The sequence below is a fragment of the Zea mays genome, chromosome 9 (assembly GCF_902167145.1).
Source record: "Zea mays cultivar B73 chromosome 9, Zm-B73-REFERENCE-NAM-5.0, whole genome shotgun sequence".
NCBI classification, from domain to species: Eukaryota; Viridiplantae; Streptophyta; class Magnoliopsida; order Poales; family Poaceae; genus Zea; species Zea mays.
Window position 1 is genome coordinate 119122057 of NC_050104.1, and position 288358 is coordinate 119410414.

The 288358-nt window shown below is 47.5% G+C and overlaps 3 protein-coding genes, 1 long non-coding RNA gene and 1 pseudogene across 11 annotated transcripts; 3 read left to right on the plus strand and 2 right to left on the minus strand.

The window, feature by feature from the left end:
• The first annotated feature begins 37405 nt into the window (after window positions 1–37405).
• Window positions 37406–124249, plus strand: LOC103638912 (uncharacterized). Of its 2 annotated transcripts, none has more exons than XM_008661701.3 (63): window positions 37406–37826; window positions 39897–40000; window positions 40117–40251; window positions 40337–40387; window positions 40510–40604; window positions 40689–40806; window positions 41225–41326; window positions 41548–41730; window positions 41805–41965; window positions 52696–52866; window positions 54161–54247; window positions 54322–54637; window positions 54718–54822; window positions 54899–54994; window positions 55079–55146; window positions 63144–63264; window positions 63346–63522; window positions 63610–63819; window positions 63906–64015; window positions 64405–64501; window positions 64592–64690; window positions 64770–64919; window positions 64990–65064; window positions 65142–65636; window positions 65806–66138; window positions 66229–66360; window positions 66490–66603; window positions 66685–66869; window positions 66951–67059; window positions 70440–70583; window positions 70695–70982; window positions 72770–73423; window positions 73521–73709; window positions 74377–74480; window positions 77120–77409; window positions 77759–77843; window positions 77943–78254; window positions 78357–78701; window positions 78786–79272; window positions 79428–79591; window positions 85821–85980; window positions 86137–86397; window positions 89642–89827; window positions 89975–90017; window positions 90097–90221; window positions 90348–91268; window positions 91354–91427; window positions 91525–91861; window positions 91937–92035; window positions 92106–92258; window positions 104732–104913; window positions 104994–105506; window positions 106409–106586; window positions 106672–106808; window positions 107629–107755; window positions 117642–117863; window positions 117937–118296; window positions 122044–122202; window positions 122278–122553; window positions 122644–122844; window positions 122927–122979; window positions 123187–123295; window positions 123472–124249. In XM_008661701.3, the coding sequence occupies exons 1-63, from the start codon at window positions 37730–37732 to the stop codon at window positions 123823–123825; spliced, it is 12588 nt and encodes a 4195-aa protein (XP_008659923.1). In that variant the 5' UTR covers window positions 37406–37729; the 3' UTR covers window positions 123826–124249. The 2 variants fall into 2 exon arrangements, with proteins under 2 accessions (XP_008659923.1, XP_008659924.1); XM_008661702.3 differs by having other exon boundaries at window positions 90354–91268.
• Window positions 124250–182781: 58532 nt separating this feature from the next.
• LOC103638913 (uncharacterized) lies at window positions 182782–189048 on the minus strand. The gene is made up of 3 exons (XR_002265116.3): window positions 184058–189048; window positions 183603–183643; window positions 182782–182898 (listed from the first exon to the last, which is right to left on the minus strand). It is a non-coding gene; the product is annotated as an uncharacterized lncRNA (long non-coding RNA).
• Window positions 189049–190470: 1422 nt separating this feature from the next.
• LOC100502394 (Beta-amylase 3 chloroplastic) lies at window positions 190471–200052 on the plus strand. Of its 6 annotated transcripts, none has more exons than XM_035962379.1 (11): window positions 190472–190808; window positions 191693–192309; window positions 192413–192917; window positions 192999–193112; window positions 193182–193492; window positions 193582–193654; window positions 193750–194505; window positions 195041–197837; window positions 198449–198659; window positions 198777–198887; window positions 198961–200044. In XM_035962379.1, exons 8-11 carry the CDS (start codon window positions 197299–197301, stop codon window positions 199759–199761), a joined length of 1662 nt encoding a protein of 553 aa, XP_035818272.1. In that variant the 5' UTR covers window positions 190472–190808; window positions 191693–192309; window positions 192413–192917; window positions 192999–193112; window positions 193182–193492; window positions 193582–193654; window positions 193750–194505; window positions 195041–197298; the 3' UTR covers window positions 199762–200044. The 6 variants fall into 6 exon arrangements, with proteins under 6 accessions (XP_035818274.1, XP_035818272.1, XP_035818275.1 ...); XM_035962382.1 differs by having other exon boundaries at window positions 193195–193492; XM_035962380.1 differs by having other exon boundaries at window positions 190485–190808; window positions 191032–192309.
• Window positions 200053–215819: 15767 nt separating this feature from the next.
• Window positions 215820–220736, minus strand: LOC100193173 (uncharacterized). Its single transcript, NM_001138328.1, is given in 5 exon segments — window positions 215820–216163; window positions 216255–216470; window positions 216681–216801; window positions 218261–218591; window positions 220296–220736. Coding segments are annotated over 5 exon segments (1056 nt in total). The 5' UTR covers window positions 220624–220736; the 3' UTR covers window positions 215820–216103.
• A 29377-nt stretch (window positions 220737–250113) lies between these two features.
• On the plus strand, window positions 250114–250490 carry LOC100275357 (uncharacterized; annotated as a pseudogene). Its single transcript, NR_157583.1, has one exon. The product of NR_157583.1 is annotated as an uncharacterized protein (transcript).
• The last annotated feature ends 37868 nt before the right edge of the window (window positions 250491–288358 follow it).

Sequence of the window (288358 nt, forward strand, 5' to 3'; positions counted from 1 at the left end):
ATCCTTTGGCTTTCCTCCATGTTGTAGGTCTTGATTTTTCGGCACATGATACTTCTTTGTTTCCTACAACATCAATATCTTCCCTCGAGATGATATGAGTTTAAGATATAGTAATTTGAAATAACTTGGGGTCAATCATGGATATATATCATTGAAGATTGATAGCTTGAGTTAATAGAATTTGAATTGACTCTCTCAAGCACCCCAAAGCTTCATATCATCTATTTCTCCTGCACAGCTTGTCAAGCATATTTTGGTACCCATCTCTTGATGGGTCCATTAAGGTTAGTCAACAAAGATCTAGGAGCCCAAAAGTCCTTTGTGTTAGCGCTTGGTAAACTCAATACCTTTCTAGCACAAGTTGCAATTTTGGGTTGCCTAGTTACATGATAATTAATTGACAAGCTAGAGGTGGGGTTGTTACCAATGGGACAATCCTTGCATTGATGTCCCTTCTTTCGGCATATGTAGCAAAGGCGATCTTCAAGTCTTGATGGGTCAATATTTTCTTTTTCTAACACTATGCCTTTTTGTTTCAATTGGGGACAATACCTAAACAAGTGTCCCTTCTTTGAGCATTTAAAACAAAGTTTATCATCCTTGTTAATAATCAAGTCATTTTTAATATAGGGACATGACCTAATCGAGTGCCCCTTTTCAAAGCATTCACTACACTTCTTACTTCTCTTAGTGTGAAGTGTGACTTGATTATTACCTTGGATGTTACCTTTTATGGAGGCATGATTGAGGCTTTTGGAAGAGGTATTGATTTTCTTCTTTTGTTCCCTCCTCTTGGCAATCCTCAAATCCTTTACATTTTCTTCAAGGGATTTAGTGCATGCAACGGTTGTTCCCGTCTCAAGCTTCTTCACCATGTGATCACGATTATCTTGAGAAGGTTGAGCAATGCACTTCCCTTTTAGTTGTGTCAAGCTCATTTTTAGCCTCTCATTTTCTTCTTTGAGCTTTTGATATGTATCATCGTTTGTTCCTGTAAATTCTAGCTCAAAGGAAGATTTGCTTGTCGACGGACAACAAGCATTAGCACATGGTAATATAGTTTCAATTTGATTACATGTGCATGAGTGAGGTTGTTGAGATTTTAAGTTTTCTATCACAATCTCATGCGCAATATTTAATATGATATGATCATCCATAAGATTTTCATGGGAGCATAGGAGCATATCATATTTTTCTTGAAAAGCTAGATTTTCATTTTTTAGCTTTTCTACTTGGTCCTTAAGCAAGGTATTCCTATTTACTAATTGAGCGATACAATGTAAAGCGTTATCTTGCTCAATTGAAATAGTTTCATACCTTTGGACCAAATCAACATGAGAGCACTTTAGCTCCTCATGTTCTTTAGTCAACTCGTCAAAGTGTAGCATTTTCATGGAGAGAACATCTTCTAGCCTTTGACGAGCTTCGCTTTGCTCTCTCACTCTTTCTAGCAGTTTGAGCATGACCGCCTTATCTTCTTGGCTTAGGCGAGCGTAGAGTTGCAAGAATCTTCTTTCTTCCTCCTCATCCTCGTTTGTGCTTCCACTGTCATTTTCATTAGCCACACAACATATGTGGGAATCGAAATGGGAAGACAAACCTTTTGGAGAGGTGGATTCATCGTTTGGTCTCCATCGGTCATTTTCTTCTTCTTCCTTGCAAGGGTTAGTATTACAAAGACCAAAGGAAATAGAAGCACAAAATGAACTATTATGTTTGGACTTATCAAATTTAATTTTAATTCTAGTCCAAATATCATGTGCATCACGAATAGATTCATTATAATTGGATATGAAGGCACGATAATCTTCATTGCTAAGAGAATTACTTAAGATGTCAAAAGCTAGGTAGTTTAAGCGAAAACATCTTTGATCCTCCTCGGAAATAATTTTTCCATTATAGCTAGACGGAAAGATACTCTTGTCTATAATTTGTTCTAATTGAGGATCTACGATTCTAAAAGCATTTATCACTCTAGTAGACCGTGAATCGTAATTAGAACAATCGGAAAGTAATATCTCAAGAGTTACCTCATTGTTTTCCTTCGGAGGTGTCTTCTAGTTCTTTTGGGATCTTTTACAAGCCATCACTTCGAGTTGTTAGACTCAAGATGAAGTGCCTAGCTCCGATACCAATTGAAAGTCGCCTAGAGGGGGGTGAATAGACGAAACCTGAAAATTAAAACTTTATCCCCCAACTAGATCCCTTGATTAGTGGTTAGAACAAGATATACAATTATCGGAGTATAAAAACTAAGTCCTTGCTTGTAAAGAGTATTGCTTTCAAATAATGCGGAATTGATAAAACAATACTATTAATAAGTCTATGAGAATAAATCACGAGGGCTTAGATAAGAAGAGCAATAACACAAGTTCTTTCTTGCAAGGTGTTGCTTCTCTAATTGAGAATTTAACTTGAGGCAACACAAAATAAAGTTGGCAAAGAATAGCGCAAGAGAACTTAGAAAGGGAGGGAACAAACAAATCACAAGCAATAAGCACACAAGACACGGGTGATTTGTTTTACCGAGGTTCGGCCCTCGAAGGCCTAGTCCCCGTTGAGGAGTCCACTAAGGACGGGTCTTTTTCAACCCTTTCCCTCTCTCCACCGATCACTCAAGACCGGAGAGCTCTTCTTCTCAAGGATCACTTAAGACCCCGCAAGGACCACCACACTCTTTGGTGTCTCTTGCTAGCTTTTACAAGCCTCCAAAACTTTGGAGGAAGTTCAATGGGAGTCAAAACTCCACGCGCAAATGAACACAAAGATGTAGCACACACTATCAATGAAACTCACAAGGCACTAATGCTAAACTCAAATGAGTAGCTCTCTCTTGCTTGCTTTCTCTTTTGTGGCACTTGTGTTGGTTGTAGTGGTCTAAATCTTGTGTATAGGATGGATCAATGAATAGATGTGGTTGGGAGGGCTTGAGTATGTCAACTAGATGACTTGGAATGTTGCTTTGGCTCCCACACCATGAAGTGGCCGGTTGGGGTGGTATTTATAGCCACCAACCAAAAACTAGCCGTTGGTGAAGTCTGCTGGTGAAGGGCGCACCGGACAGTGTCCGGTGCGCCACCAGACAATGTCCGGTGCGCCGCCACGTCATCCTGTCGTTAGGGCTTGGAGCTGGTCGACCGTTGGAGGCTCTGTCCTCTTGTGGCACCGGACAGTCTGGTGCACACCAGACAGTTCGGTGCCCCTTCTGTTGTTCTGACTTTTGTCGCGTTCACTGTTCTGCATTGTTCCTGTCAGAGTCGACCGTTGCGAGCAGGTAGCCGTTGCTCCGCTGGCGCACCGGACAGTCCGGTGCGCCACCGGACACTGTCCGGTGCTACACCGGACAGTCCGGTGAATTATAGCTGAGGTGTGCCTGGGAAACCCGAAGGTGAAGAGTTTGAGCTGGTTCACCCTGGTGCATCGGACAGTGTCCGGTGGCACACCGGACTGTCCGGTGCGCCAGACCAGGGCACACTTCGGTTTCCTTTTCGCTCCTTACTTTTGAACCCCAACTTTTTCTTTTGATTGGTTTGTGTTGAACCTTTAGCACCTGTAGAATGTATGATCTAGAACAAACTAGTTAGTCCAATTATTTGTGTTGGTCAATTCAACCACCAAAATCATTTAGGAAAAGGTTTGACCCTATTTCCCTTTCACATCCCCATGGATCGTTGTCCACAGACCATCATCATTATGATATAAAAATGGATACAACCAAATCCTGACCTCGCGCGAGTGCTAGAAAAATCACTCGACTTCTACCGAGATCCCTAATTAATAAAGCAGCTACTCGACCTAGCATACTAGTATTCATCTCAATAGGATTCCTGAGATCATGCAACTAGGGTTTCAAACAACTCCTACACTTAAGTGCACATTCAATCCTACAATCATTAAGTGTAGTAAAATAGCATAATAAATAGGTTATGCATAAAACCGAGGCTTGCCTTCCAAAGCTGGGGCAGGCTCTGGTGCTGGATCCGGGGCTACCTCCTGAGTAACTCCTTGCTCCGGCACGAGGATGTACTCTCCATACGCGAGGTTGCAATCTATCGAATGCAATGAATAAAATATATGCATGCTATGATATGTAGAATTTAATAACAATTATGTCTTAGTACAGAAAACTAAATTAGTTAATCATTTTAGGGTTTCTTTGCCATAAGAGGCTCTTAGGGTTTTAGGCTTATTAATTTAGGTTTGAGGTTCTTGCCTAAGTGTAATGGATTAAGACTTGGGATGCCCCTTAAATGTTTTAGTGGGTACTCAAGGGGTTTTGCTGGTTTAGTTAGGGTAACATTAGTCTCCACTATTAATTCCTCTTTTTCAATTTCTATTTAGGAATTCTAGTGTGGGTTTGAACTACAACAGTGATTCAACTCCTTCCAAAAATTCTGAAAAATTTACAGTGGGTTACTATTGGTCACTGTAGTTTGTCCTACAAATTTGAGGTCCAGAATAAATAGAGTATGCCCTGGGCAAAAATAACAAAAGTTGGGGCAAAGGGGGGTCACTTTGCACTACAACTCTTAACTAGGGTGGGTTCTGTCCTAAGGGTCATTTTTGCTAGTATCTAAAAGTAATAACATGCCTCTATGCCAAAAATCAGAGAAGGATATTTGGTGGTTATTTAGTTGTGATTTTCTAATGTTTAATGCCAAAAAGACACTTATAACTAACTTGTTATTTGAAAAATATCAAACAACAAAACTTGTATTTTTCCTAGATTCCTCTTAGGACAAGAATAGTTATTCCTAAGGTAGGGGTGTTTTCTTCTTAGGATTATTTTCTTATGATTTTTCAAAGTTTTCTCAGTTTTTCATGAAAAATTGTGATTACAATTTCCTCTCACTGGACTATGGTTCAATGGATTTTTGTTGTGAACTACATAACTTAGGCATGCCAGGAAAAATATGGTTGCCCTCTGGTTTTCATTTTTAATTCCTTTTCTTAATTTTCCTAAGTTTGAACATAAACAAGCTTTAGTGAATAAATCCTACTTAACCTTGTATACTGGGGGTTTATTAATTTTAAACAGGATAACCACTAGGTTAGGGTCTCCACTATTTTTCTCAACCCTGGTCTAACAATATTTCTATTTTTCCCTTTATTAATGAACTTTGGGCAGTTTTCTTATTTAATTCAAAACTCTGTAAAACATTACAGGAACTGTGGGGTTTATGATTTTTGCCTGATAGTTTATGTTTGACAAAGTCTAGCAAAATTGGTTTGACAAATTTTGGATGATTATTCTTCAAGTTATGCATTTATTTAGTTCTCTGCAGTATTTAAAGAAAAATAAATTCAAAAAGGAAAAGAATTACAGGTTTGCGCTGAAGCCCCTGGGATTTCTCTCTTTTTTCTCTCACAGAACAGTCCTCGGTCTACTATTTGCATGAGTCACTGACCTTGCACAAAACCCCCTGGACTTAGCCGAAATCTAACCCGCGCTCCCTGGCTGGCTTAAACAGTACCCGCGGCAAAGATTACGGCGGCGAGGCTTACCGGCGGCAGTAGAGCTCCGGCGCGGTGGTCAGTGGTGTCGAGGAGATCACGACGGTCACGTCGGTGTGCGGGTCGGCGTCAGAGGTGGTCGGAGCTGTCCTGGCCACGAGCGCAGGCGGCGGAGGTCATCGGCGGCTCCTGCTCCGGCCAAACTACGGCGATCTAGTTCAATCAAACGGCATGATGAGCTCCACAGGGTGACGTAGAAGCTACGCGTGCAGTGAATCGGAAAATGGCGCAGAGACTCACCCGGTCCACGTGCGCCGGCGGGGTTCCGAACTCAGGTGAGCACGATTGCGCTTTTTCGGTGGCGGGGGTCCTTGGTTCAAGCCTCGGCAAGCTTCACGGCCTCCACGGGAAGCTACCTAGGGGCTTGGATCGAGTGGAGGAGGGCGGGGAATGGTTTGGCCATGGCGGTTGTCCTCGGGCAGCTCTGGCGGGTCGCGGAGAGGTCGCCGGAGCTATGGGCGAGCTCCGGGGTGTTGGGCGCGGGACAGGGGATGCAACAGGGAAGAAGGCTGGGCACTGGGGCGGGCTTTATAGCCGTGGCACGGGCGTGGTCACGGGCGGCCGCGGACGCGCGGGGGTTCGCGCACGGGCGTGCTCTGAGCGCGCCCCCGAGTGTCAGCCCATGTCGAACACGTGTGTGTTTGCTTCTGCCATGGTTCAACGGCCGATTGGAGCACCTTAGCGTGAAGATCTTGGCAAAACCACTGTGTACGGTCTCTTCCCTGCACCATATCCTACCTTTTTGATGTGAGTTCCAAGCCAAGATTTGGTCGGGGTGGGGAGGTATAGTGGTGAGAAGTTGCCTCTGTCCTAGCTGTCCAAACCGGGACAAAAGCTATGCCAAGTCATGTCAAACGACTTGGGGTGGGGTTCAACTTTCTCCAGGGTATTCTAGAGGTATTTTGGCGCCACTTTGTCAATTTGGTCAAATGGTTTTGAAGTTTGAATGAGGGTGAACATGTTTGATCTTTGGAGAGGGGGTGGTTTTGGACTTAGAAGAATTCTGATTTTTCTTTTGTGCTCAACCCTTTGGTGAACCTTTTGGGGTTTTTCTGAATTCTTTTTGGGGTCACTTTCTTACTATCATTTGTAGGGTATTAGGTGTACTACATCTTTTATAATTGGCCTAAGTCATGATCATGGGGTTTTCATACCCTTTTGTTCACACTTACCTCTAGTGCTCCACTTGTCCAAAAGGGTGTGAATTAGGGTTTGGGCAATTCTGCCCCTTATATGTGCATAACAAGTCAAGGTATGACTTCTAAGATGGGGTGCACTTACTTAGGATCTTGAGCTCCCAATTTGGTGTACTTTTCCCAACTTAAGTCACATGTGATGATGGGCTTACTTGTGTAGTCTTGAGTGAAAACCCCAAGTAACACCTGGGATGTTACATCGGAAGGCGGTCTCCGCCTCGCCCGACCTGAGGGCTCGGACTCAACCTCGACCTCGGGAGGAATCGCGTCCTTACCCGACCCCGGCCTCGGCCTTAGGAGGAGTCTCCGCCTCGCCCGACCTTGGGCTCGGACCGACCACGCCGCAGGGGGTACATCATTGCCCTACCCCTAGCTAGCTCAGGCTACGGGGGAACAAGACCGGTGTCCCATCCAGGCTCGCCTCGGTGACAAGTAATGATGGCTCCCCGCGTGCGCCCATAACGATGGCGGCTCTCAGCCTCTTACGGAAGCAAGGAGACGTCAGCAAGGTCCCGACAGCCCCGACAGCTGTGCTTCTACAGGGCTCAAGCGCTCCTCCGACGGCCACGACATCGCATGCACAGGGCTCTAGCACCTCTCCGACAGCCACGTTGGCATGTACATAGGGCTCTGGCTCCTCTCTGCCGGACACGTTAGCATATTGCTACACCCCCCATTGTACACCTAGACCCTCTTCTTACATCTATAAAAGGAAGGTCCAGGGCCCTCGTACGAGGAGGGTGGTCGCACGGGACTCTCTCTCTCTCCCTCACGAACGCTTGTAACCCCCTACTGCAAGCGCATCCACTCTGGCACAGGACAACACGAAGCCGCGGTTTTCCCCTCTATGTGTTCCGTCTCGCGCCAACCCATCTGGGCTGGGGCACGCAGCGACAATTTACTTGTCGGTCCAGGGACCCCCCGGGGTCGAAACACCGACAGGCACTAAGTTGAGCTATGTGATCATTTTGTTGTTTAATTAAAGCTAGGTGATCATGAATAACATCAACATTAATATCTCTACATCTAGTACAAATAGTAACATGCTCAATGATAGATGTAGAGGGTTTGCATGCATTTAATTCATCAATCTTAGCATGTAAAATAGCATTTTCATTCTTAAGATTGGAAATAGAAACATTGCAAACATTTATATCTTTAGCCTTAGCAATTAATTTTTCATTTTCAATTTTAAGGCTAGAGAGTGATGCATTCAACTTGTCAATCTTAGCAATCAAATTAGCATTATCATTTTAAGATTAACAATTGAATCATCACAAACATTTGAACTTTCAACCTTAGCAATTAATTTAGCATTCTCATTCCTAAGGTTGGCAATAGTATCATGGCAAGAACTTAGCTCACTAGTTATTTTTTCACATTTTTCTACTTCTTGAGCATAAGCATTTTCAACTTTAATATGCTTCTTATTTACTTTAACAAGGAAGTCCTCTTGGCTATCCAAGAGTTCATCCTTCTCATGAATGGCACTAATCAATTCATTTAGTTTTTCCTTTTGTTGCATGTTTAAGTTGGCAAAAAGGGTGAGCAAGTTCTCCTCATCATCACTAGAATTTTCCTCATCACTAGAAGTTGCATACTTAGTGGAGGATCTAGATTTTACCTTCTTCTTCTTGCCGTCCTTTGCCATGAGGCACTTGTGGCCGACGTTGGGGAAGAGGAGACCCTTGTTGACGGCGATGTTGGCGGCGTCCTCGTCGGAGGAGGAGTCGGTGGAGCTCTCGTCGGAGTCCCACTCCCGGCAAACATGGACATTGCCGCCCTTCTTCTTGTAGTACCTCTTCTTCTCCTTCTTCCCTCTCTTATCGTCGCCCCTGTCACTGTCACTAGAAATAGGACATTTTGCTATAAAGTGACCGGGCTTACCACACTTGTAGCAAACCTTCTTGGAACGGGGTTTGTAGTTTTTCCCCTTCCTTTGCTTGAGGATTTGGCGGAAGCTCTTGATGATGAGCTCCATCTCCTCATTGTCGAGCTTGGAGGCGTCGATGGGGAGTTTACTTGATGTAGACTCTTCTTTCTTCTCCTCCGTCGCCTTGAATGCGACGGGTTGCATCTCGGGTGTGGAGGAGACGCCTTGCTCGATGATTTTCTTGGAGCCTTTGATCATCAATTCAAAGCTCACAAATTTTTCTATTACTTTCTCGGGAGACATTAGTTTATATCTAGGATCACCGCAAATTAATTGAACTTGAGTAGGATTAAGAAATACAAGTGATATTAGAATAAACTTGACCATTTCATGGTCATCCCATTTGGTGCTCCCGAGTTGCGCACTTGGTTCACCAATGTCTTGAGTCGGTTGTACATGGCTTGTGGCTCCTCTCCTTGGTGAAGCATGAAGCGACCGAGCTCCCCCTCGATCGTTTCCCTCTTGGTGATCCTTGTCACCTCGTCTCCTTCGTGCGCGGTTTTGAGCACGTCCCAAATATCTTTGGCGGACTCTAACTGTCGGGGACCATAATTAGGGATACCCTCAAGACTCCTAATTCTCAGCTGGTAACCCCCATCAGCACAAAGCTACAAAGGCCTGATGGGTGCGACTAAGTCAGGGATCGGTCCATTCGAGGAACTCGATCACGCCTCGCCCGAGCCCAGCCTCGTGCAAGGGCAGCCGACCCCGGAGGATCTACGTCTCGCCTGAGGCCCCCCTCCAGCGACGAACATACTTCCGGCTCGCCCGAGGCCCAGTCTTCGCCAAGAAGCAACCCTGGCCAAATCGCCACACCAACCGACCAAATCGCAGGGGCATTTAATGCAAAGGTGGCCTAACACCTTTATCCTGACGCACGTCCTCCAGTCGACAGAGCCGAAGTGACCGCAGTCACTTCGCCGCTCCACTGACCGGCCTGACAGAAGGACAGCGTCGCCTGCGCCGCTCCGACTGCTGTGCCACTCGATAGAGTGAGGCTGACAGGCAGCCAGGCCCGGCCTCAGGCACCATAGGAAACTCCGCTCCGCCCGACCCAGGGCTCGGACTCGGGCTCAGCCCCGGAAGACGGCGAACTCCGCTCCGCCCGACCCAGGGCTCGGACTCGGGCTCGGCCCCGGAAGACGGCGAACTCCGCTCCGCCCGACCCAGGGCTCGGACTCGGACTCAGCCCCGGAAGACGGCGAACTCCGCTCCGCCCGACCCAGGGCTCGGACTCGTGCTCAGCCCCGGAAGACGACAAACTCCGTTTCGCCCGACCCCAGGGCTCGGACTCAGCCCTGGCCTCAGCCGACGGTCTCCACCTCGCCCGACCCAGGGGCTCGGACTCGACCTCGGCCTCGGAAGACAGACTCGACCTCGACCTCGGAGGAGCCTCCACATCGCCCAACCTAGGGCACAGACCGACCACGTCAACAGGAGGCGCCATCATTACCCTACCCCAAGCTGACTCAGGCTATGGGAAACAAGACCGGTGTCCCATCTGGCTCGCTCCGCCAGACAAGCAATGATGGTGCCCCGCACGCTCTATGACGACGGCGGCTCTCAGCCCCCTTACGGAAGCAAGAGGACGTCAGCAAGGACTCGATAGCTCCGACAGCTGTCCTTCCGCCAGGCTCCAGCGCTCCTCCGACGGCCACGACACCACACGAACCGGGTGCCAAAACCTCTCCGGCTGCCACGATGGCATGTACTTAGGGCGCTAGCTCTCCTCCGCTAGACACGTTAGCACTCTGCTACACCCCCCATTGTACACCTAGATCCTCTCCTTACGCCTATAAAAGGAAGGACCAGGGCCCTCTTACAGAGGGTTGGCCGCGCGGGGAAAGGACGGGACAGGCGCTCGCGTGAGGCCGCTCACTCCCTCCCGCGTGGACGCTTGTAACCCCCTACTGCAAGCGCACCCGACCTGGTCGCGGGACAAACACGAAGGCCGCGGGATTTCCACCTCTCTCTCTCCGGCTGCCTCCCCCCCTTCGCGCTCCGTCTCGCGCCGACCCATCTGGGCTGGGGCACGCGGCGACAGTTTACTCGTCGGTCTAGGGACCCCCCGGTCTCGAAACGCCGACAGTTGGCGTGCCAGGTAGGGGCCTGCTGCGTGTTGACGAATAGCTTCCCGTCAAGCTCCAGATGGGCAGTCTCCAGCAACCTTTCCAGCCCGGGACGGTGCTCCATTTTGGGAGTCTTGAGTTCATGTCCCTCGACGGCAGCTACGACATGATACTCCTTCCCCCGCCGTGCGACAGCGACAATGGCGGCCGACAGCCCGCCCGCCGGCGGCGGAACCGACGACGTCTTCCCCGCGTGGTGGAAGAACAACATTCGAGCTCACCTCGTCCCCTCCCCCGCCGACGGAGGAGGAGGCGAGGCAACCAAGGCCAAGCAGGAAGCGGCGCCTCGTCGGCTGTCGAGCGAGTCGACAGTGCCGACGCGCCAATGGGGAGCACGTCGGGCATCGACCTCGCGTCTGAGACGAAGACGAGCGTCGTCTCCCCACAACACGCCGACCTCAAGCAAATGGACGACGCCAGCACGCTCGCGAAAGGCTTGCTGGGCGTCACCCTCGTACCTGAGACGACGGTGCAGTCAGTCCCTGACGTGACTTCGTCACCGCCCGTCGATCAAGAGGTACCAACCGATTCCCATCTTACACCTTTTGGATTCAGCCTCGACCCGCCGAGCAACTTTGCTTTGGTGGGCGCTCTCGTAGAGGCGAGTCCAAACCCTTTGGGGTATCGTATGCGGTCACCCTGGGACCGGCTGACGGACGTCTCGACCTACGGGCCCTCGGGGTCCGAGGAAGATGACGAGCCCGACTTCTGTTGGGATTTCTCTGGACTTGGTAACGCCAGTGCCATGCGGGACTTCATGACCGCATGCGACTACTGCCTTTCCGACTGCTCTGACGGTAGCCGCAGCCTCGGCGACGAGGACTGCGGCCCAAGTCGTGAATGTTTCCACATCGATCTAGGGGGTCCCTCCGAAGGCAACCATCTTGGTATGCCGGAGAACGGTGATCTCCCTAGGCCTGTGCCTCGCGTTGACATTGAGAGCACCTAGAGGGGGGGGTGAATAGGTGATCCTGAATAACTTCAAAACTTAAGCCACAAAAACTTGTTAAGTGTTAGCACAATTATGGCCAAGTGGCTAGAGAGGAGTCAAAACACAATAACCACAAGAAATCAATCACAGAGATGACACGGTGGTTATCCCGTGGTTCGGCCAAGTACAAAACTTGCCTACTTCCACGTTGTGGCGTCCCAACGGACGAGAGTTGCACTCAACTCCTCTCAAGTGATCCAATGATCAACTTGAATACCACGGTGTTCTTGCTTTTCTTTTCTCAATCCCGCTTGCGAGGAATCTCCACAATTTGGAGCCTCTCGCCCTTACAAAGGATGTTCACAGAGAAATACGGAGTAAGGTGGGAATGAGCAACGCACACAAGACTCGAAAATCAGAGCAACAACACGCACACAAGTCGCAACAAGAGCTCGCAATGCAACACAAAGAGTTCACAACTCCACAAGAGCTCTATATGCTATCACAGTGAAACGAATGCGTGAGATTGATGTCTTGGTGCTTAGAAGAGTTGTAGGAATGCTTGGTGTACTCCTCCATGCGCCTAGGGGTCCCTTTTATAGCCCCAAGGCAGCTAGGAGCCGTTGGGAACAAATCTGGAAGGCCATCTTTGCCTTCTGTCTCGTGGCGCACCGGACAGTCCGGTGCACACCGGACACTGTCCGGTGCCCGATTTGTTTCCTTAAAAAGCGCATCCGACCGTTGCTGTCTGAGTCAGATCTGCGCACCGTTGGCGCACCGGACATGTCCGGTGCACACCGGACAGTCCGGTGTATCTTTCCGACCGTTGGCTCGGCCACGTGTCGCGCGCCGATCGCGCGGCCGACCGTTGGCCCGGCCGACCGTTGGCTCACCGGACAGTCCGGTGCACACCGGACCGTCCGGTGAATTTTAGCCGAAGTTGCCGGAGAAAAAACCCGAGAGCGGCCTCTTCGGCCGAGGCGGCCTGGCGCACCGGACACTGTCCGGTGCACCACCGGACACTGTCCGGTGCACCACCGGACACTGTCCGGTGCACCACCGGACAGTCCGGTGCCCCAGACCGAAACAGCCCCTTGGCTGCACACAGCCAAGTCTTCCCTTCTCTTCTTCTTTCTGTTTCTAACACTTAGACAAATATATTAGTACACAAAACCAATGTACTAAGACTTAGAAACATACCTTTGCTCTAGATTTGCACTTTGTTCATCCATTGCATAAATTCACATTTAAGCACTTGAGTTGGCACTCAATCACCAAAATACTTAGAAATGGCCCAAGGGCACATTTCCCTTTCAATCTCCCCCTTTTTGGTGATTTATGCCAACACAACATAAAGCAACTAGAACAAGTACAAAATCACTTCAAATGAAAACTCAAATTGGTTTTGATTCAATTTTGGCATATATGGATCATCCTTTGCCACCACTTGGTTTGTTTTTGCAAATCAAACTCAAATCTCTATCTCTAAGTCAAACACACATGTTGAAGCATAAAGAGAGTCATTTCAAAAGAGATTGATCAAAGATTTCAAAAACTCCCCCTAAATCCCATAATCATTACTTCTCCCCACAAGAAGCCAACTTTTGACAATAGAGACAATAAGAGACAATAAAAGCTTTTGACAAAACAAAAACTCTATTTTACTATTTTCAAAATCTCTCAAGTGTTAGCTGATCCTCTCAAGTGGTAGCTGACTACTATTTTCAAAATCTCTCAAGTGGTAGCTGATCCTCTCAAGTGGTAGCTGATCCATTTATCACTTTGGCCTTTATTTTCTCCCCCTTTGGCATCAAGCACCAAAACGGGATCAATCTTGGCCCTATAACCCCATTGCCTCACCAAAATCTTCAATTAAGAGCAAATGGCAATAAGAGGTCATGAGATGGACTTGGAATAAGTTACCCTCTCATCGGAGTGCAGTGGAAGTCTTTCATGGTCCAAGTCCACCTTTTCCCTTTCAATCCTCCTTCAAGACTAAATCATCAAACTCAAGCACACGGTTAGTCTCAAAGGGTCAAGTTGTAACACATCTCCCCCTAAACATGTGCAGCACTTTGCAACGGACTTGTGAGGTCCAGGGAGTGTTTGTACAACTTGAGCACCACAATAAGCAACAATATGCAAAATGGAACATGATCAAATGCATAAACACATGTATGCTACAATTCAATCCAAGTTCCGCGAATCTAAGACATTTAGCTCACTACGCAACCTGCAAAAGGTCTTCTCATCTAGAGGCTTAGTGAAGATATCGGCTAGCTGGTTCTCGGTGCTAACATGAAACACTTCGATATCTCCCTTTTGCTGGTGGTCTCTCAAAAAGTGATGCCGGATGTCTATGTGCTTTGTGCGGCTGTGCTCAACAGGATTCTCCGCCATGCGGATAGCACTCTCATTATCACATAGGAGTGGGACTTTGCTCAGATTGTAGCCAAAGTCCCTGAGGGTTTGCCTCATCCAAAGTAGTTGTGCGCAACACTGTCCTGCGGCAACGTACTCGGCCTCAGCGGTGGATAGGGCAACGGATGTTTGTTTCTTAGAATTCCATGACACCAGGGACCTTCCTAGGAATTGGCACGTCCCTGATGTGCTCTTCCTATCGACCTTACATCCAGCATAGTCGGAGTCTGAGTATCCAACTAAGTCAAAGGTAGACCCCTTTGGATACCAGAGCCCGAAGCAAGGCGTAGCAACCAAATATCTAAGAATTCGCTTCACCGCCACTAAGTGACACTCCTTAGGATCGGATTGAAATCTAGCACACATGCATACGCTAAGCATAATGTCCGGTCTACTAGCACATAAATAAAGCAAAGAACCTATCATTGACCGGTATGCTTTTTGATCAACGGACTTACCTCCTTTGTTGAGGTCGGTGTGTCCGTCGGTTCCCATCGGCGTCTTTGCGGGCTTGGCGTCCTTCATCCCAAACCGCTTTAGTAGATCTTGCGTGTACTTCGTTTGGGAGATGAAGGTGCCATCCTTGAGTTGCTTCACTTGGAACCCAAGGAAGTAGTTCAACTCGCCCATCATCGACATCTCGAATTTCTGCGTCATCACCCTGCTAAACTCTTCACAAGACTTTTGGTTAGTAGAACCAAATATTATGTCATCGACATAAATTTGGCACACAAACAAATCACCATCACATGTCTTTGTAAAAAGAGTTGGATCGGCTTTCCCAACCTTGAAAGCATTAGCAAGTAGAAAGTCTCTAAGGCATTCATACCATGCTCTTGGGGCTTGCTTAAGTCCATAGAGCGCCTTAGAGAGCTTACACACATGGTCGGGGTACCGTTCATCCTCGAAGCCAGGGGGTTGCTCCACATACACCTCCTCCTTGATTGGCCCGTTGAGGAAAGCGCTCTTCACATCCATTTGGTACAACCTGAAAGAATGGTGAGCGGCATACGCTAGCAAGATACGAATGGACTCTAGCCTAGCCACAGGAGCAAAAGTCTCCTCGAAATCCAAACCTGCGACTTGGGCATAACCTTTTGCCACAAGTCGAGCCTTGTTCCTCGTCACCACCCCGTGCTCGTCCTGTTTGTTGCGGAATACCCACTTGGTTCCCACAACATTTTGCTTCGGACGAGGCACCAGTGTCCAAACTTCATTGCGCTTGAAGTTGTTAAGCTCCTCCTGCATGGCCAACACCCAGTCCGGATCTAGCAAGGCCTCCTCTACCCTGAAAGGCTCAATAGAAGAGACAAAGGAGTAATGCTCACAAAAATTAACTAATCGAGATCGAGTAGTTACTCCCTTGCTGATGTCACCCAGAATTTGGTCGACGGGATGATCCCTTTGAATCACCGCTCGAACTTGGGTTGGAGGTGCCGGTTGCGCTTCTTCCTCCATCACATGATCATCTTGTGCTCCCCCTTGATCACACGCCTCCACTTGAGGTACCTATTCGTCATCTTGGGTTGGGGGATGCACTAAGGTTGAGGAAGAAGGCTGATCTTGCTCCAAGTGTTCCTGTGGTCGCACATCACCAATCGCCATGGTGCGCATAGCGGCCGTTGGAACATCTTCTTCATCTACATCATCAAGATCAACAGCTTGCTCTCTTGGAGAGCCATTAGTCTCATCAAATACAACGTCGCTAGAGACTTCAACCAAACCTGATGATTTGTTGAAGACTCTATACGCCTTTGTATTTGAGTCATAACCTAACAAAAACCCTTCTACAGCTTTGGGAGCAAACTTAGAATTTCTACCCTTCTTCACTAGAATGTAGCACTTGCTCCCAAATACACGAAAGTACGATACATTGGGTTTGTTACCGGTTAGAAGTTCATACGACGTCTTCTTGAGGAGGCGATGAAGGTAGACCCTGTTGATGGCGTGGCAAGCCGTGTTCACAGCTTCCGTCCAAAAGCACTCGGGGGTCTTGAACTCTCCTAGCATCGTCCTCGCCATGTCGATGAGCGTCCTGTTCTTCCTCTCTACCACACCATTTTGTTGTGGTGTGTAGGGAGCGGAGAACTCGTGCTTGATCCCTTCTTCTTCAAGGAACTCCTCCACTTGAAGGTTCTTGAACTCGGACCCGTTATCGCTCCTTATCTTTTTCACTTTGAGCTCAAACTCATTTTGAGCTCTCCTGAGGAAGCGTTTGAGAGTCCCTTGGGTTTCGGACTTTTCCTGCAAAAAGAACACCCAAGTGAAGCGGGAAAAGTCATCAACAATAACTAAACCATACTTACTTCCTCCTATGCTCAGATAGGCGACGGGTCCGAAGAGGTCCATATGCAGCAGCTCCAGGGGTCTTGAAGTGGTCATCACATTCTTGCCGTGATGCGCTCCTCCCACCTGTTTCCCTGCTTGACAAGCTGCACAAGGTCTATCTTTTTCGAAATGAACATTGGTTAGACCTATCACATGTTCTCCCTTTAGAAGCTTGTGGAGGTTCTTCATCCCCACATGTGCTAAGCGGCGATGCCACAGCCAGCCCATGCAAGTCTTAGCCATTAAGCATGCATCTAGACCGGCCTCTTCTTTTGCAAAATCAACTAAATAAAGTTTGCCGTCTAATACACCCTTAAAAGCTAGTGAACCATCACTTCTTCTAAAGACAGACACATCTACATTTGTAAAAAGACAATTATATCCCATATTGCATAATTGACTTACAGATAATAAATTATATCCTAAAGACTCAACTAAAAACACATTAGAAATTGAGTGCTCATTAGATATTGCAATTTTACCTAACCCTTTTACCTTGCCTTGATTCCCATCACCGAATATGATTGAATCTTGGGAATCCTTATTCTTGACGTAGGAGGTGAACATCTTCTTCTCCCCCGTCATATGGTTTGTGCATCCGCTGTCGATAATCCAGCTTGAACCCCCGGATGCATAAACCTGCAAGGCAAATTTAGGCTTGGGTCTTAGGTACCCAACTCATGTTGGGTCCTGCAAGGTTAGTGCAAATATCCTTAGGGACCCAAATGCAAGTTTTGTCTCCCTTGCATTTTGCCCCTAGCTTCCTAGCAACAATTTTCTTATCCTTTCTACAAATTTCAAAGGAAGCATTCAAAGCACAATAAATTGTAGAAGATTCATTCACTACTTTCCTAACAACATTTCTCCTAGGCATTTGATGAACAACATTTCTTCTAAGCCCATTTCTACCATGCATAACATGAGAACTAGAAGCAGTCATAGCATAAGAGTCATAAGCATGTGAATCAAAAACATCATGACCTCTAAAAGCATTTCTAGAATATCTCCTATCATAGTACATGAAAGCATGATTCTTCTTAACACTATTAGCCATAGGAGCCTTCCCTTTCTCCTTGGTGGAGATGGGAGTCTTATGGCTTGTTAAGTTCTTGGCTTCTCTCTTGAAGCCAAGTCCATCCTTAATTGAGGGATGTCTTCCTATTGTGTAGGCATCCCTTGCAAATTTTAACTTATCAAATTCACTTTTGCTAATCTTAAGTTGAGCATTAAGACTAGCCAGTTCATCATTGAGCTTGGAAATTGAAACTAGGTGTTCACTACAAGCATTAATGTCAAAATCTTTACACCTAGTACAAATTTCAACATGTTCTACACAAGAATTGGATTTATTTGCTACTTCTAATTTAGCATTTAAATCATTGTTGACACCTTTCAAAGTAGAAATGGTTTCATGACAAGTAGATAGTTCAAAAGACAGCATTTCATTTCTCTTAACTTCTAAAGCATAGGATTTTTGTGCCTCAACAAATTTATCATGCTCTTCATACAATAAATCCTCTTGTTTCTCTAAGAGTTTATCCTTCTCATTCAATGCATCAATTAATTCATTAATTTTGCCAATTGTAATTCTATCTAGACCTTTAAATACACTAGAATAGTCTATTTCATCATCGTCACTAGAATCATTATCACTAGAAGAAGCATAAGTAGAGTTTTGAGTACTTACTTTCTTCTCCTTAGCCATGAGACACGTGTGACGCTCGTTGGGGAAGAGGGCAGATTTGTTGAAGGCGGTGGCGGCGAGTCCCTCATTGTCGGAGTCGGAAGAGGAGCAATCCGAGTCCCACTCCTTGCCTAGATGCGCCTCGCCTTTTGCCTTCTTGTAATGCTTCTTCTTTTCCCTCTTGTTTCCCTTTTCCTGGTCACTTTCATTATCAGGACAGTTAGCAATAAAATGACCAAGCTTACCGCATTTGAAGCATGATCGCTTCCCCTTGGTCTTAGTCTTGCTCGGCTGTCCATTGCGACCCTTTAGCACCGTCTTGAATCTCTTGATGATGAGGGCCATTTCTTCATCATTAAGACCGGCTGCCTCAATTTGCGCCACCTTGCTGGGTAGTGCCTCCTTGCTTCTCGATGCCTTGAGAGCAATGGGTTGAGGCTCGTGGATTGGACCGTTCAACGCGTCATCGACGTACCTTGCCTCCTTGATCATCATCCGCCCGCTTACGAATTTTCCAAGTACTTCCTCGGGCGTCATCATCGTGTACCTGGGATTCTCACGAATATTGTTCACGAGATGAGGATCAAGAATGGTAAAGGACCTGAGTAGTAGGCGGACGACGTCGTGGTCCGTCCAACGCGTGCTTCCGTAGCTCCTTATTTTGTTGATAAGGGTCTTGAGCCGGTTGTAAGTTTGAGTTGGCTCCTCTCCCCTTATCATGGCGAATCGTCCAAGCTCGCCCTCCAACAACTCCATCTTGGTGAGCATGGTGATGTCGTTCCCCTCGTGAGATATCTTGAGGGTGTCCCATATCTGCTTGGCATTATCCAAGCCGCTCACCTTATTGTACTCTTCCCTGCACAAAGATGCTAAGAGAACAGTAGTAGCTTGTGCATTTCTATGAATTTGTTCATTTATAAGCATAGGACTATCCGAGCTATCAAATTTCATTCCATTCTCCACAATCTCCCATATGCTTGGATGGAGAGAGAATAAGTGACTACGCATTTTGTGACTCCAAAATCCGTAGTCCTCCCCATCAAAGTGTGGGGGTTTGCCAAGAGGAATGGAAAGCAAATGCGAATTTGAACTATGTTGAATACGAGAATAATCAAATGAAAAGTTCGAATTGACCGTCTTTTTGTAGTCGTTGTCACCATCCTTTTGGGAAGAAGTAGATTCATCACTATCGTCGTAGTAGATGATCTCCTTTATGCGCCTTGTCTTCTTCTTCTTCCCATCTTTGCGCCTGTGGCCCGAGCCCGAGTCGTTGGACTTGTCATCCCTTGGCTCGTTGACGAAGGACTCCTTCTCCTTGTCGTTGATCACAATTCCCTTCCCCTTAGGATCCATCTCTTCGGGTGGTTAGTCCCTTTCTTGAAGAGAACGGCTCTGATACCAATTGAGAGCACCTAGAGGGGGGGTGAATAGGTGATCCTGAATAACTTCAAAACTTAAGCCACAAAAACTTGTTAAGTGTTAGCACAATTATGGCCAAGTGGCTAGAGAGGAGTCAAAACACAATAACCACAAGAAATCAATCACAGAGATGACACGGTGGTTATCCCGTGGTTCGGCCAAGTACAAAACTTGCCTACTTCCACGTTGTGGCGTCCCAACGGACGAGAGTTGCACTCAACTCCTCTCAAGTGATCCAATGATCAACTTGAATACCACGGTGTTCTTGCTTTTCTTTTCTCAATCCCGCTTGCGAGGAATCTCCACAATTTGGAGCCTCTCGCCCTTACAAAGGATGTTCACAGAGAAATACGGAGTAAGGTGGGAATGAGCAACGCACACAAGACTTGAAAATCAGAGCAACAACACGCACACAAGTCGCAACAAGAGCTCGCAATGCAACACAAAGAGTTCACAACTCCACAAGAGCTCTATATGCTATCACAGTGAAACGAATGCGTGAGATTGATGTCTTGGTGCTTAGAAGAGTTGTAGGAATGCTTGGTGTACTCCTCCATGCGCCTAGGGGTCCCTTTTATAGCCCCAAGGCAGCTAGGAGCCGTTGGAAACAAATCTGGAAGGCCATCTTTGCCTTCTGTCTCGTGGCGCACCGGACAGTCCGGTGCACACCGGACACTGTCCGGTGCCCGATTTGTTTCCTTAAAAAGCACATCCGACCGTTGCTGTCTGAGTCAGATCTGCGCACCGTTGGCGCACCGGACATGTCCGGTGCACACCGGACAGTCCGGTGTATCTTTCCGACCGTTGGCTCGGCCACGTGTCGCGCGCCGATCGCGCGGCCGACCGTTGGCCCGGCCGACCGTTGGCTCACCGGACAGTCCGGTGCACACCGGACCGTCCGGTGAATTTTAGCCGAAGTTGCCGGAGAAAAAACCCGAGAGCGGCCTCTTCGGCCGAGGCGGCCTGGCGCACCGGACACTGTCCGGTGCACCACCGGACACTGTCCGGTGCACCACCGGACAGTCCGGTGCCCCAGACCGAAACAGCCCCTTGGCTGCACACAGCCAAGTCTTCCCTTCTCTTCTTCTTTCTGTTTCTAACACTTAGACAAATATATTAGTACACAAAACCAATGTACTAAGACTTAGAAACATACCTTTGCTCTAGATTTGCACTTTGTTCATCCATTGCATAAATTCACATTTAAGCACTTGAGTTGGCACTCAATCACCAAAATACTTAGAAATGGCCCAAGGGCACATTTCCCTTTCAGACATCCTACGGGAGCTAGTTGTGGTCCCCGTTCAGGCGGGGGGTCATGACCCACAGCTCGAGCAAATCCGCGGGGTGCAGGCCAGGCTCGACGAGGGAGCAGGAACACTTGAGCCGATCCGCCGGGACGTCGGGCAGGACTGGGCGGGCCAGCCTCCGGCCGGAGAAGTGTGTCATCTACCCCAGGGTATCCAGCACCGCATCGCTGACGATGTCAGGACGAGGCCGCCACCCGCTTCCAGTGGAGTCGGCCAGAACCTGGCTGCAGCGGCAATGCTCCTCCGCGTGATGCCGGAGCCATCAACCACCAAGGGGTGGCAAATCCAGGGAGAGCTCAAGAATCTCCTGGAGGGCGTTGCGGTCCGACGGGCCGAAAGCTCCGCCTCCCGAAGGCAGGGGTGCCCCTCGGAACATCGCGCCGCGACTTCCCGATTCATGCGGGAAGCCTCGGTCCACACCGGGCGCACGCGCAACACAGTGCCTGCGGCCCCGGGTCGCCTCGGCAACGAGCACCATCACCGCAACCGTCGGGCCCACCTCGACGAGAGGGTGCGCCGAGGCTACCACCCCAGGCGTGGGGGACGCTACGACAGCGGGGAGGATCGGAGTCCCTCGCCCGAACCACCCGGTCCGCAGGCTTTCAGTCGTGCCATACAACGGGCGCCGTTCCCGACCCGGTTCTGAACCCCGACTACTATCACAAAGTACTCGAGGGAGACGAGACCGGAACTGTGGCTCGCGGACTACCGGCTGGCTTGCCAACTGGGTGGAACGGACGATGACAACCTCATCATCCGCAACCTCCCCCTGTTCCTCTCCGACACCGCTCGTGCCTGGTTGGAGCACCTGCCTCCGGGGCAGATCTCCAACTGGGACGACCTGGTCCAAGCCTTCGCCGGCAATTTCCAGGGCACGTACGTGCGCCCTGGGAACTCCTGGGACCTCCGAAGCTGCCGACAGCAGCCGGGAGAGTCTCTCCGGGACTACATCCGGCGATTCTCGAAGCAGCGCACCGAGCTGCCCAACATCACCGATTCGGATGTCATCGGCGTGTTCCTCGCCGGCACCACCTGCCGCGACCTGGTGAGCAAGCTGGGTCACAAGACCCCCACCAGGGCGAGCGAGCTGATGGACATCGCCACAAAGTTCGCCTCTGGCCAGGAGGCGGTTGAGGCTATCTTCCGGAAGGACAAGCAGCCCCAGGGCCGCCCACCGGAAGATGCCCCCGAGGCATCAACTCAGCGCGGCGCCAAGAAGAAGGGCAAGAAGAAGTCGCAAGCGAAACGCGACGCCGCCGACGCGGACCTTGTCTCCACCGCCGAGTACAAGAACCCTCGGAAACCTCTCGGAGGTGCCAACCTCTTCGACAAGATGCTTAAGGAGCCGTGCCCCTATCATCAGGGGCCCATCAAGCACACCCTTGAGGAGTGCGCCATGCTTCGGCACCACTTCCACAGGGCCGGGCCACCCGCGGAGGGTGGCAGGGCTCGCGACGACGACAAGAAGGAAGATCACCAGGCAGGAGAGTTCCCCGAGGTCCGCGACGGCTTCATGATCTACGGTGGGCAAGCGGCGAACACCTCGGCTCGGCACCGCAAGCAAGAGTGTCGGGAGGTCTGTTCGGTAAAGGTGGCGGCGCCAGTCTACCTAGACTGACCCGACAAGCCCATCACCTTCGACCAAGCCGACCACCCCGACCATGTGCCGAGCCCGGGGAAATACCCGCTCGTTGTCGACCCCATCATCGGCGACATCAGGCTCACCAAGGTCCTCATGGACGGAGGCAGCAGCCTCAACATCATCTACGTCGAGACCCTCGGGCTCCTGCGTGTTGATCTGTCCTCGGTCCGGGCAGGCAATGCGCCTTTCCACGGGATCATCTCCGGGGAAGTGCGTCCAGCCCCTCGGACAACTCGATCTTCCCGTCTGCTTTGGGACGCCCTCCAACTTCCGAAGGGAGACCCTCACGTTCGAGGTGGTCGGGTTCCGAGGAACCTACCACGCAGTACTGGGGAGGCCATGCTACGCGAAGTTCATGGTCGTCCCCAACTACACCTACCTCAAGCTTAAGATGCCGGGCCCCAACGGGGTCATCACCGTCGGCCCCACGTACCGACACGCGTTCGAATGCGATGTGGAGTGCGTGGAGTACGCCGAGGCCCTCGCCGAATCCGAGGCCCTCATCGCCGACCTGGAGAGCCTCTCTAAGGAGGTGCCAGGCGTGAAGCACCACGCCGGCAACTTTGAGCCAGCGGAGACGGTTAAGTCCGTCCCCCTCGACCCCAGCAGCGACGCCTCCAAGCGGATCCGGATCGGCTTCGAGGTCGATCCCAAATAGGAAGCAGTGCTCGTCGACTTTCTCCGCGCGAACGCCGACGTTTTCGCGTGGAGTCCCTCGGACATGCCCGGCATACCGAGGGATGTCGCCGAGCACTCGCTGGATATCCGAGCTGGAGCCCAACCCGTGAAGCAGCCTCTGCGCCGATTCGACGAAGAAAAGCGCAGAGCCATAGGCGAGGAGATCCACAAGCTAATGGCGGCAGGGTTCGTCAAAGAGGTATTCCATCCCGAATGGCTTGCCAACCCTGTGCTTGTGAGAAAGAAAGGAGGGAAATGGCGGATGTGTGTAGACTACACTGGTCTAAACTAAGCATGTCCGAAGGTTCCCTACCCTCTGCCTCGCATCGATTAGATCGTGGATTCCACTGCTGGGTGCAAAACCTTGTCTTTCCTCGATGCCTACTCAGGGTATCACCAAATCAGGATGAAAGAGTCCGACCAGCTCGCGACCTCTTTCATCACACCCTTCGGCATGTACTGCTATGTCACCATGTCGTTCGGCTTGAGGAATGCGGGTGCGACGTACCAGCGGTGCATGAACCATGTGTTCGGCGAACACATTGGCCGGACGGTCGAGGCCTACGTCGATGACATCGTAGTCAAGACGAGGAAAGCCTCCGACCTCCTTTCCGACCTTGAAGTGACATTTTGATGTCTCAAGGCAAAAGGCGTGAAGCTCAATCCCGAAAAGTGTGTCTTCAGGGTACCCCGAGGCATGCTCTTGGGGTTCATCGTCTCAGAGCGGGGCATCGAAGCCAACCCGGAGAAGATCGCGGCCATCACCAGCATGGGGCCCATCAAGGACTTGAAAGGCGTATAGAGAGTCACAGGATGTCTTGCGGCTCTGAGCCGCTTCATCTCGCGCCTCGGCGAAAGAGGTCTGCCTCTGTACCGCCTCTTAAGGAAGGCCGAGTGCTTCAATTGGACCCCTGAGGTCGAGGAAGCCCTCGGGAACCTGAAGGCGCTCCTCACAAACGCGCCCATCTTGGTGCCCCCGCTGTCGGAGAAGCCCTCTTGATCTACATCGCCGCGACCACTCAGGTGGTTAGCACCGCGATTGTGGTTGAGAGACGAGAAGAGGGGCATGCATTGCTCGTCCAGAGGCCAGTCTACTTCATCAGCGAGGTACTGTCCGAGACCAAGATCCGCTACCCACAAGTTCAGAAGCTGCTATACGCGGTGATCCTGACGCGGCGGAAGTTGCGACACTACTTCGAGTCTCATCCGGTAACTGTGGTGTCATCCTTCCCTCTGGGGGAGATCATCCAGTGCCGAGAGGCCTCGGGTAGAATCACAAAGTGGGCGGTGGAAATCATGGGCGAAACAATCTCGTTCGCCCCTCGGAAGGCCATCAAGTCCCAGGTCTTGGCAGACTTCGTGGCTGAATGGGTCGACACCCAGCTCCCAACAGTTCCGATCCAGCCGGAACTCTGGACCATGTTCTTCGACGGGTCGCTGATGAAGACAGGAGCCGACGCAGGCCTACTCTTCATCTCGCCCCTTGGGAAGCACCTACGCTACGTGCTACGCCTCCATTTCCCGGCGTCCAACAATGTGGTTGAGTACGAGGCTCTGGTCAACGGGTTGCGGATCGCCATCGAGCTAGGGGTCCGACGCCTCGACGCTCGCGGTGACTCGCAGCTCATCATCGACCAAGTCATGAAGAACTCCCACTGCCGCGACCCGAAGATGGAGGCCTACTGCGATGAGGTTCGGCGCTTGGAAGACAAGTTCTACAGGCTCGAGCTCAACCACATCGCCCGGCGCTACAACGAGACTGCGAACGAGCTGGCTAAAATAGCCTCGGGGCGAACAACGGTTCCCCCGGACGTCTTCTCCCGAGACCTGCATCAACCCTCCGTCAAGATCGACGACACGCCCGAGCCCGAGGCACCCTCGGCCCAGCCCAAGGCACCCTCGGCTCGGCCCGAGGCACCCTCGGTTCAGCCCGAGGTACCCTCGGCCCCCGAGGGTGAGGCACTGCGCGTCGAGGAGGAGCGAAGCGGGGTCACGCCTAATCGAAACTGGCAGACCCCGTACCTGCAATATCTCCACCGAGGAGAGCTACCCCTCGACCGAGCCGAAGCTCGGCGGTTGGCGCGACGCGCCAAGTCGTTCGTCTTGCTGGGGGATGGGAAGGAGCTCTACCACCGCAGCCCCTCAGGCATCCTCCAGCGATGCATCCCCATCGCCGAAGGTCAGGAGCTCCTACGAGAGATACACTCGGGGGCTTGCGGCCATCACGCAGCACCTCGAGCCCTTGTTGGAAACACCTTCCGACAAGGTTTCTACTGGCCGACGGCGGTGGCCGACGCCACTAGAATTGTCCGCACCTGCGAAGGGTGTCAGTTCTACACGAGGCAGACCCACCTGCCCGCTCAGGCTCTGCAGACGATACCCATCACCTGGCTTTTGCTGTGTGGGGTCTGGACCTCGTCGGCCCCTTGCAGAAGGCACCCGGGGGCTACACGCACCCCTGGGAAGGGTTGTTCGTCATCGCCAAAGTTCTGAAGCCCGGAACGAACAAGCTGGCCGACAGTCAAGGCGAGGTCTACACCAACACTTGGAACATCCAACAGCTACGTCGCTTCTACCCTTAAGATGTTTTCAAGTTGTTCGTATACCTCGTTCCCACGCAAAATTTGGTCATCAAGGAAGGGTCAGCCTTGCCTCGGCAAAGCCCGACCCTCCCTCGGGGGCTAAAAAGGGGGGAACCCCCTCCACGTCAAAATTTTCAATCAAAAAGGTTTCCGCGTTCCCCCGGCTATGTCGATAGCAGGACCCCAAGAAGCGAACGCGGGTGCATGTAAGTGGCAAGGCTGACTGAGCCGAGGGACTCCTACGCCTCTGGGTTACGGATACCTCACTCGTCACCTACCACGAAAAATGACTCCTACTTGGGCAAGCCACCCTGCTACTGACGAGCGGGGCCGGACACGCAAAATGAAAAAAAGGGGCATGACTTTATACTACGATAATAAAATGTTCAGGCCTCAGCGGCCGCAAAAGACACACGTGCATTCAATGGAAACTGCTCCAACAGAGTTAGGCGTCGCCCGGGGAAGGAGTCGCGCCTTCGGCTTCGTCCCCGCCCTCGGCAAAGTCCACCCCGGCTTCGGACGACGGCGCAGGCGGGAGGATCTCTGCCTCAAAGGTGGTCGCCAGCACTGCGCTCGGGCCCGCGGCGGCCGCGTCGAGCCTCTGGACTTCAGCCAGGGCGGCTTCATCTTCGTCAGGAAGGCAATACCCCTCGCTGACCCGCTCCAGATCCACGACGTAGTGGGAAGCAAGCACGACGAAGGCCCGCCTGACGCCGTGGTGTAGCGCCTCGCGGAGTCTGCCGCGCACGTGATCGCCCAAGGCCTGCAGGCGACTTTGAGGGGAGCTTCCTGAGGGGACGTCGCCGAAGCCAAAGACCCGGCAGAAGTCCGAAATGGCCTCGAACATGGCCGCGTGGTCGGCCTCCCTCTGCTCGGCCGCCCCGGCAAGCGCCCTGGTGGACTCATCAAGGGCGGACTCGAGCTCTGCAAACAGCTAGAGCTCAAGGCCTCAAACACAAGCGGAGGAAACAAGCTGAAACGAAAACCGAAAATGGCCAGGACATACCTCCGGCTCGGGCACGCTGTTCCGAGGCTGCGGCCTAGGCTACGGCTACGTCTGCTGCAAGGGCTCCAGCCCGGCCCCGAGATTGGTCTCGCTCATCGGCGACCTGGTCGAACTCCGACTGCCGTCGTTGCACCTCTGCGCGTGCCGCTGCCGCCTCTGCGCGTGCCGCTGCCGCCTCTGCTCTCAGATCGGCGCAGAGCAACCGAAGGTCCGCCACCTCGGCGCCCTGCTGGGAGAGGCGCGCAGTAGCCCCGGCGAGCGAGGTCCTCAGGGATCGCAGCGAGCCCCAGATATCGACCTCGTGGCGGATGAACGACGACTTGGCGGCGCTCAGATCCGTCAGATCCTGAGGGAAGGAAGCAGGGTGTCACAAAAGACGCCTTGGTCACAAAAAAGGTATGCCTGAAACCATTACCTGGAGGATCTTGGGGACATCCCTGCAAAAGACCTCTAGGGATGACCGGAGCGACCCCACTGTTGCTTCGGCACACTCGCGGAGCTCGTCCCAGGACTGCTCCTCCCGCTCATCGTCAAGAACGAAGAAGGGATCCGAAACCTCACGGGTCCGGAACCGGAGCAACTGGCGCCGCCTCTCAGAGCTCCGCCGCGTGGGGACAAGGCTGCCGCTCGGTGGGACGGATCGCGTTTCCACGCCCCCCCTCCTCCAAGGCACCGAGCGCCGACGCCTCGGCCATCTCAGCGTCGGCGGCGACAGGCCGCTCCCCGACCGGGACGACAGCGGCTTCAGCAGCGGCTGGCACCAGCACCGGCGACATGTCCAGTGGGCCCGAGGCCACGTCCGCGCTAGCCGCCTCCCAGCGCGACGGCCACCTCGACAGAAGAGCCGGCCTCGGGAACTCGCTCCACGGCGACTGGTGCCGCCTGAGCCCCCCCGCTGTGGAGCGCCTTGCGAGAAGGTCAGCTGAACGGCGAGGCCCGGCGCGGCACCGGCTGCGGAAGTCGACGTCGTCTTAAGGGCTTTCCGGGGAGCCAGATCGGTCAGCCCATGGCTTCGCTTGCTGAGGAGGAAAGGAAAGTCGCGGTCGGGACATACGAATGAGGAGCCAGGACGAAGATGTTCCAAGATACTTACCCGCTCCGGGCCATGATCAACCGTGCCTGAGGAGAGGTCTCTCGGATCTCGACCCCCGAAGGCACCGCCAAGGTCCGCCTCGCCGCCAGCTTCGGTACCATCCTCGCCTTGGGCACCTTGGACGCCCGGGAGACGGACTGCCCAGGCGCTGCCACGGCGACCTAAGGGTCGCTCTCCTGCGCTGCCGGCGTGGGTGACGGCTCTCGGGGAACAAACGCCTCGGCCTGACTCCCCGGGGTCACCTCAACTTCCCCGGCCGAGGGGTCAAGTACCCCCTCGGTCTGCCCCCGCTCTTCGGGTCGGGACCTCGGCGTCCCGACTCCGGGAACTGACGGCGCCAACCCACTCGGGGGCTGGCTTGACGACTCCTGGCCTAGCCTCAAACCCGAGCTGAGGCCGAGGCGGGCAACCATGTTGTCATCCTCGTCATCGTCTTCATCGTCGTCGTCGTCGTCAGGCGTTTCCGGCGACGGCTCCCTCGGGAGTCCATCCCTCTCCTGCCGACGACGGAGCTTTTCCAAGGCGTCTCGGGGCCGCGTCCGCTCGCGGGCCCGGGCCTTCTCCGCGTCCTTCTTTTTCTTCTTCTCCTTCGCGGCAACCCGCCGCGCTGCTCGGTCCACCGCGTCCTCCAGGACCCGTGGCTGGGAAGGCTTGTGCCACCCTACCTCCTAGAGACAGATGGAAATCTCGACCGTAAGGACCAAGGGCAATCCGACGCAAGGAGAAGGAAGGAGCGGACACTCACCAGGGTCACGCACCCGTGGTCGGGGCGCATCAAGGGCTGAGAGAAGGCGCTGGCGTCCGGTTTTCCCAACGCGACGGCCACCCGCCCGTGGAGAACGTCGATGGGAAGAGGATCCGACGACATCCGCGAGCCCTCCAAGTCAGCCTCCGGCGTCATCTCCCAAAGCGGCAACCGCTGCTCCGCCAAGGTAAGCACCCTCCGGCGGTGAATGGCGGCAATCACTCCCGCGGCGGTGAGCCCTCCTTTCCGCAACGCCTCCAGGGCCTTGAGAAGGGGCTCGAGGTTCTTCTGTCTGTCGTGTGGGGTCCCGTAGCGCCAAGCGTCTGCGGCGACGGTGACCACTCGCTGAGAAAATGGCGGGAGCATCTCGCCGTCATTCCGGAGGTAGAACCATCGGCGCTGCCACCCCTTATTCGAGGACGCAAGGATGGCGGGAATATACTGCGACGCCTGCGACTGCCTCAGCTGGAGGATGCAGCCGCCGGCCCGCACTGCCGTGCAGACCCTTCTCTCCCCCGTCGGCGAAGCAAAAAGCTCCGCGGAAAAGAGATGAGTCCACAAGTCCCAGTGGGGGGCGATCCCCAAGTATCCTTCGCACACCGCTACGAAGATGGCGGCTTGCGAGATGGAGTTGGGGCTGAGGTTGTGCAACTCCAGCCCATAGTTGTGCAGGATCGCCCGCATGAAACGACTTGCCGGCACACCGAATCCCCGCTCGTGGAAGGAGACGAAGCTCACGACGTACCCCAGCGGTGGGGACGGAGCGGCTCCGCTCACGGGGGGAATCCACTTCGGCAGCCTCTCATCAGAGAGAGGGCGAAGTAAACCCTCAGCAAAAAGATCCTCCAGGTCATCCGCCGTGACTGTGGAGAAAGGCCATGGGTCGCGCGGCGAGACGATGGTCACCCGGTCGGCCATCACCGAGCAAAGGGGGTGGCGGCGGAAAGGACAGGGTGGGCGGTTTCCTTTTCTCTGGCTAAATCTCTCAGGTTGCGAAAACCTAAGAAGGAGGCGAGAAGCGGAGCAAAGAACCGTCGCCCGACCCTCCCCCGAGTATATAAAGACCAAGGCGAGACCCATTCAACATTTCGCCCGAACCCGCCGCGGGATTGAAAAACTCAAAGCGAAACGGCCGTTCCTCGAACGGCTCACGCACGCGCAACAGCCGCCCCGCGAACCGCTCGCCCCGTCGCATTAACTCCGCGGCGGGACAGGCGGCGCCTCTGGCAGGGGAAGCAAACGACGCTTCGCCTTCGCCATAAGGACCGCGTCAAAAAAGGTACGCCACGTCATTCGATTTCGTATCCTTTTCCTTCTCCTCTTTCTCTCTCTTACAACAGGGACCGGGAAAGGGGGATACCCCGAAAAGGATCCTTCTCCGTGAAGGAAACAGGCTCCGAGCCTCCATACTGATCAGAGGTTCAAACGCTGGCCCCTCGGAGGGGTTTAACAGCCGCCTCAGAGCGCGTGGGCCCCGCACCCACTACTGGTCAGAGGTTCGAAGGTCGGCCCCTCGGAAGGGTTCAACGGCCGCCTCAGGCTACTCGGGCTCCGCGCCCACTACTGATCAGGGGTTCGTAGGCTGGCCCTCGAAGGGTTCACAGCCGCCTCAGTCACAGAGCGAGGGATGACCCTGGGTACGTTCGATACATAACCAAGGCTCGGGCTACGCTCCCGAGGTACCCTCGGACATTTCCGAGACCAGCGGGAACGATCTTATAACGGAATCCCATCAGAGGGAGGCATCGAGCCCTCGGACCCCGTCGAAAGGGGACCGGGTCCGGCAGATCACCCGCAGGTACTTTTGAGCGCGCCTCCGGGCCTCTAGCCGACCCCTAACAAATGGGGCACGGGCGTCCACTTGGATTACCCGCCAGCAGCTCACCGGAGATACCATGTTCGGCGCCCTCCAAGGGCAACATGGCGCTTTCCCCCCTCCTCCTTGCGGAAAGGCGACGCAGGGGCGTATGTAAAAAAGTCGAGTCTGTACTTGACCGTCCTCTCGCCCTGTGCAGAGGCTCGGGGGCTGCTCTCGCAAACCCGGCTCCGGCCAAACCGTTGACAGCGTCAACATACCAGCCCGAGAACTTAGGACCCGATCGTGCACCCGGGCTACGGCCAGCTCGCATGAGGGAACGACCAGACCAGCCGAAGCATTGCGCGAGGCATTAAGACCTCGGAGGAGTCAAACCACTCCTCCGAGGCCTCGGGGGCTACACCTGGCGGGTGCGCTCGCGCGCACCCACCGGAACAAAATGCAACCGAGAAAGGCTGGTCCCCTTGCAAAAAAGTGCGACAAAAGCCTCCAAGCGAGTGTTAACACTCCCTTCGAGGCTCGGGGGCTACTGTCGGGGACCATAATTAGGGGTACCCTCAAGACTCCTAATTCTCAGCTGGTAACCCCCATCAGCACAAAGCTACAAAGGCCTGATGGGTGCGACTAAGTCAGGGATCGGTCCATTCGAGGGACTCGATCACGCCTCACCCGAGCCCAGCCTCGTGCAAGGGCAGCCGACCCCGGAGGATCTACGTCTCGCCCGAGGCCCCCCTCCAGCGACGAACATACTTCCGGCTCGCCCGAGGCCCAGTCTTCGCCAAGAAGCAACCCTGGCCAAATCGCCACGCCAACCGACCAAATCGCAGGGGCATATAATGCAAAGGTGGCCTGACACCTTTATCCTGACGCACGTCCTCCAGTCGACAGAGCCGAAGTGACCGCAGTCACTTCGCCGCTCCACTGACCGGCCTGACAGAAGGACAGCGCCGCCTGCGCCGCTCCGACTGCTGTGCCACTCGACAGAGTGAGGCTGACAGGCAGCCAGGCCCGGCCTCAAGCACCATAGGAAACTCCGCTCCGCCCGACCCAGGGCTCGGACTCGGGCTCTGCCCCGGAAGACGGCGAACTCCGCTCCGCCCGACCCAGGGCTCGGACTCGGGCTCAGCCCCGGAAGACGGCGAACTCCGCTCCGCCCGACACAGGGCTCGGACTCGGGCTCAGCCCCGGAAGACGGCGAACTCCGCTCCGCCCGACCCAGGGCTCGGACTCGGGCTCAGCCCCGGAAGACGACGGACTCCGTTTCGCCCGACCCCCGGGCTCGGACTCAGCCCTGTCCTCAGCCGACGGTCTCCGCCTCGCCCGACCCAGGGGCTCGGACTCGACCTCGGCCTCGGAAGACAGACTCGACCTCGACCTCGGAGGAGCCTCCACATCGCCCAACCTAGGGCACGGATCGACCACATCAACAGGAGGCGCCATCATTACCCTACCCCAAGCTGACTCAGACTACGGGAAACAAGACCGGCGTCCCATCTAGCTCGCTCCGCCAGACAAGCAATGATGGCGCCCCGCACGCTCTATGACGACGGCGGCTCTCAGCCCCCTTACGGAAGCAAGAGGACGTCAGCAAGGACTCGACAGCTCCGACAGCTATCCTTCCGCCAGGCTCCAGCGCTCCTCCGACGGCCACGACACCACATGAACCGGGTGCCAAAACCTCTCCGGCTGCCACGATGGCATGTACTTAGGGCGCTAGCTCTCCTCCGCTAGACACGTTAGCACTCTGCTACACCCCCCATTGTACACCTGGATCCTCTCCTTACGCCTATAAAAGGAAGGACCAGGGCCCTCTTACAGAGGGTTGGCCGCGCGGGGAAAGACGGGACAGGCGCTCGCGTGAGGCCGCTCGCTCCCTCCCGCGTGGACGCTTGTAACCCCCTGCTGCAAGCGCACCCGACCTGGGCGCGGGACAAACACGAAGGCCGCGGGATTTCCACCTCTCTCTCTCCGGCTGCCTCCCCCCTCGCGCCGACCCATCTGGGCTGGGGCACGCGGCGACAGTTTACTCGTCGGTCCAGGGACCCCCCCATCTCGAAACGCCGACACTAACCCATGCACTTTGTTATACTCCTCTCGACTTAAAGAGGCAAGGAGTATAGTTTTTGCTTGGGAGTTAAGGTGCCATATTTGGTCGGCCTCATCCGAGTCATAGTCCTTATCCCCCACCTGTGGTACCTGCGCTCCATACTCAACAACTTCCCATATGCTTTTGTGGAGTGAGGTTAGACGACCTTTCATTCTAGCACTCCACATAGAATAATCTTCACCCTCAAAAATCGGTGGTTTGCCTAATGGGACGGAAGGTAAAGAAGTATGTTTAGGAATGCGAGGATAGCGTAGGGGAATCTTACTAAACTTCTTGCGTTCATGGCGCTTAGAAGTGACGGATGGCGCGTCGGAGCCGGATGTAGAAGGTGATGAAGAATCGGTCTCGTAGTAGACCACCTTCTTCATTTTCTTTTTCTTCTCGCCGCTCCGATGCGACTTGTTGTGTGAAGGGGATCCCTTCATCTTGTTGCCGGACTCTCCCGATGGAGCCTTCTGTGGCTTGTGGCGGGCTTCTCACCGGTCACCATCTCCTTCTTGGCATGATCTCCCGACATCACTTCGAGCTGTTAGGCTCTAATGAAGTACCAGGCTCTGATACCAATTGAAAGTCGCCTAGAAGGGGGGGTGAATAGGCAAATCTTAAATTTATGAAGTTTAAGCACAACTACAAGCCGGAGTTAGCGTTAGAAATAAAGGCGAGTCCGAAAGAGAGGGCAAAAACAAATCACGAGCGAATAAGAGCGGATGACACGATGATTTGTTTTATCGAGGTTCGGTTCTTGCAAACCCACTCCCCGTTGAGGTGGTCACAAAGACCGGGTCTCTTTCAACCCTTTCCCTCTCTCAAACGATCACTTAGACCGAGTGAGCTTCTCTTCTCAAATGGGACACTTAGTCCACTACAAGGACCACCACAACTTGGTGTCTCTTGCTTTGATTACAATGATCTTGAGAACAAGAAAGGAGGAAGAAGAAAAGCGATCCAAGCGCAAGAGCTCAAAAGAACACAAAAGTCTCTCTCTCTAGTCACTAATTTCTTTGGAGTGATTTCGGACTCGGGAGAGAATTTGATCTCTTTGTTTGTGTCTTAGAATGAAGTCTAGAGCTCTTGTATGAGGTTTGATGGCTGAAAACTTAGATGCCATGAAGTGTGGTGGTTGGGGGGTATTTATAGCCCCAACCACCCAAATGCCGTTGGTGAGGGCTTCTGTCGTATGGCGCACCGGACACTGTTCGGTGCGCCAGACACGTCACCAGGCAGTTGGGTTTCGACCGTTGGAGCTCTGACATGTGGGGCCACTGGACAGTCCGGTGGTGCACCGGACAGGTACTGTTCACTGTCCGGTGCGCCATCTGCGCCTGCTCTGACTCTACGCACACAGTCCGCGCACTGTAGCGTTGTCAGCCGACCGTTGCACTCGACCGTTGCGCTGGCGACCGTTGCTCCGCTTGGCACACCGGATAGTCCGGTGCTACACCGGACAGTCCGGTGAATTATAGCGGAGCGGCCTCCCCGAATTCCCGAAGGTGGCAAGTTTGGAGTTGAGCTCCCTGGTGAACCGGACACTGTCCGGTGCGCCAGACCAGGGCAGCCTTCGGTTGCTTTGCTCCTCTCTTTTTGAACCCTTTCTTTGAACTTTGTATTGGTTTATTGTGAACCTTTGGCACCTGTAGAACTTATAATCTAGAGCAAACTAGTTAGTCCAATTATTTGTGTTGGGCAATTCAGCCAACCAAATCATTTAGGAAAATGTGTAAGCCTATTTCCCTTTCACGTACACAGCGGTGCATGCGACCACGTAAGACTGCTTCTAGAGGTCGAACTGACAGTCGCCAAGCTTCTTCTCGTCATCAACATCAACGTTAGCACGATGGTTCGCCCAACTGAGCATGTCCTTAGTCCACAAAACTATGTAGTTGAGAACCTCACATGTAGATTCATATTAGTTAACAGTCTGCTTGAACAAACTAACACGGTTGTTTGATCTATGCAAAAGTTGGCATTGATTGTTTGATCTAAAGGTTGCGAGATGCTCTCCAATAAAAATTACATGGTTGCCTCATGGTCTATGTAAGGAAACCTTGAATTTGAATGCGTACAGTTTCAGTTGCGCTGCCTGCTTTTAGAGGATTCGTCTTTAGATGGGTTGAATATTGTTATATTACTTGTCTTTATGTAGTAACTAGCTGAGTGCCTGTGCGTTACAACGGAAATATATAATACCAGTATACTACGATAACTTATATACAAAATGTGTGTTATATTGTTATGAGAAAATGTTTCATAATCAATTTGTGATCCTAGCCATACATAAATTTTGTTATTTCAATCTAGTTTTTTCACCACTACATTGCAACCATCAGTATCATATAGACTTCGATATATGCCACGATTTGTATGGTCTCATCATTGGAGAGCACGTTCCACACATGCCGGAAGAAATTCCCTCGTACATCGTTAGTCATCAGACACGCACCACCATACGCTCTTGCTTAAACAAAAATGTAAGTGTGTGTGTTTGTGAAGAGAATTAAAGGCAGGCTGACATAAAAGCTACTCTGACAGTGGCGAGGATGACGAACTGGTCACCGTTGTCGATCCTCCTCTGCGTCACCTCCGGCGCCAAGATGACGCCACAATCCTCGATATAGTAGTCGTCGAACGCGCGCGACATGACGAATACCGATGACTCTTGGTTGGGCTGCCAAACGAAGTGCACCCCAGGCTCATCAGCGAGGTAGTACCCCTTGCCGTTGCACCACCGGATGCGCTACTCCACTACATACATCATGTTCGAGGACACTCACACAACATCAGCAACGTCCATCGTCCCAACGCACAAGAATTCATGTACGGTCAGTAGCGACTTACGTGGCAGGTTGGGCTTCAGGTGGACGATGAGCTGGACGACGTGATGGCGTCGTCGTCGGATGCGGTGTCGAGAACAACCCGAGAGTCGTCGACGTTGGCGACAACCATGAGGCCCCCCTGCTTAACGATGGACAGCGCGGTGCAGCTGCTCTGGACCGCGTCCAAGCGGCGGCTTCGTGGGAGCTTGTCGTACACAGCGGCGCATGCGACCACGTAGGACTGCTTCTAGAGGTCGAACTGACAGTCGCCAAGCTTCTTCTCGTCATCGATGAGCGACAACGCGAGTGCCTCCTGCTCATAGTGTTTGTTCGGGGTTTCAAGTAAGAAACATGGATTCATGCTTGGTGTTGGTTTATGGAAATGACTCACAAGTCTGATCCATGGAAAAAATATTACAAAGAAAAAATGTCACGCTTGCAAAAAAGGAAATTTAAATATAAAACATTATTCAAACAAAAAAAATTGCATGCAAAGCTCTTCTTTAAATAATATTACCTCCATCCAAAATATAATTCAAGAATCTCGGTGATACTTATCAGGGTAGCAAGTGAGCTTGGTGAGAGATGTAGTAGATGTGTTTCCTGTCATATATGCAGACATAAACACATATGTGGTGTAGCGGTAGCTACTATTGGCCTTTGTTTGAGAGGTCACAGGTTCAAATCCCCTTGAGGACATGTGTTTTTTAATTTTAGGTAGACGTGGGCTGTACGGGGGAATGAGAACAAAGAATGAGAATGCGAAAACATAGAATGATAGCAGAACATGAGAATGACAGCAAATGAGAAATGCAGAACAAGGAATGAGAATGGTGGCAGAACGGGAATGACAGAACAGGAATGGTGGCAGAACACGCAATGACAGACTACTCTTGCAGCCTTAATAAGTAATAGAGATAGAGATATAGAAATCATGCCACAACACATTTTCCCACAATATAAAAGATAAAAGGGTCATATTTGTGTGCTAAAATAATTTTGATAATCACAACTCACCATCCTCTTTCAATGGGCTTAGGATATCCTTTTTATATTTTTTTCACCCTACAATACAAAATTGTTATATGGAGGTAATGGTATATCACCGTATCATGTATTATCAACTTAGGATTTGCCTATTTCAATTAATAGTGGCATTGAGCCAATTTTGGTTGTTTGAAATGGCAGATTTCGATGTTTGTTATGATTGCTGAGTTGATTATTGATAGCATCACTAAATAGTGACCTATACGTGCACAAGTGTCCCCCGTTGCAACGCATGAGTATATTCCTAGTAATCTATTAAAAACCTAATGTGGGCTGGTGCTACCACGACTTCACCCTCCCCACGCTCAGCACACACAAAAAATAGTGCAGAGCGAGCACTCGAACCCACACCCATTTTTTTGCTCTAGAAATTTCGGGCTAACCAACAGACAACATATACCTTAGTGTTAAGGAATAAACAATAATTATATTTGTAGTATAGACACCGCTCCACCCCGCTCTTCCGCCTCGTGACAACTCACGTGCATATACCTAGTTATAAAGTATGAAGCTATTCACGGAAGCTACAAAGGCAGCTAGGTGCTTCTTCTTAAAATATGAGATGATACTAGGGATGTAGCTGCAATAGTGCCAAAAAGATTATGTCTATAATGTTTTTAGATTCTATATGACTTTTGTTAGTTTGATTATATGGTGATAAAAAAGCTTCAGAACAGTTTAACTCTTTACTAACACAAGACGTAACTACACTATTTAATTTGAAATTAACAACTCTAAGGGCTAGATTGAAAGAAGGGAAGATGAAATCAGGAAAGAAAACCTCCTATTAGCAACTAGAAAATGATAGAGAATGATAGAGATTTTAAGGGGATTTGAGTTTTCTTCAAACTAACCCTAATTGTGTTTTGCCATTCATTCAACGGATCCAGCTGTGGGCTCTCACGTGCGTGCTGGACGATGAAGTCACTTCCTAAACCGCCACGTCCCACAAAGGACGCCACACGGCACCCTAATCCTGACGGCTTACGTAAACCGCGGGCCCAGGCAAGAGGCAAGATCCGTAGATGTCCCCGACGAGCGAGGGCATTCCCGGCAAGTCGCTCCACCTGCTTGTTCTAGCGATCTCCTCCGCCTCCCTGGTCCCTGGTCCCTACTCCCATTTCTCCTCGACTCGTCCAAGACAAGGAAAGTAGGAAACCGCCTGCCCTGCGTGTGGGCTGTCTGCTGTGTTGCTAGCCCAGTACTTTCTCTTCTCGCTCACGCGGCACGCCGAGCAAGGGGACCGACAGGCGGAGCGCTTCTCAGCCCCTCCGCACCTTCGGGTCTCGCGTTGGTGGCGCCGGCGGGCGCTGCCGATCGCCGGCGGCGGCCGAGATGTTGGAGGACCAGGTCGCCTTCCTGCTGCAGAAGTACCTCGGCAACTACGTCCGGGGCCTCAGCAAGGAGGCGCTAAAGATCAGCGTCTGGAGAGGTCAGTCAGGACGCCTAGCCGCCACTTCCCTTCTTATCCGCCCGTCGCTCCTGCTTTGATTAATCCGACTCCTTGTGTAAGCACACTAGCAGTTTGGGGGTTCGTTTGACATTTTTTATCTTAAAAGTTTCTGCGTCTTGCGTGCCTATTAGTAGTGCTGATCAATTGATAACGTTGAGGAGTTCAGTCTGAGCTTGGGTTGTTTTGTATGCTATACGTGGTGGTTGCATTGGATGGGGGCTAACGACAACAATTTGAGCTAGTTATATCAGGGGCAGAAGTTGGATTGATGAATTTGATCAATCTGCGACTCCCTAGTGTTGCACTTTGGTTCCTCTGTGATTACAGAACTGTTTTAGCTATGACTGTTCCTAAGAGGTTTTAGTTTCAGTGTTCAGAGTCAGAGAGGTACGGAACTGACTTGGTGACACATTTTTGTGGGTATTCAGGTGTAAGACTGCATGCTTGTTTCTGAGCGTTTTTTACCAGCAATCTTCAATGTTGAGATGTCATCAGCCACGAAGCATGTCTTCAAGCAAACCAGCATTTTGTAAAATTGGTTTAGAAATTTGTCAGCACAAGGGGCTAGAGCGCTGTGGTTATCTGTGAAATTTTTTGACACCGCTAGCTTATAAAATCACAGAATTAGAAAAACACTCTGCTCGGAGTGAATTATTTGGATCCCTGAATATGAAGTTTGCTGTTAAAGAGAAGCATACCATTAGGTAAACAATATAAGGCTGGAGATGCAAGTAGTAACTCTAGATTGTTCACACAAAGTAACTGTAACTGGAGTGTGCTGTGTGCCACAGATTTTCTTGAATACTCTCACAAAATTTGTTCAGTAAATGATCAGCTAGTTGATGAAAGCCGAGCATGAGTAAATATGAAACTAGGGTTGTGGTGGGAAACTCTAGAATCCAAAGATTTTAAACTCAGTAGAACTAAAGCCGAATATATGGGATGTGACTTCGACACTATTGTACATAAGAAAGGAGGTGTTAGTTTGGAAGGTCAAGTAGTGCCCAGGAAGGATACCTTTTGGTATTTAGGATGGCTAGGCGAGGAAGGCGGGCAAGGCGCCTAGGCGTTGGACCACCGCCTGGACGCCTAGGCGACGCCTTAAGAATAGTGTTTAGGATCAATGCTATAGAGAGACAGAGATATTGATGAATATGTTAGCCATAAAATCAAGGTAGGGTGGATGAAGTGGCGTCAAGTATCTGACGTTCTATGTGCCAAGAAGGTACCATAGAAACTAAGGGGGTGTTTGATATGGCTCCAGAGCAAAACTCCAAGGGGGAGCTGGATAGAGCCAATCAAACACACCAACTCCAGAGTTGCAAACTTCATGGAATTAGGAGCTGCAGAATAAGTTTTTGGAGTACCTCCTTTTCAGTTTGAAATCCTAAAAAACTCTAGAGCTGCTTCATCTTGGAGTTTTAGAGCAGAGTTGCTTTGGGGTAGAGCGGAGCCATGCCAAGCACCCCTTAAAAGGCAACTTTTGTAGGACGACGATTAGATCTGCTTATGTTCTATGGTGCAGAATTTTGACCTAAAAAAGACATGTTCATTAGATAAGTGTTGTGGAAATGCATATGTTGTGGTGAATTTGTGGCTATAAAAAAGGGTCGGGTCTGGAATGATAATATACATGATAGGCTAGGGGTAGCACTAATTGAAGCTTGTGCAACACCGATTGAGATCCAATTGAGATGGTTTAGACATATGCAACGGATATCTCCAGAAGCACTAGGGCGTAGTGAGAACTGACTAAAGTTGAATGAGAAGAGACAATACAATGAGACTTAAAAGGCTGAAATATACCCAATGATTTAGCCTTGAATAAGGGTGTATGGAAAACAACTATCCACGTGCCTGAACCTACTTGTGGCTTCTGTTAGGTTTCAACTCTAGCATACCAGTTGAAAAAAATTAAGACAAAAGGAAGAGAAGAAAATTTAGTAGTCTTGGCCCGGGGCATGAGAGAATACTAGATCTGCCCCTGATTGACACTGTTTGTATCTTCTGTTACTTAATGATGTTCTATCTTCTGAAACATTGTTTCAGGTGATGTAGAGCTCACAAACATGCAACTGAAGCCAGAAGCTCTCAATTCATTGAAATTACCTGTTAGAGTCAAAGCTGGCTTTCTTGGTTCTGTGAAGCTCAAGGTTTGGAGTAGTAATTTCTTTGGTTTAGTACATATACGGAATTTGTTTTTGTGTATTTGTGATTTTTTGTAACGGGGAGGAATGAGTTCAAGGATGTTTGTGTCAATGATTGTTAGGTTCCATGGAGCAGGTTGGGACAAGAGCCAGTTTTGGTTTATCTTGATCGAATTTTTATACTAGCTGAACCAGCAACACAAGTTGAAGGTTGCAGCGAGGATGCTGTCCAGGAAGCAAAAAGAAGTCGAGTTAGGGTAATAAACTTCTGATGATAGCTAAGTGATTTTTGCAATTAATGTTGGATCCATGCACAAAGTGATTTTTTTTTTGTTTCCACAGGAAATGGAGATCAAATTGTTGGAGCGCCAACAGCAACTGAAATCTGAACTAGTATGTGCCAATACTGTAATATCAACCTTCCCTATATTTTTTACTTGCTGCCGTGCGGTTTGGATCCAATCATCTTAGATACCTTTTCATTTCTCATTATGATTTCCCCCCCTTTTTTGAAGAGTTCATCATGGCTAGGGTCTTTCATTGGCACTGTAATTGGAAATATCAAGTTATCCATTGGCAATATTCATATCAGATACGAAGACGTAGAGAGGTAATTCAGTTCTGCTCAGTGCATTTATCCTTTAGGATGCATATTGTTAAGGAGTATAAGAGCACCATGACTTGTTTCCTGTAGCAATCCTGGCCACCCTTTTGCAGCAGGTCTGGTACTTTCAAAGCTTTCAGCAGTTACAGTGGATGACCTTGGCAAGGAGACTTTTGCCACAGGTGGTGATTTGGACCGAGTGAAAAAGGTACATTATTCCTACATTTTATTTCCATGGTTAGTTTGATAACTCATGGCTGATGTCAACTTCTGGAGTCCAGTTATGTTTTTTGTGATCTTGTAGAAAGCAAAGCGAGCACACGAGGAAATGCCTATTCTTCTGGCATTTCCTTGATAAATCTATCTTCCATCTCCAAGAAATGGTGATTGCTCATTGTCTACTTAGTCGAATATTAGATTTGAAAGTAAAAAATAACAATAGCTCATTTTTTATTTTCTAATTTTGGCGATCAATTAATTTGATTTAAAGTTTTCAGGACCTAGTAATGAATTCTTTTCGCTTCACACATCAAGCATTTTTCACATTTGGTGTGCTTATTTGTTTTAGTTTGACCTTTTTTACTTTTGATCAATTTGCGTGACTTCTTTAACTTGGCATTTTGCAGTCTGTTGAACTTGAGAGTCTGGCGGTGTATTTTGACTCTGATAGCAGTTCTTGGATTGTGGATAAACCCTGGGAGGATTTACTTCCATCAGAGTGGAGTCAGGTGCCTCCCAATTTTGTTTGTGCGCAAATAAATACCCTGGGTTTGAGAGAATAAATTGGCATGGAGACAATTACCTTTGTCAATTTCTGTTTGAAAAAACATGTGGTAGAGTGTGAATAGACGCAGTGCTGTAATGAGGTTTTGTTGGGATCTTTTATTCTTCTGTTGCTTGCATCCAGCAACCTAACAAATATTTATTGGTTTGTAAACTACATTTTCAGGTTTTTGAGTTTCAGGAGCAGGATGGTTCCAGATCTGCTTCGAAAAAGCATGCCTACATTTTACAGCCTGTATCTGGCAAAGCAAAATATACAAAGATACAACTTACTGAGGCAAAGAAAACAGGACAAGCATTGCAAAATACTGCAGTGGATTTGGATGATGTTACTCTGTCGTTGTCGAAGGTTTGTACTCCTGTCTTTTCTCTTTCAGTTTTGTCAAAAGCACTGTGAAAAGTAATACCTTTTCCCTCAACCAGGATGGCTACAGGGACATGTTAAAGTTGGCTGATAATTTCTCTACATTCAATCAACGGCTGAGATATGCTCATCTCCGACCATCTTCACCATTAAAATCGGATCCACGAGCTTGGTGGAAGTATGCATACAAGGTGGTGACTCAGGAAATGAAGAAAGCAAGGTATATATACAACAACAAAACCTTTTAGTCCCAAGCAAGTTGAGGTAGGCTACAGTTAAAAACCGAACAAAACCCACAAGTCAAGGTTTGAGCACATGGATAACTGTTTTTCATGCACTCCTATTCAAGGCTAAGTATTTGGGTATATCTCATCCTTTCAAGTCTCCTTTTATTACCTCTTTCCATATCAACTTCGGTCTTCCTCTTCCCCCCTTCTCATTGCTATCGCGCCTTAGAATCCTACTATGCACTGGCACCTCTAGAGGTCTGCGTTGGACATATCCAAACCATTTCAACTATTAGAGTGTGTTTTCCTGTGTTGGGCCTAGGCCTTGTATACAACCCATTAGGGGTGCTAATATATGTATCCCTCATCTGCTGGTTAATGTATTCTTCATTTTCTCTTCCAATATGGTATCAGAAGGCTTCCTCTTCCCCAACCCTAGCCATCGTCGGTCCTCACCCCACATCTTCTCGGCCATTGTTAGCCATGGCTGACCATCCACTACCGCGCTCCTCGGCGCGAGCTTCCCTCCTCTTTCCTCCTATTCTCGGCCATTGTTAGCCATGGCCGACCATCCACTACCGCGCTCCTCGGCGCGAGCTTCCCTCCTCTTTCCTCCTATTCTCGGCCCGTTGTCACTTGGCCAGCCGTCGGGCCTTGGGTGGCTGCTTAAGTCCTCGTTTTCTTTGATGGCGGCTCGGCCAACCCTGGTTTGGGTTCATCGGGCGCTGGGTCGTGCATCGCTGCCTTTGCCCCCTCCCTTTTTGGTGCGGTCGCACCTGCCCCGTCGCTTCCTGGCACTGACACCATCGGGCCAGCTCCTTCTGGAGCTTCACAATCATGGTTCTCAAGGCGGTAAGGCGAGACAAGACGTTGGACCACCGCCTAGATGCCTAGGCGACGCCTAAGGCGAGTAAGGCGACACCTTATCAACCTGAGAATCAGCAAAACAACCCCATGTAGGAGGAAGAAAAAGAAAAAAGGAAAAGAGAAAAGGAGAAGGAAGGGGTAGGAGGCCTAGCCCACCAGTCAACCCATATAGTCCTTCCTCTGGCAACCCTAGGTTACCTCTCTCCCCCACCATTCAGCTGCTGCTGCCCTCGATTTTGCCACCGCCACCTCAGATTCGCCACCGTCGATGACGATTCGGACGTTGCCGCCAACGATTCGGATGTCGCCGCCCTCGATTCAGCCTCCGCCGCTCCCGATTCGGCGCTGCCGCCCCGAAACGGTGCCGCCCCTTCCCCTTCCCCTCTGCCCTATGCCCTCTTGCTGATTCTTACCTTGGCGACGAGGATGCCTTGGATCTTTCGGGCGCCTGGACGCCTAGTTGTTGCCTTTAAAACACTGTTCACAGTCCCGTCTCCAGGAGCACCCTCATCTACTGCAACAATGTTAGCGCGATTTACCTCTCCATCAACCCTTGTCCAGCACTAGCGGACAAAACATGTCGAGATCAACCTCCACTTCGTCGCGAACGTGTCGTCATTGGTGATGTTCGAGTCCTTCATGTTTCGAGGACATCTCAGTTCGTCGACATCTTCACCAAGGGCCCCTCTTATGTCGTTCTCGGAGTTTCGCTCCATTCCCATTTCTCAACATCTATCGTCGCTAGAATTTCAAATGCGGGGAGGGGTTTAGAGTGTTTTCGTGTGTTGGGCCTAGGCCTTGTATACATCCTATATGTATCCCTTGTTTGCTGATTAATGGATTATTCGATATCAACTGGTGTTAGGACAAGCTTTTCTTCGATTGGTGCTAGCCCTAGTCTATCACATATATCATCATTCTGGATTCGAGCCCTTCTTGTATGGCCACAAATCCAATGCAACATACACATTTTCGCAACACTTATCTGCTGAACATGTCATCTTTTTGTAGGCCAACATTCCACACCATACAACATAGCAGGTCTAATCACCGTCCAATAAAACTTGCCTTTTAGCTTTTATACTAACCTCTTGTCATATAGGACGCCAGATGCTTGACACCACTTCATCCACCCTGCTTTGATTCTATGGCTAACATCTTCATCAATATCCCGTCTCTTTGTAGCATTGATCCTAAACACGTAAAGATGTTATTCCTAGGCACTACTTGACCTTCCAAACTAATATCTCCTTCGTCATGTGTAGTGCCGAATCACATCTTATGTATTTTGTTTTAGTTCTACTGTGTCTAAAACCGAGTCTCCTGCCACAATTATAGTTTTCTATTTACTCCTGCTCGATTTTCATCAACTAGTACTACACCACTCCACAAAAAACATACACCAAGGGATATCCTCTTGCGTGTCTCTTGTTACCTTATCCATTTTTTTTTCTTGAATACGCAGGAGATCTGCGTATTTTTGTATTAAGAAGAGAAAAGGGGTGAAACCCCAAAACACGAACAACAGACTTACAGACACACACCACCAAATACACCACTCTTAAAACAACTCCTCTAGATGGAAAGAAGATAGAGCTTTAGCGCCAGCCAAACGCCAGCACAACATCTCTTCCCTCGCAGCCGAGAGCGCGATCACAACACTCGGGCTACAGCCATCAAACACACCTATTTCTATGCTTCCAAATGGACCACGCACCCAAAATGACCAGCGAGTTGAAACCCTTCGACAAAGGCTTGCCCACCATCTCAGCACTCTTCTCCCACCAAGAGTCAAAACAACTATCCCCTGTAGAAGGACAGAGCACCTGGAAGTCCCCCGACCGAAGGAGGAGAAACCAAAACTGCTTTGCAAAACTGCACTCGACCAGCAAATGATTAATTGTCTCATCGGCCTGGTCACAGAGCGGACAGCAGACGGGGTGGTCCAGCCCCCTCAAAGCCAACCTGTCAGCTGTCCAGCATCTATTATGCTCCACGAGCCACAGAAAAAATTTGCATTTACCCGGAGCCCAAGACTTTCAAATCCGCTCAGCCGGGCCAAAATCAACCGCTCCAAGGAGAACTTTGTAGGCAGAACTAGAAGAGTAGTCCCCAGAAGCATTGAATTTCCAAATATGCCTATCTGGAATACCAGGCTGAAGAACAAGACCCTCCAGCAGGTCACAAAGGCCTAGAACTTGCGCAAGTGCCCTAACTGAAAGCGCACCCCTTATGTCAGCCACCCAATTTAGATCTGTCAGAGCATCTTTAACCAGCCTTTTGGAAGCAATACGCCTAGGAACATGCTCAAGAACCTCAGGTGCCACCTCTCCGATGCATCTACCATTCAGTCACCGATCCTTCCAAAAAAGGATATCATTTCCATCACCCAACTCAGACACAACTGCAATATTGATCAAAGCCTGCACCGATCCACAAGCCTGAACAGGGAGGACCGCCCAAGGCTTAGAGTGGTCGGTTCTCTGGAGCCAGGGCCACCTAGCCCGAAGAGCCACGCTCAACAGCCGCAGATCAGTGATCCCAAGCCCACCCAAGTCCTTAGGCCTAGTAACCTTGCCCCACGCCACCAAACAGTGACCCCCATTGACTTGTTTTCTTCCTTTCCAAAGGAAGCCCCTTCTTATCTTGTCAATAGCTTTAACAGTCCAGCTAGGGAGGTCCAAAGCCATGGCAGCATAGATCATTTTCGCTGTGAGAACCGACTGAACATACACAACACGACCCGCCTTTGTCATAAGGTCGGCCTTCCAACCCGGAAGCACATTAGCCGCTTTGTCCACCAATGCCTGCAACTGAACCTTTGAAAGCTTTCCCAAAGACAGAGGTAAACCAAGATACTGACAAGGGAAATCCGACAAGGGACATGGGAGACAATCTCGGACCCGCACCAAATCATCCTCGGTACAACGAATGGGGAACACACTACTTTTCTGGACATTAGTCTTGAGCCCCGAAGCTTCCCCAAAAAGTCGAAGGATCTCTAGGATTATATTTATGTCTGAAGCCACAGGCCTAAGGAAAACCACAGCGTCATCCGCATAAAGAGAAAGCCTGTGATGCAAAGCTCCAGACGATAGACGCTGGAGCAACCCTTCATCGGAAGCCTTTTGAATGAGCAGATTTAGAGCATCCATGACCAAAATAAACAACATAGGAGAGAGTGGATCGCCTTGCCTTAGACCCCTTTGGTGCGCAATGATCTCCCCAGGAACACCATTCAGCAAGATTCTAGTGGAGGAGGTAGCCAACAACCCACTAACAACATCACACCAAATCTGTCCGAACCCCATCTTCCTCAAAACCTCAATGAGAAACGGCCATGAAACCGAGTCAAAGCCTTGGAAATATCCAGCTTGAAGAGGATACGAGCCTGCCTTTGTTGGTGGAGAAACCTAGCAGTGCGTTGGACCAACATGAAATTGTCAAGAATGAATCTTTTTTTGATAAAAGCTGTCTGATTGGGTGAAACCATTGCATTCAAATGCACAGCCAGCCTATTTGCCATCAACTTTGTTACCAGCTTGGCGAAGCTATGTATGAGGCTGATCGGACGAAAATTCTTCACAAGGGCTGCACCATCAATCTTCGGCAATAGGGTAATGAACGCAGAATTAAGCAGCCCAAGATTTCTAAAATTGCAATTCCAAACACATGAGATCGCCGCCATCACATCAAGCCTGATAACAGACCAACAAGATTTATAGAATCGACCCGTGAAACCATCCGGCCCCGGGGCTTTATCAGACGGGGTTGATTTAACCTTGTCCCAAACTTCATCCTCCGAGAAATGCACATTCAAGCCTTCAAGATCAAAAGATTGCAACCCTAGCTCATCAAGGTCAATAGAGACATCTCTCTAAATAGCAGTACCAAGCAAACCATCATAGAAGTCGAAAAGGGCTACTGCCTTGTCATCATGAGAAGTCCAGACCTCGCCCTCGGTGGAATTTAGAGAAGCAATAAAATTCCTCTTTTTCCTGCATCTCGCCTGGGCATGAAAGAGTGATGTATTGGCGTCTCCATCTTTCAACCAAGTAACACGAGACCGAAGCCGCACCACTGATCTAGACCAAGAGGAAAGCGCAAGAATGCGCTTCTTCAAAGCACACTAGAACCAGTCTTCAGCAGGTGACAGAACCCGAAGCTCCTGAGCCATCTCAAACATGTGAAGGAGTTCCCAAGCCATCTCAAGCTGAAGCTTCAAACAACCCACTTTTTTTGCACTCCAACTCTGCAAAGCCCTAGACGTAGCCTGCAACTTCCTGGAGAGAGTGACCAGAGGACAGGGACCTGGCGCCACCGAGCTCCAAGCCTGATCAACAGTGTCATGAAAACCTTCCAACTTAACCCAGAAAGCCTGGAAGAAAAAACGCCCTTTTGCTCTATTGACATCCTGCAAACCTAGCAGAAGAGGGCAATGGTCTGAATCTTGAGAAGCTGTACTCTGAAGCAAACAACCCGGAAAGAGAGCCTCCCAATCCGCAGAACAGAACATCCTATCCAGACGAACCAAGGTGGGGTTGCTCTGACCATTTGACCAAGTGTATTTGCGACCAGTCAAGGGAATTTCAAGAAGAGCCAAATCATCCTTCCATCTTCTGAATCTCCCCATCATATTTCGATCAAGGTTGGAATTGTTTTTATCCTCGTTGCTTAGGATCATGTTGAAATCACCGATCACTAGCCACAGACCCAGGCAGTGAGTTCTAACAGTCGTGAGCTCATGCAGGAATTCAATTTTTTCAGCAATACCTTGGGGAGCATACACACAAGACAGCCACCAGGATGTGCCATCAGCCAGCCGAAAATTCACCGAAACACAGTGACCATCAATCCTCGACCCAAGAGAAGTTACATGACTCCTCCAAGCAACCAGAATACCTCCACTTGCGCCATTCGAGGGAGAGAAAACGAAATTGCCAAAGTCTGAACCCAAACAACGACAAACCAGCCATCTGGTAACATCCGACATTTTAGTTTCTTGAATACAGATCACATCCGCTTTGACGCTGTCCACTAAACATCGAACCACATCTTGCCGGGCCGAACTATTAAGGCCCCGCACATTCCAGCAAAGTATTTTTGAAGGATCTATTGAGAAAACAAAAAACCACGACCAAAAAGGACCAAGGCTTAGACCACCGCCGAAGAAGGCTCCCCCAACAAATTCTCAGGGATGGACATGTTGAGAAGCAGCGCCAAGGCGTTGAGCTGCAGATCCGAGGGCCGCTTAACAAAAACCTTAGCATAATCATCGAGAACACTTGGAGACAGCACATCGTCATGATCAGCCTGCAGAAGACCCAGCTCCTTCACAATCCGCAACCTGCCCTTCTGAACACGCTGAGGGACTGGCAGCTTCTCCACTCCAGCCCCGGCAAGACGCCTGCTGCGGCGAGGGAAGGTGCAGCCAGCCCGGGGCCTGGAACGATGCTGCCGCTTCTGAGGAACACCAAGAATGGACTCAACAGACTTAGACATTCTTTCAATGAAACCCGCCTGCGCAGGCGAGAGCACTCGGGAAGCATCCGTTCCTCGCCTTCTACGGATGTAGGTAATTGGCGGACGGGTCCAAACCCTCATGCCTGGAGGCAACACATCCATGGGCGACCTCATCCCGCCCAATTTCGCCGGAGGCGCAGCTGGCAACAAATGAGGATCCCCAGACCCGTCATCGGGCAAGGGGACACTGGAGCCGAGCCTCAGCGACTCCCCCACGGCCGGCGAAGATACGAAGTCCCCACCTCCAGCAGCATGGGAGGGCGAGAGGGGACCATCCAAATCAGGGATCCGGCCGGTGTCCGCCGCAACAGAAGAAGAAGCACCGACAGACGGCGGAGGGACAACGACACCCCCAAAAGCAGTGAGCAGGTCGCCAGAGCCCAAGACGCCCCCCCGAAGGTGAAACAACGTCCGGCCCACCAACATCCAAAGGCCGAATCCCGACTGCAGCCACCACCTCAGGCAACAGAACGTCTCCTCGAAAGAAACCAACACCATCAATGTTGCCCAGCCCATGCTCCTCCTGTCCAACACGAGCGGTCGCAGGAAACGAGCCGCCACCACCATGCACACCGCCATGCAAAGGCCCCTGGCTGGAGTCCACGTGTCGTCCAAGCGTAGGAATGTGGCCAAGCCGCTCATGCACGGGCCTCCGGCCGGACTGAGGCCCCACTGAAGCTGAAGCGCCAAGCCTCTCCAGCACACCCCGAAGCAGCCTGCGCCGGCGAGAACCTGCCTCCCGGGCACCATCATCAGACGTTGGGGACGAAGGCAATGAAGGCGAAACAGTAGCATCCGCCTGGGGAACACTAGATACAGAGGCCGTCACCGGATAGGACAGCAAGCGTCTCACCGCCGGAGGGCCTCCCGAACTCATCACCCGCTCCGGGATGAGGAGCTCAAACGAGACCGAAATGAGCTGCGGCCGGCGGCACCATCCGAATACCTTGAACGAAGAAAAGTTGAGTCGATTGACTGAGTCGGGATGAAGTTCCACCTCAGAGCAGAAATCTCGCATCAGATTTTGCGCCGTAGCCAGCTCCCACGCGTGCACAGGAATTCCTCCGAACTCAACCATGACCAAAGAGGGGAACGAAACCACCTCGGCGTGAGCCAGCCTAGACCATCGAATAAACTTGAACGAACCAGAGGGAGAATTGAACACCGAACCATTGTTGTACACCTCATTTGCTGCGTGCTCAGAGTCCAGAACCAAGACAAAATCTTCTGGGGAAGAACGGTGCACTGAGAAGGAGCCTTCATTCAGACCAAACCCAGCCGCAACCTCTGCTGCGAAAACTTCCAAAGTCACCTGAGGCCGCGAACCGGTGACCACGACGAACAAGGCACAACGCTGCAATCTGAACTCCTCTCTGTCAAGCGCAACCGATCGCTCCAGAACGCAACCACGAGGGGCGGACGCATCATCTTCAACCTGGGACAGAAGGGGGGCTTGATCCTCGGCGGGCATCGAGGCTTGAAGATCCTGAACAGATGGCTCAGGAACCAACAGGGATGGGTTAGACCTTCTTCCCCTCGTGCGGTGGCGTCGCCTCTTCGCGCCTCCCTGCGCCTGAACCGGCGCCCTGGCACCCTCGACCATCCCGCCACGTGAGGGGACCTCCCTCCAAATCTTAACAGAACGAGGCTTGGCATCGACCAGCAACTGCCCGAGACGATCCCAAACCGACGTAGAATTCCTGCAGAGAGGCGCCCGGTCGAGGCGAGCAGGGCACGAGGCAGCGCGGTGTCCCAAGGACCTGCAGGCGAAGCAGCGCACCGGGCACCTACACTCAGCCGCCTTGTGAGAGATAGCCATGCAGTTGAAACACCTTCCCCGGAGATCCTGAGGGATCGATCGACGGGGAGGCAGAGGCCCGCGAAGATGTCGCCGAGGACGAACCTCGACCCATCCCTCAGCGTCAGGGGAGGGCCTCGGCGCTCTCCTGGGAGAGAGAGGGCGAGCAACCACCTTGATCACCGGGCAGTGAGGTTCCCACCGAGGCACCGGCCTAACAACACGCGGGGGCGGGAGCAGGGCTACCTCCTTGATCGATCGTCGCACGGGAGGACCAGCGACCTCACTAGAGACGTCCGCTGGAACCGTCTCCAGAGAGACCGGACTCGCCTCCGCCCACCGCTGCACCTTGGACCGGCCAGCCGGTACGAAGGGACGAGCCAGAGAAGACAAGGAAGAGGGGGAACCCGGCTCCACGGGGGAAGGGGAGGTGGTCGCCGGACCCGGAGTGGGCGCCGGCGAGAGGCTGGTGGGAAGGGAGGGGAGGGGGTGGGCGCCAGGGCAGAGGGGGAGGGAGGGGGAGGCGGAGAGCCGAGGAGCCATCCGTCGTCACCACCGACTATTTGGTTCGGTATTTCTAGTGGCCTTCGTTACCTTATCCATCATCAAGGCAAAAAGGTAAAGGGCTCAAAGGTGATCCCTGATATAGTCCTGTTCTAATTGGAAGGTCATGTGTTCCCATCACTTTTCGAACACTATCACAACATTGTTGTACATGTCCTTGATGAGTCCAATGTAGTTCGTTGGAATTTTATGTTCGTCCAAAGCTCACCACATAACATTCCTTGATATTTTGTTATAATCCTTCTCCAAGTCAATGAAAACTACGTGTAGATCTTTCTTTTGTTCCTTATACTGCTCCATCACTTGTCTTATTAAGAAAATTGTTAGAATACTGTTAGGGTTGTATTAGTGTTTACCTGTATTTTCCTTGTTTACCCCTACTATAATGGGCTTTGTCCCACCTAACTCCTCTATTTAATACACTCCCAACCCAGGATTAGGGTTACGATTTTCACTCATTCCAACAAAAATAGCTTCCATGGTTGACCTTCCAGGCATGAAACCAATTTGATTTAAAGAGATACTTGTTATTCCATTCAGTCTGTTGGAATATAAGTGATTTGCCCACGTCCTCCTATCAGCTTAAGCTTTTGGGTTCAACTGGTTGATGCATGCAACTTAATATGGTATAAAAGCCAGGGTCTCAAGTTCGAATCTTGGTTAACACAATTAAATAAAATATTGTTGCTCACTGCTATTCCATGTCTAAGATATATGGGAGCCTCGACATGAGGGAGAGTGTTGGAGTATAATGGGGTGTTTGGTTTGAAGAATCAATCTATTGTAGATGAGGTGGTGCATCATAAGTTTATTCCACAAATTTGGTGGAATGAACCCATTCCTCATCTTAGTACTAACTATTAGCCTATGAGGAATGAAATGGTGATGGATCAACTCATTCCATTCCACAAACCAAACAAGAAAGTGAGGAGTGAGAAGATGATGGACTAACTCATTCCTCAAACCAAACACCCTATAAGTGAATTGTCCACTTCATATCAGTTTAAGCTTTTGGGTTGAACTTATTGAAGTATGCAACTTAATACTGACTATGCTCAATAACTATATCCCATTGCTTCATAGTATCGTTCACCAACTTAATTTCTCGGTAATTAGTACAGCTTTGAATATCTCCCTTATTCTTGTAGATTGATACCAATATACTTCTTCACTCGTTAGGCATCTTGTTCGACTGAAAGATATGGTTGAACAACTTGGTTAGGCATACTGTAGCTATATCCCCAAGGCATCTCCATACTTCAATTGGGATACCATCAAAATGATATGTGCATTATTTACTGGCACGAAAAGGTGCTCAGTTTTTTTTGATTTCATTATCCTCTTGCATAGTTTGGGCTACCTATACTATACATAAAGACTGGATGAATGTTTGTTACGTTTTCTTTAGCCTATAATAAATCCAATGTACATCCCAATATTTGTTCTACTGATGCTGTGGGATATTTGCTTGTCTTCTTTAATTTTCCTCAAATACACAGGAGAGCTATGTATCTTTGTATTATAGAGAAAAAAGCCCGTAAACAATACCAACTCATGCCAGGACACGATTACCCGAAAAACAATATTACTGACCAAACAGCAAGGAAAAACTCAACTGAAAGCTTCTACCCTATATACAATGTTACACATGATCTCAAAACCTCAGAATTCGGGAAGTGAAGAATAAAAAACATGCACTGCCATTAATTTTCTTTATAGTGCTGTACCATTTGTTAGTAGTGTTTAATTAAGAAAAAGGAAATCAGTTGAGCAGTAAGATGGTACTCAAACATTTGTAGGCGACTGATTTGAGGCTTTATTCTTGTACTTTTCTCTTTAATGTGTGTTCAAGTAGTATCACTGATATTTTGACAGTTTTTCCTTGAATTTTAGTATCATCAAATATGTCCTGACTTAATGTGCCTTTATGTCAATACAATCTTTGTTGATTCTTTCATGGTGATGTATCAGCGGGAGGCTATCTTGGGAGCAATTATTGAGAAATGCAAGACTTCGGAAGACATATGTATCTTTATATGCATCCCTCTTAAAATCTGACATGAGTCGACTGGTTGTTGATGACCATGAGGAGATTAAGAGGCTGGACCGTGAACTTGATATGGAGGTTATTCTACAGTGGAGGTGATGTGCTTCTGTTTTTTGTCCTCAGTAAATCTCCATGGGGATTAGCCTGCAAATATTAAGTCAAAAGGCTCGTAGCAGCGTCCCATGATGATCCGTACTAGATATTCTTAAAACTTAAAAAGAATTTGATGTAGAGTTTGGGGAGGTTGCCAACGTTTTGCCTTCACAAGTTCGTACAGGGTGACTCTAGGTCCACAAAAGAAGTTCAACTTATTGCACTTTCCCCCCCACTTGCTCAGCTTCTGTTTTCCCATGAAAGACAGTGAATGTGCGCTAGTGAAATTGGTTCAGCCTTTGAAATTACTATAACTTCTCTGCACCCCTCCCCCACCTTCAGCCATTAACATTTACTCTGCACATCGATATTGGCTCAGCCTTTGACATCCCTGTCACTGCTCTGCACCCCTCCTTTCTTTCCTGACAAACAACAGTGCATACTTATTTCTTGTAAACTGCATGTTCACCATGTATCCAGTGAGTCTACACTCTTGTCCCTTCTCACGTCTACACTCTGTCTCCTCTCACAACTATTTCCACTTTATGAAATCTTATTTTGCATGCAGCTGTTAAAGAAGATATCTAATTCTTGAATAGGTCATCCTTGGTTTTTTTCCTTGAATATGCAGGAGATCTGCATATCATTGCATTATCTTTGCTTTTGAGCTTTTATTTTTGGAGTTCAACATGTATATCAGTATTAACATTGTATAGTTAATCCCTTGATCAGTGCATGTTTTTGATCCTTCACTTCCCAAATGCACATTGAACAAACTGTTATGTGTCTCATCTTCATCGGTGATTCATGTCAGAATAAGTGGCAAATGGACAAACATCCATGCGGCAAAAAAAAAAAAAAGAAAAAGAAAACTCGACCTGCGGGGGGGTAAGACAGCCCCCGAGTATTGTATTAAGAAGAAGACCTTCTCACATAGGTCGAAAAAACCCCTGAACCCCTGCCCCACCCTGCCACCCATACACAGTGGCATCGAAGCCTATGTGAGAACGACTGCGACCGGGGCTGAGCCTTAGACCCGTGCTTTGGCGTGGGACATACGAGGGGATTTTTTTAACCACAGCCTGAAATTCGCTCCCACGGGGAGTGGAACCCAGGACCTGAGGAGTGCTACTCAGACCACCTAACCAACTCGGCAGAACTGATCCAAAATTCATCCATGCAGCAGTTTGAATGAATTTTGCATGTAATTTGAGATTCGTGTGCATTCACCCTATCATTTATGCGAATGATGAGTGCAGTTTTATTTGATACATACAATCTTCCTATTTTGTGTAGGATGTTAGCTCACAAGTTTGTAGAACAGTCGGTGGAAACATACCAGTATGCTCAACAAAATAAGAAGTCCTGGTGGTCATTTGGATGGTTGATTCCTGGCCTATAAAACCCTATTGTTTCTATGTCGTTAAATATGCAGCAACTAATTTGTCTTTATGTAGGACTGGCTCTTCAAAGGATGAGGAAGATTCAAAGAGTTTTACTGATGAAGATTGGGAAAGACTAAATCGGATTATTGGGTACAAAGAAACCAACGAGTATGTCACTGATCAACAGGATATGAAACTGATGCAATTTGATTTTGAAATACGTATGAAACATAATGCATCAAAGCTTACCATTGATGATTCGGAGTGCCTTGCTGATCTCTCATGCCAAGATTTCTGCTGCAACTTGAAAATGTATCCGGAGGCAAAAATATTTGATCTGAAGCTGGGTTCCTACAGGCTTTTATCTCCATATGGCCTGCTTGCTGAGGTTTCTGTCTGTTCAATTTGTCTTTTACACTTGGTAACTATTGTAGTCACTCAAACGATTCTGTGTTCCGTATGTTTTAGAGTGCAAGTGTCATCGATTCTTTTGTTGGCCTCTTCTCCTACAAACCTTTTGATGAGCAACTGGACTGGAGTTTGACAGCTAAAGCTTCGCCTTGTTATATAACTGTAAGATATCCTCATTGTACCTTAGTTTGCATGCATTTGCTCTACTATTTCACGATTTGAATTTCTGTTCTTATAGTATTTAAAGGATTCAGTTGATCAAATTGTTGGCTTCTTCAAGAGTAGCCCTACCATTAGCCAGAACCTGGCACTAGAGACTGCTGCTGCTGTACAGGTAACTATGAGTAAAATTGATTTGAAGCAAGACTGTTTCATGTGATCAGATGATTGATTGATCATTCTGTGTTTCTGTGTGAAGATGACACTAGATGAAGTGAAACGGACTGCTCAACAGCAAATGACTCGGGTGCTAAAAGATCAGTCCAGGTTAGTGCATTTTTTCTCCATTTTCATATTCTGGAAAAATATTGTCATGTGGTTTTCCCACCGTTTTCATATACTGAAGAAATATTTTGATGTGGACAGATTGGTACTAAAAAAATCCAAGAAGCCCTAGCTTTCATGATACAACCTGTGCATTATTACCTTCCTTCCACTGATAAATTTTTTATATTCGTAAAAAACGAAAAAGGCAACCACAGTTTAGCTAACTTAAACTCGCCCATAGCCCAGAGCTGCAGAGTGCATCCAAATTCTAACGGGACAACACTTAAAGTCTAAAGTAGAAGAAGACATCATGATTCAGTTAGACAGGTTGATGTACCAGAGGAAGAATCTCCTTCCAAACAACAGTTCTTTGGGATGGTGTCCAAAAAAATTGGTAGCTTACTTCCTGCTCCAAAAGCTACGAAGAGGAGAAAACTTGCCATCCCTTCACAGGAACTCCGCCGTAGTCGACGGGCTGGTCTGGGCGCTGAGCACAATCCCGCAGATCCCCAGTGCCAAGATAATGGTGATGAAGGCTATTCATAATACTTCAGACACGAATCAGCTCAACCGCGAGGATCTGGAGACTTATGCCAAGCTTTTCTGCCATCCTCTTTCCTATTCACAGATTCAGGCCCTTGCAGCACTTTTCGGCTGGGCAGTCCCAGATGACTTGGGCGGAGCGGCCACCATGGTCTGCTAATTTGGTGGATGTGGGTTGTCCTCTAAGTGTTTGCTAATGGAACCTTCAACATTCTGTTCTGGAATGTCCGCGGCTTAAACTCCATCGCGAGACAAGATTCTGTAAGAAGTCTAGTAGAGTCGGTCCGTGCAGACATAATTTGTTTATAAGAAACCAAGTTGCAAAGCTGCAGTCGTCGCCTTGTTCTCTCGTTATTATGTCCTGACTTCGACAACAATTTCGTGGCTCTTCATTCTGTTGGTGCTAGTGGTGGTGTACTGCTGGCCTGGAGGTCTAAATTGGGAGCTATTGTCGACTCCCGGGTTGATGTCTTCAGTGTTTCTGTCAAATTCTGTCCAATTATTGGTGATGAGTGGTGGTTGACCTGTGTGTACGGGCCTCAGGGTAACGATAGGAAGCTCATGTTCCTGCAAGAACTGCGTCTTATTAGAGCTAATTGCGCTGACCTTGGATTGTTGGTGGAGACTTCAACTTGATTTATAGAGATGAAGACAAAAATAATCCTAATCTCAACCGAATCATGATGGGAAGATTCAGGAAATGTATTCATGATTTAGAAATGAAAGACATCGATCTGCATGGAAGGAAGTTCACCTTGGCAGGGGCACATGATGTGTTGGTACGACTAGACAGAGTTTTCTGTTCCTTGGAGTGGGAGCAGAAATTCCTAGATTTCCTACTCCAATGTTCTGCTTCAGAGGGCTCTGATCATTGTCCTCTCCTTGGATTGAAGGATAATCGTCGGGCAAGAGGAGATTTCACTTTGAGTCTTTTTGGACAAAATTTGAGGGCTTTCAAGATGCAGTTTCTAATGCTTGGAACTCTGTCCAGAATAATGCTTGCCCCCTTAAATCCCTCTCCCTCAAGTTCAAGGCTACAACCAGGGGGCTACAACGATGGAGTGACAGAAAAGCGGGCAACTTCAGGTTGCAGCTTGAGTTAGCTAGAGAAGTGATGTTGCAGCTAGAATCGACAAGGGATGGTAGACTTCTTACTGATATCGAATGCTGGCTGCTACAGCGATTGAAGAAACATTGACCGTTTCTTGCTTCCCTGCTCAGGACGGTGGCTAGGACCAGATCTCGGCTGTCTTGGCTCAAGGACGGCGATGCCAACACCAAGTTATTTCATGCTTGCTCAAGATTTCGCAAGAGGAAGAACTTTATTGCTTCAATAAGGGATGGAGACCAGCTGATCACCTCCCATGATGGGAAAGCTGAGGTTTTCTGGGATTTTTATATGAATCTAAATGGAAGTGAAGTGCAGAGAAACCAAACTATCAACCTTGATGCCTTAGGATTGCAGCAACATGACCTTCAGGCTCTTGAGCTTTTAATTACCGAGGAGGAGATCTTGAACACTATTAAGGAGCTCCCCTCGGACAAGGCTCTTGGCCCCGATGGGTTCACCGGGCAATTTTATAAATGTTGTTGGCCTATTATAAAAGATGACATTCTGGCAGCTGTTTCAACTGTTTGGGGGAGAGACTTCAGGATTTCAGATTTCTTAACACAACCTTCATTAATCATTACGCTGCTGCCAAAACATAACGATGCTATTGCTGCCAAGGATTTCAGACCCATTAGTTTGATCCACAGTTTCACCAAGTTGGTGACTAAGGTTCTTGCAAATAGGTTGAGGTGCCATATGGAGGGGCTGGTCTCTAAAGCTCAAAGCGCCTTCATCAAAGGTCGCTTCATACAAGACAATTTTATGCTTGTCCAGCAGACGACAAGATTTCTTCATGCTAAAAATCTGCCCAGAATTCTCTTGAAGCTGGACATTTCCAAGGCCTTCGACTCGGTCTCTTGGCCTTTCCTTCTCAAAGTTCTGGAAAAATTAGGCTTTGGTCCCGTGTGGAGGGATGTGATCAGTGGTTTTTTTATGACCTCTTCCACCTAGATCCTACTCAATGGGGTGCCTGGGAGGTTCATTTCTCATAGAAGGGGCTTGTGGCAAGGTGACCCCCTTTTTTTTCTCGAAAGCGCAGGGGAACTGCGCCTTAAATATATTAAGAAGAGGAAAAAAGGTTGATAGCAGACCAAAGGTTACAACATTGAACTCCTTACGGAGGCTAGTACCGCACATAAGTGAAAGAGTCCAAGGAAGCCGGACTCAAAAAACTACTAAAATAGAGACTGGAGGGTTCAGCCATTAGGCAAAGAAGCTGCCAAGAAAGAGAGACCTTTGGCCCCAGCTAATTCCCAAAGTCTTGTCTCGTCGTCAGCCCGCCGAAGGATAGAGGGGAGACTGGGAGTCTGTCCATCAAACACGCATTTGTTACGGTGATTCTAGATCATCCAGGCCCCCAAAGAGATCAGAGAACTCAGACCTTTCTTGACCATTCCCTGAACTGTTTCAGAAGCTATCTCCCACCATTCCAGGAAGGATGTCAGGCCCGGCTGGGGAGCCAAGTTATCCAACCCGAACTTTCTGAGCAGATTATACCAGAAAATCCTTGCAAACACACATGAGACCAGCAGGTGATTAATAGATTCAGGTTCTTGATCACACAATGGACAACTGCTAGGATGATTGAGCCCCCTTTTTGCTAATCTGTCAGCAGTCCAGCACCTGTTATGGGCCACCAGCCAGAGGAAGAAACAACATTTTGATGGAGCCCAAGTTTTCCATACCCTCTTATAGTGTCCAAATGCGCAGGATCCCAGGAAGAGACCCTTGTAAGCTGCTTTCGCCGAATACTTTCCATCTGGGGCTACACTAAAGATGTGTCTGTCTTCAATGAGAGGGTGCAGCTCAAAACCAGAGAGACAGTCCCAGAGCTTTAAGTAATCTGCCAGAACTCCAACAGTAAGACCACCTCTAATATCATAAATCCATCTGCTGTTTAACAAGGCCTCATGAACCGTTCTACTTTTTGCTATCTTCTTTGGGATTATAGAAAATAGGCTAGGGGCAATGATCGAGATGCTTTTACCCTGCAACCAGTTATCGGACCAGAAGAGGGTACTATGTCCATTTCCTACCTCCGAGACAAGGACTTTACTGAAGAACTCTCTGGCTTTACTTGGAACCTGAATAGGTAGCCCTGTCCAAGGTATTCTAGAGTCGATTTTTTGTAGCCACAGCCATCGCATCCGGAGGGCCCATCCAAGTTCCGGTAGACTAGAGATACCCAGACCTCCAAGCTGAAGTGGACGACACACCTTGCCCCAAGCCACCAAACAGTGCCCCCCTTTAGCTTCCTTTCTTCCTCTCCAAAGAAAGCCCTTTCTTATTTTATCTATAGCATCAACGGCCCAGTGGGGTATATCAATTTCCATTGCCAGATACACAGTCATATCTGTGAGTACATGTTGCACTAGGATTCTCCTGCCTGCTCTGGTCATCAAATCAACTTTCCAATTAGGAAGTTGGTCAGCAAATCTATCAACATACGACTGGAAATGTTGCTTGGACAGCTTGTGCAAGGATAGAGGAAGTCCCAAGTATTTGCAAGGAAGAGCTGCGATCTCACACGGTAGCAGACTTTGGACTTCCAAGAGAGTTTCCTCTGAGCACTGTATGGGGTAGACATTGGATTTTTGCACATTATTCTTTAGACCAGAGGCACTGCCAAAGAGCTGCAAGATATCCAGAGTGTTGGAGATTTCATCAACCGTAGGGTGTAAGAAGAGGGCTACATCATCTGCGTAAATGGAGACTCTGTGTAGCTGTCTTCTTGCTGCTAGCTGTTGTAATAAACCTGCCTCTTCTGCCTTTAGAAAGAGGTATCCAAGGACATCCATGACCAATATGAATAACATCGGTGAAAGGGGATCCCCTTGTCTAAGCCCTCTTCTATGCTGAATTTATTGTCCAGGAAATCCATTGAGCATGACTTGTGTGGTGGATGAAGCAAGGAGACCACAAACCATGTCCCTCCAGATCTGTCCAAACCCAAACTGCTGCATGACTTCAATTAAAAAGGGCCAGGAGACTGAGTCAAAGGCTTTGGTGATGTCAAGTTTGAGGAGCAGCCGAGATAATCTTTGTTGATGAAACAGTCTTGATGTCTGTTGTACTAACATGAAGTTGTCCTGGATGAATCACCCCTTAATAAATGCACTTTGATTCGGGGAAACCAATTCATTCAGTCTTGGTGCCAGTCGGTTCGCGAGGATTTTTGTAATCAGTTTTGCAATGCTGTGGACGAGGCTAATTGGCCTGAAGTCCTTAACTTGCTCAGCTACTTTTTATAATTGTTATGGATGTCCTCACTGTGCTTTTTGTCAAGGCTGAGGAGCATGGGTTGCTGCAGCCCATTCTAATTCCTTTCAGCACCGGATCTCGCTCTATGCAGACGACATGGCTCTCTTCCTAAAACCAGAGCCCAGGGACCTAAACACTGCTGTGAGGAGGATCTGTTCGGGGAAGCTTCAGGGTTGAGAACTAATATAGCGAAGAGCAGTATTGTACCCATCCGTTGCACACATGCTGATTTGAATTTGGTACAACAGCTCCTTCCCTGCAGATTTGAAACTTTTCCAATTAAATACTTGGGTCTCCCTCTCTCCCTAAAGAAGTTATCTAAAGCTCAGCTTCAACCTCTTATTTACAAGGTGGCTGATCTCTTATCGGCTTGGAAAGCTGACTTGATGACCCGTGCTGGCAGAGCTACCTAGGTGCAATTAGTGCTCACTGCTACTGTTATTTATCAAATGATGGCTCTGGATTTGCCTAAGTGGGCTATTAAAGCCATTGATAAAATCCGCCGCGGGTTCTTGTGGAGAGGGCGTAAAGAGGCTAATGGTGGCCATTGTATGGTGGCCTGGGGCAAGGTAACACGCCCCAAAGAGTTGGGGGGACTTGGTATCTCTGATCTTCAATGCTTAAATAGGGCCCTTCGTGTAAAATGGATTTGGCTCCAAAAAACTGATTCTTCCAAACCTTGGACTGATTTGCTATTCCAATCAAACCGGTTCTTGGATAGCTTGTGCTCTTTGGCAATGGCCTCCATAGTGGGTGATGGGCAGTCCACTCTTTTTTGGCATGACAGATGGCTCTTGGGTCAGAGGATTGCAGACTTGGCCCCTCATGTTTTTAGTTTGGTTCCTAAAAGGCTGGTGAAGCGAAGGACAGTGGCGGATGCTCTGTGTAGCTCTTCATGGATTGGGGATTTAAGGGGAGTGGTAACATGGGAGGTCATTGCTGACTTCATTTTGCTGGCAAATGTTGTGGCTAACATTGATCTCCAACCGGGAGTTCTAGATAAACATTATTGGAGGTTCTCTTCCAATGGTATCTATTCGGCCAAATCTGCTTATGAGATAATGTTCTGCGGTTCTACCTCCCTGGCGGGCTTTGAAATAGTGTGGAGCACCTGGGCGCCGCCTAAGTGTCAGTTTTTCCTCTGGTTGGTCCTACATAATAAATGTTGGACGGCTGACCGGCTCGCTAAGAGGGGTCTTCCCCATCCTAGTTCTTGCCCCTTATGTGACCAGGAAGGAGAGTCTATTCATCACTTGCTTGTTTCCTGTGTCCTCGCGAGGCAATTTTGGTATCTTCTCCAACGTGTCGGCCTGTCCGCCCTTTCCCCCGAAATGGAAGATATCAATTTTGAAGCTTGGTGGAGTAGATCGGCTGAGGTTATTCATAAGGACCTCAGAGATGGCTTTAACTCCTTGGTAATCCTGGGGGCTTGGACTATTTGGAGACACCGCAATGATTGTGTTTTCAATGGTGCTCAGCCTTCTATAGCTAGATTGCTTACCTCAGCCAGTGATGAGTTCAATATGTGGTGTTTTGCGGGGGCCAAAGGCTTGACCCGTCTTTCGGACCTAGCTTTTGTGTTCAACCCCGGCTAGGAGGCGGTTTTTTGTTGTTTGTGTGTGTGTGTGGGTGAGTGGTGTTGTTTCTTCTAATGAAATGATACACATCTCTCCTTCGTGTTCGAGAAAAAAATACAGTCTATGCAGAATATATAACTGCAATATGAGGAGTAAACATGTTTTTGTGGGGAAAACAGCAAGGGAGACCCTTGCTGTGGTATATATTTATAAATATATTATATATATGAACACAAAAAAAAACACAGTACAAACTTAAAAAATCATGGAGAGAAGAGAGGCTACCTAAAGGACTGAACAAGGGAGCAGAAAACATCCTTCTTAGAAGAGTTCATTCTATGAGCTTGAAGAAAAGCCTCAGCAAGGAACGATCTTTTCCAAGACGAGAGCGACGGCATTTTTGCTTCAAAGATGAGTTTGTTGCGTAGCTTCCAGGTCGCCCAAGCCCCAATGATCATTAGGTCCATGAAGAAAGGGTGTTGAGTCTGGCGACACGCTCTCTTTAGCATGCCATTGAAATCACAACGAAGCTGCCACTGAATTCCAATCTGAGCCAAACAGTTTTTAGTGAATGGACAAGCAAAAAATAGGTGATTTGTTGTCTCCTCCCTTTCCGTATCACAAAGAACACAAGCATAGTCATTGTTCTCAAGCTGACAGTTTTTTGTTCTTGGAATGTTGCGTGTCAGCGTGTGTGAAGCCTATCCATAAGGAATTAAGGAGTAACCAGACAAAAACTCTTATCTTATTTTTTTTTCTCGAACGCGCAGGAGAACTGCGCCCCATTATATATTAAGCAGATAAAGAAAGGTCTAAAGAAGACCCTCCTTACGGAGGCCAGAATCAGGCATACAAAAATAGATCCATTAGGGGATCAAAAACAGACTACTCGATCCTCCCTAAGGCTCTACCAAGGGCGCAGCCAAATGAACGAACTGCCCATCTTCTTCTTTCCTCATCAGCAGCTCTGTGGCTTAAAGATATACTTGGATTGCAGCCATCAAAACACATTTATTCCGATGATTCCATAAAGTCCAAGCTCCCAAAATGATGAGAGTCAAGGCCCTTTTTTGTAAGACCATAGACTGCTCCCCCTGCCACTTCCCACCAACCCAGGAAGGAGTTTGCAGCCGGCTGTGGTGCAAGAGAATGAAGACCAAATTTCCTGAATAAAAGATACCAGAATTCTCTAGAGAAGGAACATTTCACAAGAAGGTGGTCCAAACTAAGTGTTCTGGTGGTTGCATGTTAATATGCTACTAGCATTTTAATCTCAAAAGAAATTTGAAAAATGGGATTGTGGATTCCCCTGAAATAAGGATTATTGTCACTTTGTGTATTCCATGAAATTTATGCTGAATTGCTGATGCTGTTGTTTTATATTTCAGTTACTTAGATGTCTACACCATTGCTTCTATGCTAAATCTACACTAAAGAATCAGTGATATTTTCTTTTGTCAGCCCCTTCTTTAACGCCAACTAATGCTTAACATAACCCCTATTAGGTTTTCACTGAACATGGATATTGCTGCTCCAAAAATTACCGTTCCTACCAAGTTCCGACCAGATGATGTACATGAGACTAAGCTTTTGCTTGACCTTGGAAATTTAGTTCTTCGGACAGAGGTTGTGTCTTCTATTTGCATGTAAAGTTTTTATGCCTTAAGTGTTTGATTTGTATGCTACTAACGTCACTTGTTGCTTCAGGAAATATGGGATGCCTATACTTCAGAAGAGCAGGATATATATCTAAACTTTAATTTGGTGCTTAGTGATGTCTCTGCATTTCTGGTGGATGGTGATTACCATTGGAATGAAACATCTGATGAAAAGAACTTGTTGCCAGTAATTGACAAATGTGGGATTGCTTTGAAACTTCAGCAGGTAAACAATACTCAATCCACACCTTTTTTTTGGGCTGTCTATTAAATGTAATCATCATGACAGGGTTGCTGTTCCGTTTTTGGACAGATCCAGTTAGAAAGTCCTCTATATCCTTCCACAAGAATGGCGATACGGGTGCCTTCCCTAGGATTTCATTTCTCTCCTGCACGCTATCATCGTTTAATGGAAATTTTAAAATTTTTTCAAGATGGTGCTAGTGATAATAGCAATTCAGATCATGAACACTTGTGGGATCATGCTGACTTTGAAGGATGGTCATCTCTTCTCACATGGAAGGTTTACATTTTTTAAGTTTGTCATGAATGTTCAATCATTTTGGAATTATGTTCTTACTCTAAATTATTTTCGTGACCTGCTGTTAGGGTGTTGGAAACCGGGAAGCTGTTTGGCAACACAGATATTTGCGTCTAGTGGGTCCATTTCTCTATGTATTTGAAAATTTAATGTCTACAACGTACAAGCAATGGTTCAGGTTATGCACTTTCCTATAGTTCTGAATCCTAACTTACTGGAAAGTTTGAGAGCTTATAGCATCATGTTCTGCACCTAGAATAGATCGCTTGGCATGTGTTCAAAGATCTGGCTCCACTGTAGCTTTTGCTGGGGTAGGGACACTAGGTGTGGTCGTGTGGAGTGCTTGAGGTCCAAGGAAGGCCCAGCAGAGGATAGAGCTGAGGGTGTGGAACATTCTTTCTGGATGGCCAGCCTACCATTTGAAACTTAAACCTTACTCCTGGGTGCCGTTGGAGCTGCACCACAGCGGAGTAAATTCATGTGACTATATGAATGGTTTATGTTTATTTTTTTTTGCATTTTTTTGTGCCGGGACACTTGTTTAAACACCTTTGTGTTGATTTGCAGTTTACGCGGGAAACAAGTTCACCAGGTACCTACTGAGCTTACAAATGGCGTGCATAACATCCTGGCGCTGCATGATTCCGGCCAAGTTAATCCCAAGGAACGGTCTAGTGACACTTCATAACATTCTTTTTCTACTTCAGTTCCCCTGGCATAATTGATTATCTGAATAAACTTTATTCTTTTACAGATTCTGGAAGACACTGGTGCTTTAATTTTGTTGTTTGATAATGATGAGGGACGAAAGATATGGCAGAACCGTTTACAGGGTGCTATATACCGTGCATCGGTACTCCTTGTTTTTATTTTAGTCAATTTTTCATATCTATCTTCTGTTTGCATCCATAGAATTATTAGCCTCCTTTCAGGGTTCTGCAATTTCTAGCTTTCCTGGAGTTGCTCTCCCATCAGAGGCCCACTCATTCAAAGGCAACTTTCTTGATGTTGCTGACACAGAGAAATTATTTGTTGCGGGCATTCTTGATGAATTAAAGATATGTTTTTCATGTGGCTATGAGGTATTTCTTTCTTGACTATTTTTTTTGTAACCTTGATTCAGTGTTTTTGATGCAACTCATGCTTCTGTAGAGTAACCACAAACTAAAAAAAATTCTACTAGCTAAGGAGAGCAGCCTGTTTGAATTTCGGGCAGTTGGTGGCCAGGTATCGATCTTTTTTTTGTTTGATTCTTGCTTCGTGAATCTTATTAATATATGTTTTTTTCCTTTTGGAATAAACAGGTTGAACTCTCAATGAAAGGTGGCAATTTACTGATAGGAACTATTTTGGGGTCACTAGAAATTGAAGACCAGTATTACTATCCAGGGAGTCCTGTGCCAAGGTTCTTGGCAAGGTCTTTTATTAATAGCATGCAAACTCAAGAACTCCCGTCTCTTAGCCGAAAGAACAGTGCAGGACCTAGAAACACCCCATTGATGAAAAATGACAGTGAGGAAAACTTTTTCGAAGCATCAGATGATTTTGATGAATTTGAAACACCTATGCATCAAAAGAGGACTATATCAGACTATTTTAGCACCCAGAAATTTTTGCCTACTAGCGTTCCTTCCCTACAGCCGCCAACATTTAAGCGCATTCCTGATTTGATACCAGATACTGAACTTCAAACTGGCAAATTCACATTGGAAGGTAGTGGCACTTTCAATAGTTTTGTGAAAGCTCAGATAGTGATTTATGATCAACATTCTCCCCAGTACAACAGCTTGGATAACAGGGTAAATATCTCCAAAATCCCATTACACTACATAATATGGTTATGGTTTCTGTATAGGTACAACTATTCCTCCTAGTTCCTTGGACATGTTTAGGTTTTCTGTATATATGTAGTTATTCCTAATAGCTCTTGATCATGTGTGTTATTTCATATTTTCTTTGTTTTACCAGGTAGTTGTAACTGTTGCCACTTTATCCTTCTTTTGCCATCGGCCAACTGTTATTGCAATCATGGAATTTATGAATGCCATCAACCTTGCAAACGGGTCTGATACTGATAAAGATAAAAGCACTTATCCTGCTACTGTAGAAGATAGTGCAATTGAGGAATCTAAGTCTGATCTGGAATCAGAGCCATCAATAAAACCCTTACTGGCTAAAGGTAAAAGCAGAATAGTTTTTCATCTTACATCCAGCATGGCAGAGGCACAGATATTACTGATGAATGAAAATGGTGACCGGCTTGCTACTTTATCACAAAATAATCTCTCGACTGATATAAAGGTAATGTGATCATCTCCAGTTTGTGTGATCTATTTTGGGTTGATTTGTTTAATGCCCACACGTGTATGACTATCTTTGGCATTACTGAAGGTGTTCACATCATCATTCAGCATAAAGGCTGCACTCGGAAACCTTAAAATAAGTGATGATAGCCTTCTTAGCAGCCACCCTTACTTTTGGGTTTGTGATATGCGAAATCCTGGAGGTCGTTCATTTGTGGAGGTATTCCATGCTGTTTGATTTAACTTGCTTAATGTAGGTCATAACTTATTATGCTTTACATTGTTGGTTTTAGAAAAGAAACCTTTTGTGAATCACTGAAGAATAATCAATTTCAAAACCATTGTGCAGATCGACTTTAGTTCATACAATGTTGGTGATGAAGACTATTGTGGTTATGACTATAGCCTTGTAGGGCAGCTTTCAGAAGTTAGAATTGTTTACCTCAACCGTTTTGTTCAAGAGGTATGGTGTTTCTAGCTTATTTAGTTTCTTAATCCTACAAATGATTTAATCTTTCTCCCTCCCTTCTCTTGGCGTGTGCAGATTATCAGTTATTTTATGGGACTTGTGCCAAAAAGTTCTGATGCCGTTGTAAAGCTGAAAGACAATAAGACTAACTCAGAGAAGTGGGTTAGCAAAACCGATATGGAAGGATCACCTGCTCTCAAATTGGATGTTTCATTCAGCAGGCCTATAATTGTTATGCCCCGTGAAACTAATAGTAATGAGTAAGGATCCTTTTGTGTATCTGAATATGGTTTGTTCATTTACTTGGATCATGTGTTTAAGACGATCACTTCACTTTGCAGCTTTTTGGAGCTTGATGTTCTATACATAACAGTCCAAAATGAATTCCAATGGATAGGTGGTGATAAGAATGAGATGAGCACTGTTCACTTAGACATTTTAACAGTTACAGTAAGTTAACTTTAACATCATGTTGTCTTTTTATTTGGGAAACCTGCTAGACATTTATTTATTATAAGAATAAACAGGGTTGAACTCGGATAGTGGGAAATAGTCTCCATTGTCTTACCATTATATGATCTTGTTCAAATGGTCTACATCTTGGGGCAAAAGTTGTCTCCATGTACCTTATTGTTAGAGTGGTCACACTAACCAGTTCAATCTAAAAGCTTAAGCTGTTAGGAAAAGGTAGACAGTCTACTTCTGCACTTCAACACCCCACACTCACGTCTCACATGTAGCTAGAGAGGGGTGCAAACATGGAAATAAAGGGGCGGAGGCACAATAAAGCCTTTACCAGGATTTGAACTCGAGATCTCTAGTTTTGATACCATGTTGAGAGTCTAGAAACCCTAACCCTAAATTAGGGTTGGGCTGTTGTATATATATCAGATAAGGTGATACATGGCTTGGGCCAAGGCCCATTACAATAGAGTGATTACAATAGCAACATAGTAATTTAACACCCCTCCTGTCAAAATTCTAGCCACGATAGATGTTGAGACTTGAGCTAAACTCCGATAATAACAAGGAGGGAAGACCCTTGGTGAAGATATCGACAAATTGTGAGCTCGTCGGGAGGAGATGGACGCAGACATCCTGACAGCAACACGCTCATGAACGAAGTAAAGGTCGATCTTGACATGCTTCTTGCGTTGATGCTGGACGGGGTTGTCGGAGAGGTAGACAACGCTGATGTTGTCGTAGTAGACCAGGATACTTGTGAGGAGGCTGTGAAGCTCCTGGTGCATCTTTTTCACCCAATCAAGCATGGCTCTCTTCTGGTTTGCTATCTTTGCCCCATTGTCGCGGCCTTCGACCTTGTCTCCGCTTCGGTTGGCCTTGCTGCGCTGCATTCTCTAGCTGGTGGATCTGATGCTGTTGCTACCGCTCTCCTGACTGCCTACTTCGCCCCTCCACCAACTGTCCTCCCCCATCTGACGTTGTTGCCGCCCAGTTCACTCTCACGACGGCTCTCCAGATGGCCAAGGTCGTCGTGGCTGCTACCCGGGAGCGTGAGCGCCTCGTTGCTCTAACCCGGGAGCATGAGCGCCTCGTTACTCTAACCTGGGAGCATGAGCACAGTGCTATTGATACCCTCGCTAAACAGCTTGCCGAGGCTGAGCATCACATGTTCGGCTCCTGTGGTCACCCCTCCTTTCGAGTACGAGGCCATCGTCATCACCAATCTCCACGCCCAGGCGGCGGGGTGTTTAGAACATTCGCATTCTAGTACCTGTCTCACTCGACCCGACTTCCTCCACCTACGCCCGCTGGTGCGACCTCGTCGTCCTCACTTTCCAGCACTACACCCTGGACGACCACGTCCTCACCGACACCACCTCCCTCACTATCCCTTTCTAGCGACAGATGGATAGTATGGTCCTCTCTTGGATCCTCGGGATCGTCACCGTTGAGCAGCAGGACATTGTTCGTGAGCGTGGTGGCACTGCTTGCCAGGCTTGGGTTGCCATCAAGTAGTTCCTTGGCAGTCGCAAGGCTCACGTTGTACACCTCGATGCTGCCTTTCGGACCTTCGTCCAGGGGGACTCTGTCACTGAGTACTACCGTCAGAGGAAGGGCATCAATCCTGAAGTGGAAGCTCTGATGATGATCAAAAACATACTTAAGGACCCTCGTGGCATCCTCAAGAACTAGGACCGGGATTTTGTGGATCCTTGCAGTTGGACCACCGTTAGCTGCTCGCTAGAGAATTTCGTCATCGGACTGGAGGTCTCAGACCAGAACCTCTATGGCATGCTCTCCCCAAGCATAGGAGAAGTTAGGCAATCCACTTATGTATTTCAACACCCTACTCACGTGTAGAGATGGCAATGGGTAAATCCCCATCGGGTATTGCTATCCCATACCCGTACTCATGAAAAAAAACATGTGGGTCAAAGTCATCCATCGGGGCACCCATATCCACTAGTAGGTACATATTTCCCCCATACCCATACCCATGTGGGTTGAAGTCACTCGTCGGGCCACCCATACCCAGAAAGATTGAACATCTATCAAAATAGTAGGTTTTGAACTAAGTCCTAATACCATTCATCCATCAATCCAAATATATATCTAGTACTTGTGGTTGTGCAATAGAAAGATGTTATATAGCTAGGGTTTTATGTTGTTTTGGACTGGGCCAAGTTCAGGTCTTTGGGTTTGAGCCAGTTTTAAACAGGGTATTTTATACCCATGGGTATGGGTGAGGATGAAATGTTCCAATACCCATTGGGTGAATGTTTTTGCCAAATAAAGAAACCATGATTAGGATATTTAGTCCATATACATCCCTTAATGGAGAAATACCCATCAGGTATCAGGTCGTGGGTACCCATTGCCATCTATACTCACGTGTAGCCAGAGAGAGGTGCAAACGTGGAAATGAAGGGGCGGAGGCACAAATAAAGTCTCTACCAGGATTCGAACTCGAGACCTCTAGCTTCGGTACCATGTTAGAGTGGATGCCCTAACCAATTCAACCCAAAAGTTTAAGCTATCAGGAGATGGTATGCAATCCACCTATATACTTCAACACTTATTGCTTTATCTTGTGCCACTCCATTGAATGGCAAATTGTGCCAACATGTAATTTAGCTGCCATGTGGTAGTCTAGCAGTGGCATTGCTGTTGATTACTGACTAGTGACTACTAGCTGAAGCTGATGGCCGGGCTGCGTTTATGTAAACAAAGATTCCTTGCACATTAGAGATTGCCATTTAAGATCAGTGCAGTTTGCTTTGAACAAATCTATGCCATTATGATCTTAGTTACTGAACTCGACCTGCGCGCTGGGGGGGGGGGGTAAGACAACCCCGAGCATTGTATTAAGAAGACCTTCTCACATAGGTCGAGAAAACTCCTGAACCCCTGTCCCACCCATACACAGCGGCACCGTAGCCCATGTGAGAACAACCGCGACCGGGGCCGGGCCTTAGACCTGTGCTTTGGCGTGGGACAGACGAGGGGATTTTTTTAACCACAGTCTGAAATCCCACGGGGAGTCGAACCCAAGACCTGAGGAGTGCTACTCAAGCCACCTAACTAACTCAGCTAGAGGCCCTTTCACATCTTAGTTGCTGAACACAAGATAACAAATCTTCATGTTGCAAAACAGTGACAGGCTTTTGGCTGCAGCTTATAATAGCCATGACTTGTATGCTTGGGACCAGGAAATCTAAGCCAAGATTCTACCATGTTGAACTCGTACATTTAGTAGGAAAACAAATGTTTTCACACATTTTAGTTCTCATTACAGTGTATTTCCTTGTTACCGACTTAACGTTCTTAGAATCATTCTTATAACACGATTACACTTTTCTTTGTAGGTACGGGACATAAATTTAGTTATTGGTATGAATATGGTGCGTGGTGAAACCATAATTCAAGATGTAGAAGGTCTCTCCTTTGAACTTCGTAGATCATTGCGTGATTTGAGACATCAGTTGCCAGTGGTGGAGGCAGCAATTAAGGTAGAACATTTTTCTGTGAATGCATCTTTGATTGAAGGTCCCTGGTTAGATTATTTACTTTTCTTATAGCACCATTGAGATACTCATTTATTTTTTTACAATATCTCATAGGTGGATGTTTTGAAAGCAACACTATCCAATCGAGAATATGAAATTATTTCTGAATGTGCATTGTCTAACTTCTCTGAGACACCACATCCTGTGCCTACTCTGGATGATCCTCGATATGGCACTTCCACTACTCCATCCCATGTATCAGCTTCTTCTTCAGAAAGTATTCATGTCTTGTCCGAAGGTGCAGAAACATGGATAGCTAATAAATTTTCTGTCTCAATAAATCTGGTTGAGCTTTCTCTGCATTCAGGATCGACAAGAGATTCTCCTCTGGCGAGCGTTCAGGTAATTTTTTGCGGAGAAAAATGCTTTGGTATTGCATTGACTGCTCCATTAGATCCACTCACATGCTGTGTGGGCAACACACTCTCATCAACTCATTTTACTTTTATGATCGCTTCACGTGCCACCTGGGTTGGTCACGTGGAATCTAAGAAATGCATCCTCAACTAGCAGGGTGGGACTAAACTCCCGCAACTTCACATGCAAATACACATGTGCCACTCTGGGGCTAATTTGAATTGGGCCAGGACGTCACACATACCATATGTAACATTATCCTAAAACTGTGTTGAGCATAATGTTGTTCAGCTCACTGGTATCAGGAAGTGTAGTTTTACACGTAAACTACAGTTACCTTGTGATGGGTTTGGAAGAAAAAAAATTAAACAACTTATATAATCTTGTAACCTCCTTGCCCAGGGGCTGCTCGTGTATTGATTGTGGTAGTGGTCATCTCCAACTCTTTTTAAGGGCACAACTGTTTGTTTAGGATCCTAGTGGTTTGTTGTTTTGTGTGCCGAAGGTTTCTTGTATGGGTTGCTGCCCCATTTTCTTGATACACAGCTCTCCTGCATGTTCAAGAAAAAAATTATCCTGTACATAAAAAACATCAGTAGTTTTTAGTTCATTTATTCGAAGTCCACAAAAAAGAGGTGTTCCATTTTAGGACCAGATTCTCACCACTAGACTGAAGAAAACTTGAAAAATGGACCCCAATCAGTCATCTAATAAGGGAAATAGGTGGGTTCTTAGTCCAATCGATGAAAATTTGAACTTCATTTAGTTTAGTTGGAATGATTCAAGCGGATTTGCAGGCTTGAAGAAAGTATGGGTCAATTATCTGTATTTTTTTTGGAAAACGCAGGAGAACTGCGTCTCAATATATTAAGAAGAAGAAATAAGTCCAGGTCAAAGAGACCTGGACAGATTACAAGGCCTCCTTAGGGAGACCAGAAACACAGGAAACTAAAAAAATCCATCAAACTCAACCTGCAACTCCCTAGTCTCCAGGAATTAGGGCAGCAAGGTATGAAAGACCTTTAGCCCCGGCCATTTCCCAAGACTGCCTCTCCTCCCTAGCTAACTTAATGGACAGATCTAAACTAGGAGTACAACCATAAAAAACACAACTATTTCGAAGCTTCCACGTTGTCCATGCTCCTAAGGCCGCAAGCGAGTTAAGACCTTTACCAGGAAGACCAGTAGCCAACCCTGAGATTTGCTCCCACCAAGCCATAAAAGAAGAATGTCCTGGCTGGGGAGCCAGACTTTGAAACCCAAACGGTTTAAGAAGAGAAAACCAGAGGGTCAATTATCTGTAGCTGCTGCATCTCAGCTATGTAATAGTGAATGCAATTTAAATCACAACCTAGAGGGATTCAAGTACATTCTCCTTGCGCTCCAGCGTACCAATCCACCTGATCTTTGTTTTAGGGTCTCCATGGTCACGGGTCTAGCTGTTTATATTTTTGTAATCCTACATATAATCTAGTGTGTGTGGGTTGTGTGGAGTTGTATGAGGTTTGTCTTTTTTTACCTCACCTTTTCTTCTTGATATAATGATACGCAGCTCTCCTGCGTTTTCGAGAAAAAAAATTGGTACTACTTGACAGTTGAGAATCATGTAACATTTTTATGCTGTTTTCATGTTTGTTGAAGTATTCTTTCCTATTTGCTGAGTGTAGGTCAGATTCGAATAAGACTTTTTTCCCTTCTGGGACGTCTTTCACATGAGGATATAACTCTTTGTTGGAGACAGTTTACATTACCGTATAATCTTATGTATGCAGGCGAGTGGAGCATGGCTTTTCTATAAATCAAACACACGGGGAGAAAATTTTATGTATGCTACTCTCAAAGGATTTTCTGTTTTTGATGATCGTGAAGGAACCAAAGATGAGTTAAGGCTTGCCATTGGGAAATCAGCATCTGTTCGGGACACATCATCTGTTGATGGCTATGATAATCCTAATGAACTTGATTCAGGTGAACGAAGAATACAAAAGGATCTAGGCCTTGAGCCAATCCCCTCGATGCTTATTCTTGATGCCATCTTCCGAAAATCTTCGTCATCCGTCTCTGTCTGTGTTCAGCGGCCCAAGTTTCTTGTGGCACTTGACTTCTTACTAGCAGTAATCGAATTCTTTGTGCCATCTGCTCAGAGTCTTCTATCCAATGATGAAGACAAGGACCTTTTACATATGATCACTCCAGTAGTATTGAATGATCAAATTTATTTCCAGGAGCATTCAACATTTAGTCTTTCACCTCAGAAGCCCTTGATTGTTGATAATGAAAGATTTGATCACTTCGTATATGATGGGAAGGGTGGAAAGTTATATTTGCTGGATAGTGAGGGGAAAATTCTCTCAAGCCCTTGTACTGAGAGTTTCATTCATGTGCTTGGGTGTAAGAGATTGCAATTTCGGAATGTCACTATAGTGGTAATATTCGGCGTTTTAGTTTTCATTTTTTCTCGCTTTTTAATAACCACACCTATATGGCTTTTTGGTCTTTTGACAATGCAATACCTTGCTGCAGAATGGTGAATATTTGGATTCCTGTATCTCTCTCGGTGATGATAGCTGTTATTCAGCATCAAGGAATGACCATGTCTACTTAGTAAGAGAAGATGATGGGTCCTTGTCAACCCCCAGCAAGGAAATTAGAGGAGACAGTGTTAAAAATGGGAGTGCTGATATATCAACCGAATTTATTATGGAACTACAGGTATTGCTTTAAACTTCCAGTTGTTGTTGAGACATTTAATTCATAACTGTGTCAAACACAAAATTTTCATCTTCTACTGCATCATGATACCATATTCTGTGTAAGCTACCAATGTGATTGATTCAAATAAAATAAGCTCATGAAAGCTATTAACCTTGGTGATTCATGATAGTTCAGGAATCTCTCCAACTTTTCATTTTGAATGTAATTGTTGAAATATCAGCAGGTCCCCCCCCCCCTCATCATATGCTTAAGATTTTACATGGTTTGGTTGACTCACTTAGTGAATTCAAGTAGCCTGGTGCCCTGGTGCAATATTGATAGAAAAGATTGCAGCCCACTCTACAACACATCTTAGGTGTGTGGAAGCTGAGACATGGCAGGGGATGTTTAAGAGTCTGTTGCCCAAGTGCCCAACTTTTCTCATAAACTTAAACTTTTGGATCAATTGGCCGGTGTAGTCAAACTAACAGTAGCATTCCTATGTCTGCAATGTTTTCCAAAACTTCACCAGCTGGGTTCACTGGTAACTAGTGCAGGTTTTATCCAGCAGGTTACAACTTACAAAACTGTGAAGTCACTCCCATCATGTAACTTTTGAAATTGCTGCACATATGATTGTCATTTCATAATTCTATGGTTGAACTGTATTGTATGATTGTTTTAGGCTATTGGACCAGAGCTTACTTTCTATAGTACATCAAGGAATGCTGGTGAAAACTTAGCACTGTCAACAAAGGTTATTCATGCCCACACAGATGCATTTTGCAGGTTTGGTATTCTACTGTCCTTTGTCTCAATGTACTTTTATCGATTGGTGCATTACTGAAAGTGCATGATGCATAACTCTCCTTTTGTTCTCTTATTGTACGTCATGGGTTAATTTGATGTTGATTTTTGTGAAAAGAAAACTGCTACTATAAAGTTGCCATTAATTCTTTTCTATGATACACAAAGCTACCATGGGAGCAAATTTATGCCTTTTACATTTGTTAATTTACATTTATGACTGCAGGCACAGCTTGGATAATTAATATGTTAAACAAGTTAAAATTTGCAAAGCTACTGTGTGACTACGAAATTTACAGATGTGATACTACTGCTGTTACCTACCATCTACCATCATCCCGGTCCCTATACTCACAAAATGCACATCCAGACCCCTAAACTTATAAAATGGTATCATCCAAACTTTTAACGTGCACAATTCGGTCCTTATATTTGTATGGTTATGTCATCTGGGTCTCTAAACTTGTTTTTGGTGTCATCAAAGGTCCGAACAGGTCTCAAACTATTTGGACCTGTGATGACACCAAAAACAAGTTTGCGGACCCAGATGACATAACCATAGATGTATAGGGACCGGAATGTGCATGTTGAGAATTTGGGGACCGGGACTATACAACTTCACAAGTTTAGGGAGATGTGCACTTTGGGAGTTTAGGGACCGAAATGACATACCTCTACAAGTTTAGGAACCGACAGTGTATTTTACTCTTTTTCTTAATATAACGGTATGCAGCTCTCCTGCATGGCTGCATGTTCAGCAGATAGATCGGCTAACCCGCCCTCCCTCCGGAGGTTCTGAGTTGCTTCTTAGATCTATTTCTGCCTGCCTTCCATAGCTACCTAGGATGCCTTTATAGACCAGACACCCAACAAACCTCCTAACAAATCTTCTCTTAGTAACAGCTAATGAATCTTATCTGCTAACAAACCTGAACAAACCAACAAACTGTGAAATAATCCTAGGCTGCAGATGCAGCACGTCCAGGGCCAGAACCAGCCAACTCGTCGTAACACTAAGATGATGTGGTAAGCTGATTGGGCACTGGATACAAGAACAACAGATAAATCGGCTAGGTCGCCCTCCTTCTGCAGGTTCTGAGCTGCTTCTTAGTTCTATTTTGCCTTCCCTAGCTATCAATGGATGGCTTTAAAGATCCGGCACCCGACAAACCTCTTAACAAATCTTGTCCAAGTAACTAATGAATCTTATTTGCTAACAAACCTGAACAAGAGCCGCTTCCATGGCACCGTGAGGATGGCTCTCGTTTTGTCCTCCCACGTCTCCTCCCCTCTCGATGCCCCCTCCCCACACCAGCCCACGTCAGCGCCCACTCCAAGGCCGGTGGCCACCGCACTAGCCGCCGCCGCTGCAGCTTCCCCTAACCCTGGCGCGTCATGTTCCTTCCCCTCCTTGTCCCCTCAATCCGCGTCCCTCACTGCTGGGGGCGTTCCAAGTTCGAGTGGTGGGTGGCCTCAGGCCTCAGCCCTACTGCCTCCGTTGGTGCTGCCTGCCTCCCAGCCTTCCTTCAGGGATGTGGTGTTTGCGTCCCTTGTGCCGACGTCTGTGGAGAGGGCGAAGATGGTTCCACGGCCAACCCACCCACTCGTGGAAAAACCCTGGCGCTCCATGCAGTAGGTATGGCGCCCTAAGTCCCTTGAGGGGAGCTCCCGGGGATGCTCAGGGCTAGATGAAGGTTGAGTCGACTCCGCCTAAAGGCGTCGAGACCTTCGCGCCCTGTGCCAGATGACCTGAACGGGCGTTGCTTTAATTGTTTCTCGCGTGATCATTTCGCGGCCGCTTGCTGGCAGAGGTCGAGGTGTTTCCTTAGTGGTGTTAGGTTCTTGATGTATTTGGTGCCACCGTAATGACTCTGTTTTTAACGGTGTGCGGCCTAGTATCTCCAAGGTCCTCATTCTGGTTGACGATGAATTTAGGTTGTGGTGTCTGGCTAGAGCAAAGGGTCTGTCCTTGCTCTCAGCTTATGTTCGTGACCCAGGTTGAGGTTTTGTGTCGTATGGGGGTTTTGTGTGTGTGTTCTGGGGGGGGGGGGCTGTGGTTGCCCCTTTTGTAGTGTGCTGTTCTTCTTTTCTCTTTTTAATGAAATGGTACGCAGCTCTCCTGCTTGTTCGAGGAAAGAAACAAAACTGTGAATTAATTGTAGTATGCTGATGCAGCACATTCAGGGCCAGAACTGGTCAACTCGCCATAACACCATTCAACAAGGAATTCACACAATCACGGATCCAACAAACTTATTGAAGCACATCATTTGTTTTAGAGGAAGAAAAAGTTTTGCCAACATGTGCCTCACTCATTAAACAAGAGAATTGTTTGTGGCACACTGACAAAAAGTGGTTTTAGCTGTGGGACACTGGAAATAGTACTATTTATCAAGAACACACCGATAAACGTTGGTTATTATCAGTGGCACACCGCATCGATTAAAATTTCCATTTTTGGCAAGATTTTGTGTGCAAGATGTTTCCTGAAATAAATAGTGTTATTTTCAGCGTCCCACAACTGAAACCACTCTTTATCAATGTGTCGCAGATAATTTCCCATTAAACAATGGTCTTTCTGTTCTCGGGAGGTTGGAGATTGATCCTTTTTTTTGTGGCAGGCTTATAATGAAAGGCGACAGTATGGAGATGAATGGAAACATACTTGGTTTAAAGATGGAGAGTAATGGCATCAGAGTTATAGAACCATTTGACATGGTCGTGAAATATTCCAATGCGTCTGGAAAGACAAATTTGCATCTACTAGTTTCTGAAATATATATGAATTTTTCCTTCAGTATTCTCAGACTGTTTTTAGCAGTTGAGGAAGAAATTTCAGCATTTCTTAGGATGTCGTCAAAGAAAATTTCACTGGTGTGTTACCAGTTTGACAAAGTTGCAACTATGCAAGGTACGGAATGACTTGCACTTCCCCGGTCGGAAATATATGCCCATATAGGTTTTCCTAAGTCAAACCTTTACATATTTGACTACAAATATCTAAAATTTTATATCAATTAGCAACATAAGATTAGTATTACTAGATTCGTTGTTAAAAATACTTTCATAATACATAACTCTTTGTATAGAAGCCAAATTGCAACATGTTTTTATAGATATTGTTAGTCAAAATGTGACCTTATAGACCTTGTCGATGTCCTAATGGGCTTATAATTCTGATTGGAGGAAGTAGTTACTTTGGTGCATACTAAGAGTCCCATTTTGTAAGCTCCATGCATTGTTTTGTTGACTTGTTTTAGGTAATGCTAATGATCAAGTGTTATCTTTCTGGCGACCGCGTGCTCCATCTGGATATGCCATTTTTGGCGATTATCTCACACCAATGTTTGTGACTAGTACTTCATGCTCTGATTTCTTTCTTATTTTGATGTTGGTGGAAGGATTTTTATTAGCATTTAATCTCTTTTTTGTTTTTCATTTTAGGAACGAGCCTCCTACTAAAGGAGTTCTTGCTCTGAACACAAACATTGTTAGGGTCAAAAGGCCTTTATCGTACAAACTAGTGTGGCAATCTGGTTCTCCAAGAACAAACATTTTTCATCAGAAGGACTTGGAGGATAAGATCTCTAATATTGACCAGCTCTGCTCTGTTTGGTTACCTGTGGCACCTGCGGGTTATGTTGCAATGGGTTGTGTTGCTTCATCTGGAACTGCTGAACCACCTTTGTCTTCAGCTTTCTGTTTAACTGCTTCTTTGGTTTCATCATGTAATCTAAGGGATTGCATTGCACTGAGGTCAAATATATATTACCTGAACCTGTTTCTGTATTTGATGTATGGCTATAGATATTTGATATTTCACACTCATGCATTATGTCCTTTAACTGAATTTTTCAGGGATAACACTAACATGATATTCTGGCGAGTTGATAATGCTTTTGGTTCCTTTTTACCTGGAGATCCTGCAAGCATGAGTGTGGATGGGAATGCTTATGATCTTCGACATATGCTGTTCGACAGTGCAGACTCATCTTCCAAGACTGTCTCTAGAAGGCAAGATAGTAGAAATGATTTCTCTCAACTAGAGAGATCAGAATTGACCTCAGGTCGGCTATTTGATGCTGTGGCAAGCTTTAAACTAATTTGGTCAAATAGTGGGACCTCTTCACCAAAAAAGCTCTCAATATGGCGTCCAATGTTGTCTGAAGGAATGTTTTACTTTGGTGACATAGCTGTTAACGGGTATCATTTATGTGATACTGTTTGTCATTTAAAGGCCAAACTTCGTTTACGATTGACAACTTAATATTTAATTTCCAATTGTAGGTATGAACCACCAAATTCAACTGTTGTTCTTCGTGATACTGGTGAAGACACTTTTCTCAGAGCTCCTGAAGGTTTTGACCTTGTTGGTCGAATTAAGAAGCACCGGGGCACTGAGGGTGTATCATTTTGGTTTCCTAAAGCTCCTTCAGGTTTTGTGGCATTAGGATGTGTTGCATCTAAAAGTTCTCCAACCAAAGAGGACTTCAGTTTGTTAAGATGTATTAGAAATGACATGGTGGCTGGAGGTCAATTTTCTGAGGAAAGTTTATGGGATTCATCTAATGCTAGAACATCTGAACCTTTTAGCTTATGGACTGTTGATAATGATGCTGGTACGTTTCTTGTGAGAAGTGGATATAGAAAACCTCCAAAGAGGCTTGCACTGAAGCTTGCAGGTCCACCTACATCAAGCAGTTCAGATAGCATCATTGTTGATGCCAAAATTAAAACATTTTCTGCTGTTTCCTTTGATGATTATGGCGGAATGGTGAGTCATATGTACATGGATATTTACCTAGTAACTACTATTAACTTTTAATACCCCAAGCAATAATTGGCTTGTGTATTTATTTCAAGTGATGTAGCTCCTCTGATGCATGCTGATATATGTTCTCAGATTGATTTTTGTAGTATTCTATGCAGATGGTGCCATTATTTGGGGTGTCCTTTGACAGTGTTGGACTAAGTTATCATGGAGGTCCTCATCATCTTAATGCAACTGTGAGCTTGTCTTTTGTGGCCAGATCCTATAATGACAAGTATAGCTCGTGGGAGCCCTTTATTGAACCAACAGATGCATTTCTTAGGTAACTCTAGGAACTAAATCTCTTCTCCAAATAACCGTTGGGGTGGACCCTACCGAATGATTGTATCAATGCATCATAGAGATAAATATGCACAAAATATAGGGCGAAGCTATGTGTCGGCCAAGGTGGGCTATGGCTTAGTATTTGTACCACATCGCAATCCAATACTCCATCAGCAGAAGCAGGCAGCACTAGAACATGAAGTTTTTTAGTACTAGCAGAAAGGCATGAACCAACATTACAACATTTAACTTTGTGGAAGGCTTCCCTCACATTGGTGGCAAGTCATTGGTCCTCACTGTGGTCGTCCGCTTCTCCAAGTATGTCCACTTTCTACCCCTAGGGCATCCATACAACGTTGTCACTGTCGCCAAGGCATTCTTCGACAATGTTGTCAAGCTTCATGGCGGCCCGTGCTCCATCATCAGTGATCATGATCCTGTCTTCACCAGTACATTCTGAACATAAATGTTCAGACTCTCCAGCGTGTAACTACGCCTCAGTACAGCTTTCCACCCCAAATCAATGGTCAGTCAGAGGCGACCAATCGGATCCTGGGCATCTACTTGTGTTGCTTGGCCGATGATCAGCCTACAAGTTGGTTGCGCTGACTGCCATTGGCAGAATACTGCTACATCTCTTTCCAGACTACCCTTCGTTCCACACCATTCAAGGTGGTCTACGGTCGCAATCCACCAGCATTGCTCTCCTATGACCAAAGGCAATCCAAGGTGGCCACTGTTGACCAACAGCTCCAGGACCATGATGAATTTCTGTTTGAAATTTGTGACAGATTTCTGCATGCCTAGGAGATCATGAAAAGCAATTACGACACCCATCATCACGTAGTGGAGTTCTAGGCAGGCGAATGGGTCTAACTAATAATGCTCAGGTCAAGCTGGCTTCCAAGTACTATGACCCCTTTCAAGTGCTTGAGCGCATTGGGACTGTCGCCTACAATCTCGCTCTGCCTTCACGTGCCTCTATCCATAATGTCTTTCATGTGGTGTTCCTCAAAAAATTCCAATGACAACCGGCAATAGCGATGGCATCTTACCCCCCATCAAACACGTGCGAGTGTTACTTCAGCTGGGAAAGATTCTGCGCGACCGACTCAATCGTGGAGTTTGAGAGGTATTAGTGAGCTAGATGGATCAATCTGTTGCTGACGCTACATGGGAGCAACTCCCTGAGTCATGGACACTTTCCCTTCATTTTAGCTCTGTTGGCGCCTTTCTGGGCCAAATACTAACGGTCCCTAGGGCCTACATGGCGTGCAGGACCTTGAGGCCTCTCTGCTAGTGCGTGGACCGTCCGCGTGGAGGTGGCAGAGCGTCGACGACGCAGATAGCCTAGGAAGAACCTAGATCCTGCCTCCCGGGAGGGACCTAGTTGGGTAGGAGGGATTCTATTTGCTTCGAGGTCGGCAAGCCACCCAAAGCGCCCCAAGTTGACGTAGATCCGAAGATTAGAGTCGGAAACTGCAACTAGGGCTAAAACTAGATCTAATCTAAGGATAAAGAACACAACTGTTTTTTTGGATTGATTATTGGTGTTTCAATTGGACATGCCCCTTTGTATTTATAGGGAGGCTGGATTCTGGACCCTTTCCTAGGCGAAGTCCAACAAAATTCTGCAAGAAACCCGGATAATCCCGCAAGAAATCAAGACTCTAGCCCAAATTGATCTAATCACGGACCGTTCAGGCTAACATAGCGGACCTTCCGGAGCGGACTGTCCATGCTACTATGCTGGACCGTCTGCATGGTACCAGTGCTGCCAAATTAGGTGTTCAACAAGCTCGAGGACAAGTTGTTCCATAATGTGGGAAGTGCTATGGACTCTTATTGGGAGGACCTACGGATACCAACATAGGCTAGAAAAGGCCGAAGCTAGCCCAACATCCCCTACTGCACCAGGAGAACTAACACCTAGAAATCAGCTGCCTCTAGGGGCTAAGAGCCTAAGAGATAAGAATAGCAATGAAAATATGTTGGGATAAGGATAAGTATTAGCAGTTTAGAGATAAGGATAGAAATGAAAATATGTTGGGATGGGGCCCTCGCGTTGCCCCGCTCGGGCGGGAAACCCTAGCCACCGCCGCACCTCCACTCTGCCCACGGCTTTGCCGCGCCAGAGCAGGGCGGTGACGCTTCCCCGCGTGCCCCTGCGAGGATGACGGTAGCGTCCGCCACACCTGTCGTCGGAGATGGGCTCCTTCGTCGAGAAGCAGGGAGCGGTGGGAGGCGATGGGCCTCGACCCCAGCAGCAAGGTCGTCAGTGGCGGGCGGGGGGCGAGGCGCAACAGGGGTAGAGATCGGCGGGGAATGACGGCGGTGTCACTAGCGGGAGAGGAGAGGAGGGGAAGACGTGCCGATCATGGAGGAAGGGATGCAGACCTGGCGACGTCCACCGGATTCCCCGCTCTGTGGTCTTTTCCGCCACGCTGGGCGGAGGGCGTAGGCTTGCCTGCTGCCCGGTTAAGGCGAAGGCTACCGTGCGCTGATGGTCCCACCGCAGCTTGGCCTAGGTCGCGTCCGCAGTTGGTGATTCATGGCCCCTCCCGTCGACTGATGTCCACCTCTGGCGCCGTCCTCCCCGTGGACCGTTGACGGTCGGCTTTCGCTAGCCTGGTGGGTTCCGCCTTCACATGGGGCCACTTGCAGCCCCTGCGTCGAGTGGGGCAGGGCGTAGCGTTGACGAGCTTCTCCGCTCGGTGTGGTCTCTGTGCTGCCGCTGTGGCCGACGGCTCGAGCATCGGATTTGGTCCCTATGGGGAGATGGCGGCGAGCTGTGTCGGTTGGCGTGGCGGGGGCAGGAGCTGTGGACGATTGTCTGGGCGGTGGGCGCTGGGCGGTCTCTGTGCTGGGGGACATCTTGGGTGAAAGCCTCGACGATGGTGACGCTCGTGGACGTTGCTTACCCGGCTGAGGTCGTCGTGTCACATTCCCCAACACTATCTTCTATGGACAAAAGCTCGGTCCATCGCGGACAAGCGACCATGGCGTCCACGACGTCACTCTCCGAAGGCTTCGTTGCTGAAGTTCGTCTCAGCCACGACGTCGCCTTCAGTTGATGCTTTTGCTTCTCGGCACCTGGTATGCGAGTGGAGGTTGGGTCTTGCATCATGAAGTCGGAGCTGCTACGTCAGGGGGATGTGGCTCGACAATGGTAACATTAGGCGGAACCCCCTTCTTTGTAGACTGGTTTGTTTTGGCGGTTGGGCATGTAAGCAACGGGACTCTTACTCTCATCAAGAGGATGATACTATGGGTTGGGGTGCGAAATGGCCTCTAGCGTAATGGTTAAGGCTTCCGAGTAGCACCTCCAGGTCCTGGGTTCGATCCCCCTTGGGGGCGAATTTCTGGCTTGGTTAAAAAAATCCCCTCGCTGTGCCTCGCTCGCTCTCGGGTTACGTCCTGCGCGCCACCCTCCGGCTGGGCCATTGCAGAGTGGGTGGTGACGGCCCGCTAGTGATGGGGGCCAGGGTTCGGGGATTTTCTCGGTCGGGACCATGTTTCGGTCTCTTCTTAATATAATACCAGGAGGGCGGTCTTTCCCTCCCTGGCCGAGTTTGTTTTTACACTATGGGTTGGGGTGATTTTCTGTTTATTTTCTTAAACACTACACAATGTCATACCCGTCTAAGGGTTGGGATACATATTTATAGCCCAAGGGGCTGCAGCATATGCTTCCAAAAGATGCGAATATGCTGTCCTACAAACTACACTACCTGTCCTACAAACTGCACTAACCACTAGGTGCTGTCTAGGTGCTGTTGTACTACAGTCAAAAGAAAACTGCAGCAAGCTGCTGTCCTCCAAAAGCTAGAAAAGCGGAAAAGGAGATGCCTGCAACACGCTGTCCTTGCAGTCAAAAGACTGACATGCTGCTGTTGCTGTCCCACATTGTCCTTGCAGTCAAAAAGATTGAGATGCTGTTGTCCCTGCAGTCAAAAAACTGCCAAGGACTGCTGCTGTCCTTCCCACAGACCACGAGACTTATTCCAACAGGGCAAAAGTCGGGGGCGGGGCAGGGTGGAGGATTAAGATTGCATGGTGAAGAATCGGTGCTGCCTCGCGTGTGGTATGTTGAGGCTTGGAAATGACGGCGTACCGCGGTCTTCCTCCTTGTGTGCCGGTGTGTGGGTGTAGACATCGTCGAGTTCCTTCGGCCATGTGCGGCCCATCTTGGAGAGTCGGAGCTGCTCGTCCCTTGTGTTGAGCTCGACAATGATGACTCTGGATCCTCTGGCTTTCGCTGGCTGGAATACTTACTTTGGTTAACTCCACCTTCTCGGCTATGCCAATCTTTGCTATGTGTACTCTCAAGTTGTTGGCTACTATGATTAAGAACATCGATCAAATTCGAAGGAGATGTCTCTGGAGAGGGAGTGGTGAGGCTGCTCATGGCATTCCTCTCATCGCTTGGGATAAGGTCACTTGTCCGAAGAACGAAGGTGGTCTGAGAGTGCTTAATCCGAGAATGAATGTGGCCCTTCTGATGAAATTTGTTCACAAGTTTTACAACAGACTGGACATTCCCAGGGTCCATCTGGTGCGGGACTCCTATTATTCTTCGGGTCGGATCCCCCACTGCTCTCCTGAGAAAGGGTCCTTCTGGTGGAGAGATGTTACACAGTTACTCCCCTACTTCAGAGGATATGCCATGCCTCGTGTGGGTGATGGAAGCACTGTCCTCCTTTGGTAGGATGTTTGGAACAATCACGCCCCCATGACGGCTTTTCCCTGCCTCTATTCCTCCGCAAAAAACAAGGAACCCACAATGCTGGCCTTCATCAGCAACATGTCCTTGGAAGATAATTTTCACACTCCTCTGTCCATGCAGGCTCAACAGGAATACATTATCTTTTCAGCAACATGCCAGGGAAGAGACGAATAAATGAATTTACCCTTGGGGAAACAACAAGTTCAGCTCCTCGAAATTCTATAATCTTAGCTTTACATCCATCAACCCTCCCGTGCCTTTTTTATGGATCTGGCAGTCCAAAGTCTGCAAAAAGATCAAAATCTTTCTCTGGTTAGTTTTCAGAGACATAATTAATTCGAATAATCTGCTCAAGAGAAAAGGCCTTCTGGATGCGACTAACAATCTTCATTGTGTCCTATGTGATACCACCTGTGAAGAGACAACCTTCCATCTTTTGTTCGAGTGCCCATTCAGTTCAAATTGCTGGTACCACGCAGGCATCCAGTGGAACTTTGATCTTGACTTCTTCAGCATGTTTGAAGACACGAATAATATCTTTGGCAGATGTTTTCTCATGGAAATTGTTGCGGTGATGGCTTGGACCATTTGGAAATACCGAAATGACTGCATCTTCAGGGATGTCGTCCCCTCTCTCACTTCCTGGAGGTTTTGTTTCAATGACATGTTGAAGCTGCAGAAGCTTAGATTTAGCCCTGCTCTTAAGCATGATGTATCTCAATGCTAAACTCTAGATGACTGGTGTTGGAATATAATATAAGTGAATTGCACACCTCTTCCCATTAGCTTAAGCTTTTGGGTTGAATTGGTTGGTGCATGCAACTTAATATAGTATCAGAGCTAGAGGTCATGAGTTCGAATCCTGGCTAGCGCAATTAAATAAAATAATTGTTGCTCGCTCCTATTCCACGTCTGAGACCCATGAGAGGCTCGACGTGAGGGAGAGTGTTGGAATATAATATAAGTGAATTGCACACCTCTTCTCATCAGCTTAAGCTTTTGGGTTGAATTGGTTGGTGCATGCAACTTAATAACTGGTCTCCCCTCCCCCCCACCCCATTTTCTTCTTCGTTTTGTTGTGTTGTTTCAACTTTTCTTAATAAAAAAATTACTGTAGGGGCTTCCCCTACAGTATTTCTTTAAAAAAACGATGACTCTGGATGGGCTTTGTGTGTCGTCTGCTGTTGTCTGGGTCGTTTTTAGGGCCTTCTGTCAGTTTTCTCTGTTGTGCACTTTGTGTAGGTTTTGGGCCCGGTTTTCCATAAAACTGGGTCAGTTCCATACTTCCATTCTTCTTCTTAATTGATTGAAATGCAGAGCTCCTGCCATTACGCTCAAAAAAAGTTAGGATAGGGATAAGTATTAGTAATTCAGTGATAAGAATAATCTATTGGGATAGGGATATGTATTAGCAGTTTGTCTCTTGGCTGACGTCCCTGACGACTATAAAATCAAGGGCGCACCACTATGTATTTGGTACTCATTTTGTTATGGATATCAGGTACCAATTCGACATGAATACACCAGGTTCTCCTAGACAACTCCGTATTACCTCAACTCAAGACCTTAATTTGAACATATCTGTTTCCAATACAAACATGTTATCGCAAGCTTATGCTAGCTGGAATAATATTAGCTGTGGTGATGAATTGTATAAGAAGGTATATCATTTCTCTTTTAAGATTATTGTTTAATAATTTTGTTATCTGACATTCTGTTTAATCCTTATAAAAAATGGAAAGTTACCACTTATTTACTTTGAAGTGTTGAGTTGATGCTTATGCCATCATTTGCCTTCTCTTTTGTTCTATTATCAGGAAACCTTTTCTTCTACTGAGCGACCAGTTCTTGATGTTCATCAAAGAAGAAGTTATTATGTTGTCCCACAAAATAAACTTGGACAAGATATTTATGTAAGAACTACTGAAAATAGAGGTTCACTTGTTACTCTGTTGCCCTCTGGGGATGATAGGTCCATAAAAGTTCCGGCTTTAAGGGATCTATCAGATTCTCATTTAAATGGAAGATCTGTTAAACCATATCGGTTGATGATAACTGCCATTCTTGCGGATGCAGAGGTAGCCCTTTTATTGTGCACTAAACTACGTATTCTTTTACCTGCATGTGCTTTCTCATTATGGAAGTGGCGGTCAACTCTTTGATCACAGCTTGACCTTTTCCTTTGTGTTACGACTTATGACATTCTCAAATGATCTTGCATTTAAAGCCCACACCAGAAAATGCTAAGTGGTGGTGACAGCTAAGTGGCTGATTATTGACTGTGAACTGACCGAACAAACTCCAAAAATACCTCAATGTGGGGTCAGCAGCTTAGCTATTGGCGACCTATTGTTAGTGTCCTATACTATCTTTCCGGATCACAAATGGGAATTAGAATATTTACATTCTAGCACAGTTGGGAGGGATTATCTACATGTCATTTCATTAAGGAAGGAGAAACCGAGAAAGTACAAACAACATAGAGGGCGCCAACACCCAAAACTCCCAATTACAGCCCTGCCACACACACTAGGGAAACGACCAAAACAGAACATTCTTAGGTGCCTAGCCCCACCATCCTGGCATGCAGCATGCTAAGCACCGTATTTTGAGCTAGGCACCACATGTTGCACTCCTCTATTTCACGGCTAACCACATAAACACTAGGTCTCACACCCTCAAACACACAATCTATCTTGTGCTTCCAAAGCTCCCAGGCAACAAGAATGATCATAGAGTTGAGACCCTTATACTATCTCCAGCAGCTTACCCGTACCCATATTCAAACTACATTCAACAAACAATGCAATGTACAGTGCAAAACGATGCAAAACAGTGTTTTGGGTGACCATATGAGTGCAATGTACAATAGTTCACCCATACGGTCACCAAAACACCGTTTTGCACTGTAGATCGTACTGTTTGTAGAGTGTAGTTTGAATATGGGTATGAGTATGGGCAAGCTGGTGCAGATGGTCTTATGCTCCCTAGTCACTTGACTTGACTAACTGTCCTAGACCACCAACCTGAAAATCTCCTAATATAAGTTTGCGGGACAAGAGCTAACAAACCTAGGGCATTAAGAAATAATAAGGCCCAAACTTCTCGAGAGAAGACACATGAGATTAGAAGGTGCTGCATCGTCTCCTGCTCCTGGTCACAAAAGGGGCAAACAATGGGGTGTGGAAGCCCTTGCAAAGACAATCGATATGTCGTCCATCATCGATTCTTTATGGCCAACCACATGAAGATTTTGCACTGAATAGGGGCCCATGCATTTCAAATCCTCTTCTAGGGCCCGAACTTAATGGTCCCTAAGAAAAAAGCCTTATATGTAGACTTACACGTATACAGACTGGAATGAGTGAACCTCCAAATGAACTGGTCTGAAACATCTGGCTGCAAGGTCACATCATCAACCATCTCCCAAATTTTCAAGTATTCGACCAACACTTGGACTGTGAGAGCCCCTCAGATATCTTTTACCCACCTTCTATTGGCCAAAGCTTGAGATACAATGCACTATTTTCTTGCTTTCTTGGAAACCACCAAAACCAGGTTAGGATCCAATTCGGCAATTGAACTACCATTCAGCCACCAATCTGTCCAGAGCAAAGTGTCCGTCCTATTCCCAACCTTGATTTGTGTTGAAGTGTATAAGTCGATTGCCTACCTTCTCTTAACAGCTTAAGCTTTTGGGTTCTCTCAACAGCTTAAGCTTTTGGGTTGAACTGGCTAGTGTGTCCACTCTAACATGGTATCAAAGCCAGAGGTCTCGAGTTCGAGTCCTGGGCTTAATTTGTGCCTCCACCCATTTATTTCCATGTTTGTGTCTTTTTCTCTATCTGCATGTGAGTGGGGGTGTTGAAGTGTATAAATAGATTGCCTACCTTCTTTTTTCTCGAAAACGCAGGAGAGCTGCGTGTCATTGTATTAAGAAGAAATATAGAGAGGTCCTAGCGGACCAGTACATCCAAAAGAGGCCTCCTTACGGTGGCCACCAACAAGTGTACAAGAATTCATCCATGACTAACTACAAAAACAAAGAAATGACCAAACAAAGCGCAAAACAAACCAGCCAAAAGCTATAGATCATGCAGGCCAGGGATAGGGCTAGTTAACAAGGATAACTTCTTTGCTCCAGCCATTACCCACAAATCTTTTTCCTGGTCTGCAGATTCAAGAACAGCCTCCATGCTAGGCCTCTTTTTGTCAAAGAAACATCCAACCCCAAGGATGATCAATGAATTCAATCCTTCCTGTGCCACACCATGGACATGACTACATATCTTATGTCACCAAGGTCCAAACCCCAAGGATGATCAATGAATTAATTAGAATGAAAACCCTAACCTTAATCAGGGTTGGGAATGCATATATATAAGCCAAGAGTTTGGCCAAGCCCATTACATAGAGGGGTATACAGGTAAATACACAAGGACTGACCCAAAGCCCTAACAGTATTCTAACAGAATTCATCCATGATCAGTGGATCGCCTACCTTCTCTAAATAGCTTAAGCTTTTGAGTTCAATTGGTTAGTGCGTCCACTCTAACAATATGCACGACTGTTGCAAAAAGGGCTTGAGCAAGGCCCCCTCATGGGCGAGCAGAATCCATTTTTTTGTAGCCATAACCAATGAATGTGTAGAGCCCACCCCATAGTTTCAAGATTGAGAATTCCAAGACCACCATATTGGAGCGGTCTTTGAACGTTCTCCCAAGAGACAGGACAATTACCTCCATTTGCCTTTTCTTGACCCGAACACAGAAAACCTCTTCGACCTTTTATCAATTGCTTTGATCACCTATTTCGGTGTTTTGGGGATGGTTCTGGCACGAGGCATTAAGGATGTGTTTGGTTGTAATGACGGGATGAGACGGATAGGATGATCCCTAGATAATGCTGTTCGGTTCAGGGTTAGGGGTTGGAACAGGATTATCCCAGTGCCATCTCCATCTGTCTGTCAGAATTGGACGGACCAGAGGGGACGCCAGGGGATGTGGTTGTCCCATTTGTCCCACAACCAAACACATCCTAAGTACCTCCTAACAATTGTGCCAAGGAAGAGTTAAGTTTAGGTTGTGGTCGTTTTTTCTCTTGTAGAAGGCGTGCATGTCCTTTATTTTCTGAATGGTGTAGTTTTTGTAAAGGGTTCCTATCCATTTTCCTTCTCTTGATATGATGACACCCAACTCTCCCTGGTGTCTGAGAAAATGTTTTACACCGAATTCTGAACCTTGTATTGCAGTTAACTTGCCTGCTAAGTAAGTTGTTGCGAAGGACTTTTTTGTCTGTTCTAAACTTAGGTTCCCATCCCAGGTCAAGGATGATGAAGGATTAGAAACTGGTGAATATATGACTGCTGTGCGGCTCTTTTCAGAAAACCATTCCATATCTGTTCAACAACAGAGTGCCCGTACTTGTGCTGCTATTGGAGAACACTTGTCACAGAACACCAGAAAGGTGAACTGGAACGAAATGTTCTTTTTCAAAGTCGAACGTGTGGTATGTAAACGCAAAACATTCTGGAACACTTTTACTCTCTTTGGTTTAGATATCCATGGAAATTGTTCTCTACTGTTATTAATGGTGAATTTTCCAAGAGGCATGCTTTCATTTAAGTAACATTTCATTTTCACTGCAATGTTTCAGGACAGCTATACTCTAGAGCTTCTTGTGCTTGATGCTGGTAAAGGTTCGTGATTTTAGTTCACAACAAATGCCTTTTTTTTTGTTTTTTCCCAACTCTAGTTTATAGTTTATGTTGAGAACAGGTCAACCAGTTGGTATATACTCTGCTCCATTGGAGCAAGTTGTGCAAAAGCTCCCTCCTACCTCTAATCCGGACTCTGTCAAATTTGATTTGGCTTTAGGAGACCTTATGTCAACTAAGACAGTGGTGAGAACTCTGACATTTGGAGAATCATGTATTGAGTCACTTTTGCAAAATAGAGTCCACACAAAGTGTGCTTCTGCGAAATATACTTACAATATTTTATAAAGTTATATTGACAATTCTTTGCAGGAACAGGAAACTGTTAAACCTAGTGGAAAAATAAGATTTGCGGTACTTGTTTCTGGTAGAGCTAGTGTACAACAAGGGAACAGAGCCAGTCCTGAAAGCAAGACTGGATATATTCAGATTAGCCCTTCAAAAGAAGGGCCATGGACAAGCATGAAGTTGAACTATGCTGTACCTGCAGCATGTTGGAGGTTTGGTAATTGTGTGATTGCTAGTGAAGCAACAGTCAAGGAAGGCAACAGATACGTTAGCATACGTTCCCTTGTGTCAGTTACTAATACAACCAATTTCATTGTTGATTTACGTCTAAAAGGAAGAATTTCTCAAAGTGCACGGGCAGATGAACAGGGAGACAGTTTTGGTAAAGAGGATCAAATCCTGATTGGAACGCTGGAGCCCAATTCTACTATTCCAGTCCCACTATCAGGCCTCTCACATCCTCTTATGCCCTATATGTTGCAGTTAAGGCCGGCAAAACATCATGATCATGAAAATTACTCCTGGAGTGATGTCCAGGAGAGGCGCAGTCAAACCGAGTTTAGAAAGGAGGAGATCCTAGATTTATGTATATCAGATCTGTATGAATCGGAAAACTTGCTATTCTGCTCACAGGTAGATGGCACCTCGAATTCTTGTCATGGACTGTGGTTTTGCTTGAGCATAGAAGGCAAGGAAATAGGCAAAGATGTACAGATGGAACCAATATATGATTGGTGCATCATTATTAAGTCCCCGTTGTGTTTGACATACTATCTTCCCATTGCTGCACATTATACTGTCAGTTCTAGCCACCTCGATAATGAAGATTCAAGTTGCTCCCTTGGCACCTTAAGTCCGGGTGAGGCTGTAAAGGTTCACAATGTTGATCCAAGAAACCCTTTGTACTTATCCCTGGTTCCACATGGAGGATGGGAACTGATGCATGTATGGATAAAATTACTTCCTTTTATAGATGCCTTGCTTTTCTATTTTTTTTCTACATACTATTGAAATGATTTTCTGGTCCTAGGAGCCTGTTGTTATATCACATCCAACCCAAGCACCTTCCAAATTTATCAATCTAAGAAGCTCTTTATCAGGAAGGTAACAACACAAACATGAAAAAATTCTGGTGGATAAAATGCCATAACCTTTCACTAATCATCTTCTTTTATCCTGTTTGTCTTTCATTCTTCTGTAGGGTTGTACAGATTCTGCTTGAACAAAGCAGTGATAGTGACTATTTGATGGCAAGGCTTATCAGAATATATGTTCCCTATTGGATATCTTTTTCTAGATTGCCTACACTTACTCTGCGTCTCATTGATATTTCTGGAAGGAAAGAGAAGAGGCGCCTTCTTTCACGTTCACATCTGGAAAGGGGTGAGAAGCAACTCTATGATATAAAACACGATGAATTGGTTGAGGGATACACTATAGCGTCTGGATTAAATTTTAAGGGATTAGGACTTCTATCATCTGTTGGACATGGTGGACGGTTTGGATCTGTGAAAGAATTGTCGCCTCTTGGCGATATGGTTAGTTTGGATCTTCTTTTCTTCTTTTTCTTGTTTTCTACCACTACAATTAAATAGTACTGATTCCATATTCAGGATGGAGCAGTTGATCTTTCTGCCTATGATGATGATGGAAAATGCATGCATATTCTTCTTTGTTCAAAGCCATCCTCGTATCAAGCTGTTCCAACAAAGGTAGCTGCATGTTAATCTACAACTTCATATTAAAGTGTCAATCAGTTGACTTCATGTTATGCAACAACAGGTTATCCATGTACGCCCGTATATAACATTCACAAACAGGGCCGGACAAGATTTGTACTTAAAACTTAGTATTGAGGATGAGCCAAAGGTCTTACATGCATATGACTGGAGGGTTTCCTTTATGTACTCCAAGGGGACTACTGACAAACTGCAGGTACTACAATATTCTCAGCGAAGCACCATTTAGCGTAATTGTATGCATGAATTGTTTTTTTTTTCGAAAACGCAGGAGAGCTGCGTATCAATATATTAAGAAGAAAAGGTGAGGCAAGAAGAAACCTCGTACAACTCCACACGAACCCTACACTAGGCTATAGGGAGAAGGAGAAAATTAACCCCAACAACAACAAAAGACATCTAGACCCGTGACCATGGAGACTCAAATAAAGATTACCGACTGAAATTACTGGAGCATAAGGATGTTAGATAAATCCCTGGCTCCAGCCCTATACCAGAGATGAGACTCCTCCTTGACCCAATTGATGACCATGCTGTGACTAGGCTGCACACCATTAAAAACACAGCGGTTGTGATTCCAGATGGCCCAAGCACCAATAATGATCAAAGAATTCAAGCCCTTGTGCTGCCCTTTGTTTGTGCCAGCAGAAGCTGCAGCAACTCCTTCCCACCAATCTTCAAAGGAGGAGCACGCAGGGTTTGGAGCAAGGTGCTGCAACCCAACAGATTACAAAATCTGAAACCAGACAGCTCGTGAAAAAACGCAGGAAACTAGCAAGTGGTTTATCGTCTCTTCCTCTTGATCACATAGGGTACAAAATTGAGGGTGAGGTAGTCCTCTTTTTGCTCTCTTTTTGCTAGGCGGTCTGTTGTCCAGCAGCGATCGTGGGCCACGAGCCACATGAAGAACTTGCATTTACTAGGAGCCCATGATTTCCAAATCCTTTCCCAAGGTTTAAAAGTTGTTGCTCCAAGAAAGAAACCGGTATATGCCGATTTGGCCGAATATAAACCTGAGTTTGAAAGCCGCCAGCTATGCTTATCCTCCTGGTCTGGTTCTAAGACCCAGTCTGCAGTGAGGTCCCAAACCTTGAGGAGGTCAGACAAAACATTTACAGTGATAGCTCCTCTAATGTCATGGACCCAGCTCCTTGAAATGAGGGCATCGTGGACATTCCTCATTTTAGCCCTAGAAGAGACCATCTGGACCAAATGAGGGGCCAGCTAACATAGACTTTGGCCGTCGATCCAATTATCTGTCCAAAACAAGGTGTTTTTACCGTTGCCCACCACCGAAGAGATTGCTGTCGAGAAGAAGGCCTTAACTGAAGAATGAGCATTTATTTTAAAGGATGCCCAAGGTCTGCCAGTATCGGTTTTTTTCAGCCAGAGCCAGCATAATCTAAGAGCCTAACTCATCAAATGCAGGTTTAAGATACCCAATCCTCCAAATTCTTTTGGACTAGTAACCTTGTTCCAAGCTACCAAGCAGTGTCCTCCCAAAGCTTCTTTCCTCCCTCTCCACAGGAAATTCCTTCCGATCTTGTCAATTGCTTTGAAAACCCAAGAAGGAAGGTCCATGGCCATCATTAAGTAAATATTCATTGAAGAAAGGACAGTCTGGACAATAATCAATCTTCCAGCTCTAGTTAACAGATCAGCTTTCCAGCAGGGAAGGAGATGTGCAATTTTATCAATGAATGGTTGTAGGTGCTGTCTGCCAAGCTTCTTTAAGGATAGAGGCACCCCCAAATATTTGCAGCGGAAGTTGGCAACAACGCATGGCAGCAGATTATGAATGGTATCTAGGTTTTCAACAGTACAGTGGATGGGGAAAACGCTGCTCTTTGCCATATTCACTTTGAGTCCAGATGCCTCACCAAAAATCATGAGAATGTACATGGTAATTACTAAATCAAGTGCCACCGGGTGGAGGAAGATCACCACATCATCAGCATAAATAGAAATACGGTTATGAACTGAATTTTCTGTCAGAGGCACCATCAAACCATCATTAGCAGCCTCCTTAATTAAATAGCACAGCACAGCCATAACCAGGATGAACAACATTGGGGAGAGAAGGTCCCCCTACCGAAGACCTCGTCTATGAATAATTCTTCGACCTGGTTTACCATTAAGCATTACTTGAGAAGAAGCAGAAGTAAGAAGAATGCTAACAATATCGCACCAAATTTGCCCAAAACCCAAATGCTTCAAGACCTCCAGGAGGAAGGGCCACGAGACAGAGTCAAAAGCTTTGGTGATATCCAATTTAGGGCTTGTTTGGGTAATCTTGTATTGGAGTGGATTGAGGTGGTATAAGGTGTATTGAAGTGTAATATGAACTAATTTCCCTTTCAATCCCTAAAATACACTTCAATCCACTTCAATCCCTCTTTATCCAAACAAGGCCTTAAGGAGGATCCTTGCACATTTTTCCTGGTGAAACAACTTTGTTGTCTGTTGCACAAGCATGAAATTGTCCAGTATGGATCTGCCTTTAATAAAAGCACTTTGATTCTGAGATACCATAATATCCAGGTGTTGAGCCAGCCTATTTGCCAAAAGTTTAGTAATGAGCTTAGCAAAGGAGTGGACCAAGCTAATAGGCCGAAAATCTTTGACATGACATACTTCATCTTTTTTGGGTAGAAGAATGATGTATGCTGAATTGAGAAGATCCAGATTTCCCCAATTTCTGTTCCAAACAGCCATAGCAGCTACCATAATATCTCCTTTAATAATATGCCAGCACGACTTATAAAATTTCCCAGTAAAACCATCCCGGCCGGGAGCCTTGTTTGAAGGTAGAGAAAGGCCTGTTTTCCAGACTTCATCTTCCGTGAAAGGGCTCTCCAGCGAAGAGAGATCATGAATAGGAATCTGGAGATGATCCAATTCAATAGTATGTGCTCGATCAGACAAACATCCCAGCAGATTGTGGAAAAAATCTCTTACGGGGCGTTTGGATCCCTTCATTTTAGAGGAATTGGAATTCACTCAATAAAATAACTTATTTAGTTTGGAATTTGAGATTCCACCACTTGCCAAAGTTCAGATATAAGCCTATCTTAAATTCATGGGGTGGAAGATAGGAAATGATTTTATTCATTAGTAGAATTTGTTTCTATGTAACTTACATGACACTCTTCGTCTCGCTCCTCTATAGTAAAAATGTAGCACATAAATATCTCTGACATCTTGCTAATAATAGTATACAAATATATTTTGCATAAAACCGAATTAGCTTAATTGATATATGCCAAAATTACTATTAGAATGGAATTCAATTCCAATGATCCAAACGGGGCGTTAGAGTTTCCTCCTTGTCTTCATGCCTTGACTTTATCAAACCATCATCGGATAACAGATTACCAATAAAATTCTTGCCTTTGCGGTATTTAGCGTGGAGGTGGAAGAAGGCAGTGTTAGCATCCCCCTCAGCCAACCAGGTGATCCTAGAGCGGCTCCGAGCCATAGAACGTTGCAAGGTTGAAAGGGTCACAACGTGGCCATCAAGCTGCTTCAACAACCAATTTTCTAGCACTGACAAGGGCCTGTTATCTTGAGCAGACTGCAGCTTGTGCATAATTTCCCGCGCCATCCCAAGCCTAGAGGAGATATGACCCACCCTTTTTTGAGACCAGCTTTGGAGACGCCTGACGGTGGCTCTAAAGTGTTGTTTCTTCCCTCAGTGTTGGAATATAATGGTGTGTTTGGTTGCGGGACAGCCAGGACAGAGACGTCCTCTGGCGTACTCGCTTGTCACTCCAATTTTGAGGGATAACTGGGAACAACACTGAGATAGTCCTGTCCCAACCCTTGACCCTGAACCAAACAACCTTATTTGAGGGATCGTCCCATCCCGTCCCGTCCTGTCATTGCAACCAAACGCACCCTAAGTGAATTGTCCATCTCTTCCTATCAGCTTAAGTAATTGCCCATCTCTTCCTATCAGCTAAGCTTTTGGGTTGAACTGGACGGTGCATGCAACTCATCGTTCTGGTTGCCAAGGAGATGTGGAAGTGTAGGAATGCCTGTGTCTGAGAGTGCTAGAAATTGTGTCCAAAGAGTTTTGGTTGTAGTTCCTGAAGAATGTTGTGGTGTTGGACTGGAGCTAAGGTTTTCCAGTAGGTTTTTAGTAGGTTGTTGTATATAGTTGCCTAGTATTGGAAGAAGAATATTCTCTCACAATCCAATAATTGTTTAGGGTTACAATATATACACAAACATAAAGGGACTAATGGGCTGGCCCTACTAGGCCCATAACAACCATAGAGGAGACTGTATAACACCCCCGCAGTTGAAACTTTAGCTACGACAGACGTTGATACTGGACCAAAATTTTGAGAACAATGAGGATGGGAGGCCATTGGTGAAGATGTAAGCAAGTTGCGAGCTGGTTGGGACATGGGAAACATGAACGTCCCCGATGGCAACGTGTTCACGGATGAAGTAAAGATCAATCTCGACATGCTTCGTACACTGGTGTTGTACCGGGTTGACGGAAAGGTTGACATCACTGAGTTATCACAGTAGACGAGGGTACTCTAGGTGAGCGGCTGTGGAACTTCTGAAGAAGTTTATGGAGCCAGCTCGCCTCAGCCACACCATTGATGTTGACATGGTACTTCACCTCGGCACTAGAGAGGGAGACCACAGACTAACGCTTGGAGGACGAGGAGATGAGGTTGTCTCCAAGGAACAGAACATAGCCGGAGGTGGACCGGTGGGTGTTCGGACGCCTGACCTAGTCAACGTTAGTGTAGACAACCAACTCGTGTGTGGAGGTGCACCAAAGGAGAAGCTCGTAGTCGATAGTACCATGGAGGTATCAGAGGATCTACTTGACAACTGTCAGGTGTGGCTCCCGAGGATCATGCTTGTGAAGATAGATATGCTTGACTACATACGCCATATCAAGTTTGGTGAAGGTGAGTTACTGAATGGCTCCGGAAAGGCTTCGGTAGGCAGTGGCATCACTAAAAGGGGCACCTTCACCAGAGACGGTCTCTTTGCCTGTGTGTTCACTGGAGTCACACAGGGCTTGCAGTCCAGCATTGCCAGAGCGCTCCAAAATATCAGGGGTATACTGACACTGTTGAAGAAACAAGCCATCTAGGTGACACTCAACAATAGTACCAAGAAAAGTGGTGAAGAGGATACATATTCTTCATCATGAACTCTTGCTGAAAGAGCGGTAATCATTCGGTGCATGAGGCTCGAAGAGGAGACAGTGAGCACAATGTCATCGACATAGAGAAGGTACATAGTGACACTGCCATGTCGATGGATTAATAGAGAGGTGTCTTACATAGCCTCAACAAAGTCCAAAGAGCAAATAATTGGCAAACCCGCTATACCAAGCTTCAGACAATAGAGAGACTTGTTGAGCTTGCAGACAAGGTCAGGGTGAGCACAGTCAACAAAGCTAGTAGACTGGCTGCAATAGGCTATCTCAACAAGTTTCCCATGGAGAAATACATTCTTGACGTCGAGCTAGTGGACCGGCCCAAGAATGGGATAAGACCAGGGTGAGAATTGTACGAACGGTAGTAGGCTTCACCACCGAAATAAACATTTCTCATAATAAATCCTAGGATGTTAAGTGAAGCTCCAGGGAACCCAACGAGCCTTGTATTGGTCCAGAGAACAACCCACCTTACGCTTATGTGTCCGGACCCACTTGCCATTCATCACATTGTCGTCTGGATGACGGGGCACTAAGTCCCAGATGTGGTTAGCAAGCAGAGCCTCATACTTGTTCTCCATAGCGTGACGCCAGTGAGGATTGGTGAGGGTGCGATGAACAGAAGACGATACTAGGGAGATTGTCGGAAAGGACAAGACAGTCGACAGGGTGAAGAACACCAGCAACCTGACAAGTGATTATTGGGTGGACGTGGCAGGGTGGCGGTGAACAAGGGGAATGTGGTACACCGTTGGCGCAACTCGAGAGCGGGACAACGCTCCCTCTCGCTGATATACATGCATAGGTCTAGCGAAGTGGCGAGGAGCTGGCGAGGTCACCGACTGTGAGGGCGTGGATAGAGAAGCTGGGGTTGGAGGTGGGGCCAGCGCCACACCATGGTGTGACAAGCAATGGTGGTGACGTTTGAGCTATCGAAGGTTCGACGAAGGGCGTCGAGGCTGCTCATGATTCGAATGGGAGCGGCAGGGCAGACTGGGGGAGGGCTAGATTCATAGGGGTTTGGGGGTTCACCGGTGCATATGTGTGAACCTACAGGGAAAAAGAGGTGGTTTTCCAGAGGGAGCCACATGATTAGTCTCAAGAAGAAAGTCCAACTCGATGGTGGAACTGGAGGAGGATGAGGTGATGGGTGTAGGGCTGGAGGTGGTAAGGGTGACGCTCCCTGGCCTTCCCTCTACAACCCGTGGACTGGTTTCATCTTCATGTGGCTCGACCTAGTCCCTGGTGGTCCTCTACCGCGACCACCACCACCCCTGTCATCTCTCCTGACGCTGTCTGACTCAGGGTAATACCTTGGCCCACCTCCCTCGGGTCCTCCGGCATCCCCTTAGTTACCACTCCTACCCCTGCCACCACACTCGATTTCGTCTTGGAACCCGTGGTTTGGTGGGTGGGATCAACACTCTTGCTAGCTCGTTTAGCACGATGACCCTAAGACTATCTCTAGCAGACTCCCTATCTCACTCGTTATTTCAGACTCCACTCTGCAAACAGTGTAATCTACATGGAGATGGTCCCATCCAGGGGTTGTAGAACGACGGCTACGCCTGGACACCGCTACGCCCGGTGGGGCCACCTCAGGTGGAGCCAGCACCCCCACGCCCACCGTTGTGGGGATGACGATCATCGTCTGCGCCGACATGCTGGCGAGGAGCTCCGGGGGCTAGGGCAGGAGGTGGACGCGTAGGGCCCCCATCGACGGAGGGTGAGGGGCCTGGCCACCGGAGGACACTCCATAGACATCTATTGTGGAGGCGAGGGACTCAACCTCTAGGGTGAGGTCCTTTAGGAGAAGCTCGTTGTGGACGTCGTGGAAGGAGGGGAAGGGCACAATCCGCTTGGTGAGAGCCTTTAGTTGGTTGTAGTGGGGGCTAATACCACGTAGAAGGTTCAACACGACGATGCGATCAGGGACGTGCTTCCCGGGATCGTGAAGGGAGTCTGCCATTCCCTTTATCCGACAACAGCACTCGCTAACAGAGAGGCCCCCCTAAGATAACAGACGGAACGAGGTATCGAGGCGGAGATCCTGGGCTTGCCATATGCCGAGGAACTGGGCCTCGAGGGCGATCAAGGCTTGGTGAGTGGTGCCCCCCGTTCACGGACGATGTCCTGAAGCTCGACGGTGAGGGTGCCGATGAACCATGAGAGCACGACGTTGTCCATCTAGATCCAAGATGGAGCCAATGGAGCGACGACGTTGTCGAGGACGTGGTCAACGAGGGTGTAGCGCTGGAGCATGAGGAGCACCTGATCACGCCAACGTGCGAAATGGGGTGACGTCGGATCCAACACGACGGATTCCAGGGACCGATTGTTGTGAACACCGGCCGCCTAAGCATGAAGAGCCACGATTGTAGCAATGTCAAGCCCGGAAGTGGGGTGGGCCACTGGGGTCAACGGGGGGAGGGGGGATCGATGCGACCGAGAAGGGGGCTGAGCCTTGGGCATCTAGGAGGTCAAAGCGGCGCTCACAACGTGCTTGTGCTCGTAGGCACGAGCCACGACCCATTCACGATCCTGAGCGGCGGTGATGGCGGACTGGATGGTGGTGAGGGCCGCAACTAGAGTGGAGGATTCTCCAGTCGACTGTGGGGGTTCGACAGAGCTGGATGGAGCGTGCTGCAGGGAGCGGGTAGACGCGGACGACCACATGGCGGGGGAAAGGACACTAGCGAGCATGGTGTGTGCAGTCTCACCTGCGGGACAGGAGGGAGCAGCCATGGGGAGGGGTTCAATGGCTAGAGGAGCCGAGGCTGGGCAGGTCGGAGGCGCGTGTGCAAGTCGGCGACGGGGTCCTGGCCACAGCAGCGCAGATCCGGCGGGACGACAGGGCGGCGCATATCCAGGCGGCAAAGAGGTGTGTGCAGTCTGACGGTGTGGATCCAAGGCGGGATGGCAGTGGCGGCGAGGATCTAGGAGGCAGCAGTGGGAGGCGCGTCCAGGGGCGGTAGTGCGAGCAAGCGCGCACGACGTCCGGCTGACGGTGCGACCTGTGCGTGCAGAGCCATGGTGGGGGTCGGGGAGGTGGCTGGTGGGCCTGATTAGGAGGCTGGCGGCTGTGGGGTGGGGTGGGAGAGAGAAAAGAAAACCTAGCTCTATACCATGTTGGAATATGTGAAACCCTAACCCTAATCCTGGGTTGGGAGTATATTTTATAGAAGAGTTAGGTAGGCAAGCACATTACAATAGGGTTTAGGGTTTAGGGTGCAGATGGTAGCAGGCTTCATGACGGGACTAAACGTCTCATCATAGTCAACACCAGGACGTTGTGTAAACCATCGAAGAACCCAGTGGGCTTTGCACCAATCCAAAGAGTCATTGACTTTCCCTTATAGGTCCAGACTCACTTGCCAGTCACCACATTGCCGCCTAGGGGAAGGGGCACCAAATTCTAGGTTTGATTGGCAAGGAGGGCATGGTACTCTTCCTCCATAACACAACGTCAATGACGATCGACAAGGGCGCTATGGACGAAAGACGACATAGGAGAGATCGAAGGTGAGGCAGTCGTGGAGAGTATGAGGTGATCAACAGGGTGAAGGACCCCGTGGTCTGGCGACTCACCATCAAGTGTATGTGCCGAGGGTTGCAATGAAGAAGGGGGTGATACACCGTTAGCTTGGCGCGAAAGCAGGGCGGTGTACCCACTCGGGCATGTTGCTGATAGACATAAACAGGTTGAGCATAGCGGCGAGGAACCAACATGGGCGAAGGCACCAAACAGAGCCCTAGAGGCGGGGGCGGTGTTGAAGAAGGGGCCATCGGGGCCTAGGGGTCTAGCATGTGGCGACAGGGTGGCACATGGGCCGGTGAGGGGCGACGGGGCAACCTGGATGGGAGTATGAGGGTGTAGGAGCCAAGAGGGGCACCGGGGCTACTAATGCTACTGGCGTAAGAGAACCTACAGGTGGAGACGAATAGTGTTTGACTAGAAGGTGCCACATAGTCAGGATCATTGAGAAAATCCAACTTAGGCAGGGAGGCGGTGGGGGACTGGGAGGTAGTTGAGATGGGAAAATATGTCTCGTCGAAGATGGTAGAGATGGGAGATCACGAGACGATGAGTGGTGAGGTCAAGACAATGGTTCCCATTGTGATCAATGGAGGTACCAGGGGAACACACATCGAGCAGATCGAGGAGCAAGTTTTTTAGGACTTGTAGCATAAATGTTGGGATAGCATGCACACCCCCAAAACACGAAGATGGTCATAGGAGGGAGTGATATCAAATAGAGCAAAGTGTGGTGTGGGTGCACGAGTCGCTGTAATAGGAAGGCGAGTAAGGAGGTAGGTGGCGGTGGGAAGGCTCTCAGCCCAGTAGCGAGCAAGAACGGTTGCCTGAAAGAGCAGGGAACACATGCCATTATTAGTAGTGTGAATCATGCACTCAACCTTAGATTATGAGGGGAGTGTAGGGCAGGACATTTGAAGGAGATGTCCACAAATCACAGTGTATGAGATCAAAATTGTGCACATCCTAAGAGGAGCTAGAGAAAGGAAGTCGAACATGGGGGCCTAACTGACTGGCGTGTTAAAGATGCTCGAGGGTGCCCCTAGTACAAGAAATGACTGAACTACTACGTAGCTTGGACAGCACAACAGGGCTAGGATGGCCGAGACGACGATGCCAAGTACTAGATGTATTGGAAGTAGACATGGCGTGCGACTGTGGTGAGGACAAAGAGGATGATGGAGCGGAAGCAAGATGTGGTTGCAGGGTGTACAGGGGACGAGCTATTACAGCGGGCAAGAAGACTTCGGGTAGCGAGATCTTCCACGGGCAAGCCAAAGGGTCAAACATAATGGAACAAGAATTATTGGTAGTAAATTTACGAACAAAAAAAAGATTGTGATTGATACGTGGGACAACAAGAATAGTGTGAAGATGGAAGGGCCCGGGGAGAACCGAATTGCCGACAGAAGTGACCGGGAAGATGTTCCCATTGCCCACAATGATAGGAGTTGACGGGATAGGTGGAGACCATTGATCCCATCCATCGGACCCCGGGTTCAGGACAGAGTGGATTAGGATGGCAATGGTAGAAGCGGTGGATGAGGCGCTAGTGGCGTAGAGGGTAGATGCCTGAGGGGATACCTCGGACCGGGCAACGTCAGGTGAGCCAACTGTGGTGGAGGGAGATGGGAAGGGCCACACAGGGATGGGACAGGCCACATGGAGATGTAGTCGGTCCACGTTGTAGATGGAGGGCCAAGGAGCGGCCCTCGGGTCACCTCCACCACGGTCGTCCACTGCCGATGACCGCCATCGCCCAAACGCGCCCCTGGTTTTAGGCAGGCTGGGAGGACGTGGAGGGCTGGAGACGGGAGGGTAGGCAGGCATGCCGAAGAGCGCCCCCCCAGGTGGGAGTAGAAGAGGGTGGTCGCGATGCCTTGCCTCCTAGGGTGGAGCTGTAGACTATGGTAGCGGCATCGGAGTGAGGGGTCAGGTCCTTGAGGATGAGGTTGTTGCGGACCTTATGGAAGGACGAGACCATGACCAAGCGAGTGATCTAGTCCTGGAGGTGATTGTAGCGCTCGTTGAGGCTGCAAAGGAGGTTGAGGGCGAGCGTGCGATCAGAGATGGGCTCTACGATATCAGAGAGGGAGGCTGCCATGCGCTTCAGCTGACGGCATACTCAATGGCGGAGAGGTCCCCCTAGACAAAGGTTCGAAAGGCAGAGCATCGAGATGGAGCGCGAGCCTCACGGTTCCTAAGGAACTGCTTCTCGATGGCAACCCAAGCCTGGCGAGCGGTGCCCCACGCTCGCGTACAAGTCCTGCAGCTCAATAGTGACTCTCCCGAGGATCCACAAGAGGACCACCACTATCCATCTGTCGCCGGGAAGAGATAGTGAGGAGGCAGTGTCGATGAGGACGTGGTCGTCTAGGGTGTAGCGCTAGAGGGTGAGGTGGACGAGGTCGCACCAGCGGGCGTTGGTCAAGGAAGCCGAGTCGAGGAAGACAGGAACTAGTGAGCGGATGTTCTAGACAACCGTCTCTTGGGCATGGAGATTAGTGATGATGGCAGCCTCGTACTCGAAAGCAGCGTCGTGACAGACTCGATGCTGGAGAAGTCGAGCACGTGACGCTCATCCTTGGCGAGTTGCCTGCGAGGGTATCAACAAGAGTGCGCTCATGCTCCTAGGTTAGAGCAGTGAGGCACTCACACTCTCGAGCAGTAGCAACGGTGGCCTTGGCCGCCTAGAGGACCGCGACGAGAGTGGATTGTGCTGCAACAACGTAGGATGGAGGGAGGACTGTTAGCAATGGAGCGAAGTAGCCGACGGTAGCAGAGACGGGGTCGATGGCCACACCAACGTGGGAAGGGCGCTGGCTGCCAAGGCCGTGGCGGCCGTGCCCATGGCGGCGATGTGAGGAGGCGCGTCCAGGTTAGGAGGCGCCTGGATGGGCCAGGCAGCCGCGCCTGGCACTGCACAGGGGCCGCGTTGGTGGGCGGGACGGGCCAGACTAGGCGGTGTCGCCTGGGGCCACGCCGGTGAGAGTGCTGGCGATCACATGATGGGCGAGACCGATGGTGCGAAGTGTAGGTGCGACCTGAGGAGGCACGGAGTCTATGGCGCGGGGGGGGGGGGGGGGGGCGTTAGCGGGTGCACCGGCATCAGGGGCACGGGCGGCCTGAGAAACCGTGACTACGACTGGGGTAGGCGCGGACTCGGCCGGGGGAGCCACGGTAGTGGACATGACGGTCGCCCAACGATGGGATAGAGGGGCGGAGGGAGGAGAAGAGAGGGAGGGGGAGCGTCGTCCATGGCCAGGGGGAGGGAAGCGAAGAAAAAAATCCTGGCTAGATACTGTTGAAGTGTATTAAGTTGCATGCACCAAGCTTTTGGGTTGAACTCGTTGGTGCATGCAACTTAATATGATATCAAAGTCAGAGGTTTCGAGTTCGAATCATGGCTGAGTCTTAATTTGTGTCTCCACCCATTTATTTCCACGTTTGCGCCTTTGTCTCTGTTTGCACGTGAGTGGCTGTGTTGAAGTGTATAAGTGGATTACCTAACATCTCCCAACAGCTTAAGATTTTGGGTTAACTGTTTGGTGCATGCAACTTAATAGACCATGTTGGAAACCCTAAACCAGGGTGGGCTGTTGTGTGTATAGGGAAATACATGGGCTGGGCCAATGCCCATTACAACAGAAAATACACAATCCATGTGTTGGAGTGGTTTTCGATGGAATCTAAACTAAATTCCACACCAACCCATTCCAACACACATGGATTTAGATGGATAAATGTGCATTTAAATAAGGCCTTGGTGAGCAGCCTCTGCCTTTCCTCTGTTGTTTTTATTCTCTTCTTAATGATATGACACACAACTCTTATGTGTCTAGAAAAAATAAAGTACCAAATTTTCATTCAGTCTTGCTTTTTGCTGGTTCAGTGATTTGGACAAATATATTTGAACTGCAATTGCCTTGTGTTTTATTTGAAGGTCCGACTAGTGGATACAGAATGGTGCCAACCTCTGGAGATAGTAAAAGAAGACACTATTGTTATAGCAATGAGAAAGCAGGGTGGTACTCAGAAATTTGTAAAAGCTGAGATACGTGGTTATGAGGAAGGTTCAAGATTCTTGATTGTATTCCGTCTGGGCCCAGCATATGGACCAATCAGGTAGTATGAAATGGTAATAAGAGCATCCAGACATTTGTTTCCCAGTTTTACGACTATGACCATTGTATGATTGTTTGTAGGATTGAGAACCGGACGAGTCATACCACAATCAGTACTTGCCAGTCTGGTTTAGGGGAGGAGAGTTGGATCCAAGTGAAGCCACATGCAACCAGAAAATATTCTTGGGATGACCCATATGGACAGAAAGTTATTGATGTTAGCATTGATAAAGGCGATGATACTTGTGTCCTATGTGTTGACCTGGAAAATCCTATTGGAAGTTCCACCAGTTTTAGGGAACATGGCCTCATGTTTACTGTTGATACCAGTGACATTAAGATATTGAAGTTTGCTGATTACATAAGGAAAGAGGAAGTATATGGATTGCCTGGATCTGAACTGACTGATCACCAAGGATCGTCATTGAAGGAAAATGAGACAGAGCCAGGTGCTGGACCCTTGGAGCTCATTGTTGAACTTGGAGTTGTTGGAATATCTTTGATTGATCATAAGCCAAGAGAGCTTTTATACTTGCATCTGCAGAAGGTTTTCGTTTCATACTTGACTGGTTATGATTTTGGGACCACTAGCAGGTACAGTTTGCAATTAATGTACGATCTCATCAACACCATGTCCAGACATGTTCTGGTCTAAAAAATATTTCTTTCGTATGCAAAAGAAATGCCTTCCAGAATTGGAGATTTTGAGATAGACTTAGTTCTTCACCATATTTTTGTGTGTCGTATAAGTTTCTACTCACTTTTGAAGCCGCTCTTTTGCCCCAAGAAAGGTCAGCTGCTTGCTCTGGCAAAGGACTGCTCCTTTCCGTGTATTGCTAACATCTTTGGCTGAATAGTTAGCTGGTGGCATACCTACAAACATAGTGTTGAGTGCAGGAAATAACCGCGTAGCCGGACTGTCCGCGGTCCGGACGGTCCGCGGTGGTGGCGCGGACGGTCCGCGCGTGCGCAGAATCAGTTAGGGTTCCGAGTTTCTCGCGGGATTTGTTATCTAAAACCGCGGGATTAGCTCGGAAAACGACTTGTAGCGGATCCAGACCTCCCCTTTATATAGATGAAGGGCTACGGCCGATTGAATCCCCCACAATCGATCAAATCAAGTCTATTTCTCGTTTTACTTATACATTAGGAGTAGTTCTAGTTTAGACCTAGGTTAGTCTTTCCCTTCCCCAAATTCTTCGCTTCTCTTCGGCTCTACGTCGATTAGAGGTGTCTAGGGTGGCCTGGCGACCCTAGACGAAGCCTAGGATCTCTCCTCCCCGACGGGGTCCCTCCCGGGAACGAGATTTAGGTGCCGCCAGCGAACTCCGCCGCCCCTGCGCACGCGCGGACCGTCCGCGCCTGTGCAGAGAGCACCGCCGCAGGTTCCCAACGTAGTGATTGGCGCCCGGATCGGCGCCAACACATAGCATCACTTTTTTCTAATGATAGCACTATGTTCTCTGCTTTATTTTTTTATATATAACGCTTTGCAGGTTTAAATTAATCCTTGGCGAGTTGCAACTAGATAATCAGTTGCCACTGTCTACAATGCCTGTTGTTTTGTCTACCGAGAGCAGGCCTGATTCAAATCGTTCTGTTTTCAAAGCAAACGTTGCTGTTAGCAATGTAACTTCTAATGGCATTCAAGTTTACCCACATGTCTATATCCGGGTAATGTTTTTGCGTTGTATATTTCAACATGCAAGTCTATAGTATTAACCCATACTGAAAAGAATGAAATCCATGTTTTATATAGGTAACTGATCAAACATGGAGACTAAACATTCATGAACCTATTATTTGGGCACTGTTTGACTTCTACAGCAATCTTCGTTTTGTCACCACCATCAACAGCACAACTGTCACGGAAGTGGATCCTGAGATACGAATAGAGTAAGCTTCAAATTTTCCATTGAAATTACAAGAGCAACTGTTAGATAGACTTTCCTAATTTTGGGATTTGTCTTTTTGCATCTAAAATTGATGTGCCATGTTTCCAGTTTGATGCATTCTGTCATTCATCAGTTACTAGGGTCTAGGGCCAAGATTAGTAATACAGAGATTAGAGACGGGCAGCTTTTTCCATGCAACCATTTTGAATACGTTCACATCCCATTTGGTTTGATGGTTCATTCTTATCCAATTGGTTTGATGTATAGATCTTCTGCAATGATATACTTCTATCAGAAAATGGCATCATACTTTATGCTGGATTTGTAGGACAAAGAAATATGAGCTTGTGTTAGTAAATCCATTGGTCCCATTATTTCTTTTTGGCTTATTGCTGCCTATGAATAATGGTTTCACTGTGGCTTGTACATTCATTTTGCTTTTACAAAATTGTAGCCAGTACATTGCAAAAGGACAACGAAAACATGTTGCTGAAAATTTGTTTTTTCAATGTTGTGTATTCTTTTATTAAATCCATGTGATTATTTTGCATAATCATCAATATATACTGCTTAGAAGGGCAGGCTTGGTGCAATGGTGAGAGTTGTCTCACTAAATCACCAGGTTGCAGGTTCGAAGCAGCCTTTCCGCATTTGCGGGTGGAAGGCTTGCCTCGGTTTATTCCTTTCCCAGATCCTACATGAGTGGGAGCCTCCGGCACTAGGTCTGCCCTTTTTTATTGATATGCACTGTCTATGTGTCTATATGTAACTTAGCTGGAATACAACACAATGTATTTCGCAAATAATTGTATAATTTGCAGGCTCATTGATATTTCAGAGATAAGGCTAAAAATATCTCTGGAAACTGCGCCTAGTCAAAGACCTCGTGGTGTCCTAGGCATATGGAGCCCCATCCTATCTGCTGTGGGTAATGCACTCAAGATTCAGGTAACTTTATTCCAAACTCAGGTTATGTACGGAACATCATGTTTCATGACCGGTACCAAACTAACCTAGTTAGATCTGGTCAGACCGTCAGATTTATGCCATGTTCACCAGAATTCAAGAAATTTCATTTAACTCCGAGCCTGTAAAGTTATGTTAAAATATGTTACTTTATCCCAAACCCCACCCCTGCCCCTGGATAAGTTCAGAATTGTATGTACTTCTGCTGGATAGAATGGGTTCATTGATGTCATCTGTATTGTTTGTTTTATGATAGTGTGTTTGTGGTGAGGAGTGGTTTGAACATGTCCAACATCGGTTGAGATGGTTTGAACATATCCAATAAAGACATGTAGAGACACCAATGCGTAGTGGGTTCCTAAGGCATGATAGTTGTTAGAGTACTGTTAGGGATTCGGGGTTAGTCCCTGTGTAATTACTGTAATGGTCTTGGCCCAATTACTCAGCTTATATATATGTTCATCCAACCCGGTTAGGGTTAGGGTTTCCCACAATAGCAATGGGAAGAAAAGCAGGAAAAGGCTAAAGTTGACATGGGTTGACACAGTAAGGGCTACTTTGGAAACCTTGAATCCCCTTCGGGATTAGAGGGGATTGAGGTGGAAATAAACAAATTTCCTCTCCAATCTCCTTCAATCCCGAAGGGGATTTTAGTTTCCAAACTAGCCCTAAAAGGAAACTTAGGGCTAGTTTGGGAACCACATCTTCCCAAAGGATTTTCATTTTTCCAAGGGAAAATGAACTAATTTCCCATGGGAAAATAGAAAATCCCTTGTGAAAATGGGGTTCCTAAACTAGCCCTTAAAAGGATAATATACTCAAAGATTTAGCCTTGAATAGGAGTGCATGGAAAACAATTATCCACGTACCTGAACCTTGACTTGTGGCTTTTGTTGGGTTTTAACTCTGGTCTACCCTAACTTGCTTGAGACTAAAATGCTTTGTTGTTGTTGTTGTTATTGTTGTGTGTGGAGCCTGAGTTAGAGTTCTGGTTATTGTTGTTGTTGCTTGATCAAGTGAAACTGATGTTGAGCTCTTGTTTGTGCTTTGGTGAAGAAATCTGCCAATTGATATTCTGAGGGCACATATTGAAGACCAATAGTCTTCTGCTGACAATGGGATCGAGTAAAAGGTGCATCAACACCTATGTGTTTAGTAAGTTCATGCTTCACTGGATCATGAGCAATCTGTATAGCGCTCAAGTTATCACATAACAAAGGTGTAGAAGTGGATCACAAGAGACACCAAGATCAGCCAAGAGCCAGCGCAACCAAATAATTTCAGCAGTGCTAGTAGCAAGTGCCCGAAGTTCGGCTTCAGCACTAGAACGAGATATGACCGCTTGCTTCTTGGATTTCCATGCAATGGGAGATGATCCAAGGAGAATACATTAACATGTAGTAGAACAATAGTCAACAGGATCACTTGCCCAAGTGGCATCTGAATACGCATGAAGCTGAAGTGGGCTATCTGAAGCATAGAGTAAACATCTGGATCTTGACCCACGTAAATATCGAAGCACACGAAGCAAATGACCATAATGAATTGAAGTAGGTGTTGATACAAATTGGCTCAACATATGAACAGAATGAGCAATATCAGGTCTGGTGATGGTGAGATAAACAAGACTACCCACAATGTGACGATACCGAGTTGGATCTGCTACTAGTGTCCCATCCTTCGGACGAAGTTTTAAATGAATATCCATCGGTGTTGCAACATTGCGTGTATCAGTAAGTCCAGAGCGATCAAGATCTTGTATATATTTGGATTGAGACAGATAAAAGTCTTTTTGAGTCTGCTGAACTTCAATGGCCAAGAAATAGCTAAGCGGTCCCAAATCAGACATCTGAAATTCTTTACTAAGATGTTGCTTGACATGAGAAATATGTTCTGAGTTGTCACCTGTAATTAGTATATCATCCACATATAATAGTAGTAAAGTGCGGCCTTTTGGAGAGACATGAACAAACAATGCAGGATCATGTTCACTAGAAGAAAAACCAGCAGTTGTGATGATAGAGATGAATCGCTCAAAACAAGCACGAGGAGCTTGTTTCAGCCCATACAGTGCGCGACGAAGACGACAAACATGCCCTGAGGGAGTATCAACCCCTGGAGGAGGATGCATATAAACTTCTTGTAGATCGCCATTAAGAAAAAGCATTGTTGACATCCATCTGGAAGATAGTCCAAGAAGATGAGGCTGCAACTGCAATCAAGGTTCGAACAGTAGTCATATGCGCAACAGGTGCAAAAGTCTCATCATAATCAAGTCCTTGAGTCTGTTGAAAACCACGAGCCACAAGACGAGCTTTATACCTCTCAATGGAACCATCTGATTTTGTCTTAACTTTGAAGACCCATTTACATGTGATAGGGACAACATGCGAGGGTCAAGGAACAATATCCCATGTACCATTGCGTTCAAGAGCAGCCAATTCATCAATCATAGCTAGCTGCCACTCAAGAATCTCAGAAGCTTCCTGATATGTAGTGGGTTCAACAATTGCCACACCAGCCCGTGGAAAACCATAGCGATCTGGAGGTTCAATGGTACCACGATCACGAAGACGGTATCCCTGATTAAAAACATCATTAGACATTATTGTTAGTACAAGAATCAGGTACAGGATCAGTATCAGGACCAGTCGTAGGAATAGAGCGGGAACGACGAATGTAGGTTTGGATGATAGGTGGTTTGGAAGAGTAAGAGGTGGATAACGTGGAGATGGAAGGTGGTGTTATGGGAATGAGAACATCAGATGTGGATGTAGAAGATGATGGTTGAGATGCAGGAATGGAAGGAAGACACATGAAAGAAGTAGATTCTGTAGGATAATAGGTGGAGTGAGTAGACTGGTTGTGAAAGAAGGGGTGATTTTCATTGAAACTCACATCTCTAGAAATCTGAATACGACGAGTAGATGGATCATAACAACAATAGCCTTTGTGTTCAGGACTGTATCCAAGGAATACACACTCTATAGATTGAACAGTCAATTTAGTCTGCTCACGTGGTGGTAACAAGACATAGCATATGCATCCAAACACACGAAGATGATCATATCGTGGAGAAGTCCCAAAAAGAACTTCACCCGGTGATTTACCAGAAAGTTTAGATGAAGGTTGTCTATTAATGAGATACACGGCAGTGGAAACAGCTTCACTCCAAAAGTGTGAAGGCACAAAAGAAGATATTAAAAGAGTACGGGCACTCTCAATAATATGACGGTGTTTGCGTTCAGCAACACCATTTTGGGCATGAGCACCATGACAAGAAAGTTGAGCTAGAGTACCCTCTATGGTCAATATCTGGCGAAAATTATCAGATAGGAATTCACCACCAGAATCTAAACGAAAAATTTTAATAGTAGCAGAAAACTGGGTGTGAACCATGCGAGTGAAGGACTTGTAAATAGAAGGCAATTCCGAGCGGCGTTTCATGAAGTAAATCCAAGTATAACGAGAATGATCATCAATAAAAATGACATAATATTTATGACCACCTTTAGAAACAAACGGAGCTGGACCCCAAACATCAGAGTGAATTAGATCAAAAGGTTTAGCAGAATGGGAATTACTAGTAAAATATGGAAGTTGTATTTGTTTTCCAAGATGACAACCTTTATAACGAAAACTAGACTCAACATGAGTAGAGCCTAAACATCCTGACTTTATTAGAGTAGACAGACGGGATCCACATAAGTGACCCAGACGATGATGCCACTGGGTGAATGACGTCGCGGGGCCCGAAGCAGCGAGCATGTGAGGTGTAGTGGTAGGGGATGAAGGAAGACACAATGTGTCCAAGATGTAGAGGCGAGGCGAAGATTTACGGCGACGGCCAGTCCCAATCACATCCCCTGTTTTGCGATCCTGTACAAAACAAGATGAGTCATCAAATCCAACAAAACAATTGTGATCGGTAATTTGGCCAACTGATAGTAGATCCATGGATAACTGGGGTACCAAAAATATATTTAGGACAGTAAAAGTTGGATCAGAAAGAGAACCCTTGTGGGTGACATGACATAATGTACCATCAGCAGTCTAAACAGAAGTACCCTCGGTGACATGTGTAGTAGACGCCAGCCGTGACTGATCAGATGTCACATGAAAGGAAGCTCCAGAATCAAGAACCCAAGATGATGACAAAGCACCAGCAGATGAAGTAGCAGCAATCGCAGCTGAGCCTCTGGAAACTTAGCAAAGCAATTCTCAGACCGATGAGTGGTCTTTTTGCAGTGTTCACAAGGCTGAAAGGAGGTGTTCCTAGACCTCTGAGCAGCAGCCAACACACTGTGAGAACTCACACTAGTAATAGAGGACATGGACTTCAGACGAGTCTCTTCAGCAAGCAAAGCGGACAATGCCTGAGCCATGTTGAGAGTATCCGAACTGTGAAGCAGCCTTGCACGAAGGGAATCAAATCCAGGTCGAACTCCCATAACAAATCTGTAGGTAAAGAACTTGTGAGCTGGACAAGGCACAGTTGTACAAGCGGGCACCATGGAGGTCAATGCACTCATAAGACGATCAAAGGAGGAATAATATTCATCAATAAACATATCATGTTGCTCAATCACGAGTCTGCTGCATAAGGGTATGTAAAAGAGCACCGCTATCTTGAACAAATCGATCCTTCAGATGTGACCAGATAGCCTTAGCCATGGTAAATTTGGACAAACTCATACTCATAGTGGGTTTAGTGCTGTTGACCATTGCAGCCATTACCTTGCCATCATTGATCTACCAAGTCTTGATTGCAGCAGCATTGCTTCTATCAGCTGCTAAAACTGGAGAATCTTCAGTCAAATGAAATAGTAACCCGTGACCTCTTAATGCAGTCTGGACACAAAAAGCCCATTCTGGATAATTCTGCCCATCAAGAACAATGTTGACAACAATAGCGTTGGCCGACATAATGCAGAGTAATAAAACACTGAAGAATAACAGCTGAAAGGTACTGACGTGGGCAGACACCAGCAAAAAAATGATCTGAAGAGGAGATAACCAGTGTTGCGATCTGAAGAGCAGAAAACCGGTGATGCGTGCTGACTGTCCGCGGCGGCAGCTGGCGTCGCGTGGCGACAAGGACTGCACGCAGAGGGCGCACGACGGACGCAGAGAGGGGACGCGCAGAGGACGCACAGGGACTGCGCGCAGAGGGCGCAACCGACTGACAAAGACGGCGGGTGGGCGCACAGGAAACACGCATAGAGGTCCCTCGCAGACGACCCTGCGCGACCCGCACACGGAAGCCGGCGGACGGCTGCGCGGCCCGCACACGGAAGAAGGACGGCGGCAGCGCGACCCGCACACAGAAGAAGGACGGTGGTGCTGATGCAGATGCAGACGACGCGCCGGCGGTCCGCGACGACGGCTGAAGCACGATCCGCTCACGGAAGACAGCTCCGGGATGGCGGCTGAGGCGCGATCCGCGCCTGGAAGACAGCAGGGGAGATCCGGGACGCCGCGACGAAGGATGAGGGAGATCCGAGCCGCGATGGCGGCTAGGGTTAGGGTGGGTAACAGCCGCGACGACGGCTAATAAATTAGGGTTTCGTAACCTCCTCTGTTACCATGTTGCTAACCTTGGGATTGATAATAGATAATTAGTCCCTAAGGACTGTAGGTAATATATATAGCCAGTAGGCCTGGGCCTAATGGGCCTTAACAACTTTATGCCAAGTCAGCAAACAGTGCCCTCCATTGGCCTCTTTTCTGCCCCTCCACAGAAAGCCTTTTCAGAGTTTATCAATTTCCTTGATGGCCTACGGAGGCAAATCAATAGCCATTGCAGTATAGGTTATTTTTGTAGTCATAACAAACTGAACATATATTTCCTTGCCAGTCCGGTTCATCATAGCTTTCCAACCCAGGAGCATGGATGCCACTTTATTGATCAACACACGGATCTGGGATCGAGGCAACTTATATAAAGATAGGGGGAGGCCTAGATAAGTGCAAAGGAAGGTAGAGAACTTACAAGGCAGCATACTTTTAGCCAGAGCGAGTACAGCGGCCCTAAGCTGCCACATCGTGCGAGATGGGTCCTAGTAAGCAGATCCTTCAAAGATAAACCAAAAGGGGCAAACTCAATGGAACAAGAATTGTCGGTGGTGAACCGATGAACAGAAAGATGATTCTTAATGATATGAGGAGCAACAAGAACGTCTAGGTGAGGAGACTGGGAGGGTGGAACTAGGGCTGGTCAAAAAAACCGTAACCCAATACCTGAACCCGAAATACCCGAAACCCGAATTTATTTTGGGTAATTCGGTATCACAATCGGGTACCCGAATTACCCGAACTTTCATGTGTCATGTACTCATGTCATGCTTAATTATTAATTTGTGCATCTATAATTATGTGTAAGTGTGCATAACTGGAGATTGTAGATTGCTTGTGTTTTATATGTCCATGTATATCATTATTCAAACTGTATTTTATACTAATTTAATAGGGTGTATGTGTTTTTATGAAGCCGACACAACAATTCGGGTAGTTCGGGAATACCCGAACCCGAAATTCCGGGTACCCGAATTTTCGGGTATTGTAAAACCCGTTGTAATTTCGGTTATCGATTCTCAAAACCCGAAATTTTAAATACCCGAATTACCCGACCCGAAATTTTCGGGTAACCCGAACGCCCACCCCTAGGTGGAACTATTCCCCACAATGATAGAAGAAGGATGAGAGGGATGAAGAGGATGAGAGTGAGATAACATGCTGACAACAGTAATGTGGTAGGAAGCGCCGGAGTCAACCACCCAATCTAGAGAGGTGGGGCAAAGTCAGCACCATGGTACCAAACGAGGCCGCGAGGGAAGCCTGATCCCAGCGTCTAGCCAACGGGGACCAAGGTGTCGAGACAGGGGTCTCTAGGAGCGGGAGGAGAGGCGGAGCCGGCGATGAGTAGGGTAGAGGAGCCGCTGAAGGTGGAGGGACTTCGTAGGAGGGCGTCGTCAGGAGAGCCAGTTGTGGGGGACATGGCGAAGAAGCACCCCTGGTCGAGCCCAGCCACATGGAGATGGTCCCGATCCAGGGGTTGTAGAATGACGGCCATGTCGGCCTGCCGCTGCGGCCGGTGGGCCACCACGAGAAGAGTGGCCGCCCTGGCAGGGTCGGCGACCGCCGTCGGAGCTAGAAGTCTGATGAGGAGCTTTGGGAGAAGGAGGCGCACATGCCCCCCACCCCCCGTCGTTAGAGTGCGAGGGGGCTGGCCACGGAGGACGCGTCGTAGTGCCATGGTAGGCGTGTGGGACTCGTTGTCTATGGTGAGATCCTTCAGGAGTAGCTCATTACGAACGTCGTGGAAGGAGGGGAACGACACGGTCTGCTTGATGAGGGCCTTCATGTGGTCATAGCGTTGACTAAGACCACATAGAAATTTGAGGACGAGGGTGCGCTTGGGGATGTGCTCGCTTTGGTCATGGAGGGAGTCCGCCATGCCCTTCATCCGACCGTAATACTCACTGACGGAGAGGTCCCCCTGGGAGAACAGGTGGAAAGCGACATCGAGGAGCGCGGGCTTCCATGTTGCGAAGGAACTGGAACTCAAGGGCAACCGGTGTAAGCAACGAGACTCTTACTCTCACCGAGAGGATGACACTATGAGTTGGGGCAATTTTTTGTTTATTTTCTCAAACACTACACGATTCCATACCCATCTAAGGGTTTGGGTACATACTTATAGCCCAAGGGGCTGCCAAAGTGCTGAGCATATGCTCCTGAGATGCTGTCCTACACTAGATGCTGTCCTACACCTTTACAAAAGTAGATGCTAACTGTTGTCCACACTACACTACAACAAAGACCAAAGGACTGTTGTCCTCCACCTCTAAAGCAGGTGCTAACTGCTGTTGTCCATACTGCAAAAAAGACCAAGGACTGTTGTCCTCCTACACCTCTAAAGTTGATGCTAATTGTTGTTGTCCATACTGCAGCAAAGACGAAGGACGGCTGTCCAGTAGCAAAGACCAAGGACTGATGTCGTCCTACACATCTAAAGCAGATGCTTAGACCAAAGGGTTGTTGTCCTGTAGCAAAGACCAAATGACTTTTGTTGTCCTTTCCACAGACCACGAGACTTATTTCCAACAAGCGGTGCCCCCCGCTCTCGGACGATGTCCTGAAGCTCGACTGTGAGCGTACCAAGGATCCACGATAGGATCACGATGTCCATCTGGTGCCAGGACGGAGGCAGCTTGGAGGCGGCATCGACGCGGACGTGGTCGCCAAGGGCATAGCGCTGGAGTGAGTAGCACCTAGTCGCGCCAGCTCGCGTAGTGGGTGGATGTCGGGTCGAGAATGACAGAGACAAGTGATCGGATGTTCTAGACATCGGTCGCCTGAGCGTGGAGGGTGGTGATGACGGCGTCGAACCCGGAGGGAGAGGGCAGCACTGGGGCCACCGGAGAGGGCTTGACGACGGAGGAGCCGAGTAGACGTTCGGTATCATCCATCTAAGAGACTCGAGCATTCGTTGTGGTGCGCTCGTGCTCCGAGGCCTCGACGGAGGTCACGAGTGGTGGTGGATGAGTTGAGACCGGTAGAGGAGCAGGTCGGACCGACATAGGCGACGAGAGTGTCGGCACGCCAGTGGACGCGGCGAGGGCGAGCGTGACGGGGGAGGATAAAAACGGCACGGGATCATCGAGACCGAACGGGGCACGCGGGGTCGGGGTGAGTGAGATGACGGGTGGGAAAGTCGAGGTGTCCACCAGGTGTTGGCGCCGATCAGTAGGACGGAGGAGACGGAAGGGCGTACTGCGGCGGAGAGAAGGGCACCAGTGCCCGTGCAGGGGCTGGGTGGACAAGCGCGCCAGTGAGCGGCCGTGCTGGGTGCTAGGGAGGGCGTGGTCACGGCGTCGCCCGCGAGGCGGTTCTACATGCCCGGAAGGAGCTCGTTGGCAGGGTTGGGTGCAATGGTGTTCGCGGTCAGCGGTTGGGAGCGGGCGCCGACAGCCTAGCAGTGGTCGTCCGCCATGGAGGTGGGAGGGGAAGGGGTAGGGGAGATGCCGAAGGTGGTGGAGGGGGGGTGGTGGGCCAACGGCCTGAGGTGGGGGTGGAGCTTGTGTTGGCAGGGAAAGGGGGAGAAAGAGATGGCGGTTGTAGGAGGGTGAAGAGACCTAGCTTGGTACCATAATAGATTGATTGAAACCCTAACCCTAATGAGGGTTGGGAGTATAATAATATAGCTGAGTAACTGGGCCAAGGCCCATTACAAGAGAGAGATTAAACAGTTATGCTAACAAAAAAACTCGACCGGGGAGGGAATGACCATAATATTAAGAAGAGACCGAAACATTGGTCCTGGCCGAGAAAACCCTCGAATCCTAGCCCCTCGTCACTAACGGGTCAGCGTGAACCATCCACTCTACAATGGCCCAACTGGAGGGTGGCGCATAGGACATCGTAACCCGAGAGCGGATGAGGCACAACGAGGTGATTTTTTTAACCAAGCCCGGAAATTCGCTCCCGAGGGGAATCGAACTCGGGACTTGGAGGTGCTACTCGGAAAACTTAACCACTAGGCTAGAGGCACTTTCGCACAGTTACGCTAACAGGCTATGTTAGTTTTTATTGGACCTAAATAAGTCACACTGGTGCTAATAATAGAGGCAAAATTGACTTTTTTTGTAGCGTCAATGCTACATTGGTTGCAGTGCTTAATGATAGTTGCTAAATGGCAATAAGTTGATTCTTTCCTTGCCTGTCTTCCTAAATTTTGAATTCTCAAAAGTTACCATCATTTATTTCATATTGCAATAAGAACTCTTGGGTAGCCCTATTCCTGAATTTTTAATAGGAGATTTATACTACCATGAACTGTAGTTTCATGCCTTGATGTTTTCCTTAGGTGCATCTGAGGAAGGTCATGCACAGAAGCCGGTTTATGCGGAAGAGCTCCATCATCCCTGCTATCACGAACCGAATCAAGAGAGATCTGATTCACAATCCGCTACATCTAATCTTTTCTGTGGATTTTCTTGGAGTAACAAAATCAACTTTATCATCACTTAGTAAAGGATTTGCAGAGCTCTCTACTGATGGGCAATTTCTTCAGCTGAGATCAAAGCAGGTGCAATAGCTTGTGGTTTTTTTTGTCCTTGTTTATGTCACTTTTTTAAACATTTACGCTTCATGTGATTCAGGTTTGGTCAAGGAGAATCACTGGTGTTGGTGATGGGCTAGTTCAAGGGACTGAAGCATTTGCTCAGGGTTTGGCTTTCGGGGTTTCTGGTGTTTTAAGAAAGCCAGTTGAGAGTGCCAGACAGTATGGTGTTATAGGTATTGCACCTGGCATTGGCCGTGCTTTTGTGGGTTTCATTGTCCAACCTTTAAGTGGGGCTCTGGATTTTTTTTCACTGACGGTTGATGGAATCAGTGCTAGTTTTATGAGATGTGTTAACATTTTAAGTAACAAATCTGTTCCGCAGAGGATAAGAGATCCTCGTGCTATACATCGTGATGGTATAGTAAGAGACTATGACAAATTTGAAGCTGCTGGCCAGGTACATGTACATGCCTTGTTTTCATATTGTTTGTTTCTTTTCCTTTTTCCTTTTTGCTTCATGGTTCCTGGAAGTCAGGTCTCCAGTCTAACCTTGATTAAGAAATTCAAGAATCTAGTAAAATATTGTGAGAACAGTAAGGGCATATCGGTTTTTAAGAAATTGGTTTATAGAAACTGGGATGCATCCAAATATGCCAGTTTATGCTTCAGTTTCTAGAAACTGAATTCCCAGTTTCTAAGAAACAAATGAGGTGGCCTTCCCTAGCTAAAACCAGTTTTGCCCTAATTGGGCTGAGAATAGAAACCTAACCCTAATTGGGCAGGGGATATATTAATATATATCCAGGTACCTGGGCCAAGGCCCATTATAGTGATAGAATACACAATACGCTAACACCCCCACAGTCCCAAGCAGGTCGATGGGTCGAAGAAAATCGGTCGACGCCGCTAGGCATGGCAGGGGTTGCGGTTCATAGCGACCGGATGGTGCACCAGCGACTCGACACGGGAGCGGGCCTAGGCTCTGGGTGGCTTGTCAGTAGAGCGGACTGGTGGACTAGGCCGCACACGTCGTTTGTAGACGCAGGCAGGATCAGCGAAATGAGTCGTAGGCACCGAGAAGTAAGGGGCCACGTGTGGCACGACCGATGGTGACCGTGTCGCGTGTACGGGACACGGCACCTAGGCCGCGCATGGCACGATTGGAGATGATGGGGCCATGTGTGGCGCGGTCGATGGTGATGGTGCCCCGTAGGTCGCTGTCGGAGGCAGAGGCATCGCACATGGCGCAGTCGGAGGTGACAGGGTCGCACATGGCATGAGTGGTGTCGACGGGACCGTGGGTAAAGAAAGAGCAGGGACGGCGATAGAGTCGTTATCCTGGATGTCGAGGTCGGGAGGTGGGGAAGAGCCAGCGAGGGGAAAGACGTACTCGTCAAAGACCACGTGACAGGAGCTAATGACGTGGTTGGTGAGAAGATCAATGCACTGATATCCCTTGTGATCAGAGGAGTACCGATAAAAAGACTACGAGTGGATCTTGGTGCAAGTTCGACTGATGCGTCACAGGCAGCAGCCTCACCTGCACCACTCGTGGCTCTCACGCCCCTCCATGTGTACACATCGGCGCCACGCCTTGGCTGCCCGACTCCTGCACTATGCCTTCCCCAAGGGCGCCGTATCGATCCCACCAGTCGTCAATGGCCATGGGATGACCACGCGGGCCAAGTCTGACTTCCATTTCCTGTCCGTCTACCAGGCCACTACATTGTCTCTAGTTCCTCGGACTTTTCGTAGCGTTCTCACCGATCCAAATTGGCGAGCGGCTATGGATGCCGAACACTCAGCACCCATGGAGAACAACACTTGGGATCTCGTTCTGTGGCACCCTCGTGCCCACGTCGTCTCTGGTAAGTGGATCTTCAAACACAAACTCCATGTTGATGGGACTCTCGAGCGCTACAAGGCTCAGTGGGTTCTTCGCGGCTTCACTCAGCGTCTCGGCATCGACTTTGATGTGACATTCAGCTCGGTCGTGAAGCCTGCCACTGTTCGCATAGTGCTCTCCCTCGCCTTGTCCCATGGATGGGTAGTCCACCAGCTATACTTGAAGAATGTCTTTCTTTACAGAACCCTATCAGAGATGGTCTACGCTCCACAGCCCACCGGGTTCGAGGATCCCCTGCGCCTCGACTTCGTGTGTCGCCTCAACATGTCTTTGTACGGTCTCAAGCAGGGCCCCCGAGCTTGGTACAACTCCTACCTGGTGACTCTTGGATGATATTGTCCTCACATCATCCTCTACGACGATTCTTTGGCGCACCATTGCTGCTCTTCAGTTCTCGATGAACCTTGGCGATTTACATCACTTCTTGGGGATGCGTGTTCAGCGCCATGATGGCTGCTTATTTCTATCGCAGCATCAGTACATGTTGGAGATTGTCAATCGAGAGGGTATGGCCGACTGCAAGCCTTGCACCACCCCAGTCAACACCAGACTGAATGTCTCAGCTAACATTGGCAGTTTGGCACCCCTCTTGGCACACTGGATGCCTCAGAGTCTAGCAGGCACATTGCAATATCTGATCTTCACTTGACCTGACCTTGCATATGTGGTTCAGCAGATTTGTCTTCACATGCATAATCCTCGAGAAACCCATTTGGCTGCCCTGAAGCGCATTCTTCGTTACGTTCAGGGCACCTTGCATTTGGGGTTGATGATTCATCTCTATCGCTGCCAAGATGAGTTAGTGGTGTATTCTGATGCAGACTGGGCTAGATGCCCTGACACTCGCAAGTCTACCTCAGCTATACAATATTTCTTTGTGACAATCTCATCTCATGGTCGTCCATGCATCAGAACACGGTTTCCCGCTCAATTGCTGAAGTAGAGTATCGCATTGTTGCCAACGCAGTCGTCGAGGCATCCTGGCTGCGTCAACTCCTTACCGAGTTGCAATCACCTCTACGTCGCGCTACTGTGGTCTTCTGTGACAACATCAACGCGGTCTACATGTCTTCCAACCTAGTTCAGCATCAGTGTACCAAGCATATCGAGATCGATCTTCACTTCATGCGGGAACGAGTTGCTTGTGGTTATGTTCGCGTACTGCACGTGCCAACATCTTCGTGGTATGCCGACATATTCACCAATGGTCTTCCATCTTTCGCTAAGTTAAGGACCAGTCTGAATATTTATTCCACCAACGATCAGACTACTGGGGCGTGTTAGTCAGTTTTGGTAGGCTATAATAGGCCCTATGGCATTATCCCTTTCCCATGCATGCCAGCCAAGATTAGGATGATAATATCACCCGATTAGGAAGGGTGTATGAGTTGATTAGGCAAGGATCAATCTGTGATTGGGTGTTTCTATAAACCCTGTCATCCTAGCCTATACACAACTTTACAAAAAGGTTCAAATTTGCTGGGTTGGTAAAAAAACAGGTTGGTTTGAAAGAAAAAAGCAATTAGGACATACTCCCTCCGTCCAGAAACGATAGCATATTAATTTAGAGGACAAGCAAATTCACAAAGTTTGACCAACAATTAGTCAAATTATGTGAAAATTTAGGGCATAAAACTTGGATCAATAGATTTGTGTTGCAAGTGGCTCTAATATGATATTCATTCTTTAGCAATTGATTTCATACTATAAGAGAATTACGGAATGATTGCCCTTCCGGTATTATATTAAGAAGAAACTAAAACAATAGTCCCAGCCGAAAATATACCCGAACCCTGGCCTTCCATCACTAACGGGCCGGCATCAACTATACACTCTGTAACGGCCACTATTCTTAAGGCGACGCCTAGGTGTCCAGGCAGAGGTCCAACGCCCAGGCGCCTTGCTCGCCTAGGCATCTAAGCAGTGGTCCAACGACCAACGCCTTGTCTCGCCTTATCGCTTTAAAAATCATGGTAACGGACCAACCGGAGGATGGCGCACAGGACATCGTAACCTGAGAGCTGATGGGGCATAACGTGGGGATTTTTTTAACCAAGCCAAAAAATTTGCCCCCGAGGGGAATCGAACCCGGAACTTGGGAGCTGCTACTCGGAAGACTTTAAAGATTAGGCTAGAGGCCCTTTCGCGCATACTATAATAGAATTACAGGTCACTCTATTTTGTATGACTTCTTATGGTCAAATACGCCTATCATTTCTGGACGGAGTAATTGCAATGTTAGTATAGTTCTAGTCAGATTTTTGGCATGTACCCTTATTTAATTACTCTGTTCTTCAGATGGCCCTTTATCTGGCAGAAGCTAGCAGATATTTTGCATGCACGGATTTATTTCGAGAACCTTCTAAGTACGCATGGTCTGATTACTATGAAGACCATTTTATTTTACCAAGCCAGAGGATTGCTTTAGTAACTAATAAGCGGGTGATGCTGCTTCAGGTAAGGCTTACTCCTTCCTGATCGTATTACTGTTACTTCAAAAGTTTGATTAGAACTGATGTTCTTTGTTTGTAGTGCTTGGATCTAGATAAAATGGACAAGAAACCTTCTAAAATACTTTGGGATGTTCCTTGGGAAGAAGTACTTTCATTGGAGCTAGCAAAAGCTGGGTATCAGAGGCCTTCACATGTAATCATACATCTGAAGAATTTTAGGAGGTCAGAGAACTTTGTAAGGCTTATTAAGTGCAACATTGACAACGAACGGGAACCTCAGGCTCTTTCACTTTGCTGTTCAATTCGGAAAATGTGGAGATCTCACCAAGCAGCAATGAAAGTTATACCATTGAAGGTAATCTCTTGTTCTCCTGAATTGAGTTTTTTTTTTCAACCAACCCTCCTTCCTGAACTGAACTGGTGCTTCTGGACAAAACCATAATAGGTTCCATCAGGCCAGCGTCATGTGTATTTTGTGTCAGATGATGATAAAAAGGAATCCCACAGTTTATCTAGGCCTTTGCTAAGCTCGGGAGGAACCTCTACTGATGTTGAGCAACAGTTCATAAACAATACAGTTCACTTTCAGAAAATGTGGAGCAGTGAACCAGAAATTCAGAGCCGATGCAAACTAGTTGCCAAGCAGGTAAGTCAGCAGAATCTGAATGGATTAAAGAAGAAAATATTTCAGATGTGTGATGTAAAACTACCGTTGATGTTTACTTTAGATTGCGGATGACGGAAGGGTGTTCAGCATATGGAGGCCTCTCTGCCCTAATGGGTATGAATTTTGACATGATATAACCCATTAATGTACTCCCTTCGTTCCAAATTATAAATTGTTGTGGCTTTTCTGGATACATAGCTTTTATTACATATCTAGATCTGCGTAGCAAAAGCTATGTATTAAAAAAGCTAGAACAACATACATTTTGGAATAGAGGGACTAACTGCTTACATATCGAAGGTACTGAGAAAATTATTTCAGGTATGTCTCAATTGGTGATATTGCGCATGTTGGCATCCATCCACCGCATTTTGCTGCTGTATACAAGAATATCAATGGGAACTTTGCACTGCCTCTTGGCTATGACCTGGTCAGTTTTCAATGGGACTTCGTCACACATGCTTGACCAGTGTTGAGCTTACACAGAAATAATATAAGCCTTCTGTTACCTTTATCATGCATAAATGGCAGTTTTTTTAAAATTTTGGAACACCATATGGGGGAGAAAGTCCTTTTGACAGATTTGGCTCTCATGTTTGCCTGCAGGTTTGGAGAAATTGTGCTGAGGATTACAAGAGCCCTGTATCAATATGGCTTCCAAGGCCACCGGGGGGATACGTAGCTCTTGGGTGTGTTGCTGTCCCTTCATTCAAGGAGCCCACTCTTGACTGTGCTTTCTGTGTGGATGAGAGACTCGCGGAGGATGCCGCGTATGAGGAGCAAATCATATGGGCCTCATCGGATGCTTACCCATGGGGATGCTATATCTACCAAGTTCAGAGCGCCTCAATGCAGTTCATGGCACTTCGTGTCCCAAAAGAACAATCTGAGCTAAGGCCCAAGAAGATATTGGAGTCATTTCTGCAGCAAGCATCAGAGACTCAAACGTCCCGTGCATGAAGAAGCTGCACATGATGCTTGTGCGTGCAAGAGAACTCGGCTGGGACAAAGGGCAAGTCTCGTGCAAGAAAGCTCGAAGAATGCCACTTCTTTCGGATCACTCCATTTCTCCGTTGTCAAAGCATACACAGAGGACAGAGCCTTGCATGCCAACACTCGGGTTGACGGAAGTGTTGTATACTAGAATAGTAGGTTAAAGGTTGTAAATGTAAAGTTTTGTAACGTTTGATATAGTTTTTGTCCAGCTACATTTGTTAAGGCCCATGTGGACGTGGGCCATATTAGTTGTGGCTACATATTCTACTAAGAAGTTCTCAGGACTAATCATACTTTCTCTAATTTAAGGTTGTTAAGGCCCATGTGGACGTGGGCCATACTAGTTGTGGCTATATATTCTACTAAGGGCCCGTTTGGTAAAACTTCAGCTCCTGCTTCTTTAGCTTCAGATTCTGATCCTCGTGAGGAGCTGATCCTCCTGATTTTCCTAGAAAATCAGAATCATTTTTAAAACCGTTTGGCAAGTAAACTGATTCTTGTCTTCTGAGGGTTGGTGGCCTATGGCGATTGTCTGTTTTACCCTTTGCAGTTCAACTTTGTTACAAACCAATAAGTAGGATATATATACGGAAAAAAATATGAAACAATAACATATAAAATATTTTCATCATAGTAGTGCATAAAATGGTCTCAAATGTTTAATTCATAAATTGGCTCATTATGTTTTTGTCCAATGGCAATTGCGGGTAATTTCGATCAAACTTTAAGGGGAGGTCTATATTTGGTTGGTTGAGGAGCTGTTTTAAGGGAGGGTGGAGCAGGTTTTTTTAGATCCCACCTTTCTTCACAAAAACGACTCCCGATCTTTCGGCTCCACATGAGAATCAGTTTAAAAAAATACCCGTTTGGCACGGCTCCTCCAAATCTTCGCTTAGAATCAGGAGCTGGAGCTGTGCCAAACGGGCCCTAAGAAGTTCTCAGGACTAATCATACTTCCTCTAATTTAAGGTTAGTAGCATGATACCAGAATAGGTTAAAGTTAGGGCCTAATCCTTTTTTCAACCACTGTCGTGAGCTGCCGTTGTCGCAGGCTCTCCTTCCCAACCGCCGCGACCTCCTCATCTCTACCTCCATCCCAGCCTTCCTAGTTAGGGATGAAAACGAGACGGGTACCCGGAACGGGTACCGGATATGGGTACGAAAACGGGACGAAATTTCGAATATAGATACGGGTATTTTTGTTTTTCGGGATGGATACGAGTACTACCCGGATATCGAGTAGGATACGAAATCACTAATATCCGGTAAGTACCCGAAAATCCCAGGTAGGATACGGGTACCATTCGGGCGGGTACCCGGATTGGGCTAAACGCTTGCTACTTCTGCTTGATAGGCGGCCCATCTAGTAAAGGTCACTAGGTTAGGCATGGCCGGCCACACGCTCAGCAGCTCAGGCGCCCAACGGAAAGCACTCAAAGCAGGACCAGGCGCTCACCACTTTACCAGCTCGGCAGCTCGGCTAAAAGCAGACCTAGCCGCTAAGCACTCCGCGCCTCCGCCCATCCGCCGTCGCACCGCACTGCCCGTTTGCCCGCACACAGCACACTCGCCAAGTCGCGAGCCGCCAGCGCCCAGGGGTTAGCCCTCAGCCGCCGCGCTTCGCGGTCCAGTGAGCGGTGATCCGGTTCTGGTCAACCCTTTACTCTGGCCAGCGTGGCAGCGCCACCCGTCACGGCGTCACCCATCAAGACAGCGCCCACGCCGGCTAGGTCAAACAGCGATTGTGCGCCCACACCGCCCAGATCAAATAGCCACGACCACTCGGTGTCTACAGCTACATACAGGTAGTCAGGTACAGCCTCAACATCTGGATGTGTAGTTGTGTACAGCCTCGGCGTCAATTATTGCTATAGGTAGTCAGGTACAGCCTCACGACCACTTATTTAGTCATTTGTGATTTGCAGTGCTATGGTTGTGGATGTTATAGTTGATATTGAGAATGGGTCTAATGAGAATGAAGTGCAAGCCCCAATTATGGAGGATGGCAATGCTCGCATCGATGACCAAGTTGTCGGTGAACCTTCTGATGGTGCTAATGCTGTTGCTACCCCTCTTCTTGGAAAGAAGAAGAAATTGAAAGGGAAATGTACCCTTGGGAGATTTCCATAAGATTTTGGTGATTAAGTTCTCCACACAAATGCTTTGAGTAATATTTGTGCCAAAGACTTAAGAAGTGCAAATCAAGAGAAAAGGTATGTTTCTAAGACTTAGTACATTGTTTTGGAGACTAATGTATTGTGTCTAAGTGCTAGAAACAGGAAAAGACCAATTTGGAAAAGACTTGGCTGAGCAGCCAAGACTCTGCGCAGTCTGGGTGCACCGGACAGTGTCCGGTGCGCCAGGCTGGCTCTGGCGAACTGGCTGCTCTCGGGTTTCGGCGCTCTATGGACTTAAGCAAGCCCCAAGAGCATGATATGAATGCCTTAGAGACTTTCTAATTGCTAATTCTTTCAAGGTTGGGAAAGCTGATCCAACTTTATTCACTAAGACATGTGATGGTGACCTCTTTGTGTGCCAAATTTATGTCGATGACATAATATTTGGTTCTACTAACCAAAAGTCTTGTGAAGAGTTTAGCAGGGTGATGACGCAGAAATTCGAGATGTCGATGATGGGCGAGTTGAGCTACTTCCTTGGGTTCCAAGTGAAGCAACTCAAGGATGGCACCTTCATCTCCCAAACAAAGTACACGCAAGACTTGCTAAAGCGGTTTGGGATGAAGGACGCCAAGCCCGCAAAGACGCCAATGGGAACCGACGGACATGTCGACCTCAACAAAGGAGGTAAGTCCGTTGATCAAAAGGCATACCGGTCTATGATAGGGTCTTTACTTTATCTATGTGCTAGTAGACCGGATATTATGCTTAGTGTATGCATGTGTGCTAGATTTCAATCTGATCCAAGGGAGTGTCACTTAGTGGCTGTGAAGCGAATTCTTAGATATTTAGTTGCTACGCCTTGCTTCGGAATCTGGTATCCAAAGGGGTCTACCTTTGACTTGATTGGATATTCAGACTCTGACTATGCTGGATGTAAGGTCGATAGGAAGAGTACATCGGGGACGTGCCAATTCTTAGGAAGGTCCCTGGTGTCGTGGAGTTCTAAGAAACAAACTTCCGTTGCCCTATCCACTGCTGAGGCCGAGTATGTTGCCGCAGGACAGTGTTGCGCACAACTACTTTGGATGAGGCAAACCCTCAGGGACTTTGGCTACAATCTGAGCAAAGTCCCACTCCTATGTGATAATGAGAGTGCTATCTGCATGGCGGATAATCCTGTTGAACACAGCCGCACAAAGCACATAGACATCCGGCATCACTTTTTGAGAGACCACCAGCAAAAGGGAGATATCGAAGTGTTTTATGTTAGCACCGAGAACCAGCTAGCCGATATCTTTACTAAGCCTCTAGATGAGTCGACCTTTTGCAGGCTGCGTAGTGAGCTAAATGTCTTAGATTCGTGGAACTTGGATTGATTTATAGCATACATGCATGTGTTTATGCCCTTGATCATGTTCCTTTATGCATATTGTTGTTTATTTATGGTGTACAAGTTGTACAAACACTCTTCGGACCTCAAAAGTCCATGTGTGAATGATGCACATATTTAGGGGGAGATGTGCTACAACTTGACCCTTTGAGACTAACCATGTGCTTGAGTTTTCTTAATTTAGTCTCAAAGGAGGTTTGAAAGGGAAAAGGTGGACTTGGACCATGCAAGACTTCCACTGCACTCCGATGAGAGGGTAACTTATTCCAAGTTCATCTCCATGCTCTTATTGCCTTTTTATTCTTAATTGAAGATTTTGGTGAGGCAATGGGGTTCAAGGGCCAAGATTGATCCTGTTTTGGTGCTTGATGCCAAAGGGGGAGAAAATAAGGGCCAAAGCAATAAATGGATCAGCTACCACTTGAGAATTTTGAAAATAGTAGAATAGAGCTTTTGGTTTGTCAAAAATCTCTTATTGTCTCTTTTGTCAAAAGTTGGCCTCTTGTGGGGAGAATGGTTGATTATGGGAAAAAGGGGAAGTTTTTGAAATCTTTGATCATTTTATCTTGGAACAACTCTCTTTATGTCTCAACAAGTGTGTTTGACTTAGAGATAGGAATTTGAGTTTGATTTTCAAAAACAAACCAAGTGGTGGTAAAGAATGATCCATATATGCCAAATTTGAATCAAAACAAATTTGTGTTCTCATTTGAATTGATGATGCACTTCTTTTAGTTGCTTTTTGTTGTGTTGGCATTAATCACCAAAAAGGGGAGATTTAAAGGGAAATGTACCCTTGGGACATTTCCATAAGATTTTGGTGATTAAGTGCTCCACACAAATGCTTTGAGTAACATTTGTGCCAAAGACTTAAGAAGTGCAAATCAAGAGAAAAGGTATGTTTCTAAGACTTAGTACATTGTTTTGGAGACTAATGTATTGTGTCTAAGTGCTAGAAACAGGAAAATACCAATTTGGAAAAGACTTGGCTGAGCAGCCAAGACTCTGCGCAGTCTGGGTGCACCGGACTGTCCGGTGGTGCACCGGACAGTGTCCGGTGCGCCAGGCTGGCTCTAGCGAACTGGTTGCTCTCGGGTTTCGTCGGCGGCGTACGACTATAAATCACCGGACTGTCCGGTGGTGCACCGGACTGTCCGGTGAGCCAACGGTCGGCCGCGCAATCTGCGCGAGACACGTGGCCGAGCCAACGGTCAGAAGGGGGCACCGGACTGTCCAGTGTGCACCGGACAGTGTCCGGTGCGCCAACGGCTCCGAGTCTTCAACGGTCGGCTGCGCCAGAATAGGAAAGAGATCCACACTGGACAGTGTCCGGTGGTGCACCGGACTGTCCGGTGCGCCAGGTGACAGAAGGCAAGAATTGCCTTCCTGGAATGCTCTCAACGGCTCCTAGCTGCCTTGGGGCTATAAAAGGGACCCCTAGGCGCATGGAGGAGTACACCAAGCATTCTCTAAGCATTCCTAAGCACCAAGACTCCAATTCCGCGCATTCGATTCTTGATGATAGCAACTAGAGCTCCATTTGAGTAGAGAACTCCTCGGGTTGTGTTGTGAGCTCAAGTGTGACTTGTGTGCGTGTTTGTGCTCTGATTTTGTGTCTTGTGTGCGTTGCTCATCCCAGCCTTACTTCCGTGCTTCTTTGTGAACATCAAATTGTAAGGGCGAGAGGCTCCAAGTTGTGGAGATTCCTCGCAAGCGGGATATAGTAAACAAAGCAAAACACTGTGGTATTCAAGTGTGTCTTTGGACCGCTTGAGAGGGGTTGAGTGCAACCCTCGTTCGTTGGGACGCCACAACATGGAGTAGGCAAGTGTTGGACTTGGTCGAACCACGGGATAAACCACTGTGCCTATCTATGTTGATCTTCTTGTGGTTATTGTGTTTTGCAAGAACTCCTCTCTAGCCACTTGGCTTTACTGTGCTAACTCCTAATCAAGCTTTGTGGAGTAAGTTTCAAGTTTTTACAGGATCACCTATTCACCCCCTCCTAGGTGCTCTCAATTGGTATCAGAGCCGTTCTCTTCAAGAAAGGGACTAATCGCCCGAAGAGATGGATCCTAAGGGAAAGGGGATGGTGGTCAACGACAAGGAGACCATTTTCAACGAGCCGAGGGACGACAAAGCTACTGACTCTGGCTCGAGTCAAAAGAAGAAGGAAGGGAAGAAGAAGAGGCGCATCAAGAAGATCGTCTACTACGACGACAGCGACGAGTCCTCTTCTTCCCAAAAGAACAACGACGACAACGACCACGAGAAAAAGAAGACGGTTAACTCTAATTTTTCTTTTGATTATTCTCGTATTCCTCAAAGTACCAATGCTCATTTACTCTCTATTCCACTTGGTAAACCTCCTCACTTTGATGGAGAGGACTATGGATTTTGGAGTCACAAAATGTGTAGTCACTTGTTCTCTCTCCATCCAAGCATATGGGAGATAGTAGAGAGTGGAATGCAATTTGATAGTACTGATAGTCCCATATTTATCAATGAGCAAATTCACAAAAATACACAAGCTACTACTGTTCTTCTAGCATCATTGTGCAGGGATGAATACCATAAGGTGAGCGGCTTGGATAACGCCAAGCAGATCTAGGACACCCTCAAGATATCGCATGAGGGGAACGACATCACCATGCTCACCAAAATGGAGTTGGTGGAAGGCGAACTAGGAAGGTTCGCAATGATCAGGGGAGAGGAGCCAACCCAAACTTACAACAGGCTCAAGATCCTCGTCAACAAAATAAGGAGCTATGGAAACACGCGATGGACGGACCACAACGTCGTCCGCCTAATGCTAAGGTCTTTCACTGTCCTTGATCCACATCTTGTAAACAATATTCGTGAGAATCCTAGGTACACCAAGATGACGCCCGAGGAAATACTTGGGAAGTTTGTAAGCGGACGGATGATGATCAAGGAGGCAAGATACGTTGATGATGCATTGAATGGCCCAATCCACGAGCCTCAAACCGTTGCTCTTAAAGCAACGAGGAGCAAGGAAGTGCTACCTAGAAAGGTGGCACAAGTTGAGGCGGCAGGGCTCAATGAGGAAGAGATGGCCCTCATCATCAAGCGTTTCAAGACGGCGCTAAGGGGTCGCAAGGAGCATCCCAACAAGAACAAGACGAAGGGGAAGCGCTCATGCTTCAAATGTGGTAAGATTGGTCATTTTATCGCTAATTGTCCCGATAATGATAATGACCAGGAACAAGAGAAGAAGAGGGAAAAGAAGAAGGCCTACAAAAAGGCTAAGGGTGAGGCACACCTTGGCAAGGAGTGGGACTCGGATTGTTCGTCATCCGACTCCGACAACGAAGGACTCGCCACCTCGGCCTTCAACAAATCGTCCCTCTTCCCCAACGAGCATCACACCTGCCTCATGGCAAAAGAGAAGAAGGTAAACACTTGAAAGACTACTTATGCTTCTTCTAGTGATGATGAATCTAGCGATGATGAAATAGATTATGCTAGTTTGTTCAAAGGCTTAGAAAGAACTAAGATTGATAAGATTAATGAATTAATCGATGCCTTGAATGATAAGAATAGATTGTTAGAAAAGCAAGAGGATCTTTTGTATGAAGAACATGATAAATTTGTAGAGGCACAAAAATCTCTGGCTTTAGAAGTTAAAAGGAATGAGATGCTTTCTTGTGAACTATCTACTTGCCATGAGACCATCTCTAGTTTAAAAAGTGTTAATAATGATTTAAATGCTAAACTAGAAGTAGCAAATAGATCTAACTCTTGTGTAGAACATGTTGTAATTTGCAATAGGTGTAAAGATTTTAATGTTGATGCTTGTAGTGAACACCTAGTCTCTATTGCAAAGTTAAATGATGAAGTGGCTAGTCTTAATGCCCAACTTAAGACTAGCAAGAATGAATTTGACAAACTAAAATTTGCGAGGGATGCCTACACTATTGGTAGACACCCCTTAATTAAGGATGGGCTTGGCTTCAAGAGGGAAGCCAAGAACTTAACAAGTCATAAGGCTCCCATTCCCGCCAAGGAGAAAGGGAAGGCTCCTATGACTAATAGTAGTCAAAAGAATCATGCTTTCATTTATGGTGATAAGAGATATTCTAGAAATGTTCATAGGAGTTGTAATGATTCAAATGCCATGTTTGCTTCAAGTTCTTCCTATGTGCATGGTAGAGATATGCCTAGGAGAAATGTCATTCATCATATGCCTAGGAGAAATGTTACTAATGTTCCTAGGAAAATTAATGAACCTTCTACAATTTATCATGCTTGCAATGCTTCCTTTGCAATTTGTAGAAAGGATAAGAAGGTGATTGCTAGGAAATTAGGGGCAAAATGCAAGGGAGATAAAACTTGCATTTGGGTCCCTAAGACCATTGTTACTGACCTTGTAGAACCCAACAAGAGTTGGGTACCTAAGACCCAAGCCTAAATTGCCTTGCAGGTTTATGCATCCGGGGGGTCAAGCTGGATTATCGACAGCGGATGCACAAACCACATGACGGGGGAGAAGAAGATGTTCACCTCCTACGTCAAGAACAAGGATTCCCAAGACACAATCATATTCGGTGACGGGAATCAAGGCAAGGTCAAAGGACTAGGGAAGATTGCCATTTCATCCGAGCACTCTATTTCTAATGTGTTTTTAGTTGAGTCGCTTGGATATAACTTATTGTCTGTGAGTCAGCTTTGTAATATGGGATATAATTGCTTATTCACAAATGTAGATGTGTTCGTCTTTAGAAGGAGTGATGGTTCATTAGAGTTTAAGGGTGTATTATACGGCAAACTCTACTTAGTTGATTTTGCAAAAGAGGAAGCCGGTCTATATGCATGCTTAATTGCTAAGACTAGCATGGGCTGGCTGTGGCATCGCCGCTTAGCACATGTGGGGATGAAGAACCTTCACAAACTTCTAAAGGGAGAACACGTGATAGGTCTAACAAACGTAACCTTCGAAAAAGATAGACCTTGTGCAGCTTGTCAAGCAGGTAAACAGGTGGGAAGCTCTCATCATACCAAAAATGTGATGACCACATCAAGACCTTTGGAGTTGCTTCATATGGACCTCTTCGGACCCGTCGCCTATCTAAGCATAGGAGGAAGTAAGTATGGTTTTGTTATAGTTGATGATTTTTCCCGCTTCACTTGGGTATTCTTTTTGCAGGATAAATCTGAAACCCAAGGGACCCTCAAGCGCTTCCTAAGGAGAGCTCAAAATGAGTTTGAGCTCAAGGTGAAGAAGATAAGGAGCGACAACGGGTCCGAGTTCAAGAACCTTCAAGTGGAGGAGTACCTTGAGGAGGAAGGAATCAAGCACAAGTTCTCCGCTCCCTACACACCACAGCAAAATGGTGTGGTAGAGAGGAAGAACAGGACGCTCATAGACATGGCAAGGACGATGCTTGGAGAGTTCAAGACGCCCGAGCGGTTTTGGTCGGAAGCCATGAACACGGCTTGCCACGCCATAAACCGGGTCTACCTTCATCACCTCCTCAAGAAGACTTCCTATGAACTCCTAACCGGTAACAAACCTAATGTTTCATACTTTCGTGTATTTGGGAGTAAATGCTACATTCTAGTGAAGAAAGGTAGAAATTCTAAGTTTGCTCCCAAAGCTGTAGAATGGTTTTTGTTAGGTTATGACTCAAATACAAAGGCGTATAGGGTCTTCAACAAATCATCGGGTTTGGTTGAAGTCTCTAGCGACGTTGTATTTGATGAGACTAATGGCTATCCAAGAGAGCAAGTTGTTGATCTTGATGATGTAGATGAAGAAGACATTCCAACGGCCGCAATACACACCATGGCGATTGGAGATGTGCGGCCACAGGAACAAAAGGAGCAAGATCAACCTTCTTCCTCAACAATGGTACATCCCCCAACTCAAGACGATGAACAGGTTCATCAAGGGGAGGCATGTGATCAAGGGGGAGTACAAGATGATCATGTAATGGAGGAAGAAGCACAACAGGCCCCTCCAACCCAAGTTCGAGCGACGATTCAAAGGAATCATCCCATCGACTAGATATTAGGTGATATTAGCAAGGGAGTAACTACTCGCTCTAGATTAGTTAATTTTTGTGAGCATTACTCTTTTGTTTCTTTTATTGAGCCTTTCAGGGTAGAAGAGGCCTTGCTAGATCCGGACTGGGTGTTGGCCATGCAGGAAGAGCTAAACAACTTCAAGAGAAATGAGGTTTGGACACTGGTGCCTCGTCCCAAGCAAAACATTGTGGGAACCAAGTGGGTGTTCCACAATGAACAAGACGAGCACGGAGTGGTGACAAGGAACAAGGCTAGACTTGTGGCAAAAGGTTATGCCCAAGTCGCAGGTTTGGACTTTGAGGAGACTTTTGCTCCAGTGGCTAGGCTAGAGTCAATTCGCATATTGTTAGCCTATGCTACTCACCATTCTTTCAGGTTGTTCCAAATGGATGTGAAGAGCGCTTTCCTCAACGAACCAATCAAGGAGGAGGTGTACGTGGAGCAACCCCCTGGCTTTGAGGATGAACGGTACCCCGACCACGTGTGTAAGCTCTCTAAGGTGCTCTATGGACTTAAGCAAGCCCCAAGAGCATGGTATGAATGCCTTAGAGACTTTCTAATTGCTAATTCTTTCAAGGTTGGGAAAGCCGATCCAACTTTATTCACTAAGACATGTGATGGTGATCTCTTTGTGTGCCAAATTTATGTCGATGACATAATATTTGGTTCTACTAACCAAAAGTCTTGTGAAGAGTTTAGCAGGGTGATGATGCAGAAATTCAAGATGTCGATGATGGGCGAGTTGAGCTACTTCCTTGGGTTCCAAGTGAAGTAACTCAAGGATGGCACCTTCATCTCCCAAACAAAGTACACGCAAGACTTGCTAAAGCGGTTTGTAATGAAGGACGCCAAGCCCGCAAAGACGCCAATGGGAACCGACGGACATGTCGACCTCAACAAAGGAGGTAAGTCCGTTGAACAAAAGGCATACCAGTCTATGATAGGGTCTTTACTTTATCTATGTGCTAGTAGACCGGATATTATGCTTAGTGTATGCATGTGTGCTAGATTTCAATCTGATCCAAGGGAGTGTCACTTAGTGGCTGTGAAGCGAATTCTTAGATATTTAGTTGCTACGCCTTGCTTCGGAATCTGGTATCCAAAGGGGTCTACCTTTGACTTGATTGGATATTCAGACTCCGACTATGCTGGATGTAAGGTCGATAGGAAGAGTACATCGGGGACGTGCCAATTCTTAGGAAGGTCCCTGGTGTCGTGGAGTTCTAAGAAACAAACTTCTGTTGCCCTATCCACCGCTGAGGCCGAGTATGTTGCCGCAGGACAGTGTTGCGCACAACTATTTTGGATGAGGCAAACCCTTAGGGACTTTGGCTACAATCTGAGCAAAGTCCCACTCCTATGTGATAATGAGAGTGCTATCCGCATGGCGGATAATCCTGTTGAACACAGCCACACAAAGCACATAGACATCCAGCATCACTTTTTGAGAGACCACCAGCAAAAGGAAGATATCGAAGTGTTTTATGTTAGCACCGAGAACCAGCTAGCCAATATCTTTACCAAGCCTCTAAATGAGTCGACCTTTTGCAGGCTGCGTAGTGAGCTAAATGTCTTAGATTCGCGGAACTTGGATTGATTTATAGCATACATGTGTTTACGCCCTTGATCATGTTCCTTTATGCATATTGTTGTTTATTTATGGTGTACAAGTTGTACAAACACTCCCCGGACCTCAAAAGTCCATGTGTGAATGATGCACATATTTAGGGGGAGATGTGCTACAACTTGACCCTTTGAGACTAACCATGTGCTTGAGTTTTCTTAATTTAGTCTCAAAGGAGGTTTGAAAGGGAAAAGGTGGACTTGGACCATGCAAGACTTCCACTGCACTCCGATGAGAGGGTAACTTATTCCAAGTTCATCTCCATGCTCTTATTGCCTTTTTATTCTTAATTGAAGATTTTGGTGAGGCAATGGGGTTCAAGGGCCAAGATTGATCCTGTTTTGGTGCTTGATGCCAAAGGGGGAGAAAATAAGGGCCAAAGCAATAAATGGATCAGCTACCACTTGAGAATTTTGAAAATAGTAGAATAGAGCTTTTGGTTTGTCAAAAATCTCTTATTGTCTCTTTTGTCAAAAGTTGGCCTCTTGTGGGGAGAATGGTTGATTATGGGAAAAGGGGAAGTTTTTGAAATCTTTGATCAATTTCTCTTGGAACAACTCTCTTTATGTCTCAACAAGTGTGTTTGACTTAGAGATAGGAAATTGAGTTTGATTTTCAAAAACAAACCAAGTGGTGGTAAAGAATGATCCATATATGCCAAATTTGAATCAAAACAAATTTGTGTTCTCATTTGAATTGATGCTACACTTCTTTTAGTTGCTTTTTGTTGTGTTGGCAATAATCACCAAAAAGGGGGAGATTGAAAGGGAAATGTACCCTTGGGACATTTCCATAAGATTTTGGTGATTAAGTGCTCCACACAAATGCTTTGAGTAATATTTGTGCCAAAGACTTAAGAAGTGCAAATCAAGAGAAAAGGTATGTTTATAAGACTTAGTACATTGTTTTGGAGACTAATGTATTGTGTCCAAGTGCTAGAAACAGGAAAAGACCAATTTGGAAAAGACTTGGCTGAGCAGCCAAGACTCTGCACAGTCTGGGTGCACTGGACTGTCCGATGGTACACCGAACAGTGTCCGGTGCGCCTGGCTAGCTCTGGCGAATTGGCTGCTCTCGGGTTTCGTCGGCGGCGTACGACTATAAACCACCGGACTGTCCAGTGAGCCAACGGTCGGCCGCGCAATCTGCGCGAGACACGTGGCCGAGCCAACGGTGAGAAGGGGGCACCGGACTGTCCAGTGTGCACCGGACAGTGTCCGGTGCGCCAACGGCTCCGAGTCTTCAACGGTCGGCTGCGCTAGAATAGGAAAGAGATCCGCATCGGACAGTGTCCGGTGGCGCACCGGACTGTCCAGTGCGCCAGGCGACAGAAGGCAAGAATTGCCTTCTTGGAATGCTCTCAACGGCTCCTAGCTGCCTTGGGGCTATAAAAGGGACCCCTAGGCGCATGGAGGAGTACACCAAGCATTCTCTAAGCATTCCTAAGCACCAAGACTCCAATTCCGCGCATTCGATTCTTTATGATAGCAACTAGAGCTCCATTTGAGTAGAGAACTCCTCAGGTTGTGTTGTGAGCTCGAGTTATGACTTGTGTGCGTGTTTGTGCTCTGATTTTGTGTCTTGTGTGCGTTGCTCATCCCGGCCTTACTTCCGTGCTTCTTTGTGAACATCAAATTGTAAGGGCGAGAGGCTCCAAGTTGTGGAGATTCCTCGCAAGTGGGATATAGTAAACAAAGCAAAACACCGTGGTATTCAAGTGGGTCTTTGGACCGCTTGAGAGGGGTTGAGTGCAACCCTCGTCCGTTGGGACGCCACAATGTGGAGTAGGCAAGTGTTGGACTTGGCCGAACCACGGGATAAACCACTGTGCCTATCTGTGTTGATCTTCTTGTGGTTATTGTATTTTGCAAGAACTCCTCTCTAGCCACTTGGCTTTACTGTGCTAACTCCTAATCAAGCTTTGTGGAGTAAGTTTCAAGTTTTTACAGGATCACCTATTCACCCCCCTAGGTGCTCTCAGAAATTCATGGGTGTAGAGAATCGTGCGGTCAAACAGCGAACCACTACTCCTGTGAGCAAGCTTAAGGCATCCAAGGCAGTAGCAGCAAGCAAGGATAGAGCTATTGTTTTAGTGCCATCATTTGCACAAGGTTTGTATATTTTTCAACTTGCACAAGGTTTGTATATTTTTCAACTTGCATCAAGCAGTAATTGTATATTAACATTAGTTGCAACTTGTTACAGTTTGTGCGAAGCACAAGTGCAAGTCAAAGCGCAAATGCAAGTGCAAGCACTCCAAGTGGTAGCCAATGCGCAAATGTAAGTGCAACTGCTCAAGGAAGTATTAGAGACAACAAAGAAGAAAATGATGTCAAGATTGGAAAAAACCCACTTCATGGGTTTGGGGTCACTTCACAAGGTATGAGTTAGAGGTTCAACAATCTGATGGTTCGATTGTTAAGCAACCATGGGCTAAATGCAACAGATGTACACATAAAGCTAGGGCAGAAAGTGCTAATGGTACAAAGGCTTTTAGTAACCATTTAAAGTTGAAGCATCAAATCTTGAAAGGTCAGCAAATCATTAGTGAGAGTGGAAATTCCATAGGAACATATAAATATGATGAGAATGCCAGTGTGAGACTTCTATATTATGCCATCATCATGCATGAATATCCTTTCAGTATTGCTCAGCACAAGTACTTTGTGAAATTCATCAAATCATTAAGACCAACATTTCCTATGAAGAATCGTGTTACTGTTCGTAAAGAGGTCATGGGTCTCTATAAGGAGGAAAAGAATCAATTGTATGCACAATTTAGTAAACTTGCATGTCGTGTTAGTTTTACGATAGATACATGGACATCTATTCAGAACAAGTCATACTTGTGTGTTACTGCACATTGGATTGATGATAATTGGAACTTGCATGTTAGATGTGCAAATCATATATTGAACCTAGTTGCTAGAGATGGGTTATCATGCATTGGAAGTGTCATTGGAAACATTAGGCTGTTTGTAACAATTATCAAAAGATCACCTTTACAGTTGGAGGCATTTGAGAAGTGTGCTAAAGAATGTGATCTAGACCCTAAAAAGGCTCTTTCCTTAGATGTCGCCACTAGATGGAACTCCACATACATCATGATTAGAGATGTCATTTACTATAAGAATGCTTTTGATCGTCTTGCTCAAAAAAATAAGGACAAATATGGTCATATCAATCCTTCAAGCACTGAGTGGTCGAATGACGCAAATATTAGCAAGTGTTTGAAAAAATTCTATGATGTCACATTTCTTTTTTCTGGCACTTCATATCCTACTGCAAATCATTTCTTTCGCAAGTTTTCTGAGATTAAGGTGGTTATTGCAAGATGGTGTGATAGCAGTGATCTAACAATTTGCACAATGGCATTTTCTATGAGACAGAAGTTTGATAAATATTGCGAAATGAATAATGTAGCTTTGGCAGTGGGAGCATTTCTTGATCCTAGATACAAACATTGGATGGTTGAGCTATATATATCTAAGATGTATGACATTGATAAAGCTGAGTTAGAGACGTTGGTATTCATGAATGTTATCAATGAATTATTTACATATTATTCATCAGTCATCACTGCAAAATCAACCACAAAAACCTCAAAAGGTGCTAGTTCAAAAGAGAGCGAGTTTGTTCCACATAAAAATACTTTGGTGGATGAGGATGATTATGAGGTTGATCTTGATGAGTTGTATGCAACAACAAGCAATGACAAGAAGGTGTCAGAGTTAGATTTGTACATGAGTGAGGACCTAGTGAAGGTCAATGACAATGAAGCAACATTTGATGTCCTATCATGGTGGAAAGGGCAAATCACAAATTTTCCTATTCTTTCAACCCTTGCTCGTGATGTTTTGTCTATGCAAATTTCTACTGTTGCTTCAGAGTCTGCATTTAGCTCTGGTGGACGCATTGTTGATGCATTCCGTTCAAGGCTCAAACCAGAAATTATTGAGACATTGGTTTGTTGTAAAGATTGGAAGATTGCTTCAGAGAAAGGTATTGTTATAGTTATAGCGTAATGATTCACATCATCATCATGACTAATAACATGTTTTATATTAATTTCAGATTTGGAGATTGAAATTAAAACCTTAACTGAAGGTATGGATGGTGTTGACTTGGAGGATGATTTTGCAATTGGGACTTGAGATGTTCGACTTCAAGTTACCATGGAATGGATGATGTTGAACTTGTTACTTATTGTTGTAATGTTGTGGAACTATATTTTCTTATTTGCACTTCTTCACTTGTTGTGTTGTTTTGAACTGGACATGATCAAATGACTCTATCTATTGTGATTTGTGTTGTTTCATTTTGTGATGTGAAAGTGTTGAACACTTGAACATGTTAATTGATGTCAATTATCTACTATCTGTTATATACTTGTGGACTTGTGGATTATGTCTAAAAGAGGGGACATGCTGCCGAATTTTTTTAATATTGTGATGTTGGTTCCACATTTGATCTACCATATACATGATTGTGTATTGCTTAATTTATGTGTTTGTTGGATGGTTGGGCAATTAAAGCCATCGGTACGAACTATCCGACAACTATCTGGTACCTACCCGATTAGTATCTGTTATATGTTTCTTATCCGCCTGTATTATTACTCGGTCCCGTCCTGTATCTGCCCCGAATCTTAACTACCTGTATCCGGTCCCGTATCCGAGATAAATACATTAGGGTAGGATACGGGATGACCCTGTATCCGGTTGTATCCGTCCCGTTTTCATCCCTATTCCTAGTCGTCATGGCCCCCATTCCTATAGTCATTGGCGCTTCCGCTGTGGTCGCGGTACGACATCCTCCTTTCTTAGATCTGTCGTGGATCCTTCGGACGCAGAATCATCTTGCCATGGTATTCTCCTCTTAGAACATCTCCTACAATATCTTAAATTAGTGTCTAAATTGGTAATTTAAATTAAAATATAGGGCTCTATACAGGAAAAACTATTCTAACAATGTAAGCTATTCTAACAATGTCTCATTTTATAAAATCTGGTCAAAAAATTATAGAGCACCCTCTCAAGTGTCTCAAATATACTATACCGTAATGGGCTGATCTATAATCTAGATTTAAGGCTTTATTGTTAGAGAAAAATATTATTGTTAGAGCAAAATATTTTGTTGGTGCCCTAAATCTTATAAAATATACTCATTTTTAATTATAGGACACGTTGCTGGAGATGCTCTTAGATCCATCGTGTTGGGAGAGTAGTTGTTGTGGTTGCACCTCCTCGCCGCCTAGATCCCTTGCTTCGCCTAGGTTGATCGCTGATCTGGCGTACCTCTGTGTGCTCTGCTCCGTCCATGTTGTCACATGGTCGGTTCTGCGGCGGCGACCACATCCACTGCGCACAGTGGTGGATTCATTAGTGATTAGTTGTTGAGGTATTATAAGCTAGTAAGAGGCTTATTTTTTTTCTCTCTTTTTCTTCCTCCCTTTCGGCATCACCAACTTGCAGCTACTTTGGGACATGGATCAGGTTTGGAACAAGACAAGTCATATTCACTGGTTATTGGTTCCTGCTCGTCATTCAGTGATATCTTGTTGTCACTAGTAGAAAAGAGCTCAAAGCCTGCGGCACCCATAAATTATCACTGGCGGTTTCAGTTACCGCGCGCCAGTAAAAAAACCAGGTGGGCCCGGCTTGGGAACTGCCAGTGGAAACCTATTTCCACTGGCGGTTGGTGTAACAGAACCGCCAGTGAAAATATAATTTCCACTGGCGGTTGTGTTAAGATAACCGCCAGTGGAAATAGGTTTCCACTGGCGGTTTTTCAAGCCAACCGCTAGTGAACTATCTGTTATAAATACCACTCTTCCTCCCCCCGACAGGAGCTGTAGCTCGCAGCCAACTTCCATTGGAGGCGATTTTGGACCGACCCAAGGCACACCGGAATCGACCGAGACAACCACCGAGAGGTCAAGGAAAAGGAAGCAGAGCGATCAGAACAGAGGTGACAGGGGCTAAACAAGTTTCCTGACAAGACATATAAAATCACAGACGTGAGCCCGAATGGTCAGCCCCTAGCTCCAGAAGAGGCACTGCCTAAGTTCCGGAATGCACTTGGGTTCTTAGTTAGAGATAATCTTGACATCACAATCCGACAGTGGAGAGATGTATCAGATGATGTCAAGAATCAAATGTGGAATAAGCTAATAACGAGGTTCGTTTTGCCTCGGGGTTCAGAAGAACTCGTGAAAAAATACACGATGAAGCAGTTTGCAATCAATTTCCAAAACTGGAGGTCTGAGATGAATACAAAGTTTGCAAAGAAAGACCTAGACCCGACGAAAAAATATAAAATCTCAGCAGGTCAGTGGGCAGTATTTCTAGAGCAGAGGAGCAGCCCTGATTTCATATCGCTAAGTGAGGCAAATTCGGAACTATCTAAGAAGAACAAATACCACCACCACCTTGGCACAGGTGGTTACAAGCGTCAGGTTCCTAAATGGAGACAAGAAGACGCCGAGAAGAAGGCTGCAGGGTTGTCGACGCTGTCCGAGCAACTTGGTGAAAGGACAGCTAATTGGATCCGTGCTAGAAAACCAAGGGAAACTGAGTCCGGTGTATCTTTTGATGATCCCACTATCGAAGAAGCGGCGAAAAACATATATGCAATTGCAGCTAAGCAGAGCCAAGGAACATTTAAGCCGCAAAGGGAGAGAGACATTCTAATGGCTGGTCTCAGTAACCCTGAGCATCCTGGTCGTGTACGAGGAATCTCATCTAAGGAAGGATTCAGACCACAATGGGAAGGTCTGTACAAGAAACATGATCGATACAAGGAAGAGATGGCAAATTATTTTAAGGAGGAGGCCAAGAAAGAGTTCAAAGGCCTGATGTCTTAAATGCTATCGAATCCTCCTCTAGAATTGATGCAGCAATTGGCGATTGCGAGTGCTATGTCTGTTCAACAGATGACCACTCTGAAAGCATCTAGGCCCCTAGTTGGTTTTAGTGATTAATGACAACGTAATATTATATGTGACTAACGTATGTTTTGCAGAGACAAATGATAAGTTAGGTCGCATGACAGGTAGAAGTACTACAACGGTGAAAACAATCCCGGAGACAAGAACTCGAAGCGACGGCTAAAACGACGAAACAAAAGGCAAAGGTCTACAGAGTCCGAGTGTCAAGGAGATGTGGACACTCGCGATTTAGTTAGGTCTTTTATTCTCTTTTAGCCGTACTATAAAGAGGGGTTGTCGATGAGTAGTTTGACCAAGAGAGTTCTAGTGTAGTGTTGGTGCACAATCACACTCACATACAGTGCTAGGTGTCACTCTAGAACTCACTCACAAGTTAGAACGAAAACCGATTTGAAAATCAGCTGAAAAACAAGAAGTAGGGTTTCTGTCCCTGGGGGCACCGGACTGTCCGGTGCACCCTCTGCCAGGTGGGGCCAGGATGGTTCAAGGAAGAAGCTTCCTCCACAGAAAACCCGAGAGCGCCTGTTTCAGAGTTAAATTTTAGTGGCGCACCGGACATCGCACCGGACTGTCCGGTGTGCACCGGACAGTGACTGTTCACTGTCCAGTGTGCCATGAGTCCAACGGCTAGCTGTCAGAACTAGCCGTTGGAAACGACCGTTGGCGCACCGGTGGCGCACCGTTGGAGCACCGTTGGCGCACCGGACTGTCCGGTGCGCTAGTGCGCAGAAAGTTGCCTGTAACGGCTAGTTGGTGGGTGAGGGCTATTTATACCCCTTCCACCCACCATATTCAATGTCTTGCACTCCACATTTATTCCAGCACATTGCTAGAGCATTGCAAGCACCAAAAGCCTAGTGAGGAGATTAGAGAATCTTAATCCGCGTTTGTTCCTCATTAGCACTAGCGAGAGCCACCTAGAGCACACACCACTTGCATTAGGCTTCTCTTGGTCAAGCGAAAGTCTATGACTTGTTACTCTTGGTGATCGGCATCACCTAGACGGCTTGGTGGCGTTGGGAGCTCGGTGATCACCGTGAAGATCTTGTTGGTGACCCGACTCAAGTTTGTAAGCGGTCTCGAGGGATCCACTGCGCCGGAGTGGCAAAGGATCATCTCGTAGTGAGCACTTGGTTCTTGCGAGGACCAAGGGGGAGCAATACCCTTGCGCGGGTGCTCCAACGAGGACTAGTGGAGAGTGCCGACTCTTCGATACCTCGGGAAAAATTGGAGGAGTCTTCTAAACCTTACTTTACATTCCGCACTTAATTCAAGCACTTTACATTACGTATTTGTTTAGCAAGTATTTGAAGTATTGGCTTAGCATTGTTGCATTTCTAGTATTATATTCTTAGTGCTAGTTGTTGGGGTGAAGTTGGGCTCTTGCTTAGCTCTTGCTTAGGTTTTAATTAGTGTTGATTTTTAGAAAAGCCCAATTCATCCCCCCTCTTGGGCATCGTGATCCTTTCAATTGGTATCGGAGCCTTGTTGCTCGTAGATTAGCTTAACCGCTAGAGTTACGATGTCCGGTGGGGATGTACCTCCTCCCGTTTTTGATGGTGACGATTTTCCTTATTGGAAAATTCGTATGGAAGCATACTTAGAGGCTATAGACATTGGTGTCTATAAAGCCGCCACACAAGGATTCCCCGAACCTAGAGATCCCACAAATCTTGTAGGTGATGAGTTCAATTATGAGAAATGGAATGCTAAGGCCAAAAACACCCTTTTTAGAGGCCTTTGCAAAGATGTGTTCAATAGAGTAAGAAATCATAAAAATGCTCATGATTTGTGGATGGACATTTGTGCTCTACACGAAGGAACTAGAAGTGAGCGTGAGGAGAGATATCACATACCCATGCGAAAGTTAAATTCTTTTGAAATGCTTGCTAATGAAAATGCAAATGCTATGTACTCACGTCTAAATATTCTTGTAGAGGAAGTTAATGGATTGGGGCTTACTCAAATCTCACAACCGGATGTTGTGAGGAAGATTCTCAGTGTCCTCCCAATAGACAAATATGGACACATTGTCACTGTGCTACATCAAATGGATCTTTCAGTTACCACACCTACACAGATTTTGGGAAAGATCAATGTCCATGAAATGTACATGCACATCAACGACAAAGAAGAATCATCTTCCAAAAGAAAGGATTTGGCTCTCAAAGCAAATCATGAAAGAAAAGGAAAAGCAAAAATACAAGTTGAGGAAGAATCCTCAAGTGATGATGACCTTGATGCAAACATTGCCTTGATGGTAAGAAAGACCACCAAGATGTTGAAGAAGCTAAATAGAGAAGGCATCAAATTTGATTCAAGAAAGAAGAAATTCTTTTCTAACAAAAGAAAGCCCATTTCTGAGATGGACTGCTACAAATGTGGTGAGCTCGGTCATCTTGCTCATCAATGCAACAAGCCCAAGAAGAATAAGTTCAAGGGCAAGAAAGAAGATGACAGCGATGATGAAAAGAAGGAAAAGAAATTCTTCAAGAGGAAGGATGGGAAGCAAAAGAGGTTCCACAAGAAGAAGAATGGAAAGGCATATATTGTTGGTGACTGGCTCACCGACATTGAATCATCAAGTGGGTCTTCTTCAAGTGAAGAAGAGAATGATGAAAAAGTTGCCGTCATCGCCGGGGACTTCTCTTCACCACCACCATCGCCATCATTGACTTCTCACCTATGCCTCATGGCTAGGGGTGAACGAAAGGTACAAAATGATATTAATATTGCTGATGATAGTGATAGTGATAGTGATGAGGAATTTGCTTCACCTTCATATGATGAGCTAGCTGACTTGATTAAAGAATATACTCAAATCATTAGAAAGTCAAAAGCTAAATGTGATAGGTTGAAAAATGAAAATGAATCTTTAAATGCCAAATATGACATAGTTATAAAGGCTAGTGATGAGATAAAAGAAGAGAATAAAACTATGTCATCAACTATAAATGAGCTCACAAACTCCCTAAAAGATGCTAAGGAAAAATGTGACAAATTAAATGAAGCTAATAGGGAGTTGCAAAATAGACTAGTAAAGATCAAGGAAGACTATACTCAAATTAAATTTGATCATGACAATCTTCTTGTTGAAAATGAACTTTTATCTTGCAAAACACATGAGGCTATTAACCCTGTTGTTAAGATTGATGTAGCAACCTCATGTGATGATTTGAATCAAGAAGAGCAAACTAGTCTACATGCTGAATTGACTGAAAAAGTTGAAGTCCTGACTTTAGACAACCAAAAATTGAAGAATTACTTGACTGATGCAACTACTAGAGGAAAGGTTGCTATTGAGAACAATGATTTCAACAATGAGTTGGCAGTGGATAATCAAAGGCTTAAAAATGAGGTCAAGAAACTAAAAAGTGAAAATGAACATCTTGCAACAAGTGTGCAAAAGTTCAACAAGGGTCAATACCTCCAAAATGAGCTGCTTATGAACACTGTCATGAAAAACAACAAGAGTGGTATTGGATACAATGCTTTTGTGCAAAAGAAAGCTACCACTCAATACAAGCCAAAGCAGACTCACATGCCTATCAAATGCTTTGAGTGTGGAAATGAAGGTCACTTTGCCCACAACTGCAAAGCCAAACCACCAACTCCCTTGCCTAAGCACTCAAGACCATTTGCTTTCAATGCTCATTATGTTCTAAGAAAGGTTGCAAATGGAAAGGTCAAAGTAACATTCCTAGGTCCACCAAACAAGAGTAGACCTAGACAAATCTGGGTTGCAAAGTCCTTGATTGAGAGAGTCACTGGTCCTATGCAATATAGGGCCCTCAAAACTCAAGCTTGAATTGTCTGTGGATGTAGGTGAACTACAAGACCGGTGGGAGCCATTGGGTTATTGACAGTGGATGCACACAACATATGACAGGCAACCCACGGATGTTCACCTCACTTGATGAGAATGTTGATGGGCAAGATAAAATCACATTTGGAGACAATTCAAAAGGAAAAGTGCAAGGACTTGGCAAGGTGGCAATCTCAAATGATTTATCAATATCAAATGTTCTCTTAGTTGCACCTTTGAGCTTCAATTTATTATCAGTGGGTCAACTCTGTGATCTTGGACTTCAATGCTTATTCACTCCAACAGAGGTTATTGTAACAAAGATGGATGATGAATCAATGGTCTTCAAAGGATTTAGGTACAACAACCTCTACTTAGTGGATTTCACTTCAGAAGATGCAGACTTAAGAACTTGCCTCTTCACCAAAGCTTCACTTGGATGGCTCTGGCATAGGAGGCTTGCACATGTTGGGATGAGCACACTCAAGAAGGTATTAAAGAAAGATATGGTTAGAGGATTAAAGGATGTGGTGTTTGAAAAAGACAAGCCATGCAGTGCATGTCAAGCTGGAAAGCAAGTTGCTAATACACATCCTACTAAAGCTTTCATGTCAACATCAAGGCCACTAGAACTACTTCATATGGATTTATTTGGACATACAAATTATGTAAGTGCCGGTGGCAACCTCTACTGTCTAGTGATTGTTGATGACTTTTCAAGATACACTTGGGTGTTCTTTCTCCATAACAAATCTGAAGTTGCATCTATATTCAAGAAGTTTGCCAAGAAAGCACAAAATGAATTTGATTGCAAGATCAAGAAGATTAGAAGTGATAATGGCAAAGAATTTGACAACACCAACATTCATGAGTACTGTGACGAAATTGGGATCAAGCATGAAGTATCTGCCACATACACACCTCAACAAAATGGAGTTGTTGAAAGGAAAAATAGGACCTTGATCACTCTTGCAAGAACAATGATTGATGAGTATAACACATCGGAGAGGTTTTGGGCTGAAGCTGTCAACACTGCTTGTTATGCATCAAACAGGCTATTTCCTCACCGGCTACTTGCGAAGACTCCCTATGAACTGCTAAATGGGAAAAAGCCAGACGTCTCCTTCTTCCAGGTGTTTGGATGCAAATGCTACATCTACAAGAAACGCCATCACCTAGGGAAGTTTCAAAGACGTTGTGATATTGGTTTTCTTTTGGGTTATTCATTAAAGTCCAAAGCATATCGAGTATTCAACCATGCCACTGGCGTAGTAGAAGAAACATATGATGTGGAATTTGATGAGACTAATGGCTCCCAAGGAGCACTTGAAAATCTTGATGATGTAGGTGATGAGCCACTTAGGGAAGCAATGAAGAACATGCCTATTGGAGCTATCAAACCAAAAGAAGATGAAGAAGAGGTGCAAATCATTGACAGGCCTTCTTCATCAAATGTACCACAAGATGATGAAAAAGATGAGAGGCATGAAGATACATTTGTCTCTCATGAACAAGCAAGGGTACAAGCCGAAGATGTTGATGCTCCAAGATCTTCTTCCCAAGTGGTTGACAGGAGAAACTCATCACTACTTCAAGCTCTTCCTCAAAACCAAATCATCGGGAGTCCTTCACAAGGGGTTATTACTCGATCACATAGACATGCTTCTTTTATTGAACATCACTCCTTTGTTTCTTGTGTTGAGCCTACTTGTATAGATGAGGCGCTACAGGATCCGGACTGGGTGAATGCCATGCATGAAGAACTTAACAACTTCACCCGTAACGAAGTTTGGACCCTGGAGAAGCCCCCACAAGATGCAAGAATCATTGGAACAAAGTGGGTGTTCAGAAACAAACAAGATGATCAAGGTGTGATTGTAAGAAACAAGGCAAGACTTGTTGCAAAGGGATTCTCTCAAGTTGAAGGCCTAGATTTTGGAGAGACCTTTGCACCGGTTGCTCGACTGGAAGCCATCCATATCCTACTTGCATATGCATCATGCTATGATATAAAACTTTATCAAATGGATGTAAAAAGTGCATTTTTAAATGGCTTCATAAATGAACTTGTATATGTTGAGCAACCACCTGGATTTGAAGACCCTAGATATCCTAACCATGCTTACAGGTTGTCCAAGGCGCTATATGGGCTAAAGCAGGCTCCAAGGGCTTGGTATGAGCGCCTTCGCGACTTCCTCATCGAAAAGGGCTTCAAGATCGGGACCGTCGACACAACTCTCTTCACAAAGAAACATAACGGTGATATTTTCATTTGTCAAGTATATGTTGATGATATAATCTTTGGCTCGACAAATGACTATCATTGCAAGGAATTTGGTGAGTTGATGTCGAAGGAGTTCGAGATGTCAATGATTGGTGAGCTAACATACTTCCTCGGCTTTCAAGTCAAGCAAATGAAAGATGGTAACTTTCTCTCACAAGAGAAGTATACCAAAGACTTGTTGAAGAGGTTCAACATGGAGAAGTGCAAACCAATCAAGACCCCCATGCCTACAAATGGACATCTCGACTTAGATGAGGGAGGTAACCCTGTTAATCAAACTCTCTACCGTTCCATGATTGGTAGTTTATTGTACCTTACCGCATCTAGGCCCGATATTATGTTTAGTGTCTGCATGTGTGCTAGATTTCAATCTAATCCTAAGAAAGCTCATCTTCGCGCTGTTAAGAGAATTCTTAGGTATCTCAGGCACACCACAAGCGTTGGTCTGTGGTATCCCAAAGGAGCTACTTTTGATTTAATTGGCTATTCCGATTCGGATTATGCCGGTTGCAAAATTGATAGGAAAAGTACTTCTGGGGGATGCCATCTGCTTGGTAGATCACTAGTTTCATGGACATCCAAAAAGCAAAATAGTGTTGCCTTGTCAACTGCCGAAGCGGAGTACATTGCCGCAGGTGCTTGTTGCACACAAATTTTGTATATGAAACAAACTCTTCTAGACTATGGCGTAGTTCTAGAAAAGGTACCTTTGTTGTGTGATAATGAGAGTGCTGTTAAAATTGCTAATAATCCTGTACAACACTCTCGCACCAAGCACATTGATATCTGTCATCACTTCCTTAGAGATCATGTTGCTAAAGGTGATATCATTTTAGAAGGAGTGAGGTCGGAAGATCAATTAGCGGATATTTTCACTATGCCTCTTGATAAGACCCGCTTTTGCATGTTGAGGAATGAACTAAATATTCTTGATCTCAGAAATTTTATGTAAAATGTCAAATGGTGTTGTCAAGCTTGCATTGCATGTTTAAATTTCTTGTATTGCATCTAGGGCTTGTCTAACCTAGTTGAGATAACCGCCAATAAAGCGAGTGAAAAAGCTTAACTCGGGTCAAACTTGACAAGTCTTAGTTTTAAGCTTTTAGCACTTAAATTCTTACTTGTTATGCAATTGTTGGTTCTTGAAATATGCATGAGGTACTGCACTTAGGGGGAGTATTCAAAACTTAAATCACTCATGAAAACCCCTAGTGCAAGCCAAAATGCAAATTTGACCATTTGCCTATTTTCTCTAAAAATTATCTAGCCTATAGCAAAATATTTTAAAAAGTATATGAGGGTGCCAATACCTGTCCCAACAAGTGTTATTTTGTGTGATTATAAGTTGGGATTTGGTTTGGTTGGAAATTAAATAGAAAAATTCAAAATTTTCCAAACTCCCCTCTGTCTGGGCTCACCGGACAGTCCGGTGTGCACCGGACGCTGCACTGTGCAATGTCCGGTGCACCGACAACCGCGCGCTAAAAATCCTTTCTCCTGTGCGCTGTCCGGTGGTTCACGGGACAGCTACTGTGCGCTGTCCGGTGTGCACCGGACATGCACTGTAGACTGTCCGGTGCGCCTATATCGCGTTTTAAAAAAAGGCCTCCAGCCCGAGACCGAGCCAGAGGCTCATTTCCTCTCCCCTGCCAGCGCTCTCTCTCTGTCCCTGGCGATTTCTCCCCTCACCGGCGATCTCCCTTCACCGGCGGCGATCCTCCGGCGACCTCACCAGTGCTCCTCTCCTCTCGGTGAGCAGCCTCCTCCCCTCCTCTGCCTTCTCTCTCTCTCTGTTTCTCTAGGCAGTGCCACCCCCTTTTGTATCAAATTCAAATCTTGTGAATTCCTGTGAAATCCAGTGCAACCAAGTTGTGAAATGTGTTCCAATGTCCCCATTGAGTATCCCTGCAGGTTTCTAGCTCCCTTTGGGAGGGTTTCACAACCTAAATTGGCTCAATCTCCCAAAACCTAATTCACCGCACGCCAAGTGTTCGGTGAAATGCCCAAACCAGTCAAAAATGGTCCAATTGAACCCAAATTTTTCAGGCACCTTCACAACACTTCCAGTAACATACTTGCCAAATTTCACGCCAATCCGAGATTCCAGGCTTAAATATCACCAAATTCCCCGTTTCGAGCGATCGTTTCCGAGCCGAGTGCCCCAATCTCTTTTTCTTCGCCTAAATTCAAATCAAGCACACACTTCACTCATATTCACCTATATAAACCTATTCGTGAAGTATCGGCTCAATTCCATGTCGTTTCGTGCCTCAATTCGAATTCCAAACCTCCTATGGCACTATTTATCGTTCAAACGTCGTTTTCACACCGTTTGACCTATCGATCGTCTCGTCTCGTGTTTTCTGTGCCATCTTTCTTTGTGTATGTATTTATTCACATTTCATATACTTATGACTATGTGACTAATACGTGCTCACCTCTTCTGTCATTTCAGTGACCTTGATTGCCCGTGTGCCGTCTCCTGTCCTGCCTGGATCGTCACCTCTCGTGTGAGCTTTCCAGGTAGTCATCTCATCCTTTGCTAATCTATCAGACATTTTCGCTCTGTGCTTAGTCACTCTCTCTGTTTTGCAGACATCAGTTCAGGATGCCGCGCACGAAGAATGTGTCGGCGCCAGGGGGAGGCGATGATGAGGATCCTCGTCGCCCCTTCAGGCAGGTCAAGGGCAAGACAGTTTACTTGGAGCAGCAGGAAGGCCGCAAGAAGCGGCGTACGGACAGAGCAGCTCGTGCAGCGGCAGCAGCTGCAGCAGCCGCTGCGCAGGCCGAGCTTGGAGATCAGCCGCAGACTCCGTCAGATCAGATCGCATACCGTGTTCGTCATCTCGCCTCCCGGCCTCGCTCCTCCACTCACACCACTGCTTCCACTCCACCACCCACTCTGCCTGCTCCCATCACCCCTGTTGCGCCATCCACCACCACAACCATACCCGCTACCTCCACTACGCCAGCTTCCACTGCTCCTCCCGCTCCTGCTTCAGCTCCTCCTGTCCCTCCACCTCGTTTCCGGGAGCGCGATGAGACTGAGGTACAACCACTTGCTGCGGATCCTAGACTATTTGACCTTCAGCGTGCTACAGCGGCACGGGTACGTAGGTTCAGATACGTACCCGTGGAGTCTTGGTTACCAGCTCAGAGGGACCCTGCAGCAGTTGACCTGTTCAGCACTCGTATTCAGGAGTCGTTTTTCAGAGCTCAGATGTCTGCTCAGATAGCTCTGCGAGTGCACCGGCTTTTGGATCTTCCAGCCTTTCTGCTTGCAGCCGGTGCTGACTCTGAGGCGCACCTCACATATCTGCCTGGCCTTCTGACCCTTTTGACTACCAGAGGCAGGTATGTTGAGGAGTGGGTCCGGGTCTTCTACGCCTCTGTATGGATAGACCCGGATCATCACTGGATGAGGTTTCATTTTGAGCGAGAGGATGTCACCATTACTGTCAGTCAGATCCGCCAGCTCTTTGGATTTCCCGAGTCGACGACTCGTCTTCACAGCCTCTGCTACGGCACCTCTGACCCTCCTCGTCGCCCTCACGGCGGTGTGGCTCTAGGTACAGCTCACGTCGCGACTCTGTTCCGCCCGCCCTTCTCAGATGGGTCGCGATGTTCACCGGCAGATTTTACTACAGCAGCCAAGTATTTATATGAGCTTATTAGACGGACTCTTCTGCCGAGGATGGGATACAGGGAGGCTACCACACATATCCAGCTCTGGCTCCTTGGTGCCCTGGTCTCTCACTCTGAGTTTGACGTCATGGACTTCCTTATTTGTGAGATCGAGGACACCGTTTTGGATGAGATTCGTGCTCGTCGGCAGTTGCCCTATGCTCACTACTTGTGCCACATCTTTGCGCAGCTGATTCAGCCTCCTCGGTTTCAGGGCACACTTGAGGCCTCACGCCTCGTTTTTGGATCCTACCGTCCTGCACCTGAGACTCCTGTGCCAGCTTCTGCTCCTGTTTTTGACTCTCAGGCCGAGGATGCAGCTCTTCATCAGTTCGACACTCAGGCTACAGCAGTTGATGATGATGATGATGATGATTTTGGGGTTCCTCCTCCGCCTCCTATGCCTCCACGCTCACATGATCATGAGGCTGGGAGTTCTAGTGCTGCCCCTGCTACCCCTCAGGCTATGGACCCTGCTCTTGCTTCGATTCTCCAGTCTATCACTCAGCAGCAGGCTCACCTGGCAGCCGAGCAGGCCCGGTTATCCGAGAGGATGCTCTCGATGTTTCAGAACATGCAGGACAGGCAGGATGCGCTTCAGCAGCAGCTACTTCAGGATCGAGCTGAGAGCAGGGCATTCATGGCTCTCATGCTACAGCATTCTGGTGTCTCAGTTCCCCCAGTTCAGTCTGCTCCACCTCCTCCGCTTCAGGCTCCAGTTGTGCCAGCGATTCAGACCGGACCCCCTGTTCCTTCTGTTGGTCCCTCTCCGCTCCGGCCGGTCACTTTGGCTTTCACCTCTCCGGTTGTCAGCTCTGTCTGCCCGCAGCCGCCAGTGCCACCAGCATCTGCTGTTACCACTACTGCTGTGACAGTATCTGTGACCTCTTCTGTTCCGGCAACTCCTGCAGCGCGGCCTCAGTCCGAGTCAGTACCAGCTCCAGCTTCTACCGCAGATCCTGGATCCGAGACTGACTCTGACCCTCCGTCTGCGTTCGCTCTGCTGCCTCGACCGCGACCAGACGCGCCCCCGCCGCCTCCTCCCGCTTCAGATGTTTAGGTTCGGGTGCCCTTTTGGTGTTTGACGCCAAAGGGGGAGAGATATGAGTTGTGAGAGCTAGGGGGAGTTAGAGAGTTAGTAGAGAGTCATTTTGATGTAATATATGTGCTTGCTACTCTCTGTACTAGCTTGATGTTTTTGGCTCACAAACTCGATATATACTCTCGTTGCTTATGATTGACTGTGTGTATTATGTTTTCACCTTATATTTTATCACCAGTCTTCTAAGTTCTTGTTTCATTGATTTAACTTCACTTTTATATGAACAAGAATCTTATGATGTGTATGCGCTCACTCTTATTAGTATGATACACGTTCTTTCTGTCAAAGATTACTGAGTATAACTAACCATCCTTTCTATTGACAGAAACTTCAAAACAAACTACTCTCACAAAACTTGTAGGGTTGTCATCAATCACCAAAAAGGGGGAGATTGAAAGCATCTAGGCCCCTGGTTGGTTTTAGTGATTAATGACAACGCAATATTATATGTGACTAACGTATGTTTTGCAGAGACAAATGATAAGTTAGGTCGCATGACAGGTAGAAGTACTACAACGGTGAAAACAATCCCGGAGACAAGAACTCGAAGCGACGGCTAAAACGACGAAACAAAAGGCAAAGGTCTATGGAGTCCGAGTGTCAAGGAGATGTGGACACTCGCGATTTAGTTAGGTCTTTTATTCTCTTTTAGCCGTACTATAAAGAGGGGTTATCGATGAGTAGTTTGACCAAGATAGTTCTAGTGTAGTGTTGGTGCACAATCACACTCACATACAGTGCTAGGTGTCACTCTAGAACTCACTCACAAGCTAGAACGAAAAGCGATTTGAAAATCAGCTGAAAAACAAGAAGTAGGGTTTCTGTCCCTGGGGGCACCGGACTGTCCGGTGTGCACCAGACTGTCCGGTGCACCCTCTGCCAGGTGGGGCCAGGATGGTTCGAGGAAGAAGCTTCCTCCACAGAAAACCCAAGAGCGCCTGTTTCAGAGTTGAATTTTAGTGGCGCACCGGACATCGCACCGGACTGTCTGGTGTGCACCGGACAGTGACTGTTCACTGTCCGGTGTGCCATGAGTCCAATGGCTAGCTGTCAGAACTAGCCGTTGGAAACGACCGTTGGCGCACCGGTGGCGCACCGGACTGTCCGGTGCGCCAGTGCGCAGAAAGTTGCATGTAACGGCTAGTTGGTGGGTGAGGGCTATTTATACCCCTTCCACCCACCATATTCAATGTCTTGCACTCCACATTTATTCCAGCACATTGCTAGAGTATTGCAAGCACCAAAAGCCTAGTGAGGAGATTAGAGAATCTTAATCCGCGTTTGTTCCTCATTAGCGCTAGCGAGAGCCACCTAGAGCACACACCACTTGCATTAGGCTTCTCTTGGTCAAGCGAAAGTCTACGGCTTGTTACTCTTGGTGATCGGCATCACCTAGACGGCTTGGTGGCGTTGGGAGCTCGGTGATCACCGTGAAGATCTTGTTGGTGACCCGACTCAAGTTTGTAAGCGGTCTCGAGGGATCCACTGCGCCGGAGTGGCAAAGGATCATCTCGTAGTGAGCACTTGGTTCTTGCGAGGACCAAGGGGGAGCGATACCCTTGCGCGGGTGCTCCAACGAGGACTAGTCGAGAGTGCCGACTCTTCGATACCTCAGGAAAAATTGGAGGAGTCTTCTAAACCTTACTTTACATTCCGCACTTAATTCAAGCACTTTACATTGCGTATTTGTTTAGCAAGTATTTGAAGTATTGGCTTAGCATTGTTGCATTTCTAGTATTATATTCTTAGTGCTAGTTGTTGGGGTGAAGTTGGGCTCTTGCTTAGCTCTTGCTTAGGTTTTAATTAGTGTTGATTTTTAGAAAAGCCCAATTCACCCCCCCCCTCTTGGGCATCGTGATCCTTTCACACTCCACAGATGCAAATAATTCCAGCAGCTCAAACGCTGGCTTCCACCGAGGGTACGACCATCCCAAGCTCTGTCGTGTCAACGGGAAATAAGGTCCGCTATCCAGTTGATGACATCACAAGGCCTGTGGCATGCACACTAGTTATAAGATATGGTATTAACAATCAGCGTACAAAGAAAGTAGCCACAGCCTTGCGATCCCAGGACGCAAGTTCCATGGAAACGACATTCCAGAAGAATATTGCAGGGTAGAAGTGATGACAGTCGTCCAAGGATACGAGGACGACATGCTAGACATCCCTGGGCCCGAAGGTATCGAGACACTTGGACAAGCTATCAAGAATTTTATCCTTTGGCCTTGAAGGGATGTCGAATTGGTTGATCCACCACGACAGCCGTCGTCGCAGGCCCAACCGTCTCCGCCTTCTCAAATTGTTGTTCCTATTGTACATCCATCATCACCTCCTCAAACTTCACATGCTGCTCCTCATCCTCTTTCTGACCCTCCTTCTCCTCATCCTCATGGTGGCCCACCGTATCCGCCACATACATCGCCCTTCAGGGATCCACCTTCTCCACAGCCATCTCCACGACCATCAAAGAAATCTAAAGTTTCTATACCAAAATTAGTGTCCCCGTTCGAGAAGAAAAAGAAGAGTAAATCCACTGCTGGCACAACTCGTTTTTTGAAAGGGATTGGACGGAGCCTCACGTCAGACACTATTGATTTGGCCGATCTCAAGGAGTCCGCAAAAAAGGCTGAGGCAATGGCCGCAAAGATAAAGAAGCCAACTAAGGCAGATTATAAAAATGTGCCTAAAAAATATGTGTCGGGCAGACCACTACTCACTTTTGAGAAACTAAGGAAGGTCCCGGCTAATATTAAAAGGTTGCATGATTGGTACATGCGGGCATCTTCAGTTGGCATCGACACCATCAGTGTTAATATACCAGCCCATGCTTTTATTGGTTCAAATCAAAAAGTCGTTGTTGCATTCGAGGACATGTGGTTAATGATGAACCTTCAGAGACTCGACGTGCAACTTGTAACCATATTTGCATTGTAAGTGTCACTCATACTCCACATATATGTGTTATTATTAGTGAGTTGTATAAATTTTCAATATCTGACATGCACGTGTGCGTTGCAGAATGCAACATGATCAGCAGGAGATCCTTTATGGTACCAATCCCAATGCTAGTGCCAGTAAAAGGGTTGGGTATCTCAACCCAATAAAGATATGCGAGGATAACCACACTTTTAGAATCGGAAAAGGCAACGAAGCATTACAGGGATTAACGGACGAAGAAATTGAGGTGCGTATCCAGGATCTGAAGAAGGATTTTGAAGCAAGATACGCCACCTACATAGGACACGCAATGCTTCAATTTCAAGACAGGGAGTCCATAGTGGCCCCGTACAACTTTAAGTAAGTGTGATTTTGCATAAATAAAATTAATAATTTCAATACACATGTATCACAAGTTTGATTCGTACAAGGACCACTGGATATGCTTCTTCATTTATCCTAAGGTTGGAAAGGTGCTGGTGCTCGACTCCTTGCACACCGAGCCTTCGGCCTATTCAAAAGTCCTCGGCCTCTTAGAGTTGTAAGCCTTTTCTATGCATGCATACTTATATCGATGAGAATTGTAGAATAACATGGTGATTCTATTTGAGATCACAGGGCATTTAGGTTTTATAAGCTACGAGGTGGAAAGTACGACACGTCCAAAAAAGGCGTGCCACTAGACATCCATTATAACTGGCCGGTAAGTATGTGAATTTATGAATACATATCATACATGTACGTACATAGGACAATGTTGCAACTAAATAACCAATCTCCCGTTATGTAGTGCCACAAGCAACCACCCGGATCGGTCCTATGTGGGTTCTACGTGTGCGAGTGTAACGCCCCGAATTTCGAGTTGAATTTTTTCTTTCTATATCGCTCGCTAAATTCGGGTGTTACCTCTCTTTCCCATTTCTTTTTGCAAAAACCCTACCTATTTCCAAAATTTCAAGTCATATGATAATAATAAACCCTAGAGATTTTCTATTTTGTTTGTTGCATCATGTCGGATCACGAATTTTCGTTGTTTGATTGAGAGAGTTTGTGAATCATGCAATCTAGTGATGTATTATGGCTAGAATAGGGAAAAATAAATAGAAAAACCCCTTCTCCTCTTTCGGGCCGTTTCTCCTGCGCGCGGCCCAGCCTGGCCTCTTCCCCCCCCCCCTCTTCTCTCTCGTTTTGGGCCGGCTCGGCGCCTGCGATCCAGTCGCTCTCCTTTTCCCCCGGCCCGCGAAAACCTCCTCGCCTTGGGCCGTTTGGCTGGCGCGCGGCCCAGCCGCCCAACGGCTCGCCCGCCCCCTTCGCCTGCGCGCGCGCGGGGCAGTTGCCCAGCCGCCGCCGCCTCTACGCGTGGGGCCCGCCTGTAAGCCTCGCGGTCGTCCCATGTTCATCCCCTACCCCCACGACATCCCTTTCCTCTCTCCCCATTGTTCTCGTCGCTCGAAACCGCCGCCGTCGCGTCCGTTCGTTCGACCCCGCCCCACGGTAAGCCCCATCTCCTCCTCCTCCCTCGCCCCTCCCCTCTCCCTCGTGTGCGGCTGGCGTGGGCGCGACGCCCGGCGTCCCCGGCATCCCCGGCCCTGACCTCGGCGTCGTTTTGTCCCGGCGCGGCGCGACGCGCTCGTCCCGACGCGGCCGCGGCGCCTGCGTCCGCCCGCCCCTCGCCCGCCAGGGCTCCGCCGAGCTCCCCGTCGCCTGCGCGCGGCCTCGCGGCCTCGTCCGCAGCTCGCCGGCGCGCCCCCGGCGTCCCTGGCGCCCCCTGCGTCCCCAGCCCTGGCCTCGACGGCTCGCCCGCGGGTCCGGCGTGGCGCGCTTGCGCGTCCGCGGCGCGTCCGCCCGCCCCAACCCCGGTCCGCGGCCTCGATCTCCCCCTGCGTGCGAGGCGTGGCTCGGCCGGCGCGACGGCACGCGGCCCGCCCGCTTCCCCGGCTCGGTCCGGCGTCCGCTCCCCCTCGCCCTGCGCCCAGCCAGGCGAGCCCGCCGTGGCGCGGCCCCTGCGCGCCCGCCCGCTCCCTTCGGCGTGGCGGCGCGGCGCGCGACTCGCCTGCCAGCTCCCCTGGCTCGGCCAGTGCCCGTCGCGGCCTGCGCCCGGCCTCGGCGTGGCGGCGTGGCGTGCCCGTGGCCGCCCGGCGCAGCCTGCCCGCGCAGCTCGTCCGCGGCGTGCCCGCTGCTCGCGTTCGCGGCGCGTTTGCGACCCCCTGCGTGGCGCGTTCTCGGCCCCTGCTCGACGTAGAGTGCCTCTTGCGTCTTAGTTCGTCCGTAGCACGCTCACAGCAGCCTGCGCGGTTTGCTCGTGGCGACTCGCTCGCGCGCGTGGCTGGTCCATCCCCGGCTCGCCTGCATCGGCTTGTACGGGGCACAGCCAACCCGTTCACGCGATAATCATATGTGTAGTGGCTTGTAGCTTTGTGCACGTGATAATACACATGTTTTGGCTCTCGTTATGCGTAGTTTCGCACGGCGACTCCCTACACCACCTAAGTTTGCTAACATTGATCGGTTCATGTTAGGGAGCGACACATTAACTAAACGTAGAATTAATTATGCTTAAATATTAACCATAGTTGCACCTGCATTAAATATCGGCTATTATAACTACATGAAATAAAGTGTTTAAGTTCATTCTCTCGCCAAACATGAGCATAGTGAGTTGTCGAGTATGGTAAGAGTTATGTCATTCTCACTACTTCAAATGGTCGTTAGCGCTAAGCCATACGTCGTGTGTATGATTATGGGTTTCACCTTCTTGTATGGTGTATTGTTTACCTTTCTGTTTTGAAATGTGAATGTATGATTGTGTTCGCATAGAGAGCGACCTGGTCGAGGAACCCGAAGAGCTCGCAGGAGAAGCCCCTGAGCAGCAGTCGGTTGGTGGAGGCAAGTGTCCCTTGACCTATCTCTGTCCTATTCATTCTTTAATTCACCTCCCGCTTTACACGTTTATACTTAAGGATTGACTAGCTTTTGTTATCCATGTCCTTGTTTACCTATTCGGGTTGGATTATTATTGTTTAGCTTTATGCTATTGCTCAAACTCTAATCAATGAACATGATGAGATTATCTAGGATACGTTGTTTTCCCTTCTCTTATTATGATGTTGTACTTGTGGCCTTAAGGGGGCTCGAGCAGTTTCTCGAGTGCCTCTTCGTAAGGACCTGTTCTATGGATGACCGCCCGGGAAAACAGTGCGACCATGAGGGTGGAATGGGATGCCCTTAGCTGAATAATTAGAGGATCCGGGGTGTAGATCACTTAGCCGTCGTGCCGTCAATGGGGCTCGGTGTATGCGGCTCGCTCTGCCAAGTTTGGGTTCGCCCCTTGGGGAGGAGTGCGGTGCATTTAGGAAACCTAACGGGTGGCTACAGCCCTGGGGAATCTTTGTAAAGGCTACTAGTGAGACCCTGCTGGGTCACCTTGGTAGTGATCAATGGAGAGTCATGATCTCCGGGCAGAATGGGAATCACGGCTTATGGGTAAAGTGCACAACCTCTGCAGAGTGTTTGAAAACTGATATATCAGCCGTGCTCGCGGTTATGAGCGGCCAAGGGAGCTCCAGTGATTAGTGGTACTTGATCAGAGACATTATGGTACAGGTGGCTATGAGATCGGTGGTTCTGGTTATGAACATGGTGCTAGTAAGTGGTATTCTTTCCGTTTGGAAAGGGTGCATCGGGCTAATAACTTGGGTTAATGCTAAAACCTGGCTATCTATTAGTAAATAATAATCTGACCAACTAAAGGCAACTGCTTGACTTATCCCCCACATAAAGCTAGTCCACTACAGCCAAACAGGATACTTGCTGAGTATGTTGATGTGTACTCACCCTTGCTCTACACACCAAACCCCCCATCCCCAGGTTGTCAGCATTGCAACCACTGCTCAGGAGAAGATGAAGCTGTGGAAGGAGACTTCCAGGAGTTCCAAGATTATGATGAGTTCTAGGCGTGGGTTAGCGGCAACCCCCAGTCGGCTGCCTGTGATAGCCGCGTTTATCTACGTTTCTTTTCCGCACTTTGATTTATTGTAAGGACTATATGGACGTCTCAGACGTATGATGTAATCGACTATTACTTCCCTTTTTAATACTATTTGAGCACTGTGTGATGATGTCCATGTTATGTAACTGTTGTGTACGTGAATTGCTGATCCTGGCACGTACATGGTTCGCATTCGGTTTACCTTCTAAAACCGGGTGTGACATAAGTGGTATCAAAGTCGTGCTGACTGTAGGACCGCTAACCTAGAATAGAATGGTCGTTCTAAGGACTATAGACCTCTGTCCCTGCCTTGACTTTGATATCCCTTCAAAAGTTGGTCATACCGACCAAACCTATGTTCTACTATATATTATACCTTGTTGAAAAATTGTGTTTTATTCTAATTCTTCATTTATTTATGATTCATTATTTGCTGGTCATATTAATTCTGTTCTCACTCTTTTGCTGGCGATGTCTTTTGTAGATGGCTCGACTTAGACACACTGCATGAAAGTCCGTCATCCCCTTCTTACCCTCCCGCCTTGCTGAGCGCCCGCTTCGCCGTCCCGTGGCCGGATAGTCCAGCCACTTGGAGAGACTGCACCACCGCCTGCATGAGGAGCAGGAACGTCGACGACAGGAGCAGCAGGGCTCTTCCTTCTCGCTCCAGCAGGAGATAGAGTCCGTGAGGAGCTGCTCCCCTGTGCTTCCTCTGGAGGCGCCCCCTGCACCACCACTGGACGCCCCAGCCTCTGGAGTAGCTGCTGGAGGAGACCCAGACGACAGAGGTGGCGACGACAGCTCGAGCCCCGACACCGACTTCTCTGCTAACCAGGAGCTGGAAGGATGGGTTGCTCGACCCATCACTCGCGACGCTGCTCGCGGGTGTCACTTCCACGATGCGCTCGACACCCTGCTACGTCGGGCACTTAACCGGCGTACTTGGTCCATCGAGTATCGCTGTGTGGTCTACCAGCACAGTCGCGGGGTCTACCCGGACCGCTGGGAGGCGACCTGCTTGGTGCGCCGCCCGGAGAACAGTCTCCAGGGTGCGGAGGACTGCTCAGAGCACTATTCTATCTCTGAGCGGGACTCAGCTGAGGCAGCCATGCAAGATGCTGCACGGCGTGCGCTTTCGCACTACTGCTCGGTTCTCGGTGGGGTAGCTGACGGTCTCGACCTGAAGTATTACCCCCGCCGTCCATCTGGCAGCACAGGAGGCGTGATTGTCTCACCTGTCGGTGAGGACAATCCTAGGTTGAGCAGCACAGTCAACCTAGCCGCCGTGCTAAACACGGAGCTGGACCATGCATTAGACGAGCTGAGTAGGGCTCGTGCTGAGATCGCCCTGCTGCGGGCTGAGCGCGCGGAACGTCGTCACCTGGATGGTGGTTCCCCCGCTCCCGTTGGGACTCAGCACCCGTACCGATCACCTCGGCGTGGACACCAGCCTTATGGCAATCCCGACTGCAAGACCAAGATAGACTTGGAAACATAGATTGTCAGTGTGGAGTATTGTAATAAGTGCTTAATACAGAAGTTTTACTCTTAGTCTTAGTCTCAGTTTTAGCGTTAGTCTCGCTCTTAGTTAGTCTTAGTTAGACAGGGTAGTTTGCTATATCCTGTGCATTTATGTTTGTCATGATGAACTATGTTTGGTTTGGATCTTTGTAATGACTGTCACCAGAATGTGGGTATCCCCTGCATTTTGGTTTACCCGTTATATGTTAATGGAGTTAGTTATATAGTTGGGAAACCTTTTATTCCACTTTCCTTTCTATCTGAGAAGTTGTGTGGTCTGTGTTGGAGATCAGTGAAGATGCTTATCTGTTCAGTGCTGTTGAAGAATTCCATACTCTTTTCTTATGCTGCAAGATTTGCAGGATCAGTTCTGATGTGTGGTTGCATTCTGCAGATGTCAGAGAACAGGCGCAGAGGAGGGAGGCGTGCTCAGCAGGAGCGAGCCGCTCAGCAGGAGAAGGTGCCCCAGCAACAGCACCTGCCGCCCCCGCCCCCGATGTCCATCGAGCAGATGTTTCTGATGCAGACTCAGGCAGTTCAAGCCATCGGTCAGACTCTGGCCGCCATTCAGCAGCAGCAGCAGGCCCCACCTCAGCCTCAGATGCCTCAGATGCCCAGAGACAAGCGTGCTGAATTCATGAGAGGTCATCCACCAACGTTCGCTCATTCTTCTGACCCCATGGATGCTGAAGACTGGCTGCGCACTATGGAGCGGGAGTTGCATACCGCTCAGTGCGATGATAGGGAGAAAGTCCTGTATGGTCCCCGTCAGTTGAGAGGAGCAGCTCAGTCATGGTGGGAGTCTTACCTCACCACCCATGCCCACCCCGACGCCATCACCTGGGAAGAGTTCAGAGGTAGCTTTCGTCAGTACCATGTACCTGCAGGTCTGATGACAGTGAAGAAGGAGGAGTTCCTGGCTCTCAAACAAGGGTCATCGTCTGTCAGTGAATACCGGGACAGATTTCTGCAGCTGTCTCGCTATGCTCCTGAAGATGTCAACACCGACGCCAAGCGGCAGTACCGTTTCCTGAGAGGCTTGGTTGACCCTCTGCATTATCAGCTGATGAATCATACCTTCCTGACATTCCAGCACCTGATTGACAGAGCAATCATGACAGAGAGGAAGCGTAAGGAGATGGAGGATCGTAAGCGCAAGATCAGTGGACCCCAGCCTGGAAGCAGCAATCGTCCTCGTTTCTCAGGCAATCAACCTCAGCAGTTCAGGCAGAACCAGCGTCCACCTCAGCAGCATCAGCAGTTCCAAAGGCAGTATCCTCATCACCAGTACCAGAACCGTCAGAGCAATCAGTCAGGAGGTCAGTTTCAGAGGCAGAATCAGCAAGCACCTCGTCTTCCTGCCCCAGCAACCCAGCAGAACAATCAGGCAGCACCAGCTCAGGTTGGAAACAGAGCATGTTTCCACTGTGGAGAGCAAGGCCACTGGGTGATGCAATGTCCGAAGAAGGCAGCCCAGCAACAGTCAGGCCCCAATGCCCCAGCAAAGCAGAATGTGTCTCAGCCTGGCACAGGCAACCGCTCTCAGCCACGCTACAATCATGGAAGACTGAACCACTTGGAGGCTGAAGCAGTTCAGGAGACCCCCGGCATGATAGTAGGTATGTTCCCAGTCGACTCCCATATTGCAGAAGTGTTATTTGATACTGGAGCAACGCATTCTTTCATTATCGCATCATGGGTAGAAGCACATAATCTTCCAATTACTACCATGTCAACCCCCATTCAAATTGACTCAGCCGGTGGTAGGATTCGAGCCGATAGCATTTGTTTGAATGTATGTGTGGAAATAAGGGGGATAGCGTTTCCCGCCAACCTTATAGTAATGGGTACTCAAGGAATAGATGTCATCCTGGGGATGAATTGGCTAGATAAGTATCGGGCAATTATTAGTTGTGATCAAAGGACCATCAAGTTGGTGTCCCCACTAGGAGAGGAAGTGGTGACCGAGTTAGTCCCGCCTGAGCCAAAGAAAGGAAGTTGTTATCAGATAGCTGTCGATAGCAGTGAAGTAGACCCAATTGAGAGTATCAGGGTTGTGTCCGAGTTCCCAGATGTGTTTCCAAAGGACTTACCGGGTATGCCACCAGAGCGGAAAGTTGAGTTTGCTATAGAGCTTCTTCCTGGAACCGCCCCTATCTTCAAGAGAGCTTACAGAATATCTGGACCAGAGTTGGTTGAACTTAAGAAGCAGATTGATGAGCTGTCAGAGAAAGGTTACATCCGGCCAAGCACCTCGCCTTGGGCCGCCCCTGTCCTATTTGTGGAGAAGAACGATGGCACCAAAAGGATGTGTATCGATTATCGAGCTTTGAATGAGGTCACGATCAAGAACAAGTACCCTTTGCCCAGAATAGAAGATCTGTTCGACCAGTTGAGAGGCGCCAGTGTGTTCTCCAAGATTGATCTGAGGTCAGGTTATCATCAGCTCAGGATCCGACCTTCGGATATTCTGAAGACAGCATTCATTACCAAGTATGGGTTGTACGAGTTCACAGTGATGTCTTTTGGTTTGACCAATGCGCCAGCGTTCTTCATGAACTTGATGAATAGTGTATTCATGGACTATCTCGATAAGTTTGTGGTGGTATTCATCGACGACATTCTGATTTATTCCCAAAGTAAAGAAGAACATGCAAATCACTTGAGGATGATATTGCGGAGATTGCGAGAGCACCAGTTGTATGCAAAGTTGAGCAAGTGTGAATTCTGGATCCATGAAGTCCTGTTCTTAGGTCACATAATCAACGAAGAAGGATTGGCTGTGGATCCGAAGAAAGTGGCAGACATTATGAACTGGAAAGCGCCAACGGATACTCGAGGAATTAAGAGTTTCATTGGAATGGCCGGATATTATCGGCGATTCATTGAAGGGTTTTCGAAGATTGTGAAACCAATGACAGCGTTGCTAGGCAACAAGGTTGAGTTCAAGTGGACTCAGAAATGCCAAGAGGCCTTCGAAGCGCTGAAAGAGAAACTGACAACAGCGCCTGTCCTAGTCTTGCCTAATGTGCACAAGCCCTTCTCGGTGTATTGTGATGCTTGTTACACAGGTTTGGGATGTGTGCTGATGCAAGAGGGAAGAGTTGTGGCTTACTCGTCCCGACAGCTGAAGGTTCATGAGAAGAATTACCCAATCCATGATCTAGAGCTGGCAGCGGTGGTTCACGCACTGAAGACATGGAGGCACTATCTGTATGGACAGAAATGCGATGTTTACACAGATCACAAGAGTCTGAAGTATATATTCACTCAGTCAGAGTTGAATATGAGGCAGCGAAGATGGTTAGAGTTGATCAAAGACTATGAGTTGGATATTCATTACCATCCATGCAAAGCAAACGTAGTGGCAGATGCTTTGAGCAGGAAGAGTCAAGTCAATTTGATGGTCGCTCATCCGATGCCTTATGAGTTGGCCAAGGAGTTCGACAGGTTGAGCCTCGGATTTCTGAACAATTCGCGAGGAGTCACAGTCGAGTTGGAACCTACCTTGGAGCGCGAAATTAAAGAAGCGCAGAAGAATGATGAGAAGATCAGTGAGATCCGGCGACTGATTCTAGATGGCAGAGGCAAAGACTTTCGAGAAGATGCAGAGGGTGTGATATGGTTCAAAGACCGCTTGTGTGTTCCTAATGTCCAGTCTATTCGGGAGTTGATTCTCAAGGAAGCTCATGAGACAGCTTATTCGATTCACCCTGGTAGTGAGAAGATGTATCAGGATCTGAAGAAGAAATTCTGGTGGTACGGAATGAAGAGGGAAATCGCAGAGCATGTGGCTATGTGTGATAGTTGTCGAAGAATTAAGGCAGAGCACCAGAGACCAGCTGGGTTGTTGCAACCGTTGCAGATCCCTCAGTGGAAATGGGATGAAATCGGTATGGATTTCATAGTCGGATTGCCTCGCACACGAGCCGGCTACGATTCCATTTGGGTAGTAGTGGACCGTTTAACCAAGTCAGCCCACTTCATACCTGTCAAGACCAACTACAGCAGCGCAGTATTGGCAGAATTGTATATGTCTCGGATCGTTTGTCTTCATGGTGTGCCAAAGAAGATAGTGTCAGACAGAGGAACGCAGTTCACCTCTCATTTCTGGCAGCAGTTGCATGAAGCCTTGGGCACACATCTGAATTTCAGTTCAGCTTACCACCCGTAGACAGATGGTCAGACCGAAAGAACCAATCAAATTCTTGAAGACATGTTGAGAGCTTGTGCGTTGCAAGATCAGTCCGGATGGGACAAGCGATTGCCTTATGCAGAGTTCTCCTATAACAACAGCTACCAGGCCAGTTTGAAGATGTCACCATTTCAGGCGCTCTATGGGAGGAGTTGTAGAACTCCGTTGCAATGGGATCAGCCTGGAGAGAAGCAAGTGTTTGGGCCAGACATTCTGCTCGAAGCTGAAGAGAACATCAAGATGGTTCGAGAGAATCTGAAGATAGCGCAATCAAGGCAGCGAAGCTACGCAGGCACAAGAAGAAGAGAGCTGAGTTTTGAAGTCGGAGACTTTGTCTATCTGAAAGTGTCACCGATCAGAGGAGTCAGGAGGTTCGGAGTGAAAGGCAAGCTAGCACCCCGCTACATTGGTCCATATCAGATTCTTGCAAGACGTGGAGAAGTGGCTTACCAGCTCAACTTGCCAGAGAATCTGTCCGCAGTGCATGATGTCTTTCATGTGTCTCAGTTGAAGAAGTGCTTGCGTGTGCCAGAAGAGCAGTTGCCAGTGGAAGGTCTTGAAGTCCAAGAGGACTTGACCTATGTTGAGAAGCCAGTGCAAATCCTTGAGGTTGCAGACAGAGTCACCCGAAGGAAGACCATCAGGATGTGCAAAGTTAGGTGGAATCACCATTCAGAGGAAGAAGCAACCTGGGAGCGTGAAGATGATCTGATGGCCAAATACCCTGAGCTCTTTGCTAGCCAACCCTGAATCTCGAGGGCAAGATTCTTTTAAGGGGGATAGGTTTGTAACGCCCCGAATTTCGAGTTGAATTTTTTCTTTCTATATCGCTCGCTAAATTCGGGCGTTACCTCTCTTTCCCATTTCTTTTCGCAAAAACCCTACCTATTTACAAAATTTCAAGTCATATGATAATAATAAACCCTAGAGATTTTCTATTTTGTTTGTTGCATCATGTCGGATCACGAATTTTCGTTGTTTGATTGAGAGAGTTTGTGAATCATGCATTCTAGTGATGTATTATGGCTAGAATAGGGAAAAATAAATAGAAAAACCCCTTCTCCTCTTTCGGGTCGTTTCTCCTGCGCGCGGCCCAGCCTGGCCTCTTCCCCCCCCCCCTCTTCTCTCTCGTTTTGGGCCGGCTCGGCGCCTGCGGCCCAGCCGCTCTCCTTTTCCCCCGGCCCGCGAAAACCTCCTCGCCTTGGGCCGTTTGGCTGGCGCGCGGCCCAGCCGCCCAACGGCTCGCCCGCCCCCTTCGCCTGCGCACGCGCGGGGCAGTTGCCCAGCCGCCGCCGCCTCTGCGCGTGGGGCCCGCCTGTAAGCCTCGCGGTCGTCCCCTGTTCATCCCCTACCCCCACGACATCCCTTTCCTCTCTCCCCATTGTTCTCGTCGCTCGAAACCGCCGTCGTCATGTCCGTTCGTTCGACCCCGCCCCACGGTAAGCCCCATCTCCTCCTCCTCCCTCGCCCCTCCCCTCTCCCTCGTGTGCGGCTGGCGTGGGCGCGACGCCCGGCGTCCCCGGCCTCCCCGGCCCTGACCTCGGCGTTGTTTCGTCCCGGCGCGGCGCGACGCGCTCGTCCCGGCGCGGCTCGGCCTTGACGTGGCCGCGGCGCCTGCGTCCGCCCGCCCCTCACCCGCCAGGGCTCCGCCGAGCTCCCCCTCGCCTGCGTGCGGCCTCGCGGCCTCGTCCGCAGCTCGCCGGCGCGCCCCCGGCGTCCCCGGCGCCCCCTGCGTCCCCAGCCCTGGCCTCGGCGGCTCGCCCGCGGGTCCGGCGTGGCGCGCTCGCGCGTCCGTGGCGCGTCCGCCCGCCGCAACCCCGGTCCGCGGCCTCGATCTCCCCCTGCGTGTGCGGCGTGGCTCGGCCGGCGCTCGGCCATGGCGCGACGGCGCGCGGCCCGCCCGCTTCCCCGGCTCGGTCCGGCGTCCGCTCCCCCTCGCCCTGCGCCCAGCCAGGCGAGCCCGCCGTGGCGCGGCCCCTGCGCGCCCGCCCGCTCCCTTCGGCGTGGCGGCGCGGCGCGGCGTGCTCGGCGCGGCCCCTACGCGCGGCGCGCGACTCGCCTGCCCGCTCCCCTGGCTCGGCCAGCGCCCGTCGCGGCCTGCGCCCGGCCTCGGCGTGGCGTGCCCGTGGCCGCCCGGCGCAGCCTGCCCGCGCAGCTCGTTCGCGGCGTGCCCGCTGCTCGCGTTCGCGGCGCGTTCGCGACCCCCGGCGTGGCGCGTTCGCAGCCCCTGCTCGACGTAGAGTGCCTCTTGCGTCTTAGTTCGTCCGTAGCACGCTCACAGCAGCCTGCGCGGTTTGCTCGTGGCGACTCGCTCGCACGCGTGGCTGGTCCATCCCCGGCTCGCCTGCATCGGCTTGTACGGGGCACAGCCAACCCGTTCACGCGATAATCACATGTGTAGTGGCTTGTAGCTTTGTGCACGTGATAATACACATGTTTTGGCTCTCGTTATGCGTAGTTTCGCACGGCGATTCCCTACACCACCTAAGTTTGCTAACATTGATCGGTTCATGTTAGGGAGCGACACATTAACTAAACGTAGAATTAATTATGCTTAAATATTAACCATAGTTGCACCTGCATTAAATATCGGCTATTATAACTACATGAAATAAAGTGTTTAAGTTCATTCTCTCGCCAAACATGAGCATAGCGAGTTGTCGAGTATGGTAAGAGTTATGTCATTCTCACTACTTCAAATGGTCGTTAGCGCTAAGCCATACGTCGTGTGTATGATTATGGGTTTCACCTTCTTGTATGGTGTATTGTTTACCTTTCTGTTTTGAAATGTGAATGTATGATTGTGTTCGCATAGAGAGCGACCTGGTCGAGGAACCCGAAGAGCTCGCAGGAGAAGCCCCTGAGCAGCAGTCGATTGGTGGAGGCAAGTGTCCCTTGACCTATCTCTATCCTATTCATTCTTTAATTCACCTCCCGCTTTACACGTTTATACTTAAGGATTGACTAGCTTTTGTTATCCATGTCCTTGTTTACCTATTCGGGTTGGATTATTATTGTTTAGCTTTATGCTATTGCTCAAACTCTAATCAATGAACATGATGAGATTATCTATGATACGCTGTTTTCCCTTCTCTTATTATGATGTTGTACTTGTGGCCTTAAGGGGGCTCGAGCGGTTTCTCGAGTGCCTCTCCGTAAGGACCTGTTCTATGGATGACCGCCCGGGAAAACAGTGCGACCATGAGGGTGGAATGGGATGCCCTTAGCTGAATAATTAGAGGATCCGGGGTGTAGATCACTTAGCCGTCGTGTCGTCAATGGGGCTCGGTGTATGCGGCTCGCTCTGCCAAGTTTGGGTTCGCCCCTTGGGGAGGAGTGCGGTGCATTTAGGAAACCTAACGGGTGGCTACAGCCCCGGGGAATATTTGTAAAGGCTACGTAGTGAGTCCCTGCTGGGTCACCTTGGTAGTGATCAATGGAGAGTCATGATCTCCGGGCAGAATGGGAATCACGGCTTATGGGTAAAGTGCACAACCTCTGCAGAGTGTTTGAAAACTGATATATCAGCCGTGCTCGCGGTTATGAGCGGCCAAGGGAGCTCCAGTGATTAGTGGTACTTGATCAGAGACATTATGGTACAGGTGGCTATGAGATCGGTGGTTCTGGTTATGAACATGGTGCTAGTAAGTGGTATTCTTTCCGTTTGGAAAGGGTGCATCGGGCTAATAACTTGGGTTAATGCTAAAACTTGGCTTTCTATTAGTAAATAATAATCTGACCAACTAAAGGCAACTGCTTGACTTATCCCCCACATAAAGCTAGTCCACTACAGCCAAACAGGATACTTGCTGAGTATGTTGATGTGTACTCACCCTTGCTCTACACACCAAACCCCCCATCCCCAGGTTGTCAGCATTGCAACCACTGCTCAGGAGAAGATGAAGCTGTGGAAGGAGACTTCCAGGAGTTCCAAGATTATGATGAGTTCTAGGCGTGGGTTAGCGGCAACCCCCAGTCGGCTGCCTGTGATAGCCGTGTTTATCTACGTTTCTTTTCCGCACTTTGATTTATTGTAAGGACTATATGGACGTCTCAGACGTATGATGTAATCGACTATTACTTCCCTTTTTAATACTATTTGAGCACTATGTGATGATGTCCATGTTATGTAACTGCTGTGTACGTGAATTGCTGATCCTGGCACGTATATGGTTCGCATTCGGTTTACCTTCTAAAACCGGGTGTGACAGCGAGTTCATGAGAATAAACGGACGATACATCACGAACCCTGGCAAGGTATTATTAGTAATAGTCACGTATGTATTTATGTCATTAAAGATGCAAATGTGTTATTATTGAGTATAAATAGATGATGTTTATAAACTTCCTTTACAGCAATTTCAACATGGAAGCCCGGAGAACTTGACTGAAGGTGCATTGTATGACATAGTTGAGGACCTATGCACATTCATATTGAAAGAGGTCATTCCCGCAGAAGGGAAATATCACGATGCTTCCGGAACATTAGCTTTGCCAGAGTTTAGAATACTAACAAAAATTAGTAGACTATCTCTTAGCCGAGATAGTTATTAGAGCTTAAGTGAAAACTTTGATGTATATAATGTGTGATGCATACATGGTTGTAAACAAGACTTTGATGTATATAAATGTATGATAGAATTTAATTCCATGTTGCTTTTAATATCAATACTACATGTTTATCAATATATATGTTTGTGTGTGTAAATATATATAAATTTCAGTACTGATTGAAAATTTAAAAAAAGGCGGGAAAACTTCCACTGGCGGCTAAATAAAACAAACTGCCAGTGAAAATAGCATTTCCACTGGCGGTTTTCTTAATAAAACCGCCAGTGGAAATGCTATTTTCACTGGCGGTTTCTTAAAAAAACTGCCAGTGGAAATGCTATTTCCACTGGCGGTTCTAGAATAACCGCCAGTGGAAATGGCGATTTCCACTGGCCCCTAGCACTGGCGGCACTGAAAAACGCCAGTGCAAACGTCTCTAGAACCGTCACTATAGAGCCTCTGTGTACTAGTGTGTAGTGTTTTGTCATTCCGAGTATATCTTATTCACATCAATTAAACAACATTCACATCAATTAAACATCATGTCAGTCAATACTATTGTGGTTAACATCTTGATGGTTAAAACTATCAAAGTGAGCTTTCTGTGTTCGGACTACACCACGTTGTCATGGTTTTCTTTTTCACTTAATTGACGATACTCCTACTTTACGTGAGGATAGTACTAATGATGCTGATATCAAAAGTTGGCAGATCAATAATGGGAAGTGATAGTTACCATGGTTAATAGCACTAAAACGCCTATGATTATGAACATGTCGAAGTTCACAACTTCTAAATCTTACGAAGAGTTTAGCTTTTTCTCTTATTGCTGCTGCTGGCTCGAAGATTATTAACCTCGTTTTCTTACCATGCCATCTAATATTTGGTCACTAGATGTGTCTTGACAGTAACATCAAATGTCATGCAAAATTGCAGGCTGTTTATTTTTTAATAGGTTTGTCGGCAGGAGTACCCGCACGTCTGGGAGACGAAGCAAACAAACGATCTGCTACTGCAAGCACCTTCACTATCGCGGGCACCGCTACTCTACCATTGTAACAGCCTGACCACTCTTGGACGAGCGGTATTTATTCTTGACAACCGTCTAGGATCATAGATCATTTCCACAAATCAAAGTCTTTCCCGTGTAATTTGTCCTCACTCATGCCTACTAGGTAAAACTTCTCGGTTGGTCATCCATCCTAAAATTATTTTATGTCAAACATGCTTAACTCAGAGGTTCTTTTGAGATATGCTTCTGAAAAAGAAGGTCACCTTGTTGGTATGTGTATTCTATCAATTTTATTAAGCCTTATCGATCATGTCATGTGATCACTCTGAGCCCACATGCTCTATGCACTATATACCTGAACCCGTAGCCCACACATGCTCGTGAAATCGCGAGGGTCAACTCTAATACCATTTGTAGCACCCATCCAATCTTGATCCGTCTAGTAGACTATACTCACAAACCAACACGATTCTTTTTTTTCACAGACTTTGTCCTTACTCATGTATCCCAGGAAAAAAATTTCGATTGATCACTCATCCTAAAATTGCTCTGAGTTAAGCACGTTTAATCTAGAGGTTCTTTTTCTAAAAAAAATATTATACTTTAATGGTATATGTATTCTTTCAACCATATTAAACCTTAGACGATACAATTATGTCGGACCATGATATCAGAACCATCCAGAGCGACTTCTCGATGGACCATGATTTTGTAACAGGAACTTGCTGGAGATAAGCACGCGGCACGTGCGGCGCCTGATTGACGTGCCACATATCACGTACCTCGGACGTTTCGGATGAGAGATCAGGCGATGGATCGCAGGTCCGGCACGCAAGGACGCTGTGTGAACCGACGGGGACGGCGGGTGGTTGTGGTCCACGGCGAGGCGGACTCCGGAGGGAGGGTGGTGGGGACCTGAAAGCAGACCGCTGCTCGTGTCTGAATTCTCATCAGCGAAGGAAATATCAGGTACGGGAGAGATATTTCTGCAAGAGCGCAACTCAAACTCAGTTAGCTACCCACAGATGAGAATGCCCGTTTACTTATTTATTTTTCAGTGGAGGGGAGGGAGCTAGTTTGCTTTGTTCCAACAGGAAGATGCATGCATGCAGGCGCCGGCAACTTTTATCAAAGGGCCATGACCAAGCAGCAGGCCAGTGGTGTGGTGACATCGGCAGCAAGCAGCCAAGCACTTCGGACCATGGCCAAGCTTCTAAAAAGATGTGATGAAATAAATGGACGCGACAGAGGAGACAAGGAAAAACATAAGTATAGTAGTAGGTCGTGGAACCAGAGCCACATGCGCCCCCCGAAAAGGTCACCGGCGCCGGGACCCGCGAGCCAAACCTGGCAACAGGAAAGCGCAGAAGAAACCAAACCAACGAAAGCAGCGCGCGGGTCGGGCATGCGGTCCGGTCTCCGGTGAACATGCGGTGGAGATGGCACGGCGACGGGTGCGCGCGGATAAGGGAGAAATTTGCTGTTTTGCCACTCTCAAATTTGCCTGTCTGTTATTATGCCATCCCGTGTCTATGACTGGTGGGACCATCTGTGTCTATGATTTGTGGGTCCGATGATATAATGGCGAAGCCCACAAATGATAATGGCAAAATTGCCAATGGCTCGCGGATAAGGCCGCCATGCGAGCCACGCGTTTGCTCTTGGTGACCGCGTCACCACCAGCTCATCGCCTACGCAGCAGCACCAGGACCAGGTACGCCGTACGCACGTCTCGGGATCTGCCTCGCCAGTCGCCACTCACCAACCGTTGCAGTGCGGTGCCTGCCAGTGCTCTAGGCCTTGGAGCCATGCATGTCGGTGTCGCGTGACCATAGTCCGTGTAGGATTTGTCGGTTGCTGGTTTGATAATGCCATAATGGTCATGTTGAACGTTAACGACCATTTCTGCTGTAGTAACGTTTACCGGTGCCTGCCAAACATCGCGGATCCGACAACCCTCAGCCCCTCCTACCGATGGATCTTGGCGCCTACTACTACTAGTGTATGAAGCGCGCCTTGCGCGCGATATCATATCAATTTATTTGTGTGAGCTTAAATTGTATATAAATATTATGCACATGTTAATATAAAAATACACATATAAAATGAATGGAAAAAGATGGCGGGTAGAAGCATGTGCGCATAGTTTTTTCGTGTACTAATAGTTCAATGTATGTAGGGCTGTATAAGTGGGCAAAAACAAGATCATAAAAAAATATGATAAAGAATATTAGTTCTATACGTAACTGAAAGGGAATTAGGCTTACACCTAGTTCCTATATATTTTTGGTGGTTGAATTGCCCAACACAAATCTTTGGACTAACTAGTTTGCCCAAGTGCATAGATTATACAGGTGTTAAAGGTTCACTTTCAGTCAATAAAAAGACCAAGTATTGGATTCAACAAAGGAGCAATGAGGCAACCGAAGGCACCCCTGGTCTGGCGCACCGGACTGTCCGGTGAGCCACCGGACAGTAAACAGTACCTGTCCGGTGCACCAGGGGACTCAGACTCAAACTCTTCGCCCTCGGGATTTCTTGGAAGCCGTCGCGCTATAAATCACCGGACTGTCCGGTGTGCACCGGACATGTCCGGTGCTCCAAGGAAGCGCGGTCTTCGGAACTCGTCAGCCTCGGGTTCGCGCGGCAGCCGCTCCGCTAAAATTCACCGGACTGTCCGGTGTGCACCGGACTGTCCGGTGTGCCAGCGGAGCAACGGCTCTCTGCGGCGCCAACGGCTCCCTGCGGTGCATTTAATGCGCGCGCAGCGCGCAGGCACGCCCATACCGGTGCACCGGACATCAAACAGTACATGTCCGGTGTGCACCGGACACCCAGGCGGGCCCACAAGTCAGAAGCTCCAACGGCTAGAATCCAACGGCCGTGATGACGTGGCAGGGGGCACCGGACTGTCCGGTGTGCACCGGACTGTCCGGTGCGCCATCGAACAGACAGCTCCACCAACGGCCACATTTGGTGGTTGGGGCTATAAATACCCCAACCACCCCACCATTCATGGCATCCAAGTTTTCCCACTTCTCAACCACTTACAAGAGCTAGGCATTCAATTCTAGACACATTCAAAGAGATCAAATCCTCTCCAATTCCACACAAAACCCTAGTGACTAGTGAGAGTGATTTGTCGTGTTCATTTGAGCTCTTGCGCTTGGATTGCTTCTTTTCCTTCTCACTTGTTCTTGTGATCAAAACTCCATTGTAATCAAGGCAAGAGGCACCAATTGTGTGGTGGCCCTTGCGGGGAAGTTTTGTTCCCAGCTTTGATTTGAGAAGAGAAGCTCACTCGGTCCGAGGGACCGTTTGAGAGAGGGAAGGGTTGAAAGAGACCCGGCCTTTGTGGCCTCCTCAACGGGGAGTAGGTTTGAGAGAACCGAACCTCGGTAAAACAAATCCGTGTGTCACACTTCATTATTTGCTCGCGATTTGTTTTGCGCCCTCTCTTGCGGACTCGTTTATATTTCTAACGTTAACCCGGCTTGTAGTTGTGTTTATATTTGTAGATTTCAGTTTCGCCCTATTCACCCCCCCCCTCTAGGCGACTATCAATTGGTATCAGAACTCGGTGCTTCATTAGAGCCTAACCGCTCGAAGTGATGTCGGGAGATTACGCCAAGAAGGAGATGGAGACCGGCGAAAAGCCCACTACAAGCCACGGGAGCACTTCATCGGAAGAGTCCCGCACCAAAAGGAGGGAGAAGAAGAAGAGCCCCTCCATCAAAGGGAAGGAGAAGAAATCTTCTTCTCACCACAAAGAGAAGAAGGAAAAATCTTCTTCCCACAAGCCGCATCGGAAAGGCGACAAGCACAAGAGGATGAGGAAAGTGGTCTACTACGAGACCGACACTTCATCAACATCGACCTCCAACTCCGATGCACCCTCCGTCACTTCTAAGCGCCAAGAGCGCAAGAAGTATAGTAAGATCCCCCTACGCTACCCTCGCATTTCCAAACATACACCTTTACTTTCCGTCCCATTAGGCAAACCACCAACTTTTGATGGTGAAGATTACGCTAGGTGGAGCGATTTAATGCGATTTCATCTAACCTCGCTCCACAAAAGCATATGGGATGTTGTTGAGTTTGGCGCGCAGGTACCATCCGTAGGGGATGAGGACTATGATGAGGATGAGGTGGCCCAAATCGAGCACTTCAACTCTCAAGCAACAACAATACTCCTCGCCTCTCTAAGTAAAGAGGAGTATAACAAAGTACAAGGGTTGAAGAGCGCCAAGGAGATTTGGGATGTACTCAAAACCGCGCACGAGGGAGACGAGCTCACCAAGATCACCAAGCGGGAAACGATCGAGGGGGAGCTCGGTCGGTTCCGGCTTCACAAAGGAGAGGAGCCACAACACATGTACAACCGGCTCAAGACTTTGGTTAACCAAGTGCGCAACCTCGGGAGCAAGAAGTGGGACGATCACGAAGTGGTAAATGTTATTTTAAGATCTCTCATTTTTCTTAATCCCACTCAAGTTCAATTGATTCGTGGTAATCCTAGATATACTAAAATGACCCCCGAGGAAGTTATCGGGCATTTTGTAAGTTTTGAGTGCATGATAGAAGGCTCGAGGAAAATCAACGAGCTTGGCGACTCATCCGAAGCCCAACCCGTTGCATTCAAGGCAACGGAGGAGAAGAAGGAGGAGGCTACACCAAGTCGACAACCAATCGACGCCTCCAAGCTCGACAATGAGGAAATGGCGCTCGTCATCAAGAGCTTCCGCCAAATCCTCAAACAAAGGAGGGGGAAAGACTACAAGTCCCGCTCCAAGAAGGTTTGCTACAAGTGTGGTAAGCCCGGTCATTTTATTGCTAAATGTCCTATATCTAGTGACAGTGACCGAGGTGACGACAAAAAGGGGAGACGAAAGGAAAAGAAGAGGTATTACAAGAAGAAGGGCGGCGATGCCCATGTTTGTCGCGAGTGGGACTCCGACGAGAGCTCAAGCGACTCCTCCGACGACGAGGACGCCGCCAACATCGTCGTCACCAAGGGACTCCTCTTCCCCAACGTCGGCCACAAGTGCCTCATGGCAAAGGACGGCAAAAAGAAGGTTAAATCTAAATCCTCCACTAAATATGAATCCTCTAGTGATGACAATGCTAGTGATGAGGAAGATAATTTGCGTTCCCTTTTTGCCAACCTTAACATAGCTCAAAAAGAAAAATTAAATGAATTGGTTAGTGCTATTCATGAAAAGGATGACCTTTTGGATTCCCAAGAGGATTGTCTAATTAAAGAAAACAAAAAACATGTTAAGGTTAAAAAGGCTTATGCTCTAGAAGTAGAAAAATGTGAAAAATTATCTAGTGAGCTAAGCACTTGCCGTGAGATGATTGACAACCTTAGGAATGAAAATGCTATTTTAAATGCTAAGGTTGATTCACATGTTTGTAATGTTTCAATTCCCAATCTTAGAAATGATAATGTTGATTTGCTTGCTAAGATTGATGAATTGAATGTATCTCTTGCTAGCCTTAGAGTAGAGAATGAAAAGTTGATTACTAAGGCTAAAGAACTAGATGTTTGCAATGTTACAATTTCTGACCTTAGAACTAAAAATGATATGTTGCATGCTAAGGTTGTAGAATTAAAATCTTGCAAACCCTCTACATCTATTGTTGAGCATGTATCTATTTGTACTAGATGTAGAAATATTGATATTGATGCTATTCATGATCACATGATTTTAATTAAGCAACAAAATGATCATATAGCTAAACTAGATGCTAAAATTGCCGAGCACAACTTAGAAAATGAGAAATTTAAATTTGCTCGTAGCATGCTTTATAATGGGAGACGCCCTGGCATCAAGGATGGCATTGGCTTCCAAAGGGGAGACAATGTCAAACTTAATGCCCCTCCTAAGAACTTGTCTAACTTTGTTAAGGGCAAAGCTCCCATGCCTCAGGATAACGAGGGTTACATTTTATACCCTGCCGGCTATCCTGAGAGCAAAATTAGGAAGATTCATTCTAGGAAGTCGCACTCTGGCCCTAATCATGCTTTTATGTATAAGGGTGAGACATCTAGTTCTAGGCAACCAACCCATGCTAAGTTGCCTAAGAAGAAAATTCCTAATGCATCAAATGATCATGCCATTTCATTTAAAACTTTTGATGCATCTTATGTGCTTACTAGCAAATCCGGCAAGGTAGTTGCCAAGTTTGTTGGGGGCAAACACAAGGGCTCCAAGACTTGTGTTTGGGTACCCAAAGTTCTTGTTTCTAATGCCAAAGGACCCAAAACCGTTTGGGTACCTAAAGTCAAGAACTAAAATTGTTTTGTAGGTTTATGCATCCGGGGGCTCAAGTTGGATACTCGACAGCGGGTGCACAAACCACATGACCGGGGAGAAAAGGATGTTCTCCTCATATGAGAAAAACCAAGATCCCCAACGAGCTATCACATTCGGGGATGGAAATCAAGGTTTGGTCAAAGGACTTGGTAAAATTGCTATATCTCCTGACCATTCTATTTCCAATGTTTTTCTTGTTGATTCTTTAGATTACAACTTGCTTTCTGTTTCCCAATTATGTCAAATGGGCTACAACTGTCTTTTTACTGATGTAGGTGTCACTGTCTTTAGAAGAAGTGATGATTCAATAGCATTTAAGGGTGTGTTAGAGGGTCAGCTATACTTAGTAGATTTTGATAGAGCTGAACTTGACACATGCTTAATTGCTAAGACTAACATGGGTTGGCTCTGGCACCGCCGACTAGCCCATGTTGGGATGAAGAATCTTCATAAGCTTCTAAAGGGAGAGCACATTTTAGGATTAACAAATGTTCATTTTGAGAAAGACAGGATTTGTAGCGCATGCCAGGCAGGGAAGCAAGTTGGAGTCCATCATCCACACAAGAACATCATGACGACCGACAGGCCGCTTGAGCTACTCCACATGGATCTATTCGGCCCGATTGCTTACATAAGCATCGGCGGGAGTAAGTATTGTCTTGTTATTGTGGATGATTATTCTCGCTTCACTTGGGTATTCTTTTTTCAGGAAAAATCTCAAACCCAAGAGACCTTAAAGGGATTCTTGAGACGGGCTCAAAATGAGTTCGGCTTAAGGATCAAGAAGATAAGAAGCGACAACGGGACGGAGTTCAAGAACTCACAAATTGAAGGCTTCCTTGAGGAGGAGGGCATCAAGCATGAGTTCTCCTCTCCCTACACGCCACAACAAAATGGTGTAGTGGAGAGAAAAAATCGAACTCTATTGGACATGGCAAGAACCATGCTTGATGAGTACAAGACACCGGACCGGTTTTGGGCCGAAGCGGTCAACACCGCCTGCTACGCCATCAACCGGTTATATCTTCACCGAATCCTCAAGAAGACATCCTATGAACTCCTAACCGATAAAAAGCCCAACATTTCATACTTTAGAGTTTTTGGTAGCAAATGCTTCATTCTTGTTAAAAGAGGTAGAAAATCAAAATTTGCACCTAAAACTATAGAAGGCTTTTTACTAGGATATGACTCAAACACAAGGGCATATAGAGTCTTTAACAAGTCCACTGGACTAGTTGAAGTCTCATGTGACGTTGTGTTTGATGAAACTAACGGCTCTCAAGTAGAGCAAGTTGATCTTGATGAGATAGGTGAAGAACAGGCTCCATGCATAGCGCTAAGGAACATGTCCATTGGGGATGTGTGTCCTAAGGAATCCGAAGAGCCTCCACAGGCACAAGATCAACCGTCCTCCTCCATGCAAGCATCTCCACCAACTCAAAATGAGGATGAGGCTCAAGTTGATGAAGAGCAAAATCAAGAAGATGAGCCACCTCAAGATAATGGCAATGATCAAGGGGGAGATGAAAATAATCAAGAAAAGGAGGATGAGGAAGAACCAAGGCCGCCACACCCAAGAGTCCACCAAGCAATACAACGAGATCACCCCGTCGACACCATCCTCGGCGACATTCATAAGGGGGTAACTACTCGATCTCGGGTTGCTCATTTTTGTGAACATTACTCTTTTGTTTCCTCTATTGAGCCACACAGGGTAGAGGAAGCTCTCCAAGATTCGGATTGGGTGGTGGCGATGCAAGAGGAGCTCAACAACTTCACGCGGAATGAGGTATGGCACTTGGTTCCACGTCCTAACCAAAATGTTGTAGGAACCAAATGGGTCTTCCGCAACAAGCAAGACGAGCATGGTGTGGTGACAAGGAACAAAGCTAGACTCGTGGCCAAAGGGTATTCACAAGTCGAAGGTTTGGATTTCGGTGAAACCTATGCACCCGTAGCTAGGCTTGAGTCAATCCGCATATTGTTGGCCTATGCTACTTACCATGGCTTTAAGCTTTATCAAATGGACGTGAAAAGTGCCTTCCTCAATGGACCAATCAAGGAAGAGGTCTATGTTGAGCAACCTCCCGGCTTTGAAGACAGTGAGTATCCTAACCATGTCTATAGGCTCTCTAAGGCGCTTTATGGGCTCAAGCAAGCCCCAAGAGCATGGTATGAATGCCTTAGAGATTTCCTTATTGATAATGGCTTCAAAGTCGGCAAGGCCGATCCTACACTCTTTACTAAAACTCTTGAAAATGACTTGTTTGTATGCCAAATTTATGTTGATGATATTATATTTGGGTCTACTAACGAGTCTACATGTGAAGAGTTTAGTAGGATCATGACACAGAAATTCGAGATGTCTATGATGGGGGAGTTGAAGTATTTTCTAGGATTTCAAGTGAAGCAACTCCAAGAGGGCACCTTCATCAGCCAAACGAAGTACACTCAAGACATCCTAAGCAAGTTTGGAATGAAGGATGCCAAACCCATCAAAACACCCATGGGAACAAATGGGCATCTCGACCTCGACACGGGAGGTAAGTCCGTGGATCAAAAGGTATACCGGTCGATGATTGGTTCATTGCTTTATTTATGTGCATCTCGACCGGACATTATGCTTTCCGTATGCATGTGTGCAAGATTCCAATCCGACCCTAAGGAATCCCACCTTACGGCCGTAAAACGAATCTTGAGATATTTGGCTTATACACCTAAGTTTGGGCTTTGGTACCCTCGGGGATCCACATTTGATTTGATTGGTTATTCGGATGCCGATTGGGCGGGGTGTAAAATTAATAGGAAGAGCACATCGGGGACTTGCCAGTTCTTGGGAAGATCCTTGGTGTCTTGGGCTTCAAAGAAGCAAAATTCGGTCGCTCTTTCCACCGCCGAAGCCGAGTATATTGCCGCAGGACATTGTTGCGCGCAATTGCTTTGGATGAGGCAAACCCTGCGGGACTACGGTTACAAATTAACCAAAGTCCCTTTGCTATGTGATAATGAGAGTGCAATCAAAATGGCCGACAATCCCGTCGAGCATAGCCGCACTAAGCACATAGCCATTCGGTATCATTTTCTTAGGGATCACCAACAAAAGGGGGATATCGAGATTTCTTACATTAATACTAAAGATCAATTAGCCGATATCTTTACCAAGCCACTTGATGAACAATCTTTTACCAGACTTAGGCATGAGCTCAATATTCTTGATTCTAGAAATTTCTTTTGCTAGCTTGCACACATAGCTCATTTGAATACCTTTGATCATATCTCTTTTATATGCTATGACTAATGTGTTTTCAAGTCTATTTCAAACCAAGTCATAGGTATATTGAAAGGGAATTGGAGTCTTCGGCGAAGACAAAGGCTTCCACTCCGTAACTCATCCTTCGCCATCACTCCAACCATCTCTCTATTCTTTGGGGGAGAAATGAGCATCATGAAAAGGACTTCGTCTTTGGTATAATCTTAACTCATTTACTTATGACCAAAGGGGAAGAAATTTCTTCGAGGGCTCTAATGATTCCGTTTTTGGCGATTCATGCCAAAAAGGGGGAGAAATGAGCCCAAAGCAAAAGGACCGCACCACCACCAATTTCAAAAACTTAGTGTTTTCCAAGAGTATTTATCAATTGGTATCCTATTGTGTTCAAAAGGGGGAGAAAGTAGTATTTCAAAAATGGTATATCAAAACCCTCTTGAACACTAAGAGGTGGATCTCTTTTAGGGGGAGTTTTTGTTTAGTCAAAGGAAAAGCATTTGAAACAGGGGGAGAAAATTTCAAATCTTGAAAATGCTTTTGCAAACTCTTATTCATTTACCTTTGACTATTTGCAAAAGATCTTTGAAATGGATTTACAAAAGGTTTTGCAAAAACAAAACATGGGGTGCAAACGTGGTCCAAAATGCTAAATAAGAAAGAAACATTCCATGCATATCTTGTAAGTAGTTGTATTGGCTCAATTCCAAGCAACCTTTACACTCACATTATGCAAACTAGTTCAATTATGCACTTCTATATTTGCTTTGGTTTGTGTTGGCATCAATCACCAAAAAGGGGGAGATTGAAAGGGAATTAGGCTTACACCTAGTTCCTATATATTTTTGGTGGTTGAATTGCCCAACACAAATCTTTGGACTAACTAGTTTGCCCAAGTGCATAGATTATACAGGTGTTAAAGGTTCACTTTCAGTCAATAAAAAGACCAAGTATTGGATTCAACAAAGGAGCAATGAGGCAACCGAAGGCACCCCTGGTCTGGCGCACCGGACTGTCCGGTGAGCCACCGGACAGTAAACAGTACCTGTCCGGTGCACCAGGGGACTCAGACTCAAACTCTTCGCCCTCGGGATTTCTTGGAAGCCGTCGCGCTATAAATCACCGGACTGTCCGGTGTGCACCGGACATGTCCGGTGCTCCAAGGAAGCGCGGTCTTCGGAACTCGTCAGCCTCGGGTTCGCGCGGCAGCCGCTCCGCTAAAATTCACCGGACTGTCCGGTGTGCACCGGACTGTCCGGTGTGCCAGCGGAGCAACGGCTCTCTGCGGCGCCAACGGCTCCCTGCGGTGCATTTAATGCGCGCGCAGCGCGCGCAGACGTCAGGCACGCCCATACCGGTGCACCGGACATCAAACAGTACATGTCCGGTGTGCACCGGACACCCAGGCGGGCCCACAAGTCAGAAGCTCCAACGGCTAGAATCCAACGGCCGTGATGACGTGGCAGGGGGCACCGGACTGTCCGGTGTGCACCGGACTGTCCGGTGCGCCATCGAACAGACAGCTCCACCAACGGCCACATTTGGTGGTTGGGGCTATAAATACCCCAACCACCCCACCATTCATGGCATCCAAGTTTTCCCACTTCTCAACCACTTACAAGAGCTAGGCATTCAATTCTAGACACATTCAAAGAGATCAAATCCTCTCCAATTCCACACAAAACCCTAGTGACTAATGAGAGTGATTTGCCGTGTTCATTTGAGCTCTTGCGCTTGGATTGCTTCTTTTCCTTCTCACTTGTTCTTGTGATCAAAACTCCATTGTAATCAAGGCAAGAGGCACCAATTGTGTGGTGGCCCTTGCGGGGAAGTTTTGTTCCCAGCTTTGATTTGAGAAGAGAAGCTCACTCGGTCCGAGGGACCGTTTGAGAGAGGGAAGGGTTGAAAGAGACCCGGCCTTTGTGGCCTCCTCAACGGGGAGTAGGTTTGAGAGAACCGAACCTCGGTAAAACAAATCCGTGTGTCACACTTCATTATTTGCTCGCGATTTGTTTTGCGCCCTCTCTTGCGGACTCGTTTATATTTCTAACGTTAACCCGGCTTGTAGTTGTGTTTATATTTGTAAATTTCAGTTTCGCCCTATTCACCCCCCCCTCTAGGCGACTATCAGTAACGTATAGTAGTGTTGTGTTTATCAACATCATTGTCTTTAGCAATTCTGTTTATTTTAGTAGTCCAAGATATTGACATGTATATACCTGCAAAAAGAGCCACGTATGTCCTAGGGGCATACATGACGTCATACAAAATACATTAGCTATATATTACAAGAAGAGCATCATTTTGATACAAAGTCAATAGAACCAACACATGCCATATGCAACGGCATGCACTAATCCTTCTGTTCCTGGATGGACAAATGTTTCTGTAAAAGTTAGTGGAAAATATAACACAACAATGATTTTTGTAAGCTTTCGTTTTTTATGGAATTAGAAAAACAAACGTTAGGAAAATTAGGAGGAAGTACATTATTCATGTTTCAAGCAAGTGTTACAGAACTAAGGTTATGGACTGCTTCCAAAATTTGTTTGGGCCTGTGTTGTAGAATTTCTTTGATGAGAAATGTGCTAAGCAACAATATTTACCATAATAACACAAATGTTTTAGCATTCCAAAAAAAACAAAGACGAAAGAACTTTTTTGTGGGTAATTCTAATGTACTGGACATAATTTCAAGATTATTAAATGTTAAATCGTCTGGACCCTACGATGACATGGTTTAATAGTTAAGTTTCGTTGAATATAGTTATTTTTAAGGCAGTAAAGCATACTTCATGTGAAGTTTCAATATCCTTTTTTGAGTTCTTTCTATTATTGAATTGTATTATATGGTTTTGTAAGAAAAATCGCGTGCTAGTAAATCGGAATTGTTTGTCGACAAAGGTAATAGTGAGATGAAAAGAATGGTAAGATAAATATATTTACCTAACATTGCCTTCATCTGGAAATGCCAAAGATTTGACAACCTGCATAAAAATCAGTGGAGGTGAGTAAAAAGGGAATAGGGAGTTACATATGTCTAGTTCTCTCTTGCTTGGAACTTACTTAGAGATGAGCAGAACAATCATGCCAACAATTATGAAATTTGGAAGTACAACTCCATGGAAATGATGGATGTAAAAAGGAATAATAAATGAATGAGTACCCATACATTTTGGTCAAGTTCTTAGTCTATTAATAACATTTGAATAGCAAGTACACATATTTTCAAAAAGTGTAATTGAAGAGGTCCAAAGTAAAGAGATCTTGTAGGTCATTCTTCAAATCATTAACAATTAACCGTATGTAATTTGCATAACTAAATGGCCTCCCTACTGAGCACAAATCCAACTTTACTGAGAAAATTACAAAAGCCAGAGCCCCAAAGATTTTGGTGTCACCTTCAATCTGCCCATGTGACATCTTTATTTTGAGGAACACGGTCATAGACATGAGTCCAAGGATGGTCACCTGGGTGATCATGAAAAATATACATGAAAGAATTATCTTTCATTAGAAGCTAGCTGCTCTCTTACCACTACTACTACTTTGAGTAATTCCCAGCTAGAAATCCCATAAATTTTTGTATGTGAAAGCAGCAGGATGAGTTTTGAACTTTTCAAAAGGTACTTGTAGCTCACATTCCGCATGTGTTGGCATGCAAGCAATGGTCTGAAACGTTCTACAAAGTATGGCATTCAGAGTTTAACATGCTCTCTGGACACTAAGTGAGTGATTCACATCTAGAAATCCCATTTTTTTGTTGGTTACAAAATTTTTGGCTGCACCCGCACCATATATGCGAAGAAGAAAAGAGAAGTAGAGAGAAAGAAAAAGAATAGAATGGGTTCGACCCTTCTCAAACCAACTCAAAAAAGGAAAAGAAAAGAATATGGCATCGTGATAAGATGATTGCATTAATTAACCACTCTATTTTGGGATATATAAATGGTAAGCACTAAATTCCAATCTCTGTTATCGATAAAATCCCTTGGTTCCTACATGACACAATCCCTTGGCTTCAGGTCCTCGTTTCGAAAAAGCTGCATTATATTGTGAGGGAGTTTTTGTTACTATCTCATGCTTTAATTTGGAATTTGTACTCTCATCTAGAGAACTAAAAAGGATTTTTCGATCTTCGGCCTTGGTAAAGTTTAGAAGAAAAATTCTAGACCTGACCTCTGTTCTTTACGCACGCATGATGTATTGCCATTATATTTGCAAAAAGTGATAAGCATATATCTTACTCGTATCTGGCCGAACTGAGAGGAGACGTTGACAATCCTTCCATCAGAGGACGCTTGAAGCAGAGGCAGTAAAGTCTCGATTACTTGTTTTGTGCCATAATAGTTTGTCCGCAGGTCTGTCTTCACATCGTCGTAAGTCTCCCGCAGGATACGTCAAGGCTCGCTGACCACTAGAGCAGGTTGTGTGGACTACTCGTGGCGGTCGAGGCTAGCACGCGGCGACGGGGCGATAGCGCGCTCAGTTCCCGTGCCGACGGTAGCAGGCTCGTCAGACCGTGCCGATAGGGCTGGAAAATTAGCTCGAGGCTCGCGAGCCGGCTCGAGCTCGGTGCGGCTCGGCTCGGCTCGGAGCGGCTCACGAGCCTCGAACGAGCCGAGCCGAGCCTCTTCTTCGAGCTCGTTTTTGCAGCGAGCCGAGCCGAGCCAGCTCGCGAGCCGGCTCGCGAGCCTTGCAAAAATGATCAATTTATGGAATAATAATGAGTATTAGATAATTTTATAGATAATAGCTCATTTTTTAGTCTTTGATGATGAATATATAATGTTAATTCACCAAATAATGCAACGATAAGTACCAGAATATGGCTCGCGAGCCGAGCCGAGCCGGCTCGCGAGCCAAGGTCGAGCCGAGCCGAGCCTCTTTCGCCAGCTCGTGAAATGGACGAGCCGAGCCGAGCCGAGCTCGTTCAGTCACCGAGCCGCACCGAGCCGAGCCGAGCCGAGCTCGGCTCGGCTCGTTTCCAGCCCTACGTGTCGACGGTAGCAGGCTCGTCGGCTCAGTGGTGGCCCTGAGGGTGGGGCAGAGGGGCGGTCGCCCCGGGCCCCCGAATTCATAGGGCCCATTCTAGTCATGTGATCCAATAGCTTATCAACAAAATAATGAATATCTAAACATGTTAGAAGAAAATTTCAAAGCGATACTATAATATATATCCTTCTATTTACTAATTATTTGATATAAATATTTTTAGATGTATTTTGAGTGTTTAATTAGTAACATTTATACATTAAAAATAATTTGAAGGGCCTATATTTGAAACCTTGTCCTGGGCCCCTAAAATGTAAGGACTGCCACTGCGTCGGCTCCTACGCGGGGCTGAGAGGTTCCTACGCGAGGCTGAGGGACACGCCGCCGCGAGCCTCGACAGAAGGGGCGAGGAGGCGGAGTTCGTTTCCCATGGTCAAAGATGTCGCCGAGTTGGACGGCGAGGATGGACCCTGTGACCCGTGAGGTGGAGGAGGCGGATGGGAAGTCTTTGCTGCGGGGCATGAGGACGGCGAGGCGGAGGTGTGGAGCATGGAGAAAGTCAATCCGCAACGCGATGCTTCTAGCAGCAACGAACGACAGGTGCGTACTGAGGGCGGACCAGCGGACGTTGATCTGCGATCCAACGGACACAACAAATCAGAGCGATGTGGACACACTCTTAGGCCGTGATTTGAACCGGCTTTCATATAGAGAAATTTTGCTTCCGCAGGTTGCAGCAAAGAAAGGACAGTGTGTAGTATCAATGATACTATCAATTGTTGTGAATGTTTTTTTGCTAGAATAAGCTTCAGAAAGTGGAATAGATGATGTACCTGAGGCAGCACAATGTCATCCACACTGAGCACAGCAGCAGCAGCAGAGGAAAGTCAACTTCCTGCAAAAATAACAACGCACATTCAGTGGCCATTGTATTGATGATCGGAGATAGTTTAACTGAACTGAGAGAAGCACAACAACATCAGTGTAGAATTGGCTTGTTCAACCGTATTAAAGGCAGCACTTTGTATATAAAACAAAGTGCAGTAAAGAAGACCAGGAGAGGTTCGTAATCGATCATTCTAAATGAAAGATTGGCACTAACATTCTAGAAAGCACGTTACTATCTACTACAACCATCAACTTATCAGCCAGTCAACCACATCCCACAAGAAATTAGCAACCAAACCCATTTTGTGACCTAAAAGACCCATCCATCCTTATCTGGCTTTGTTTACTAATTATTATCAATTCTACAAGGACAATAATTCAGTGGGAGGATATTCACATCACGATCTCTGTTCTAATGCACAAAGATTTGGGCTCAAGCATCCCAGAGAACAATGTCAAGGACCTATGACCCAATCAAGCAAACATACTAATATGCCATCACCATTGGGTCAGGCAATCCCATAATACAACGGTAAGGGTCACACAATCTATTAAGAGCAGTCAAACAGTGCAAAGAAAATCGCCTCACATGTAACTCAACGACAATAGATATCCTCCTAGCTCCTGAATCATGCATCAAGAGCATTTCATTGTTTGGTGAAGCAGCAGCATCAAAGACCTAGAAAAAAAAATACATGAGGACTTAAGGTTTCTACGCTTAACTGACGAACCAAGTCGATCCGATGGGGCGCGGGATAAGCTTGTTATAGGATAAAAATCACCTTATTATCATGCAGTATGTGAGTATATATGAGATTACATCATGTCTAAAAAGACAAATAAGATTAGTTTCTGTAGTACATATATGAATAAATAGCTACAAATGATATGGCCATGGCGCAGGTTGGGAATAAATTTTGCAATACTAGCATTCAGCTGTAGATTATGGCGCAAGGGACATGGTTGCCTTTTTACCTTGCAACAATAGCATTGACAGTGTCAGGACCTATTAAGTCCGAGGGCAATCTAAAAGTTATGTGAAATTGAGCACCATGGCATTGTCTGGTAATGATTTTGATAAATAATATATGGCTCTTCTTAGAAGCATAGATAGATTGATAATGTTTTTTTGGACAAATAGTGTTTCTGCTTCTATGTAGAAGTGGAGGCATCCTTTCCCCTCCCCTAGAAGGGTCACAGTTTCTTTTGGAAGCGTCATAGCGCGTCGACCTATCAAAGGTGGAGGCGTCCCATCCCCACCCCTCTCCGAGCTCTCTCTTCTGCTTCGGTCTCGAAGCGTCGCTTTGCGTCGACCTGCTGAAAGGCCCTAGTTGTGTCTCTCCGATGATGATCAAACGTTTGTGAAGAAAAACAACAACGTGGACAGGTTAGAAAGCCACGTTTCGAACCAGCTTTCATATATAGAAGAAACTAGAATTCAAATAATGTTTGAGACACTATTCATTGTAGCATAATAATTCAAGATTCATGTAGTCCTTACTCACCATGTTAACTGCTAACTGAACTTATATGTTTTCAATCAAAAGCATGGCTAACAACTGTATCAGACATGATATAGCAATAAACAGTGTCATCCAAATTGTAGTTATTTAATTTGCTAGAGACCACTTCACACAAAAGCAAAATCTAGAGATAGAAATGTATATGCGCACACAGGATCACTCAGAATGAGGTTTGCAATAATATTAAAGAACAAAGATAACAGAAAGAGAATTTCCAACAAATACTCAGTAAACAATTGAAAGGAGACATACAAGAAAACAGAGGCAGACATGAGATGTGAGGATTATGACACCTTGATAGCTAGATAAGTGTCCCTGGACTCTGCTGCAATGTATGCACAAATAACCATTACATACATCCCTACAGCACAATCATCAGTCAGTGCAAACAAAAAAAGTAAGAAAACAACCTACCATTTATAGAACACAAACACAATACTCTTTGGACCAAATTATAGTTAGCTTTGTCTTACTTTAGATTTTTATATCTTTGATGAAATATATAGGAGAATGCACCAAACCAACAACATCAACAACATCAAATTAGTTTTATTAAACTCTCCATAAAATATGTCTTTGATAATGCATTTATTTGAACCTGTAGATGCTAATACATTTTCCTAATAACTTGGTCAGCTTTAGAAGATTGATTTAGGACAAAAATAAAGTGTCATGTAATTTATTGTAGAAAAAATGTGCCATGTATTTACAACAGAGGGAATAACATCTATGCATATAGTCACGCTTCAAGACAATTAAGAATAATAGAATCATAGAACATATTGTGTGTTGTTTTAAAACATCCCTTTTTGTCTCATGCCAAAGGACATGTTCAAAACCAGCCTAAATCTCACGTGGTTAACTATGTCGCTATGTATGGGAGTTTTATCCACCTGCATTTCTTCTATATGCACATAGGATGTCTTACACATGCGGGTGTTGAGTTTTTTATTAAATTGAATACTATTTCAACAACGTGAGAGCGATGCAAACATAAAGCAGGATCAAAAGAACCATTTAGAGCCAGCATACCTGATCGCCAGAATCGTCTCTCTGCTTATTTTGGCACGACGAAAAGGTCGATGACACAGGACCCATCATTTCCTCAAGGGCCGTCCACCAGCTTTGTTGTAGTTCGCTGACAGGACCACACCCTGCAAATCCTCAGGCTACGACAAACCAAAAATGGACAAAATGCATGTGGGGGAGGAAGAAGAGGGATGAGATTAATTTGGGACCTAGACCCAGGCGCGCTGGAAGTGGATGTTGGAGAGCATCTGCGTAGCAGAGCAACCCTCAAAGCATGGCTCCTCGCTGCAGCTGGCGAGATGGGAGCCGAAGATCTTCAGCGCAGACACCTTCTACTATGGCCCTCCCTCGTCCGCTACCATGTGCCCCATTCCATGGACGATGAGTGTCTCCAATTTCTAGCGTGCCACCACTGCCATTGTCTGTTGTGCTCCGACTGCGGCTATGCCGACGCCTGCTTTGGCCACCTCAAATCAGTGTCCGTGCGCCCCACTCCATCGTGTACCTCTCCCGCTCCTCAATTCAGCCAATCCCGCCTCGAGCCAGCCATGCACGGCGCGCCGCCACCGCCGTGCCCGGGAAGTTGGGGCAGGGTGGATTAAATGTTCAACTATTTGCTCGCCTCCACGAGCTGGGTGAGGCAGGGAGCTCGAGGGCGCAGGGTTGGCGCGGGCGGGGTGGGGAGCTAGGGGCGGAGGGTTGGTGAGAGCAGGGCAGGGAGGTGGGGGCGGAGGGTTGGTGCGAGCGGCAGAAGGAGGAAGGGGCCAGCCCCGTACGAGGGATGGGTCGCGGCCTCGCGGGCGAGGGCGAGAGAAGCATCGAGAAGGATCTGAGGCAAGACCGAAGGGGAGTGCTCGTCGAGGGGTGGAGGCCGGTGCCCCGTTGATTAGAAATCGAACGCGTAGGAACATTCTGTGCGACGTGGATACCGTGAGAGAGCTCGGTTTGAACCGGCTTTCATATATAAGAAATGACTGGTAAAACTATGGACACAGTTGGAGGGTGTTTGGATGTTAGAGCACGTCAACCCCCACACGCCACGTCGGCCGGCCTCCCGCTTTGAGGTCGACGGCGGAATAGCGGATAAATACTTTTTCTTATCCATTTTCATGATGGCCTTGCTCTCGCAGCCAAGTGTAAGAAAAACTGCGGACGTGGCGCCCTTGTCCGTCCACGCGGTTGAGCGCTGTGCGCATCTGGCTGACGACACGACGCGCCGTCCTGTAACTCGTGCTACACTGACCACACTCCTTAAGGCCTCGTTTGGCAACTCAGGTAAGGGCATGGATTGAGGCCCAATACATACATCACGTGTAACTAGGTCCACAACAGAATCACGTTCCCCGCGCGACCTAAATATGTCTTTGGCGAATCTGGTGTGGGCGTGGATGTTGGGCCGATACACGCTAATAACCAGGGGACAGAAAAATCTCCACCCGAGGCGTGGAAGACACATCGTCGCCCTCCTCGCGTGCGAGCGCCGCCACCGCATCTTCCCATCGAACTCCGCCGACCACCCGAGGTGGAAGACACACCGTCGCCCTCCTTGCATGCGAGCGCCGCCACCACATCTTCCCATCGAACTTCGCCGACCCCGCATCTTCCCATACGAGCGGTGTTTCTCCAAGATTCGCTGCTGGCCATATCGACATCGACATCGTCATCCTCGATCCAGACGAGTGTGTGTGCCGTCTCCATGGGTCTTCGACAGATTTAGGTAAGCATCTTCATTCTTCCAGATCCCACTATTCTCACGCGTCGTCGCGATTCTAATTAATCTAGATCGTGTGTTTACCTTTCTCCCGTCCTTTCTTCATTGTTCCGCCTCACCTCCGCTTAGATCTTGGCTAGCTTCTTAGGCTTCTCTTCCTCCTGGCCGTAAAAGAGAGGGACTGAGGGAAGAGATCTTAGCTAGCTTCTTATGCTTCTCTTCCTCTTAGATCCTTCCTGCTCGTCTTCGTCGTGGGATACTCGCTCGGCCTCCTGTCGTCGTCCACCCGGCCGTCACCGAGATCGTATTGTTGTAGATTTTAATTACACTATTTTAATTATGCTATTTTATATTGTGCACTAGTACTCCAGTAGCGCAACTTACTATGGTATTACATTGCTAAGAATTGACTATATTATGGTATGATTTGCTTCTAAATTTTAGTAGTGTTATATATTAAGGTTTCTGTATGGCGTTGCCTAGGGGATTGTCATACTGTGTATGTATGGTACAAGCAAAAAGCAGCATGTTTAATCATTGTTTCTGCTCTAACTAGCAGCTACTGTGTAATAATATATAGGTTTTTGCGGATGGGGAGATGAGCAAATTATTATTCACTAGAATAGACGAACATGTTCTTATATTCTTATTCTCCAAACATCCATTCTGTAAAATTCTTGTTTTTTATCGTTTGTTTTTCCAGCTGCAATTATTTTCTATTCTTGTGTTTTCCTTTTTTTTCTCTATTTTTTATTTGTCAGCTCTAATTACACGTACATGCATGCTATGATATCATATTAAGTTTTGCATATACAATGGCTCTTAACCTTTGATTTGTTATATTATGAAATTTATTAGTCCATTTCTTTTTTTGTATGCTATGATATCAGATTGCATTGTACCAAGGATAAGAAAAATGGATAAGCGAACTAGGAATAGAAGAGAAGAGGAGGACGAGGAGTTAATGCTCTTTCTTTTCCCTGCTCTTTATCTAATTACTAATGGAGGGAGAGAGAAAAGAGCAAGGCATGCTTCTATTCTACCTGGCAAGGAGAGACTTAAAGAGATTCTTGAAGGGCATGAGAAGAACTGTCTTGTCGCATTTTGTATGGAGCCTCGTATACTCAAAGATATAGCAACATTTCTTAGAGAAGAACACATCCTACGTGACACAAGGGGTGTTACCGTGGAAGAAAAACTAGGAATGTTCCTTTTCATATTGTCCCATAATGCTAGTTATGAGGATTTACAACATGAATTCAAACATAGCGGTGAAACTATCCATCGACACATCCAATCAGTTTTCCATGTAATCCCAACTCTCATGTATAGATTTGTGAAGCCCGCCACTGGAATTTCAGTTCATTGGAAGATTAGCACAGATGAACGGTTCTTTCCTTACTTCCAAAATTGCATTGGAGCTATTGATGGAACACATGTTCCAATTACCATTTCGGCAGAAAAGCAAGCCCCCTATAGGAATCGAAAAGGCACACTAAGTCAAAATGTAATGTTGGTTTGTGATTTTGACTTGAACTTCACTTTTATATCATCTGGTTGGGAGGGGTCAGCTACATATGCTAGGGTTCTAAGGTCTGAACTACTTGCAGGATTCCATGTTCCCGAGGGAAAATATTATCTTGTCGATGGAGGATATGCTAACACACCATCATTCCTTGCACCGTATCATGGTGTTCGATATCACTTGAAAGAATTTGGCCATGGTCACCAACGGCCAAGAAACTATAAGGAATTGTTTAATCACCGACATGCTTTATTGCGGAACCACATAGAGAGAGCAATAGGAGTTTTGAAGAAGCGTTTTCCCATTCTAAAAGTTGGAACACACCATCCAATTAGGAACCAAGTGAAAATACCAGCTGCGGCAGTGTTGTTCCATAATATTATACGGATGCACAACGGGGATGAAGGTTGGTTGAATAGCCAAACAAGTAACATATCGCCAGAAACTTTTGTTGATCTTCCTGGAGGAGACAATTACTATAGCAATGATGTTGTGTCACTTAATAGCCAAGTGGATAATGGGAACTCTGTTAGAGATATGATTGCATTGAATATGTGGAATGATTATAGTCAACATCGTTCATGATATATGTAAGTCTCAATTGTTTGGATGTTTAAACTCATATATTTCTATATGTGTAAGTCTCAATTGAAGGATGTTTATATTTGCAGCAAGAATGTTTGGAAGAGGATCTCCTAGGATGAACTTGATCCAAGCTGCAACTATGAAAAAAATATCCCCCAGATCTACTACTAACAAGCGCAAGAAGAGAACATCACCAAAAGGTATTTTGTTACCTATTCTTGCTTATTTTAGACAGACACCTACTCACATGCTTTATTTTCTTGTAATAGTTGGTCGTCTTAGAGCAAACTGGAATAGTGGACTAGAAAAGGGTTTAGTTGAAATTCTTCAAGACCACAACAATGACTGTTATAAGGGCCAAAATGGGTGGTCATCGGAAGCATGGAATAGAATTGTCAAGTTATTCCATGAGAAATTCTCTTATGTCACATTTACAAAATGCCAAATCCAAGATAAAGAGAAAGAGTTAAAGAGAGACTACAAGGCTCTTAAAGAGGCAAGACAACAAAGCGGGGTATCATGGGATGAGCGGTTGTGTAGAATAGAAGCAGAAGAACCCATTTGGAATAACCTCACCACTGTAAGTTAATTGTTTCTGTTATAATTTTTATTTTGATTATTTTTGTTATAATTTATTAACTTAAGTGAATCACTTTTTGCTTTGTATAGAGTAACGAGAGACTTAAGAAGTTTCGGACTAAATCTTTCCCACTGTTTGAGGCTTTAGGAGAGCTATATGATGGTATGTTATCTATGTTTTTCTTTATCTTAGTATTGAGCCTTATATTTTTATCCTAGTATTGAAGTCTTAAAAACTTACGATGCTTCTTGGTTTAGGAAATATTGCTAAGGGAACCATGAATTTTACTTCTATTGAGCCTTCTCGACCTCCTGTCACACAACCTTGTCAAGGTGCTGCTACACAGCCTTCTCAAGCTGCTTTCACACTTACACAACCTTCTCAAATCGCTTTCACACAACCTTCTCTAGCTGCTTTCGCACAGCCTTCTCGAACCGCTTTTAGACATCCTTCTCTAGCCGCTTTCCCACAGCCTTCTCAAGCCGCTTTTGCACAGCCTTCTCAAACCATTTTCACACAGCCTTCTAAAGCCGCTTTCACACACCCTTCTGAAGCCACTTTCACACAGCCTTCTCAAGCCGCTTTCACACAACCTTCTCAAGCTAATATCTCACAAGCCATTTGTGATGAAGATGACGAGCTCAGAGTATTGGATCCACCAGCCCCTACATCAGTGAGCAAAAGGGCAAAAAATGTTGGTACTGGTAATTCAAGAACAAGAATTAACAAGCGTACACAAGATAGGAATGTGGTTGAGATGATGGGAAGGTTTCTAGAAATGAAAGAAAAACAAGCTGAGGCGGATGAAAGGGCCACAACTAATGCAAATGAGGATGATTTCCCTATTCAAACATGCATTGCTATTGTGGATGGAATGGAAGAGCTTTCTGATGATGAGAAGGTTGATGCTTATGATGTGTTTAAGGATGCCCAAAACCGGGCCATTTTCATGACTGCCAAAGATGCTACGCGCATAAAATGGTTGAGGAAGAAGATTGCAAGAACATGATATGGTATTGATCCTCTTCTCATCCCTTTTAACTTGTTTTTAATTTAGTTATATGGATGTCTTAAGTAGCATTACTTATGAAAATCAGTAGAAACTGCAATCTTTGTCTGTTTGTTTAGAAATTTCAGAGTTATTTTGTTTCCCTGTAGTTCAGCTGTTCTAGAGCAGTAGCTTTACTATGTTTCTCTATGTTTTTAATAGTCGGTTTGCCACAACTCTTCTATTTCAGCCAATTTGCCACAACACTTTATAATTTATTCTCTGTATGGTCCATTTGTACTAAATTTTACATTTCATTCTCTATAGTCCGGTACACATCTGTAGTTACTTTTCTTACATTGGATGATTCTTTTGCTTGTTTCTGGATTAGATGTCACTTGAAAACAAGTGGCTTCATAAGCCTTGTTTACTTTTACTATGACAATCCAACATTTTTAGATAACATATGACAATTTATTATAATGAATTTTGATTTCTGTTTTGGGTCTGTTATAAAGACAATTAAGAGTTAAGTTTAATTTATGTTTTCTTTCCAACAGATATATGAAGCTAAAGTAATGAAGGATGATTTTGTAGTATCGTCCAGCATAAGGAAAGAAAGCTGCAATTTGTGCTATTGTTTGATTTAAGACAAACAGAGATGGATATTTAACTTTAGCCATGACACTACTTGTTTGCAACTTTTAAGTAATCTGTTAAATTAAAGATGAGATCTTGCAGATTTTTCTTATTACCTAATGGATTCTCTTATTAGCTGATTCAAATCTAATCATGCATATTGTAGTAAGGACTATGTATGTTGAATCAATGACTCTGGTTCAATTTTAAATATCACATGTGTTTTAAGTTTCTTAACTTTATGGCTTATCTTCTAATTTTTATTTTCTTTTATTTTTCTCTAGCGGATTTTTGAGTAATATGATCATTGTTGTTAAGTGTTTATTATTTTATTTTTAATCTTTATTCACATGTACGTATTTATGAAAATCTACAAACAAGATAAAAAATAGAGTTGAGTATAAGTACCAGCATTTATCTCAATCTGAGACTGGGAGCTGGCGGAGTGGAGTCGGACGTGGGTCTAAACAAAAGGCCAGGCTTGGACGGGTGACGGCTGGGATTGGGTGGTTGCTAGGTATTAACCCAAACCACGTGTGGGTTGAGTTACCAGTAGGGATGAAAACGATTTCAAAATTTTTCGGAATTCCGGAAACCGATTTCGAAATTTTTCGATCGGATTCACCGGTAACGGTATTTTTCGAAAATGGAATCGTTTTCGGAATTTTCTATCGAAATCGATATGGTGTTTTACCGACCATTTCCTTCGGTTACCGGTTTTGTCAGAAATTATCAGATTTATGTCTCGGAATTTTTTGGAATTTTCCATCATGTGATTTTTCGCATCGTCTATACGTCTCTAGATAAGGATTACTTATTTTTGTATTTTTTTGGATGCCTTAAGATTTTTTTGGATAGATGGTGTTGGATTAACGATTTGGTCTCTCGAACAAATCCACCATTTTCTATATACATGTTACGTATTAGTAATATATAATGATAGAGAGCCGACAGTCTGTCTTTTCCACACAATAGGTTTTAGGGTTTTTCTGTGAGGTTCTGAAAAACTCTATATGTGAGAAAAAAATATTTTATAAGTAAGCATGCCATGTCAGCTAGATCGAGTGGATATTGTGAATTGTGAACTTTAAGTCTGTGAACTTGTGATATTTATGAACTTGTTATATTGTGATCTTTGTAAACTTTTTATATTATAAACTTGTGATCCTTGTGAACTTGTTATATGATGAATTGTGAACTTGTGGTCTTTGTGATCTTTTGTCAACTTTGTTGTATTGTGAAGTTTGATATGTTTACGGATCGTATTTTAGATTTCGATCGTTACCGGTGTATTTTCTGCACCAAACTTTTATTTCCGATGTTTCCGAAATACCAATATCGTTTCCGTTTCCGGAGTTACCGTTTTCGATTTTGTTTCCGATAAAAAATATGAAAACGGTAATGGTTTTAGTGTTTACCGACCATTTCCGACCGTTTTCGTCCCTATTTACCGGTGGACGATAACCACATATATCCAAACGAAGCCTAATCCGCTTTGGCTGGGTTGTGGTTGTGAGTACTATACAACACTGGTTAGCTCTAGAGATAGTTTAGCTTAGCAGCCTGTCGGCGTCACACGTCAGCCATGGTACTGTACTAGCAACCGCCAACCGCACTGCCGGTCCGAACTCAAGACGGCTCGCGGGACTCAAGCTTTTTTCAGACTTGCTATCAATGCAAGTATGAATTTGCTGCCGTAGTATGCATGCGAATATGTGGTTGGATAGTGTTTGTGCAGGACAGGTGTCAAGCAGAGGCAATAGCTGCTTCCTGCAGACGAGACAAATTAAATAAAATAATTTAGATAAGATCGCCAGCGGCGCTCAAAAAGCCGTAGCATGCAACGGAACGGACGGACGGGTAGGTACGCTGACGCAATCGTCAGTCTCCAACTAGATCGCGTCCACTTGATTAGTCCTAATCCTAGTCGTTAATAAATTGATTACGGATAAGCGCCCGTGCGATCCATCGCCATCGTCCCCCGGCAATTCCTCTATAAATAGAGCTCCCAGCGCACGCCGAGACTCGATCTCCTCCCATTTGTTCAGCTATCTCCAACCAAGTTGAAACCATCTTGTTCAAATCGCCCCCTCCTCTCTCTCTCTCGTCAAGCACAAGCTTCTGTGCGTTCGTGTTGCGGCCCTGTCTGCTGATTGGCTGTGGATCCAGAGGCGAAACTATGGCTCTGACGCTGCGTTCCTCGACGTCGTTCCTGTCGCATGTGGACCCCGCCTCCAAGCTCCTCCACAAACCCACCGACGAGGCGCCGCCCTGCTGCGTCTCCGTGCCGCCTGCGCCCAGCCGCAGGCCGCGCGCGCTCCGGGCGGCCGCGGCCACGGCCACGGCGCCCTCGCCGGCGACGCACCGCGCGCCGGCGGAGGCGGCCGAGCTGCTGCACGGAGGCGGCGCGGGCCAGCAGCACGGGCTGCCGCGCGGCGGGGTGCCGGTGTACGTGATGCTGCCGCTGGACACGGTGGGGCCAGGCGGCCAGCTGTCGCGGCAGCGCGCGGTGGCGGCTAGTCTGATGGCGCTGCGGGGCGCCGGGGTGGAGGGCGTGATGGTGGACGTGTGGTGGGGCGTGGTGGAGCGGGAGGGCCCCGGCCGCTACGACTGGGAGGCCTACGCCGAGCTCGTGCGCATGGTGGAACGCGCCGGCCTCCGGCTCCAGGCCGTCATGTCCTTCCACCAGTGCGGTGGCAACGTCGGCGACACCTGCAAGTAAGCATCTCTATTCTATAAATCACCTAGATGCTTATGAGTTCAGATATGGTAGCGTGAAATCTACTGCGATGTAGAAGGTTTCGAGTAGCCAATTGCTGTTCTTAGCTTCAAAGGTGTCTAATCTAAAAACAGGTGGTTAACTGGTTACTGGGTTCGGTAGACGGTTAGGCCTCCTTATCCGGTGTTTCTGGCCTTTTTCATTTGTTGGTCCCTTGAACGCAAGGATTTGCTATGTTATTTCCCGGTAGGCAAGCAACCAGAATACTACCATTTCCTCCTATCTCGAATATTTGTGGCCGGCTAGTTCATTTTTAACTAAAACGCGATAAATAAAAAAACGGAGAAAATTATGGAGAACAGAGCAGAGACGTTCCTCTCACATGAGAGAGAGTTGTGCCTGATTAAGCGGTCACAATTTTGCAAACTGCTAACTAACAACACTAAATTGTGTCTGATCATGTTTCTAGTGCTAAACTGCTAACCAACAGCCGCAAGTTGTGCCTGATTAAGTTGGCATAATTTTTGCAACACAAGTAATTGAACAAAATTTAGAGTATACCTAGCAAACTTGGTTAATTGATCGATGTTGGTTGCTCTGATGTTTGCAGCATCCCGTTGCCGCCATGGGTGCTGGAGGAGATGAGCAGCAACCCGAACATCGTATACACGGACAGGTCCGGACGCCGGAATCCCGAGTACATCTCCCTCGGCTGCGACACACTTCCAGTGCTCAGGGGCCGGACCCCCATCCAGGTCTACACCGACTACATGCGCAGCTTCCGCCAGAGGTTCCGCGACTACCTCGGCAATGTCATCGCGGTAATTAACCAGCCACCGTTACTACGATCACTTAACGTTGCAATAGCAGTTGACCATAAAAATGCCATGCATGATGTTGTGATCTTAGGCTAAACCACTCGTGTCTCACTGTTGCAGGAGATCCAAGTGGGTATGGGTCCTTGTGGAGAGCTGAGGTATCCTTCGTACCCTGAGGCCAACGGAACATGGCGTTTCCCGGGCATCGGGGAGTTCCAGTGCTATGACAAGGTAGGCGCACTTGATTGGAAAGGTATTCGGAGTTGCCGGTGAAAGTTTGCTGAGTTGTTGTGCGTTGGTACAGTACATGCGGGCATCGCTGGAAGCCGCGGCGGTGGCGTCGGGCCACGAGGAGTGGGGGAGGGGCGGACCGCACGACGCCGGCGAGTACAAGCAGATGCCCGACGACACGGGCTTCTTCCGGCGCGAGGGCACGTGGAGCACCGAGTATGGGCATTTCTTCCTGGAGTGGTACTCGGGCATGCTCCTGGAGCACGGTGACCGCGTCATGGACGCGGCCGAGGCCGTGTTCGGCGGCACGGGCGCAACGCTCTCCGCCAAGGTCGCCGGCATCCACTGGCACTACCGGACCCGGTCCCACGCGGCGGAGCTCACGGCCGGGTACTACAACACGCGGGGCCGCGACGGGTACGCGCCGATCGCGCGCATGCTGGCCAAGCGCGGCGCTGTGCTCAACTTCACGTGCATGGAGATGAAGGACGAGCAGCAGCCGCAGCACGCCAGCTGCTCCCCCGAGCTGCTGGTGCAGCAGGTCAAGGCTGCGACCAGCGCCGCCGGCGTGCAGCTCGCCGGCGAGAACGCGCTGGAGCGGTACGACGATGCGGCGTTCTCGCAGGTGGTGTCGACGGCGCGCGGCGCAGGCCTGGCCGCGTTCACGTATCTGCGCATGAACAAGACGCTCTTCGACGGCGACAACTGGGGGCGGTTCGTGTCCTTCGTCAGGGCTATGGCCGACGGTGGCGCGAGGCCAGCGCTGCCGCGGTGTGACACGGGGCACTCGGACCTGTACGTCGGGTTTGTCGACGCCGCCAAGGAGAGGAAGGCGGCGGAGGCCAAGGGCGCCGCCACCACCGCAGCATTGTAGGTGGTCATCGGTAGATGCCCATGCATGTGCTTGCATAATGCATACAGACACATGCGCCGAGCTGTTGTATAACGTACACAGGAGAACTGTATAAATTCAGGGCCTTCAGGTTGCAAAGTTTTATAGGCTGTAATCGAGCAGGTAGATAAGGAGGCAGGCATGTCAGAACTTAGGCTATCTTCAGTTTATTTGTTCCATTTCAAACTGTATTATAAGGAGCAGCTTGGTGACTTTCACTGTCATAAATTTAGCTGAAGGAAAATAGAAATGCCAATTACTACAATTAAGGCCATGCTTGGAAGGAACTTAGGGAAGAATCACTCCCGCAGAATTAAACGGTAAAAATCTGAACCGCTCCATGGTGAAAGTAGAGTGAATATAGTCTCTATTTTGTACTAGAAGGTAGGAGCCAAAAAAAATTGCGCTCCCAACCTACCCCCTCCCCACTAAACCCTCAAGAATCACTTCACAGACTATTTGCCAAACTGTGGGAAACCCTAACCCTGTCTTAGGGATGAGTAATATATTAATAGACTTTAGTTAACTGGGTCTGGCCCATTACACAGGGGTGTGAGTAATTACGCGGGGAGAACCCCAAACCCTAAGGGCTTGTTTGGGTGCTCTAGTATTCACTCCAATACACATAGGTTGATGTGTAAATTAAACTAATTTACACCTCAGTCCACCTCAACCCATGTGCATTGGGGTGAATACTAGAGTATCCAAACATAGCCTAAACGGGATTCTAACACACCGCGCAATCGCAACTCTATCTGTATAGATGTTGAGACTGGATCGAAAGTCTAAATACACTCGAAGGTAACCCCTTGATGAAGATGTCGATGAACTGCAGTGTGGTGGGATACTGAGAACTCGAACGTCATCAAAACGGACACGCTCGCGGACGAAGTGTAGGTCGATCTCCACGTGCTTTGTGCGCTGATGTTGCACGGGATTGGTGGAGAGGTAGACTGCGCTGATGTTGTCGCAGTAGACAAGGGTGGCACGCTAGAGGAAGCTGTGGAGCTCGTGGAGGAGCTGGCGCAGCCAGGAGGCATCAACCACTCCGTTGGCCACGGTGTGGTACTCGACCTCTGTGCTGGAACGGGAGACGACGGGCTGTCGATTTGTGGCCCAGGAGACGAGGTTAGCGCCCAAGAGCACGGCATAACCGGATGTGGACCGACGTGTGTCGGGACAACCAACCTAGTCAGCATCGGTGTAGACGACGAGCTCGGATATCGGGGATGGTTAGAGTAGGAGTTTGTAGTCGAGGGAGCCATGGAGGTAGCGCAAGATCCGCTTAAGGACGGTCAGGTGGGGCTCCCGCGGGGTGTGCATATGCAGGCACACATGCTGGAGGGCGTAGGCGATGTCGGGTCTAGAGAAGGTGAAGTACTAGAGTGTCGACATGTGTGGAGCAGGGCTTGCAGTCGAACATGACAGCCCGCTCCAGGATGTCGATGGCGTACTAACGCTGGTGGAAGAAGAGACCTTGAGGTTTGCGATCGGCGATGATGCTGAGGAAGTGGTGGAGGGGCCCTAGGTCCTTCATCGTGAAGTCCCGCTGAAGGGTGTCGATCGTGCGTTGTAGGAAGTCGGTGGTGGATGTCGTTAGCACAATGTCGTCGACGTAGAGCAAGAGGTAGACTGTGTTGTCGCAGGACTGGTAGATGAACAGGTATGTGTCCAACTTGGCCTCGACGAAGCTGATGGAAGCCAAGTGGGAGGCGAAGCGACTGTACCATGCCTGCGGCGCTTGCTTTAGGCCGTATAGGGAGCGGTTCAGCCAGCAAACCAGATCCGAACGAGCGGTGTCGACGAAGCCGGTGGGCTGGCTGTAGTAGACAGTCTCCGTCAGAGTGTCGTGGAGGAATGCATTCTTGATGTCGAGTAGATGGATCGCCCATTCTCGGGAGAGGGCGAAGGAGAGGACGACAAGAATAGTGGAAAACTTGACGGAGGGGCTGAAGGTCTCATCGTAATTCACTCCGGGGTGCTGGATGAAGCCCCAAAGGACCCAATAGGCCTTGTAGCGGTGGAGGGAGCCGTCCAAGGTCAGCTTATGGCAAAAGAGCCACTTGCCGGTGACCACGTTGGTGCCCGGTGGACACGACACCAGGTCCTAGGTGTGGTTGGCCAGCAGGGCCACGTACTCCTCCTCCATAGCATGACGCCAATGTGGGTCGGTGAGAGCGGTGCGAACGGAGGAGGGGACCGAAGATGCGTCCGTGGGGAGTGGTAGTCGTATCAGATGCCAGGAGTAGCCAGTCGACGGGGTGGAAAACACCGACGACGTGCCGAGTCACCGTCGAGTGGAATCCTCGGGATCGCGGTGGATGACAACAGGGTGGTACACAAGCAGCTCGGAGCGAGCCACCGGGGCGTCGGGGGCCGCTTGCATGGCCGGCTCGTGGCGGTGATAGACGACGAGGAGGTCGGTGAATTGAGGCGCGCTCGTCGACGTGCCCGGGTTAGTGGGCGTCGAGGGAGTGGTGTGTCCGCGATAGTGATAGACGAGGACGAGGTCGGTGAAGCAAGCCATGCTCGTCCATGGGGCCATGCATGGCGTGGGAAGGGTCGACGGGACCACGCGTGGTACAGGCGGGGTCGACGGGGCCACGCATGGCGCGGGAATAGGCGCGAGCGGAGGCGTTGATACCGCATGGGGTGCAGGCAACAGCGCAAGTCGAGGCACCTAGGTGGGGGGAACCAGATCGGACTCAAGGAGGGAGTCGAGATCAGTGGGTGGGGAGGAGACAGCAAGGGGAAACACATCTTCGTCGAAGACGACGTGACAAAAGATGATGATGTGGTTGGAGACGAGGTCAAGACAACGATACCCCTTATGGTTAGGGGAGTAGCCAAGGAAGAGGCAACAAGTGGAGCGAGGTGACAGCTTATGGGGAGCGGTGGCGGAAGTGGTAGGATACAAGCACAGCCGAACACACGTAGGTTATCGTAGGAGGGGGTTGTGCCTTATAGGACGAAGTGGGGGAGTAGGGTGGCTTATCGCCTTCGAGGGAAGACGATTGAGGTGGTGTGTGGCGGTATGCAGGGCCTCTACCCAGTAGCTGGCAGGGAGAGAAGCCTGGAAGAGAAGGCAATAGATCATATTAGTGGTGGTGCGAATCATGCGTTCGGTCCGGACGTTCTGGGTAGAGGTGTAGAGGCACGAGAGACGCAATTGGACGCCATGAGTGAGAAAGAAAGAATGGGAGGCGTGGTTGTTGAACTCACGGCCATTGTCACACTGCAGGGCACGGACCGGGCGACAAAACTGGGTGGATACCTAGGCAAAGAAGTGTGTAAGAGTGGTAAACATGTCAGACTTCAACAGAAGAGGAAAAGTCTAAAGAAAATGGGAGAATCATCCAAAATTACCAAATAGTATTTATAACCAGATAGGTTGATTACAGGGGGTCCAGAGATCACAATTGTCGATACCCTAGAACAGGAGTACCCCTTACTACAGTATGAAGGAACGGTGCCCGTGCGGCAATCTCTAGCCGCGCGGTGAACAACACCCGACCCCACCACGTGGACGGCTCTAGGGGCGCCGTGTGGCCAGAAAGGATGATATATCCCAGGATGCAATCAGCTGAACCGGACCTCCGTGAGGAAGCACCGGACCCCTGTACGCACAGCCCGGACCCCCGAATACGGTCCGGGACTCCCAAGTAATCATGCCAGGGTCCCTTGGATGGGGGTACGGATCCCTCCGAGTAAGGTCCGGGCCATCCATAACGAGGTCCCAGGACAGGGGATACCCTGGCCTAAGCAAGGGTCCGGTACTGACACGTGTCCAGGCTTTATCCTGTGCGCATGCGCTCCCCGCTCAGGCGGAGACCCGATGCTGCCACGTGGCTTGTTGCCCGTGACGTAAGCCAGCGGGTGGAGCCTGACGTAAGGCCTCTAGGCCGCGCGGTCTCTGCATTTATTGCGGAGAGGACGCGCCGCCTATCCACCCTGCTGACAGGCGATGTGCCGCCTCAGCATTTATTGTGACCTGTCCACTCAGCTGGCAGGCAGCGTCCAGGCCATCCTGCAGACGGCGTGCCTGACCAGTCCATTGCCAAACAGTACGCCCGTGCTGCAAGGTGCACTGTGACCATCATCACTTATGCGTTGCCAGGGAAGCTTCCCCTGCACGCCAATACCACACAGATCGCGGATGTCAGGGTGCAAGAAGATTGCTCCAACAACTCCAAGTATTACATCCATTATATTCCTGGGCCCACATGTCGGGGCTCAGCACCCTTGTACGCACCCCCCCTTGAGCTATAAAAGGTGGAGGCATGCAACGTTACAAGGGGACAGACACACTTAGACCGAACTCAGACTTAGACTCTCAGCTCTCAAGCTTTCACATCAATCCAACACACAGTGGAGTAGGGTATTACGCTCCGACGGCCCGAACCACTCTAAATCCTCGCGTGTAGGGATGAAAACGAGACGGGTACCCAGAACGGGTATCAAAACGGGACGAATTTTCGAATACGGATACGAGTATTTTTGCGTCGGGACGGATACGGGTAATACCCGGATAATGAACTCCCGGATACGGGTAGGATACGGAATCACTAATACCCGATAAATACCTAAAAATACCGGGTAGGATACGGGTACCTCACGGTCGGGTACCTGGTTCCTGTACCGAATATGTAAATCCCAATTTCGTGTGTTGTTCGGCCCATTAGGCAAGCTAGCCGCCCCGGCCCATTAACAATTTGTCGATTTCTAGCTAGGTTAGGCATGGTTGCAGTTTAGTCAGCCTCAGCCGCCACCCGGCCAGCCGCCAAGCGCCCAGCCCACACGGCCACACCCCACGTACGACGCCACGACGAGACGAAGCCCTCCCTGGCCGTAGATTTGACGGCGCCACCGTGCATGCTGCCAGGTGCCTTCGCCGATCGCCCTCCGCCGACCGCCATGCGTGCTGCCAGGTGCCTGCGCCGACCACCGTGCCTGCTGCCAGGTACCTCCCCCGACCGCCGTGCTTGCTGTCGTGCCTGCTGCCAGGTGCCAGGTGCCTTCGCCGATCGCCGTGCTTACTGTTGTGCCTGTTGCCAGGTGCCTTCGCCGATCGCCGTGCTTGCTATCGTGTCTGCTGCCACGGACGTGAGAAGCAGAGACCGACCGAGCAGCCAAACAGCAGAGACAAGACAAGCAGAGCAACTAAGCCAGGTCAGGTGCCTCCACCGAGAAGCAAAGCTGCAGATGCTAGAATATTTTGAAGTTATCATCTTCTAAACTTACGTTTTTCATGGCTGCAAATGCATTTTTTTCATGGCTGCAAGTGGTTGAACACTTGTGAACACTAATGAATTTTATCAATACTTTATAATATCAACACAGATGTGAAAGCTTAAGATACAAATCACTAATGAATTAATGGGCAAACATGTTGCATATGTCTGAATTTTTGTACTCATGATTGGCAGTGCCATGGATGTGGATGATATAGTTGATAATGAGAATGAGTCCAATGAGAATAAAGTGCAAGCCCCAACCCCAATTATGGCACTTCATATCCTACTGCACTTCATATCCTACTGCAAATCATTTCTTTCGCAAGTTTTCTGAGATTAAAATGGCTATTGCAAGATGGTGTGATAGTAGTGATCTGATGATTTGCACAATGGCATTTTCTATGAGAGCAAAGTTTGATAAATATTGGGAAATGAACAATGTAGCTTTGGCAGTGGGAGCATTTCTTGATCCTAGATACAAACATAGGATGGTTGAGCTATATATGTCTAAGATGTATGACAGTGATAAAGCTGAGTTAGAGAAGTTGGTATTCATGAATTTATCAACGAATTATTTACATATTATTCTTCTGTCATCACTGCAAAATCAACCACAAAAACCACAAAATGTGTTAGTTCAAAAGAGAGCGAGCTTGTTGCAAATAAAAATACTTGTTTGGTGGATGAGGAAGATGATGAGGTTGATCTTGATGAGTTGTATGCAACAACAAGCAATGACAAAAAGGTGTCAGAATTGGATTTGTATATGAGTAAGGAGCTAGTGAAGGTCAATGACAACGAAGCAACATTTGATGTCCTATCATGGTGGAAAGGGCAAGTGACAAGTTTTCCTATTCTTTCAACCCTTGCTCGTGATGTTTTGTCTATGCAAGTGTCTACTGTTGCTTCGGAGTCTGCATTTAGCTCTGGTGGACGCATTGTTGATGCATTCCGTTCAAGGCTCAAACCAGAAATTATTGAGACATTAGTTTGTTGTAAAGATTGGAAGATTGCTTCAGAGAAAGGTATTGCTATATTTATAACTTTATGATTCACATCATCATTCAAGACTAATAATATGTTTTATGTTAATTTCAGATTTGGAGATTGAACTTAAAACCTTAAGTGAAGCTATGAATGTCGTTGACTTGGAGGAGGATGCTGCAATTGAAACTTGAGATGTTCAAGTTCAAGTTACCATAGAATATTGTTGGTTGTTTGGTTGTTGGAACTATATTTTCTTATTTGCACTTCTTCACTTGTGTTGTTCTGAACTTGACATGATCAAATGACTGTATCTATTGTGATTTGTGTTGTTTCATTTTGTGATGTGAAAGTGTTGAACACTTGAACATGTTAATTAATGTCAACTATCTACTATCTGTTATATACTTGTGGGCTTGTGGATTATGCCTAAAAGAGGGGACATGCTACCGATTTTTTTAATATTGTGGTGATGATTTCACAATGTCCTTGTGATTAGTAACTTTGAACTGCATGATGTCAATAGGTTTTCTTTCCTACATTTGATCTATCATATGCATAATTCATATCATCGGGACGAACTACCCGACAACTATCCGGCACCTACCTGAGTATTATCCATTATCCGTTCCTTACCCACCCGGATTATTACCCGATCTCGTCCTGTATCCGTCCCAAATCTTAACTACCCGTATCCGGTCTCGTATCCGAGAGAAATATATTAGGGTAGGATACAGGATGACCCTGTATCCGGCTGTATCCGGCCCGTTTTCATCCCTACTCGCGTGTTTATGAGTTCATCGTTCATCTACCAACAGGCAAAACGCTTAAGCCCCCTCCTCATCTTAGGATTTAGGGCGGGTGCACTCATCCACCCGACCGGAGAATTCTCTCTCCGATATTTGGCGCGCCAGGTAGGGGCCTTGGCATTAGGTTTTTGCTTGTTTTCTTGCTCGGCATGATGGTGCAAATCGTTGAGCACCGCGACGACACTTCAGAGGATTTCGTGGTGGAGGAAGAAGTTGTGTCCTCCGTGCCGCGAGTATCTCACCTCCCTGTGTCTTGGGTTGCTGCTGTGCACACTGTGCGGCAGCACACGCGTGCACAGGCGTCCCGGACTCCGTCAAGGGCGGCGCCCGGCGCGTTGTCCGCGACCAGAGAGTTGCTGTGCCACCCTCCAAGCTCCACGGCCTCGTCAGGGGCCATGAAGCAGTGGCGCGACGATGTCAACCGGCTGCTCGGCATGGCGCATTCCACCCTCAGTAAGGGGCGCGCAGACCGACGATCTCCGGGCAGAGCTCAACCGCAGGCGTGCGGGAGAGGACGCCCGGATCTCTTTAGAGAGGGCGCGCGAGCGCCGGCAAAACATCGAGGGTCGCAACCTCGATCAAAACTTCGTTGCGGTAGCACCGCAGGCCCCAATGGGCACCCGGTCCCAAGCGGGTGTCCCCTTGGCCGGCGTGGGCTGCGCCGCTCTCGCGGATCATCTCCGCGCGGCGTCATGGCCATCCAAGTTCCGGCCGCACCTGCCGGAAAAGTACGACGGTACGTCAAACCCGTCGGAATTCCTGCAGGTGTACGTCACCGCTATCACAGCAGCAGGTGGAAACACCGCTGTCATGGCGACATATTTTCATGTCGCCTTGTCTGGGCCTACCCGGACTTGGCTCATGAACCTCGCCCAAGGGTCAATCTACTCCTGGGAAGAGCTCTATGCGTGGTTCGTTGCGAATTTCGCCAGCGCTTACCAGCAACACGGTGTGGAGGCCCACCTCCACGCAGTGAGGCAGGAGCCCGGGGAGACTCTCCGGACGTTCATCTCCCGCTTCACCAAGGTGCAAGGTACTATACCTCGCATTTCCGATGCTTCCATCATCACGGCCTTCCGCCAGGGAGTATGTGATGAGAAAATGTTGGAGAAGTTGGCCACGCATGACGTGGAAACTGTCTCCACACTCTTCGCACTGGCCGACAAATGCGCCAGAGCCGCCGAGGGCCGTGCATGGCACTCGACCCCGCAGCCCGGGGTTACCTAGACAGGTGGCTCGGGTACCATCCCCCGAAACGGTAAAAAGAAAAAGAAGAAGGACTGCGACCGCCAGAAGCCGCGGTCCACCGCTCTAGTCGTCGCTGTCGCGACCGGGGGCCGGGGCGACCGCAACAAACGCCCACGGCCGTAGAGGGGTAACAGCGGCTCATGCCCTGTGCACCCCAACGGTCGCCATAGCGCCGCGGAGTGTCGCGAGATCATCGACCTCGTGAAACGCGTCAGCGAGCGGCGTGAGCAGTCTTCCAAGGACGGCTCCCCACCTCGTCGCCGACCTGGCAAGGAAAGGGTCGACGACGGCGAGGTGGCCGCGGCTGAACGGGACCTCGGGTATCAGTCACCCGAGGGGGACCTAAAGGATGTCTTCGCCGGAGACTCCTACTCTGGTGGAGATAGCTAGATGGACCCTCGGAGGGACCTCGCACTCCCTGGTCTACGGGGCTGAAGCCTACCTTCCCCCGGAAACCCTTCTAAACTCCCCACGGGTCCAGGCTTCTGACAAGTCCATGCAGAAATGGCTACAGCACGAGGACGAGGACTCCGTCATCAAACGCAGATGGGAACCCAGGGTCGGGACCTAGTCCTACGGCAAGTACCAAACCAAGAAGGGCTCTGCAACTCTCCCCCAGCTAGGAAGGACCCTTCAAGGTGACGGGAATACGCCGACCCGGGGGTGACTATCTTGCTACGACTGAAGGAGTACCTCTTCCTGACCACTGGAGCATCTCTGTAAGTTCTATCCGTAGGAGCAAGTCTGAGGGGTCGAATTTTTCTCCCTTTTGTAACTAGGTAACGCATACGTGTACGCCAGCCCGGTGAGGTCCGCCCTCATAAGCCCGGCCTATTGGTCTGCACCCATGCATGACATGTTATAAAGAAAAGATTTACCCCCTCAGATGTGCCTCTATGATAGTTTTATCCTACTGCTCCATGGTCTTACCTTGCAATTTTCCGGATGTTATTTTATCTAACCCACCCAAACAGTTCCCATCCCATCATACATGATGACATCCGAATTGAACAGCCAGGCTTGCAGTTTAGGACCTCTCTGCGAAAGCAGGAGGGCCCGGCAGCCTGGGGGCCAGTTCTAAAGAACGGGAGCCCGTTCCATGGGGTGGTCCAGAGCCTGTGTGGCCGCTTAGCCTGGTCCCGTACCCGAAAACCTCCACACTCCACCACTCCGTGACGGGTACCCTAGTATTTGGAGCTATAAGTCCTGTGGGTCCGGCAACCTGGGGTCCGGAACTAGAGAATGGACACTTGTCTCCTGGGGTGGTCCGGAGCCGTGTAGCTGCTCAGCCTGGTCCCGTACCGTGGGCCTGCACGCTCCACCATTCTGTGACGAGTGTCCTAGTATCTAGAACCACCATCCAGGGGGTCCGGACGCACAACTTGGCTTCCCAGACTAGACCCTGCAGGTCCCGAGCATGTATCAAAGGATGGCTAGTGTCAGATGGCGGGTCCTGCAGGTGTACTACTAATGCTCCCTAGCCGAAGCTGTGTGCAGGCCCAGGTCCCAGCCGAGGCTACCTCCTGGGGGCCATTGCCAACTCTTTCTTAGGTATGCTGGTCTGCAGCCTCGACAAATCGAGCCTACATCCCAGGGGGGCCAGGTACTAAGGAGGAATCGGTTACACCACACACAACAGGGACAAGTGGTACACAGATAAGTGCTAATACTGCTTGATAAATAGTACTCAAAAGTACCTTACAAAAAGCAAAAGTATTACACCCGCCTTCAAGCGGAGTCCTAGCTCCATCTCTACTCTACAGGTATGAACTACCTCCACACTAGTAGGGTCGAGCAGGTAGCTAGCTCCGACGGCTCGCCAGTGGCGGCGACCACCTCTGCACCGACGGCTCGCCAGCGGCGGCGGCCACCTCTGCTCCGAGCGGCTCGCTAGCGGAGGCGACCACCTTAGCACCGACGGCTTGCCAGCAGCGGCAACCACCTCTGCGCCGGGCAGCCTCCCCAGCGGTGGCGACCACCTCAGCGTGCGCGCCATGGCGAAGAGGCCCTCGCCCCCACCCTCCTACGGGGGTGAGGACAAGACCATCCAAGCCATGGAGCTGGGAGCACGGCGGTAGGCGGTGCATGCGGTCTGGCCGGGACCGAGTACCCGAAGTTCGCCTCCTTCACAAGGCAAGTGATCATCCTTTTCCTCCGAATGCTGGAGAAAGAGGCGGGTCACCAGTCCATGTGGGAGGCAGAGCCACGGTTCAGCTTGCTCTCCACCACCGCGAAGCTGATGAACATCCTTGAAGCCAAGCACCGGTGGAAGAGCGCCGCTCCCACAAGGCCGCGCACCTCCAGCAGAGGAAAGACAAGACCGACAGCACCAACCCGCTGGGGAGGACAAAAGGCACGAACTCTCCAGCGGCAAGTTCACCGGGATGGATGGCGTCGGCGCAAATCTTTCCGTCGAACGCCGGTGCATCCCATCCAAGCAGGTGGTATACCATGTCGAGCACTCACTCAGTCTGGGCACGCTCGGGATGAACTTACAAGGCCATGGCAAACTAAGGCAACGCAAAGCAGAAACTTTGAAGGCAAAGGGGCGCAGAGAGCTCGGAGGCGAGAGGACGCCGCGAGTGGGAGAGAAGCAAGGCATGGCTGCTACTCGAGGGATGAACCCCTCTTTAAAGGCAGACTCCCCCGCTCTCGCCTCGAAACGTCGCGAGAAGTCTCCCCCGATGCACACTGGGGTATCCATCCTATGACACGAGGCCCGGTTCCACAAGTCGTACAGCTGGCGCGCTGGTCTTCAAGTGCGAAGAAGGTGAACCGCCGCACAATGAGCATGCCACCGCCCCGCGGTAGTGCGCCCCTTCATCTTCGCCGCGACCAACGGTCACGAAGGCGAACCACCACACAAGGAGCGTGCTACCGCCCCGCGGTAGTGCGCCCCCTCGTCTTCGCCGCAACCAGCGGTCCAACCTCTGGCTTGGGGGCCCAGGCCCACATGTCATGCACCTGGCGCGCCGGTTTCTGTGTGCGGAGAAGGCGAACCAACGCGTGAAGAGCGCGCCACCGCCTGCGGTAGTGCGCCTCTTCGCACTCGCCGAAGCCGACAACCCAATCTCTGGCATGAGGGCCTGGGCCCACGAGTCATCCTCCTTGGGCGCCGGTTCCTGCGTACAGAGAAGTCGAACCGCCGCTCGCACCAATACCGCGCCTCCTCGGGGCTGCCGCAGAAGACAGAGAAGGTGAAATTTCAAAATCAATGCAGTGGTACTGAGGCACCCCGCGCGTGGCCCAGTAAAACCATCAAGTGCGGAGGTCACCGGCCAGTTAGCCGCGGGAACAGGCGTGGCGGTTGACGTGACTGAAGGCAGACTGACAGTAATTATGTCAGCAAGCGCACGGAAATGGCGCGCCAATCGCCGATCAAGCTTTGGCCCGACCTGCAGGCTCGTACCCTCCCCTGAGGCGGGCCCGGGGGCCACTGTCGGTACCCTGGAACAGGGGTACCCCTTACTATAGTATGAAGGAACGGTGCCCCTGCGGCAATCTCTATCCGCGCGGTGAACAGCACCCGAACCCACCACGTGGACGGCTCCAGGGGCGCCACATGGCCAGAAAAGATGATATATCCCAGGATGCAATCAGCTGAACCGGACCTCCGCGAGGAAGAACCGGACCCCTGTACGCACAGTCCGGACCCCCGAATATGGTCCGGGACTCCCAAGTAAGCATGCCAGGGTCCCTTGGATGGGGGTCCGGATCCCTCCGAGTAAGGTCCGGGCCATCCATAACGAGGTCCCGGGACAGGGGATACCCTAGCCTAAGCAAGGGTCCGGTACTGACATGTGTCCAGGCTTTATCCTGTGCAATGCGCTCCCCGCTCAGGCGGAGACCCGATGCTGCCACGTGGCTTGTTGCCCGTGACGTAAGCCAGCGGGCGGAGCCTGACGTAAGGCCTCTGGGCTGCACGGTCTCTGCATTTATTGCGGAGAGGACGCGCCGCCTGTCCACCCTGCTGACAGGCGATGTGCCGCCTCAACATTTATTGTGACCTGTCCACTCAGCTGGCAGGCGGCGTCTAGGCCATCCCGCGGGCGGCGTGCCTGTCCAGTCCATTGCCAAACAGTACGCCCGTGCTGCAAGGTGCACTGTGACCATCATCACTTATGTGTTGCCAGGAAGCTTCCCCTGCACGCCAATACCACGCAGATCGCGGATGTCAGGGTGCAAGAAGATTGCTCCAGCAACTCCAAGTATTACATCCATTATATTCCTGGGCCCACATGTCGGGGCTCAGCACCCTTGTACGCGCCCCCCTTGAGCTATAAAAGGGGGAGGCGTGCAACGTTACAAGGGGACAGACACACTTAGACCGAACTCAGACTTAGACTCTCAGCTCTCAAGCTTTCACAGCAATCCAACACACAGTGGAGTAGGGTATTACGCTCCGGTGGCCCGAACCACTCTAAATCCTTGCGTGTTTCTGAGTTCATCGTTCATCTACCAACAGGCAAAACGCTTAAGCCCCCTCCTCATCTTAGGATTTAGGGCGGGTGCACTCCGCCACCCGGCCGGAGAATTCCCTCTCCGACAATAATGAACCAGGTTAAAATTCTGCTCAGCCCAAGAAGTAGTAAATGGGAGACGAGTATGTTGGCCTAACTGACAAGCATGACAGAGATCCTCAAAATGTCCCCTACTATATGAATGATCTAAACTGCTAGTGATCATGGTCATGACGTCGGATCTTGGATGGTCGAGATGACGTAAGTGGTGGAGGAGGTGGTGGAGACTAGGACGGGAGGTGGAGACGTGTCGGTGGTGGAAGGTCGGAGCATGTAGAGTGGCCCTGCGCTGTCACAATGGGCGAGAGGGGACCTAGTGACCAGATCCTTCACAGAAAAACCAGAGGGGTCAAACTCAATGGAACAAGAATTGTTAGCGGTGAACCAACTAACAAAAAGAAGATTATGGGTGGTGTGGGGCTACAAGAACGTCGTTGAGATAGAATGACCCAGGGAGAACCGATGCACCTACTAAGGTGACCGGCAGAGTGGAACCATTTCCAACGACGATCGAGGAGGGATGGGAGCGAGAGAGCGTGTATGTAATGGGGTGGTGTGGTAGGAAGCACCGGAATCGATGACCTAGTTAGATGAGGGTGCGGCCATCGCCATGGTGTTGAAAGCGGCGGCAAGGGAGGCGTGGTCCCATCCTCCGGCCGGCGGGGACCAAGGAGTCGAGGTGGGGCTCCCAGGGGGTGGGAGCTAGGGCGGAGCTAGCGACGTCGGTGGCACGTCGTAGGGGACGTCAAAGGCACGCCCGCGGCATTGTTAGGAGAGCCAGCGCTGGAGGACGGGAGGCACTCGGGGCCTGACCCGGCCACATAGAGATGGTCCCGGTCTAGGGGTTGTAGAATGACGGCTGTGACTTGCCGCCACCTCGGGCAGAGGGACCACCACGGGTGGAGCCACACCCCCCCACGGTCGCCCTTGCGAGGGCGACGACCTCCGTCTGCGATGGAAGCCAGACGAGGAGCCACAAGGACCGCGGGAGGAGGGTGGGTAAGGGTCCCGATCGATGGAGGATGACGTGCCTGCCCCAGAGGGCACGTGATCGCCAGGAGGAGCGTTGTAGAGGGCCGGGGCCGGAGCGGGTGTCTTAGTCACCATGGTGAGCTCCTCGTGGAGAAGCTCGTTCTGCATGACATGGAAGGTGGGAAAGGGCACGATCCTCTTGATGAGATCCTTCAGGTGGCCGTAGCGGGGGCTAAGGCCACGCAGAAGGTTCAGCACCAAGGTGCGGTCGGCGACCTGCTCGCCGAGGTCGCGAAGAGAGTCTGACATGCCTTTCATCTGGCGGCAATGCTCCCCCACGGAGAGACCCCCTGAGAGAACTGGTGGAACTGGGCGTCGAGGTGGAGTGTCCGAGCATTCCGGTTCTCGAGGAACTGTTCCTCGAGGGTGAGTCATGCCTATCGACCCGTGTCCGCCTAGCTGTGGATGATGTCCTATAGCTCGACGGTGATGGTGTTGTGGAGCCACGAGAGCACCACGCTGTCCATTAGGCACTAGGATGGAGACGGTGGGGCGACGAGGTTGTCGAGGACATGGTGGTGAGAGCATACCGCCGAAGCGTGAGGAGGACCTACCCCACCAACGAGGGTAGTGGGAGGATGTTGGGTCCAACACGATGGACACGATGGACCAGATGTTGTGCAGCGGCTTGAGCATGAAGAGCGGCGATGTGGTCAGCATCGAGTCCAGAGGTCAGGGGAGCCTCGGGAGTGACCGAACGAGCCGCCTAGGCGATCGGAGGGTGGCCGAGGATGAGGCGCTGCGCGGTGGCCATCTGCGCGGTCAAGGCGGCGCCTATGGCACGCTCTTGCTCTAGGGCGAGGGACGCGACACGCCCGCGCTCCTGTGAGGCAGCCACGGCGGCCTAGATCGTAGTGATGGTGACGACCAACGCGGGGTCGACGGCGGGGGCCATCGACACGGGAGCAGCGAGGGTCGACGGGGGCGCTGCTGCGTGGGTGAGAGGTCATCGGGGAGAGGTCTGAGGCCAGCGATGAAGGGGGTCGTCCCTAGCGAGCGCAGGGGTGTTGTGCACACACCTGGGGTGAGTCGGAGGCCCGTCGGAGGAGGGGAAGTCGAGCAACTCAGTCTGCGAGGCAGCATCGGTTGCCTGTCGCCCGAGCAGGCTTGCTGCGGCGACCGTGACGTCGTTGGGGTCGTGCCTGCAGGTGGGGCACGAAGGTCACCCGCGGTAGCTGCTAGGCCGGCGACGGCTAGGTCAGCAGCGGTGGCCAGGCTGACACTTGGTGCGCCGGCAGCGGTCGTAAGATCCATGGAGGGGCGCGGCAGGGGCCGTCCGCGGCAAAGGCGCCGACGACTGAGGTCGGCGGCGGGAGAGGGGCCGACGACAGGGGCCGATGGCGGGAGAGGGGCCGATGGATGGACCAACCGACAGTGAGGAGAGGGCCTTAGGGTGCCGACGGCTGGGGGCCAGCGGCGGCTAGGGCAGAGGGAGGGACGCCGACAGCTGGGGGACAGGGAGCTAGCGACTGGGCTGAGGGTGGGAAGAGAGGGGAGATAAGAAATCTAGCTCTATACCATGTAGGAGATAAGGATGTGTGTTGTATTAATAGACTTGTGTTAACTAGATCTGGCCCATTGCACAAGGGTGAGAGAGTAATTACACGGGGAGAACCATAAACCCTAAACGGGATTCTAATAGATTTTCATCAAATAGGTTCATTTCTGCTAGAGAATCACTCTATTAAATAATCAGCTTTTAGAGCTAGAGAATCATGGAGCGAAGCTCTGCCAAAAGAGCCCTTAGTTATTAAGAATCTAGATTATATCTCCAATTATTAGAAACTGGTTTATAAAAAACTGGTTAATAATGTTTGAAACCATTTTGATTTTTATAAACTGGTTATAATTAGGGGAGGCTAGTTTACGAGAATCGAGTTTCTATAATCCAAAATATAAACTTATGTTTGAAACCACCTTAATTTTTATAAACAGTTTCTTACAAAACATGGAAATCCTTCGTACCCCGGGATTGTGGGTTGGCCTCGTCGGGCCAGCGTGGACAAAAATTATTCATGCATATAGGGATTATATCTGTGAAATAAACAATGTATACTTATCTTCCTTACCAATACCTCATTCATACTTTATAAACTAACACTGTCAAACAGGAAAGCTTCAAAACCAAACTATACTTTAACCTTTCTGCTGTAAAATAACAATGATTCGAGGAGAAAAGGAAAAAACTAGAAAAATGAAATTGCAGCATCTGAGGCATCAAATTGTACTCTCCTTTAACAACTGTGCACTGAACATTGTGAGGGCATGGAAATAAAGGGCAATTCCACGCGTTGTTAACAATCTGGATGGATGGAGGACTTCTAAGGTCTTGTTCGTTTGTGCCGGATTGCTTCTCTAATTTATATAAACTTTGATTAGCTGGAACGATTACAGGTGCAATCCGACACAAACGAACAAGGTTTAATACCGAAATGTACATAATGATAACGTGAAATGGGAGGAGATATATAGTACATTGGGCAATACTATGAACACGTCATAGGGAGAAGGGCTTCGCATAGACATCAAATGGCTCGCACGCCGTCAGTTGTGGCTCCTGCACAGAACAACGCAAACAGCTACCAATATGAAACGCGGACGATAACTTGAATAAACCGACGAGTTTCATATCGAGCACAAGAATTTACCTGTCTCAGACCACCAGCAGAAAGGCTCCCTCCAGTAAGAAGCATTGTAATTAGTGATGTAACAGCACCGCCACCTACACCCGCTGAGTCACCTGTGTTGCGTATTGTGGAACGCATAGAGTTCAGGATACTACCGTAGGTGGTGCCCTGTCCACGTTCAATAGCTTGGATGAAGCAGAATGTCATTGCACCAGTCGAAGTGATCTTTGATAAAGCCTGATCAGAACAATTCCAGTTGAATCAAATGCTATGAACGACAGTGGGTTGAAGCAGACCAAAACAAACTTGATCGAACAAATAGTAAACAAGAAACTGCATAAAAAGATGATCTGCCAGCAGTCCCTTAAACAGACTCGCCTCATAATTTAAAGAGTAGCACATAGACATGACTGCAATAAATTGTTGAGGAGTGGATCTAGAACTTACAGAGGTATCTGCAGAGGTCTGATCATCATCACAACCACTAAAGGAAATAGCTTCCCCACCACTAGTGCCTTTCCAGACACCAGATCGCGGTCGGTGATCTTCCCATACATATTGCCCACTCCTGTAATATCAATATAGATAAGAATCCTTAGCTGAAGAGATGTCTATCATAACTAGAATCTCTTATAGATGTATATGATTATCAGCCATACCTAAGGATAGAAACATAAGACTAGAATAAGCCTAACAAAAATTACATCAGTATTCTATACCAGATAAACTTTTAACTGATGCACCGGGAACAAATTAGCTGAACAGATTCATGTTGCAAAAATCGCAATGATGTGGGACAGAGGTATGTGATAAAAAAATTATATGACACATGTTGCAAACAAACGGCAGCGACATAGCACATCATTCTCAGGCTGTCTCCAGCAACGTCCCCTAAATTCTATCCCCTAAAGGAATATTCTCTGTCCTTTACAGAACCCTCTAAAATATTTCGTCCTCTATATCTTCGCCAACTCCAGCAACGTCCTCTAAATTCGGTACTCTATATCTAACAGAATTCATATACTTATTTTTAATACTCATTTTTTTATATTAATACAATTTGAACTTATGTGCGTAATGGAAAAATGAAGTTATTTATTTCTAGAAATTTTATAAAAATGAATTAGGAACTAATTATAATAATTACATTTTGCAACCGACATTACTAATCGTTTTTTCATAACGCCGTCTACGTACATATCTATATATGTATTTGACATAAACTGATAATACTAATTTAATAATCCCAATTAGCAAAAGTGCTGCTACTATTAGATTTACACGCAAAAAAAAATAGAATTAATCGGCCAGCGGAGATAGCAGAGGTAGCTGTAGACGGATGACCACATTGAAGAGCGGGCCCGAGGGCTGAGCAGACGGATAGCGCGCGTAAGGACTCCTCTACGTTTAGCGTTCGCCGTACGTCCTCTATATTTTAGAGTTCCATTTAGAGTTCCTTGTTGGACGGCGTAGAGAACGTTTCGTACTCTAAATTTAGAGTACAGAACCATTTAGCGCCTATTGCTGGAGGCAGTCTCAATATGAATCAATGGAAGTAATGAGATGAGTGCTAGCGGCGATACAGTCAGCAATTCTAGCTCACTGGTAGTTGGTGCTGTACCCAGATTGTATTTCAATAAAATCATAGCACAATGAATTTAAACATAAAAAAAACTAACATGCGATTTGCATTAGGTTCAGCGATAGGTAGCAGATTTTTATGGGACAAATAGTAGTTTTTTACAGTGTTAATTCCAGATATCAGAAGATAATAAGACTCCCACTAGGCTCACGAACAGCTCTTCATATGCCAAGGGTAATTTTTTTTTCTCGAACGCGCGGGAGAGCTGCGCATCATTGTATTAAGAGAGGAAAGGTCCAAAGTGGACCGAAATACAACACCCTGAGAGCAGAAAAGAAAAACAAACCAAGACCAAACCCTCAAGCCTCCTCTCCAGCACACAGGGGAGGGGAAGCCTCAGAGGCCCTACTAGACAAATCAAATGACCATGCATAATATAAATTACCTGTTCATTCTGCAGAGATAAGGCAAATCAAGTGCAGTCCCACTATGACAAGCATCAATGAGTGCATGAAGTTTAACTCCATGAGGAAGTGGTCGAACTAATGCTGTATTTATCTCATCATCCAAAATCATCCCTTGTGTCTCAAAATCCAACGGGCAGAGGGTTTCATCGAACCCATCAACCTCATCTCCACTGTAATTTCTTTGTTGTGATCCATGCCCAGAATAATGGAACACCAATGAATCTCCAGGTTGACAACCTTGCACAAGCCAATACATGGCCATCCTTATGTTATGCTTTGTTGGGATTTTGTAGGGGTCCGTTTGTTCTTCTGCAAGAATGTAACCAAATGTGTTTAATTTTCTAGGGTTCAAGAGTAGAAACGCCACATTATCAAAAGCACTTACACTTGGTACATAAAGTTTCAAAATAATCAAAATGTAAATTAATCTGCCAACTAAATTGCACCAAATGTAAATGTGCCTCAATTACATGTAGCGCCGCGAAAGGACCTCTAGCTGAGTTGGTTGGGTGGTTTGAGTAGCACTCCTCAGATCGTGAGTTCAAATCCCGATGGGAGCAAATTTTAGGCTAAGGTTAAGATCTGACCTATGGGGTGGACCCTCATGCTGCATTGGGGGACCATCTTTCGTGACCTTTCTCGGTCGGGGCTCCGATTGAGCTTCTTCTTAATATAATAACGCAGGACCCGTCTTTCCCTTACCGACCGAGTTCTACATGTAGCGCTAGAGATTTGACATAAAAACAGAGCACACAACAAAGGAGGAACCAAACTTTAAGATAATCTTTGCACTTCAAATCTTTCAAAAAAAATATTTGCACTTCAGTTGGATTATACAATGTGGAAAATCTAATTCCACTTGAGCAGAATACTCAAAAAGGCTAATAAATATGCAAAACCATAGGCGGCAGATCAAGTAGATCAGTAGGGGAAAAGATGATAAGCATAAAGTTCAATTATGTAAGTATTGTAGACCAGGCAGACAGATATATTGAACATAGTTAACATTCCAAAGATAGACATTCAATTTAGAAAATTCTCAACTGTGGATTTGTATTTACATTTTTTTTCACAAAACATAAAATTCCCATATTTCGAAGGATGAACAAAGCCTTAATTGCTTTGCAGAAACTTGCAGGGCAGCAATTTATATAACCACCTTAAACAGTCTAAACTTCTCAGCAATTTGCAGTTCCACACTTGGGATTCAGTTGCAGAAATCAAAGTTATAGACAACCTCCTGACTTGGAAAAATACTAGCAGAAGCTATACATTCCTTCTGATTATCTCAATTCTCAACCTGAACAACATCATCTAGGATCCAAAATGGCAAAGCAAGTACATATCCATGTACTTGTCTTTTTTTTCAAACGGCCTAAAGCAGAATTATTTGGTCATGCAGGTGAAAAGTATATCTCACAGTATTGGATGAAACATTCATTCATGCAATCCCCCAGCATCAACCCTAATAAAATGTCAAATCCCACAATTTCTCCAATAAACCAAGAAAAACTGGAACGAAAAAAGAGCAACGACTAATATGCAAGCAGATATTAGGTGCAAGAGTGTAAGTAGACTTTTTAGTCCGTTAGATCTATATCCAACGGTAAATACAATTGTGGTTTGTTAGAGTTTTTTTTATAAAGTTATACCATATAATTGTGGTTTGTTAGAGGTTTTTTTATAAAGCTATATCAGGTGGTGGTGGAAGGGTTTAAGTGCTAAATATGACATACCGTTAGATCTAGATCTAACGGATCAAAATGTCTACTTGCGTGCTTACATCTAGTAACTGCTTGCATATTAGTCGTGCCAACCGCAAATGTTCCTTCAGTCATCATATCCCATCGTACTCTGCCCCTGGCAATCAATCCCTTCGCACGAGGAACCATATATACGAGATTCTTATACTGGCAAAAAAAGTTGAAGCGAAATTGTGGCCAACCAATTCGATCAACTCGCTAGGGGGCGGTAGATACAGCAATAGAGAACAGGGGGTGCGCGTCTACCGACCGTTGAGCATGATGATGGAGTCGTCGGGGAAGTTGAAGCGCGTCATGAGCAGGTGGCGCATGCACTTGGCGTCGTTGATGCAGCCCTTCAGCTCATGCCGCGAGTACCGATACGAAATCCCGCACACCACGGCGCGCTTCCGTCCGTGCACCGGCGGCGGCGGCGGCGCCCACCCCGGCGCCGGTTGTACGGCGCCGCGGTTGGGCTCGGCGGGAGGGGCGGGGGCGATGTGCGTGACGGCCCCACAGATGGCGCATCGGATGCAGGGCGCCCCGTGCGGCAGCTGCAACGGGGTACGGCACCCCGAGCAATCGATCAGCATCATCATCCTGCCCGCCGATCTCGGAGCCGCGTTACCCGTGTCTGCCGGCGCCGGAGACGCGACGAGATGAGACGGATCGCCGGCGAAGTGGATTGGTTGGTGCGGTCGTTTGACGTTGGTGGATTCGGTTTGCGCGTGGCTGGCCTCGTCGTGTTGTCTCGATGGTAAAAAAAAGGCGCACCACAGCGCCCGCGGGCCGCGGGCCGCGGGCCTAGGCCCTACGTCGCGTCGTGTCGCGCCCCCTACGCGTTATCGTTTCCTTCCTCGAAAAGAAAGGTTCAGCTGCAGCAGTGGTGCTGCTGGCGTCGTCGGAAGTGTTGCACCGTGCGGTCGAGGTAAGATCTTGGATATACCTCATCTTGTAGGTTGGGTTATTACTATGCCCCCGTTTGGGAGGGCTCTCCTACGGCTCCGGCTCCTAGCCTGATCCCGCTCAAACGCATCTTGGTGAAATGTAGCCCACGGAACCGGAGCCTAAATTTCTGCCTCTCGGACTGCTCCCACCCGTAGCCCGCCGCCGTTCCTCTCCCACGCGTAGCCCGGACTGCTCCCAAATTTCTGGCGTTGGAGGAGCCGGAGCGAGTCCTTTACTAAACGGTTTGAAAAAAAACAGCGGCTCCCGTGGTAGAGCTGCTCCGGTGAAGAAGTTAGAGCCATAGCTATTTCTAGAAGAGCCGGAGCCCCACCAAACACACCATATACTTCATCAATTAAAATGGATTAGAAAAAATTAAAAACAATTTTATTTGATATTGATCTAAACTCACTCAATCTCCTCAAATCTATATGGATTTAGTGAGAATTAAACGGTCCCTAATTAGGTTGGACTAGGAATGGTAATGAGGAATTCCCTATCGGGAAAATAGCTCCCCTCCTCTGTCCCCGTAACGAAAAAAATTCCCGCGAGTATCTCCACGAACGCTTGCGGGGGGGGGCATTTCTTCCCATCCTCATTCTTAGTGAAGATAAATACCTGACAGGGATCATACCCGCTTATTATAATTACGACATACGTCCTTTGTTATTAATGCAAAACATTATCACTTATACACATTGTTAGATATAAGAAATCATTATATGTATATCAAAATAAAAATATTTGTAGAATAAATGATCTCTTGACAAGGTAATTATTTATTTTTACCATTATCTAGTACAAAAAACATCGTCGCGTGCAATTTTTAACGGGTCTCCTTGGAGAACGGGATGGGGAATGCTTCCCTGTCTCCGTCCCTATCCCCATTTACCCTTCGGTGGAAGAATTTTCCATGTTTACGTCACCGTGGGGAAAGAAATTTTCTCATATCCATCCTATAATGGAGGAATTTTCTGTGGGAAATCGAGGATCGTGGCCCATTGTCGTCTCTAGGTTGGACTCCCTACCGTTGATCACGTCTTGAAGCGAGTAATTAATTTGACCCGGTTCCAACGTGAGTCAATATCGACCACTGGCATGGTAAATTAGGTGGTCGGTACCAACCCAGTTTAGTGGCAACGTCGATCGACTCAGCCAGCCGGGTTCGACTGCCGACCATCGATTCGAGCAATACCGTCTATGTTGGAACCAAACGCGGTCGGTACTGATCGACTGGAGCATTGGAGCTGTGGTTGAAATCGACCGAGCGTAGTCAGTATCGCTTGTTGTTCGCACACATATCAGTTTTTATTGGCCATTCAATATAAAGGGTTTGAATTTCAAAAAATAAAAAAATGTTGAACTCACACCCTATAAATATAGGGAACGCGGGTCCTCTGAATTTGTGCATTTGTACAGTTGTGTCACTGCACGTGGGATCCAGTCCTGCTCAGTCCCGCGTGTCAGTGACCCATCCACAAATTCAGAGGATTCCAATCCAAATATAGGGGCCTTCCATTTTTCACCTTATTTACCTTCCCTTTTTGACTTATATTCACCCATGTTCTGTTAGAATTTATGGGCTAGGCCCAAATTAAGAAAATCAAATAAATCACAGGAAAATCTCAAAAGCCCATATAAATGTATGGCTAAAGAATAGGTGGAACCAATAGCACCATATTGCTAGTTCTAGTGGAGCAGAGCTAGCTTAAATATGGAAGCCACACTCACTCACCAAGTCATGGATTAGAGGAGAGAGTGTGGAGAGCCACACGCGCGCTCGCTCGCCTCGCCGGGGCGGACCGGGGCGAAGAGCGCGGGCGCACGACATGCGCGTGAATGGTCCGTCGAAATCCGGCCCCTCGCCCTTGCGGGGGCGCGGCTTCCTTTTGCCGTTTGAATTTTTGGTTACTTGGCTGTTAAGTTTATAATCCTAACCGATCGCTATAAAATCTAAACTGAACGCGAGATTTTTGCGGGTGGATAAGATCGAAGGTAGCTATCCGGTCGCGGACTCGGTCCTATAAAAGGCGCCTGGCAGCCAGCATCCAATTCATCCCAGTTTCGCTTTCGTCTCTCTTCATAGATGAGCCGCCTTCCAGTTCCCTTCGTCCCGACCGCAGACGTGCATCTGCGATCAGGAGAGCAGGTCTCCGGAACCCTTCGTCTTCTAGATCCTGCACCGGGAGAGGGCGAATAAGGTTTTTGGGAAGCGTCTTCACGCGACTACTCGTGATCTTCTGACCTCGTCGACCCTGCTGATTTCGCTGTTTCGACGTCGTCGACCCTGTTGATTCCGGCGCGCGCCATCTAATAGTATGTCTAATCAGTACGCATCATCTGATTTGACTTTTTACTTCAGTTCTTTTGATTTGGTCATGATTTATATTCGGAATTTAATCTGGAATTTGTCTAATTATTCAAAGATCCAAAAACCTTATTAGACAATTTCCTAGTTTTTCTATGGCTGCTTTTGCCGACGCGCTGAAGCCAGAAAAGTTCAATGGTATGCACTTTAAGAGATGGCAAGTCAAGGCCACGCTCTGGCTTACTGCTATGAATGTCTTCCATGTTAGTAAAGGCAGACCTGAGGGTCCACTGACTCCTGAACAGGAGAAAGAGTACGACCATGCCAATACTATCTTTACGGGAGCCGTTCTTAGCGCCCTTGTTGACCGTCTGGTTGATGCGAATATTCAGTACACAGACGGGAAAGAGTTGTGGGATGCACTTACTACTAAGTATGGTGCATCAGATGCTGGCAGTGACCTGTATATCATGGAGAGCTTTCATGATTATAAGATGACTGATAATCGCTCTACTGTAGAGCAAGCTCATGAAACACAGTGTATAGCCAAGGAGCTCGACCACCTTAAGATAGTCCTTCCTGACCGATTTGTGGCTGGGTGCATTATTCCAAAGTTGCCTTCTACATGGAGGAACTTCGCCACATCTCTGAAATATAAGATACAGGAGATATCAATTGAAAATTTGATAGTGTCTCTGGATGTTGAGGAGAAAGCTCGGGCTAAGGGTCGACCGTGCCCGACGGAATGCTTGAAATCCCTGCAGTTCCGGAGGGTGTGGCGCATGTCCTTGTGGTATGGACACTGGGCGTCGAGGATGTCGTCCAGCGTGCGTTCGCCTCCTCGAGGTCCTCCTCGGGCGCGACAGGCGGGCGGTCCGGCGGTGTGGACCTCTTCACGAGGCCTCTTCTCCTAGCGCTTGTCGGGTTGCTGGTTCGTGTCGCGTCGCGGTGCCGCTGGTGCAGGCTTCGCTCCCCCGATGAGGTCCTGAGCTCGTTCGTCGGCGGTGATGTAGAGATCGGCTTCCCGGAACAGCTGCTCGGAGGTTGTCGGCGCCTTCTGTAGTATGGTTCGGACGAATGCTGAGTCATTGGATCCCCTGTAGAAATCCTCGATCACTGCTGCCTCCGCGACCTCGGGAATACGATTTCTCATGGTCTAGAATCTTTTGAGGTATGACCGAAGAGCTTCGTCCCCTCAGCGCTTGATGGATTTGAGGTCCCATGGTTGCGCCGGTTTGTCGGAGAGAGACTAAAAGTTGGCGATGAAGCGCCGACTGAAGTCGCTCCAGTCATCGATGCAGTGTCGGGGTAGGTGTCGCAGCCATTGCAGCGCGTCTTGCCCGAGGACGATAGGCAAGTACGCGGTCATTACGTCCTCGGTTGCCCTAGCAGCTCGGGCAGCGGTGGTGTAGACGGTCAGCCAGCCTCCCAGATCCTGCTTAGGTTCATATTTGTCGACGTTGGATACCTTGAAGTTAGGGGTCCATTGAATGGCCCTGAGGCGCGGAGTAAGTGCCGATACTCCACATGTGTCCTCCTGTCGTCGATGATGTTGTCTGTCCCGGGGAGGGGAGTGGTCGTCGTGGTGCCTCGACCGTCCCCGGGTGGTGCCACCAGTTGAAGCCGTGGCCGACTTGGTCCTGGTAGCCTGACTCCGTGCTGGGATGTCGTGATCCCGGTCGTACTCTTCCCGGCGACGGATCTCATTCTCATGTCGTCGTTCGCGCGAAGCGTTGATGGAGCTCCGTGCGTCCCACCGACTGTTGATGGCGTGTCGTAGATTGTTCGACAGGTGAGGGAGGGGTAGAAGATGATTGGCTGCTTGAGTGAATAGCCGCCGGTAGCCCTCGGCGTCGGGAGTCCGGGGGAGGCCATCAGCTATCCGAGCCAATACTCCTCCGACTTCACTCGGCGTGTTCATGGCTCGGGCGAAGTCGGGGTTCAGGTTGCGCCCGAAGAGTGGATTTTCCCGACGTTGCCTTGTCTCCTGCTCGGCCTGTTCTTGAGCCCGTCGACGATCGCGTCGTCGGGAATTCCTTCTTTCCCTGAAGACACGTTCCTCTGGAGTTTCTCCCATCTCCGAGACCTCATCTCGTGATACAGGTTGCGCCGGGTCCCGCTCTCCGGCCTCGTGATGTCGCCGGATATTTCAGCGTCGGTTCCTTCGTCGGCGGGATTCCCGCTAAGGAGGTTCCTCTCCGGGTGCGGTCGGCTCGTCGTCGGAGATGGGGGGCGATTCCACTCTCCCGATGAAGAGGACGTCGGGGTAGAATGGATCAGCTACCACGGCGATCTTCTTTCTGTTCTCCTTTGAGGACGGAGGCACAGAAAGACCAGCTTGATGATCCTTTGCTTCTTTTTTCCTTCTGATCTGTGTCCATTCCTCCGTCGGAGAGGTGGACAACGGAGTTCTTCGGGCTGAAGGACCCTCGGCTCCTAGCTTGCTGAAGGTGATCTTTTTTTGGAGCACTAGAGGTGGCGCTTTTTCTTGCTTTGCTCCGATTTTCTCGGAGATCTTTGAGGAAAACTTTCTCTCCGGTGGATCCGCGATGCGATGCAGAGTTCCCTCCTCATCCGCTACAGATGAGATAGTTCCGAAGCAGAACATGGATCCGGGGCGGAGGATGATCTTGTGCTGGAAGGTGACAGACATTGAGCTAGCTTGGATCGATGACACACCCCCTACCTGGCGCGCCAGCTGTCGGTGTTTTGGGTCCGACCGCGCACCCGGGGTTACCCCTCAAGGTGCTTTTAGGAGTAGGACGGTGTTACCGACTGTAGCTCAATGGTTCGTGCTGGGCGCACGAGAAATAGTGGACAATGATGTACAGGTTCGGGCCGCTTTGAGATGCGTAACACCCTACGTCCTTGCGAGAGTGCTTTATGTGGTGGGTTACAAGGGAGTTCTCTAGTGCTGGAAAACGTAGAGAGCAGGGTGGATGGCTAAGTAATGAGTGATCGTTCTGAAGGGGTGCTCCTAGGCCTTATATACTCGACCGTGGGGCATTACATGCAGATATGATAACAACGCGTGCCTAAGAAACAGTTGAGTCTATCCTCCTATAATTCAGCCGACCCATCCTCGCTTGGTTCCGTTGTACGGGGCTCCTGCGCGGGAAGGTTGGGTCACTGCTGTGATTACTGCTCGAATTTGTTGGGTCGTCTAGGCTTGCGCCGACCCAGCCTTGCGTTAATCCGTTCCATTGGTCGTTCCTCCCAGGCCCACGAGGGGATGACCTTACGAATTATGGGGCCCTTGGGCCTTTCGTGAGGTCTTTTATCCTTCTAGTGGACCCGGGGGATATCTGTCCCCCACAGCACCGGACTGTCCGGTGTGCCCTCTGCCAGGTGAGGCCAGATGGCCCGGGGAAGGGTTTCCTCACGCGCAGAAACCCGAGAGCGCAAGGTTCACGAGATGAATTTTAGTGGCGCACCGGACATCGCACCGGACCGTCCGGTGTGCACCGGACAGTGACTGTTCACTGTCCAGTGTGCCATCTGCCCAACGGCTAGCTGTCAGAACTAGCCGTTGGAGTCGACCGTTGGCGCATCGGTGGCGCATCGTTGGCGCACCGGTGGCGCACCGGACTGTCCGGTGCGCCCATGCGCAGAACATTGCTGGTAACGGCTAGTTGGTGGGTGAGGGCTATTTATACCCCCTCCACCCACCATATTAAATGTCTTGCTGCCCACATTTAGTCCTGCACATTGGTAGAGCATTGCAAGCACCAAAAGCCTAGTGAGGTGATTAGAGAATCTTAATCCCGCATTTGGACCTCATTAGCGCTAGCGAGAGCCACCTAGAGCACACACCATTTGCATTAGGCTTCTCTTGGTCAAGTGAAAGTCTACCGTTTGTTACTCTTGGTGATCGGCATCACCTAGACGGTTTGGTGGCGTTGGGAGCTCGGTGATCACCGTGAAGATCTTGTTGGTGACACGACTCAAGTTTGTAAGCGGTCGTGAGGGATCCACCGCGCCGGAGTGGCAAAGGATCATCTCGTAGTGAGCACTTGGTTCTTGCGAGGACCAAGGGGGAGCGATACCCTTGCGCGGGTGCTCCAACGAGGACTAGTGGAGAGTGCCGACTCTTCGATACCTCGGGAAAAAATTGGAGGAGTCTTCTAAACCTTGCTTTACATTCCGCACTTAATTCAAGCATTTTACATTGTGTATTTGTTTAGCAAGTATTTGAAGTATTGTATTAGCATTGTTGTATTTCTAGTATTATTCTCTTAGTGCTAGTTGTTGGGGTGAAGTTGGGATCTTGCTTAGGTTTTAATTAGTGTTGATTTTTATAAAAGCCCAATTCACCCCCCACTTGGGCATCGTGATCCTTTCAATTGGTATCAAAGCCTTGTTGCTCTTAGATTAGCTTAACCGCTAGAGTAACGATGTCCGGTGGGGATGGACCTCCTCCCGTTTTTGATTGTGACGATTTTCCATATTGGAAAATTCGTATGGAAGCATATTTAGAGGCTATAGATATTGGTGTCTACAAAGCCGTCACAAAAGGATTCCCCGAACCTAGAGATCCCACAAATCTTGTAGGTGAAGAGTTTAATTATAAGAAATGGAATGCTAAGGCCAAAAACACCCTTTTTAGAGGCCTTTGCAAAGATGTGTTTAATAGAGTTAGAAATCATAAAAATGCTCATGATTTGTGGATGGACATATGTGCTCTACATGAAGGAACTAGAAGTGAGCGTGAGGAAAGATATCACATCGCTATGAGAAAGTTAAATTCTTTTGAAATGCTTGCTAATGAAAATGCCAATGCTACGTACTCACGTCTCAATATTCTTGTAGAGGAAGTAAATGGCTTGGGACTTACACAAATTTCACAACCGGATGTTGTGAGGAAGATTCTCAGTGTCCTCCCAATTGACAAATATGGACACATTGTCACTGTGTCGCATCAGATGGATCTTTCAGTTACCACTCCTGCACAGATACTGGGAAAGATCAATGCTCATGAGATGTATATGCACATCAATGACAAGGATGAGTCATCTTCCAAGAGAAAGGATTTGGCTCTCAAAGCAAATCAAGAAAGAAAAGGAAAAGCTAAAGTACAAATTGAGGAAGAACCCTCAAGTGATGATGACCTTGATGCTAATATTGCCTTGATGGTGAGGAAGACCACCAAGATGTTAAAGAAGCTCAACAGAGAAGGCATCACATTTGATTCAAGAAAGAAGAAATTCTTTTCAAGCAAAAGAAAGCCCATTTCTGAAATGGATTGCTACAACTGTGGAGAGCTTGGTCATCTTGCTCATCAATGTAACAAGCCCAAGAAGAACAAGTTCAAGGGCAAGAAAGAATATGACAACGATGATGAGAAAAAGGAAAAGAGATTCTTCAAGAGGAAGGATGGGAAGCACAAGAGGTTCCACAAAAAGAAAAATGGAAAGACATATATTGTTGGTGACTAGCTCACTGACATTGAGTCATCAAGTGGATCTTTTTCAAGTGAAGAAGAAAATGATGAAAAAGTTGCCGCCATCGCCGAGGACTTCTCTTCACCACCACCATCGCCATCATCGACTTCTCACCTATGCCTCATGGCTAGAGGTGAACGGAAGGGACAAATGATAATGATATTACTGATGATAGTGATAGTGATAGTGATGATGAATTTGCTTCACCTTCCTATGATGAACTAGCTGACTTGCTAAAAGAATACACTCAAATCATTAGAAAGTCAAAAGCTAAATGTGATACGTTGAAAAATAAAAATGAATCTTTGAATGCCAAATATGACATAGTTATGAAAGCTAGTGATGAAATGAAAGAAGAAAACAAAACTATGTCATACACTGTGTTGGGGGCCTTCGTCTTCCGAAGGTCCTCAAAAACATGATTTAACAACGTTTCTGGAGTATAATATATGAACAGGTACCTTCGGATTCGGTTCAGAGCCACAATATGAAGAAGTACGAAGAATGCGAAGGTTGGAGCAGAGCCGAAGCTATGCTCAGGGGACCTTCGGCGTGATATCAGAAAAGGGGAACCGACTTAAAAGGGAAAAGGCTATTCAGACCTCGATGGATTACTATAGAGTCATTAGCAAATGTAAAGGGCATGAATGTAATTTTACTTGGGCTGCGTCCCATGCCTATAAATAGGTGAACAGTGTTCCCGTATTGTTCACGCTGACTTGGCATTTTCTTTTGCGTCACGCTTGTACTTTTACCTTCTTTCAAGCCGAAGGTACATTTGTAATTCGATATCATTTCTATTTTTCCCATGATAATAAAATAGAAATGAGTTGATAATAATACATAATTGTTTATGTTATCTCTTATACTTCATATGATTCCTTCTTCATTATTATATGTTGTGCTGATGAAGGTATGTCCTTCATAACCTTCGTCCGAAAATCATTATATCCCAAGGGAAATAATGCTTCGAAGGACGAAGTACTTTAACGTTTAACATTTTTTTTGTGTTGCCTTGTTCTTAACTCATAGCATTTGAGAACAAGTCTCCAACATTGGTGCTCACCTCCGGTGAACTCTTTTCGACCACCTTCGGCAAGCACTGACCTTCGTCATGCCACCGAAGAAAGCTTCAGCGACATGGGCTGCCGCTCTGCAGCCGCTGGACCCAAACCAGGAGACCCTTTCTCTTCGAGAGGCCCAAAGCCAGAAGAGGAAGGCCACTAGTCCAACACCCCAGGAGGACGAGTTGGACCAAGAAATCAGGAACATGGAGATGCTTCATCAACAAGTACAAAGGAAGAAGGAGAAGATGGCTCGACTAGCTGACCTTCAGAGGCAAATTGACGAAGCTACTGAAGAAGTACGCCATCTCGCTCAAGATGAGCAAGAGCGAAGGCCCCAACATAGGGAGCTTCACCAAGAAGGCTTCTTCAACGAGGATGAATGGTATGAAGATTTCCATCATGGAAATTTTGCTTTTGATGATGCTTCTCCTCTGTCAGCAGAACTGCAGGCTACACCTTGGCCCCCATCTTACAAGCCACCCTAGCTCCCCATGTATGATGGGCACTCAGATCCGAAGCAGTTTCTGATGAGCTACGAAGCAACCATATCTTCATATGGAGGCAATACCGCAGTCATGGCGAAATCTTTCGTCATGGCAGTCAAGAATATTGCGCAAACCTGGTACTCCTCTCTTTGGCCAGGAACAATCACATCATGGCAGAAGCTGAAGGACATGCTAATCACCAGTTTCCAAGGGTTTCAAACGAAGCCGGTTACCGCTCAAGATTTGTTCCAGTGCACGCAAGATCACGAAGAATACCTCCAGGCGTATGTCCGAAGGTTCTTGCGTCTGAGGGCACAAGCGCCAACAGTGCCCAATGAAATTGTCATTGAGGCCATGATCAAGGGGCTTCGGCCAGGACCTACGGCCCAATACTTCGCCAGGAAACCCCCTCAGACCGTGGAGAAATTGCTTCAAAAGATGGATGAATACATTCGTGCTAATAATGACTTTCGTCAAAGAAGGGAGGAAGCCTACAGGTTCTCTGAGATGACCAGGGGCTTCGGAGGGAGAATCCACCCAAGGCACGTCAGATCAATCCACTCCACCCAGAATGGCGACAGAGGAAGTCAGCAACAGAGGACACAATATTCCTCGCAAGCTTCGGGTCAGCAACAAAGCTATTTTCGGCCGCCAGCTCCAAGGGGCAGAGACGCCAGGGGCTTCGGAGGAAGGTTTGGGGATCAGCCCAGGAAAATTTATTGCTTATTCTGTGGTGAGGACAAGGGCCATACTACAAGGATGTGCCATGTCACCATTCAGAAACATAAGGAAATAGCAGAAGCTGCAGCTCAGCAGAACCAGCCGAAGCAGGTCATACATACTTCTTCATATCACTCATCCTACATATCAGAGTATGTGGGTAACCATCCTACAGCGTATGTTGCTTCGGCTAGTCAGCCACAAGCATCCTGGCCACAACCTCCACCTCCGCCACCACTACAACCTGCATATTCACGCGGCCAACAGCTAGAAGGGAGTCAATAGACCCATCAGCAGAGAGACTTCAGGGAGGAGTCCGAAGCTCGCACAGTCAACAGTACTGTGCCAGAGTCGAAGCATATCTACTAAGAGATATCCTACCCCTGAATCAGTTTTTACATTCATTGTCATTCTCTTTCTTACTAAAGAACAGTTGTTGAAAACTTAGTTTTCTTGGCGTTTTCAATTCCTTGTAATAGCTTTGTTTTTGGCATAGTGAAAATATATCTTCTCCACAGACTTACAGAGTCCAAAAAGTCGCCGAGACACAAAAAGCCGTTCCTAAGTCACAAGTATCTTCGAAGCTACAAAAAGTAGTTCTACGGAACGCAGCGTAAGTTTGCCGAAGCTACAAAAAGTCGTTCCTAAGGGAGTGCAGTGTAAGTTTTCTGCTCAAAATTCGTTCCAAAGGGAATGCAGAGCCAAATACCGCCGAAATATAAGGCGAAGCACGAAAAGTCAACGTGAATATCGCCGAAATAGAAGGCGAAGAAGTTTAAAAGACGTTCCTAAGGGAATGCAGAACTTACAGCGAAAAGTCAGCGTTGATACACCGAAAAATAAGCGGTGAAGCCGGAAAATAAACGGCAAAGAGATTGTGTATTCCATTGTGGGGATGTGTGTGTGTCTTCGGCACAAAGTATCATTTTCGCATAGCATAACATCATCACATCATTTTGCATAACATAACATCATACATCATATTGCATCAATGGCACAAGAAGGGGACATAATGTTGACCTTCAAAGAATGCTTCGAAAAAGTGAAATTGTGCTAAGGTACAAAATAAGTTTTGAAGAGATACGGTTTTATCAGCTCTGAAGTGGAGGAGAAAGTCTTTTATTGACGAAGTATCAGTGTTATGGCGACGCTTGGAGCATTTTTATAAAGTACTCTGATATCAAGGAAGAAAGTCTATTACTGACGAAGCATTAATGTTTCTGCGATGATTGGAGGATTTCTCACGAAGCATAAAAACTCTTCTTTACGAAGCATGAAAAGAAGGGAAGGTGTTTTTTCGCCGAAGTCTCAAAAACGGTATGTACAATAAAAATTTCATGCATCGCAAAGAAATAGATTACAAAGTCATTTACACATTACATTAAGAACTCATGAGTACCAAATATTACAAGCATAGTCCAGCAAATGTTACATTAATATTTTGGCAATATTTTTACAATATCTATTCTTCTTCTCTCAGAACTTTGTCTGCAGCTTCGGTCAGCAGTTGAGTAACGACTTCGTCCATAATGGTTTTAGCCATGCTAATAATTTCTGATGATTCTTTTGCCTCTGCTTCGGCCAGTGGCTCGAAGGGCTCCGGGGGAGGAGATAGTTCGGCTGTGGTAGAAAACATAAATAAGTTCGAAGTCACAAAAATAAAAAATAAAGTTAAAAGCTATTAAACAATACCTATCCGTCTTTTGAGTTCTGCAGCTTTTTCAGCTGCCTTCGTCGCTTCCCTAGCATCGTGAGTATCTTTCTCGCTCTTCTTTATTATTTTGTGAGCCATCCCTCGGCCGCCATTTTCCCATATGTCAGTAAAGAATTTTCCACCAACTAAGCTTGCTTCGGCCGAAGGGTCCTTTATATCATCAATAGATAAAGTAGCTTCGGCTTGGGCCAAAGCTTTCACATGATCGCAACCTGATTTCTCCAAGATAGCCGCAATTACCCTTGCACCTGAGAAGGCGCAGACGTCCCCACGGCCACTCAAAATTTCCTCAAAAGCTTCGACTTCGCTGCTGATCCATTCAATTGGGCCCTCAGGGTCGCCTCTTATGAAGTTGTCCTCGCTTGAATATGCGCCAACGTTTGCGAAGCTAGTTTTTATTTTCTTCACGCAGTCCATAGATTTTTCAAAGCATCTTTCCTTGGATGTGTGAAGTTCTTCAACGTTCTTCTCTAAATGATGTGTCCATTGTTCGCTAATTTCTCGTTTAGCTTCTGCAACTGCGCACTTCTCTTTTGATTCAGCCAGCAGTTTCCGAAGGTCTTCAATTTCGCATTTTTGGTCTTCAGCTTGAACTTTGGAAGTAGCTTCGTCTTCTTTTATTTTGTTCACTAATGAATTTAATATTTTATCCTTTTCAAGACCTTCGTTCCTTAGTTCAATTACTTCGGAACGAAGATTGTTCAGCGCTATAGTACATCCTTCGTCCTCGGCATTTTTCTGCGCCCTGAGGGCATTGCTAAGAATCAGGCCCTGCAAAAGAAGTGTGGTATTAAGTATAAGCAAATAAAAAATCTTTTGTTTTTAAGTACAAAAAGCTCATTCTCGTACCTTTAAACTATTATATGCTAAGCTGTCGGCCAATTCATCTTTTGATAGCACTGAAAGCTCGTCTTCTAGTGTCGAGAATCCGAAGCTTCTGCTCATCTCCCGGCAGACAGAAATCTCCTTGCTGTCTGGGAGACAATACAAGAAATCTTCTTCTCCGCTGCCGTTGAATATCAATGCCCCCTTTGGATATTTCAGTTTCCGGGCATAGTATTGAGCTTCTCGCTTTTCTTCTTCAGATAACCTTTTTCCTGAAGCATGTCGTACAAAATAATCAAGTACTTCGGAAGATGCTTCGGGAGTAGGAGTGGCAGTTTTTTCAGGCAAAATTTGTTCTATAGCTTCTTTTTCCGCTTCTTTTTCTCCGATTTCCAAGGATTTCTCCTTGGCGGGCTCTGAAGGCCTAGCTTCAGTCTCGATCTTGCTCTTTGCAGCTTTGGCTTCGGTTAGTCTTGTCTCAGACTGCGTCTTTGGAGCTTCGGCAGTTTTCCTTGGAGTAGAGCTTGTTTTTATTGTCTCCAGCACATCTAGTACGTTGATCATTCTTTTCCTCTTAGGCGTCGCTGTAAGACCTTTTTGTGCCTTCGGCACTGTCATTTCTGCCGAAGGGCTTGTAACTTATAATAGCTTTGTTCCTTCGACCACTATCTCTTCAATTTTATCGGCCTTCGGCTCAGCTAATTTGACCAAGGATGCCTTCGGCTTTGCAGCCGGCTCTTCAATCCTCTGCGTAAGCGCAGGTTCTTTGGCTTCAGTGGCCGAAGAGGTCTCACCGCCAAATTCAGGCACTATGGCTGGTTCAATATAGCGCGGTCGGTGAGTAAGAACCTTCACCTTTTTCCTCTTCGGCGTGGGCTCGCTTGGAGCAGCTGAAGCATCATCCTTCCCGGAAGTTGCACTTTTTCTTTTCTGCCCCCATGACGGGTAGCGGTAGTCAGGGTACATGAACCCAATAGCATCAAAAACTCTATTTAGCCTTTTCTTTTTCCGGCTTCCGAAGGCCGCAGATAACGCATTATCTTCCGCTTTGGAGTACGGCCCAAGCAGTTCATCACTTTTAGCTTCGATGCACTTCAGCCAGTCGTCGTCTGGTTCGATAAATTGGTCTCCAAACCTGAAGGTATATTTCAGTCGAACCAAACCACCTTCATTAGGGTTGCTGATGGTTTCTTTTGGCATCTCCCAGTTGACTACCAATGGCCATATCCTGTAAGCCACGTGCTCTTGGACTAAGTCCCTTGTCCCAATGAAAGAACAAACTATGACAAAGGCCCTTTGGCATTCTTCGGCTGCTTCATAAATCTCTACCTTCGGTTTCCGAAGGTCAAAGCGGGACCAGATGGGGCACATTATGATCTCTTTAATATCTTCTCTCGCCTTTAAATCATTTTCACATAGAACCATTCTTTCATCCAGTCTCCAGGCCACCTCTTCCGAAAGGTTGGCACTAGGCAACTTGATCCTGAACGAGCAACGAAGCTGTAGCAACCAAAATTGTTGTGATACTGCTCCTTACCCCAGGGCTTTGTCTCATATAAAAGTTCATGCATACTGCAGAAACTTTTTGCACTTGGTTCCAAACCTTGACTCCTCACAGCCATACAAAGATTCCCATTCTTATGATGGCTTCGGGAGTAATCTAGTGAAGAAAAATCTGGTATATCTTTAAAACTTCAACCACAAAGCTGCTTAGGGGGAACCGAAGCCCAGCCTTGAAGAAGCTTCGGTAGATTACGACTTCATTCTCTTCAGGAACAGGAACAGTCCTGTCTCCGTTGTCAGCCCTCACGATGGATATGTCTCGAAAATACCTTTCTCTCATGTTATCAAGATGACTTTGCCTGATAGTCGATTTTTCGAAGACTGCGTGACTTGGTCGCCACGGTCGATCTTCGGAGTCTTCGCCCCCACTTTCCACATCATAACTATCGCTGTCATCGGTATCTTCAGATAAGCCTTCTAGAATTTCTTTTGTAATCTTTTCTGTGTTGGTCTTTGCAATTGACTCGATGAATCCAGCAGTTTTTTCCTTAAGAAGCTTCTCCTCTTCGGTCAGCTTCGCTTCAGCAACTGTTTTCTTGTCTTGAGACATTTTATCTTCGGAGTTGACGAAAATATGTCCTTAAATCCGAAGCTCAGAAGCTCAGAAGCTCAGAAAACTTAAGAAACAAAGCAACTGTTGGAAAGCAAGAGCTAAGAAATCAAGCAAAGCAAAGTAAGCGTATCAAATGTGCTCGGGGTGAGTTCCTATTTATACGTCCAGCGCGCTCCAAGCTGGAGGGCCCCGACTGTCATTGACTGTTGCTATTCTAGCAAAGGGAAGGTGTTTTTTTGGACCTTCGGCTTAGGGCCTTCGTCCATATCGCAATCTAAATTCGTCATTCTAACAAATTAACCTTGCGAGGGGCTACTGTTGGGGGCCTTCGTCTTCCGAAGGTCCTCAAAAACATGATTTAACAACATTTCTGGAGTATAATATATGAACAGGTACCTTCGGATTCGGTTTAGAGCCACAATATGAAGAAGTACGAAGAATGCGAAGGTTGGAGCAGAGCCGAAGCTATGCTCAGGGGACCTTCGGCGTGATATCAGAAAAGGGGAACCGACTTAAAAGGGAAAAGGCTATTCAGACCTCGATGGATTACTATAGAGTCATTAGCAAATGTAAAGGGCATGAATGTAATTTTACATGGGCTGCGTCCCGTGCCTATAAATAGGTGAACAGTGTTCCCGTACTGTTCACGCTGACTTGGCATTTTCTTTTGCGTCACGCTTGTACTTTTACCTTCTTTCAGCCGAAGGTACATTTGTAATTCGATATCATTTCTATTTTTCCCATGATAATAAAAATAGAAATGAGTTGATAATAATACATAATTGTTTATGTTATCTCTTATACTTCATATGATTCCTTCTTCATTATTATATGTTGTGCTGATGAAGGTATGTCCTTCATAACCTTCGTCCGAAAATCATTATATCCCAAGGGAAATAATGCTTTGAAGGACGAAGGACTTTAACGTTTAACATTTTTTGTGTTGCCTTGTTCTTAACTCATAGCATTTGAAAACAAGTCCCCAACACACTGTAAATTAGCTCACATCCTCCCAAAAAGATGCTAAGGATAAATGTGACAAGTTAAATGAAGCTAATAGGGAGTTGAAAGATAGACTAGTGAAAATCAAGGAAGACTATACTAAGATTAATTTTGATCATGATAATCTTCTTGTTGAAAATGAACTTTTATCTTGCAATACACATGAGGCTATTAACCCTGTTGTTAAGATTGATGTAGCAACCTTATGTGATGATTTGAGTCAAGGAGATCAAGCTAGTCTACATGATGAATTGATCGAAAAAGTTGAAGTCTTGACTTTAGACAACCAAAAATTGAAGAGATACTTGACAGATGCAACTACTAGAGGAAAGGTTGCCATTGAGAACAATGATTTCAACAATGAGTTGGCAGTGGATAATGAAAGGCTTAAAAATGAGGTCAAGAAACTTAAGAGTGAAAATGAACATCTTGCAACAAGTGTGCAAAAGTTCAACAAGGGCCAATACCTCCAAAATGAATTGCTCATGAACACTGCCATGAAAAACAACACGAGTGGTATTGGATACAATGCTTTTGTGCAAAAGAAAGCCACTACTCAATACAAGCCAAAGCAGACTCATAAGCCTATCAAATGCTTTGAGTGTGGAAAAGAAGGTCACTTTGCCCACAACTGCAAAGCCAAACCACCAACTCCTTTGCCTAAGCACTCAAGACCATTTGCTTTCAATGCTCATTATATTCTAAGAAAAGTAGCAAATGGAAAGGTCAAAGTTACATTCCTAGGTCCACCAAGCAAGAGTAGACCTAGACAAATTTGGGTTGCAAAGTCTTTGATTGAGAGAGTCACTGGTTCTATGCAATATAGGGCCCTCAAAACTCAAGCTTGATTTATCTGTGGATGTAGGTGAACTACAAGACCGGTGGGAGCCATTGGGTTATTGACAGTGGATGCACACAACATATGACAGGCAACCCACGGATGTTCACCTCACTTGATGAGAATGTTGATGGACAAGACAAAATCACATTTGGGGATAATTCAAAAGGGAAAGTTTAAGGACTTGGCAAGGTGGCAATTTCAAATGATCTATCAATTTCAAATGTTCTCTTGGTTGCACCTTTGAGCTTCAATTTATTATCAGTGGATCAACTTTGTGATCTTGGACTTCAATGCTTATTCACTCCAACAGAGGTTATTGTATCAAAAATGGATGATGAATCAATGGTGTTCAAAGGATTTAGATACAACAATCTCTACTTAGTGGATTTCACCTCTGAAGATGCAGACTTAAGAACTTGCCTCTTTACCAAAGCATCACTTGGATGGCTATGGCATAGGAGGCTTGCACATGTTGGGATGAGCACACTCAAGAAGGTATTAAAGAAGGACATGGTTAGAGGATTAAAGGATGTTGTATTTGAAAAGGACAAGCCTTGTAGTGCATGTCAAGCTGGGAAGCAAGTTGCTAACACACATCCTACAAAAGCTTTCATGTCAACATCAAGGCCACTGGAACTACTTCATATGGATTTATTTGGACCTACAAATTATGTAAGTGCTGGTGGCAACCTCTACTGTCTAGTGATAGTTGATGAATTCTCAAGATACACTTGGGTGTTCTTTCTCCATGATAAATCTGAAGTTGCATCTATATTCAAGAAGTTTGCCAAGAAAGCTCAAAATTAATTTGATTGCAAGATCAAGAAGATTAGAAGCGATAATGGTAAAGAATTTGACAACACCAAAATTCATGAATACTGTGATGAGATTGGGATCAAGCATGAATACTATGATGAGAAGATTAGAACCCTCCCAAAATGGAGTTGTTGAAAGGAAAAAACATGACCTTGATCACACTTGCAAGAACAATGATTGATGAGTATAACACACCGGAGAGGTTTTGGGCCGAAGCTGTCAACACTGCATGTTATGCATCAAACATGCTATTCCCTCACCGGCTACTTGCGAAGACTCCCTATGAACTGCTAAATGGGAAAAAGCCAGACGTCTCCTTCTTCCGGGTGTTTGGATGCAAATGCTACATCTACAAGAAACGCCATCACCTAGGGAAGTTTCAAAGACGTTGTGATATTGGTTTTCTATTGGGTTATTCATTAAAGTCCAAAGCATATCGAGTATTCAATCATGCCACTGGCGTGGTAGAAGAAACATATGATGTGGAATTTGATGAGACTAATGGCTCCCAAGGAGCACTTGAAAATCTTGATGATGTAGGTGATGAGCCACTTAGGGAAGCCATGAAGAATATGCCAATTGGAGCCATCAAACCAAAAGAAGATGAAGAAGAGGTGCAAAACATTGACAGACCTTCTCATAAAATGTACCACAAGATGATGAAAAAGATGAGAGGCATGCAAATGAAGATACATTTGTCTCTCATGAACAAGCAAGAGTACAAGCCGAAGATGTTGATGCTCTAGGATCTTCTTCCCAAGTGGTTGACAGGAGAAACTCGTCACTACTTCAAGCACACCCAAAAGACCAAATCATTGGGAGTCCTTCACAAGGGGTTATTACTCGATCACATAGACATGCTTCTTTTATTGAACCTCACTCCTTTGTTTCTTGTGTTGAGCCTACATGTATAGATGAGGCGCTACAGGATCCGGACTGGGTGAACGCCATGCATGAAGAACTTAACAACTTCACCCGTAACCAAGTTTGGACCCTGGAGAAGCCCCCACAAGACGCAAGAATCATTGGAACAAAGTGGGTGTTCAGAAACAAACAAGATGATCAAGGTGTGATTGTAAGGAACAAGGCAAGACTTGTTGCAAAGGGATTCTCTCAAGTTGAAGGCTTAGATTTTGGAGAACCTTTGCACCGGTTGCTCGACTGGAAGCCATCCGTATCCTACTTGCATATGCATCATGCTATGATATAAAGCTTTATCAAATGGATGTAAAAAGTGCATTTTTAAATGGCATCATAAATGAACTTGTATATGTTGATCAACCACCCGGGTTTGAAGACCCTAGATATCCTAACCATGCTTACAGGTTGTCCAAGGCGCTATATGGGTTAAAGCAAGCTCCAAGGGCTTGGTATGAGCGTCTTCGCGACTTCCTCATCGAAAAGGGCTTCAAGATCGGGATCGTCGACACAACTCTATTCACAAAGAAACATAATGGTGATATTTTCATTTGTCAAGTATATGTTGATGACTGAAAGTAGCCTAGAGGGGGTGAATAGGCTACACCTGAAAATTTTCACTAAAAACTTCGAGATAGGTTAAATTAAAGTTGCACTGGTGCAAACCGGTTCAGTCGATTTTAATTACAACTGAACAAGTTTGAACCTGCTCAACTTAAATTAGATAATCTGTTGAACAAATACGAAGTAGTGAAGAATATAGCTAAAGACTTGCCCTACACAAAATCTACTCGAATGAATAATATGAACCAACCACCGAATATAAAGTGCTTGACAAGAACACACAAGAACACGCGATATAACCCGAGGTTCGGCAACCACCACAAAGGTGTCCTACTCCTCGTTGAGGAACCCACAAAGGGCCGGGTCTTTTCCAACCCTAATCCTCCACAAGCCGACCACAAAGGTCAAGGCAATCTCTTCTCAAATCAGCTCAAAGAGCGGGTGATACAAACTTCTTGGGGTCGTCCACAAATTTGGAGACTCCCAAGCAACCTCTAACCGTCAAGGAACACGAGGTTCCAAGAGTAACAAATCCGCACACGGTTAAGTTTGCAACGAGCTCAAGAACAAAGAGAATGGGAGAATCGAGATGAAATTGACAGCGAGTTCGATCGAGTTCACCTCACACCAAGGGTCCTTCAAATGATTGAAGGAGATGTGATTGCGGGTGTGAAAGGTGAAATGAATGCGCTTGTTTGAAGGTTGGTCAGCCAAGAATTCGTGGAAGAGGCAGGAGTAAATGAGAGAGAGTGTGAGGGGGTATATAAAGGATCCCCCAAAAGCTGGCAGCCGTTGGGAGAAAAAGAGTAAAAACCGGTTGAACCGGTTTTCAGACCGGTTGAACCGGTTTCTACCAGGGGGATCCCGGTCCACTGAGCTACTCAGCCGGTTTCAAAACCGGCTGAGTAAGGAAAAAATTCGGCTCAACCGGTTTTAGAAAAATATTTGCTGCGACTTTTCTAACAGCTCTGACTGTCAGACAGGTCAGAGCAGAGGTGGCAGGTGAACAGTACCGAAACCGGTTGAACCGGTTTTAGGGGCTGAAACCAAATTTTGAGTATTTTGATGAGAACAAAAGCGGAGTCTTTGTGGGAAGTAAAATTTGTTTTTCTCAGGGGCATTCATGATCTAGAAAAATGATCTCCAAGATGTTTTCAAAAGATTTTGAACTTGGCTCATTGCACAACTTATTTAACCGTCGCGGATCCGTCTTAATTGCACGGTGATTCCTATGACTCAAGAATTATAAATTTAGCACCGCCGTTGTTTCTAAGCACTTGGAGCACGCCATTTGATGTGGAATTTTAAATCCGTTGTGCTTCTCCTGTCTGTAGAATTACTGTGTACATACTAGGAGCAAACTTGTTAGAATCTTAGTTTGTTTTGTCATTAATCACCAAAACCCCCAATTAGGGTTGATTGCACTTACAATCTCCCCCTTTTTGGTGATTGATGCCAAAACAAACTAGAATTGAAATAAGAATTAAAAGTTACAAGTACTTGCGAGATAAAATCTTTTGTGTATGTGTAGCTACCCCTAAATATGTGCATGAGTTTTGCGATATTAACATTGACTTGATATGTCAATTTGCAACATATTTAGAGAGAGAGAACAATCAACGCCATACACAAAACAATGAGGTATGAAACATAATTGGATAGAAAGAGTAAAAATTACACATTCAAGCTCATTATTGCATAGCATATGATATGAAAAATTCTACTGCTATTACAATAATGAGAACTCATCTCATCACATCATAAAAGTGTTTATGGCTTTAGAGCCATGCATGCATCATACGAGAGACCAAATAGTTATTACAGACCGATTGTTCATTACAAAAATAAAGGGGTACTGCATAAAGGGTACTGCATAATAAACCTTCTCCCCCTTTTTGGCAACAAGAACCAAAAAGAGAGAGAGAGAGACGCCAATCCAATGATCACCAGTGGGGAGGAGGATGATGAGGAGCAAAGAGGTGGTGCGCCAGGTCAGAGGCAAAGTGTTCTTCCCCAGATTGGGCCGGGGGAGGAGCACTGCCAGAGGGATCCTGGGGCGGAGGGTAAGAGGACGATTGGCCCGGATCCCCGTGATACGGAGGCGGGACAAACTGCTCCTGATCATCAAAATAAGTTTCTTCTTCTTTGACGTCATCAGCTGTCGTAAAAGGCACCCCATATGCCTGCTGGTACCACTCGTTGACCTCTGGAGGAGGAGGATGGAGAGGTACATCAGGAGAGCGGGGGGCGAAAGGAGTACCCAAAGAGGAAGCTTGACGACGTAGGTTGTTGTCAGTCTCCCGCTGACGTCGAGCCACCTCATGGACATCCGCAGCAATGTTTCGGCACATGGAGAAGAATGCCGCAAACCCGTGGGCCAAGCGGGCACCCATCCCACGACCACGACCTCGACCACGACCACGACCACGTGGTGTGGGAGATCCGCGGCCAGGAGAAGGGCGTGAGGCACCGGCAGCAGCAGCAGCAGCAGGACCAGCAGACGGACCCGCAGATGCATGAGCACGAGAACTGGATGGGGCTTTCCTGAGGCGCCCTGCTGGATTGTTGGGATCAATCCAGAAAGGGGTATATGACTGATGTCTAGTACCTTTGTCAAATTTATACTGGGTCACAACCTCAATCATCTTCATGATAAACGGAGCATGAAGACACCCCTTCAAAGGAAAGCAGGCGACATGAATGATTTCCTGCCAAATCATATCAAAGACATTTATACTTTCTGAGCTGTTGGGTTTCATGAAAGAGAGCAAGACCTTGCTCTCCCCAAGAATGTTCATCTGATTACCCCCTTTTGGAATGAGGGTCATCCTGCAGAGGGAGTTGATGTAACGATAATACTTATGAATGTTTGTTGACTCCCAATACTTCCCAGACTCAGAAAGATGAAGATCTTTGGCTTCATCTCTAGTAGGCTGCCGGAAATCATGTATCTTGATCTTGTCGCCAGAGATATCATTGTCAGAAAAACCAAGAATGTGAGCAAATCGACGATAGCTCACCTTATACCAACTACCTTCAATGTAGAAGTTCGGATAAGGGTAGTTGTATGGACTCTCCTCGTCAGCTGGCTTTATCCACAAAGTTGAGTAGAATTGAGCAATAACTTCATCATTCCAATCATATTGGAATGTCATGATACTCTTCATCTTTTTCCTTTCACAGGCCCTCAATGTCTGTGTCATCTCTGGGTCCCCAATGGCTTCACAACCTTCCCAGTTGATATAGCGTTGATGCAGGATAGGTTGATGCTTCTTGGGGAGAATGACGGAATTATAAAAGTCCACATGATGAAGCGTCCAAAAGCGGTTTCCATCAATCCTGGCATCACGAATGCGCAATGCAGGATTTTGGAAACGAAGATCCTGAAGTAGAGCAGAGCCTCCACTGGCAGTGAAATCAGTGACTGGCTCATTGCCAGCACGCCGAGCCTCTGCTCGGTGGAGGACCAACCCACGAATCACAGGGGCGTGGGCCGGGGGAAGATCAACTTTATCATCCTTCCCGCCTTCATCATCACTTGTAGCCTCCCATGCCTGCGGATTCGTCGCGGGTCGGGACCGACCGGAAGGATTTCGGGTTGTCCGACCGCGAGCACTTTGAGACCCGGAGGCCTCAGCACCTTGCATAACATTTCCGCTTCCTCTCCCACGCTTGGATCGAGAGCGTGGGGGAGTATCTCCATGGATTTCCTGGTCATTCGAGGAGTCAGATTCAACCACAGACGGGTTCCTCCGACGCACCATTCTCGATCCGGAGATTTTGTCAAGAAATCCCAACGAGATTGAGGAAGATGATGGAGAACGCCAGGATGAACGGATCTCCAACAACTCTTCCAAAGGTGAGAGGGAACAAGTGAGTTTTTTGGAGTGGAGTGTGAAGGAGAGAGAGGAGGAAGAGTGGGCGGCGGCGGCTGGAAAATGAAACTGAGAAGAAGGGAAGAGGAGAGAGGGAGAGAAATAAAAGGGGGGGAGTCGGCCGGTCTGAGCACAGAAAACCGGTTCAAAAATCGGTTCAACCGGTTTCTGGTCAAACTGCGCAGTAAAAGCGCGCAGAAAACGGTGTTGACTGCGCGAAAATTCTGGCAGTCTGACAGCACAGACTGCAAAAACTGACAGCGCAGACTGCGTGGCTGTCAGCGCAGACTGCGCGCAGACTGACGGCGCGAAGGCCAAAACCAGTTCAACCGGTTTTTATACCGGTTCAACCGGTTTCCACCAGGGGAAAACCGGTTGAGTGGCCTACTCAGCCGGTTTACTCAACCAGTTTCCAGATATTGCCCGGAAGGGCTATAATAGCACTTAGCAAATATGACATGAGATATTTTAATGATAAAAATGTTATTTCTCATTTCATATTGCTCAAACAATCAATTTTCATCCATCAAATTTGATCAAAATTTTAGTTATTAAGTCACGTTTCGAGAATCCAAGATATTTAGCTCACTCCTAAGAAAACAAAACCTAGTCTCATCAAGGGGTTTAGTGAAGATATTGGCTAGTTGGTTTTCTGTGCTCACATGAAACAGTTCGATATCTCCTTTGGCTTCGTGGTCTCTCAAGAAATGGTGTCTGATGTCAATATGTTTAGTTCTAGAGTGTTGCACCGGATTGTTTGCAAGTTTTATGGCACTCTCATTGTCACACAAAAGTGGAAATTTGATAAACTCACAACCAAAATCTCTAAGAGTTTGCTTCATCCATAACAACTGTGCACAACATGCCCCAGCTGCTATGTACTCAGCTTCTGCAGTGGAAAGTGCAACACAATTTTGTTTCTTGGAACTCCATGACACTAAGGACCGCCCAAGGAATTGGCAAGTCCCAGTAGTGCTTTTTCGATCTACTTTGCAACCGGCATAATCTGAGTCAGAGTAGCCAAGCAAATCGAAAAGGGAGCCTTTGGGATACCATAATCCTAGGTTTTGGGTGTGGACTAAGTATCTTAGAATTCTCTTAACGGCTACAAGATGGCAATCTTTAGGGTTTGCTTGAAAACGTGCACACATGCAAACACTCAACATTATATCAGGTCTAGATGCACATAAGTAAAGCAGTGATCCTATCATTGATCTATATAATTTTTGATCTACAGGTTTACCTTCCTCATTTAGGTCGAGATGTCCATTTGATGACATTGGAGTCTTGGCGTGTTTTGCTTTTTCCATGCCAAACTTCTTGAGCATATCTTGTGTATATTTGGTTTGGCATAGAAAAGTACCTTCCTTGAGTTGTTTGACTTGAAATCCCAGGAAGTATTTAAGCTCGCCCATCATAGACATCTCAAACCTGTTCGTCATTACTTTGCTAAACTCTTCACAAAATTTTTCATTAGTACTACCAAATATAATGTCATCAACATATATTTGGCACACAAATAATTCATTGTCAACTTTTCGAGTAAATAAAGTAGAGTCAGCTTTTCCTATTGTAAACCCATTCTTAATTAAAAATTCTTTAAGACAGTCATACCAAGCTCTAGGGGCTTGTTTAAGCCCGTAGAGTGCCTTGTGAAGTAGATAAACATGATTTGGCTTCTTTGGATCTTCAAAACCCGGTGGTTGCTCCACATATACTCTCTCTTGTAGTGGTCCATTTAGAAATGCGCTCTTGACATCCATTTGATATAGCTTGAAATCATGGTTAGTAGCATAGGCAATTAATATTCTAATTGATTCTAACCTTGCTACCGGCGCATATGTTTCACCAAAATCAAGTCCTTCCACTTGAGTATAGCCTTGGGCAACCAACCGTGCCTTGTTTCTTGTAACCACGCCATGTTCATCTTGTTTGTTCCTAAAGACCCATTTAGTCCCAATCACATTTTGTTTGGGTCTTTGGACCAAGGACCAGACTTCATTCCGGGTGAAGTTGTTCAACTCCTCTTGCATGGCAATTATCCAGTCCGGATCACCCAATGCTTCTTCAACCTTAAGTGGCTCAAGAGAGGAAACAAACGGGTAAAATTCACAAAAATTAGCTAAACGAGATCGAGTTGTTACCCCTCTCCTGATGCTACCCAGGATGTTGTCCACCGGATGATCCCTTTGAATTGTTTGATGGACTCTAGGATGAGGCACTGATGGTTGTCTTTGTATTTACTGCTCCTCATCATTCACTTTATCAAGAGGCACTTCACCATCAATACTTTCGTGTTCATCTTCTACCACTGTTGGCATCCTTTGATGATTTTCTTCATGGCTTGGATGACTTGAGGTTGATGGGTTTGCTTGGGTGGAGACTTTGTCACTCACCACCCTTGCACCCACATCAACAACCTCATTGGTCATCCAAAAGGTTCCTTTCTCATCATCCTTTTCTTGAGGTCTCGCCTCACCTATTGCAAGTTTCTTTATGGCCTCACAAGGTAGTTCTTCATTTCCTGCAGTGTCATTAGAAACATGCCCTTGCGAGCCATTAGACTCATCAAATGTCACGTCTATCGCTATTTCAACAAGACCGGTGATATTGTTGAAAACACGATATTCATGCGCATTTGATGCATAACCAAGCAAGAAGCCCTCGTCCACTCTAAGAGCAAACTTTGAGCTCTTGACTTTCTTGTTAAGAATAAAACATTTACAACCAAATACTCTAAAATAATCAACTTTAGGTTTGTTACCAGTGAGAAGCTCATAAGCAGTCTTTTTGTAGATCTTATGAAGATAGAGACGGTTGATTGCATGACATGCGGTGTTGACCGCCTCTGCCCAAAAGTTGTCAGGTGTCTTGTACTCATCCAACATGGTTCTTGCAGCTTCAATTAAAGTTCGGTTCTTTCTTTCCACAACACCATTTTGTTGTGGAGTGTAAGGCACCGAGAACCCATGTTTGATTCCCTCTTCTCCTAAGAATTCTTCGACACCCGTGTTCTTGAATTCCGTCCCATTATCACTTCTTACTTTCTTGATTTTGAGCTCAAATTCATTTTGAGCTCTCCTCATGAATTTCTTCAATATTTCTTGAGTTTCACCTTTATCACTCAAAAAGAAAACCCAGGTGAATCGAGAAAAATCATCAACAATGACTAAACCATACTTACTACCACCAATGCTAATGTAGGCCACAGGTCCGAAGAGGTCCATGTGAAGAAGCTCCAATGGTCTCTTTGTTGTGACCACATTTGTGGCGGAACTGCCCGAATTATTCCAACTTAAGTGCCTAAGCCCCGCCTTAGAGGCTAGACCACACTTAAATGGGAATAACCCGTCAATCCCTCGGATCTAGTCCGACACGGCCACTGACAGGATCAAGTACCACAATCTCACTCGATGGTGAGTCACAGAGCAAATACAATAAAGCATAAAACCATACATGTCAGAGTATTAAATTGTTACATCATCATCATCGGAGTTTTTGCAAAAGTAACCATCATTGTTCGAAGTGCAGCGGAAATAAACTAACGGTAAATAAATAGAGAGATGGGGAAGCCTGTCCCATCACTCCTCATGCTCCTCCTCAGCCGAGGCAGGGTCCCACTCGACAGTCCAACCCAGTGGCAAGGTGGACGACCAAGTTATTCCAGCAACCATTTCCTCCAGAGAACCTGTAAAAATTATGCCACAAGCAAGGCTGAGTATACTAATACTCAGCTAGACTTACCCGGTGTGAGGAGTCTACTCCTCTACCTCTAGACATGCAGCTGTTTGGCTGTGGGGTTTGGTTGCCAAAAGCACTAGCTGAGTTTCTAAATCAAGATTTTAACTTGGTCAAAATTAAGTGTGACTCTCTTAAGGCTAAAAGTGGACTATCTATTCATACATGGTAGCAAGCATTATTAGCAATCAACATCTTATATCAACTCATCATATTTCCACTTGTTACTCAATGCAGTACAATGGATCAAGCAGTCTCATTAGCTGCGAGAAGCAGACGATTCAAATCGAGTTTTTATTCTTGCAAGGTAAACCTAAACACACGACATGCAGGGGCACTCCGTCCCCACACACATCAACCGTCCCCATCGATTCCCCGTCAGCAGAGAGGGGCTCACCGCCTTGGCGTACAATGCCTCACTGACCCCGACTGGCCATCGTGCAGTGACCGCACTTGTACCCACCATAACCGGAATGGGAGACCTCGTCTCAGGTCACGTGAGGAGGGCAATCTGCTGCCGGGTTCAATCAGGTACTAGGCTTACCGATTTACCATATTTCTCGGCATGTGCTTAGTACGTTCAAACGCTTGACACAGGTATCCGCACGTTAATCCTTATTCCATTTTCCCATCTCGTAAACAACAAATCCCCATGGATTGTTGTCCACCAACTAGTATCATGATAGTGTGAAAGTGGGTACAATCAATTTCCTGATCTCGCGCGAGTGCTAGAAAAATCACTCGTCTTCTACCGAGATCCTAATTAAATAAAGCAACAACTCGACCTATCTTACTAGTATTCATCTCAAAAGGATTCCTGAGATCATGCAACTAGGGTTTCAAACAATTCCTACACCTAAGTGCACAATCAATCCTACAATCATTAAGTGAAGTAAAATAGCATAAATAACAGGTTATGCATAAAACCGGGGCTTGCCTTCCAAAGCAGTGGCAGGCAGGTCCTCTGGTGCAGGCTCGGGTGCTGGATCCGGGGCTACCTCCTGAGCAGCTCCTTGCTCCGGCACGAGGATGCACTCTCCGTCAGCAAGGTTACAGTCTATCGAATGCAATGAACATGTATGTCATGATTATGCAAGATTTAATAACGTTATGCTAACAAAAGAACTACGTCAAGAAGTGACTTAGGGTTTCTTAGTCAGGCGAGGCTTCTAGTGGTATATATACTTATTACCTTTTAGGCTTAGGTTTTCATTTAGGATAACATAGTGGATTTGCATTGTCTTTATAGATTTCAGTGGACAATTTACAAGGGTTTTAGGATGACATTAATTATCATTAGTCATTTTCCTTTTCTTAATTTCTACTTATGGTCTCTAGTGTAGGTTTGAACTACGACAATGGTTTAATATTTTCCAAAAATTTTGTAACAATTACAGTGGGTTGTCATATGCTATTCTAGCCTGTTTTAAGAATTTGAGGCTCAACATATAAAGGCTATGCTTAAGACAAAAAGAATAAAAGTTGGGTAAATGAGCCACTTTGTACTGCAACTCTTAATTAGAGGTGGGGTCTGTAACACCCCAGGTGTTTATATTCCGCTCGACGATGAGTATGAATTTAAGCACGTAATCAGTGGATAAAACAGATGTTAAATTTTAAGCATCTTCGCCTTTCGCGATTTTAATATCGCATCTGTTTCATCTGTCGCGAGTGCGACGTCGTTTTTATTTTCATCTATCCGGGCTCGTCCTAAATTTTCGTGATGTTCGGAACATCGTGGTTCCGAAAATCGGTGCGTCCGGTGATTATTTAAAACTCATCGCTCGCGCGAATAAGAATTCGGAACCCCGACTCACTCGGATGATTTTTATCCCGGGCAAATTAATTTGAATCGCGCGAAACCTTGCGCGAGGTTATGATCCCATTTGTTTTTAGCCCACACTGTAGGATAATCAGATCAGCTGTGTTTTGGTGACGGATAAATTTTTATCTGAGTTCGACCAAACCAGTGTTGTTTTAAATATCGAATCGGATCTCGTCTGGTTTAATCCGTCTACATCTCGCTCCCGTGACGATATTGACATCGTCCCTGGAGGAATTCCGATTGCGATGCCGCATTCGGCTCACACATTTTAAAATTTATTTATTTCTAAAGTATCGAGCCTTGTGACAATTTAAAATTAATCGATTAATACGAACTAAAATTGTCACTTAAGTATTTCGCTCGATTCGAGCAATTTCTATAAATTCGGTGAATGCGCTATTTGGGGCAGGCTGTTTAAATAAACCGAAACCGGAACCATTGCGGGCCAAATTCGGTTTCCTGTTTCAAAATCCGAGAAAAATAATATACGTAGTCGTATAGCGTATTGACCCTTTATTCGTCGCTAAAAATCACAATTCAAAATATCTATGAATTTTTTTTTAGAAAAAAGGGGAAATATCTCCTCTACAGCCCTCGTTTCTCCTTACCCACCATTCTTCTCTCTCTGATATTTTCTCTCCTGTGCGGTGCTTGCTCCCTGGAACCAGCGTGCTCCAGCCGTGATATTTCTTCCAGCGTTGTCCTCATCTCCCACCGTTGTTGATGAGCATTGATATTTTGTTGATGAGCATTGATATTTTTGAACTTCATACGTGGACACCAGGCCACCAGCTCTGTTCCTATCTCATCGTTGATATTTCTGCAGCCTAATCGCACAAGTGTGCCAGTCTATTTCTAGCCGAGCAGCTCGCTGTGTCCTGCTTCCGTATTTCTGCATCGCTTCGTCATGCTAAAGTAGCCGGTCACTAGTTCCCTTCCACGCACTCGGCCTCTGGTTTTCCTGCTCCCTCCTTGCTCCAGCCTTCTCCCAAGGTCGCCCCATGGCGTCTTCCCCTGCTGGTTCACCGGTGCCCAGCTCACTTGGGCTGTGTGTGCTCCTGCATCACGCTCTGCTCGCAGAATTCCTTCGCGGCGTCCTGCAGGCCGACGCTCAGCTCTCAGCTCCTGCGCGTGTCGAACTCTTCTATTGCGCGCGCGAAGTTCCCTGCTCGCCACGACGTGTCGAGCTTCCGCGTCGAGTTTCTCTCTTCCGTGCCGATTGTCTTCTCCGAGCCGATTCTTGGCTATCGTAGTATTTTTAATTATCCCGGCTGCGTCTGTGGTCGTCAAGCGTGTCTGTTACCGTGAACTCGCCCCTGGTGCCCACTTTGTCTCTGGTCCGCGCTTCCTTTAGCTCGGCCAGGCGGGGCATCGTTTCGTACTGTGCTCGCCCAAGTCACTGCTGTCAAATCATCGGAGTCGCTCAACTCGCCAGTCGCATCTTGGCCGATTGTCAATTTTCTATACGTCATGGTACCACACCGTTGTTAAATCCAGCCTCCAACCCGCCATGGCGTTCGTCGTCCTCTGGTCCCAGCCCGACCCATCCGTGCGCTCGCTTTTCGTCCATCGGGTTTCGCGCGTGCTCGCGTTTACCATCGAGTCGTCGAACCCGTCATCCTCTGCTCAAACCCCACCTCACCGGCTCGCTTCCAACACGATCTCGTCATCAAGCTTCGCCTCAGCCTTAGCTCGTCGGTCACGCTCGCCAGACGTTCGATCAAGGACTTCAGCTGAAGGCCGTCGTCGTTCAGGCGACTACCAAATCGAGTTGTGATGTGGTGAGCCGATTCGCTATTTTTATTATCGGTTTTATGATCGTAAAATAAGACGCTACGTATGCGTATACGATTAAGTTAGAAATACCAGTAAGGCGAGGTGTGCTTCGAGGAGTTTAGTTGCCGAATATATTCGAACGAGTTCTATTTTGTAGAATATAGTATTTCGGTGACGCGTAGGTTAAATTTAGTATTTTAAAATGTCTAGACAATAATATTGTCAGTATTACTATTGACGAATTATAATTGTTTGATAAAATTAAATTGGTTCTTGGGAAGCAAGGTGGTATAATTTATAAAGCGGGGGATGAATTTAGCATTTAACCAATTAGCTAATGAGTTGTGTTTAGGCTGATTATATTTAATGTGTTGTTCGTAATGTTTGCGTTAGGGTCGTTTAATTTAGAAAACCGTGATAATTGGGTGTAGTCGTATGTCGATAACTAGTATTTCCAATAAGAAATTGTACAACGCCTCGCCGCTAGGTGTTTAATTCGCTATCGCAAGCACTATTTAGGTTTGCGATATTCCTGTCTATATGCATTCATGTGCATAATGCATTTCATTCAGGTACGTGAATTAACCACGTGATGTGGAGAACCAGAACTGAATCGACCACAAGATGGTGCTGATGAACGGAACTGAAGATGGACAGACGAAACAAGTATCAGGCCAAAGGATGCTCGCCAAGTGGTCGCCTAACAAACACTAACCTAGTGTTACCCAGGCAAGCCCCGGTGCATGCAACCCCTTCCTTGTGTTTTTAAATAATTTTTGCACACTTTAAGTCTAGTGAAATGTGCATTAGGTTTATAGGAGTTGCTTGAAACCCTTTGATGCATTGCCTTCCTTGATATCCATACCTTTATAGATACTTCTGGTGAAGTATCAAAATTTGATTTACAAAAATGCTTAGCCCTGCTTAGATCTTGTGGATAGAGGATGTCTTTTGCAATACTGCCTAGCTCAGGGGTTATCCTGAGGAAAGATGGCTTCTACCTGCAAGAATACTTTCATTGAGAGCGTGGTGGGATCTTACTGCAAAGCTCCCTGTGATGCTCTTTTCATCCTAAGGAACAAAAACAATCCTAAGGATGGAAGTACTTAAATCGAGACTTGGGTTAGGAACAGGTGATGTTCTACCCAGGTTGATTAAGGATTGGATGCGTATGTAGGCCTGCTAGCGCAAGGACTATCTTAGCTAGCCGCATACCCTGGAAATGGGACAGGGTAAGCTTTGCCTCGGGCAGACTAAGGCCAGAATAAGATAACACGAAATGGGCGTGGAGCGGTGGCGGGAGTAGCATGTACCCTCCGTGGCAAGAGGCTGGACGGTGGTGTATCTGTGCTCTCGGTTGCGTGAACCTGATCTGGTCTTAAGAACCCTGGGGTCGAGTTGACATATGCAAGGATTAAGTGCTACATATGTCGTGTGGTTAGAGATCCTCAGCTGAGTAAATCGATTCGGATCGCCGTTATATCCCCGGAGAGTGGAGACTTGATCACTGACCTACAACCTAAGTCAGGATGTGAACTTCATGAATAAAAATGGTGTTGTATTGATGAGATGATGAAATTAGACTAGAGGCAAACAGAGTCTATTAATATTTAATCTGGCATTAAAATGTTGAAAATAAGGACTCACTTTAGTAAGCTATTTCTGCAAAAGTTTCTAAGTTGATTCTTGCTAAAGCCTCTCCTTGATTCCTATTTATCCAGCATACCCTTGAGAGTCTTTTCTTTAGTCGGGTAAGTCTTGCTGAGTAATTCCATACTCAGGGTTTTATTCCCTGTTGTTTTTTAGGATATAACTTTGTGCTGCTGTGATCGTGTTAAGTGCCGGTGGGCTCGGCCTTCTTATATAAGTATACCCCGTCTTTATCTTCTTATTGAGGATGGTCACTTGAGCTAGCATATATTTCAAACTTATACTTTTATAATCACTCCGATAAACTAATGTGAAATTTTTGTAACCTGTAAAATTTGGTAGTAAGATTTCCGCTGCAACAATATTGGTGTGTGTGATTTGTGTTACTTAATCCCGCGGTTCTGGTTGTAAGTGGTTTATCTGAGGTCCTTGGGGCACTCGGACGGATCCTATTAAGTTATTTGGTGCACATGCATAGCCGTCTGAGGTCTTTGAGACAAAGACAGGTGCATGTGGGCCCAATAACTTGGGAGGTTCTGCCACAGCTGGTATCGGAGCAGGATTAAGTATATACGGTCACATACGTATTTTCAAAACAAAAGTTTTGGTTTTAGAAAACCTATTTTCAACTAAACACATTGTTTGGCTTTGAAAAACAGTTTTGAAAAAAAACTATAATGCTAGCGACATCCTCTGTTAAGCCCTAAACTAAGGACTATCAGGTGGCTTAGTTGAAAACCATAACCCATAACCAGGTGGGTATTGCATACATGTGTATTGTTATTTTTAAGGCCATTCAGTCTTGAATGGATCGACGCTCAAGGTAAGGTGAGATGTGAGAGCATGACCGAACAAACGTCGGTCTAGGGAAGAGTATAAAAGGCGCTTGACTATATACATGTTCTATATATGTATATACGAAAGCTGCGATGTGGAGTAATTACTTTTCTAGGAATTCAGTACCCCATGTGTGTGTATGGGTATACAAACATGGGAATACTGAGAAGTGTAATGTACTTGCAACGACGCACCTACGCTCAGGTAAGAAGGTGAGTTACCATAATGAGTTGCCCTATGGTTAAAGTGTGGCAACGGCGCCTATGCGTGGCTCGACGCTTAATGATGAGCTGGCCTCCATATAACAATATATGGAGTATAAACTGTGATAAACTGTCATGCGTGAACTGCATCATTGGGAAATTGGGCTGTGATGGAATTTTCTGCAGGTACACTAACCTCGAAAACGTATGTGTAGTTGACGACTAGCAAGATACCGAGAGAGAACGTATGCCACCGACATAGAACGTTATTGCCACAGTGTGTTGGCAAAATCAGTGAGGACGAATAGGACGAGCATGCATCCTGATTGTTGCATCATGTTTGTCACCTATACACCCAAAATGCTTCTCTCATCTTTATTCCAACAACCATTGATTGTAGATAATGTAGTGTAATGCGGTATTATGGACTTCGATAAAATAGCTGTCCTCCGTTCTTTAGATAATCTATTTAGGTGTCATATGTGTTTTCCCTTGTACTGGATGTGCCGATAGAAGGTTGTGACCTGTTTGTTTAAACCAAAAATTAGGCCATGTTCTTATTTAGTGAACCATGCCCCAAATTTGAATGGTCCATTATCACTCCATGACAAAGCCCATGCAAATAAATGCGTAGATAATTTCTTTGTTGGACATAAATTGTGCCTAGGCTTAAACAAGAATCTCGAGTCTAAAACCATTCCCTTGTTTATTGGTGCAAGCTGATGTACCTTAACCAGTTCGCCTGTTCTTAAGGATCGCCATGTTGAATTATCAACCCAACCTAGGAAAAGTATGTCTGACCATTTTCTTGAATTTGATGCCTTTGATTTCCCCCATACCTATCGAAGGCATACCAACTTAATCTTATGATTGTTTCCCCTCTGTATCTAATCAGATACTAATCCTTGACCTTGTGACCTCTGCGATGGCATAGAAATATGCTTGGGGCTGAAGTATTAGTCTCCCATCGTACTCCCTCACCCCCCAGTTTAGGTTATGGCCATGTCGTGTTCACTTCATCGGGCCATGATCTATTTGGCTCTCTACTTGTAACCATTCTTACAGGTGGAGTCTCTTTTGAATATTGTCATTCAGACTCAGTCTATTTGTGTCGTGCGAGATTTGTTATTGGTTACGTCTGATAATGGTGTTGTGACTAAAACTGATGGTGCCGCGACGAAACCGAGGGCCTCCTGTGGATGCATACACATGGTTGCGCTACTCGGCACGCGCTGGTATCACGGTTAGTAGTTATAATCCATTATGAGACTATATCAATGTGTTATCTTGTCACAAATTGTTCTTACCATGTGAGATTCATTATTGGTGCTAGTTCGGTAATGGTGTCACGATTAACGACTTATGGTGCCGCAGCGAAACTGAGAGCCCCTTGTGAATGTACATGCAAGGTTATGCTGCTTGGCGCATGCTGGTATCGAAGTCTCTGGTCATGATCCATTGTGGAATTACACCTATGTATGATCTTCCGTGGACTCCTCCCTTGAAACGATTTCGGTGTTGTTTGTCGAAGTGACCAAGCAACATCTGTCATCTCCGTTGAAAAAAAGGGCATACCACTTTCCTGTGTGGTCTCTTTCCTTTGATCTTAGTAGTGACTACTTATACAAGTTCCCTTTACGTCCTTTGTGTAAAGGTGAAGCTGTGAAGCTCTTTAGCATTGAGAGACAGCTAATTAGCTCTCAAATGGAGATTGACTTCCCCTGCTGCTGAGATGCAGAAGTTTGTTCATTCGCTCTCTTATTTAATCCATGTATTCCCTAACCAAGTCAGTTCATCTCGCATGAAGAAACGGATGAACAACCTGACCAAATGGATTTCTACCCAAGTGTGTGATTTCCTATTAACCAAAGTGAACTCTCAACCCTTGGCTTACTGATGGTACTGAGAGGACATGCCCAATATCAAAAGTGGTTCAACAAGTTGGTTTTGACTAACTTGTAACTGCCCAGTGAACAAAGGTTGAGTTTAGATATCGTTTTGTCGAGTTGTCTAAACTCACTCTGGTTTAACCCACCCTAAAGAAAGCAGTTATAAGAATCGAGATTAAGTTGACTAGTAACCCCCTAATTATCGCTCTAGTTATGCCTCGATCGCCTCACGTGTGTTTTCCCAGCATATGTGATCAAGTCGAGCCATGCCTAGTGCTTGATAAAATGGACTGGTCGTAAAGTCCGTATCTACAGATCTCTTCACTGGTGATTCTCTAGAATCTATACCATCTTTCGTGGACTTGAATTCTCAGGTTAGCCACATGTTAACCGCGACAGTATTCGACATCCACACTCGTCTCCTGTGCTATCAATTTCCTATAACCACTTGTTGGTAAACCTCTTTCTATGTGTTTTACCCAAGATGGTGCATCTGATTCTGTTTGGGAAAAATCGCGTATTTACCGCTCACCCAATAGACTCGGATAGTACAATGTCATCACAAAAAGTAAACTGCACACATGAAACCTTATGTGTTCTTCTGGCAGACATCGTCTCTATTGGTGGACATCTCTAAATTAGCCTAAGGCGATTCATGTTATGTCCACTAGAGAAACAACATCCTGAGACACTCGCCTTTATTTGGAACTGTCTCATGATTATCGCTGATATGGACATGGGTTACATGCTTCTCTACTCTTGAAAGTCTTTCGCTCCGAATCTCGGGACGAGATTCTTTTAAGGGGGAGGGCTGTAACACCCCAGGTGTTTATATTCCGCTCGACGATGAGTACGAATTTAAGCACGTAATCAGTGGATAAAACAGATGTTAAATTTTAAGCATCTTCGCCTTTCGCGATTTTAATATCGCATCTGTTTCATCTGTCGCGAGTGCGACGTCGTTTTTATTTTCATCTATCCGGGCTCGTCCTAAATTTTCGTGATGTTCGGAACATCGTGGTTCCGAAAATCGGTGCGTCCGGTGATTATTTAAAACTCATCGCTCGCGCGAATAAGAATTCGGAACCCCGACTCACTCGGATGATTTTTATCCCGGACAAATTAATTTGAATCGCGCGAAACCTTGCGCGAGGTTATGATCCCATTTGTTCTTCAGCCCACACTGTAGGATAATCAGATCAGCTGTGTTTTGGTGACGGATAAATTTTTATCTGAGTTCGACCAAACCAGTGTTGTTTTAAATATCGAATCGGATCTCGTCTGGTTTAATCCGTCTACATCTCGCTCCCGTGACGATACTGACATCGTCCCTGGAGGAATTCCGATTGCGATGCCGCATTCGGCTCGCACATTTTAAAATTTATTTATTTCTAAAGTATCGAGCCTTGTGACAATTTAAAATTAATCGATTAATACGAACTAAAATTGTCACTTAAGTATTTCGCTCGATTCGAGCAATTTCTATAAATTCGGTAAATGCGCTATTTGGGGCAGGCTGTTTAAATAAACCGAAACCGGAACCATTGCGGGCCAAATTCGGTTTCCTGTTTCAAAATCCAAGAAAAATAATATACGTAGTCGTATAGCGTATTGACCCTTTATTCGTCGCTAAAAATCACAATTCAAAATATCTATGAATTTTTTTTAGAAAAAAGGGGAAATATCTCCTCTACAGCCCTCGTTTCTCCTTACCCACCATTCTTCTCTCTCTGATATTTTTCTCTCCTGTGCGGTGCTTGCTCCCTGGAACCAGCGTGCTCCAGCCGTGATATTTCTTCCAGCGTTGTCCTCATCTCCCACCGTTGTTGATGAGCATTGATATTTTGTTGATGAGCATTGATATTTTTGAACTTCATACGTGGACACCAGGCCACCAGCTCTGTTCCTATCTCATCGTTGATATTTCTGCAGCCTGATCGCACAAGTGTGCCAGTCTATTTCTAGCCGAGCAGCTCGCTGTGTCCTGCTTCCGTATTTCTGCATCGCTTCGTCATGCTAAAGTAGCCGGTCACTAGTTCCCTTCCACGCACTCGGCCTCTGGTTTTCCTGCTCCCTCCTTGCTCCAGCCTTCTCCCAAGGTCGCCCCATGGCGTCTTCCCCTGCTGGTTCACCGGTGCCCAGCTCACTTGGGTTGTGTGTGCTCCTGCATCATGCTCTGCTCGCAGAATTCCTTCGCGGCGTCCTGCAGGCCGACGCTCAGCTCTCAGCTCCTGCGCGTGTCGAACTCTTCTATTGCGCGCGCGAAGTTCCCTGCTCGCCACGACGTGTCGAGCTTCCGCGTCGAGTTTCTCTCTTCCGTGCCGATTGTCTTCTCCGAGCCGATTCTTGGCTATCGTAGTATTTTTAATTATCCCGGCTGCGTCTGTGGTCATCAAGCGTGTCTGTTACCGTGAACTCGCCCCTGGTGCCCACTCTGTCTCTGGTCCGCGCTTCCTTTAGCTCGGCCAGGCGGGGCATCGTTTCGTACTGTGCTCGCCCAAGTCACTGCTGTCAAATCATCGGAGTCGCTCAACTCGCCAGTCGCATCTTGGCCGATTGTCAATTTTCTATACGTCATGGTACCACACCGTTGTTAAATCCAGCCTCCAACCCGCCATGGCGTTCGTCGTCCTCTGGTCCCAGCCCGACCCATCCGTGCGCTCGCTTTTCGTCCATCGGGTTTCGCGCGTGCTCGCGTTTACCATCGAGTCGTTGAACCCGTCATCCTCTGCTCAAACCCCACCTCACCGGCTCGCTTCCAACACGATCTCGTCATCAAGCTTTGCCTCAGCCTTAGCTCGTCGGTCACGCTCGCCAGACGTTCGATCAAGGACTTCAGCTGAAGGCCGTCGTCGTTCAGGCAACTACCAAATCGAGTTGTGATGTGGTGAGCCGATTCGCTATTTTTACTATCGGTTTTATGATCGTAAAATAAGACGCTACGTATGCGTATACGATTAAGTTAGAAATACCAGTAAGGCGAGGTGTGCTTCGAGGAGTTTAGTTGCCGAATATATTCGAACGAGTTCTATTTTGTAGAATATAGTATTTAGGTGACGCGTAGGTTAAATTTAGTATTTTAAAATGTCTAGACAATAATATTGTCAGTATTACTATTGACGAATTATAATTGTTTGATAAAATTAAATTGGTTCTTGGGAAGCAAGGTGGTATAATTTATAAAGCGGGGGATGAATTTAGCATTTAACCAATTAGCTAATGAGTTGTGTTTAGGCTGATTATGTTTAATGTGTTGTTCGTAATGTTTGCGTTAGGGTCGTTTAATTTAGAAAACCGTGATAATTGGGTGTAGTCGTATGTCGATAACTAGTATTTCCAATAAGAAATTGTACAACGCCTCGCCGCTAGGTGTTTAATTCGCTATCGCAAGCACTATTTAGGTTTGCGATATTCCTGTCTATATGCATTCATGTGCATAATGCATTTCATTCAGGTACGTGAATTAACCACGTGATGTGGAGAACCAGAACTGAATCGACCACAAGATGGTGCTGATGAACGGAACTGAAGATGGACAGACGAAACAAGTATCAGGCCAAAGGATGCTCGCCAAGTGGTCGCCTAACAAACACTAACCTAGTGTTACCCAGGCAAGCCCCGGTGCATGCAACCCCTTCCTTGTGTTTTTAAATAATTTTTGCACACTTTAAGTCTAGTGAAATGTGCATTAGGTTTATAGGAGTTGCTTGAAACCCTTTGATGCATTGCCTTCCTTGATATCCATACCTTTATAGATACTTCTGGTGAAGTATCAAAATTTGATTTACAAAAATGGTTAGCCCTGCTTAGATCTTGTGGATAGAGGATGTCTTTTGCAATACTGCCTAGCTCAGGGGTTATCCTAAGGAAAGATGGCTTCTACCTGCAAGAATACTTTCATTGAGAGCGTGGTGGGATCTTACTGCAAAGCTCCCTGTGATGCTCTTTTCATCCTAAGGAACAAAAACAATCCTAAGGATGGAAGTACTTAAATCGAGACTTGGGTTAGGAACAGGTGATGTTCTACCCAGGTTGATTAAGGATTGGATGCGTATGTAGGCCTGCTAGCGCAAGGACTATCTTAGCTAGCCGCATACCCTGGAAATGGGACAGGGTAAGCTTTGCCTCGGGCAGACTAAGGCCAGAATAAGATAACACGAAATGGGCGTGGAGCGGTGGCGGGAGTAGCATGTACCCTCCGTGGCAAGAGGCTAGACGGTGGTGTATCTGTGCTCTCGGTTGCGTGAACCTGATCTGGTCTTAAGAACCCTAGGGTCGAGTTGACATATGCAAGGATTAAGTGCTACATATGTCGTGTGGTTAGAGATCCTCAGCTGAGTAAATCGATTCGGATCGCCGTTATATCCCCGGAGAGTGGAGACTTGATCACTGACCTACAACCTAAGTCAGGATGTGAACTTCATGAATAAAAATGATGTTGTATTGATGAGATGATGAAATTAGACTAGAGGCAAACAGAGTCTATTAATATTTAATCTGGCATTAAAATGTTGAAAATAAGGACTCACTTTAGTAAGCTATTTCTGCAAAAGTATCTAAGTTGATTCTTGCTAAAGCCTCTCCTTGATTCCTATTTATCCAGCATACCCTTGAGAGTCTTTTCTTTAGTCGGGTAAGTCTTGCTGAGTAATTCCATACTCAGGGTTTTATTCCCTGTTGTTTTTCAGGATATAACTTTGTGCTGCTGTGATCGTGTTACGTGCTGGTGGGCTCGGCCTTCTTATATAAGTATACCCCGTCTTTATCTTCTTATTGAGGATGGTCACTTGAGCTAGCATATATTTCAAACTTATACTTTTATAATCACTTCGATAAACTAATGTGAAATTTTTGTAACCTGTAAAATTTGGTAGTAAGATTTCCGCTGCAACAATATTGGTGTGTGTGATTTGTGTTACTTAATCCCGCGGTTCTGGTTGTAAGTGGTTTATCTGAGGTCCTTGGGGCACTCGGACGGATCCTGTTAAGTTATTTGGTGCACATGCATAGCCGTCTGAGGTCTTTGAGACAAAGACAGGTGCATGTGGGCCCAATAACTTGGGAGGTTCTGCCACAGGGTCTGTCCTAAGGGTTATTTTTATTGGCATCTACCAGTAATAATAGGCTTCTGTGCCAAAAATCACAGAAAGCCAAGGGGTGGTTATTTAGTTATGATTTTCTTAAGTTTAATGTCAAAAAGGCACTTTCTACTGCATTATTATTTGAAAAATGTCAAACAGCAGATTTTATATTTTTCCTAAGTTCTCATCAATAAAACATTAGTTATCCCAAGGGTGGGGGTGTTTTTACCTTGGGGTTATTTTTGTAGGGTTTTTCTAAGTTATCCTTATTTTATTAAAATAAAAGGTATCCTACTTATTTTATACTAAACCAGGGTATGATATATTTTTTCAGTGAACTACATTAAATAAATATCCTAACAAAAATAGGGGTGCTCTCTGGTTCATTGTTTAAATTACATTTTCTATTTTTCTTATCCTTAAGCATATTATGGAATAAGGGGTAAAAACTAACTTAATGGAGTGGACAGAGAGGTTTAACATTTTTATTTGGGTTAGCAGGTAGATATAAACTTCTCAAAATTTTTCTAACCCCAGTCAAATAGTGCAACTAATTTTTGCCCTATTATTGAGCTTTTGGTCAAAACCATAATTAAATCAGAGCTTTAAAGTTTTCTATAGTACATAGGGGGTTTTATATTTTTCTTAAGTAGGTTACATTATTTAGAGTCTGACAAAATTGGTTTGACCAAATTTGGATGAACTAAACAGAAGTTATGGATTTTCAAAGTTTCTGTTCAAATTTAAAATCAGGTTTAATAAGGTTTTCTGAAAAAGCAGTTTACACCGAGGTCCCTGGGTTTAAACTAAATCAGCCTTCGCAACTCTACCCTTGCGCCACTATTCCCCTGTGTCTCTGACATTTCACAAAACCCCCCGACCTTCTCTCCCTCTCACCTGCAGTCCTTCCCCCTATGCAAACAGTAACCGTGGGAAAGAAAAGGGTGGCGCGGCTTACCGGCGGCGAGGGAGGTCCGGCGAAGGGTGGGGTTGGCTCGGGGAGACTCTGGCGGTCACGTCGAGGTACGGCTTGATGTCGGGGATGGCCGGAATCGCCCGGTCCACGCGCGTAGGCGGGTGTTCTCGTCGGCGGCGAGTGTACCGGCCAAACCACGGCGAATTGGGTCAATCCAAGGCCACAGTGAGCTTCACGGGGTGACGTAGGGACCGTGTGCACAAGGAATCGAAAGATGGTTGAGTGGATTACCCGGTCCACGTACTCCGGCAGGGTTGAGAGCTCCGGCGAGCGTGGACTGGCCTCTCCAGCGAAGCAAACTCCGATTCCTCGCTCGGGGAGCTTCACGGAGGTGTGCACAGTCTTCTCCGAGGGCTGGACGGAGTTGGGAATGGCTCTATTGGCCGGTCTACGGTGACAGAGGGATTGGGCGGCCGCGGACACGCTGCGCACGGGCAAACGGCGGCGAGCTAAACTCCGGTGAGGTTTGAGGGTGTGCGGAAGAGTGCAGTCGAAGCCTGGGAGGGCTTTATAGGCGCGGGCGCGGGCCATGGCGCTGGCTTGGCTCGGGCGCGGCGCTGGGCATGCGGGGGCGCGCGTGAGCGTGCTCTGGCGCGGGCAGGAAGCGTCGAACACGTGGAGGTGTGTTTCTTCCATTGTTCAAACGTCTCCAGAGATCGCAAACGTGCGAATCTTGCCATGAATCCGGCGCAGACCTCTTCCTGGCACCTAGGGCTATCTCACATGTGTGAGTTCCAATGGAGGATACGCCCTAGATCAGGAGATAGACGGGCGCCAAATCTGGCTTGTCTCACTGCCCACCTCGCAACAAAACTGATGCCAATACCTGTCAAACGTCCAAGTCTTGGTTTCCACTTTTTCCAGGGGGTGCCTTAGGTGGTATACCACATTTTTGGTATAGAACCTAAGTGGTTTTGGTGCCATCTTCAAGGTGAACACGGTTGGTCTTTGGATTAGGGTTAGAATTTGACTTAGAGAGAAATAGAGAGCTCTAGCTCTCTCTCCACTCGGAGATTTGAATTGGGGTTTCTCCAGGGGTCTTTTTGCAATATTTCTCTCCCCTAATTGCTGGTTATAAGGTTACTTAAGGTTTGGGTAAAAGTTACTCATGCTTTGCACACTTGTTCCCTCTCTTTCCCTTCTTACCTAGGGTTTTGGAAGATAGGGTTTAAAAAGAGGTCTAGGGTTCTTCTCCCCTCTTATCCAAGGTAGTAAGTGAGCAAGGATTAGAGTAATGCTTCTTAGGTCATTGGCAACTTGATTAGCACATGATCTCCAAAGTTCTTATGTGTTGCCCTAAGCCTCTACCACATATAATTCACAGTCCTTAGTGCCAAGGTGTGCTCTAGCCATGGTAACACCTGGGGTGTTACAGCCCTCCCCCCTTAAAGGAATCTCGTCCCGAGATTTTAGGTAGAGTCCCTTGGAGGGTGCTTGAAGGTGTGCTGGTGTTATTTTTCCTTTATACTTAAGTTTCTCTTATTAACTGCTCTTCGAATGTCATCCTCTTTGCAACTTCAGAAGGAAGCCCTTCTTAAGTTAAATCCACAACTTAGACTATCCTTGTTATCTAAGTTTTTCTTATAATTGAATTCAAAGGGCAGGTGGGGGTGGGGTTTTGGGGTTACATACCGACTCCTTTGGGCAGAAAGTCGGGGAAGCGAGAGCGTAGAAAATCCTCAGTCTCCCATGTAGCTTCTTCTGCTGAATGGTGACTCCACTGAACTTTATACATTCTGACCGACCTTGCCCGAGTTGATCTTTCCTTTTGATCTAATACCTTGACGGGGTACTCTTGGTAGGACAAGTCTGGTTCTATCTCAATGTCTGGTTCCGGTAGCACTTCAGTGGGTAGGTGAACACATTTCCGCAGCTGAGATACATGGAACACATTATGAACTGCTGACATGTGAGGTGGCAATTCCAATTGGTAGGCTACGGGTCCACAACTTGCCTTGATCTCATAGGGTCCAATGTAGCGAGGGGCTAACTTGCCCTTGATCCCGAATCTCTGGACACCCCTGGTGGGTGATACCTTAAGATAGACATGATCTCCCACCTCAAACTGTAGAGGCTTCCGCCTCTTATCATGATAGCTCCTTTGCCTGGCCTGAGCAGCTTCTAAGTTCTTGGTAATAACCCTGACCTTTGCCTCTGCCTCGAGTACCAAGTCTGGCCCAAAAATTTCCCTTTCTCCTGCTTGAGACCAATTTAGTGGGGTCCTACACCTTCTCCCATATAATGCCTCAAAAGGTGCCATCTTCAGACTGGACTGATAGCTGTTATTGTAAGAAAACTCTGCCAAAGACAGACACTTGTCCCAATCCTTCCCATAATGTAGTGCACATGCTCGCAACATGTCTTCCAAAATCTGATTCACCCTTTCTGTCTGGCCATCTGTTTGAGGGTGATATGCTGAGCTTCGGATTACTTGGGTCCCAAGTGATTCTTGCAGCTTCTCCCAAAAGCGTGCCACAAACAGTGCTCCTCTGTCAGATATAATGGTCTTTGGAATACCATGCAATCTTATTATCTGATCAACATAAATCTCAGTGTACTTCTCTGTCTTGTGGGTGGTGTGCACTGGCAAGAAATGAGCAGTCTTGGTCAATCTGTCCACGATAACCCAAATAGAATCATGGTGCCTGGAGGTATTGGGTAATCCCACTATGAAGTCCATGCAAATGTCCTCCCATTTCCAAGATGGTATGGGAAGGGGTTGCAAAGGGCCGGCTGCCTTCAAGTGACTAGCCTTTATCCTCTGGCAAGTGTCACACTCGGATATGTACTTGGCAATTTCCCTTTTCATTCTAGTCCACCAATAAAGAGATCTGAGATCATGGTACATCTTGTTGCTACCAGGGTGCATGGAGAATTTGGAAAGGTGAGCTTCATCCAGTATCTTCTTTCTGAGCTCGGGGTCCTTGGGAACAACCAATCGATCTCCAAACCATAGAATTCCCTTGCTGTCCTGTCGGAAACACTTGTATTTTTCTGCCTTTTGCTTGATCATATCTTTGATAACCTGAACACCCTTATCCTCAACCTGTGCCCTGACTATCTGTTCTTGCAATGTGGGCTCCACCGAGATATAGCTTAGGTCACCCAAAGAAACAACTTCCAGGTTCAGCTTGCACAACTCGTCATACAGGGTGGTGACTCTTGCATCCATGCTCATACAATTGCACTGGGCCTTTCTGCTCAAGGCATCTGCCACAACATTTGCTTTGCCCGGATGGTAATGCACTTCCAAATCGTAGTCCTTGATTAACTCCAACCATCTCCTTTGCCTCATGTTCAGATCTGCCTGAGTGAAGATGTACTTGAGACTCTTGTGATCAGTGTAGATGTTACAGTGAGCTCCCATCAAGTAGTGCCTCCATATCTTAAGAGCATGAACCACAGCTGCCAATTCCAGATCATGTGTAGGGTAGTTCTGCTCATGGGGCCTGAGTGCTCGGGAAGCGTAAGCAATGACCCTGTTCTCTTGCATCAAGACACATCCCAATCCGGTACCAGAAGCATCACAATAAACTTCAAATGGCTTGGTGTTGTCAGGTTGAGCCAACACTGGGGCGGTTGTCAAATGCTGTCTCAAAGTGTGAAAGGCATCTTCACACTTTTGGCTCCACTCAAATTTGACTCCCTTCTTCAACAGTTCAGTCATTGGTTTGGCAATTCTGGAGAAATCTGGAATAAATCGTCGATAATACCCTGCCAATCCCAGAAAACTCCGAATCTGCCTCACTGTAGTCGGGGGTTTCCAATCCATTACCTCTTGTACCTTCTCAGGATCAACTGATATCCCATCCTGAGAAATCGTGTGACCCAAGAATTTAATCTCCTTCAGCCAGAACTCACATTTAGACAACTTAGCATAAAGATGATGATCGCGCAGTCGCTGAAGCACGATGTGCAGGTGCTCAGTATGTTCGTCTTCATTCTTGGAATAGACCAGAATATCATCAATGAAAACGACCACGAACTTATCCAATTCTGGCATAAACACTGAGTTCATCAGGTACATAAAATAAGCCGGGGCATTGGTCAGCCCAAAAGACATCACCAAAAACTCATACAACCCATATCTGGTAGAGAAAGCCGTCTTGGGAATATCGCTGGCACGGATCTTGATCTGATGGTACCCTGAGCGAAGATCTATCTTGGAGAACACCTTGGCTCCTACCAACTGATCAAACAGAACATCAATACGGGGCAGTGGGTACTTGTTCTTGATAGTCACTGCATTAAGAGGGCGGTAGTCAACACACATCCTCAAACTCTCATCCTTTTTCTTCACAAATAATGCTGGACATCCCCAGGGTGAAGTGCTTGGACGAATAAACCCCTTGTCCAACAACTCTTGCAATTGCTTCTTCAATTCTGCCAATTCCGCGGGAGGCATCCTATAGGGTCTCTTAGAGATAGGAGCAGTCCCGGGTTGCAATTCGATGGCGAACTCAATATCTCGGTCAGGTGGCATCCCTGGCAATTCGTCCGGAAAAACGTCCGGGTAGTCACGGACCACTGGGATCCTTTCCACTAGGGACTCTATCATAACAAAGGCACAAGAACGGGTGCATCCCTGGTCGGGTAAATACAAAACAGTCTCGCCATAAGCAGGGGAATGGATTTCAATGGCCCTGGCTGCAATATCCAATACTGCCTGATGCCTGGTCAACCAGTCAGCTCCCAAAATAATATCCACGCTATCCAATCCTAAGATGAGAAGGGTGGTTCTAATCACCAGACTACCAAATTTTATAGGCACTTGCCTGTTGATTTGATAAGTGGCAACTCTGCCTCCTGGTGTTGAAATTGTAATGCCCCCATCGGTATGGTGAAAGGGCAACTGGCATTTGGCACTAAACTTGGCACTGATAAAACTATGTGAAGCACCGGAATCAAAAAGAACAATAGCGGGATAATTTAAAACTGTAAAGATACCAGTCATGACGGGTGCTCCCTCTGGAATATCAGCCATGGTGGTGAAGTTCAGCCTGCCCTGCCTCACTTGCACCTTCTGCCTCTTGCCTTGGTTCTGATTAACATTCTGCCCCTGCCTCTGCTGGTTCCTGGGGCAATTCTTGGCGTAATGCCCGGTGTTGCCACATGTGAAACACCTGTTGTCATTTGCCTGGCGGTACTGCTGCTGCTGATTGTTCCTCTGAGCTGGAAACTGGGTGCGGTTGGGCGCCTGCTGCTGCTGCTGCTGAGGTCGGATCACCCATCGCCCTTGCTGCTGCTGGGGTCCCCTGCCCTGGGTGTCGGACACAATCCTGAAGCGCTGTGGCTGAGCTGAGGGTCCTGCCACAGGGGTCTTCCTCTTCTTCTCTGCCTGTCTAGCTATAATGCAGTCCTCTTGGGAGATAGCCATGTTGACCAACTCATTGTAACTGTTGGCCCTGACGGTGTTGAGACGGTCACGGAGCTTAGTGCTGAGCCCCCTCCTGAACCTGTCTCTCTTTTTCTCATCCGTATATGCGTGATACCCAGCATACTGGCACAAGTCATTAAAGGCCTGGGCATACTGCAATACTGTCCTGTTGCCCTGAGTGAGTGCCAAAAACTCATTGAGCTTCCGGTCCATGATCCCGGCTGGTATATGGTGTCCTCTGAAAGCTGCCTTGAACTCCCTCCACTCCACCTCTCGGTCCTCTAGCTGCATAGCAAGAAAATGATCCCACCAAGTCCTTGCGGGCCCGCGAAGCTGCTGGGTGGCGAACCTGACTTTGGTGACCTCTGAGCAAGCTCCATGGAGTAGTGGGAATTTGGATTCCACCACTCGCAACCATACATCTGCATTAAGTGGGTCCTCTGCCCTTGTGAACAATGGTGGCTGGGTGCTAAGGAATTCCTGGTATGTAGCCGCCGCAGGGTGACGCTGATGGTCCCCACCACCATAGTGCTGAGGTGGTGGATGACGCTGAGCTAGCTGCCTCAAAATCTCATTCTGCTGAGCCATGAGCTCCTGCAGAGTGGGAGGCGGCGGCGGTGGTGGAGGAACGCGCTCGTTCTGGCCACGACGCTGCCTCCCGGCCATCTGAAAAACCACATACATACTTAACACCACATTCCCAAGTTCAAGAATTTTATCGCGAAGAAAAAGTTAAAACAACATGATAGACTCCGACTTCAACAAAAGGATTTTAAAAGGCACAAATTCTTCCTTCCAAATTTAAACTGATGACAGCATCCATCAACAAGCTTCCAAGAGAGTTTAGCACGATTACATCAATTGTCCCAAAATGACTCAACTCTATCTAGCCTAGTACCCCAAGGGTGCAAAAGCTAAGCTAGCTGCGAGGAGTCCGACTATCCAACTTCTAAGCCTATCCTGAACACCTAGTGAGCGAACGAAGCAACACTCGACTCGGGGGAAGGTGGTCTTTCCGAGCCAGAAGTGTCCACACTGGAGGCAGGCTCATCTCCTCCCTCGATGTCGACGTCCTCATTGGCCTCCAGGTCCTGGATCTCCTGGTGATGCATATCCAGGTGCTCGTTAGCCTCAGCAAGCTGCTGCTGAGTGTTAATGAGCTGATCCTCTAGAACCTCGATGGTGTTTTCCCTGGTGCCCACTAGCTCCTCCAACTCTTGGATATCAGTGGATAGCTGCTCCACCTGCAAGTCCTTCTCCACCATTTCTTGAGACAAATCAACTACGAGTTCCTCTCTGTTGTCCAACGTAATCTTTGTTGCCTCCAGCAGTGCCATCAGATGGGACATCGCCTCACCGCGCATCACCTGCAGACGGTACAGAGCATTCATGCACCGTACGGTCAAGTGCGCGGTCTGTCCTGGGTAGATAGCCCAGATATCCTTGGCATGCTCCACCCGATCCTTCCACATTGGGTCGTCCTCCCTCTCAGCGGGGAACAAGCCAATGGGGTGGGTAGCCAGCTCCAAAGGATGGAATCCGCAGAAAGTAGTCAATCCATGCAGAGCGATCGCCTCGATCGTGTCCTCCGCTCGGTATCCGAAAGACTCGGAGTCCAAAGAGCGCCAGCCTGGCTGCAGGGGATGAGGCTCCAAGGTCATCCTCACTCTACAGCGGGGCACTCGGTGCTTCTCGAACTGCTGCACCGCGTACTGAGGGGGTGTCGCGTATCCAGCCCCCTGAAGTACCTCCCACAAAATGCGGGGAAAGCCCTCTCGTGCAAGTCCGTCAGTGTGGGTGTTGGAACTTGCTCTCTGCTGCAAGTAGGCCAACAAGGGTGAACAGTGGTGACAACAGGGTTACGTGCACGGGGGCAATAGCTCTGTTAATCTAGCCTCTCACGGGCACTGAGCGGGGGTATTTATAGGTATCTGAGTGCCCGGCGTCTTGTGTTAAGGACGCATGTGCCCTCAGACGCCTAGTTTATCCCCGAAATATTCCCATAAAGCAGGGTTACAAGCTGTAATTACAAGTATGCCTTTACAAGTTAGGCCCGTAATACAGAGGCGGCCACGCGGGGCCCGTTACGATGGGCCGGATCACACGTGGGCCTTGGGGCTGAACGAGGCCGCGCCGTGGGAGGACGTCGCCGCAGGCCTTCGTCAAAGTGCCGAGTCCTGCGAAGGGTGTCCCTGCCCGCTTTGTCTCCGTCGGATCAGCGGCTGCAGCGAAGGCCTCGAGCGAAGGGTGGCGTCTTTGCCTTCGCCCCAACATTTGCCCTCCGAGGGACCAGTTCGACAAAGTCACCTGGTGCCGAAGACGTCGCTAGATGGCGGAGACGCTGCCCTCGCTCGAAGTGGTTCCGCGGGGGTTTTTGATGTGACCGTTGATGGACGGCGTACTGTTGGATTGCGGGTTTCCCGAAGCGTCGCGGCCTGTCGGATTGCGGGTTTCCCGAAGAGCCGCGCCCTGCCTATAAAAGGGGGCAGGGGCGGCGCTGTTTGAACTTTGCCTTCCGCGCTCCGTAAAACCCTAGCCGCCCGCCGTCTTGCTGCTTCTTTTCCTCCGCTGATCCCTTTGCTCGCCGGCGTTCTGGCTCGAGTGAAGCAGACCGCCCGCCGCCGCCGACGGTACGTAGCAATGCCATCCTCTTCTTCTTCCGCCAACGCCATGCCGCCGGCCGCCGCCTCGTCTGAGGAGACGTTGAGTAACGTGATGGTGGAGGAGTTGCGCGCCGGCGACTCTGTTGAATTTGGTGTGTCACGGATGACGTCAGCCCGTATTGAAGATATGCAGCGGTTGGGCTACTTTGGCGGCGGAGTCGCTCGTGCTCCGGGGACGGAGGAAGTCCCTGAGCCGGAGGGCGAGTTGGTTGTTTTCGAGGCGTTCTTCGTCACCGGACTCCGCTTGCCTGCGCACCAGTTTGTCGGCGAAGTCCTGCGCAGATTCAGCGTTCAAATACATCAGCTGACACCGAACGCCATAGTGGCGCTGGCGAAGTATGTCTGGGCGACGACTTCGTACGGCGGGCAGCCGTCAGTTGAAGTTTTTGCGAAGAATTATTGTTTGCATTGGCAGAAAAGGGTGGTTGAGGACGGAGTTGCCCAGTTCGGGTCATGCACTTTCACGCCGAAGACCGGCAAGACCACAATGCCAGTAGTGGAGTTGGTCCCGTGCGCCCGCAACAAGTGGGGCAATTGGAATGAATTCTGGTTTTATGTTGCTGAGGCTACTGTCGAAGGCCATCAAGGGCTCCCCGTGTCCGAAATGTGCTCTCACTATTACTCTGCGTATCCGCCTTTTGAAGTGGCAGAAGAGGATGCAGACGAAGGGGCCCTTCGGTGCGCCGCCGGTCAGAGCAGCGGTCGTGATTTGGTTGAAGAGTTTGTGGCGTACGGGGTCTGGCCCTTGGCGCGCGGCTGGGCGCTGGGCGAAGTATGCCCTCGCCAGATGCCCTTTCACGGAGGAAGGGAGGTGCGAAGTCCTGCCTTCGCACTGAATTTGCGGAACCGTGACCCGGCCGCCTTTGTGCGTGATGCAGAGGACTTGGCGGTGCGACTCGTGGGGCGTTACGTGCCGAGGACGGAAGGCCAGCGCAGTTTTGATATCCGCGGGTCAAACGATCGTTTGAACAGGGTCTTCGAATTAAATCAACTGCCGTACGACGGCTACCCTGGTCAAGACGAAGCAGACCGCCGTGGGAAGAAACCGGCGGTGGAGACTGGAGGCGACCCTGCGCTGGCGGCCGCCGTCTCTTCGAAAAAGAGAAAATTAGGTACTGCGATGGGAAGGCTTGGGGTGTCTGATAGTTTCGCTAGAGAGTTAATGAGGACGTGTGCGGCCCCGGGGGAGAGGATGTCTTCGCCCGAGCTCCGGGAGTCTTCGGCTCGGATGCTGAGGGTTACCGGGGGTTGTTGGCCTAAAGGCATTTCTATCCCCTGGGCGGATGAGGAGGACTGTTTTACATCTCGTATGGTTCATCGGTGGAAAGTTTTTCCTTATGGGCGAAATATCGGTCATGTTGTGTGGGCAGTGATGGACAAGGATCGCCAAGGGGCGGCGCGAAAACGCCAGGCGACCGTGAGGGTTCACGAAGCTCGGCCGAAAAGGCAGCGGGGAACGGTGAAGGCTGAGGCCTCCGGCGGAGGCAAGCCGCCGCTGCCGGCGAAGGCGGGCGCCTCCGCGCCTGGCAAGGCGCCGGAGGCGACGGTGGGCGCCGGAGGCCCCAAGCTGTCGAAGGTGGTGCCGTCCGTCAGCGGAGTGGCGGAGGCTGCGAAGGCGGCCCGATCGTTGCCGCCGTCTGGCAAACGCGTTGCCGACTTCGGCACCGAGATTAATGTGGAGGATTATCTTGGGGGTAAGTCTATATAAATATGTATACATTTTTTTTTGATTTGTTGACGCGTTGCAGGGTCGGACGAGGGCCCGCTTGCTCTAGTTGTGCCTGGCGCGGCGATCGCGACGGCTGCGCCAGCGCCGAAGGCGGGGGTAGGGACCCTTGGCGCTGGAGGCGAGGTGTCTGCCCTCGCGCTGGTCAGAGACGAGGCGGGCGTGGCGACCCGCCGGCTGAAGGGAGCGACGGAGGCGCTGAGTCGCGCGACGGAGGCGCTGAGTCAGGTCCGCCGAGCTATACATTTTTTTTTACGCACCGGCCTTACGTGTGTTCTGCAGGTGGCTGACTTCACCAGCCGCACTGCGTCGGGGGCCCTTACGGCAGCGTTGTCTGCCGAGGTCGAGAGACTTCGGACGCAACATGCGGACGCTGTCCGTGAGAAGTCGGCCTCCGACAGCAAGTGCCGCAAGCTGGCGGAGAAGGTGGCCGCCCTCGAGAAGGAGAAAGCTGACCTCCGGCGCCAGCTGGCGGGGGAGAGGAGGGAGGCCAACGAAGCCATCGCCAAAGAGCAGGCTGCGCAGGCGGAGGCCAGGCTGGCGCGGGCGGAAGGCAATATCGCCAAGGAGCTCGCCGGAGAGCTGCAGCGGCGGCTTACTGCCCTGGAGAGCCGCGCGGAGGGGGCCGAGGCCGCGACGCGAGCGGAGGCCGAGCGGACGCGCACGCAGCTCATGACTTCATATCGCGAGCTGGGTGTGCGGACGGGTGACTTCGAGGTGCCGGAGCGAGAGGCCGGACTTCGCTGTCTGGAATGGGTGCAGGAGGAACTGCAGGAGCTCCCCACTGTCTTGGCGGGGTTGATGTCGTTCACCTCCCTGGTCACCTGCGAGGCGGCGATGAACGCGCTCTCTCGCGAAGGCTGCCGGCACTTTGAGGCCCTCGACCAGGTGGATGAGGATTTTGGGCGAGATATCTTTGAGGTCGAAGACCCCGTGGTGAAGGAGTCCGCCGGGGCCCTCTATGACCGGATGTGGGGTTCATACGGTCGTGAGGTGGTCCGGGCGCGGGCCGAGGCTGCGAGGGCTCAGGTGAGGTTGTCGTTTACTCGGCGTTTGCTGGATGCGGTCTGTGCGTGTGTTTGCTGAATTTTTGTGCGTTTTGTCTTAGGCGGAGCGCGGCGAGCGGGTGGACGACTTCGGGGCGCTGAACAGCGCGCTGCCTGGGTCGGAGACGACCCCTGCGGAGGCCGCGACTGGAGTCGCCCTGGGACCGACCCCGGAGACTGCGGAAGATGCGCCAGGCGCCCCTGCACCTGCTGCGGCCGGCGAAGACCTTCCCCCAAAGGTGGCCGAAGGCGCGCCCGATGCCCCCGCAGCTGCCGTGCCGAGCGCTGAAGATCGAGCGGAGGTGGGGGCGGAGGCAGCGGCGGAGGCCTCGGCGGAGGCTCCCGCAGCGGCAGGGCCTTCGCAGGTGGCATAGGTGGTGTTTAGGGTTGAGGAATTTTTGGATGTTGTACTGAATTTTGGTTGCTGCGCAGGTTCAAGATTTTGGGCCTGCGCACGCAACCGCTACTACTGAGTTTTTGGCGGCTTCGACCGCGGAAGATGGAAATGAATGTGGTGGGTCTGTTTCTGAGTTTTTTGATTTTACTGACTCTTGGAGCTCGGTTGAGTGGACCGAGGAGTCGTCGGAGGAGGACTTGGATTATTTTGCGGCCTTGGACGTGGCTGCGGCGGAGGCTGCACCACAGGCTGCGGACGCGCCAGGCGTGCCCGGTCCTAGCACCGGGCACCGACGACGAAGGGCGGTTGCAAAGCGTAGGATTAGTGCGGAGGAAGGGGCTCGGCTTCGCGTTAGTAGGGCTGGTCGGCAGGAGCTGCTGTCTTTGCCGGCCGCCTCGGGTGTAGGGGAAGGGGAGCTGCGAAGCCTTTTTGCGGGTGAGGAGCTTAGGATAATGTTATTTAATTATAGAGAGATGGGGATTATTCCTAAGGTTGAGCCGATGTAGGGCGTGGTGCCCTCGCTTGTGTATGTGTGAGGGCTTGTAAAATGGAGTTGCGTGCCCTCGCGTGCCTGTGCCTGCGAGGGCGCTGTGTACTTTGTCTGGTGTGATTGATTGTGCTGTGCCAGTATGATTATAATTGGTCTTGCTGTCGTTTCTGCTTTTGTTATACTGGGTCGGCTGCGCCCTTAGGCGGCTCTTGCGATAGACTTCGAATTTTTGCGCGCTTGTGCTTAGTCCGGCTGCACCTTTTAGGCGACTTCTGCGCGGATAGTCTTCGCGATAGACTTCGGATTTTTGCGCACTTGTTGTGCTAAGTCCGGCTGCACCCTTAGGCGACTTCTGCACGGATAGTCTTCGCGATAGACTTCGGATTTTTGCGCACTTGTTGTGCTAAGTCCGGCTGCACCCTTAGGCGACTTCTGCGCGGATAGTCTTCGCGATAGACTTCGGATTTTTGCGCACTTGTTGTGCTAAGTCCGGCTGCACCCTTAGGCGACTTCTGCGCGGATAGTCTTCGCGATAGACTTCGGATTTTTGCGCACTTGTTGTGCTAAGTCCGGCTGTACCCTTAGGCGACTTCTGCGCGGATAGTCTTCGCGATAGACTTTGGATTTTTGCGCACTTGTTGTGCTAAGTCCGGCTGCACCCTTAGGCGACTTCTGCGCGGATTGGTCGCACGCGAGGGTGGCTAGCGCTTAGCCTCGCGGTGACTTCGAATTGGTCGAATGCCGAAGACCGTTGTCGCGGTCTTTTTTCGACACATGCTTTTGCGGGGGATTTTTCTCACATGTATTACATGGCTCCGCCTCGTTAAAAACCTCACCCCCCGGGAGGAAAAGAGTGCGGGCCGGTACAAGATTATTTGCGGTAAATTACAAGGGCGAACTCAGCCCTAAGTATTAAACAAAAAATTTACGAAGGTTGTCGATGTTCCAGGAGTGCTCCAGGTCCTCGTCATTTGGCGTTGTGAGCCTGTAAGCGCTGGGGGAAGCTTTTGCTTTGACTATGAAGGGGCCCTCCCACTTGGGCTCCAACTTGCCCTTGGACTCCGTCCGAGCTGTTCGGATGAGCACGAGGTCCCCCGCGCTGAACTCCCTTGGGATGACTGTGCGGTCGCGCCATGCTTTGGTCTGGGCTTGGTATTTGTTTAAGGCCTGCAGGGCGAAGACCCGGTCTCCGTCAATGAGATCTTTGGAGGTTGGCTCATCCACGTCGGGGGTGGCTGACGGAGCTGTGCGCGGAGACCCATGCTTTATTTCTTGCGGGGTCATTGCCTCCGATCCGTATAGAAGGCGGAAAGGAGTGAACCCGGTCGCCCTGCACTCGGTTGTGTTTAGCGCCCAGACTGCCTCCGGTAACAAGTCGGTCCATCTGCCTTTTTTTCATCGAGGAGCATCTTCTTGACAGCTGTGAAGATTTTCCCATTGGCGCGCTCCACGACCCCGTTGGACTGCGGATGATAGACTGAAGCGAAGGCAAGCTTGGTGCCGATGGAAAAACAAAAATCCTTGAAATCTTGGCTGTCAAACTGCTTGCCGTTGTCAACTGTTAGCTCGGACGGTACTCCGAAGCGGCAAACAATGTTCTGCCAAAAGAATCTTTGGGCAGTCTTTGATGTGATTGTGGAGACGGCCCTCGCTTCAATCCATTTGGTGAAGTATTCAACGGCTACGAAGGCGAACTTGAGGTTCCCCTGAGCTGTGGGCAGGGGCCCGACGATGTCCAGGCCCCAGCGCTGGAGAGGCCATGTATGGGCGATCAGCTTTGTATATTGCGAGGGGTTGCCTGACCGAGGAGAGAACTTCTGGCAGGCTTCGCAGGACCTTGTGACTCGATTTGCGGCGCAGATCATTGCAGGCCAGTAAAACCCTTGTCGGATCACCTTTGCAGCCAGGGCCCTTGGCCCCGCGTGCGAGCCGCACGTGCCACTGTGGACCTCGCGCAAGATTTGGATGCCTTCGGTCTCGGTGACACATTTAAGCATTGGCTGACTGACCCCTTTCTTGTATAATTGGCCCTCGATCAGCGCGAAGTCCCGGCTTCGATGTCTGAGGCGCTTTGCCTCACTGACGTCGGTTGGATGATAGTATCCCTGTAGGAACAGGGTTATTGGGGCCCGCCAGTCTTCGGTCATGATTAGGTTGACTATACGGTGGCCCTCGCTATCATTGGTTATTTGGAGCCCTTCGGGGCTCCGGACGGCTGGCGTGCCGATGGTGTGAAAGAATACGTCGGAGGGCAGGGGCTCGCCCCTGGCGGCGGCCTTGGCTAATGCATCGGCCTCCTCGTTCTTTGCCCTGTCCACATGCTGTAGGGTGAATCCCTTGAACTGTCTCTCGAGACTTCGGATAGCCGCGAGGTATTGCATGAGCGCGGGGTCTTTTGCTGCATAGTCTTTCTCGACCTGACCGGCAACTATCTTGGAGTCTGTTTTGATGATACATGTGGTGACTCCGAGGGCCCTTAGCTTGCGGAGGCCGAGGATGACTGCTTCATACTCTGCTATGTTGTTTGTACATTTGTCGGATTCCAGAGCGAAGCTGAGGCGTGCTGCGTATCTGTGTTTGACTCCGGCTGGTGAGGTGATGACTGCAGCGACGCCTGCCCCCGCATGACACCATGCACCGTCGCAATGGATAGTCCAGACCTTTTCTGTGGATGGGTCCGGCTGTGTTACTGGCCCAGTCCAGTCGACGACGAAGTCTGCCAGGACTTGCGATTTGATAGCTGTCCTGGGCTCGAAGCTGATGTGGTAGCCTGAGAGTTCGGCTGCCCACTTGGCAATCCTCACTGATGCCTCCGGGTTCCTGAATAGTTCGCCGAGTCCCCTGTCTGAGGTGACTCGGACCTTGAATGCTTCAAAATAATGGCGCAGCTTGCGCGAGGACATGACAACTGCGTAGGCAATCTTCTCCAGCTCTGTCATGTTGCATTTGGATGGTGTCAGGACTTCAGAGACATAGTAGACAGGGCACTGCCTGACTGCGCCCTCGACTGTCTGCTCCTGTACCAGTGCCGCGCTGACCGCGTGCGGCGAAGCCGCGACATAGAGCAATAAGGGGAGCGAGGAGTCTGGGCTTGTGAGGATGGCCAGCTCCGCCAGGTACTCTTTTAATGAGGCGAAGGCCGCTGCTTGCTCCGGTCCCCAAGCGAAGTCCTTCGCGCCGCGGAGTGTTTTGAGGAATGGAAGACTTCGCTCGGCGGACCTGGAGATGAATCTGTTGAGAGCGGCCATCCTGCCTGTCAGGCGCTGGACGTCCCTGGCAGACTGCGGAGGCGACATGTCGACGATGGCCTGGATCTTGGTTGGGTTGGCCTCGATGCCCCGGCGGGACACCAGGTAGCCCAATATCTTGCCGTGGCGAACACCGAAAACACACTTTTCCAGGTTTAGGCGGAGTCGTGCATCTCGCATGTTCGCGAATGTCTCTACCAGGTCGGCGAGATGGTCCTCCTTATTCTTGCTGGCGACGACGATGTCGTCCACATATGTGAATATATTTCTGCCGACCTGCCCCTCGAGCACTGTTTTGGTGAGTCTGGAGAAGGTGGATCCGGCATTCTTGAGACCCTCCGGCATTCTGACGAAGCAATAAGTGCCGAAGGGTGTTATAAAGCTGGTGCTAGCCTTGTCTTCCTCCTTCATGTATATCTGGTGATAGCCGGAGAAGCAGTCGAGGAGGGACATGACCTCGCATCCGGCCGCGCTATCGACTATTTTGTCGATCCGCGGCAACGGGAAATTGTCCTTTGGGCAGGACTTATTGAGACTGGTGAAGTCTATGCACATGCGCCATTTTCCGCTTTTTTTCTGCACCATCACAACATTGGAGAGCCACGTGGGGTAAGCCACTGGCTCGATGAATTTAGCCTCCAGGAGGCGATGCACCTCCGCCTTGGCGGCTTCTGTCTTTTCGTCTGACATTTTGCGAAGCTTCTGCTTTTTGGGTCGCACCGAAGGGTCAATCCCCAAGCTGTGCTCAATTATGGCTCGGCTGACTCCGACCAGATCGAGGGCAGACCAGGCGAAGACATCTTTATTCTTGGCCAGGCAGTAGAGAAGTTTCTCTTCTTCAAGTGAGGTGAGGTCTTCGCTGATAGTTACTGTCTGCTTGGGCGTGGCCTGATCGAGGGGGACGGTCTTGGTGCCGTCCTGGCACTGCAACTGTGCCCTGTCGTGCTGCTTGTCGGTTGGGCTGGCCGGCGCAGGGACTTCGCGCTGGGTCGTGAGACAGTGTACATTTCTCTGACCGGGCACGAAGTCCCGCTCTATGTTGCGCGCCGTCTGCTGGTTGCCGTAGATTGTGATGGCGCCTAGCGGGCCTGGTATCTTCATACATAGGTACAACCCGTGGATGGCAGCTTCGAATTTGTTGATGGAGCCCCGGCCCATGATGGCGTTGTAAGGATATACCATGTCGACAATGTCGAAGGTTACTTGCTCACTTCGGGCATTGGGTGCTACACCGAAGGAGAGGGGCAACTCTATCTTGCCAACTGGAAAGGTGCCCTTGCCGCCGAAGCCATACAACGGGTTATCCGAAGGCTTCAGCAAGCTGTGGCTTATACCCATGCGGTCGAAGGCGTGGAGGAAGATGATGTCCGCCTGACTGCCGTTGTCGACTAGGACTTTGTGTAAGTCCCAGCCTGCCACGCTGCAATTGATGACCATAGCGTCGATGTGGGGGGCGCTGCGCAGGTCGACGTCTCGTGCGTCGAAGGTTAGCGGTATGTGGGACCACTTCGTCTGCACGACTGGGCCAGTGACGGCGACATGGTTGATGATGCGGTAGTGATCCCGCTTCTGCCGCTTGGTGTCGAAGTCAGTGCTGGACCCCCCTGTTATCATGTGAATGACTCCGCGATATGGCTGATCGGCGAAGTCTTCCTGTTTTGGGGCGTGGGGGATGTTTTGATGTTGCTGGTGTGGTGGTGGGGGTGGAGGAGGTACGATTTGTACTTCCTGATGGTGTTGGTAAGCGTGGTGCGGTGGATGCGGAGCGGGAGCGTGGATATATGGTGGAGGGGGTGGCTGGTAATTATGCGCGACAATTCTGGGATTGTCGGCTGGCTGCGCCCGCGCCATTCTGTCTCTGGTGGCCTTCGTCTCGGGGCAGTCTTTGGTCTGGTGGGCGCAGTCTTCGCCGTGGAAAAGGCAATAGAACCGGCGCGGCGGCTGCTGCGCCCGCCCTCGACCCCTGCCGCGAGTTCCATTTCCGCGGCCCTGGGGGGGATATTCTTGGCGGCGAGGGGGGTCAGCAGCAGGCTGTTGGTTGACGATGTTGTGCACTTGCTGCTGGCTGCGGCCATCCCGACCGGAGTCTGGCTGCGGAGTCCTTGTCCACGTACGGCTGGACTGCGGGGCATCCTTGGGTTTCCGTTGTGACTCGACCTTGCGCTGGTGGAGCTCTTCGGATTTGGCATATTTTTCGAAGAGCTGATATAGCTCCTGCAAGCTCTTGGGTGGATCTCTGATACAATGGCTGTAGAGGACGCCGGCCCGAAGGCCGCTGATGGCGTAGTGGATAGCGATCTGATCGTCGACAGAGGGCAGCTGCGACTTGAGCGTTAAGAACTTGCGGTAATACTCCCGCAGAGTCTCCTTTTCCAGCTGTTTGCAAAGCGAGAGCTCGGCCAAAGCGTCGGTGTCTGGACGGTACCCTTGGAAGTTGAGGAGGAACTTGTCCCTGAGACTTCTCCACGAATCGATGGACAGCGGAGGCAATCTGGTGAACCAGGTGAGTGCTGGGCCCTCTAGGGCGATGATGAAAGACTTCGCCATTGTGGCGTCGTCCCCTCCGGCTGATGCAACGGCGACTTGATAACTCATGATGTATTGCGCCGGGTCGGTGCTGCCGTTGTACTTGGGGTATGCCCCCGCTCGAAAGTTAGCTGGCCAAGGCGTCACTTGTAGGTGTGGTGCCAGGGGACTTCGCTCGTCGAGGTAGTTGACCCCTTGGAATGGCGTGCCGTGCTGGGAGACGTAGTCATGCTGGGGGAAACGCAGGTTCTCCGGGTGCGCCCGGTGCTGCAGGGGTTGGCCATGCTGCCGGCCGAGGTAGCCTTCGCGCGTGTCCTCCGGTTGTGTGCGTTGTTGGAGGGGTGGCTCTTGCTGTAAACCGAGGTGGCCTTCGCGCTGCATCAGCGCGATCTCGCGCTCGAGGTCTTGGGCTTTCTACTCCTCGTCGCGTATCATTTGCCGCACTTTGGCTAATGCAGACACACGCTGGCGCTTGGCCTCCAGTATCTCTTTCTGCCTCTGGAGATTGCGGTTCCTGAGGCGCAGGGCGCGCAGCTGCAGCTGTTCTTCTGTTGAGACGCCGAGGACCTCACCGTCCTCGGTGAGGTCCGCGCCTTCCAGTGGGGCGAAGCCTGGGGGCGGCTGCGACTGTCCTTCGGTTCCACAGGTGCGGAAGGTGTCGTCTTCGCCGGTGTGGGGAACATTGTCTTCAATGGGCTCTTGGTGGGTGGATTGGGTGAGGACGAGGGCCTTGCCCTTTCTTGCGGCCAGCAGTGCTGCCTTCGCAGCCTCGTCAGCCTTGGGGTTAGCTCTCTTGGGTGCCATCGCGGGTGGTTTTGTCGTAGCACGAACGGTGGGCGCCAAATGTTGGAACTTGCTCTCTGCTGCAAGTAGGCCAACAAGGGTGAACAGTGGTGACAACAGGGTTACGTGCACGGGGGCAATAGCTCTGTTAATCTAGCCTCTCACGGGCACTGAGCGGGGGTATTTATAGGTATCTGAGTGCCCGGCGTCTTGTGTTAAGGACGCATGTGCCCTCAGACGCCTAGTTTATCCCCGGAATATTCCCATAAAGCAGGGTTACAAGCTGTAATTACAAGTATGCCTTTACAAGTTAGGCCCGTAATACAGAGGCGGCCACGCGGGGCCCGTTACGATGGGCCGGATCACACGTGGGCCTTGGGGCTGAACGAGGCCGCGCCGTGGGAGGATGTCGCCGCAGGCCTTCGTCAAAGTGCCGAGTCCTGCGAAGGGTGTCCCTGCCCGCTTTGTCTCCGTCGGATCAGCGGCTGCAGCGAAGGCCTCGAGCGAAGGGTGGCGTCTTTGCCTTCGCCCCAACAGTGGGATAGTGCATTTCCGTCATCGGAGGATCCGTGGGAAGTCATCTGTGTACGGTTAAGCGTAAGTAAAAGAAAGAGAATTATAAAAAGAATAAGGAAAAATAAGACTCAGCTCCTTTCTTTGGTTAAAATAAAATGGTACTGGGGACCTAGTTGGTTGTTATCTTGTTTTTGAGTTCTTACTCAGTTATCCATTTGCTTAATTAAGAATGCATGCATGCTCGTCCTGAACGACCTCACAACAAGATAAAAGGAATCGGGAAGAACTCCCATCCTGTAAATGTGGCCTGTAGGGCCTAGTTACTTAGCCACCTAGCTACCCTTCTATCATCCTAAGGCTTCACGTCCTAGGTCTATCCTGCTCGTCCTACTATCTATCCAACATTGTTTCTATCAAGTTTTACTTTGGAAAAGGATGGCATTCATGTTTTATTGCTTCCTCTGTGGTGGTACAAGCTTCGATACCAGCTGTGGCGGAACTGCCCGAATTATTCCAACTTAAGTGCCTAAGCCCCGCCTTAGAGGCTAGACCACACTTAAATGGGAATAACCCGTCAATCCCTCGGATCTAGTCCGACACGGCCACTGACAGGATCAAGTACCACAATCTCACTCGATGGTGAGTCACAGAGCAAATACAATAAAGCATAAAACCATACATGTCAGAGTATTAAATTACTACATCATCATCATCATCATCATCATCATCGGAGTTTTTGCAAAAGTAACCATCATTGTTCGAAGTGCAGCGGAAATAAACTAACGGTAAATAAATAGAGAGATGGGGAAGCCTGTCCCATCACTCCTCATGCTCCTCCTCAGCCGAGGCAGGGTCCCACTCGACAGTCCAACCCGGTGGCAAGGTGGACGGCCAAGTTATTCCAGCAAATCCTCCAGAGAACCTGTAAAAATTATGCCACAAGCAAGGCTGAGTATACTAATACTCAGCTAGACTTACCCGGTGTGAGGAGTCTACTCCTCTACCTCTAGACATGCAGCTGTTTGGCTGTGGGGTTTGGTTGCCAAAAGCACTAGCTGAGTTTCTAAATCAAGATTTTAACTTGGTCAAAATTAAGTGTGACTCTCTTAAGGCTAAAAGTGGACTATCTATTCATACATGGTAGCAAGCATTATTAGCAATCAACATCTTATATCAACTCATCATATTTCCACTTGTTACTCAATGTAGTACAATGGATCAAGCAGTCTCATTAGCTGCGAGAAGCAGACGATTCGAATCGAGTTTTTATCCTTGCAAGGTAAACCTAAACACACGACATGCAGGGGCACTCCGTCCCCACACACATCAACCGTCCCCATCGATTCCCCGTCAGCAGAGAGGGGCTCACCGCCTTGGCGTACAATGCCTCACTGACCCCGACTGGCCGTCGTGCAGTGACCGCACTTGTACCCACCATAACCGGAATGGGAGACCTCGTCTCAGGTCACGTGAGGAGGGCAATCTGCTGCCGGGTTCAATCAGGTACTAGGCTTACCGATTTACCATATTTCTCGGCATGTGCTTAGTACGTTCAAACGCTTGACATAGGTATCCGCACGTTAATCCTTATTCCATTTTCCCATCTCGTAAACAACAAATCCCCATGGATTGTTGTCCACCAACTAGTATCATGATAGTGTGAAAGTGGGTACAATCAATTTCCTGATCTCGCGCGAGTGCTAGAAAAATCACTCGTCTTCTACCGAGATCCTAATTAAATAAAGCAACTACTCGACCTATCTTACTAGTATTCATCTCAAAAGGATTCCTGAGATCATGCAACTAGGGTTTCAAACAATTCCTACACCTAAGTGCACAATCAATCCTACAATCATTAAGTGAAGTAAAATAGCATAAATAACAGGTTATGCATAAAACCGGGGCTTGCCTTCCAAAGCAGTGGCAGGCAGGTCCTCTGGTGCAGGCTCGGGTGCTGGATCCGGGGCTACCTCCTGAGCAGCTCCTTGCTCCGGCACGAGGATGCACTCTCCGTCAGCAAGGTTACAGTCTATCGAATGCAATGAACATGTATGTCATGATTATGCAAGATTTAATAACGTTATGCTAACAAAAGAACTACGTCAAGAAGTGACTTAGGGTTTCTTAGTCAGGCGAGGCTTCTAGTGGTATATATACTTATTACCTTTTAGGCTTAGGTTTTCATTTAGGATAACATAGTGGATTTGCATTGTCTTTATAGATTTCAGTGGACAATTTACAGGGGTTTTCGGATGACATTAATTATCATTAGTCATTTTCCTTTTCTTAATTTCTACTTATGGTCTCTAGTGTAGGTTTGAACTACGACAATGGTTTAATATTTTTCAAAAATTTTGAAACAATTACAGTGGGTTGTCATATGCTATTCTAGCCTGTTTTAAGAATTTGAGGCTCAACATATAAAGGCTATGCTTAAGACAAAAAGAATAAAAGTTGGGTAAATGAGCCACTTTGTACTGCAACTCTTAATTAGAGGTGGGGTCTGTCCTAAGGGTTATTTTTATTGGCATCTACCAGTAATAATAGGCTTCTGTGCCAAAAATCACAGAAAGCCAAGGGGTGGTTATTTAGTTATGATTTTCTTAAGTTTAATGTCAAAAAGGCACTTTCTACTGCATTGTTATTTGAAAAATGTCAAACAGCAGATTTTATATTTTTCCTAAGTTCTCATCAATAAAACATTAGTTATCCCAAGGGTGGGGGTGTTTTTACCTTGGGGTTATTTTTGTAGGGTTTTTCTAAGTTATCCTTATTTTATTAAAATAAAAGGTATCCTACTTATTTTATACTAAACCAGGGTATGATATATTTTTTCAGTGAACTACATTAAATAAATATCCTAACAAAAATAGGGGTGCTCTCTGGTTCATTGTTTAAATTACATTTTCTATTTTTCTTATCCTTAAGCATATTATGGAATAAGGGGTAAAAACTAACTTAATGGAGTGGACAGAGAGGTTTAACATTTTTATTTGGGTTAGCAGGTAGATATAAACTTCTCAAAATTTTTCTAACCCCAGTCAAATAGTGCAACTAATTTTTGCCCTATTATTGAGCTTTTGGTCAAAACCATAATTAAATCAGAGCTTTAAAGTTTTCTATAGTACATAGGGGGTTTTATATTTTTCTTAAGTAGGTTACATTATTTAGAGTCTGACAAAATTGGTTTGACCAAATTTGGATGAACTAAACAGAAGTTATGGATTTTCAAAGTTTCTGTTCAAATTTAAAATCAGGTTTAATAAGGTTTTCTGAAAAAGCAGTTTACACCGAGGTCCCTGGGTTTAAACTAAATCAGCCTTCGCAACTCTACCCTTGCGCCACTATTCCCCTGTGTCTCTGACATTTCACAAAACCCCCCGACCTTCTCTCCCTCTCACCTGCAGTCCTTCCCCCAATGCAAACAGTAACCGTGGGAAAGAAAAGGGTGGCGCGGCTTACCGGCGGCGAGGGAGGTCCGGCGAAGGGTGGGGTTGGCTCGGGGAGACTCTGGCGGTCACGTCGAGGTACGGCTTGATGTCGGGGATGGCCGGAATCGCCCGGTCCACGCGCGTAGGCGGGTGTTCTCGTCGGCGGCGAGTGTACCGGCCAAACCACGGCGAACTGGGTCAATCCAAGGGCACGGTGAGCTTCACGGGGTGACGTAGGGCCCGTGTGCACAAGGAATCGAAAGATGGTTGAGTGGATTACCCGGTCCACGTACTCCGGCGGGGTTGAGAGCTCCGGCGAGCGTGGACTGGCCTCTCCGACGAAGCAAACTCCGATTCCTCGCTCGGGGAGCTTCACGGAGGTGTGCACAGTCTTCTCCGAGGGCTGGACGGAGTTGGGAATGGCTCTATTGGCCGGTCTACGGTGACAGAGGGATTGGGCGGCCGCGGACACGCTGCGCACGAGCAAACGGCGGCGAGCTAAACTCCGGTGAGGTTTGAGGGTGCGCGGAAGAGTGCAGTCGAAGCCTGGGAGGGCTTTATAGGCGCGGGCGCGGGCCACGGCGCTGGCTTGGCTCGGGCGCGGCGCTGGGCATGCGGGGGCGCGCGTGAGCGTGCTCTGGCGCGGGCAGGAAGCGTCGAACACGTGGAGGTGTGTTTCTTCCATTGTTCAAACGTCTCCAGAGATCGCAAACGTGCGAATCTTGCCATGAATCCGGCGCAGACCTCTTCCTGGCACCTAGGGCTATCTCACATGTGTGAGTTCCAATGGAGGATACGCCCTAGATCAGGAGATAGACGGGCGCCAAATCTGGCTTGTCTCACTGCCCACCTCGCGACAAAACTGATGCCAATACCTGTCAAACGTCCAAGTCTCGGTTTCCACTTTTTCCAGGGGGTGCCTTAGGTGGTATACCACATTTTTGGTATAGAACCTAAGTGGTTTTGGTGCCATCTTCAAGGTGAACACGGTTGGTCTTTGGATTAGGGTTAGAATTTGACTTAGAGAGAAATAGAGAGCTCTAGCTCTCTCTCCACTTGGAGATTTGAATTGGGGTTTCTCCAGGGGTCTTTTTGCAATATTTCTCTCCCCTAATTGCTGGTTATAAGGTTACTTAAGGTTTGGGTAAAAGTTACTCATGCTTTGCACACTTGTTCCCTCTCTTTCCCTTCTTACCTAGGGTTTTGGAAGATAGGGTTTAAAAAGAGGTCTAGGGTTCTTCTCCCCTCTTATCCAAGGTAGTAAGTGAGCAAGGATTAGAGTAATGCTTCTTAGGTCATTGGCAACTTGATTAGCACATGATCTCCAAAGTTCTTATGTGTTGCCCTAAGCCTCTACCACATATAATTCACAGTCCTTAGTGCCAAGGTGTGCTCTAGCCATGGTAACACCTGGGGTGTTACAACATTCTTTAATTGATGTGGGACTCCATGTTGCTTTCCTGCTTGGCATGCGCCACAAACCCTATCTTTCTCAAATACAACATTTGTTAGTCCAATGATGTGATTATCCTTTTGAAGTTTGGCCAAATTCCTCATACCGACATGGGCTAGCCGGCGATGCCATAGCCAACCCTTGTCGGACTTTGCCACTAAACAAGTCTCAGGCGTCACTTTACTTGTTGTGAAATCAACAAGATAAAGCTTGCCCTTCAAGCGACCGGTAAAGGCAACTGAGGAGTCCTCCCTTCTAAGGATCTTCACATCCACATCAAAAAATAAACAATTATAACCCATTCCACAAAGTTGTGAAACGGACAACAAATTATAACTTAAAGAATCTACCAATAAAACATTTGAAAGTGATTGTTGGTCAGAGATAGGAATTTTACCAATACCAATCACCTTACTCTTGCCACTATCTCCAAACACAATTTCTTGTGCTTCTTGAGTTAGTTGCAATGAATGAAACATGTCTTCCTCCCCGGTCATGTGATTTGTACATCCACTGTCAAGCACCCAACTTGACCCACCAGAGGAGTAGACCTGCAAAACAAGTTTAGGCTATGCTTTTAGGTACCCAAATTGAATTGGGTCCTACAGTGTTAGTTATAGCATTGGGTACCCACACACTTCTTTTCATGACTTTTCTTTTAGTGTAGGCACCCACATATTTCACAACCAGTTTCCCTAAATCCCAAGTCAACATATAATCACAAAGATAAGAGTGGGAAATGGGAGCATTAAATTGTTGTCCACTTGAGGATCCCACTTCCTTCATCTTACTCTTTGTGGAACTCAAGTTTACCTTTACCTGAGGTGACTTGTCATTTGAGGAGTGAATCCTCCCCAAGGCATCATATAGGGTAGTTCCCTCTATGAACGTGGGGGATCTCCACCCCTTATGCACTGTGCTAGGGCTTTCCTTGGATGAGTTGAACCCAAGCCCCCTTCTTCCATTGTTGGGCTTAAGGGACTTGTACTTGGGTTCAACTTTCTTTAACCCATCATTGCTAGAGCATCTTTTCAAAATTTCTTTGACCTTCACCTGTGGGCTATTCTTCCTTGCATGGTTAGTTAGACAACAAGAAGCATGATATTTGGCATAATGTTTGCAAGAATTATCATTTGAGCTAGACTTAGATTCAAATACTAAAGATGAGGCATTGATGTTCTTGCAATTTTCAAGTTGCACTTGAAGTTCTTGATTTTGAACATTCAAGCTTAACATGCTTGTTTCAAGTGCATTCTTTTCATTTGCAAGATTAGCTATAGAGGTTTTCATGTTAATTACTTCTTTATCTTTATTCTCTATAGTTATCTTGACTAAAGAGACTTCCTTAGTCAAGACATCTAGCATTTCATCTTTATTGTGAATCAACTCTTGAAGCTCTAGGTTTCTTTCCTTTTCAAGGATAAGCAAGTCTTCTTGAGCATCAAGAGTTGCTTTTCTTTTATCTAGCTTCTCCATTAATTTGGTGATAACATTGTATCCATTCAAGCCAAATTCTTTAATCATTTTACTTTTCATGGCAATTTGATCATCATCATCATCATTTGAAAAATCATTACTAAATAAGGTTACCTTATCTCCCTTTGCCATGAGGCAAGTTGGAGTGTAGGAGTCGTCTTGTAGGTTGGTGAAGAGTTGCGCTCTTGATGTAGATTGGATGGCCACATTTGCCACCACTTCCTCTTCCTCGGAGCTAGAACTCTCTTCATCGGAGTTCCATTCTTCACCAATATGGGCTTGACCATACTTCTTCTTCTTGAAGTATGCCTTGGTCTTGCCTCCCTTTTTAAACTTGTCCTTCTTGTATTCCTTCTTGGCTTCTTGTTCCTTCTTGTTAGGACAATCTGCTATGAAATGACCGGTTTGTCCACATTCATAGCATGCCCTCTTCTTTCCTTTCCTTTGGAACTTGTCATTCTTCCTTACAAATTTCTTGAATGTTTTGATGAACATAGCTGTGTCTTCATCACTTGAGCTATCTTCATCACTTGAGGTCTCGACCACTTTCTTTGCTTTGTGGTCTTTGTTCTTCTTGAGGTTGTCTTGTTCATTTGTGATCAAGGCATGAGAGTCTCTTGTCTTGATGGGGGCTTCTTCGGACTCGTGTTGTTGAATTTTTGCAAATAATTGATGAGGCGTCATATCCTCATAGTCATCACGATCCCTTATCATCCTTGCAATACTCTTATCCTTTTCTTTATAAGCTCTCATGAACAATCTTGTGACCTTGGAGTCACTCCAATCTTCACTCCCAAGTACTCTTATTTTGTTGACCAACACCATCAACCGATCAAAGAGTGATTGAAGCGACTCACCCTTTGTCCAATCATATCTTGCAAGCTCACTTTCCAAAGCTTCAACTCTATGTCTTTTGGCTTTGGGATCTCCTTCATGTGACATTTTAAGAATATTCTAAATGTCACGGGCATCTTCTCTTCCTTGAACTTTCCGGTATTCTTCCGGACAAAGACTTCCTTTAATTATGCTCACTGCTTGAGCATTTCGATGAACCTCTTGCATCATTTCCGGAGTCATCTCTTCTCCTTGGGCGGGCTTATACATACCTACATTAACAATCTCCCAAAGACTAGGATGCACACCGATTAAATGCGACTTCATCTTGTTGGCCCACTCATCATAGTTCAACTCACTAAGAGTTGGTAACTTTCCAAGTGGGGCGGAAGAGAAGTTGGGAATATAATTTCTAGAGTAATCGAATTGAACTTTGCTAAATTCGTTACCTTTGCTTTTGGTAGATGATCCTTCGGTGTTGAGACTTACCTTGCTCAATACCTTAGACACCAAAAGATCCACTAGATCGTCATTATAATCAAATGTTCCCTTACCTTTATCTTCTTCGGCCTTTCTTCTTGATTCTTCTTCTTCGGCCTTTTTCTTAGCATCTTCCTCTTCATTTTGAGGAACATTCTCTCGGCAATCTTCATGGCGAGGTCGAGGACCTTGGGGTCCACTTCCTCACCAGAAGATGTGACGGGGATTTCCTCGAGGAGAGGATCCACATGGTCCCGTTGTGTAGACATGATC

Coding starts and splice junctions, on each gene's coding strand:
- LOC100502394 (XM_035962381.1), top strand. CDS start 197,299: ATGGCTCTGACGCTGCGTTCCTCGACGTCGTTCCTGTCGCATGTGGAC. Junction 197,838..198,448: donor AACGTCGGCGACACCTGCAA/GTAAGCATCTCT, acceptor TGATGTTTGCAG/CATCCCGTTGCCGCCATGGG. Junction 198,888..198,960: donor AGTTCCAGTGCTATGACAAG/GTAGGCGCACTT, acceptor GCGTTGGTACAG/TACATGCGGGCATCGCTGGA.
- LOC103638912 (XM_008661701.3), top strand. CDS start 37,730: ATGTTGGAGGACCAGGTCGCCTTCCTGCTGCAGAAGTACCTCGGCAAC. Junction 63,265..63,345: donor ATTTAGTTCTTCGGACAGAG/GTTGTGTCTTCT, acceptor TTGTTGCTTCAG/GAAATATGGGATGCCTATAC. Junction 63,523..63,609: donor TTGCTTTGAAACTTCAGCAG/GTAAACAATACT, acceptor GTTTTTGGACAG/ATCCAGTTAGAAAGTCCTCT.